A 243,793-nucleotide genomic window follows, 5' to 3' on the forward strand; every position below is an offset into this window, starting at 1 on the left:
CATATCAGGACGACACTCTAACCAACTGAGCTACCTGGTCAGGGCAATATTACCTCCATTTTAAAGATGAGGATATTGAGACTTAGAATAAATAATTTGGTGCGTGTGACATTGTAAGACGTGGAGCTGGGACATGATCCTTGGTTATCTGACTCCAGAGTTCATTTCTTAATACTGGGTACTACCTTTGAGACATGAACATGTCTAGAGCTCTCCATTTATTTAACCCGTAAAGAGCCTGTATAATTGGGAGGTGTTTTATCCATCAGGTTATTTTATTGTGTCACTATTTTCATAAGTCATTCAGTAGAAATTGGTGACACTCATGTGCCAGGGCTATGTATTGAGCACAAAGCTAACATTTTAACTGAACGACATTTGGAGAGCTCATATCAGCTAGCTGTTGGCTCACTGAGGCCATAGAACACAACAGGTGACACCTCTGGGAGTCAGAGAAAGTTAGATCACCTCCTAAACCAGTGGTTTCCTGATGTCTGGAATTCTAAAATCCTCAAAACTTCCTACACATCTGGGGGAATGACATTTTAGCTAGTGAGAACATTCAATTTTTAAAATTACCATCTATAATATTAACATCATCATCTTATAAAAGAAAGGATATTTTAAACCTATCTCCCCCACACCTACAAAAAAATTAGAAGGAACATAACCTCAGAATAAAGAATAATCTTTGATCTGGAAAATTCAGATCTATCAAAATTCACTATCTTGTCCTTATTTTTGTATTTTGTGGTGGACAGATATAAGCCTTATAATGAGCTGACTTTGGATCTGGCCATATAGGCCAACACCATCATTTTACCAATAAGGAGGTGATTCATTAGACACATCCTTATGTTAGCCAGATTACTGCAATGGAGTCTGCAGGCCAGGATGGAAGGGATTAGGCCTATCTATCCAACAAAATCACTGAAAGTGTTTCCCTCTGGCTAAGTGCAAAGGTCTGATGCATCCATGAGCCTATGGATGTAGGACTGGCAGAAAGACATTCTGACTAGGGTTCACAGAAAATGAAGGATGAAGGTATTTGTGAAAGGTGTTCAAGGTCTATGACCTGTTGATGGGACAGTTGTGCAGTAATGAAAAGACATTGGTCCTTGGAAAGTCACTGAATGTCCCTGAACCTGTTTCCTCTCTCATAAAATGCCATCTTATGAGGTAGATAAGAGGACATACAAGAAAAATGCTTTTCAAATTAAAAAAAAACAAGTACAAATGATAGGAATTCTTATTGATGAATTTTTCTTAGTAAAGCCTTTAAAACAAATATGTGTGATACAGTTCTGGAGTAGCAAGGATTTCGTTTTAGAACATTATTTAGATGTCATACAAGTTGGAGCCTTTGAAGGAAAAGATTCATTCATAAATAATCCTAAAGTAATTTTGATAAAGCCTATTTTCTGGCCATTATAGAACACGGTATAATCTCAACTAAAGAGAGATTTGCATTTGGAAACTTTGAAAGAACTTAAGAAATATTGTACAGTTCTAGATGTTGCTTTATGAGATGAAACATTGCAGTATAAGTGATAGCAACTTATATGACAAAATTAAGGTATTTTATAAATATATTAAAATATGATATTTTATGCAATGATGTTAATTTATCAAATGCAATTCCAATACAGTGCGTGAATGTGGTTAGTAAAATTTAGGGTCTATTTCTGAGTTTAAGAAATTTATTGACAACTCCAGTAGCTAGTGTCTCAGCAGAATGAAGTATCTCAAAATTGAAATTAATAAAAAAAACCTAAGAACGATTATGACTCAAAAATTATCTAATTTGGCATTTCTGACAATGGAGCACAAACCATGCTGTTATAATCCAAACAGCATAACTAACAATTTTGCTGAAATGAAGACAAAAATACTGACTAATTTGAGAATTATACATTGTTATTACAGACGCGGTATTCACCGGCCCAACAGAACATCAGAAATGCACCATGGTCATTAACTTTCATTGTCTTTGATATTTTACCATCTCCCACTAATATAAAAATTAAATTTTCTTATGTATATATTTAAATATTTGTTGTTTGAATGTATCATCAAGATAAAAGGAGAGAATACATTAGCTTGAGTTATGATTATTTAATATTTAGACTTTTAGTATGTGGACTTTCCTCCACTGGAACTCTTGCCCCAGGTCCTGCAAATGTTGGTGGAGGATCTAAAGAGGCAACTACAATTTGATGTGATGTCTCTGCCTGAAAAATCTGAGTATTGTCCACCCCTATTCTCTGAGCTCTGAGAACCAATTCCTTACCTCCATGGCCTCCCATGATGTCTTGCCTTCTCCTTCCTGGGTTTCCAAAGAGACTCTAGTGGGACAGACTTTCTTTTTGATGTGCTCCTCAGTTTAGTGCAGCCCACCCCTCCCAGAGGACCTGGCACAATTTTCTGGGGGTTTGACTGAAAGTCAATCAGAGCAACACCACACTGTGTAGGGTGCCTTTGATCCCCACCAGCTGTTAGCCTAAAAAGTTAATCAGTAGTAATTGTTCCCCAGCCACATCTGGGGACAGGTGACCAACACAAGCTTACAGATCTCATAAAGGACCACCTCACCCTTAGAGCTGTGCTCTCACTCTCAGTATTTAGCAAGTACCAGGAAGTCTATGAATTTCAATTAGGATGACGTAGTGGCAAACTCTGAGATAAATAATAAAACGATAAACAAAGGAACTTTTATGTTACTGAATTTTGTAAAATTGCATAACCAAAACAACACACCCGCCATATCTAAATTGTTTTCTAAAGCATTTTCAAAATTCAAGAAGATCATTTAGACATTAAATGAGAGTTGTTGTTATTATTATTTTAATGGCAAATGAAACTGCATGGCTATTAAAAGAGAAGGCTTTCTCTGCTATTTTGAACAAATCTACCACTAAGCAGTAGTTACCTTTTAAATAAAAAATAGTCTTTTACATGATTGGCTGCCTCCTACATGCCTCCCACTGGAAATCGAGCCCACAACTGGGGCATGTGCCCTGACCGGGAATCGAACCACAATCCCCTGGGTTATAGGTTGATGCTCAACCGCTGAGCCACGCCAGCCAGGCAGTAGTCACCTTTTAAGGCTACTAGGAACTTGAGGCTGCAGCCAAATAACCCTGCTGGCCCCTTCCAGCCCCTCCTCTCAGCACCCTACAGCTGGGCCCAGGAGGCTAATTACCCTGCTTGCAAATAAGAGCCTCCAGCCTTCTGCCTGCCCCCAGCCCTCTGCAGGCAGCCTACTTGCTTTTTGGCACCCATGCTGTCATCCTACACTGAGGTCCTCCTTCAGAGTGACTCACTGAAAGTTTTTATAACACTGTAGGTGCCAGCCATTCACAGTTACTCAAAGTGATTTCACCCTCCAGATTTTCCTGAGGGTTTATGTTATGGATTTTTAACAGGGATTTGCAGGAACATCTAATCTCACCTAAGAAACTGGTTGCACACCCACGTCGTTGAGACTGCTAGTATGAGCTAAGACATTAAGGATATGACTGTCCTAAGCATCTTTCCTCTAGGCATGCTGCTGGTGGTACGAGGTCACAATGCTCAATCCTCGTGTGTGTGTGTGTGTGTGTGTGTGTTCTGTTGTATTGTGTGTGGTTTAGCTTTGCTTTCTTTGCCTTTGTTTTGTTTAAAATTTAATTGAGAGCATCCCCGAGCCTTGGGAAATAATTGGAAGGGATAAGAAGAGAGAAAGGTAAATAGCTGCCTCTAAATACTGGTAAACATTTCATCCCAGGGTACTGCCAAGGAATATTTATATATGACTGAACATAAATTGTGACATCTCACCCTCCCGGAGGTCCCACACTGGCTGTCTTCCCTTCACCTCTCTCCCCACCTCTTCATATCAATGCAAAAGGGCCCTATCCCTGTCTCCATTTGGAGAAGAATCCTTCTCATTGTGATCTTTGTGTGCGGGAACAAAAGAACATATGGATCAAAGGTTTCGGGTCTTCAGCCCCACCACGATCACATGACCACCCAGCTCAAAGGAGGCAACTGTTAACTGAAGTGCTGGTTGGAAGCTTCTAGCCTTTCATAGAGAGTCCCTGTGGTTACCTAGAAACAGTCCCCTCGTGTCATTTACATTGCCTTGCGCTGTGCCGCCAACAGTCCTTTGGAAGAGTCTGTATTTAGCCATTTCAAGTTTTACCCTCAATGAAAGCATCCTTTTTTCCCCTCTCTCAAACATACAACCCTGCATTCTTCCAGTCCCCAAATCCATTTCGGTTTTTCTTTAGAACTTTAGAAATAGCTTGCCTATTTCTCATAGACCCCAAAACCTTGCTGGTAGTTTTATTGAAATCGTGTTTAAATGTATAGATTATTTATAGATTGGAAAAAATCTGAACATTAATGCTTCTTATGTAATAATAATAATAAATTCACCTGTGTTTTCATTTTTCGTTTCTTTCTTTGCTGCACTCAGAAGGATTTCTGTACTCTTCATATAGCCCTTGCATATTTCTTATTGAGTTTATTTTTAGATATTTTACCTTATTGTTAATGGCATCTTCCAATGTCTTTTCTTACTGCTTGTTGTCTATATATGATGACCACCCAATAATTTTAATGTGGTTGAAGCCAACATCGTGCTTTAGAAAGGAGAGGAAGGCTTTGGTCTGCTTTCATGCCTGCTTTTAAAAATTAAAATGGGAAAGAGTGTGAATGTGGTGACCCAGAGGTCGCAGGAGGGACAAGCTGGGGGTAGATTCATCAAAGCTCTGGAGCTCTAAGCCTTGGTCAGGAAGTAAGGAGAGCTGTTCTTTGAAGTTGTAAGAAAGCCATAGAGCTGGGAGGTCAGCTGTAGTCCCCAAGCCTTCAAGACCGGGAACATTCTCACCCCCTTTCAAGTTGCCCTCATTGATGGAGATCTCACATACCCCTTTGCTTCCACATTAGGGAGGTGAGCACTGCATGTTGTTATCATCGGATAATTCTCTCTTCTCCAACTATGCATTTCCTGCCTATTTCTTTTCATGCTTTCTCAGCTGAGGTGGAGAGGTGCTGATGACCATTTTGTGTAAGTGCCCTTTAAGCCTGAAATTTCCCTCTAGATGCCCGCATTGGTACACTAAAGGAAATGGGAACACTAAGGATATATTTATTGCATGCTTGCAATGTGCCAGGCGCTGTGCTTTACGTATCTCATTTAACCTTCCCAACAACCTCATGGGAGATTTACTATTATTTCCCCCACTATTTTACACAGAAGAAGACTGAAGCTCAGAGTGATGGAGTAAATTGTGCAAGGTCATGCAGCTGGTTGGTGATAATACCAACCCATGCATGTTGGTCTCCTTCACATAAACTCTTAGTAGCTTTTAGTTGTAATATATTTTTGTGATGGCAGAAGAAAAAAGACCTAACTCATGCTTTGACCAAACTGAAACATTAGTCCTTTGTTAAACTTTCGGAGCAGCCATGGGGGTGCACTGCTTCAACCTCCCTTTAAGTGAGAGCCAGTCAGGAGCAGTGTAATTAGCTGACAGTGTCCAACAGCAGCACCTTCAGAATCCACCACAGTGTTCACACCAAGAACATGTTCTTCCTGGGCCATGCTGACGCACAAAAATAAATGTGTATGAGTTGCCCAGAATTAGAGGCAAAGGAGAGCTTGGCCCAGGAACTGCAGGTTTATAGCATTTTTCTCCCGTACACCTGTTTCTTGAGTTATACCATTGTTTAACTCAAGCTAGCATCTCCTAGATAGGCTTCCCAGATAACCAGACCTACTCTTACCTTTCAGGTTTCTAATCTTTTACGAGTAGAAACCTAATTGCTACTGTTGTTGTTGGGTGTTTTCTAATGGTTTCAGCTTCTTGAAGGCTGGTACTATGTCAGGGTACCCCTGCCCTCTTCCTTAGCACTAGAGTCCAGAGCAATTGACACAGCATCAGAAAGTATTTGTTTATTATTTCATTAAATCAGTTGATTTTAAAATTTACTCTTCTTCAAGGGAAGGAGAGGTAATATTTATTGGGTACCTACTATATGTCAAGTATTGTGTGGTGCCGGGGAGTATCCAATATGTCACATAACTTAGTCTTCATGGTAACCCTGGAAGTCAGACATTATTGTTATTTAACAAGAGAAGAGAGAAACAAGGAGAGATTAAGCACCCTTCTCAAAGTAACCCAGAGTAAGTAAGTAAATGGCAGGCAGAGCTAATATTCAAACCAGCCATGTCTGACTCCAAAACCAGTGCTCGCCCACATCACAGAACTGCCTCCTAGGACCAGGACTTGAATGAGGCAAGTGAGAGGAGTGAGGCCCTTGCTTAGGGTGCAAAATATAAGGCAGTACCAACAAACTCAGTGATCACGATAAATACTTTAATGCAATATTTTAAAATCAAAATTAATGCAAATCAATCCATGAGGGAGAAAATATTAAATTTTGAAATAAAGATGGGATCATTACTGCTGATTTTCTTTTTGCCTCAGGCTCCTATATAGCTTCCCACAGCACTGTTACTGATCCTGCCTTTATTTAAAATCGTAAGCTGAGTCGTTGAATGAAAGCATTGTTTTAGAAAGATTAATATGTTGGTGGTGTGTAGGACAAACTGAAAAAAAAAAAGAGACTTTAAAGGTTGGAAAGATTTTGCCTAGTCAAAATGAGTTAAGAAAAGCAAACTGGGTATGGAATGCATGGGTGTAATTCCACTTTTCCCTGTCAGCTTTGTGCTAAATAACTTGGGAAGTGCAACCAGAACAAGATGGTCCAATGCTTTTAACAAATTCTCTGTCTTCCATAGACTGAGATACAGATACCTTGCTACTTCTGATGCCCCTGCAAATGCCACCCTGTTAACCCTGGTGTGCCTGGGAACTTTCCCTTTACTCCTAACAGCACCTGCAGGGGGAAATTCACGTTTCCCATCTACATCCTTCTCGTTATTTTAGAGATTTTATCCTATCTTCTCCCACCTGCAGGTTTCTCCTTCTAGCCTAACTTTCCAAATCCTTCTAGATGCTCCAGATACAGAAACCTTCTCTGTTTCTCTGGTCATTTTGGTTGTCTTTCTCTAGGTCTTTTCTAATTCCATGATCTTTCTGGGGTTATAACATGTAGTACTACATATAGCACTTGTTGATTTTCATGTTATCATCTCTGTGAAAAACTATGTATAGGTCTCCAGAATGCCAGTAGAGTGCCTTAGGGACGTCAGATTTAACCAAGCCCAGCTCCCCTCAATGTACATATCAGAGACACTGGGACTTAACCAAAGTCACTCCAGATGCTGATAGTAGGACCTGTTCATTTCCCTTCCACTGCAAGCAATTGGCCCCTCTTAGTCCATATTCTGTTCCTGAGACAGAGTCCTGGTATAGCTCATCTTAAACAGTAAAGGAGCAGAGAAGTAGCAACCTACACAGTGTACTTGGCCTGCAGAGGCTGGCCTTTCCCTCTTCAATAGAGGTAAGTTCATCAAAGGCCAAAGGCGGGCACACAGGAAGGAACTGTCAGTTGTCGTGTGTGGAAAGGTAAAACAATGATTCTAGGCAGTGCTGTTTCATTCCCAACACCCTTTTTTGATGACACCCAAACTTTGTCATTCTTTTTGTAGAAAGTATACATTGGTCCCTATCTTTAGGGAGTAGTCTTCAGCTACTCTGAGCTTCCTTTCCTTGGCCAAGATGAATTTTATCTAATGGTCAATATTACTCAAATGTGACCTCATAGACCTAGCCTGAAACTGCAATCTGAATGTTTTTGCCAGTTGTACGAATACAAGAATGTACAGAATCGGTAAAAGATAGTTTGTTTACATTTCCTAGAGGCTGGTCAGAGGAAAAAGTTCAAGAGATGTTTGGTATCTGTAAGGTTGTTGCATTTACCATGATTGTAAAGGGGAGGAGGTGAGCAAAAAGGTAAAAACCTTATATCGGGCAGTGGCTTAAATGTCTCATGGGCTCAGGCCTGTGATATGAATGAATAAAGTCAATTGATAAGATGTGTAGGAGCAGTGGAGAACTCCAGAAAACATGCCTTATCTAAAGGGGCAGCCAACATTCAGTGTCAGCCAATTGTTGCCATGCAGGAAGATGGGTCCGATGTTGCTAGATCTGATTTTTCAAGACAATTCAAAAATCTGGATTTTTCTATGAAATTATCTAATTTTTAAATGCTGACAATAAATCTAACTTGGGAGGGAGGGAAGAAGGGGGGGGGGAAATGAAAGTGAACCAGCCACATGCAGGCCAAATAGAACAATGTTAGGGCCCAGGGTTTGCCAGCAATTCAAGATGCATTTAGCAATTTCAAGATATACTCAGAACTATATCAAATGCAGTCAGAATTTCCATTGCCCTGTCAGTTCTTTAAATCTATCCATACGGTTTTTATTGATCATCTAACATGTGCAAAGTCTCTAGTTACATCTTACTTTAAATGAAATATGTTAATAATTAATTACATGAAACAGAAATACAACTTCCATAACGGTCCAAATGACTCTGAGATACATACTTACATTTTAGCTGTTTTTTAAAAATATGGTCAACTATAAAAATATTAATTTTTTAAAACCTACTGGAACACTCAACTACTACAATTCACTTCTGAATTTTGAAGGTTAATGGGAAAGTTTCAGAACATAAGGCATCAATCACTGTTTAAAAGTAGCACTTTTAAAATAATTCATTAGAGTCTATTTTGACCAATGAATGGCTTCTATCCCTGTAGAGGTCATCTATGATACTAAGCAGCACCCAAGTTAATACTAATTCAGAAAGAAAACAAGTTGGTAATCCTGTTGGCTGATTAGGTGAGAAGACACTGTGCAATTCAACTTGGCTCAGGCTATCAACTGTTCCTGATGACATTTTAATACCTGTGCTAAACAGGACACATTTCTATCAGATTCCCGCATGAGATTCACATCACTTTAGTCACTCCTCCGGCTCCCCTATTCTTTTCAGCCTCTGTCTGTACCCATGTCTCTCTCCCCAGTCTGCAGTTTTTACACATTTAAGGTATGCCTACCTCTGTTTCCACCATTTCTTCTGGTCTTAGTGAGGATGGCGACTTCAGATTTTTTAATTTCTCTGCTGTCTCAGAGGTTCTCCATAACCCTTCCACTCTGATCCCAAGCCCACCCCACCCCCACTTCCATTCTAGAACCTGGGTCCTCCCCCCTCTATCCAGTATCTCTTGGCCTAAGGTGCCCTTCGCTTCCCCGTCGAGCTGAGCACCTTCTCCCTCGACCCCCCCCCCCCCCCAAGTCTCTTCCCGGGCCCGCAACCTCAGCCATTCCAGAAACTAACGAAGAAGTTGCAGAGGGAGTGCCACTTCTCAGCACAGTAGGTCTCCGTGAGCTTCGCGTTCCCGTCCAGCCCGTCGGGGTCGGGCCCTGTCCCCCAGGGTGGCTCCTGGTCTGGGTCCGACACCGCCTTCCTCTTGCCCCCTCCAGCCTTCTTCTCAGAGGGCTTTCCTTTGGGGCGCGCGCTCGGGGGAGGCGGGACCCTCGCGGCGGGACCGACCGCGCGCTCCCGAGGCCGCCCCCGGTCGCTGGCCCCGGGGAAGCCCGCGGCAGTGGGGCGGCCGGGGGGGCCCGCGTGGGCCACGAGGCGCAGCTCGGCGCCGCGGCCCCTCTGGCCGGCGCACAGGCGGGCTCGGAGCGGCGCGGGGTCCCGGCAGGGCCGCCGCCTCCTGCGCAGCCGGCCGAGCACTCGCTTCCAGTAGCGCGCGCGGCGGGCGGCGTCGGCGGCGCAGCGCGCGGGCTCCGCGCGGTAGGCGCAGCGGCGGCGCTCCCCGTCCGGGCCCTTGCAGCGCAGCCACAGCTCGCCGCCCGCCGCCGGCCCCGGGGCGGGGGCCAGGAGCTGCCAGCTGCACGCGTGGCCCTCGGGGCTGAGGAAGCGGCCGGTGGAGCCGCCCGCGGGCTCCCGGGCCGCCTCTGCCACGCCGCCCGCCGCCCCCTGGTCCCCCCGGGCGGCCGCGAGGAGGCAGCCGCCCGGCAGCAGCAGCGGCAGAAGCAGCCAGAGCGACGCTCGCAGCTTCAGAGGACTCATTGCTCAGGTCGGCTCTTCCGGGACCCCTGGGCGCTTCAGAGGTGGCAGGGTCGGGACAGCTGCATCCTTCAGGCCCGGGGACGGAGGCAGAGGCTGCTTCTTACGGAACCCGGCTTAGCCCTTGGCCCCGGCACATGCACCGGCGAATCCCTCTCCCCAGACTTCCTGGGCGCTGGTTTCCAGGGAGCAGCAGCCCCACTGAAAAGTTCTCCTGGGAGAAAATGATTTACTGTCTAAATCATCGTTTTAAAATAAAAATTTAAACCCCGTGCAAACAAGAAAGCAAAGCAATGCCTGACCATTACCACCTCCGTCCCCTCCCACGTCCACACCCAATAAACTATCCCCCAGATCATTTCAGAGTATTCCTCAGAAGCTCACCGAGTTCTGGCAGAGGTGGCGGAGCCTTCCTAGGGTACAGGGAATGACTGCAGGAGAGATCAGTCTGTTTTAGCCAGTTCCCAAGGAGTGACCGTGTTGTCAATGGGACAGACGGGGCCTCTCCCACTGTGCCCCTCCCAGACTTCTTTCACACTGGGAGAATCCCCCCCCCCCACGGTAGAAGTGGCACTGTAACATGAAACAGAAATCTTGTATTTAGCTTCCAATGTTTAAAATAATCATGCGAATTTCAACAAGTAATTCTTTCCTTTTACATATTTAATCATTTGGACATAAAAGTTAAATTGAAAGATCTTAAACAAGACAATATTCTAAACCAGGCACAACTTACACTCTTTTTTTATATCATTCTGAGCTCTTCATTTTCACTCATTTCTAATAGTCTTTCTTATCTCAATAATTTAATCCTAATAATTGTTACTACTAATAAAATATGTTCTAGTTTATTAATGTACAATAGAGTCCAGCAGTTCCCCCAGGGGTAGACATTTAGACTTTCGATTATTTTTAGGTATTATAAGTCAATTATAAACTTCTTACCAAAATTGAAGCTTTAAAAAAAATAATTTATTTGGGTTACAGTTGCAAAGTAATATTACCAATTCAAATGCTATAATCTTTAAAAATGGACATGTTCTTAAATCTTGAAATTTTTATATTTAAGCAAAGCTAAAATATACATCAAGATATTCCATCATTTAAAAAAAATGATCTCTTTAATAAATGTGATTTTTCTTAAATTTCAAGAGTTTATGCTTTTTACTGTAATTGTTTTACACATGTATTTTCCTAAAATACTTCTCCAAGATGTCAAGAAATCCTAATGTCTTCTTGTAGACTGTATTTTCTATTACTGAACTCTCATTGGTAGTTCCACTTGAATAGTTATAATTTGATTACTACTATAAAAACCAAAATATTTTGAATTAGAGGAATGTACTTGAATATGTATTAGCATATGTTAAATATACAATAGCATATATTGACCTAAGAAAGGAAGTTTTTGCAACTCTGGTGATACCAGAGAGATGAGATGACTTACTGAAGGTCCTACATCGTTGAGTGATAAAGCCACCTGGCTTTCATTGATCAACAATTATTACATTTCAGCTTTGTATTACTACAACCAATTTCAAAGTTAGTTGTGTTTTAATTACACCAATTTGATTAATAATGAAAAGCAATTAGTACCAATGAAGTTAAAAAATATTCACATAAGTTTCGTAAACAAGAGTAGCTTCTTAATATACTTGGAAGACGAAAACCTCTTTCTCAGAGAACGGTGTTTGTATGAGGAAAGCACTGAGGAGTAGTTACAGGCTTTTGTTAGTTGCTCTGGCATTACTTACTGCTATCAGCTGCTGAACCAAATTGGAATCGTTTCTCAGCTAAAGAGTGACATCTTGTGACATTCTGCGCTAATTACAGTAGAAAAGTTTATCATCTCAAGAGTCATAATTATACATTCCAGAGACCATGCTCTGTCAGAAACATTGTTCCCAGAGGAATAAGTAAGGCCACACAGATGTGGTATACCATGTCAGAAGGGGTAACTTCTTACCAGGGGTTACTTTTTACAAATTCTGGTAAAATATACATAACAACCATTTAACCATTTTTAGGTGTACAGTTCAGTGGCAGGAAGTACATGCAGACTGTTGTGCAACCATCACCATCATCCATCTCCAGAATGCTTTTTATCTTCCAAAACTGAAATTATGCTTGTTAAACAATAACACATTCCTTCCCTTCCTCTACCTCCTGGCAACCATCATTCTACTTTCTGTCTCTATGAATTTGACTACCCTCAGTGTTTCATATAAGTGGAATCATACAGTATTTGTCTTTTTTTGAATATGTTTTTATTGCTTTCAGAGAGAGAAAGGGAGAGGGAGAGAGAGAGACAGAAACATCAATGATGATAGAGAGTCATTGATCAGCTGCCTCCTGCATGCCCCCTACTAGGGATCCAGCTCCACTGGGGGCATGGCGTGTGCCCTGACTGGGAATTGAACCCTGACCTTGAGTTTCATGGGTCGATGCTCAACCACTGAGCAACACCGGCCAGGCCAGTATTTGTCTTTTTGTGACTGGTTTGTTTCACTTAACATAATGTCCTCAGGGTTCATCCATGTTGTAGTATGTGTCGGAATTTCCTTATTTTTAAAACAATAATATTCCATTGTGTGTATGTACACATTTTGTTTATCCATTTACTTGTCAATGGGCTTTTGGGTTGCTTCTGAATATTTGCTACTGTGAATAATGCTGCTATGGACATGGGTGTATAAATATCTGTTTGAGTTCTTGCTTTCAATTATTTTGGGTATATACCCAGAAGTGGAATTACTGGATCATGTGGTAATTTTGTTTCTGACTTTTTGAGGAACCTACATACTGGTTTCCCAGAGTGGCTGAACCTTTTTACATTCCCAACAGTGCACAAGGGTTCCAATTTCTCCACATCCTTACCAATACTTGCTATTTACTGTTTGTTTAATTGCTTATTTTTGTTTTATAATATTCATCCTAATGGGTGTGAAGTGGTATCATTGTGGTTTTGATTTGCATTTCTCTAATGATTAGTGCTGTTGAGCGTCTTTACGTGTGCTTATTGGCCATTTGTATATCTTCTTTGTAGAAATGTGTATTTAAGTCCTTTGCTCATTTTTAAATCAGGTTGTTTTGCTGTTGTTGAGTTGTAGGAGTTCCTTATATATTCTGGATATGGATACACATATATGTGGCAAAATGGTAACATGGACAAGATGTAAACACACAAACTTCATAATAACAGTTATTTGTGGGACGGTAGGGAGGAGAATGGGATTAGAGAGGACTAAAAGACCCCAATTACACATTCAGTTTCTTAAGAATTTATCTGGCCCAGCTGTTTTTCTCAGTGGTTAGAGCTTTGGCCTGAGGACTGATGGGTCTCGGGTTCAGTTCCAGTCAAGGGCCTGTACTTCGGTTGCAGGCTGGATCCCTTGGCTGTGTGTGGGAGGCAACCAATCGATATTTCTCTCTCACATCAATGTTTCTCTTCCCCTCCCTTCCATTCTCTCTAAAAAAATCAATGGAAAAAATATCCTTGGGTGAGGATTAACAACAAAAAAGAATTTATCTGAAACAAATATGGTAAAATACTAACATTTGTTAAACCTGGGGGATGAGTACATGCATGGGTTTTATTCTCTATGTTTTTCTGTATGTTGAATATAACTCATAATTCAAAAATACAAATAGTATTGCTTTGTAAATATTTTTTTTGAATTCATAGAAATTGTATGCTATTGTAAATATTGTTCTATATCTTGCTTATTTTACTCAACTTATGGTTTTGAGCTTCATCCATATTGGCATATGTAGATCTAGTTAATTTAATTTAACTACTACTGTTGGTATCCCATCATATGCTATATAACATTTAATTTCTCCGTCATTCTCATGATGGACATTTAGGTCATTTCCAGGTTTTCCAGGTGATAAACAGTGCTGCAGTGAACATTCTTGTAGAGATCTTATGTACAAGAGTTTTCCCTAGAGCAGTGGTCTTTAAGCTGGAGTATATATACCCCTGAGGATACCCAAAAACTTTTCAAGAAGTGTATAGGCCTAAGTAGACTTTTAAAAATTCAGTTTCAAGATCCTCAATCTGAATGTGCATGTTTTCCTCCATATGTTTATCTCAGCCATAGGCCTGGGTATGGACGTGTGGTTAGGGTATTAGGTTGCTTCTCCTTTTTCTCCTTCTTTCTCTATCGCCCTGCTCTCATTTGACTACAGACAGGCAGAGTTTGTATCCATATGAATATCAAATCTCATTTGGGATTTTATACATAAGATTTAGTATATAGACTTTTTAAAATTAATTTTTTATTTAAAAAATTTCTGTTTATCTAAAATTTGTGTTTAGCATAGACAAACGATATATCTGAAGAGCTAATAATTTTGATGTAAAAGTCTAAATAATTTAACGGGATAATTTATACTTTTATATTCATATCAAAGTTTTTTTGAGCATATTACAAAAGGATAAAGTTAGTGGAGGTATCGCGTCATTCCCGTCTTCCCAGAATTTCCTGCACTTGTAGTGGCTACAGGACACTGTTCTGGCCAATGAGATATTGTCTGCTAAGAATGAGTGGGAAGATTTTTACTTTCCTGAGACAAACATTGCCTTTTACTCCTTCCTTTTCTTCTTTTTCCTGGATGTATGATGCCTGGAGGTGAAGCAACCTTCTTTCCAACCCTCCCAGTCGAGCTTATCTCAGGGAAGCTGAAGCCATTCTCTTCTCCTGGTTGGTCTAAGGATAATTCCATCCCCATTTCCAATGGTTGGTTTAGTTATCTGTGTGTGACCCAATTCTGCACACTCCGTGAAGTTTGCTGTCAGCTTCTGGGAAAGTTCTCCCCTGCACTTAGACTCATGGAAACCAGTCTTCCTCCACCTTCCCTTGACTGTTTTCCTTTTGCAACATACAAGTTTTATAGTTCAGTTGGTTCAAGGTTGTCTATTTTTTCCTCAATGGTAAATATTTTCTTGTGTATTCAATTCTTTCCTACCCAAGGTTAAAATATTCTTCAGTATAGTCTCCTAATAGTTCTATTTTTTTATTTTTAGATATTTAATCCATCTGAGATTTATTTTTGGAATATGGTATGAAGAATTTGATTTTCCCCTCTATCTGGAGAGCCAAGTGTCCAACTTTCTTTGTTCAATAGTTCTTTCTTTTGCTATTTTTTTAATCCTCACCCGAGGATATGTTTTTATTGATTTTTAGAGAGAGAGAAAGAGAGAGAGAGAGAGAGAGACAGACATTGTTCAGTTGCCTCCCATACACGCCCCAACTGAGTATTGAACCCACTACCTAGGCCTGGACTGGGAAATGAACCTGAAACCTCCCAGTGTATGGGACAATGCTCCAGCCAACTGAGCCACCCAGCCAGGGCTTTTGTCATTGGTTTTTGAAGCCACCTTTCTGGTGGTAAAAAAAAAAAAAGCTAATATTTATTTAATATTTAGCATTTTTAAGTGTATCAGTATAAACTCATTTAATCCTTACAACTTCACATGTACCTTAAAAGAAAAAGTGCATGATTCATTACTTACAATTCTGAAATTGAAAAAGGCCTGAAAACCATACTTTAAAAAAATTCATTTGGCAGAATAACCTCACCTGAACTGGTATATAGCTCTTTACAGCCTTTTATTTATTCCTCGTAGTATGGCTATTAATACATTTTACTGCAGAACTACAAGTGTATTTGATTATAAGGTGCTGCCATAGAAGCTGTTGGGATGTGACATAAACAAGGCATGTACATTGTATAACTTCTCAAAATGGAAAGAATTCTAAATTTAGAAAACCATCTGGCAGGGGTTTCAGGTAAGGGTTGTGGACCAGTACTATTATTATACCCATTTCACAGCTGAGGAAATTGAAATTGAGATATAGAAGTTAAATCACTTGCTCAAGGTCACATAGTTAACAAAAAGAATAATCAATGTAATTAATAATATATTTAGTGTTTATTGTGCCAGTCACTTGGTTAAATGCAGTATATTCATTATCTCAGTTAATCCTCATTACAATGTGCGCTATGAGGTACTATTATTCTTACTACTCAGATGGAGAAACTGAAGCTTAGAAAGGTTATACAACTCTTCTGGACTCACAGCTGTTAAGTGTGGTCAGGAATGACTTAAAAACAATTCTGACACCAATATATTTGGTTATTACACTATCCCTTACAAGCCCTTTCCTCTCTTCTAATTGTCCTTTAGAACTATATATCTAGCCCGGCTGGGCGTGGCTCAGCGGTTGAGCATCGACCTGGGATCCAGGCGATTGGGGTTTGATTCCCAGTCAGGGCACATGCCCAAGTTGTGGGCTCGATCAATGACTCATCATTGATGTTTCTATCTCTCTCTCTCCCTCTCCTTTCCTTTCTCTGAAATCAATAAAGGTATATTAAAAAAAAAAAAAAAGAACTATATATCTAATTACCTCTTGGATATTAGAGTAAGATTTTTAAAATGTATATCAGATCATTTTACTTGCATGATTAAAACCCTCCTATAACTTTTTACTGCATTTAGAGTAGAATCCCAATTCCTTACAGTGGCCCCTTTCTGCGTCTCCCAGCTGGTCTCCCAACACCGCAGACTTCTTTTAGGCTTTTACACTCCGCGCATCCTCCACCTGGAAGGCTCCCCAGGTCTTCACACAGCTGGCTCCTTTTTGCCATTTGGGCCTCAGCTTAAGTGACTCCTTGATTTTTCCCTAATTACCCAGTCTAGAGCCTCTAACCACCCTCTCTGTCTCATCATTCTGACATAACATGTAAACATGATATTTTGTTTATCTGTTTTGTCTTTTTCCTTCCTTTAGAATTTAAGTTGAACCAGGGTGGGCACCTTGACTGATCTGGTTTCTTTTGAAGCCCCAATCTCTATTACAGAGTTTAGCAAGGTGGCACATACTTAATTTTGGCTGAATAAATGAATGTAGTACCCAATCAGTAAATAGTACCTGCTGGTTAGTTTCAGAGGCGGGAGATAAATTTGAGAATGCAAGTGGGAGGAGACTGAAATGTGAAGATATTTGAACATCAGCTTCATCAGATTTTATCTAATAATCTAAACAATGCCTACCAGAGTGTCTGATACAGAATAGGTGTCAAATAAATATTTGATGAATGAATAAACAGTAACTATTACTAGCTTGGGTCTTGAGCAAATTACTAAAACGTTCTGAGCCTAGTTTTCTCACCTATAAAGTGAAGATTAAAACTTACTTTACAGGGCTAGCCAGTGAATTATATATGAGATAATGCATACCAAATGCCTACCCTGTAGCAGGTACTGGTTAGTTTCTTTCCCCTTACATTTATATTCTACTTTATTGTTTACAAAGCTCTTGTAGGCTCTTCTAGATACATGACCTCATTTTACTTCCATGACCTTCTATAGTACTTCTCATTAGCCTCATTTTATAGATGAAAAACAGACTCTGGGGTTGAGACATAGCCTCGTCAGGTAATGAGAAGCCAATGTACAGGTTTTACAAACAGACGAGTGACATAATAAAAGCAGTGTTTTGTTTTTTATAATTTTTATTTTTGTTTAAAGTATTACAGATGTCCCTTTTTCTCCCCAATGACCCTCTCCCCCTTCCTTCCCCCTCCCCAGTCCCTCTCCCCACCATTGTCCGTGTCCTTGGGTTGTGCATATATGCATATAAATTCTTTGGTTACTCTCTTCCCCTCCACCCCCTCTCCCCCTTCCCTGACATTTCGTCAGTCTCAACTATGCTTCCATGTCATTGAATCTATTAAAGCAGTGTTTTTTTGAAGATTAATCTGTTAGTGGCCTATAAGAGGAGCTCGACTGAAGAAAATGGAGAAATATTTGACTACTTTCATAAAAATCAAGTTTATGGTGATAAGGGCCTGAACTAGGTAACAGGATCCAGTTTAAAAGCCTAATGAATTAAGCGACAGAATAGCCAGATAAATCTGCCCCTTTCCCCCCCAAAAAGCCTGGGAGTTTTCACCTCTGGTTGAGAAAACGATCGTACCAACAACATAAACAATCAAGAAACCAAACCTGGCAAAATGGTTGCCAAAAGACCTTCCCACGAATACCTATGCAGAACTCCTGGCAACTACGGCAAACATGCGAACCGTGTCCTAAGTGCGACTGCTGATCTTCCTTAATTTTTCCCCTCCCACTGGCAGCACCACCTGGCCTAGCGCGTCCTAAGGTCCCTCCTAATTGCTTTCTCTGGAAGCAGCCCGGTGGGGCGCGGATGGGGCGGTAAGGGATGAGAAACTAAGTTTTTGAACTTCCGGAACTTTGGCTAAGTTGCCTTTTTTTCCTTCTCTAGAAAATAAGGGGTCCCATATTCATTACTCCCGCTTCGTTTTAAAACTGACGACTCTCTTCAGAGGAGCACAAAGAATTTTTTTTTTTTCCTTTCTTAAGCGCGCGCAGCCACAGCAAAACTGCTTATACTCCTTCCTCGCCCTCCTCGGTGAAGCGGCGCCCCTCGCGGGGAGCTGACGTCACTTCCGGCGCGCTGACGCTCAGTTCAGCGTGCAGACGCCTGCGTCAGCAAAGAGCGGGGCTGGGGGCACCGGGTTTGAAGTCGTGCGGGTCGGAGGACTGCCGCCTCCGCTGTGTCAGACCCCTGCTCCCGAGCGGCGGCGGCGGGGACGAGCTTCGGGAGGCGGCAGGGCAGATGCCCGAGAGCCCGCGCCGGGACGCCCCGTGCCGCACCGGCCGCTTCTCTCCGCTCCGCGGCCTGGGCCTGCGCCGCTCTGCTCTCTGGAAACTAGCGCCTCAGCGGCGAGGCGCCTAGCTCCCGGGGAACCTCGAACCGCCGGCGCCGGGCCATGGCGGTCTCCAGGTGGGTCTCGCTCCTGACGAGCCGGCGGGGAGTTGGCCCCGGCGAGGCACCGTCTCCTCTCGGTGACCCCACTCCTAGGAGGGAGCGGTTCCCGTTGTCACTGGGCTCGGGCGCCTTCTTCCACAGACTTCGGAGTTCGCCCTGCAGTCTGCGGGGGTTTGGGCTCGGGGTACTCCTCGTGAGTGGTTCAAAAATGTCTTTTTTTCCGTGTGTGGAATTGACTTACTGCCATGATAGAGCTAGTTTTTCTCTTTCCTCGCCGTGTTTCTCTTGTCTGGTTTCTCTTCTCTCTTTCAGTTCTGAGAGAGCCTTTTATCTTAGTATTCTAAGGCTGTTCCCTAACCTCCATTTCACGGGAAAACTTGGTAGTGGGGCTCTAAGTCGGGGTGATTAGAGTACTATTAACTAAGTGATCCTCTAATTACGTTAATATTTTATAGTTACGGCTTCAGGGATATGTTTTTTCCTGAGGACTTTTTTTTTTTTTTTTTTTAAACATTACAGTAGAGTTTTCCTTTTGTGTAGCAGTCGTCAGCATTGTAATCTTCGGCAAATTACCATATTAGTACCATTTCCCTTAACTAAAGCGTGAAAGATCACAAATCTTAAATTACTTAAAAATATTTGTTGCCTATCAATAGGAACGTGTAGGAAAACCAACATATTTGCATACCTTTCCTGCAATATGATAGAATGGTGGGAAAACTTTTTGTCACAGGTTTGATTTTAGTGGGACAGTTCCTGTGATAGCAACCAGAAGGATTTAGCAAGTTCATTCGAGTTCATGAGGTAAGTGTTCATGAGAATTAGGTCCTTCTGCCACATAGACTGAAGGAAAAATGATAGTTCAGAAAACGAATAGTTTTTATTCTTTTTTTCATAATTAATTGAACACATTCCTTGAACACAGTATGTGCTCAAGCTTTATCTGTTTTGCAAGAGAAAGGATCACCTATCTCTCACAGACTCCCTGGATAACTGATGAAATAGTGTGTCGGAGAAGCCCATGGGAGTTGGGTGAAGGGGGTTGCTAGGTACCTAGTATGGAACATTCAATTTTTATTTCATAGATTAATTGAACCCATTCAATGTGAGGATGTTCTTATTTTGTGATATATAAACTGCCTTGAGAGAATGCAAGTGGTATTTTCATTTTTTGCAAATAGAGAAAGTTCTGTCTTCTAATTTGTTACCTTCCGTATAAGTACGTAAATATGTACATTATAAATATATTGACACATAAACTTAATGTGAGATTTGTTTTCCAAGTGATACAGTGTTTAAGGGAATGAGTTGTTCTTGAAATTCCTGTCTTAGAGCTAAGTGTATTTTCGCAGTATTGGATATAGTTTTATACAGACAAAATGACAGTGTTTAAGAAGAGCCTAATCTGCTTGTCCAATGCTAATCTATTTACAGAAGTTTAGGGCACCTAAATTTCTGAATGAATAGATGGGTTTCGAAAGGTACTCCCTTTTCTTCTTGATGTTGGATTTCAAAGGGTAGTGCTCCCCCCCCCCATTCTTTCTTATTCACCTTGCCAAAATTCTATTAAATTCTACTTTTTAAAAAGCCTGTCATGGTTTTATGAAAGAGCTACTGCTGTGCTTATTTTAGTAATAGGTTCAAAGAAAACACATTTGAGACTCTTGTGTTTTTGGGATACTGTCAGTTCTTGCCTTTTTCATTTGCGGATTCACTCTAAATAGCAAACTTGAATTTCAAGCTGGCCTTCTCCATGCACTAAGCAAGTTTCTTTACTAACCAAATATCTTCTTTTTCCTGTTAGTGTATGCTTGTAGAATACAGACTCATTTTAATACTTTATGCAGGGTTGGTGGAAGATAATTCAAGAGATAAAAAGCATATTTGCCAGAATTAAATCTGAAATATTTTTTGCTCTGTTTATATCAGTGCACATAACTGAAATGAGATTGTGTAATATTTTTAGGACCTTGTAAATATTTCCAACAGAAAGGAACAGTAAGTTGGTACCAACATTCCCTCAGTTGCCAGGTTCAGAAAGCTGGGAATAATCATTGACTTCTTCCTCTCTCTTTTCCCCCCATCTAGCAGGTCACCAAACCCATTCTCAACAGTTCTACCTTTCTAGTCTTTTTCTGGTCAGTTGGTTTTCTTTCCATACCAGTTACCACAATTCTGCTTCATACCACCACCTCTAATCCGAGACACCTGCAACAGCAACCATTTGATCTTCTTGCCTCCCATGGCATCTCTAATTTATTCTTCACTTCAGCCATATTATTTGCTAATATTATTTTATGTGGTAATTTTTCTGCTTAAAACTCAATAGTTTTCTAATGACATAGGACAAAGTCCAAATTTGTTAACAAACATATCCTACCAGATCCTTCGTGATTTGGTTCCTGCTTCACCTTTTTAGCTTCAACTTGTGTCAAGTTCTCTTTCTCTCTCTCTCTCCCTCCTTTTTCAATTTGTGTTCTCACCTCCTAATCTTTATCTCTGGAACATTTCTTTCTGTGTCCTGCCCCTAAGTCTGGCTAATTCCAACTTTATATTCTGGGTCTAAGCCTATACCAGTTTGTTCAGGAAGCCTTCTCTGGCTTTACTTCATCTGAGCTATTTGCACCAATGTGTTCTTCTGTCAATCATAATATTTACCATACTTTGTAATTGATTGTTTCATTGTCCTCTTCCCTGCTTGAATTAACATGAACTCTGTGGGAGAACGGAGTAGGTCCGATCTTTCTATCCAGAGTGCCTGGCTTCTAGTATGTGCTCAACATATATATATATATATATATATATTTAACAAGTGATTTTGTTTCTTGTTTTAATACCTGTCATAGTTTACCGTAATTTATGTATAGTAGAATATTTTCAGTGTTTTCTGGTGAGTGCTTCTGAGTTTAGCCACATTTTTTTTTTTTCTCTAGAAGAAAAAGTTTCAGTATTGCTTTGAATATTGGCCAGGCTTATAATTTTAAAAACATAAGTATTATTAGAATTATTTTTAAAAGTTTATAATTGGCACAATTCTGTGATAGTGTGGCATTTTAGAATGCTATAATGTAACTGCATTTTGTATGATCAAATTTTTTAAACCCTGCTTACAGTTTTATAAAGGCCTATAGTTTTATTATACTTTGAATTGTAAGAATGTGACAAATTATGAAGTGCACTGTCAACTCTTGATGTGTGGGTGAGTTAAATCTTGCAAAAACAAATAAAACCCTCCACAAACTTTGCGACCCTCTAAAACTGCAATTACAATTATAGCATTTTTGTGCTTGCTTCAGCAGCACATACACGATTATAGCATTTGAAGTTCTCCATAAAATGCAGTGAAATATTACTGAAAAATGTATAATTCCTTTAGACCCTTAATAAAAGAGTATACAAATGTAGGAGTACAGAACAATGTTGCCCTTTAAATGTGAATGCTGGAAAATCAGCTAAACTCACTACTTGACTTGCTCCTACGAAACTAGCCTCAGCAAAAAAATAAATTAGTATATATTACTGCTTTCATTGTGCTTGCAAACAATTGATATTACAATTGTTAAATCTTTGAATACTGCTGTTTTGCTTTGTGAGACTTTCTCTCAGTATCACCTGTTACCTACCTAGTTGGGATTGGGCCACCAACAATAAAGGCAGCCTTAGAAGAATTGTTAAGGGGTATTATGCTTATTAAGAAGTTGGTGAATCTGTAACATTGTTGAGTTTGATGTCTTAATACAGATTTTTAAAAAAGGTTTTTGATACCTTTGCCTGTTTATGCCACAATTGAATCAGTTGAATGTTGTTTTACACTGACTAGATAATATGAACAGTTTTTCCTTGATCATAGAAAAAAATTTTAAATATAATTTAGAGAATTTTTCCTCAGTGATCTAAGCTAGAAAAGTTCATGTCTAAAATGTCTAGCCAGTAATTAGGATTTGACTATATTAGAAGCCACACCTTACATCTGTGACATATATCTTTGCATTTGAAAATTATGGAGTGTTTAGAAAGGTTTCAGGGAAAAATTGGAACATACCCGTTATGGAAGAAACAAATTGCTACATATGAACAGAACTTTGCTTAGTTTTGTTAAGTCTCTGTCTGCACTGCTGATACTTAGGAACAACATTGTTTCAACAAGTCTGTTCTGCCAAATAAAAGGAAGTTTCTTGATGTGGGGGAAGTTCCAGTGGATCCTTGCTAATGACAGAGAAAATGCTAAAACCACCTTAATTATCTATAAGGCAGCATATATTTCTTGTGTTTGCTAGGCCTATTCCTCCTTTACTGCTAATGTCAACTCATTATAGGATTGACAGAAGTGACTATTAAAAATTACATCCAGTGGGTGCTCTGTATCTGCAGGTTCTGTGTCTGTGGATTGAATCAAAGGTGGATCTGGGTCAAAAATATTTGGGGGAAAGAAGTTACATTATTATTATTGATGTGTACTATGTAGTTAGGCCTACAGTGGTTGCATCTGTACTGAACATGTGCAGACTTGTCATTCCCTAAACAATACAGTATAACAACTATTTACATAGTATTTGCATTGTATTTGGTACTATAAGTAACCTAGAGATGATTTAAAGTACAGTAAGTACTTAGCATTGTTGATAGGTCCTTAAGAGAAACAACGTATAATGAAACCATTTTACCATATGCTAACTGATATAAATAAGAGCTAAGTTCCTATGGCATCTCATCTTCTCATCAACATTATAATAAAATAACCTTAAAATGATGTTATTCGAGGACCTGCTGTACATGGGAGGATGTACGTAGGTTATATGCAAATACTTTGCCATTTTATATAAGGGACTTGAGCATCCGCAGATTTTGGTATCCAAGGGGGAACATAAAATTTAACACTTCAAAGTGTATAATTTTTTGCCCTGCCGGGCGTGGCTCAGCAGTTGAGCATCAACCTAGGATCAGGAGATCGTGGTTTGATTCCCAGTCAGGGCACATGCCTGGGTTGCGGGCTAGGCAGCCAATCAATGACTCTCTCATCATTGTTTCTATCTCTCTCCCCCTTCCTTTCCTCTCTCTGAAATCAATAAAGATATGTTTAAAAAAATAAAAAAATAAAGTGTATAATTTTATATGAAGTTTTAAAACCACAAATATTTCTGCTAAGGAACCTATATTTTATCTTTAAGATTAAGTCATGCATAGGGCAGTAGGTTGTTAGATAGGGACAGAGATTAGTGAAAATGTCCTGAAGAAGATAACACAACTTGTTTTTTGTTTTTAAATATTGTTATTGATTTTTAGAGAGAGGTAGGGAGAGGGGGAGAGAGAAACATCGATATGAGAGCGAAACATCAATTGACTGCCTTCTACACACCTCCTACCCAGAATCAAGCCCAAAACCCCGGGTGTGTGCCCTGACCAGGAATCCAATGGGGGACCTCTCTGTGCGTGGGAGAACACTAAACCAACTGAACCACACTGGCCAGGGCGGTTGTATTTATTTATTTCTTTACTTAGCATTTATTTAACAAATATTTACAGAATTATTTCTATGTTCTAGATGGTGGAGATACAGCAGAGAACAAAAATGGAGTCCCCATTCCCATGGAGTTTATTATATTCTAGTGGGGGAAATACAGTTTATCTAGCATGCACCTGGCCATGCCCCTGGCTTTGGTGTGGTTTCACATCATCATATTCACCCTATGTGGTATCTTAAATTAATCTACTTTCTTGTTTAAAAAACATAACATTAACATAGTTTCAAATTACTTGCAGTATGGACTAGAAGATTTGCATTTTAAAACACCTCTCTAGAGAATTTCTTGGAATTTTTTTTTCTTTTGACTATAACTCTCTTGCTTAATGATAATATGTGGGACTTAGGACAGTGTTCATATCAGATATTTATTTTCTTACCTTACTCCCTATATAATAAAGAGCAGTAAAAATTTAAATAGTTTCTGTTTTAAATTTTAATATGCTTTTGCTAAATGTAAAAAATACATAATAAAATGGATAGACTTGACTGATCATTCTCTTTTAGTTAAGGTTACAAAGCCATTCTTATGAGGTATTCTGTCAGTTGACTTTTCAGTTTTTCAGAGATTAAATTTATTCTGAGAATATTGAGATTAGAAGTATATTGAGGATGTTATGTTTTGTACCTTTTTTCTTTCATCCTCAAATTTCTTAGGAGTGCAAATGCAACATATACATGTTTATTAATGATGAAGTAGTAATCCAGGGCATAGTGGTAGACAAAAGTGGTTTACAGTTATGAGTACGCAAAACACAGAGTTTATTCTTGTATTATTATTAATTAATTGTATTATTTATTTGTATTATAACTGTAAACCTACTTTAGCCCACCCCTATATGATTTCTTTGAATTTCTTTTTATGTCTTTATGAAGTATCATAATGCAAAGAGCTGAAGAGAAGAGGGGTTAGATTGCAGTTGCCAGTATAACCTCTACAAACTTCCTGTACTCTTTCCTTTTTCTAGGCAGTCTTTAGAGCAGTTGCCTAAAATCATAAGTTGGTAAACAAAACATTAATCATGTGTTGTGTGGTTATCTTTCTTAATTAAAATCCAAATTGAAAATGGACCAGATTTCTTATCATCAGTAGATTCTTAAGTAGTGGATATTGTCAGATATAATTACCTTATGTTACTGTTCTATAGTCTTTGGTACCTTTCATTTAGTTGATACCTGTTACCTCTTTCTTCTCCATCTGTCTATCTTCAGAGAATGAAGAATGACATTTTTTTCTACTTAGCTGTTCTGCAAGAGAAGGTTTAACTGAAAGAAGTATTGTGGTAAGTACTGTGTTCCCTCAATCAGCCCTTTTAACTTCCTTTTTCTTCTGACCACCTAGCTTCCTTCAGGACCTCTCCCTCACCAAGGGCCTTGTCTGCCCTCCAACATAATACTGACCCTGTCTCAAGCCCTTGCCCCTCTCACACCAGTTCACTATACCAGCCTTTTTCATTGTGGCCTGTGCCTGATGCTTACCCTGCTTGCCTTTTAGCTGTCTACCTGGGGTAACAGGTCAGACTGCCCTCTTGTCAGATCCTGGTCTGTGCTTTCTTTGTTCTGCCTTTTATGTGGTGTCTAATCTGTTGTCCTGGAGAGAGGAATGGAGAACTCCGAAAGGGGCTTTGAGTCAAGAAGACCCAAGGAAGCAACTTATGTCTCCATTCCTCTATTCAGAGAGGCATGTTTGGTTACCACCAAGGTGGAAGATGTGAGGATAAACAGGCCTGGAACCAGATGAGAGAGTGAGCTGATCTGCTACCCTTAGGGTAGTTGGCTAGTGGAGGAGCACAGGTGACATGACATGGCATTGGGATAAAAGGCTTTGCAGAAAGGAGAGGCAAGAGTAACTGTGTGGCTGAGACAGATCAGCATTAGGTTAGAGAGGAGTTGGTCTTCGGACAGGCATGTGGTCCTAATGAAGCTAGGTAGCAGGGGACCAAAGGAAAGTTTAGGAAGGATGGAAATTAATGAAGGAATACAGTACCTACTTCACGATCTCTTTCAACTTCCTGTTTGGAACAGACGTAACTGTCTTGATGTTCAGAATGCTGAAGTACTGCTCTGCTGATCTTTTCACTATCTGAAACATTACCTTACCCCCAGTTCTGTTATTTTTATAACTTGTTTTTATGTAATACATCTGTTGTAAATTAGGATGTTTCTCGAAGGAAGCAAAAAAATTTTAATATAGCACACTCTCTTTTTTTTGCTTAAATTTGTCCCCAAGAAATCTGAACTTTTCTTTATAATTTTAATTGTAGTAAACACCAACTACTCAACTATATTTAAACACTGTGCAAAGACACTGTGCAGAGTGTTGTGGGGGCAAAAAGAATCATTGAAGGAGGTGAAATCTAATGAGCATAAGACATCATGTGACAACTCAGTGTAAGAGATGCCACAAAACAAAGAATAATAAATACCAGAATCGCCATTTAAGATGAGAATTCATGTGGATTTCAGAAGAGGAAGTGATCTGTATGGTTTAGTAGTTTGAGATGGTTTTAAGAGGGTAAAGGACTTTAAATCTTGATGGATGGGAGCTAGCTGAAGAATTGAACCAAGAAAAAATATTCCAAGTGATGGAAACAATATAGACAAAGTTATGAACACCAAAAAGTTCCATGTTTGGGAGATACTATTTTGTTTTTGATTGCTATCTGATCGGTAAGGGTGAGCCATTAAAAAGTTTAGAGTAAGGTAGTAATTTGATCAAAGGGTGCTTTAGGAAGCAAATCTGGCAAATAAGATCACATTAGTATGGGGTTATGCTCACCAAGCAGTTGAAAGTATGGCACTAGACTTCCAGATGGGCCAGATTTAGGGATTATTTGTACTGTGTTGTAACAGTTTCTTAGGGGAGAAACTGGTAAGAGATGAGCAGCCAAGGATTGAATCTGGGAGAATGTTCATATTAAAAATGTTAAGAGTAGGGAAACCAAGGAAAGAATTGAGTTCAGAGAAGAACAGGGTAATAAAATATGAAAATTTAGGGAGGAAAGTATTTAAAGAATGGAGTATTAGCTGATATCAGATGTCATAGAAGAGTCAAAAAAGTTGGATTTACAAAAAAAATTGGATTTGGATCTTAAAAGTTCATTGGTGACTTTCAGGTGTGTTATTTCAGTAGTAGAGAAGGATTGGGAACTTGATTGATAAGGATTAAATTGTATGATGAAGAATAAAAGGTGATTTTAAACACTGGTTCAAGATACTTGACAGTAAAAAGAAAATGTTCTAGGGGATGGAGGTCAAGGAGTTTATGTTCTCATTAGAGACAGACCTCTGCATATTTGAAGATAGAAAGGAATGGATTAATAAGACAGTGATTTAAGATAGTAGAGAAAGGATAATTGAATAAGCATATAAGGGGATGGTATCAAGAAAACAGTGGGACAGTATCTCAGTCTTGAAGAGTGGGGACTGTTTTCATCTGAAATAGAAAGAGAGGGTAAGTGTAAAGACCAATTTTTAGAGGTATTGAAGAGAGAACTTGATATCATTTGTGTTCCATAGTCTGAATATCTGTGTACTCAGTGAAGTGGTTCGTTCCTTTTTAAGGAATAGGGAATGGTAATTGGGGCTTGAAGAATGTGGAAATGATTGGGGAAAACTTTGAAAACTGTCAATTTTCCTTTAACTTTTTACACATGGATTTATAAACAGGTTAGTATTGTCACTTCCTTAGAGTGTTCATTTTGTGGTCAGCTTTGCTTTTGGTTACAAAAAGAGCAGAAACTCCATATGGAAAAGGAATTATGAAGTAGTTGAAATCTTTGCAGAGGTCTAAGGAACTTGGCATCAGATAAGTCAAAGGTATGAAAAACAATATGTTATATAAGGAAAAAACTATAAAAAATATTGCGATGATGTGAAGCTGTAAACTACAGCTAAATTATCTAGTTTTACCTCCAAAATAAGAGGTTAAGCAAAGTAAGCTTCCCTAAGTTCTCTCTTAAGTGACAGAGGTAGGACCTTTAAAGGTCTCCTAATTTTCAGTCTTGTTTTCCATTTTACCACTGTTTCCTATACGAAAGTGCTGGATCTTTGTGAATGGTATTCATATTGGAGAAACCTGTATTATAAAGAATACATGAGTATATGCAGTACATACACTTATAAATCCACTGTAGCATAAACTTGACCTAAGACTAATATATTCTTTATAGTAAAATGTATTTTTTATAATTTTGCCTGCCTTAGAATATAGACTATTTAAATGAATATTTGTTTTGATACTTAAACAGAAAATAGTTTGTAGATGTTTAAATTTTCAGAAATTTCTTTTCATTGACCATAGGCACTTAAAATCATGTGGTCATGGCAATACGCAGATATTTGTTGGTTCAGAGAAGGTTCTTATAAACATTGTGCCCTGGTTTGACTTAGTAGTTAGAATGTTGGCCCGCACGGACTGCAGGGTCCCGGGTTTGATTCTGACCAAGGGCATGTACCTTGGTTGCAGGGTCCATCCCGGGTCTGGTTGGGGCACACGCAAGAGGCAACCAGTCGATGTGTCTCTCACATCGATGTTTCTCTCTCTCTCTCTCTCCCATTCTCTCCGAAAAGCAATGGAAAAAAAATATCCTTGGGTGAGGATTAAACTAACATGGCAGCCACTTTTAAAGATGAAAGTAAAGGGCATTTTGAGAGTTATGTATGAGATGGATGTGCGAAATAATTTTCTGGGGACAGGGTTTGGGGTCTGACTTAGTCCTAGAACTTTTTAAGAACACCAACTGTCAGAAAACATTTTTCCCCCTTTTCTTATGTCCCACTATCTCTCTGAGTCACCTTATCAAATCCTGTAGCAAAAACTGATGAATAAATGGGTAAAGACAAATATTTAGATAAGCATTGAATGAATAAGATGGGATGTGTTTATGCACAGTGTATGTATAAAGTAAGTTAGTTTTTGCATGTCTTATAAAAACTAATTTCCTTTAATCACTCTGTGTGCCATTCAGTATATTGGGAGCAAAAACTGTGTTGTATTACTCTTTTTTTCTTCTGTGTCACTGGCTTAAATTGCCTCAAATATTTGTCTTGATATCTGTCCTTCTTACATACCCTTAACTATAAAATTTGAACCTTGCCTCTTAGTGTTGTTTTGAAGCAGCTGAAAAGTTTTCATAGTACCTTAGCCTTCTTGACAGAAAAAGATCTGTTTTAATTATATATTTATTACCAGTTGTAATGATTTTGTACTTATTAGTGACTGGCTAGCTGGAAATACTAGCAGAAAAAAGAAAAAAAAAGAAAAACCCTGCCCATTTCATATGCCCCTTAGAGGTTTATTTTATAAAAGGCTTTCAGAGCTTTGGTTTGTAATTTTTTAGCTCTTTATAAATGAAAAAGAATCCCAGGAGTAAAATATGAGCCACTTACAGTTTATTAATGCTTTAATGCTCATAATTAGCTTTGGGACCTTGCTTGCTGCTGCTACTGCTGCTTTAGATAAAATTTGAAGGTGTATTCTCTAAATCTCTCCTTGTATAGGATTGGGCACACTCATAACTTACATCTTGTTTAAAGTACATATTTATTCCATATATGAAGCCGCCTTCCTTTCATTGTGGCATTCACTTTGCCTTATTAAACCTGGTTTGTAGTGTAATGGGACGGCTAGTCCTATATGATATGTGGACAGCTGTGGTAGTTGCTTGTGACTTTCTTTCTAAAACCTTAGGATTTTCCGAATGCCGAAAACAAAGTAATATGCGTTTCCATTCCCCCCCCCCCACACACACACTTATTCCAGGTATAAGGCATTGTAATTTTATTCCAAACTCTCTTCATTGGTGGGATTTGAACAGTGGCACTGTGGCTCCAGAATTTGTGACATTATGTTATGTGCTTTTATAAATTCTTTTCTCAGAGATCTTACTTATTGCCGTATCTGACGCTTCTATACTGAAGACTCATATACCTATGTACCTTTAGTCTCAACTTTCTCCTGAACTTCAGACCTCTATTCCAGCTATACTTTTTGGTGTCTCCTTGCTATCCTTTCCCGACTGCTAGTAAACGTGTCATCTTTTTTTCCTTTTTTTTTTAACCCTCACCCAAGGATATGGTTTTGTGTGTGTGTGTGTTTAATTGATTTTTAAAGAGAGGAAGGGAAGTGAGTGGTGGCGGAACAGCAATTAGTTGCCTTCTGTACACACCTCTACTGGGGATCAAACCCACAACCTAGGTATGTGCTCTGACAGGGAATCAAACCCACCACCTTTTTTTGGTGTACGGGATGACACTCCAACCAACTAAGCCGCCTGGCCAGGGCAGACTTGTCATCTTTTAACATTTCTTCACTAATTCTTCGCATTTCTTTTAATGACATCTTCGTTTTCTAAGATTCAGAGTCTCAGCCTTTTCATTTCCTTAACATTTCATGTAATTACTATACCATGTGTAATTTACTTCAGCATTTCTCTCAACCTCTTTTTAGTGTTCTTGACATGATTAAAGTTCAGGTCTGCACTTTTAGCCTTAAATTATCTAAAAGTTTCCTTCCATTTTATTTCATGCTTCAAACTGCTGCTGGATTAGTCTTTCTAAAACATAGTTCCAGTCCCATCAGTTTCTTAACCCAAGATCTTCATGGTTGAACTATATATTCAAAGGTCTCCGCATTAGAGCTCTAGCTGCTTCTGTAGCTATATCTCCCACTCTTCTGTAGCTATATCTCCCACTCTTCTTTTGAATTACAATCAAGCTGTTAGTCACTTCCTTAAATATAGTCTTTTCTTATTGCTATGTTATTTCTTTTTTTAAAGTTAATTAATTAATTTTTATTGTTCAAAATATTACAGATGTTCCCTTTTTTCCCCATTGACCCCCTTCTGTCCCGTACCCACTCCCCTCCCCAGGCCTTCACCACATTATTGTCTGTATCCATGGGTTATGCATATATGCATGTAGATTCTTTGGTTAACCTCTCCCCTCCCCCCCCACCTTCCCTCTGAGATTCTTCAGTCTGATCCATGCTTCCATGTCACTGAATCTATTTTGTTCATCAATTTATTATGTTCTTTAGTTTCCACATGTGAGATCATGTGATATTTGTCTTTCTCTGCCTGGCTTATTTCACTTAGCATAATGTTCTCCAGGTCCCTCCATACTGTCCCAAAGGGTACAAGAAGTGTCTCTTCCCTGTTCCCTTTTACCACTTCATCTCCACCAGTATTGAAATCTTATTTTCTACCATTCTGGTCCGTCTCATACATCATTTCTTTTATGAGGCCTTTTCAGTATTATGCAGTTGGGGATATAGTGTTTGCTTTCTCTGTTCCCACTCCTTAAATAAGCACTTTGTACGTGTTTTCTGACATGTTTCTTACTGTACTCTATATTCTACTTATTTGTGTATTTGCATTACCCGCTCACCCTACCCTCCATAGCAAGTTACTTGAGAGTAGAGATTCTCCTGCAACCCTAGTATAGGTCTTTGTTCACAGATCTTTAGTACGTTTGTTAACTCATACATATGAGAAAACACGTTTCCGAATAACCATTATATTTTTGTCATTTTAGGCTTGACCGTCTTTTTATCTTACTGGATACTGGCACTACTCCAGTTACAAGAAAAGCTGCTGCACAGCAACTTGGAGAAGTGGTAAAGCTTCATCCCCATGAACTACATAATCTCTTATCTAAAGTAAGAACTCTTTTTTTTTTTTTTTTTTTTAGTATAATATAAATGTGGAAATTTATTCATGGATAGGAACATAAAAGACAGAAATTGTCTTATTTTGTTTTAGTGACAGCTTGTAGTCTTCAGATTCCATTAAATATCTCAACATTTCTCCAAATATTTTTAAATTTTTGCTATTTTTTATTTTATTTTTAATCCTCACCGAAGGATATTTTTCCATTGCTTTTTAAAAAACGGAGGGGAAGAAATATCAATGGGAGAGAGATGTATCGATTGGTTGCCTCCCACATGCACCCCTACTAGTGCCAGGGATTGATCCTGCAACTGAGGTAGGTGCCCTTGACTGGCAATCAAACCCGTGACCCTTTGATCTGAGGGCCCACTCTACCCACTGAGCCAAACTGGCCAGGGCTAAAGTTTTGCTATTTATAATGTATTTATTTTGTTTGTTGCAAGATTTAAAATATTTTGGTTTTTTTTCATCAAGTTTAATTGTTTAAAGGATGTGACAACATAAAACCTTTTACCTGTGGCACAAATTTGATCTGACCCAATTTGGTAATGAACTAAGTTGTTAATCTAGTTTGTTAGTGGTCTAACTTGTTTTTAACCGCTAATAATTATATCATAGTTGGCAGTGTTCAAATGGATGAGTACTCATGGGAATGATTAAAATATATGAGAAGCTAGTTGTCATTACATTCTTAGTAAGTGGAGGCTTTCTGCTTTGGTGGATCAATGTTTTCATAATCCTAGCCTATGTTCTTTCCCTAAGCAATGGCTGCACTTACATTGAACTCTGGGCTTGTAGAAGTAAGCAGCCTGTATGATAGTAAGCAGCAAATTCTGTGTGTTCAACTCTCTAGCATGCAAAGTAAAAATGAGTGCTTTGGGGGAGGGGAGAAGAGGGGATAGGATCAAGGAGCAATATGATAGCCCAGACATCAGAAGCCCCAAGATACCTCTTTTCCCACTAGTCTTACTCTTTTTTTTCATTCTCATTTGTCCCTCCCTGATTCTTATGAGTAGGAGTTCTAAACCCTTTGTTGACATATATAAATCTGTACTGTGTGGTTCCTGCCATAAGGGCTAACAATGACTTTCTTTCCAGTATATTCCCTGCTTAGATATTATCAGAGCTTTCTAACCAAGATGTAGATGGAAAGACAGTGATTTGACAACTACAGGCTCCATATTCTCATTATGGGGAAGGATGCATATTAGGCAATATTGTACTCGTGTAAGGTGGAGGGGTAGAGAAGCATACCCATTTCTTCTCATCCCGAGGGAAGAGAGGAGGATTGAAAGCTGAAACTGGGAACAATGAACAAGACTGATCTGTGCTGTACTGAGAAAAGGTTTCCAACCTTCCCTGTGTGTTCTGGTCTTCGTAGCTGAGACCCCAGCCTACTGGCTGCCATCAAATAATTCCAAAAGAGGCAAAGTTTGTCTTTAGCACCTTCTTACCTCCTAGCCTCTTTTCTCTTCCTTCAGTGTTTTCCAGTTGCCTCTCAGTTTTGTTTTTAAAACAGCTTTATTGAAATATAGTTTACATACAATACAATTTACCCATGTAAAATATGCAATTCAATTATTTTTTTATTATATTCACACATATGTGCAACCATCACCACAATCTAATTTTAAAACATTTTTTATCTCCCCAAAAGAAGCCTCATGTTCATTAGCAGTCACTCTTCATCACTCCTCTCATACTCAGTCCTAGGCAACCACTAATTTAGTTTCTGTCTAATAGATTTGCCTGTTCTGAACATTTTATATAATTGTGTGACCTTTTGTGAGAGGTTTCTTTTACTTAAAATAATATTTTATATTTTCAAGATTCTTTCATATTGTAACATGTCTCATTACTTCATTCCTTTTTATTGCCAGATAATATTCTGTTGTATGGATATACTATATGGATATACCACATTTTACTTATTTGTTCATCAGTCGATGGACATTTGGGTGGTTTCCACTTTTCAGCCTATAATGAAAACGCTGCTATGAAAATCCATTTACAGGGTTTTGTGTGGATGTATGTTTTCATTCCTCTTGGATATATGCCTGGAATAAAATTGCTGGTCATGTTTAACTTCATGAAGAACTGCCTCACTTTTCCAAACTAGCTCCACTGTTTTACATTCCCAATTATAGTGTTATGAGAGATCTTAATTTCTCCACATCCTTGCCAGAACTTGTTATTAACTGATTTTGATTATATCCATACTAGTGAGTGTAAAGTGGTATCTCATTGTATTTTTGGTTTGTATTTTCCTAATGACTAATGATGTTGAACGTCTTTTCAGGTGTTTATTGACTATTTATCTTTTATGGAGAATAGCCAGATCCTTTGCCTGTTTTTAAAGTGGGATATTTGGGTTTTTTTAATTAAGTTGTAAGAGCTCTTTATATACTTTGTATACAAGTCCCTTATCAGGTATTTGATTTGCAGATATTGTGTTCCAGTCTGTGGGTTGTCTTTTCACTTGCTTGATAGTATCCTTGAAGCACAAAAGTTAACTACTTTTTATGAAGTTCAAATTTTTTTTTTTTAACATCACTTGTGCTTTTAGGGTTGTATCTAAGAAACCCTTACCTAACCCACTGTCACAAAGATTTATCCCTGTGTTTTAAGAATTTAATAGTTTCTAGCTCTTACTTTTAGACTTGTGGCCCATTTGAGTTAGGGGTTTAAAATCATTATTTTGTTGCCCCAGCACCATTTGTTGATAAAAACTGCTCTTTACCCATTGAATTATCTTGGCACTCTTGTTGAAAATCAGTTGACCATAGACACATAGTGTTGTTTCTGGACTCTCAGTTCTTTTTTGTTTGTTTGTTTAATTGATTTTATAGAGATAGAGGAAGAGAGAGAGAGAGAGAAACATAGATTTGTTGTTCCACTAATTTATGCATTCATTAGTTGCTTCTTATATGTGCCCTGACCAGAGATCAAACCTGCAACCTGGGCATATCAGAGACAGTGCTCTAACCAACTGAGCTTCCTGGCCAGGGCTTGGACTCTCAATTCTATTCCATTAATCTATGTGTCTGTCCTTTTGCCAGTATCACACTGTCTTGGTAATTATTGCTTTAATAGTAAGTTTGATTATTCTTTTATTCTTTTCAAGATTGTTTGGTTATTCTGGGTCCCTTGCAGTTCCATATAAATTTTAGGATTAACTTGTTCATTTCTGTAAAACGCTAGCTGAGATTTTGAAGAATTTTATTGAATCTGAAGATCAATTTAGGGAGTATCAACTATCTTACAATATTCTTCCAGTCCATGATCATGAGGTGTCTTTATTTAGATCTTACTTAATTTCTTTCAATAGTATTTTGAATTTTTGTAATTTTCAGTAGTCAAGTCTTGCACTTCTTTTGTTAAATTTATTCTTAAGTATTTTATAGTTTTTGATGCTGTTTAAATGGGATTGTTTTCTATTTTATTTTCAGATTGTTTATTGAAAGTTTTATAGGAACACTTTCCACTGATTTTTATCTCTTGCAATCTTATTGAACTCATTCATTCTTCTAGATTTTATAACTTTTTGCATTAAATAATCGGACTTAATATACACTTTGCTTTTTAGCACGTTAAAAGCTATGCTATTTTTCAAATGCACTTAAGTATTCTTTTATTAAAAGTTCCTTTTTTAAGGTGTAGTGATATTTCCTGTGAATGATATAATCTTATAAGTGATTTTAATAATTTCAAGATGTTTTATATAAATTTGAGGGCTGCTAAATTATAAATTAATAACATGTAAATTTCTATTTCTCTGTTCTGGCTACCTTGAACAAACAACACTTTTTTGGTATCTAACTTTTATTTTATCATTTTTTAAGGTGTTGATATACTTAAGGAGTACAAACTGGGATACTCGGATAGCAGCAGGACAAGCTGTTGAAGCTATAGTGAAAAATGTACCTGAGTGGAATCCAGTGCCAAGAACCAAACAAGGTGCTTTTAAGTGGAAAACTTGTTTGCAGTAAACACCTAACTATAGAGTTAACTAAACTATACATTTTACATTTTAATAATTTTTATTTTAATTTAAAGCCTTAATTTTTATGGTTTTAGATGTAGCCTTGTCAAGAAATGACATTGAATACGGTGATTTTCACCATGCTTTAAAAAAAACACTACTAAACCAAATGTTTTCATATTTATTTTTTAAATTATTAATTCTACAGTATATTTGACTTACAGAGATTATTACTTACCTGAAGGAATTTATGTCCTAAAAAACAAAAATAAATCAGTACAAAATAAATATTTGAAATAGTCTATTTTTCTGTTGGTGGAAGAATAGTGTATTTTCTAAATTTAAGCACAATTATGTATGAATATTTGGATGGATATGCCTAGTTTTTTGTTTTTTTTTAAATTTTTAGTTATTGATTTGAGAGGGGGGGAAGGAGGAGAGAGAAAGAGAAAGAAACATTGATTTGTTGTTCCACTTATTTATGCATTCATTGGTTGATTTTTGTATGTTCCCTGACCAGGATGCCTAGTTTTTTTATGTGTCCTTTAGATGTCTTGTAGTGGAAATTACTTTTCTGACTTCCTGTAATGATATTTAAAAATGAGTGTATGCTTTTAAAAATGTGCAAAGGTGCACATTTTAATTAAGTGAAAATTTAATACAGTGTAACTGAGTTTCATTTTCAAGTCACTTTGATAATGCTTTTATCATAATTCTTAGATTGTCTAAAATTTTTGCTTTAATTTGCTGGCACATATTATTTTGAGTGATTATGTTAATTTGTCTTTTCTTTCATCAAATGAAATGTATAACCATAAGAAGTTATAACTTGTTTTTAGAAAAGAACCTTTCCCAGCTTATTATCCATGATTATTTTGGTATAAAGAGATGGTAGAACTCAGATTCTGATTTACAAAACTTACTAAATTAGTTACACTGACATTAAAATTTATAGTAAGATTGCTTATTATCATAACTATAAAACTTAAAATATTTGTAGCATTTCTCTTTGAGCAATTAGGCTTTAGTTTATAGATGAATTATATGCAAATGCCAGCTAAACACACCAGTGGATAATTATAATATATTTTAAAATTTATAATGGCATACCTTTTTGGGGAAGAATACAGAATATTTTGTAGATATTTTTAGGCCTCAGATGGATATATAATATTAGCAATTTACCAGGGGATTATAATTAGCTTCATGTTATGAGAAGTGAGCTCTATTGAATAAGTAGTTGCTTTGTTTTCCAGATATTCCTCAGGTATAGGGAGAGGAATGATGCTTATTAGTCTTATTTATGAATATGTTCCATGAATATGTTTATCTTTCAATTTAGCACTATAATAAACTCATACTGTTACCTTGGTATTTTTACACAATTCAACAGTAAGTGTAGACAGCATGATATTTAACATATGTATTTCAACATGGGGGGGATTCATTTTTTCATATAACATTGTGCTTTTATAGTCAAAAACAGCTATACATACACCCACTAACATTCTGATAGTTTGTAGGAGGGGAGCCACCATCTAAATAGTTTATTCATAAATAAACCCACAGTAGTGTTTCTGTTTCCTTCCCCTTTTACTTTTAAAATATTACCCATCTACCACAAGTAATGCTTTTTTCTTTCATTTTACATTTTGGCTATGTGATCAAATTAAATATTTTTAAACCTCATCTAGAACCTACTTCAGAAAGTGCTATGGAAGATTCATCTACTACAGATCGATTGAATTTTGACAGATTTGATATATGTAGATTATTACAACATGGGGCGTCACTGTTGGGATCTGCTGGTGCAGAATTTGAAGTACAAGATGAAAAATCAGGTATGTAGTAATCCCATAGAAGAAAGTCTGAAATGCGTTTGTTCAAACCAATTTATCACTTGATATGCTATGTATCAGTCATGCAAAATATGTCACAAAATGTAATACATTGTCTGAAATTTGCAGTCTGGGTTTGGGGATGCTATGAGTGGGGAGATAACCAGAAGTACTTTAGAGCTACCATATGAATATTTTTCTTCCCTTAACTGAACATGTACTATACATACAGGGAGGGGCAAAAGGAGGCTTACAGTTGTTTGTATGGAAAAGTAATACAATAATTAATAAGTAATACAAGAATAAACTCTGTGTTTTGTGTATTCACAACTGGAAAACTACTTTTGCCCCACTCTATGCATTATTAATGGATACATATTAATATTTCAGCAGTCATTTTATGTAATAGAGACTTAAATTGTTACCCAAGTGCCTCAGTTGAATAGATTTTAAAAGCCAGATTGTGGTAATGTTTTCACAGTTATGGAAATCTGAGAGGCTATATGATAATTTTCTTTTTATTGTGGGTTTTAAATTTTAAACAATTGGATCTTTTCTTGCTGATGACCAACGCAAAAACTAAAAATGAAAAATAAATCTTGGATAGGTAATTGTCCCATTATCTTTAAACTTACAGAATCTATCTGGATATAAAATAAATGTTTTGGCCATTCAAGATTGATGCCTTGAGTGGAAAAAACCTTGATGTTTTTAATGGATTTGTAAGTAAATAAGTTGTTCTTTTGACTAAAACCAAAACAGAACAGTGTTTTGTTTTGTTGCTAATTAAATTAATCACTTCAAAGTATATATCTCTAGCTAAGCTAATGAAATGATCTTCAATTTGTACATGTTTAGAAAATATCAAGTACCGATTCCCTCTTGCTTAATATGGTTTCTGTTGAGAATACAATTTAATTATTTTTGGAGAAAATTAAGAGGAAAATTTGCTCAAGATCCAGAAAAGCAATGGGGAGGTAGAAACGTTTCAATTTGAAAAAAGTTATTTCTAAACAGTAAGTGTAATAATCTTACTAGGATACCCTTGGACTCTATCAGAGATCTTTGGCCTTAATCAAGGAATAAAAGTCAGTGTCTCCTTTGCCATTAAAAAAAAAATTCTTGTTTGGGTCTTACCCCAGAGATGATTCTGACTTAATAGATCTCTGGAGAGCTCTAGGAAATTGTATTTAAAAGAAAAACTCCACTTGTGACTGTTATGTAATCAGGATTGGAAACCCTGGAACTCAGTTTTAAATGCTGCTAAGTCACAGCATGCTGAACAGTGCTTATTTAAAATCCTCAAATTAGGTTTTCTTTAAATGTCTGTTCATCTCTGTTTTTCTCATGTATATGAAGAACACATCCATGATTAGTTCAGGTGCTGGTCTGAGTTTCCTTTGCAGTTGTATAGGTTATTTTTCCCAGTAAGACTTTCCCTAGAACAAGAGGACTAATCTGGGTCCTAGTATTTTACCCTCAGGGTAGAGCAGCCTTAAAAATTAAAATAGCTTTATTGAAATATAATTCACATTTTATACAATTCACTCATTTTAAAAGTGTATTAAGTCTGTGGTTTTTAGTATATTCACAGCTATGTGCAATTTTAGAATATTTTCATTACCTAATGAAGAAACTCCATATCCTTTAGCTATCACTCTTTTATCCCCCTACTTCGTTTCCTCACCTTTCAAGCCCTGAGTGACTTTTTGTCTCTATAGATTTGCCTATTCTGGACATTTCATGTAAATTGAATCATAAATCTGTGGCCTTTTGTGACTGGCTTCTTTTACTTAGCAGAATGTTCCTAAGGTTTATCTGTATTGTAGCATATGTCAGTACTTCTTTTTTTTGTTAATCGTCATCCGAGGATATTTTTCCATTGTTTTTTTTTTCTTTTTTTTAAGAGAGTGGAAGGGAGGGAGAGGGAAGGAAGGAGGAAGGGAGGGAAGGAGGGGTTGAGAGAGAGAGAGAGAGAGAGGGAGGGAGGGAGGGAGGGAGGGAGGGAGGGAGGAAGGAAGAGAGGGAGAGAGAAACATTGATGTGAAAGAGACACATCAATTGGTTGCCTCCCACACCCACCCCGACTGGGGCCTGGGATCCAACCTGCAACCCAGGCATGTGCCTTTGACCGGGAATTGACCCCACAACCCTTTGGTTTGAGGGCTGATGCTCTAACCACTGTGGAACACCAACCAGGGCTTCATTTTATAAAAATTAGTTTTTATTACTGTTATAGGATATATTCACTTTTAAATTATGGTAGATAAATTACATAAAATTTAACATCTTGCCCATCTTTAAGTGTACATACCATTCAGTAGTATTAAGTCCACTCATATTGTCATGCAGCCAATCTCCAGAACTCTTTTCATCCTGCAAAATTGAAATTTATACCAATTTAACAACAATTCCCATTTCTCCCTCTCCCTCAGCCCCTGGCAGTCCCTATTCTGTTTTTTGTCTTTATGAATTTGAGTACTCTCCGTACTTCATGTAAGTGGAATCTTACATTATTTGTCCTTTTGTGACTGACTTATTTCTCTTAACATGATTTCCTCAGAGTTCATTCGTGTTATACTATGTGTCAGAATTTCTTTCCTTTTTAAGGCTGAATAATATTTCAGTGTGTGTTTATACTACATTTTGTTTTTCCATCAGTGGGCACTTGGATTGCTTCTATCTTTTGGTTATTGTGAATAATGCTTCTATGAACATGGATAAACAGTATCCATTTGAATTCCTGCTTTCAGTACTCTTTGGGTATATACCCATATACTGAGAAGTAGAATTACTGGATCATATGTTAATTCTTTTTTTTTTTTTTTTTTTAATCCTCGCCCCTCACCCGAGGATATTTTTTTCTATTGCTTTTCAGAGAGAGTGGAATGGCTAGGAGAGGGGGAGAGAGAGAGAAACATCAATTGGTTGCCTTCCACTTCCCTTGACCTGGGCTGGGGATTGAGCCTGCAATCAAGGTACGTGCCTTTGGCCAGAATTGAACCCTTCAGTCCTCAGGCTGATGCTCTAACCACTGAGCAGAACTGGCTAGGGCTGTTAATTTTATTTTTTATTTTTTAGGAACTGTCATACTGTTTTCCATAGTGGCTACACCATTTTACATTCTTACCAATGAATGCACAAGGTTTCTAATTTCTCCATGTCCTTGCTGCATTGGGGGACTCGTAGCTGGTATATTAAATTAAGGATATGCAGATTATGACCTGCTGAATGAGGCACAAGCCACCCACACAGATAGCTCCCTCATCATCTGAACTTCTGCTTTGGGGAAGTGGAAACCTCAGAGTTGCTTTAATTAAAGGCACACTTTCAACATAGTTCACTCACACAAAGGAAGTAAAGTTGGAAGAATTATGCCTTACAGATCCTAGAAATGGCTGGGGATGGGGGGCAGTGAGTTGGGGGAAGGGCAGTCCTCTGTCTCAGGTCATGAACCAGGAGATCAGAGTAGCAGGCACCTATTACTTATAAGGTGGTTGGGGGGAAGGTCACTAATTTTCCCCAGGTTTACTCTGGTTATTTTAAAAGGTGCCCTGGGAAAAGCAAAGTGGGAAGTTGTGGTGGGAATCCTAAGCTCAAGCTCTTATCTAAATGTCCAAACTCTGCGCAGGAGGAGGGTTGTCATATTGTAAAATGCCTAAGCAGCACCTCAGAATAACTGGTTTTTCATCACATTTTTAACACTTGTTATTTTCTGGGGGGGGGTTGTTTTGTTTTGTCTTTTTTATGACAGCCATCCTGATGATTGTGAAGTGGTGATACTTCATTTTATGGCTGACTGATATTCCATTGTATGGATATCACATTTTGTTTATCCATTTGTTGGTTGATGACATTTGGGTTGTTTCCACCTTTTCGCTATTATGAATAATGCTGCAATAAACATTTATATACAAGCTTTTGTTCAGACATATGTTTTCATTTTTCCTGTGTAGATACCTAAGAGTGGAATTGCTGGGTCATATGGTAACTATATTTTACCATTTATGGCATTACCATTCTGAGGAAATGCCAGACTGTTTTCTAAGGTGGCTCAACCATTTTACATTCCACCAGCAGTATGTGAGGGTTCTGATTTCTCCACGTTCTTGACCACACTTGTTATTAACTGACTTTGATTAATATCCATACTAGTGAGTGTGAAGTGCTATCTCGTAGTTTTGATTTGCACTTTCCTGATGACTAGTAATCATATTGAACATCTTTTCATGTGTTTATTGACCATTTGTATATCTTTGGAGAACTGTCTTTTCAGATCCTTTGCCCATTTTTAAGTGGAATATTGTTCTTTTATTACTGAGTTGGAAGATATATATATTCTAGATACAAACCTTTTGGTTGATATAAGATTTACAAACATATCCTCTCATTTTGTGGGTAGTATTTTCACTTTCATGATGGTATCCTTTGAAACACAAAAGTTACTAATTTTGAGGAAGTCCATTTTATCCCCCCCTCCCTCAAGCTTTTGATGGCATGTATTAGAAACTATTGCCAAATCTAAGCTCACTTACCCGTAAGTTTTATTCTAAGAGTTTTATAGCTTTAGCTCTTACTACCAGGTATTTGATTTATTTTGAATTAATTTTTGTATGTGTTGTGGGGTTATGGATCAATTTCATTCTTTTACATGTGGCTATCCTGTTGTCTCAATATGATTTGTTGAAAAGAACTATTTTCCCCCACTGAATTGTCTGGCACCCTTGTTGAAAACCAGTTGGTCATAGACAGTTTTATTTCTGGATTCTCAATTCTATTCTGTTAGTATCTGTCCTTATGCCAATAGCTCATTGTCTTGGTTACTGTTGCTTTGTTGGTAAGTTTAAAAATCAAGAAGCATGGTCCCTTCAGCTTTGTTGTTGTTGTTTTTAAAACAGCACAGTTTGTTTTTTAAAAATATATATTTTATTGATTTCAGAGAGTGGAAGGGAGAGGGAGAGATGTAGAAACATCAGTGATGAGAGCATCATTGGTTGGCTGCCTCCTGCACACCCCCTACTGAGGATTGAGTCTGCAACCTGGGCATGTGCCCGGACCCGGGATCAAACCCTGACCTCCTGGTTCATAGGTCAACGCTCAACCACCGAGCCATGCCAGCAGGGCTTGTTCTTTTTTTAGGATTGTTTTGGATATTCTGGGTTTTTTATTTTCTGTGTGAATTTTAGGATGAGTTGTTCAATGTCTGCAGAAAAGCCAACTAGTATTTATAGGAATTGTGTTGATTCTGTATATCATTTTGGGAATTATCACAGTGATCCATGAACATGGAATGTTCTTTAATGTCTTTCACTAATATTTTGTCATTTTCAGAATGTAAGTTTTAATTTTTGCTTTTGATGCTATTGTAAGTAGAATTGTTCTCTTAATTTCATTTTTGAGTCGTTTGCTGCTTTAAGTCTTTTTTCCCCCCTCCCTGTTCTTTATTTACTTATTTATTTTTAATATATGTTTTAATCAGATTAGTTTTAGAACAAATAAAATAGGACATTAGAGAAAAAATTACTTAAAAATAGTTGTATTTATATTCCACAATTTGCTCAAATACTGGTTTTCTTATAAACTTTCTACAGGATGTTTTTTAAACAAATTCTTCACATTGTGTCTTAGTGACTATGACTTACGGAATTTCAGGGAAATAGTTCTGTGTGTTTTTATAGCTTAATTTGTACTAAAGAGATGGTAGATGGTCACATGCAGTCATTGTGGGATTCTAACATGACATTTAGTGAGTTTTCTGATGTGGACCATCCCTTTGATGCTGAAGATAATGCTTCTGTTGAAAGAAGTGATTGCAGATTTGGATTGCTGCTCTCTATATCTTCCAGTTTTTCTTTTTTATCTTCCCAATTAATGTGAAATTTTGTGACTCAGGGATTAGATGCCAAAATGTTCCTTTGAAGCTTAGAAAAGTCTGGTTTTACTGGTGGCTTTTCCTTTAATTCTGTCTCTGTACATTTGTTATTTACATAATAGCCAATTCTAGTAAATTCTTGATAGGTGCATGTAGTTAGCACAACTCTTAACACCTACAGCATCTGCATCTGAAATGGGTCCTGGATTAGGTGCATCAGCCTGAAATACAAACATATGCCTTCCTGCAGGAACAGGGTCCACTAAAACAGCCTAAAACTTGATTGTATTCTTCACTTTTTGCAAAGCCTACATAGATAATTTCCATTCCAAGTCTTTAGACAGGTCCTCGATGTACTCGAACATGATCTTGAACTGGAATGGGTTGTAGAAAGGAGAAGGGTTATCCGGCACCACTACATTGTTCACCTGAACTTTTGCTGTATTTTGAAAAAAAAAAAACAAAAAACAATGGGAATGGGGGCTTGTTGCGGCACAATAAAGTCTAACGCGGCCATTCCTGGAAGACCCCAGACCCAGACCCAGCGCTGGCCTGATGTCGTGCAGCGGCGACTTGAGAAACTTTTTTCCCCTCTTTTTATTTACACAGGAACACTCCACAGTGGTTTTTTTTGGTGTTTTTTTTTTTAATTTTTATTGTTGAAAGTATTACAGATGTCCCCTTTTTTCCCCATTGACCTCTTCTATCCTGCACTCACCCCCCACCTGCCCCAGGCCTTTACCACACTATTGTCTGTGTCCATGGGTTATGAATATATGCATATAAATTCTTTGGTTTTGCAGCTTTCCCATTTCACTGAACTACAGCCCATTGTGCTCTGATTACTAGCATTGTTGCCCACAATTGGCTGTACCGGAGCTCTGAGCTCTCCTTGTTCTTTTAGATTGGGTACTTTGTATTTCTCTGTAAGTTCACTTACACTCTGTTGTATCTCCATTTTTCAGATAATGTATTTCCAGACCTACTTCTTTTTTAAAAAATAGTTTTATTGGCATATTTTGTACATCATATAATGAACTATTTCAAGTGTGATTCTTTGTTTGGTTCTTTTTTTATAGTTCCTGTTTCTCTATTGAGGTCTCCTTTATTTTCATTATTGTGATAGTATATTTCTTTACATTGAGCATTGTTAAACCTGAAGCTTAAAAATCTTGTCGTCATCGCCCTGCTGGTATGGCTCAGTTAGTTGGAGCATCTTCCCATGCACTGAAAGGTGGTCAGTTCGATTCCTGGTCAGGGCACACACACGGGTTACAGGTTCAAATAAAATCTAGATATTTGTTTTTTTAGCTTGGTTAAATCTTTCAGAAAATGTACAAGGTGTAGCTATAAAATAAGATTTTATTCCCATAGGAATGGATCTCATTTTATGTATACTTGATAATTGACAGTAGGTCAATGGGGAAGTCTCAGTGAAAATTCCTAGAGTTTTTTTGTTAACTAGAAAAGTATTTTCTAATCATGGTTAGGTAATAGAATTTATGACATATTGAAAACTATGGTTTGCTTATTGTCAGGAAGGGTGTTTTAATAGTTAAAAAAATTTTTTTTTGTATTTTAATCGAGTCTGATCTTTATGTATTAGAATACTTCTTAACTGATTTGGAGGAAATGGATTCCTTTTCTGCTTAAAGGTGAAGTGGATCCTAAAGAGAGGATAGCACGCCAACGAAAACTATTACAGAAGAAACTTGGCCTTAATATGGGAGAAGCCATTGGAATGAGTACTGAAGAACTCTTCAATGATGAAGATTTGGATTATACCCCAACTTCAGCAGCCCTTGTAAACAAACAACCTGTAGGTAAAACCTTTATTTGTTTGATTTTAAGTAATTATACAGAGGGCTTGCTTCCTTTTGCTATGCAGTTGCAGTTTTAAAAAAAGTGCTGTCCCTAATTCTGCTGATTGCTGCTTAGTGCCACCATAATGTAATGTTTTTATTTATAAATTGGATTTCTGGTGACAGATTTTAAAGAGACAGAAATTCGACCTACCTTATAGAGACTGTACTGCTAGATAAAAGCTGTGGTGGACCTTTAGGAGCCTCTCATATTGAAAGATCCTAGTTGCACCAATTTTTCTTTCCTTTGTTCTTTAGCGAAGGAAACAAAAGGTAAATGTTTGAGAGTGGGAGATAGTAAGGGCTATCGTAGTCAGATAGGAATCTAAAATCTTTAGAGCTGTGATTCATTTTTTAATTTGAGAAAGTAACAAACATGATAAAAAAGGACTTTTAGATGCAGAAGGATATGCAGTATGAAGTAAAAGAAATTTCTTTCCAATAATTGATAGATACCCATGCCCCATGCTCCATAGGCAACCCTTTTTGAGTTATTTATGCATTCTTCCTGAAATTTTCTATGTATATACAAGTATATGTGTCCTTTTAAGCCATGTTTACCTTTATTGACTTCGTGTAGCTTAAATATCTGTATATACAGATTGATCACATTCTTTTTTGACAGACTCAGGTTATTTTGTTGGTGGCTATACTATAATTTTGTTCTGTATTGCTCCTTTTTTCTCTATTCTTCCTATTCCCAATGGATGCCTGTATGCCTCTCTCTCTTTTTTTTTTAAATGTCCCAGACTCTATAAGCAGTGGCTTTCTCCTCAGAAAAATTCACATACAAGTGAAATACTACCTCTCAGGGGCTCAGCAGCCTTTCCTCTTGCCCCTGCAGTATCCTTTTAGGGTTTTATGGGCCCTGTTAGGATTTCCTGCTTTGCAGTCATGAAACCCTTACCTTCTCATTCCCTTGGCCTTTCCCTTTGCTTAAGTTGAGAATGGTCTATTTGCCTTTATACTAGTTGTCTCTTAACCATTAGAATTTGTCAACTATATTTTTTTAGGGTTAGGGTATGTGTGATGATGAATTACTTTTGCAGACAAAAAAAAAATATTGCACATGCCGGAGGGAAAAAGGAAAAGAGTATAAAGAGGCAGAAAATATGACAACCAGCAAAGAATGGAAAGAAATGAGGTACAAAAGAAGCTTAAGATGTAAATAAAAAAGAAAATAGAATAAAACAAAGGAGAACAAAAATGTAGTACTGTGTCACAGTGTGGTAATTGGGCATGGTGTAAGAAAATGAATGGGCAGGAATATTAGAGAAAATGGTCTCTATACAGAATAGTTGGACAGGGATGGGCAACAGCCAGTTTATGGTTTGAAAGATCCAAGTTTGGTTGTCATGGACCTTTGGGAGGAGTTGTCATAGGCTGATTACTGCTGCATTACCTTGTATGTGTGCCAGTAGTCCCTGGATCAAGACTGTACATGACATCCATACCAGTGACCTTGATTGGTGGTAGAATGGTAAATTTCATTTGACTCTCAATCAGTTAAGGGCAGAAGGGATTTTTAGGCTTGGGCCCAAAGCATTTCTAACAGCCTTTATAATGTCTTCCATGAATGGAAAAGAGATAAAAAAAATAGTAGGCTGTGAGTGCCTTAGAGGAAGGAAGCTTGTGGGGTAAGTTGACTATAGGATGCTGGACCAATCACTTCTGGATATAATTAAAAAAATTTTTTTCAGCAGATGATGAGTATCAGTTATTTTCATTGACATTCTTTATTCTTATAATTTTTGGTTGGTATTATGGTTATTTTGAAATCTCACTCTTCAAAGCTCTTTTGGTGGGTTAGGATCATACATTTGTGCCACATCTGCGACATAAGAAAAGTTACGAAACGCTTGAGCATCTGTTGGGAATTGGAAGAGTAGGGAAGAAGGAAGAGAAGAGAGTGAAATAATGGTACAGCCATACAGCAGAATAGCATGAAGCTCTCAAAAAAGAATGTGATCAATTTGTATATAGTGAAATTTATAGACTTGGTCCTCTTTTGAGGCTGAGACTATGGATATTTATTTTAACTTCTAAAGTTCAAACTCAGTGTTCTTTTATTCTTTTAGACTCTTCAGGCAGCTGAATTGATTGACTCAGAATTCCGAGCAGGAATGAGCAATAGACAAAAGAACAAAGCGAAAAGAATGGCCAAGTTATTTGCAAAACAGAGATCCAGGGATGCAGTGGAAACTAATGAAAAGAGGTAATTATCTTTTTCTATTCATTTAAAACGATAACGCCTTCTAGCTTAAATATGTGTCTACTTGATCTCTAAAAACTTTTTGCTGACATTGTCTCTAGCTGTGGAGTACCATTTGGATTGTCTTGCTCAACTGCCGGAGAGTATTTACTATTACTAGGGACTAGGACAACTTGCCAGAAAAATCTGCATGTGCAGATATTTTTCTTACTAATTATGAACTCTGAATGAGGGCTGAAGATCTTCCAGGGGGAGCCCATTTTGGGCAGAGGCAACAATGTAAATGCCTTAATCATGGAATGTTCAAGAAATAGAAAGGGCAATATGGCTGGGATGAGTGGTGGAAATGAGAGTAGTAAAGAGTGAAGTCAGAGAGATGATGGTCTAAGGGCCACAGGTTAAGAATAGTGCATTAGTAAAGTGAGAACTATTACATTACTATATCACCTGTTCCCTAGGCTGGCAGCTAACCCAAATAGCAGGTAATAATCCAGGCTTGTTTACCTAACCTGTTGTAGGAAAGAACTCTGATTAAACTCATGGTCCTCACATTCTTAATGAGTTAATAAAAGTGATATCTGTGCATGGTTGGAGCAGCATTTCTCAAAGGATGTTTCAAAACAAACCCCTTGGGAAGCATTTTGAGAGACTTGTTAAAATGCAGATTATTGGGCCCCACTCAGCTCTATTATATCAGAATTTTTAGTGGTATTCAAGAAGTGTTTGAGCCCGGCTGGGCGTGGCTCAGTGCTTGAGCGTTGGCCTAGGATCCAGGCGATCGTGGTTCCATTCCCAGTCAGGGCACATGCCCAGGTTGCGGGCTGAATCCCCAGTTGGGGCGTGCAGGAGGCAGCCCACCAAAGACAACTCTGTCATCATTGATGTTTCTCTCTCTCTCTCCCCTTCCCCTCCCTCTCTCTGAAATCAATATACATTTAAAAAAAAAAAAAAGTGTTTGAGTAAATGAATTAAATATGAGAGCCTATGAAAATAAATGTTTGTTGATGACAACCTTTTGTTGTTCTTTCCATTCATATAAAGCTAAAAAGTGTTTCAGTGTTTTCTTTTAAAAGCTAGGCACAAAGGAGGATAAATAATAAACATCTACTTGGTATAAAATTTTATATGTGATTGTTTTATTTTTAAGTATAGAATCTTTATTGCTTGTTAACTACAGGCTTTTTTCAGTTAGTAGCTCATTAAGATCATATGGTAACCTAGTAATTGTTTCTACTGGCTTTTATTTATATAAGAGCTTTTACCCAAGTGTTTGAATATTAGAAATATTAGTCCTTATTTTTCAGACTTGTGATTCATTCATTCCACGAATATTTACTCAATATCTTCTATGTGCAAGATACTGTACTAGGCCCTCAGCATACAGTAGTGAATAAAACAGATAAGATTTCTGTTTTTGTGGAGCTTACATTGAAGAGGGAGAGATAGATGAGGAACAAGATAAATAAGAGAATCATATGTTAATGGTGAGGATTTAGAAGGAAAAAGATAAAGCAAGTAAGGAAAACGTGCAACGTTTTGGGGTAGAGAATTTAAAGTTTAAATAGGCTGATCAAGAAGGGATTCACAGAGTTGACTTTTCAGTGAAGATCTGAAAGAAGTGAGGATTCTATATTTGGAAAAGAAATTCCACATGGAATAGCAAGGGCAAATGCCTGGAAGTAGAAATATACTTAATAAATTCAGGGACAGTAAGGTGACCGATGTGGCTAGATTGGAGAGAATTAGAGTAAAAACAATAAGGAGTGACATTAGAGAGGCTCAGATTTCATTCATCACCTTATAGAAAAAATAGTTGGCCAAACAAATTACACTATTAAGATGGGGGCAATATTTATAGAAAATAATGCTCTGTATACCTTAACTGTGCTAATTAACTGTTAATTCTGGTCTTTTAGTCATAAAATAACATTTTCTCAAATTTTCTGGATACATTTTTCATTGATCAGTTGTCTTATCTCTATCTTATTCAACAACTAGTAAAATTATAGTGTGTCACTCAGCATATTACTTTTTCTCCTCGGTACAAAAGCCTAAAAGTTATGCTGGGCCCGATTTAGGTTGTTAGACCAAGGGAGTTTGAGAGGAGCTGGTTCTAGAGAGGAAGAAAAAAAAACTTGTTAATTTGAGATCCAATTTGTAAGTAAGAATTCATTGACTATTATTCATCAATAAGAGTAGCAGAGTACATTTTTGCTCAAAAATTTTAAGTGGTTAATTTTAGTTATTTGATACATGAAATTATATGTAAACCACGTAAGCAAACTATGACGAAACATTTGTTCAAATGATGGATTTTCTTACATTTATTGTGGTTCACATTTCCTTATTCATGCTTTAAATGGTTACTTTCATTTTTTTAGCAATGATAGCACAGATGGAGAACCAGAAGAAAAGAGAAGAAAAATATCAAATGTTGTTATTAATCAGTCTGCAAATGATTCCAAAGTCTTGATTGATAATATTCCTGACAATTCTTCCTTAATTGAAGAGGTACTATTGAAATGCCCTAAAGTGTCCTTTGAAATTGTTTATAATTTTTTCATACTAATGTGTCAGTAGTAGTGTTTAATAATCTGCCAATTGAAAGAAATTATATTAAAAATCATATCTTTACTTCACTAATAAAATTTTAATTATTTAAAAATTTTATAACCTGACTATTATTACTAGACCTCCACATAAATACACTTTATTAAATTACTTAAATTATTAGCATAAAATAGACCTTTTGAATTAGTAGTAATGTTGTTTTTCTTATTTAGACAAATGAATGGCCTTTGGAAAGCTTTTGTGAAGAACTTTGCAACGACCTTTTTAATCCCTCCTGGGAGGTATGATTTTTTTTTTTTAAACCTGTTATTTTTATTTATTTTTTATTGACTTTATTGAGGTGACATTGGTTAGTTAATGAAATTGTATAGATTTCAGGTGTACAAATAATACATCATCTGTATATTGTATTGTGTGTTTACCACCCCAAGTCAAGTCTTTTTCCATCATTATTTTTCCCCCCTTTACCTTGTTACCATATGGTGGTTGTCTCGTTGTTGTTGTGGTTGTTTTTGCTTCATCCTTTCAGCTTTTTCACTCAGCCCCCCAAACCCTGTCCCCTCTGACAGCTGTCAGTCTGTTCTCTGTATCTATGAGTCTGTTTCTATTTGGTTTTTAGTTTATTTTGTACATTAGATTCCACGTGTAAGTGAAATCATATGGTACTTATCTTTCCTGACTAGCTTATTTCACTTAGCATAATATTCTCTAGGTCCATTCATGATGTTGCAAAAGGTGAGATTTCCTTCTTTTTAATGGCTGAGTAGTAGTCCATTGTGTGAATGTACCACAGCCATTTTATTCATTCATCTACTGATGGACACTTGGGCTGCTTCCAAATCTTGGCTATTGTAAATAACACTGCAATGAACATAGAGGTGCATATATTCTTTCGAATTAGTGTTTTGGGTTTCTTCAGATATATTCCCAGAAGTGGAATTGCTGGGTCATAAGGCAGATCCATTTTTAATTTTTTGAGGCTTTCTACAGTGGATGCACCAGTCTGCATTCCCACCAGCAGTGCATGAGGGTTCCCCTTCCTTCACATCCTCACCAACACTTGTCTGTTGATTTATTAATCATAGTCATTCTGACAGGTGTGAGGTGATACCTCATTGTGGTTTTAATTTGCATTTCTCTGATGATTAATGGTATTGAGCATCTTTTCATATGTCTATTGGCCATCTTTGGAGAAGTGTTCATTTAGGTTCTTTGCCCATTTTTAATTTCATTTTTATTATTTTTTAATCCTTACCTGAGGGTATTTTCTCCATTGCTTTTCAGAGAGAGTGGGGGTGGGGGAGAGAGAAACATTGATGTGAGAGAGACATGTCAATTGGTTGCCTCCTGCACAAGCCCCAACCAGGGCCGGGGATCAAGCCTGCAAGAGAGGTACGTGCCCTTAGCCAGAATAGAACTCGGGACTGTTCAGTCTGCAGGCGGATGCTCTAACCACCAAGCCAGACTGGCTAGGGCATTTCCCATTTTTTAATTGGATTTTTTTTTTTGGTGTTGAGTTTCATATGTTCTTTATAAATTTTGGTAATTAACCCCTTATCAAATGTGTCATTGGTGAATATATTCTTCCATTCAGTGGATTGTCTTTGTGTTTTGTTGATGGCTTCCTTTGCTGTGCACAAACTTTTGAGTTTTATGTAGTTCCATTTGTGTTTTGTTGTTGTTGTTTGTTTCCCTTGACCGAGGCAATACATCAAGAAGAATATTGCTGCATGAAAAGTCTGAGATTTTACTGTTACGTTTCTTTCTAGGATTTTTATGGTTTTGAGTTTAACATTTAAGTCTTTAATCCATTTTGAGTTTATTCTTACATATGGTGGATGGTGTATACACATTTTTTATGTATATCTGTCTAGTTTTCCCAACACCATTTATTGAATAGACTACCTTTACTCCATTGTATGTTCTTGCCTCCTTTGTCAAATATTAATTGACCATAAAGGCATGGATTTATTTCTGCGCTCTCTATTTTGCTCCATTGATCTGTATGTCTGTTTTTATGCCAGTACCATACCGTTTTGATGACTATGGCCTTGTATTTTAGTTTGATATCAAGTAACACGATTCCTTCTACTTTGTTCTTTCTCAAGATTGCTATGGCTATTCGGGGTCTTTTGTGGTTTCATATAATCTTTTGAAATATTTGTTCTAGTTCTGTAAAATATGGCATTGGTATCTTGATAGGAATTGTGTTGAATCTATAGGTTGCTTTGGGTAGTATGGACATTTTAATGATGTTAATTCTTGCTATCAATGAACATGGTATATACTTCCATTTATATGTATCTTCAGTTTCTTTTTTCAGTGTATTATAATTTTCTGAGTACAGGTCTTTTACATCCTTGGCAAAATTTATTCCTAGATTTTTATTTTTTTTTGATGCAGTTGTAAATGGGATTGTTTTCTTAATTTCCCTTTCTGATAGTTCATTATTTGTGTATAAAAATGCAACTGGTTTCTATTATTTATTTTGTATCCTGCTACTTTACTGAATTCATTTATTCCAGTAGTTTTTGGTGGAATCTTTAGGATTCTCTACATACAATATTATGTCACCTGCAAATAATAACAGTTTTACTTCTTCCTTTCCAATTTGGATGCCTGTTATTTCTTCTTGTCTGATTGCTGTGGCTAGGACTTCCTGTACTATGTTGAATAAGAATGGTGGAAACAGACATCCCTGTCTTGTCCCCAATCTTAAAGGAAACACTTGTAGTTTTTGCCCATTGAGTATGATTTTGCTGTGGGTTTGTCATATATGGCCTTTATTACATTAAGGTATGCTTCCTTTGTTCCACTTTTCTGAGAGTTTTTATCATAAATGGGTGTTCAATTTTATCAAATGCTTTTTCTGCATCAATTGATATGATCATGTGATTTTTATCCCTCATTGTGCTTATGTGGTGCATCACGTTTATTGATTTGTGTATATTGTTCCAACCTTGTTTTCCCAGAATAAATCCCACTTGATCATGGTGTATGATCTTTTTAATATATTGCTTGATCCAGTTTGCTACTATTTTGTTGAGGATTTTAGCATCTGTGTTCATTGGCCTGTAATTCTCTTTCCTTGTAGTGTCTTTATCTGGTTTTGGAATTGGGAAAATACTGGCCTTGTAAAATGAGCCTGGGAGTCTTCCTTCCTGTTGACCTTTTTGGAATAGTTTGAGAAGGATAGGTGTCAGTTCTTTGAATGTTTGATAAAATTCACCTATGAAGCCATCCAGTTTAGGACTTTTGTTTGTTGGGAATTTTTTTACTACTGCTTTTATTTCATTAGTTGTAATCTGTTTATTCAGATTTTCTGATTCTTCCTGAATCAGTTTTGGAGATTGTATGTTTCTAGGAATTTATCCATTTTTTCCAGATTGTCCAATTTGTTGGCTTTGTTGTTCATAATATTTTCTTATAATCCTTTGTATTTCTTTGGTGTCAGTCATTACTTCTCTTTCATTTTTTTAATTTTTTATTTAGGTCCTCTCTCTTTTATTCTTCATCGATTCTGGTTAAAGGTGTGTCAGTCTTGCTTCTCTATTTTGTTTATTTCTGCTCTGATCGTCACTATTTACTTCCTTTTCTGCACTTTGGGCTTTATTTGTTGTTCTTTTTCTAGTTCCTTTAAGTTTAAAGTTCGATTGTTTGAGTTTTTTCTTATTTCCTGAGGTAGGTCTGTGATGCTATGAATTTCCGTCTTAGGGCTGCTTTTGCTGTGTCCCATAGATTTTTGGGTTGTTGTGTTCTCATTTTCATTTGTTTCAAGCTATCTTTTGATTTCTTCCTTGATGTCATTGTTAACCCATTCATTGTTTAGTAACCTGTAATTTAACTTCCATGTCTTTGTGTGCTTTTCAGTTTTTTTCTTGTGATTGATTTGTAGTTTCATACCACTATGGTCAGAGAAGATGTTTGATATGATTTCACTTTTCTTAAGTTTATTGAGACTTGTTTTGTATCCTTACGGTTTGTTTTGTGGTCTATCCTCGAAACTGTTCCAAGTGCACTTAAAAAGAATGTATATTCTGCTTTTTTGGGGTGAAATGCTCTGAAGATGTTAGTTAAAATCCATCTGATCTAGTATGTCATTTAAGGCCGATGTTTATTTTTTATGGTTTCTGTGTCTTTTTTCATGCTGTTGTAGTTCTCGTAAGTTTCTTGAGCATCCTTATAACCATTTTTTAAAACTATATCTGATAAATTGCTTGCCTTCATTTCATTTAGTTTTTTTCCTTCAGATTTCTCCTGTCTTTTTTCATTTCGGGTCTGTTTATCTCCCCATTTTGGCTGCCTCTTTGTGTTTGTTTCTATGTATTAGGTAGATCTGCTATGACTCCCAGTCTTCGTAGTATAGCCTTAAGTAGTAGGTGTCCTGTGGGACCCAGTGGTGCAGTCTCCTTGATCAACTGAGCTGGGTGCTCCAGGAGTGACCTTAGAAGGAACTTCTGTAGCTGACATACCTCTCCTGAATCTCAGCTGCCACGTGTGGGAGCATGGCCAGCCCTTTTCACATCTCCACCCTTCCTACCAGGCTTGATGTCTACAATTTCTTTTATTACAATTTCTCTAGCTTTATTTTCTTTGCCAATGAAGGGAACCATGTCAAGTACAGTCTGTTTTATCATGGTACTTATTCTTCCCTTGTGTCCTTCTCAGGACCACTGGTCAAGGCATTTTATATTACTCACCAAGTAGAAAACTTTAGACTGATTTTCAGCTTTCATATCATTTTTGTTGTATTTCTTTAGTGGCTTATTCATTTCTTTTCACTACAATACAAAGACTTGTATATCTCTCTCAGACAGTAAAAGTGTCCTTTGGAAGTGAACAATTTTGATTAAAAGCAGTAATTTCCACACCAGCTTTTTAACCTCAAAAATATTTCTTCAAAGAATATCTTTAACTATGTAAAAAAGATGAAAGTAAAGTTCCTCTGGTTGAAGTTGAGGGTTAGTGGTCTCAAACCATTCTGTTCCACTTACAGTGGCCTCTGGATAATTTTAAAAACACTGGTTTGGAGTACCTTTTAGCAGCAGCCTTTCTGCTCCTTGATGTACTTCTGTTTAAAGCTATTCATGTTTTAACTCACATGAGATCTTAGAATAAGTGGGTGCAGTGTCAGTGGCCCATTTCCTTCCTTCCAAATGACACTTCAGAAGGCTACAGGGCTACAGTGAAGCATTAGTTATAAGGTATTTTATTTGAATTTATTCTTTTGACATTTAACACTGGTAGCTTTAGAACTTAGTTTTGATGCACATATTTCTAAAATATTGGTATCGGGGCTATAAAGAACAATATATGAAACTTTCTTCTTTAATGTAGATAATGCTGAATGTAAGTAGAGGATAGAGAAGGGACATACAAGTGGATTATGTATATCTAAAGAAGATATTAGAATAGCTATTTTCCTAGCTTGATTTAAAAAATATTCCACATAACCAAAATTGTAAAATTTATATGTGTAGTTCTCCTAGGTTAGTAGAAGAAAAAGACATTCTTATGAAATGTCACTTATTCTAATTTCCTAAAAATCTAATATTTCCTTGTCAAATTAAAGAAAAGTTAAACTTGGTTTCTTAAGCATTTAACTTCTGACATTTATTTCTTGGTTATTTTTAGGTTCGACATGGTGCAGGCACTGGACTTAGGGAAATCCTTAAAGCTCATGGGAAAAGTGGTGGTAAAATGGGAGACAGTACTTTAGAAGAGGTAAGTCTAGAAAAGCAATAATTATTATTGAATTTCAGTAGTTGGCTCTTTTTCCAAGTTAGGGAAGTAACAGCAAGTACCCTGAGGTAAAAATGAGAGGTAAATAGTAAGAAATACGGAGAGGTGATTATGAGGGGAAAAGTAAAAGTAAAAAGGTTAAGATCAAAGTCTACGTATAGACAGGAAGAAATTAGTTCAGGGGAAAGATGTTCAGAAACATTGGAAAAGTATGTAGAAGCAAGAGTATTTGAGCAGGATGTAATGGATTAGAAGTAGAGTAAGGTGAATAAGAGGATAGTTTAGAGGTCAGTGAGCAATATGATTGGTGTAGCATGGAGTTTCTTCATTTCTCTTGGAGTGCAAGTAGTATAATAGAATTTATGAATTTTAAACATTTTGGTATAGTATATCTCAATCTAATAAAGAGGATGTGGTTAATATTAAATATAGCAATTGGGACTCTAATATATTTTGGTTATTCTTCCTACAGCTAAAATAATCCATCTCAATATTTTAGTTTTTTTTTGGACCTAATATGTTTCCCCAAACCCCAGTACAAAGTGTGATCTTTGTTACTAAAAATGATTGTTTAACAGATGATTCAGCAGCATCAAGAGTGGTTGGAAGACTTGGTTATTAGACTCCTTTGTGTTTTTGCATTAGACAGATTTGGAGACTTTGTTTCTGATGAAGTAAGTATCACCTAAGGGAGGCTTTGCCCAATTAAATTTCAAATTCAGCAAAATAAGCCTTTTGCAAATAAAAGTTTTCTTCCTTTCTCATTTGTAGGTTGTGGCACCAGTTCGTGAAACTTGTGCTCAAACATTAGGTGTGGTGTTAAAACACATGAATGAAACAGGAGTTCATAAGACTGTGGATGTGCTGCTTAAGTTACTTACACAGGAACAATGGGAAGTTAGACATGGTGGTCTGCTAGGAATAAAATATGCTTTGGCAGTTCGTCAGGTAAATATTCAGTTTTTGAAGCATATATGGGAGAGTTTCTCCCCTTTGTTTATTTTTACTAATTATATGAAATGGCCCTAGATTCCTAGTGTTACAGATTGTTTAACAGATGATTGGAAGTCAGTCCTTCCAAGACTTGCCTTCTTAAGATAATGTCAGTAGAGACAGGCGATACAGATAAGAATTTACATACAAGTGAAAAGATAATGAATTAGGTTTGGAAACCTTTTCCTGTTCATAGCCAGATCAATTCTAGGTGAGATTTCATTGTGTGTGATCACAGGAGTGGCCTCTGAAGGCTGGCTCTATTGGGGAACTTGAAAAAGAGAGTAGTTGGAATAAAGAGAAGCAGGAAGGGGTTGCTTTTCTTTTCCTCTTCTCATACCTTTTTGGTTATCAGTGGAGTTGAATGAGAAATAGAAGTTAAAGTTCTAGTGCCAGGGTTATCTTTGTATGTGTAGTCACACAGGGAATTCATAGTCTTACCTTGAGAACGTGTCCTGATGTTTTAAATGACACTGAATAATAATAAAGTACTTGATACTGTTGTAGTCTTTCAAATAGGATTAGCTACATAGGCTTCTATTGATGTTATTTTTCTTTTCTGTTTATGTGATTCTTTTTTAATAAAGATTGGAATTTATGTTTTCATATGGCAAGTTTAATAATAAATATTTAAGCACAATAGTTGTACTACAGAAAGTTAATTTATTTTGATGTACTGTTTTGCAGGATGTAATTAATACTTTATTGCCTAAAGTTTTAACTAAAATAATTGAAGGACTCCAGGACCTTGATGATGATGTCAGAGCTGTTGCTGCAGCATCATTAGTACCTGTGGTAGAAAGCCTTGTGTATCTTCAGACACAAAAGGTAAGTTTAATATATTTTTTTGGTATATTCTTCCTGTAGAGCTTGTTTACATTTGGAGCATAAAGTATTAGGAAAAACATTCACTACTTTTTTTCTCCTTCACTCTCTATTTTTCTTGTGACAACCCTCTGGTGTATGCAACTCAGATACACATTATCCTTGGGAAGAGTGAATTGTGTCTATTAACCTCCTTCTCATTCACATACACAATATGTAGGGAATTTCCCTGAGAAAAAAAGCAAACATCTCTTCTTTATTTTACTCTTGGTTTTTAGACATATGTGATTTTTGTTTGTTTTGATTTTGTTTTTTTGGTTTTTTAATCTGGTCTCATTTTTTGAAGTGCCTCTTTCAAGGTCTGTTTCCCTTGTATTATCAAAACCAGAACATTTATATTTGGAAGTGTAGCAAGCAGTATTTTACAAATGACATTTGTCTATAGTAGTGTTTTAAATAAAATTACATAGAGGGCTATGTCTTGTGTGTCTTTATTGTTTTCAAAGTTTAGTTTTTATATAAAATAAAGTATTGACTATTTTATTTCCTGAATTCTCCCTACCATTGCGAATCTGGTTAGGAAGAGAAGTTTCAAAGTAGATATGAGTGGCATTAAAAACAGGGATAGGGAATTGTTAAAGGCAAATAATATCCCCTTCTTAACTTTGCTCAAAATTGACACTATCCAAGATCTTTGGGTTTGTATATGCCTTTGAATTGGTAGTGACTCCTGGGATACAACTTGGCATGGCTTGTGAATATTTTGTGTAAAATTAGTAACTGTTTTTTTGATAACTGGTCTTATAGGTACCCTTCATTATAAATACCTTATGGGATGCTCTTCTGGAACTAGATGATCTAACAGCTTCAACAAATAGTATTATGACTCTTCTTTCATCCCTGTTAACTTACCCTCAGGTTCAACAATGCAGGTAATTATTTTTATTTAGTGGAATAAAGTAAAAAGTATTTATATAAATTTCCAGATAATTAAGCCTAAAAATATAATAGTCTAGCTTTTAGGAACAGTACTGTAAGTTGGTGATGCCAAAGACTACTATTTTCAGGAGGCCTTTGTTTTTAAACTATCTGACACTAGCACATTTGGAGCAAGAGCTTAAAAAGGTCATATTCTTTTACCCTTGGGTTACTTTGGTTATAGAATTCTTCATCTTATTCATCTTATAATAGTTGACTTCAGAACATAATTATTGCATTTTATTTTCACCTCTAACCCCAGAATATAGAACTTTAGCCTAACTTAGTGATATTTAGTTGATATAGTTAACATTGAACCAGCAGCATTGTATTTTCCAAAATTTGCTCCTCTAGGAACTTTTTCCTTGTAATGTTTATTTCAGCTTTTGTTCTTGGTTTCAAGGATTACTCATCAAGAAGGAAATGCATAGTAATGTAATGTAATGTCCAAAGGCAGAGATTGGGTAAAGCCAAAAACGTAAATCAAGAAATTTAGTGTCATATTTTCCTATCCTGATTATTTGAAATGAAGCTCAGCTAATTAATGTATTCCCTTCGTTTTAGACTGGCTCCTGAATGTTATTGTTTCTATTAATAGTATCCTTGGAGATACAGAAGTGAAAATTTGTATGCAACTTAAAAAAAATTACAGATGAGAAAATTAATTACTGTTCTTAGCCTAGTGAGGGTGTTCAGTAAATGTTCATATGATTATGATCATAAATGATTTCTGGTTCTGTGAGTATTCCCAAAGAAAATCATAGATGTATGAAAACATGTAGAGAATGTTTCAAATAATACTGACCAACTGGTAGTACTTCACTGTTAAGTTTAGGCTAGTAGTACAGTCTACAAATTGGAACAGCAAAATAAATGAGAAAAGTGGTGGTGGTAGTGCATATATGGGATTTCCTAATTTTCATATGCTTTCATTAATAATGAAAGCTATAGGGAATAAATGAGTTAATCTATGTGAAAGCCCTCCTCAAGCTGCAAAATGTAAGAATTTTTGATTACCCTTCGTTAGGGATTGGCAGCCTTTCTGTGAGGGCGGATAATGATATTTTTGGCTTTGTGGGCCATACGATCTCTGTCAGAACTACTCAACTTTACCATTGTAGCACAAAAGCAGCCATAGACAATACATAAAAGAGTAAATGTGTCTGTTTTGCAGTAAAACTTGATTTAAAAAACCAGGTAGAGTGGATTTGGACTGTGGGCCTTAGTTTATTGACAACTGCTCTAAATAAAAGACTTAGGACTTCTAAAAAAAATCACCAACTAAGATAGTGTCAGAAAAGCTGGATAATGTAAGAAAATGAAAGAAAGTAGTGAAAATTCTGTTTCTTCAATATGAAATAATGTATTTTTAAAATTCTTTTCAAAATTGTTTTATTAGAAAATTTGCTTCATATATTGTGATATTTGGCATATACTTTCTAGCTTATGTCAGAAGAAATGCAGCATGTCATTTGGAGCATGAGCAGTTACACTATTAACAAGACCTTGTTATAATGCTTTTTATATATTTTGAGTCTGTTTTATGTCTATGTTGCATGTGTACTAAATGGGTAAATTAATGTAAGAAGTCAGGTTTATACAAACCTTCAGGTATTGAAGTATTGAAAGATAGGCCTCCTAAGAGGGACCACAAAACAACAGATAAATAGTTACACTGACATATTCTTTTTTATTCATGCCTTTTTTCTACAGAGGTATGTATTTCAAATGCTACTTACCAATCATTTCCTAATTCCAGGTAACTGATAAATCACTCATGGATGTGACAGGAACCTTATGGTCCAAGTTGTTAGCCTATATGTGGCTTTGCTTTCTTCCCCATTTAAAATCTAATCTGTAAGAAGGAAGATATTTGAGTTTTCTTAACTTAGTAATGCTAAGGGTAATTTTCAGAGCAACTACCATACCACTTCTTGCTCATTTGACATGTGTCAGAGATGGCCCCAGAGGGGCCACATGTAAATTATGTGTATCTAATGGTTGCCCACAGGAGAGGAGTAAGGATTAGCAATCCTGATTTTGTGTAGGCTAACTACATTTCCCATTTTCCTGAGTAAGAACAGATTAAGAATAAAAACATCTGTGTTGGAAAGTTCTAATTTGATAAAGGTAATTCATGACATGAGTGCCATAGAAGAACTTAATGTTGATATTTCTGTTCTTCTTTATGACTACTTGCTCTGGCTATGCTGGTGCCATAATAACAGTTTTGAATGAGGGTGTTAAATGAATGTTCATATGAAAATTGTATTTTTAGAATTTACTCATCAAAAAAGATAGTAGGTCCACCAGGAAATGATAAATAATGTATCAATGGAGTTTCAACTGAGATTAATTAGATTAACTTGTGTCTTCTTTATTAGTATTCAGCAGTCACTCACAGTTTTAGTTCCACGTGTCTGGCCTTTTTTGCATCACACTATATCATCAGTTCGAAGAGCAGCACTGGAAACTCTGTTTACGTTATTATCAACACAGGACCAGGTAAGAAAGAATAACTATAGTAATCTTGAAATTTATATAAATTAATTTTATAAAATAAATTGGACCACCAGGTTACCCGTGTTGCATATCCAAAGATCAGTAGAATGCTGGACCTAGTAATAGTATGGTGACCATGTAGACACATAAGAATATAATTACCATGAGGGCAGAAATATTTTAATATTTTGCTCTAGGTTATATTACTGGCACTTGGAATAGTGTTTAACACATAGGAGGCCCTCAGTAAATATTATGAACAATTGAATAGTCCCTTCCTGTCAAAGATCTGTTATTCAGTCTTTGCTCTGTGTGGTTGATAATTTGATGGTTTGCAGAACCCATTGCAGATTAGAAGGTTACATTTGAAGCTACGTAGTATTTCTGAAGACTAACAATGAAATTGCTAGGCACTTGCCTCCTCTTAAGGATTACTCAATCCTAAGAGCATGATATTTCCAAGGATAGTATACTTCAGGAGTCAGATACTGAAATGCCTGCAGCAATCATTCAGGTAATATCAAGGTATGAATGGAATCTTCTGTGATGAGCTGAGGAGTCCTTGCCCTGTCTATAAAAGGCTTCACATTCCTATTTTTAAAATAACCCTATAGGTCAAACAAAATACTAGAATTGAGGGAAATATAAGAAATCCATTCTTCTATCCTGGTGTTATTTATAGGTACTACAGCTTGAGCCAGTGATCTTTAAAAAGCAGTGGTTAATTTTTTTAGACAATAGATTGTAAGTATGAATAAATGTCTCCTTTGTGTTAACCATGCATTTCTTTGTGAATTAGGAATATTCCATATAGACTTGCTTTAATCTGCAGCATGATACTGTGTTGCACTTCTATGAATCAGCATCTGTAAATTTTGTTTTGCATTATTTTTTATTTTGTCTACTCAGACTCTTCTGAGGAAAAACTATCAGGTCTGTTTTATAATCCTCAGTTGATCAGGCATGGGTTGCTATGACAAAACTGGCATGGGTTATTCTGAATTTTCACTTTATTTTACTTTCGTGGTTTTTATCTAAATGTTTTGATGTAAGAACTGTGTTCTTAAATTCACTTGGATAGGCCTCTTGAAATTTCCAAATTTCTTCCCTTCATGGGTTTTATTTTATTTTGGGGGGGTTGTTTGTTTTTAATAAACTTTACTTAAGAGCAGTTTTAGGTTTACAGAAAAATTTAGCGGAAAGTACATAGTTCCCATATGCCCCTGTATGCACCCCCAACAGTTTCCCCTATAGTTAACATCTTGCATTAGTGTAGTACATTTGTTACACTTGATGAACCAATATTCATACATTATTATTAACTAACACCCATAGTTTACATTAAAGTTCACTCTTTGTACTGTCTATTCTATGGGTGTTTAGAAATGTACAATGATAGATATATACCACTATAGTATCACATAGAATAGTTTCACTGCCCTGAAAATGAACCTCATTTCTAAATTACTAGTAACTCTATTCTGGTTTTAGTTTCTAACTTTTCAACCTATTTCAGTAATTCCAGGGTAATTTGGTTAGGCTAAACCTGGCTGTAGCTCAGTGCATCAATACCTCAGAAAGACTGATGCCTCTGTTCCCCTGAAAGTTCTGATTATCTTTAGTAATTTTTTTGTTTTGTTTTGCTTTATAAAACCAGAAGACTTTATGAGAAAGGTGTCCTTGTCCTTAATCTTAAAATTTATTTGATCATAAGTATATATGCAGGCAGGCAATTCCCTAAAATATCCTTAAATAGAATCATAGTTAATACAGTTGTTTGTGAATCTTATATCTATTGGAACTTCTCTATAACATACCATGGTATCTGTGAAAATAAATTGTTTAGTCCCTGTGCCTCTGTCTGCGATGTTAACACGTGAAAGTATTTGCAAGCCTGGTTTCTTGGGGAGCATGAAATAAGAACTCTTAAGCAAACCAAACTAGTTTCATTTGGTAATGACTTAAAGTCAAGGTGTAACTTTTTTGCTAAACTAGCAGCTTGGCAATCTGAGTGAATTTACCACTTGTTTTTCCTTCCTACATTCTCTCTTTAGCCTGATTGTGTTTATACATGCAAGAATGTATATGTCTATCAGTAAACTCCTTTACTGGAATATCTAGATTAACTAGTGTTGATAACCACTAACTGTTATAGCCAGAACTTGACTCTAAGATCTAGAAAGGTATGCTTCTGGACACGAATCTCTTGTTTAGCCATGTTCTGTTGACTGGGTGCACTTTTTCATTCCATCTGCACCAAGTCACTTTGTGAATCATGTTTGAAAGGCAGGTTTTGGCATGAAGCTTATATTTAGCACAAAGATATACATGAGATTGAGTTGGAATCTGAGGCACACTTAATCCAGGATGTAAGAAAGTTTAACATATGCATATGAAGAGATGGAAAGACCAAAAAATAGACTTTACTAAGACTTTGACTTTAGAGAACTTTAGCATAATTAGGTTTGGCCAGATTTTATAAAGATATGGAAAGGGGAGACAAAGTGTAAATACCTAGCCACTTTCAATAAGTATTGGTTGGGCACATGAACAGAATAAGCTATTATAAATTATCTAAATATAGAATTGGGTTTGTGGGGGGGGGCGGCAAAATGGGATTAGTGAAAGAACTGAGTGTGATTCATCACTTCGTGTGAATGTGTGTTAATCCTCACCAGAGTATACTTTTCCCATCGATTTTTAGAGAGAGGAAGGAAGGAGGGAGGGAGGGAGGGAGGGAGGGAGGGAGGGAGGGAGGGAGGGAGGGAGAAACATCAATGTGAGAGAGAGACATCAATTGGTTGCCTCCCACACATGCCCCAAGTGGGTCCAGGATCAAACCTGCAATCCAGGTACATGCCCTTGACTGGTAATCGTACTCACGACCCTTTAGTGTGTGGGCGATACTGTAACCACTGGCCACACCAGCCAGAGCTTCATTTTATTTTTATAGCTTCTTTCCAGATCTTCCCTGCAACCTAACTCATTTGCTATAGAGGTAGAAGTGATGATTAATTTGGCTGCAATCAGGAATCAGGTGTTTCTGGTAATGATAATCAGATTGCTGCTTTTTTCCACACCTACCCAGTTTGTGGGAATACTTGTGGGAAGATAAAAGAGGGGACATAGCAAAAGGGTGCTGGCAAGATCTTAGCCCACCTAGGATGCCAATTTTACCAGTTAGGGATTTATTGCCAACTACAATTCTGGGAAAGGACTGAAAATACCATAGTCTCTACTGTGCCCTGCTCCCTCACCAATCTAGTTAAGTAAACAAACCTATAAATAAATACAAAGCGACAGCACTAAATTACCTGTCTAAATCAGTGCCTACTAGAGGACAAGTGTAGAAGAAATGAAAATGGATGGGCCAGCTTTCAGTTTTGTAAGAGATGGACTGACTCTGGATTGACTGAACTATATCTTGTGATCTTTTAAGATGGTACTATTGTGAGCTAAAGGCAAGTTATTTTCTGCAACCATATCTAAAAGGAGGTACTTGTACAATTATTCAGGTGAACTGACTTTGGCCTACAGATGTTTTCCCAACCTTATCTTATGTTTTCTAGTAAGTAGAATTTATGCTACGCTACTGGAGAATCTGCATTTTTCAAATGCTAGTTCCTGTGATGATATTGATCTATATATTCTGGGATGGGTTTTGAGGGGGGGGGTGTTTTCTCTTTATTTTTTAAATTTTATTTTTCTCTTTATTTATTAAGCTTACTTTTCAGAGCAGTTTTAGGTTCACAGCATATACCTCTTCCCCCGCCCCAAATACAGCTTCTCCCACCATCAACATCCCACACCAGAGTGGTACATTTATTATAGTCCGTGAGCCAACATTAACACATCATTATCAATCAAATCATATTGTACATTCATTTTATGGGTTCTGACACATGTATAATGACATATCTTCATTATTGTATCATACAGAATAGTTTCTCTAAATTCTGACCCCCACACCCTCAGCTCCCACCCCTATTCTCTACCTATTCATTCTTTCCTCCCCCTAGTTATTTTTAATAAGTATAAAGTAGAATTTACTATAGTAGTTAAGAATGTAGCCTGAGAAGACTACTACAGTTTGTATCACATTTATTGTTTATAAATATAGGGGAAACAGTATTCCCCTATAGATACGGCTTTGGGATCTACAAGCAGTGTTTGGATTTCCAATAATGGAGTTGGGGGTAGGGTGGGTTAAAAAAATTGGTAAATATGATGGGGTTTCGAAAATCATAAGAGAGAAGAGATTATAGAAGAGTAGTATTAAATTATTTGCTTGTTGTTATTACAGCTTTCCTAATTCTGTTAAAATTGTCCCTAATTGTGTCTGATGAGAAAAGAACTTCTTAGCTTCCCTTTCCCTTGCAGTAAAAAGTAGTTAAGGCATAATAGGCTCTCCCAGCTGATGATTTTGTTGTCTGTTTTAAACATCTTTCAACCCATTTTGAGAACATACAACCCCAGTCCTATCTTTGTCATTCATTAGTTTTTCATTTGCTAGAAAATTATACATAGCTTTCTAAGTTATGTGCTATCCCTAGAACTTCTAGCTGCCTGAAATTTCAGTTTAAATTTTCAAATTTCTTTTCAGTTCCTTCCAAACAACATATTTTTGCTTTAAAAAATTATGGTGTGATGTGGTGATAGGTACTGTGAGTTACTAGAATTTTTTGGTTGGTCAGTCTTACTCAGTGATCTTGTAATTATTTGAACAACAATAGACAACATGTGAGATTCGTTTCTGAGAATCCTGGGTACACAATAGGCATTTGGTTGAGCACTCTTTGATTGCTTAATTTGGGGTGGACTTTTGAATTGTTGAGAAATTCCTTGGGTTGAGGTGCTAAACCTGGGCTTAAGGGAATCCCGGAACCCTCTGAAATTGGTAGCAAAATGTTATACCTAAATATGTATGTAAGTGCGATTTTCTAAGAAAAGAGTGTGCATAGTTTTCATCAGATTTTCAAAGTTTCCCTGACCCAAAATAGATTAAGAACCTTTGCCTTAATTTTGTACCAAAGTCAAAATAGAGTTTTCTAGGTTGGGTATCATCTTATAATTCCTCACTTGGATTATTAGTGACTACAATAGAACTTAAATTCTGATCATCCAGAACAGCAGCAGTAATCTGATCATCTTTCAAATTTCCCTGACAAAGCAATGATATATAACATAACCAAGGAGATGTTGCTTATTAGAGCTTCCTTCCATGTGGAGGATGGTTTCAGCATATTTGAAGCAAAATTTAGTGCTGTTAATCATAATCAGACTTTCTCCAGTTTCCCAGCCATTATATGCCATTCGGTTTCTCCACACTACTGGAATAGTCAATATGGTACTGTTGCTCTAAAATCTTGTCAGAATTTATCACTAGTTGAACCTTTTCGATAAAGCTATATAATCTTTTCATGGTAATACTTTGAGATTATTTGACTTATAACTTCTCAAGTAAGCTAATACCCATGAATTATGTACTATAGCTTTGATTCTGTTTTTGTTTTCAGAACTCATCATCTTGGCTTATACCTATTCTTCCTGATATGCTGCGGCACATTTTTCAGTTTTGTGTTCTAGAAAGTAGCCAGGAAATTCTGGACCTCATTCACAAGGTACACAGTGAATATATCTGTATTCCTTTTCCCAGTAACTTGGTAGTTTTTAAATTTTTTCATAATTGTTACACTGTTGTTGGTCAGAGATTTTTAAGAAATTAGAAATCATTCGATGATCTGCAAGGTGAGACGAGGAAATAGGCTTCTTATGCAATATGATATTTAAATCCCAACTGGCCATGCTTCTTTCTCTTGTGTGACCTTCTATGCAAATATTTTAAGTATTTTCTTAGCCTCACTACAGAAAATAAAATGAAGGAATGACTGCTTTTCTCTGTCACTCATTTTCCTATTTATCAGAATGCTTATTGATCCTGCAAAGTATCTTTTGGGATTTATTGGTGATAAGTAGAGTCTGATTGTCATAGTTTAGACTTGCACTTTTCCCTTTTACTTAGCAAGATTGTTTATATGTGCTGGAATGTTTAAAGAAGAACCATGTGATATATTTAATAACATGGGGGGGGTGGCACTGTTGTACCTTAAAACCTGTTAAGTTAGTCTTGAATTATTGGCTCATTGTTAATAGCCTTGAATTAACAGTGGTGTTATTTCTACCACTGTTACTTCATACTGGTCCTACCCCATTTAATGTTAGGCATCAAGTAAGGTACCTTATTGAGTAAGATTGTGAATCAAGACTTATACTGTTCTTAATTTATACAAGGATATTATGACCTCTAAAGTTAGCAGAGGATATTTATCAGGAGCTCTTATATCTTGAAGTGTGAGTTGAATATGGGACTGTATTAGTATTGAACTTGATGATATAACGCAAAGGATTTCAGTGACTTACTGAGATTTTGACAACTCTATTATTTTTATGGGTATTTTTTATTTTAAATGACTCATAAAATACTGAAAATTCTTTGTATTACCCTTTTTTTAACTTTTTTTTTAATTACATTTTTTAGTTACAAACCTCCCCTAAAAACCCCAGTATTTTAAAAATAGGCCTCTATATTGAATTTTAAAATTAATCTCTGTACTATTTCTGAATTTTTTTTTTTTTAATTTAGCATCCCTAAAAATAAGTATAAGGCTTTATTAGCCCTTACTAGAAAAGTTTCACTTTCATGTTCCCCTTTCACTCTGTAGGTTTGGATGGAATTGTTGAGCAAGGCTTCAGTTCAGTATGTGGTAGCAGCTGCTTGTCCATGGATGGGTGCTTGGCTTTGCTTAATGATGCAGCCTTCACATTTACCTATTGATTTAAATATGTTGCTGGAAGTAAAAGCGAGAGCCAAGGTAAGTGAAAGGGATGTACTTTATTTGTATGTTCAGCTCATAATTATTAATATGGTAACCATGTAAGAAATCTGTATTGCTTTATCGTAAATATGATTTTATTTATTTAACTTAAGGGAAAATTATCTTATGAGGATCTTAACAAAATGCATAATTTTTATCCACTAAAATTTTGTGAAAACTGTATTTTACTGGGATTATAACAAATGAGAATATTTTTGATGTTGCTGTTAAACTTTAATGATTAATCTTTAATTGTTGTTTTTTGTGGTTTTTTTTTTTTTCATTCCCTCTAGGAAAAAACAGGTGGTAAGATACGCCAAGGCCAAAGCCAGAGTAAAGAAGTACTTCAGGAGTACATTGCAGGTGCAGACACCATTATGGAGGACCCATCCACCAGAGATTTTGTGGTTATGCGGGCTAGAATGATGGCAGCCAAGTGAGTATACATAAGTTCAAAATTTATTTAACCCAAAGATTCCTCTAATGTGTCTATTAATCCTTCTTCATCACACTAGTTACAAAATAAAAAAATTAATGTATAAGAAAGCTTAATTTTTTGAAGTTTTAAATAGGATGTATGTATGTATGTAAGATTGGAGTTATGTCTTTTTGGGAAAAGTTACAGGTTCAGTAGGGGAAACTACCTCAGGTAACTTCTATAGTAACTCTTTTTTTCTTCCTTTTAGGTTGTTAGGAGCACTTTGTTGCTGTATTTGTGATCCAGGTGTAAATGTAGTAACCCAAGAAATTAAACCAGCTGAATCCCTTGGCCAGTTACTACTCTTCCATTTGAACTCCAAATCTGCCTTACAGAGGATTAGTGTTGCTTTGGTAATCTGTGAATGGGCTGCTTTACAAAAGGTAAGATTTTGCTCAAAAGGTAATGAAGTCACATTAAGTAAACCAATTTTCATTAGCTGTTAGGATTATTTTCATTATACTTTATAAGCAGAAAAGTGAAAATTTTCTCTGCATAAAATTCCAACAGTTACAAAAAAGTATTTCAGATTATATTGAAACATTGTTTCTCATTTGCCTTTAACCCTCGACTTTTTTCATAGAACCCCCAGTCTCATACCTGAGACTACTAATTATGCCTATACTTAACATTTACTTTCGATCCTACTATTTGCTAAGAAATGTCCCTCTTAAAAAAAAGTGTATGTATGGAAGCAGTCCAGAAACAATTGGTCATTCATTCCTCTCTCTCTCTCTCGAATATCACTGAAAACTACAAAAGATAAGAGGCTTTGGGTACTAGAGATCCATTTGTATGAGTAGTCTAGCAAGGGCAGAATTTTTGGTCACAGGAAGAATAATCTCCACATTTAAGCCAAAATCTTTATGTTTCCAAATAATCCATGCCCTTGCAGCCCATTTAACTTCTAGTAAGATGTATGATTTTGTATAAGTCTTGCTTCTGTGAATTAAAAAAACTTCCTGCTGGCTTTGTTTAATCCATTGACTGGAATTCTGGAAATTTAACTGTCTGCACTTGCTGTGAGAGTTGCTTATTTACTGCCTCTTAGCAGTTTGTCAGAGCTGTGTCTAAAAGTAATTGAGCCATGCTCTATTGCAACTGAGACCCCAGCTTTGCTTCCAGAAAGAAGCAAGGCTCATCTGTTTTTAGGCAGGACTCGGTGTGCTGGAGAGGCAGTGATGCTGTGTTTTTGTGCCTCTCAGACTCAGCAGCAAGTGTTGACAGTTCGGTTTCTGGACCCTCACAGAGCTTCCCTGGACTTACTCTGTCTAGCCCAGGCTCATCACCCAGATCCCACAGAACCCCTCATGGCTCACCACTGAGGCCATTCCCCCTCTGGTTGGGGCAGGCAACAACCAGAGAGAGTGGGAAGGGTTAGTTAAATTTGGGGGCAGGTAAGTAGCTTTTAAATTATATATCCATTTCTACAGTATGGCATGTGAAGCTATGGATTCGACCGTTAAGAAATCTAATGAGTTTTTAAATAACATTTTTAGTGCATGCTAAGTGTTCTTATCTTACTGATTTCTTTTTACAGTTATGTATTTTTAAATCTGTGCTATATAGATGTAAACTCGGAATAAATTCAGAGTAAGGTAACAGTAATTAGTTGGAAAATGTAATGGAATTTTAATAGTTCCATGTGCATGTTCTGTAGTCATTCATATTAAAATTTTAGATAGTTTGGGTGTGATACCTTTTCTCTGTGCAACTAACTATGTTTTAGGAGATAAACAGAACATAGATTGAAAATCAGTAGGAATTTGAACTTGGAGTTTGCAAGTGAAGATTTATGCATCTCTAGAATTATGCTTATTTGCCCTGAATATTTGTTGTCTGTTGTATTTTAGGAGTGTAAAGCTGTTACGCTAGCTGTGCAGCCACGTTTACTTGATATCCTTTCAGAACATTTATATTATGATGAAATTGCCGTCCCATTCACACGAATGCAGAATGAGTGTAAACAGCTTATTTCATCATTAGCTGATGCGCAAATTGAAGTTGGTAATAGAGTAAACAACAGTGTTTTTACAATAGATCAAGCTAATGACCTGGTAAGTAAAGAAGTAACTTTCTTAATTTTAGATAGAGCATGAAATAAAGATTAGAAACTTGTCATATCATGTTTACCACAAAAACACTGTAATTTGTTGAATCTGTCTGTGTCTTGATATCCTGCCATTTTTACCCTTTTGAAAAGTTATTTCATTGTATTGACTTCTCTTGAAATAAAGGGATGGGGAAGGAATTTTTTTTAAAGTTTAGATTCTGGCAAACCAATGCACCTTTATTAGAAAAGCTGTTACTTTTTTTTGTTGTTTCTCTGTCTTGCTTAAGTCTGGCAGAGTATAGAAGAAAAACTGCTTCTCTAAGTTCCTAAATAATTCTCCCCCCCCTCAATTTATAAAGAAAATTTTGAAACACAAAAGGCAAGACAGTTACACAATGAACATTTCATATACTCACCGACTGGATTCTAAAGTTTACATTTTACTAATGTTGCCTTATCACATGTATATGCAACTAACTGCCCCTCTATCCAGTCATCAGTCCATCTTATTTTTTTGATGCATTTTTAAGTCGCAGATATCAGTACATTTCAGGATGTATATCACTAACTAAAATTCAGTATTTGACTGATTTTTTGCTCTTTTTTGAGTTAAAATTTATATACTCTGAAATACACAAATCTTAACTGGACCATTTGATGAATTTTAACAGAATATACTTAGGAAACCCAGATCCCTAACAAGATACAGACAGTATCATCCCCACTTCTCAAGTAACCATTGTTCTGATTTTTCTGTCATCATAGGTTACTTTTGCCTGTTCTAGAATTTCATATAAGTGGAATCATACACTCTGTGCTGATTAGTGTAAGGATTTTTTTCAGCATGATGTTTTTAAAATTCATCCATGTTATATGTATCAATAATTATTTTTTTTAATAAATATACTCCAATTAGTTTAAGCCCTTCTCCTGTTGAACACTTAGGCTGTTCCAAGTTTTTTGCTATTAGGAACAGAGCTGCTATAAACATTCTTGTACAAGTCTTTGTAGATAGTATATTTCCATATCTCTTGGGTAAAGACACTGTAGAATTGCTGGGTCATAGGGTGGGTGCTTACTTAGTTTTATAAAAAATTGCAGACCTTTCCCCAAAGTGGCTATATCATTTTACCTTCTAACCAAGAATATGTGAGAGTTCTTCTTGTTCCACATCACCATCAAAATTTGGTGTGGTCACTCCTTTTAATTTTTGCTATTCTGGTGGTTATGTGATAGTGTCGTTTTGGTTTCAATTTGTGTTTCCTTGATGACCAATATGTTCAACACTTTATTATGTTTTGGCCATTTGTAGGGATTTTTTTCTGAAATGCTTATTCAAATCTTTTGTCAGTTTTTAATTAGGTTGTCTTTATTATTGAGTTGTAGGAGTTTTTATATATTCTAGATACTAGTCCTTTGTCAGATAGGTGCTTTCTATTTTATGTGGCTTGCCCTTTCATTTTAATGGTGTCTTTAGATGAACAGATATTTTTAATTGTGATGAAGTCTAATTTATCAATGTTTTCTTTTATGGTTATTGTGTTGTGTGACCTGTTAATGTATCTTTTCTTATCTCCAAGTGGTAAAGGTATTCACATACATTTTCTTCTAAAGCTTTTTGTAGTTTTAGCTTTTATGTTTACATTTATCATCATATTGAATTAATGTTTATGTATAGAGTGAAGTAGAGATTGGATTTTGTTTGTTTTTCTTAAAGATATCCAATTTTTCCTGTTTTTCAATCATTTATTGAAAAGGTTTTTCTTCCCCCAAGTGGATTGCCTTGGCACCTTTGTCAAAAATTCATTGAAGTATGGGTGTGGGTCTCTACCTGGGCTGTATTTGTTCAATCTATTTGTCTCTCCTCGTGTTATCACCAATGTTTTGGGTACTGTAGCTTTTTGTACTTAATAAGTCCTTGAGGTTAGATGTTGTAAATGAGTTGTTTTTTTTTTTATTTAGAGGATTAGAAACTGAGCCACTTCACTTGTGTTGGTCCCTATGAAATAGCAGTCTTCGTTTCTTTCTTTCTTTATTTTATATATATCTTTATTGATTTTAGAGAGAGGAAAGGAGAGGGAGAGAGAGAGAGAGAAACATCAATGATGAGAGAGTCATTGATCGAGCCTGTAACCCGGGCATGTGCCCTGACCAGGAATCAAACCCTGATCACCTGGATCCTAGGTTGATGCTCAGCCGCTGAGCCACGCCCAGCCGGGCTTCATTTCTTTATTTTTTAATTAAAAAAAAACACGTTTTTATTTATTTCAGAGAGAGAAGAAGGAAGAGGGAGAGAGATTAGAAACATCAATGAAAGAGAGCATTGATTGGCTGCCTCCTGTACACACCCTACTGGGGATTAGGCCCACAGCCAGGAATGTGCTCTGACCGGGAATTGAATTGATGTCCACTTGGTACATGTGTCGATGCTCAGCCAGTGAACCACACCAGCCGGGCAGTCTTCATTTCTTACCCTCCTAGTTAAAAAGTTATGTAGTTGAAATTTTGTTCTCACCAGTGAGAGAAATCTAAAATTGCTATTTTTTTTCCTGTGGTGGTCTTTTATAAAGTTGTTTTTCTGATTGTTGTTCTATAATTTTTCCTTTCACATCCCTTTCCCGCTTTTTTTTACCTGCCTGGAATGAAATGTCAAAATTTTTTTGTTGGTCTGGATTCCCTTTCTATTATTTCTTTTCTTTTTAAAGCTATCAAATGGCCTCTTCTTCAAGCTTTTGTTATTTCACCAATGAAATTACTGTTCTGTTTCATGAACTTTGCTGTTTTGACCTGAAGTATCAGAATCTCTGGAAGATATTAGGGAATGGCAATTTCAAAAGGTTAGTCTTGGCCTTGGCTAAGCACTGCCTGCTGTATGTATCTTTCATTGAATCCCAGTGTTTCTCTTGCCTGCCAAGTACAGGCGTTTCCCTGAGGCCTTTCTTTGTCTCTCACCATTTTCATGAATTAGTTCTTATCCATGTGCTGTGTGTGCTCTCTTCTCTTGATCTTTTATATGCTCTTCTGTTAGGCATTTTTACTTGGATATCTCATTGCCACTTCAAATTAACACAACTAAAACTGGAAATTTTTTAAACAGAAAAATACCATTTTTATGCACACTCACAAATTTTGTTAAAATTTCCTTTCAAAAAGTTTCATGCGTTTATCCTTTGTTTCCATTGCTCCAACTTAGCCAAAGGCCGTAGTACGTTATCACTAGATCCTGACTCACCTCTAAACCTCCAGGCAGCTCTGGTTCATTTTATTCTATGTGCTGTGCCAGACTAGTAAAATCCTCTGGTGCCACTCTGAGTGCATCCCTCCTCTCTTTAAAAACATCATTTTCTTCCTCAATTTGAGTTCTTTCTTTCTTTCTTCCGTTGTCTTTAAATTTATCATCTTTCTTCCTCGTTATTTCCCAGATCTCCACTTAAACAGTTTATTTTTTAATTTATTGACAAGAGAGAGAAAGAAAGAAACATTGATTTGTTGTTCCACTTATTTATGCATCCATTGGTTGATTCTTGTATGTGCCCCGACCTGGGATCGAACCCACAATCTTGGCTTATGGGGATGACGCCCTAACCAACTGAGATACCCAGCCACTTAAACTTAGTTAGCTTTCCTCTTGCAGAAAAATACACCACACTCACTTTCTGTGTCTCACTCATTCTCACTTCTTTGCCTGAGCTGTTTCCTTTTCCAGGAATTCCCTTCCCTCAGTCCTCTATGCTCATCCCAAGTTCATCTCTTGACCTTCCTCCATCTGCACCCTGTGCACAGGCCATGATAAACTGTTTTCAGTTTCTTGGACAACATCCAGCTTTCCCCTCCTTAACTATTTTCCAAGATGTCCCTACAACTCCTGACTTACCCATTCTATAAAAATTCAAGTGTTAACCTACTGGCAAGCCTCCACTAATCTTGTCACCTAAGAAGAGTTAAGCAAACCCATGTGCTCCCACAGCAACTTGCACTTACCTCGGTTATATGTTACATTGTCTTAGTTGTTTACTTACATATCTATCTCCTACATTAGTCTCTGCATTTTTTTGAATGAAGACATATTTTAGTATTACTCTATAAATACTTGTTGAATGAATGAATGAGTTAATTTGGTAATTGGAAAGCTTTTTCCTTAGTTGCCTAGACAGAAACATAGTATATTGAAGACAATGTTTTCAAACTTCTAGCAGTGAAACTCTATTTCAAATAAATTTTATGCAGAACTCAAATGAATAAAACATAATGGTTTGTGATCATGTTCCTTTTTAGTGAGCAGATTGACAAGGTCAAGCAGATACAGCTCAATTTAAAGTCTTTGGTATTTTATAATGATAAAAGAAGATCTTATTAGTGTGCCAGTTTTGTTTTTCATAATAAGAGGCCAGCATTATCAGTCTTGTTCATAATGGAATTGATCATTTCTAAGTCTGAAAAATTAGGTTCTCCATTAAAAAAAATTAGGTTCTTTAGTGTTACAGGCTTTTCTGACCAATATTGATTAGACTGGATCTATTTATGGAACTTCTTTATGATTGCTGTTACCTGTCAAACAAGATTATTTTTGTTATGTAAGCCATCACTCAGACATGCTCACAAAAATGTGTACGTAAATGTTCAGAGCACTATTATTCATAGTAGCTAAAAGGTGGGAACAACCCATACATTCATAAACTAATGAATACAATGATAAATACAATGTGGTGTATCCATATAGTGGGATATTATTTGGCAAAAAAAGGGGGGGAATAAAGTACTCAGACATGCCACAACATTGATGAATTGTGAAAGCATTATGCGAAATGAAAGAAACCAGTCACTACAGATTACATATTAGTCCATTTATATGAAATGTCCAGAATGGGCAAATCTATAAAGACAGAAAGTAGATAAGGCTGGGAGGAAAAGAGGAATGATTGCTAATAGGTGAGTTTTATTTTGGGGGATGATGAAAATGTTTTAAAAGTGTGGCAATGTTTACACAACTCTGTGAATATAATTAAAACCATTGGATTATATACTTTAAATGGGTGTAGTGTATGTGAATTGTATTTGAATACCGTTAAAAAAGATGTACTGAGCAGTCTTTTAATGGGGCTTGTAAAGTAGTCTAATACTACAGCCTTATAGCTTTAGGCAGTTCTTGGTAATTAAAGAATTAATCTATTGTACACCCCCTGCCCTATTATTTGGGCATTTTCACCAAAAGCTAGACCAAAGAAAGAATGATGATAATTCAGTTAGTAATACTTATCCAATTAGCAACAGCTATCCTAAAAGTTTCTGAATTGAGAATATTTTTCCCTAAAAGGAAGTTTGTGAGTTCTGCTATTCCTTAACAGTTTATGTTTGCTTATAGCTTTTTTTTTTAAAGATTTAAAAAATTGATTTTTAAAGAGAGGGGAAGGGAAAGGGAGAAAGAGAGGGCTGCCTCCTGCACGCCCTCTACTGGGGATCAAACACGAAACCTGGGCATGTGCCCTGACCTGGAATCAAACTGGCAGCGTTTTGCACGGGATGACGCCCAACCAACTGAACCACACTGGCCTGGGCTGCTTATGGCTTTATTTCACTAAAGTAATATGTGAAATAAAGTGTGTTGAGTATGATTTTTTTTCTCAGATGTTAGGTCAGATTAAAATAGTTTATTGAATACTAAAATAATACTAGATATTGCAAAACTTCAAATTGAAACAGAAAGCTTGCTGTCAGCCCTTTAGGATTTTATGGACTGTTTTGGGGTTGACATCATTAATGATTTTAATTTCTCTTTTTCAATAGGTCACTACTGTGTTTAATGAAGTCACGTCATCTTTCGAATTAAATCTTCAAGTGTCACAGCAATTAGATAGTAAACGACAGCAGGTCCAAATGACAATTACAGAGACCAACCAGGAGTGGCAAGTGTTGCAGTTGAGAGTGCATACTTTTGTTGCATGTGCAGTTGTTAGCTTGCAGCAGCTTCCGGAGAAATTAAATCCTATCATAAAACCTTTAATGGAGACAATTAAAAAAGAAGAGAATACACTAGTGCAAAACTATGCGGCTCAGTCCATAGCCAAACTACTTCAGCAGTGCACAACGAGGACACCCTGTCCCAATTCAAAAATTATTAAAAACCTTTGCAGCTCACTTTGTGTGGATCCTTATCTAACTCCTTGTGTGACATGTCCAGTACCAACACAAAGTGGCCAGGAAAATTCTAAAGGTATATATCTAAACCTTCATTTGGGGTAGAGAAAGAATTAACCATTTAAATGTGTTTTCATTTACTTATAGGTATAATTTAAATACAAATCCCATTTATGTTAGAGCTGTTTCCCATTTTGAGAGAATTTGCACATACTGCTAATCAAATCATAACCCTGTAAACTCAAGTCTGCTATTCATTAAAGGCCTGATATCTAATATAAGGTGACTGAAATCTGAGACAGGTGTAAACCCTTCCCTTCTCTTTCAAGGTCATTATAGGACTTACTGTGAACTGGGGGTAGAAAACTTCATGGTATCAAATGTTGAAGTTCTTCCTATTAAACTCTGATTTCTCTAATTTGGTGCGTGTCTTTTGAAATAAGTAAGTTCTATTACCTTTAGCAAATAATTTATAACCAACTTTTCTGTTTTCATCTGGAAAATGTATATGGAAAACAAAAACTGCTTTCTCGAGGCTAGTCTCAAGGACCAACATTTTTTCACATGCCTTAGTCCTATGTGATTTATTTATTTTTGTTAAGATTTTGGAAAAGCAAATTATTCAAAAGGTGATAGACTTACAACTTTGGCACAATATAGGTCTTGAAAAAAAAGTGAATGAACTAGAAAAGGAATGTGGTGGACATTTTGAATATCAACATTGTAAAAATGTGATAGGGTGATTCTAGTCCCCACGCGAGCCCCCAGTGCTATGCAAGGCAGCAGTACTTTGCAGGATCAATGTTTCTTACATAACCATGGATGTTTCTTATGGAGAGAACTTGCAATATTTTTAAATGTTTGTTTTTATGCCTAGAAACAATCATTTAAAGAAATTAATATGCTTTAACTTGAAGGCACAGTTATTCTTGCATATGATAGTTCTTATTAACATGATCCTACAACTTTGATTATATTAAATATGGACCTATTCAGACATCAAAACATTTAACTTAATGTTCTAAATTACTGATAATTTTATTACTATTTCATTGTCTAAAGGAAATGTACTTGGCCTATAAAAATTACATAGATTTAAAATATGCTGTTTGTTTTTTTGACCAGGAAACATCTGGTCACATATTATACTTAAAAGGCTATTTAACTTTTTTCTTTATTAGGATCCAGCTCTGAAAAAGATGGAATGCACCATACTGTCACCAAGCATAGAGGTATAATTACACTCTATAGGCATCAGAAAGCTGCTTTTGCTATTACAAGTAGACGAGGTCCTACCCCCAAAGCAGTAAAAGCTCAAATAGCAGATCTTCCTGCAGGAAGTAGTGGAAATATCCTTGTAGAACTTGACGAGGTAAATTGTTTTTTCTTTCAATACTCTGGTTTTTAAACAAATATCTTTCAGATTGAGAGCTAAATTGTCAATTGCCATATCAGCTTCCAGGATTGCATTTTTATATTTTTAAGTGAAAGAACTGGGATTAATAACCTTTTGGAGTACTCCAGCAACAAGATCCAGAAAAACTGAAAATTTCTTCAGATTTCTCATGCATCAAATTTTAACTAGCTTAACTTTGGTTATCTCCCTAAGCAAGAAACCCTCTTGGTACATAAGTCATTCATAAATGTAAACTAATTCACTCCTATAGCGGTGACTATAGAGATGTTAAATAACTGAAAGCTAACTTTTCTCAGTCTTAACAGTGTCAGGAATTGTTGATACTCAGAGAGTAATTTTGTAAGTCAAATAATTGTCATCTATCTGACTTTTAGTCAACCTAGAATTTATTAAATGTGTGATGTGAGGGAGGGATCTAAATTTATTCTCCTGTATGAATATCCAAGTTATCCCACTATTGATCCTTTCCTCCCTGATTCAAAATGGCACCTTTGTTATATATCATGCTTTATATAAACTATATGAAGATCTATTTGGGCATTCTTTTTCTTTAGTCTACTCTTGTTTTACAGTATAACATTCTTTAAAGATGATAAAAGTGGTTATTGAAAACAGTAACATTATTAACAGTGGATGAATGCTGTAGAACTCTTTCGGTTGCAAGACATTGGAACTTACCTGAGTTCAGCAATAAACTGTCAGTGCTAAAAGATATGTGTTTAATATATATATTTAAAAATATAGGCCTATTTTAAGGTTTAAAATAAAAATGTTAGCTTATTGTCTGTTTCTTTTAAACTATTCTGTGCGCTGGCCAGTGTGTCATCCCATGCACTGAAGGGGTTGCGGGTTTGATTACCGGTCAGGGCACATTTCCACATTGAGGGTTCGATCCTTGGTCGGGGTGTGTGTGGGAAGCAACTGATCAGTGTTTCTTTGTCATATCTATGTATCTGTCCCCCCGCCCCCTTCCTCTTTGTCTCTAGAATAATGAAAAACATATCCTCGGGTGAGGATTAAAATAGTCCATGAATGAAGCCTTTTTCACTAATTATATTCTTCCAATAATAATTTTAGTAAAAAATTTACTGTGATTTTTATATTTATACCTCTGTGGTTTGCAAAGTTCTTCCACTTGATAATAATTTGTAAAAAACATATCTTTCTGGGGCAACAGTTATGTGTATTGAATTATAATAAAATTATTGCTAGGTGAGAAGGTATTAATCTTGTGGTTAGAGTAAACAGATGCTCTTATTCTAGTCCTTAAACAAATATTAATAAGGATATCATTTTATCTTCCAGTCTCTCTATCAGGTAAGTTTCTTGGGGTAGGGAGAAGAAAAGGAGATCACTTAGGACTGTCTTTAGAAACGACATATGTCGTTCTATTCTTTATCCCCAACCCAAAAAAGTATTTTGCTTTGGATATAAAAAAATCGTTTGGATTTTATGCTGCTGTAAATTTTGTTATTGAAAAATATTTGTAGTTGTGATAAATATATCCAATAATTGTTTAGTTGGTTAATGGTAGCACTGAATTCTTAGATGGTTACTTTTATATTCTCTTAGCAAAATTTCAAATGCATTATACTTTTTGTGAAATTGTGTTTAAAACTAACATTTAATTTTAGGCCCAGAAACCGTATTTGGTACAACGCAGAGGAGCTGAATTTGCTTTGACAACTATAGTGAAACATTTTGGTGGTGAAATGGCAGTCAAGTTGCCACATCTCTGGGATGCTATGGTTGGTCCATTGAGGAATACTATCGACATAAATAATTTTGGTGTGTACATATTTTTCTGAGTTGGGTTTTTAATAAATGTCACTGTAAATTTTTACATATATCCTTATAAAATAAAAATGCTAATACCTGTTTATTTCAGACTTACTGTTTTAAAATGGAAGGTTGGTAATTTGTTTTAATTTTGTATATATTTTTAATTTTTTCTATTATATATTTAGAAAGATAATTGAAATAAATCATTATGGTAAACTTTTTCAGTTGCTTTAAGTGTACCATAGCACTTAAATTAAGAGCATGGCATTTAATTTCACACTGAAAAAGCAAAATCAACTCTCTCATGGTAGCTGGGGAGGTGCTAAAATTTTATGTGGGCTCTATATTTTGAAAAATTATTTGCAAGGTGATACGCACTTAAATCAATATATTTTAATAGATGGAAAGTCTCTCCTGGAAAAGGGAGATGGTCCTGCCCAAGACTTGGTGAATTCTCTGCAAGTTTTTGAAACAGCAGCAGCGTCAATGGATTCTGAGCTTCATCCTTTGGTAATTAACTAATGCAAGTGTAGTTTTTTTCTGTTACAAGTGATTTTATATAAAAGTCTTATGACTTGAAAAATGCAACTTTGATGTCATCCCTAGTAATTGCATTTTCTTTTATATGGTATATCTAGATTCCTTTCTTACTGACAGCACAACTCTTCTGTGATTTGAGGCAGTATTAGGTGCGTGAATAATAGAAAACCCACTCTGGGACCTTTGAATACAGGGCAGTAGGGACAGGTCTCTGATGCCACAGAAGCCAGGTATAAACAGGAAAGAAAACTGCAGCTCTATTCATTTATACCGACTTAATAATATAGCTTTAAGAAAGGAAGAGCACAGGTAATAAAACTTCTTCGCAACGTAAGTGTAGAGGTAGAAGGAGGTTACCTGAAAAAGATGAAACTAATTAGTGGCAAAGATAGAACACTCATTTGAGTTTTAGTATTAAAATTTTTTTTTACAAAAAAATTGAGACAGAGGGAGGAGGAAAAGAGTTTATTATCTGACTTTAACGTAGCAGAAAGTATTATTTTTTCAATATAGACGCAATAGGAAGCTCTCTTCAATTTACAGGGTGCTAACTCAAATTCTCTATTATAGCCAATGTAAAAGGGAGATTCCAGGAGAGAGTAGAGAAGAATGAACTTTTGCCTTTTATACAGTAATAAAATACATTCTTTTACTTGTTAAATTCCACTGATTTATCAGTAAAGGAAGACAGAATCCATCCATATACTCTTACCCTCCATGATCAAAAACATGCATTCACCTGAAATGTAAGGCTAGTCTGTTGAGTAGATATCTGGCTTTCATCAACATTAATCCTGGTGTTCATTGCAGCATACATTTAATAATGGCATATGTCTTGCTGTTGTGGTCATAACATTATGGTAAGCTAGGAAGTTAAAGTGGAAAATGCACCTATCAAAGTATGGTGCCTAGAACAAAATCGGGATTGTTCAACCCAGTGAATAAAAAGTATGCACTTAAACCTAAGCCAGTGCTACAAGATTTGCAGAGAGGTGGTGATGTGTGGTGTCATTTCCCCAGCCTCAGCAGGAGAATCTTACAAGTACCTTTTGATGTGTTCCTGTTAATTTTTGAAAGAATTGTATTTTCCCTTATACCTAAAAGAAGATATTGAGCAGGGAAGTTCTGCACCTTTTCTTTCTAAAAGAGTTATAATACCTTAGTTTGGATTCAATTTTTTATTGAGGATGTTTTGACAGTATTGTTTTGAGATAATTGGAGATATTCTTGGATTTAGAGTCAGATTTGAGAACCCCTGAGTATGGACTATTATAGTTATATTTTAAACAATAGATTCCCTAATGAGTATTCTAATGATCTTAAACTTTTTTTTAGTTGGTGCAGCATTTGCCTCATCTTTATATGTGCCTTCAGTACCCCAGCACTGCAGTAAGACACATGGCTGCTCGTTGTGTAGGAATTATGAGCAAAATCGCTACCATGGAAACAATGAATATTTTTTTGGAGAAGGTTCTTCCATGGTTGGGAGCTATTGACGACAATATCAAGCAAGAGGGTGCAATTGAAGCACTTGCCTGTATCCTTTTTTATTTTGACAAACTGTTGAGCAATTATATTCATTTTATTTAAGGATGACTAAAATAAAATTGATTCATTCAAATATGCACATAAACTGCCTTGTTCCAAAAAGAAAACTACCTTTTTACATTTTACTCTGAAGTATTTTTTATTATAGTATAAATACATTATATTTTATTATGAAAATTTTTACACAGAAATTTTGAAGAATTGCTATTTAGGAGATCTTTTTAATAGGCAAAAACAATTTTATGTATTTTATGAACTATGTATCTAGCAATTGATCTATCTGGTTTATAATAAATGCTTCATTAATATTAATCAGATACTATGTAGGTAGTCCTTATAAAACATTACGTTTCCAGAGTTAGTTCATTACTTGGGTGGAATGTGACTACATATACTAAATTGCTAGAAATATATAGGCAAAGCGCTTTGCTAAAAGGTTACAGCATCCACTGACGTTATTTAACTTGAAGTACCTGAAAAATATTTCTAAGAGCAGATAGATGGAGATCAAATCAGTAGAAAATCAGTTTCAGAAATGCTGAAGATTATAGGAGAACTAAACTTACTGGGCCTGTTATGTACAGTTTATGATTGTCAAGATCCTGATGGGAAGTTTGGAATTAATCATTGAGTGTTGTGTTCCCTGCTTGTAATGTAACTCACTCTATTTTGGTATTGGAAGTTTAGAAAACTTACATGAATGAAAAAAATCTTATTAGTAAAACTTCCTCCAGTCATCCTCAGATGAAAATATACTTTTGTATTTTTAATCATGAGAAAATTACGTAATGTTTACAAAGGAGCAATAGTGTGCAAATGCTGTTATAAGTGAATCAGACCCTGAGGGACAGTCTAGTCCCTCAAAACACATGAGAAAATGAGGAACTGTTTTAGAAGTTACAATCTTGGTGCATTAGTTTGTTTGCAAAAACATCTACCTCAGAACCATTCGGAAATTTCCTTAACTTACTCAGGTGTAATGGAACAACTAGATGTCGGTATTGTTCCATATATTGTCCTTTTAGTTGTGCCTGTGTTGGGAAGAATGAGCGATCAGACAGACAGTGTAAGATTCATGGCTACGCAGTGCTTCGCAACACTAATTAGACTCATGCCACTTGAGGTAAGTGCAAGACACTTGGTTTATGGACTTAATAGAACATGTTAAGTTTTTTAAAATAATGTTGAATATGTTTGTTATAAGCATTAAGAAGCTTATACTTTAATGGGTAATTTTTTTAAACAGTTTTAAGTAAAACTAGGGTTCCTAAAAGACTATTTCCTTGATGCTATTCTAGAAACACAGTCATTTCTAAGTATCCCTATGACATCAGTGTAAAGATTCTATGCTGAAGTTTACATGAAAGGTAAACTTGAGAGGTGGTAACTGAAAGTGTAAAGCAATTGAAGTCTCTGTGGGGGTATGGAGAAAGCAGACTAGAAGGACTAAAGTTGGAGAATTTTGGAGTATATTCATGGAGCAGAAATAATATATGTGGTCAATGCAGGAAATAGTGGCTTGAAGTAAGGGAAGAACTGGAGCCCTACTAACAAGCCCCTTAAAATATTTTGGTGGGATTTTTGTGATTCAGGAAATAAGTAGATGTGCAGTTCATCCATGCTATACTATGTATCAATACTTTGGGAAAACATCTACCTCAGAACCATTTGGAAATTTCCTTAATAACTTAGATGTAATGGAACAACTGGAAGTCAGTGTTGTTCCGTATATTGTCTATGTATCAATGCTTCATTTTTATGGTTGAGTAGTATTCCATTGTATAGACATACAACATTTTCTTTATCCATTTAACAGTTGATAGACAGTTGGATTGTCACCAGCTTTTGGCTATTACAAATAATAGTATGAACATGCACTTACTAGTCTTTGTGTGGCTGTGTGCTTTTATTTCTTTTGAGCAGATAGATATCTAAGAATGGAATTACTGGGTCATATGATGTTTAACTTTTTAAGAAACTGATAAACTGTTTTCTAAAGTAATTGTACCATTTTACATGCCTACCAGCAAAATACGAGCATAAGTTAGCCTCTAAAAAAAAGTTTAGCTATATCTGGTAATGTTGGAAGATTCTCATCCTAATGACCCAGCAAAACCATCCTAGGTATAAACCCCAGAAAAATTCATAGACATATGTACCAAGGCACATCTTCAAGAATATTTATTATAGTACTATTTATAGTAGTCTAAAACCCCTCAAATGTTCATCAGTGGTAGTAGATATGTTAACTGATTATACTATAGTAAGAATGAACAGTACAGACACAGCATTATTAATGAATCCTTTACATAAGATTCCTTTTTTTTTTTTTTTTTTTTATGAAATTCAAAAATAGTTAAAAGTATATGGGATGTATACTTAGGTGATAAAGGTATAAGGAAAAATAAGAAATTGCTATGAAAGTCAGTAAAGTGATTACCTCTTAGGGAACAGAGAGTGAGTTATCACTGGGAAGGAACATATGGGGTCTTCTAGGATGATGGCAGGGCTATTTTTCTTGGTCAGATCATGGTTATAAAGGTGTTTGTTTTATAATTTATTAAACTGTACATTTGTTTATATATTTTTTATATCCAGAATTGTTTTCATCCTCCCTAGGTCTTATTCATAGCCTTTGATTCCTGGGCCTTGCGTCATTTTATCTGTAAGCTAAATTGCTTATATTTAGTCCCCTTGGCCCTTTTTTAGCTTTGGAATCAATGAGTGATGGGAAATCATCATGTTGTCTTTGAGCAGAAGAGTAGATGATAAAAGCAATGTTTTAGGAAAATTAGTCTAATGGCTGAAAGCAGTGTCTTGGGAAAATCAGTTTAATAGCTTTTTGAATGTGGATTAGAATGGAAGTACCCCCAAGTGAGAGCCCAGATCCACTATGAGGTGATAATGAGTGTAAACTTCTTTTTAAAAAAATAGTACTTGATAACATTGGCAAAGAAAAGAGATTTTTGACTTCAGAGATAGAGAAAATAAGGTTCCCTTCGATGTGAAAATTACAAAAATGTGAGGCATATTTTGCTTCCACCATGATAGGAAAACAGGGACCAAATTTATTCTACCTGGACCAGAAAATCAGACAAAATGAATAAAACAGTGGTTTTCAGACATTGAGCAACAGGCAGCACTGAATAGTGATTCATGAGAGAAGGGAAACAAATGAAGAGCCGTGTGGTTTTACCAGGTTGAAGAGTCAGAGTGCAGGGAGGACAAGATGGTGAGAATTTGCAAGGCAAAGTACCCAACAGGAAGTAGCTGCACAGAGAGGAAGCTCCAGAGGTCCCCATAAGGACTGAGCATTCATCTGGGCATATGTATGAGAATATATGTTTGAGACGGGGGGGGGGGGGGGGGGGGTATAGAAAGAAGTAGGTGGAACAATTCCCAGAGCTTACACAGGGCCAGGAATAGTTTGTGTATCCACCAAGCTGAGTCAAAAGACCTTCTACCATATAGAGCATCACATTACAGTCCTTAGAAGTATATTGCCTAAGTAGTGGGGCCAAATTAGCCCTTGACAAAAGGCTGATTTGAACCCACCTTACCAAAGTTTAAAAGCAAGACTTAAAAGGATCAAATTGATTTCAAGAAACTACATTCCAGAATCTTCCCCCCAAATATTTAAACCAAAAACATTCAGCACCTGACAACGTAAAACTTACGATGTTTAACATCCATGAAAAAGTTACCAGGCACGTAAATATTTCTGATAACCAGGAGAACAGTCAACAGAAACAGCCTGTGAAACAGCCCATATAATACAATTAGTAGACAAGAACATTTGTTCAAGAAGGCAGTATGAGTATAATGAGGAGCAAAATGGAAGATACGAGAACCACCTAAATTGAACTTACTGAGATGAAATATATAACTACAAATAGTCATATGCCACAGAACGACGTTTTTTGGTCAACGACAGACCACATATTTTATGGTGGTCCCATAAGATTTTAATGGAGCTGAATTTCCTGTAAGAAATGGAAGTAGATGTGGTTCAGGACAACTTTTTTTTTTCTCTGATGGGAGCATTATTTGTGAGGCTTGGTAATAAATTCCCTCTCACAGCCCCTCAATTTTGAGGGCATAGATTATATCCCAGTCATTCAGCCACTGACCTGTTTCAGCACAGAGGAACCTTTCCCCCTAGTACTACATATTCAGAGGGTTCTTCAGCCCTCCAGATCTAACTTGATGGTCTTCAGAGTACATTGCTATAAATTCTTTTTCCTAAGACCCTGTGCAAGGGCAGAATGCCCCAGGAGTTACCGTAACAAATATTAAGTGCCACTGCCACTTTACTGAAAGTTTTTTGTGGTAGTGTGGAGCCATCCTGTCCCTGTACTTGGGAAGTATTTTCAGGTTGTAATGATGTACAGCATAGGAGAAAAGTCAGTCACTAGAAACAGACTCTGAAATGGCCCATATAATAGTTAGTAGACAAAGACATTAAAATACACTCCATATGTTTAAGAAGGCAGCATGAGTATAATATGGAGCAAAATTGAAGACATGAAAACCACCTAAATTGAACTTATTGAGATGAAAAATATAATTACAAATAATTCCATCAGTTCAGTGTCAGAGCTCATTATGCCAGACAGGGTCCATGGACCCAAAAACAAATTTCCAAAGTAAAAATATTGACTCTTCAGTTCTACACCCACTCCATGTTAAACACCCTCTTTTTAAATGAATACCACAAAGTTCCTTAATCTGCCCACTGCTCCAACATGCAATAGCCAAAACCACATTGCCATTACAATCCCATGTTCCTTTACCTCTCCATTTTAATTATTTCCAGTGCAACTCCCTCCTGACAGTCACTATTATAGTGATCTAAGCTTTACTTAGCCAGTTTCTCCTTCATGTTTCCAATCAATCCAGCCCACATCTCTATTCATGGAGCAGCATTAACAGCTTCAGTGTTTTATTTTGACCCTGTGGGAAGGAAGCAGGGGAAGGAGAGCTTGTGGGACCAGGCTCATAAAGTCTATAGCAGTGTACAGTAACGCCCTAAGACTTCATATGTGTTCTTTAAAATACTTCAAATGTGTTTGTTTGGTAGTCTGATTGTAGCATTTTAATACCTGTCAAATTCTTTAAACTGTCTTCCAATCTTTAAATGTATACTATTTTTTAATTACTTTTCTCTCTGCATTTATATTTTGATAAAACTTAAAATTACTTCGTAATCTAAGGATAAAAAGATTATGAGTAAATAGTTTTAAAATATCATTTTAAAATATCATTTTAGGCAGGCATTCCAGACCCTCCAAATATGTCAGAAGAATTAATCCAATTGAAAGCCAAGGAACGACACTTTTTGGAGCAATTGTTAGATGGGAAGAAATTAGAAAATTATAAAATTCCAGTACCAATCAATGCTGAACTCAGAAAATATCAGCAGGTAAAGTTTTATACTTATAAATATAAATAGTGACTATTCCTTCCAAATGTACCTTAAAGAGTTTTAAAAATTCATTTAGTAAAATCTTATGGTTAGTGTCTTATATCCATTTGTTTCTCTTATGCCTGTAAAAATACATATTTATGGTTTTTACATTTATAATTTTTCTCTTTCAACATTTCAGGATGGTGTGAACTGGTTAGCATTTCTTAATAAGTATAAACTTCATGGAATTCTATGTGATGACATGGGTTTAGGAAAAACTTTACAGTCCATCTGCATTCTAGCAGGAGATCATTGTCACAGGTAATTTGAAATGTTACTTTAAAAGAAGGCTTCCAGATGCTGATAAATGTAAACAAGGTGGTTAATTTATTGTTTTATTGTTGTAAAGGGCCCAGGAATATGCAAGATCAAAATTGGCAGAATGTATGCCACTTCCTTCCTTGGTGGTTTGTCCGCCAACATTAACAGGTCACTGGGTGGATGAAGTAGGTAAATTTTGCTCCAGAGAATATCTCAATCCATTGCACTATACTGGACCTCCTACTGAAAGAATAAGGTAAGAACCATATAACCAAAAAATGTTAAGTCTTTTGCTTTAAGTAGTTTGGAAGAAGAAAATTTATTACAGGTGAATTTAGGTAGCTTTTTTTGTTGTTAGAAACTTATTTAAGGAAGGTGAGTATACATACATTTTAAAGATAATCAGTTTCATCAATATTCAAGGACTTTACCCAAAACACTAATTCAAAAGAATATATGCCACACTTGTGTTCACTGTTATTTGCAATAGCCAAGTGCCCATCAATAGACAGTAGATAAAAAAGTTGTGGTACATATGCACAATGGAATATTACTCAGCCATAAAAAAGAATGAAATTTTGCCACTTGTGACAGCATGACTGGACCTAGAGGGTATTAATGCTGAGTGAAATAAGTCAGTCAGAGAAAGACAGATGCCATATGATTTCACTTACATGTGGAATCTAAAGAACAAAATGAACAAACAAAATTGAAACAGACTCAGACACAGAGAACAGACTGATGGTTGCCAGAGGGGAGGAGAGTTGAGGACTGAGTGACTAGTTGAAGGGATTAAGTAGTACAAATGGGTAGTTACAAAATAGTCACATGGATGTAAAGTATAGCATAATGAGTATAGTTAATAATGTAATAACTATGTATGTACCAGATGGGTACTAGAAACATTGCTGGGAACACTTTGTAAAATATATGATTGTCTAAGCACTACGCTTACACATGGAACTTAACACAAAATAATATTGAATGTAAACTGTAATTGAAAAATAAAATTTAGCCTGGCCAGTATGGCTCAGTGGTTGAGTGTCGACCTGTGAACCAGGAAGTCACGGTTCCCAGGCAGGGCACATGCCTGGGCTTTGTGCTCCATCCCCAGTAGGAGACGTGCAAGTGGCAGCCAGTTAATGACTCTCTCTCATCATTGATGTTTCTCTCTCTCCGTCTCCTTCCCTCTCTCTGAAATCAATTTAAAAAACATATAAAAAAAAATTAAATTCTTTAAAATATATATATCAAGGACTGGGGCTGTTTTTAACAATCAATTAGGCTTTCTAAGTATTGGAACTAGAAAACTATCAGGAACCAAAGCCATTCTCTGTGCTATTCTTGGGACCCTTGTTTTCATAGGTGTTATGAGCCACCCACTTTCCCTAAGAGTTCCCTCTTCCTTCTTCCCTCTCCCCAAAAGTGCTTTTGGTCCACAATGACTGCTTTAGCTGTCCTGATACTGTAGCTACACTAGAGGTCTATTAGTTTTACCCTCTCCGTCTTTACTAGTACATCGTTACTTTCCTCAATACAAATTTTGAAGAAGGGAATCTCATTGATTTTAGTTTGCCTTTCAAAGCTTGGATAGTCATAGGTTGCTGATTAGTCCAAAGGTACGCTACTCCTTCTGTATTAATAATAGCTAACATATATTGAGCACTTAACTGGCCAGGCATTGTCCTAAGCAGTTTTACATTTATGTAAAATTGTGTATTATCACACTTTATGAGGTATGGGTACTATTATTGTTCCCAGTTTGCAGATAAGGAGTCTAGGACATGGGGCCTAGGTCCAAGGTCACTCATCTAATTAAATGAGATTTGAACACAGGCAGCTCAACAGCTTGTACTCTTAAAGTTAGAATTCATTTATTTACAAGTGGTAGAAACTCAACTCAGACTAGCTGAAGCAAACAGGAAATTCATTAATTCACTAAATTGAGAATTTCCAGGGTGAATTCTTATTTCAGGCATGAATTCTTGTTTCAGGCACATGTAGGTTACTCTCATGTGCTCTTTCTTCTCATACATAACTTGTGTTTGGTCAGTGTTGGACTTCAGTCTACAGTTGGTGGGTATGATGATCATGGGCAGTCTTAGGCCCATTGGGTCATACCTGCAAACCAGCCCTTTGTAGTCAGTGAACTTATGAGTGGCTCAGCCTGATTCAAATGCCCAACACAACATGGGGTGGTGAAGGAATAGTGCCTCCAAGGAAGAGGTGTGCACGCAAATGAAGTTAAAACTCCCACCACATTTTGAGTCAGGTATCCACCCCCCCTTTTTAAAATAAATAAATAAATAAATAAATAATTTCGGAGAGAGGAAGGGAGAGAGAGAGAAGCATCAGTAATGAGAGAGAGTCATTCATCAGCTGCCTCCTGCATGCCCCCCACTGGGGATCAAGCCTGAAACCAGGGCATGTGCCGTGACTGGGAATCAAACTGTGATCTCCTGGTTCATAGGTTGATGCTCGACTACTGAGTCACACTGTCTGGGCTCCATCTCTTTTCTAATCAGACTAAGTTAGGGCAATAAGACCCATTTATAAAAAGAATGGCCTTCAGGTAGCAGGGCCATAAATGTAAACAGAAGGGAATGTTAGTCTTAGTAGGCAGATTGAAAGCACCTTATATGATGGTAGCTATAGTTTCCCCTTTGAAATTGTATTACAGACTTTGCAGATGCCCCATTTCCTACTCTTATTTATTTTTAAATACAGGTTACAGCATCAAGTTAAAAGGCATAATCTGATAGTGGCTTCATATGATGTTGTGAGGAATGACATAGATTTCTTTAGGTAAGAATTTTTTATTTTTTAGAAAAACTTAATATCAAATTTGGAGAAACTTAGTATTTCCCTGCCTTAAAGACTCTTCATATAGTTCCTGACATACAGTAAAAATGCTAAATTTTTTTGTTTATTCTCCCTTAGAAATATTAAATTTAACTACTGTATTCTTGATGAAGGCCATGTCATCAAAAATGGAAAAACAAAATTATCAAAAGCAGTGAAACAACTGACTGCTAATTACAGGATTATTCTTTCTGGAACGCCAATACAGGTAATTATTTACTTTTTTTTTTTTTTTAGTATTTGCTAAGTGGAGAGAAAGCTTAGCATTGTCAGTGAATTAAATAAGAGGGTTTTTTGCCCGGCTGGTGTGGCTCAGTGGTTGAACGTCGACCCATGAACCAGGATATCAGGGTTCGATTCCTGGTCAGGGCACATGCCTGGGTTGCAGGGTCAATTCCCATGGGAGTGTGCAGGAGGCAGCCAATCATTGACTTTCATCATTGATGTTTCTCTCTCTCCTTTCCTTTCCCTGAAATCATAAAAGCATATTTAAGGGAAAAAAAAATGAGGGTTTTTATTTTATAGGAATAATTTCCAGCAATTATCTTCCTTTTATAATGGTTCATTTGGTACGTAGCAGTATCTTAGCAAACTAAGTATTTAAAGTCATATTCAAAATACAATTTTAGGCTATATAAATAGCCTTTGGACAGACTTGTGTCCAAAGTCTGGGAGACATTAGACTCTCTTCCAAACTAGCAGTTCTCCTTTTGTAATATTAACACCACAGTCTGATTTAACATTGAAAGTAGGAATACCTGAGGTTAGGAAGTAGTTGAAGGGAGGATATTATAGAAGTTTATCTTGGGAAAGGAAGAAAATAGTTGAGTACTTGGATGTCTTCAGGTAAGAGAAATTGTGTTACTTCCAGAGGTTGCAAATGTTTACACCTAGCTTGGATAGTCCACTCGGATGGGAAGATAACCTTCATCACTCCAGTTAGTGGGAGGGTAAACAAGTGACCTCTAAGAGTTCCTCCAACTCTGAAATAATTGATGTTTTTATTTATGTATTTGTTACTTTTCTTTATTATAAGGGTTAGAGTTTTGTCCATTAAGTGAACACTGTGGATTTTAATAACCGTGAGAGATAATTACAAGCATTTAAAAATTTAATACAAGTTTTTAAAAGTACCTTTAAAAGGGAAAAAAGACTGTCTAGGCTTGAATTATGAAGATTTATTTTGTTCCAATTTGAACTTACATGGAAACTTCACAATATTTTTATTAAATAGGTTATTGCTTTCACAATAAAAGAGGGTTTTTGTTTGTTTTTTTGCTTAAAGGCAATCTTTTTTCCCCCTCATACCCACCTGAACAGTTTAACTGTGAAGTTGTGAAGTGGGTTTCTGCACCAAAAAGCCATGGTAGCCCAGAGTTGGGGGGTCAAAATTAAGTGGGAGTTGAAGGGTGTTCATATGGGAGAGCAGCCTAGCATGGTGGTGAGCCTGAGCAAGGTGAGGGGGGCATCTGGAAGGGTTAAGGGGTGAAATGGTACCTTAAGATACACCCATATTGAGAAAGCATCCCAAATGAAAACGTGTTTTGTTTTTCATGAAATTTCAGAATTGGAAAGAACGTATGGCAGTTCTTTGTGACCCATAAATACTCAGCAGACTTGAAATTCCTTAAGTCTTACTGTTAATTTGAGTATCAAAGTTAAAAGAATTAGAAACACATTCTTCATCATTTTGCTCTTTTATTTACTTTATGCCACCTGTAGGATTTAAATATTATAAACCAAGGCTTATCTGGTGTAGGAGACTTGAAAATCTCCTCCCAAATAAGATAATTTTCTCCAAAGATGCTGACCGGAAGATTACACATTAAAATATGGACTTATACCATATACCTAAAAATGTGATAAAAATCTCATCTATATCGTCATAATGGGCTTTTTTGTTAATGTTTCATTTTTTTAAGTGTAAGTAAATCATCCCAGTACAAAAGATAACTCATGTTCCTTTCTTATATTCAGAACAACGTTTTGGAGCTGTGGTCATTATTTGATTTCCTCATGCCAGGATTTTTGGGGACTGAACGCCAGTTTGCTGCTCGATATGGTAAACCTATATTAGCAAGTAGGGATGCTCGAAGCTCCAGTCGAGAACAAGAAGCAGGTATGAAAAGCAGACATAATTATATTCTTTGTGCAAGTGAATATAATTTATTCCTAACTTTTTTGAGCCATTTTTTGTTATTATTAACAAGGTGTCCTTGCGATGGATGCACTGCACCGCCAAGTCCTGCCATTTCTTTTGAGAAGGATGAAAGAAGATGTTTTGCAAGACCTTCCACCCAAAATTATTCAAGACTATTACTGTACTCTTAGTCCTCTCCAGGTTAGGAATCTGGTGATTATGGTTGTTGGTGGTATGTTTACTAGTAGATGCTTTGACTAAGCCATCAAGTATTGAATAAAGGGGAATAGCCTTTGGCTTTATCACTCTAATCTAGCTTCTGCTTCCTTAGATTTGAAGAATATTCTGTTTCAAATAGATATAGATAAGACCTAAGTGAATCTATTTGGATATGTGCATTTTGAATCTAGGATTAAAAGGCAAAATTCAGTATCATAGTTGCTTTCTCATGTCTAATTAGTTGAAAAGGTTATAAGGTTAAACTGATGAAGAAATGTTTATAAAGACCAAAAATCTGCCTATAATGTCTTATCCTCACAACATTATAGGTATCATCAGTCCCCATTTTTACAAATAAGAAAACTGAAGCTCAGAAAGTTAAGCAACTTGCTCAAGGTTATATAGCTAATATATATCAGGGCTGAGTTTCAAACCTTGGGAAGTGGGGACCTCATCCCTTTTAAAGTATTATTGCATTACCAGTAAATTTTTGAAATAAATTTTGGCTTCTGCACAGTTCTAATTTTGTACATACAGAACATTACCAAAGGAATTTATTGTATGCCTTTCCTTGTGTAGTATTTTGTAAAGGGAAACTGTCCCTTAAAGGCCATGTCTTACTAAGACACTTACAATCAGAATTTTGTTTGAATATATACTTTATGTTCCAGGTTACTATTCATCAGTCTGTTTCAGTAGTATGAGATGATCAAACGAATGAAAGATATATAGACACACCCTACAAACTTCTTTCCCCCTTTAGTGTATAGACAGTTAACCTGTTAGTATTTATCTATACAACTTGAGTTTAGTGGGGAGGATACTAATCTAGATGCTAAGAATTCCGTGATCATTTATATTATCTACCTCATCTCTCTGGGCCTCCATTCCTTATTTGTAAAACTAGGGTTAATATTTCTTGAAAGGAATATTTTATGGGCAATGAGATGAAGGCTTTTTAAAATGCAATAAAAAGGTGCCATGTGAAAAAAGGCTGTGGTGATATACTGGTGATATTAAAACATAAACATAAAATACATTTAAGTTGTCTGGAGGAAGGGAGCTTAGGGAGGCAAGTGACATTTGGCTTTAACTTTCATAGGTTTTTATACTGACTTCTGTTATTTAGCATTCTAGATTTTCTTCCCTTTTGCATTGTTTTAGCATGTACAAGCAGAACCCAAACCCCAAGGGTAATACTTTAAACTTGATACGAGTTCCCCTTCTAGGCAGCGGTATTCTTTTAAAAGTTGGTCTCTCAGAATATACCTATAGAGTCTTGATCACATAACTCAATGTGTTATATTTGTTTTCTAAATGTAATTTTAAAGGAATTTACTAAAGATGCAGTGGATTATCTGTAATCAATAGCAAAGTATAGGTGTCATAATTTATTTTCTTTAATGAGGGGTGATTTAAATTACTGCTCTTACTGGCCTTTGCTAGTTATTTTCAACAATTGAAAATATACTTTCGGGGGGGTATTTTACAGGTTCAGCTATATGAGGACTTTGCTAAGTCTCGCGCCAAGTGTGATGTTGATGAAACCGTTTCATCAGCCGCACTTTCTGAAGAAACTGAAAAACCAAAACTTAAAGCTACGGGCCATGTATTCCAGGTATAGATTATAGTCTACTTTTTAAATGTTGCTTAAGAATGTTCTTCAATGCAGCAGATTTTACATGGTACACTGAAATATGGATTTAAATTTTTTAAATATCATGTGTTCACTCTTGAAAATAGGTAAAAGTACCAATCTATTTTCATATTAGTAATTAGTAATAGGTAATTTAATAAAATTAAATTTAAAATGTAATATATATTTGTTTATTAAATGTTTAAAAGGGTTTTAAAATAATCTTTTGCTTTCCATTCAAAAAATATTGGAACACCTACTACAAGGCAATTTTTCTAGGCTCAGGGGTTAATTAAAGGAGGGGATAAAACAGACTCCCTCCCATGTAGATATGAAAAATGAATAAGTAAAATACATATTATGTAAGAGAAAAGGCAGAGTATGGGGTTATACAGTATAAGAAACAGGGTAGGTTGTGATTTTTTTTTTTTTTACTATATATTTTTTAATTGATTTCAGAGAGAGGAAGGGAGAGAGAAAAATACCAGTGATGAGAGCAAATCATTGATTGGCTGTCTCCTGCACGCCCCCTACTGGGGATTGAGCCTGCAACTAGGGCATGTGTCCTGACCAGGAATCAAACCTGATTGATGCTCAACTACCAGGTTGTGATTTTTAATTGAGGGATCAGGGACAGCCTCACTGAGAAAGTGACATTTTAGCAGAGATCTGAAGGAGGATTGAGGCAAGGTAGATATGTAAGGGGAAGCGATTCTGGGCAGAGGATATAAAAATTACAGAAGTCCTGAGACATGTTTCCTATTGTGCTCCCAGGGGTAGCAAATGAAAAAGACATGGAAAGTGTCAACTCACTTGTTTTCCCTTTTGAAATATTCTACTATATAAAACCTCCAATACATTAAATACTGTAAGCATTTTTAAAGATAGAAGAGAGAAAAGGTGGTTGTAAAGGCTTGTACCTCTCCCACAATTTCCATCAAAGTACCCAGTCGTCTCTTGAGCCTTGTCAGTGGAGCTTGCTAATACAAGTCTCTGTACCAAGGGTGAGATACAAATTATCACTCAAGTAAAAGGCAAAAGAGAAAGGGTGTGCCTGAATCAGAGAAAAGAATAGATTCTATAGGGTCCTGCTTCTCAAACACAGTCACTTGAAATAACCACCTAGCTTCCCAACCCCCCACCAAGGACCTACTGAACTGGAATACTATTTAGAGGGGAAGGATTTGCAGATTTATCGATCCTCAAGTTTTTATACCCACTGATGTCTGAGTAACCCTTCTTTGGGAAATGATGCCTGGTTCCAGAAGCATCTGTAAGCATTATCAGGTACTTTGAGTGGGAAAGGGTTATCTATAGGAGCTAATGAATAAAGCCTCTTTCTGCCATGAGAAGCTCATTTTCTAGTGGGGGATACAGAATAAACTACAGTTTACACAAGTTACACATGCTCTCAAAAATAAATACAAACTGTACAAGAAACAGATGAAGGCATTACAGATGAGATATGAACTGGTTCTTGAAGAATGAGTAGTAGTCGTCAAAAGGGAAAGAAGGGCATTCTAGATAGAATACAGAAGGGAAAGATACTGAAGTATAAACATTTGTGACATGTGGAGTGGACTTGTATATATATTTTTCCCCTTTTAAAGGCATTACAGTACTTGCGTAAACTGTGCAACCACCCAGCATTAGTCTTAACACCTCAACATCCAGAGTTCAAGAGTACTACTGAAAAACTTGCTGTTCAGAATTCTTCTCTTCATGATATTCAACATGCCCCTAAACTCTCAGCTTTGAAACAAGTAAGTAGGTCTTTTAAGGGTTAGATGTTTTAAGGGTTGAACATTCCTGATCTATAATACTAGGTAAATTTGCATTTCCAATAGATTACTGATATATTTACCACTTTTAATTTTTTAATTTGGTTAAATTTTGGTATAGCTTTTTAAAAAGTTGTGCTCAAACACAGCCATGCCGGCCAGGCATGGCCCAGGTTATTTCTAGCTATACTCATGGAGGACTTTTCTAGAACCCTTCTTTTCCATTTGCCCAGTTCTTTACAGATATTCAGAGTAAAGGTTCTGTCTGAGAACTAGCTTGCTTTCTTTTATTTAAAATGTCTGTTCTCTGAAGTAGAGGAGAAATCTTATTTGCATTTAAAAAATCTGGCACTAGAAGTAAAGAAACATGTTTATCAGCAGGTAATAGTGCAAGAAGTGTTTAATATTGCCAGAGTCAGAATTTTAAAATTTCAGTAGAGTTGAATAAACAAACTCCAGGTAACACTTCGGTAAATAATAGATTCTCTCTGACTTGGCAAACATTTTTTTTAGGGTAAAGTTGAATTTGATTTGATGGTAAGTTCACTACAAACCTACTGTATGAATTAGTTGCCAGTAAATAAAGCTAACATGATGTTGGTGGGATTAAAGCAGTGAAATGGCCAAAATGAGGATATCATAGTTTCACTGTATTTTATATCAAATTTTGAGTATCATTTATAGTTGGGGCCACTGTAAGTATATAACTATAATAAATCTAAAAACCATTTTATATGAGATATAGCTTGAAAAACTATTGGTTGCCTACTTTTACGGAACACCCGTTTAACAGTTGATTCTTTTTTCAAGTTGCTGTTGGACTGTGGTTTGGGAAATGGCAGCACTTCAGAGAGTGGCACAGAGTCCGTTGTGGCCCAGCACCGGATCCTGATCTTCTGTCAGCTTAAAAGCATGCTTGATATAGTAGAACATGACCTTCTCAAGCCTCACTTACCTTCTGTCACTTACCTGAGATTAGATGGAAGCATACCTCCTGGTCAGAGGCATTCCATTGTTTCACGGTAAGTGGCTTCTAAAACTCTTATAAATCATGGCTATAGTCAGCATATTATTACTTACATAGAAGTATTTGCCTCATGAAGTATTTTCTTTAAAAATATGGAACTACCCTAGCCAGTTTGGCTCAGTGGTTAGAGTGTCGGCCTGCGGACTAAGGGTCCTGGGTTTGATTCTAGCCAAGGGTGTACCTTGGTTGCAGGCTCGATCCCTGGCCTTGGTTGTGGCGCGTGTGTGGGAGGCAACCAGTTAGTGTGTATGTCTCTCTTCCTTCCACTTTCTCTGAAAAGCAATGGAAAAAAATATCCTGTGTGAGCATTAAAAAATAATAAAAATATGGAAAAAAAAATTTTTTTAAAAACCAAAAAATAAAAATATAGAACTACAGAAAAACCATTGAATAAATAGTTTAAGTTTTAAAAGAAGTGACTATATTAGGTAAGCACTTTGAAGGGTATGAAAGAAATTTAAGGCATCAATGAAAAATAGAGATAACTACATTTTACCTCACCTTTCTGGGGGGAGTTGGGGTAGGAAGAAGCAAAAATGTAGCTTAGCTGAGATCTATATCCTGATCTCTGTGCCTCTAATCTGGACAAGTTGGAAGCTAGCCGAGCTAGCAAGCAAAATTAGTGAGCACAGTATTTCCTAATTGTGGAAACACTTAGCACCCTCTGCTTTAGAAATAACAGATATCTAGATTCAGATTCCTAGGTTCTGTCCCAGACTTGTAACTTCAAGAGTGAGCATTTTTAACAGGTACCTTCGAGATTGTTAGGAGTAATACAGTTAGAGACCCATGATTGGGCTTTGGAGGCAGGCAGACTGAGGTTTAACTCCTGATTGCTATTTAGGCAGTGTTCTCTTGGGCCTATTTATCACCCAAAGAGCCTGAGTCTCTCTAAAATGACACAATGATAATATCCTTGTAGAGCTGTTGTAACACTAAAATAGCATAATGCATAAAGTACAAAGCCCATTGCTTGACTCAGTGGGATGTAATAAATGGTAGGTTGGTAATGTTATTTTTTTCTTTTTCCTAGAAGCTACTAGATGTCCTTTAAAGTTTCTGACATGTTCTAAAATACATTCTCTCTACTACTAAAGATGTTATTTACAGGGTGGGGCAAAAGTAGGTTTATAGTTGTTTGTATGGAAATAATACAAGAATAAACTTTTGTACACTCATGACTGTAAACCTACTTTTGCCCCACCCTAAATATTAAAATATGATAGTTTGATATCAAGTGGTCACAGAAGTGTCTATATTATGGATTTGTGAAGAAGTATTCTCACTTGTGTTCTTTAATTTTTATTAAATAGTCCAATTTCTATTATGTGGGTACCTTAGAAAAAAATGTACTAATTTTCTTTTTAAATATCTATACCTTTAGGTTTAACAATGATCCATCCATAGATGTTCTTTTACTTACAACTCACGTTGGCGGCCTAGGCCTTAACTTAACAGGCGCTGACACAGTAGTATTTGTGGAGCACGATTGGAATCCCATGCGTGATCTACAAGCCATGGACCGGGCCCATCGCATTGGGCAGGTAAAAAGTAACCACTCACGTGTGTTAACCTGTGAACTGGGAAAAACACTCCTCAAAAAAGACAGGAATTGGTTTAAATTCCTACTCTGATGTTAACAAGTGTTTGATGTTAGGCAAGTCACAATTCTGTGGCACCACTTCCTCAATGCATTAAATAAGGTGACTTGGCCTAAGAAAACTGGGACACTGTCCATTCCTAATATTCTGTGATTCTCTGCAAATATTTTAAGTTCATGGGGCCAGATAAAGAAAACTCCATAATAATTAGATAGTAGTTAAGTATGCAAGCCACCTGAATTGGTGAACCTCAAACCTGTCAATTTATTTGTGCTACAGTTGCTTAACTTCTTTTTCTTACTCAGAAACGTGTGGTTAACGTGTACCGATTGATAACCAGAGGAACATTGGAAGAGAAAATAATGGGTTTGCAGAAATTCAAGATGAATATAGCGAATACAGTTATTAGCCAAGAGAATTCTAGTTTGCAGAGTATGGGGACAGATCAACTTCTCGATCTGTTTACACTTGATAAGGTAAAGAACTTAACACAGTTTGCTCTATCTTTAATGCATGCACAGACTTCCTGGGGATGCTTGTTGAAAGTATTGAAGGGAATAACAAAAGGCATTCACTTTAGTATCAATAGTATCAGCTGGACAACTTTTTGAGGGAATTTTTGACACACAGATAAAACTCTCCAGGATTCTAGGGGATGTTTGAAGTTTTGGCTCTGATTAATGTCTCCAGTGTCTTGCCCTGAGATTTCTTTCCTTAGTCCTTTCCTGCTAAAGAACATCTCTCACTGGAGTTAGTTAAACCGGGATTTGTGTTTCTTGCCCTGCCTCCTGTTAACTGGTGACCTTAGGCAAGTTAACTTCTTTGAGCATCTACACCAGGGGTGGGGGACATCTGGCCTGAGGGCCATAGAAGTCCTGGGAAATCATTTGATCTGGCCCATTTGGTTAGTTAATTGTTTGACTGAATATAGCAGGCTAATTTTTAAGTTGATAATTTTGTATTGCCCACGAATGATGTTATAAATATCCAAATGGCCCTTGGTGGAAAAAAGGTTCCCCACCCCTGATCTGCACCCTTGGGCAAATACCAATGCCTATATTACTAATAGTTGTGAAGTTAATATAATTTATGTAAGCACTTAGAAAGGGTATCTAGTATAGATTCTCAGTAAATAGTAGTCACTGTTGTGGGTGATGGAACTAGTACACCAGATAATCCATAATCAAAGAATGCATCATCTGGAAATATTGGTTAATCTAATAATGTAAAACTAATAAGGTTGGATTTAAAGTCCTGCCCAGGTTCAGAAAATCAGCTGCATACCCAGTATAAATTACAGTGAGAATTGCCTTAGATAATATAATTAAACTAGCTGTAATAACAGAATTGTAATATCCAGATCTGAGAAAGTAGTTCCACTATACTATGTGTATTCAGCCACATTTAAAATATTATGTCTGGTTCTGGTTGCTACATTTTAAACAGTAGTAAGTCCCTGAGAGATGGCCAGAATGGAGGAAGGTTCTTCAATCATGTTATGTAAGGTAAGGTTAAAAAAACACACAAGACGTGAAACCTAGAAAAAAGGCTGAAAGAAACATGGATTGCTGTTTTCAAATAACTTTTTATTCTGTTTGAAAGAATAGTCTTAGTGTGACTTTTAGCAAGGAGAACTGGACTTGGGGATGTTCCAGAAGCAAGAACTATTGTTATAAAGGATCCTATTGGGACAGCTAGGAAAATTTGAATATGGACAATATGTTAGGTTATTTTAATGTATCAATTTATATTAAATTTTCTTAATTTGATCTTTGTACTTTGGTTATGTAAGAGAATGTCCTTGTTCTTAGGAATACATGCTTATTCCTATCGGGATAAAGGGGCATAATATCTACAACTTACTCTTGAATGGTCTGGATAAAAAGCTGATTATTTAACTATATATCTGGCTCATACATATTCATATATATATATTATACACACAGGGGAGAGAGAATGACAAAGCCAGTGTGACACAATTAACAGTGTGTTCTTTGTAATGTTCTTATAATTCTGTAAGAATTCTTCTCAAATGAAAAACTTAAAATGATAAATAAAATCATTAGTCCTGTGAGAAAATAGAATAAGCTATCTTATGAGATGAACTTACCCATCACTTGAACTATTTAACTCTGTTGAATAAGTGCAATATTAGAACAAGTATGATATTTTAAAGGAAAATCTCATTTTTGAAGTTAATCTTTTTGCAATTTTTCTTTAAGGATGGCAAATCAGGAAAAGCTGACACCTCTACTTCTGGAAAAGCAAGTATGAAATCAATTCTTGAAAACCTGAGTGATCTTTGGGATCAAGAGCAATATGAGTCCGAGTACAGCCTGGAAAATTTTATGCATTCTCTCAAGTAACTATCAAATGTTGTTAATGCAATTGCTGCTAGTTCGGTTACATTTCTGCTGATATTCAGCAAATTTCAAAGTTTATGGTGAACTTTTAGCTCAATGTGTAAATAGATCTGAAGAATATTCAGCATAATGCTGGTTCTTGTTTCACTGGGGGGAACAAGTTATTCTAAAATATTTGCACTGTATTAAATTTAAATGTTAATGTGAAATGGTTTAAATTTTACATGCTGAATAGCTGCAGAGCAGAGGAACCAAACCAGGTTTACATGTGCTACCATGAGGTGTTCTTACTGGGAACAAGCCTCCTATTTTACATAGTCACTTTGTACAGAATGAATATCCAGGAGTACTTCAGTGTTCATGTACATTTTTTCTTTTAACTAGAACTCGTTTTTACAAATGATTAAAAATAGGGCTTCTTTTTTTTTTTTTTTTTTTTTTTTTTTTAAATAAAAGCCTTAATGAGCCATAATTTTAAGAATAGTGACCATAATATTGGCCACTCTTGGAACATGGAAATCTTAGGCAATGAATTGAACCATGCCCTTGGTGGAAACCTTTATATATTTAACACCATTTTGTCAACTTTTAAAATATATCAGCTATTCTAAATACAGGGAATGGTCTATTTAAGGCTATCATAATAACATCCTATTAAGAGGGTGTGTTTTTTAATTTATCTAATGGCTAGGATATAGCCAGATTCAGAGAACATATGTACACAGTAGGTTTCAATCATATATATATAATATATTTTTTGTAACTATGAACATATACAGTTTTCCAGAAGTAGATTTTACACTGTTTAGAATTCTAAAACCTATGGTGATAAGACTGTTTATTGAAGTAATGCATCACTGAAGCATAAAAGGGAGAAATAATTCCTTTATATACACAAACATACATAAATACACACACATATACACAGACATACACCTGTCATCTGAAAAGGTGCTTGATATTGGCACTAAAATCATGTAGTTATACTGGGCAGCAATAATAACTGGGCCTAAAGTTGATTAACTAGTATTAGAAAAGTGATCTCAGTGGTGAGGGTGGGTATATGTATATAGATGTGCATTTATGTGTATGTATATAATTTTATAAATTTCACACATAAATTAATACATGCCTGTGTGCATATATATGTATGGCATATATTTGTATATACATGTACAGGTAATAAACATCCCCAAGGTTTGTGGCTGGCCATACACATAGGCATCGGTTTAAAAACCATCAGACCTCAGCTGTAAAATAACCCTTCTGTTTAAAATCATTAGTTATACTGTTCTGCAGCGTTTAGACATGGACATTTGTCACATTTCAGTAGCTTTGACAACCATACTGTAACATTAAACCTAGCATTCCACAAGAGAATAATAAATAAGATTGAAACTGTAAAATATATGCAACTGTGTGTTATTTGTACAAAATGATCACTAAAAAAAGCAAAAGATTAAAATGATTAGTTCATACGTAAAGATTCTGAAAAAGCTTGGTTAATTGCTTCATTGTTTAGGATTTACATTCAAATAATAAAAAAAAAAAGGGAACTCTTGACTTTATATAGAACATCCCTTGTACATAGCACCGGGTAGCTGAGTCAGTATACCTGAGTTGAATTTTTTAATAAGTATTTATATGCTATTTCCAGAAGCCAACTATTTAGCATAGCTCAGAGTAATGGATAGTTTCTAAGAATATGTAGGGAGCAATATATCACTAAAGGCAGGAAGAGAATTCACACCATAAAAGTTAAAGTTGTTTCCAAATTGGAAGGACAACGCTGGAAGTCAGATGCGTAGGCAGTTTAAATTTTAAAAGAGTAGAATATTTCTAGTAGCATAGACAGGATAATGATAATAGTGATTGCCGCTGAGTGGAGAAAGAGGATAAGAGGAAGACTTAGTGTGACTATAACATTAAAAAAATAACCTTGCCCTGTCTGGTGTGGCTCAGTTGATTAGAGCGTCATCCCATACATCAAAAAGGTATGGTGGGTTTGATCCAACCTTGTCAGGGTGCATGCGGGAGGCAGCCAATCAATGTTTCTCCATTTCCCTTCCTCTCTCTAAAATTAATTAAAAAATTTTTTTTTAAGTCACACAAAATTAAATCACACTCCAGCTTTCCAAATAAAGAAAAACACAAACAGGTAAGAATTAAGTATCCTCAATTAAGTGACCGATTTAAAAATCAGTAGTGCAGCCTAAGAATGATGGCTACATGGGGAGGAGTGAACTGAGTAGTGAATGATAGTAAAGAAATTCACAGCTGTTAATTTTGTGGATGTGATGATATGGTAATGTTTTTTAAAATAAGTGCATGTGGGAAGCAAAACAAGCATGAGAGAATGTTAATATTTTAAGCTGGGTTTGGGTTCATGGATGATATCCATTGTACTGTTCTCCCCCTTTTATTATAGAAAATTTTAGTTAAAAAATAATTATATATTCAAAGATTATCAGAGTTATTAATGTGTTTCCTGTAGGAAAATCATAAGTTTTTAGGACTAAAGAAATATTAAAATTTGAGGTTCTGTGTATAATTTTTGTTATATGACTGTATCCACAAACATTGGTTAAAGAAAAATTCTAGTCTTTCAATAGGAGCTCATTATAATGGTGAAAGTCTCTGATGTTGGACTGATTGACCCAGTATAGTATAATCTTACTCCTTTCAGATGATTATATAAGCTTCTTCAAAAGTAAAATACTTCAGTGAAGCTGTGTAAGAATGTGACCCCTTAATAGTTCCCCCAATTTTGCCTCTAAAAGTAGAATAGAAATTATAGAAAAGTAATAGGCGTTGTATAACATCCATTCCAAATAATCCCAATACAGTCTTTTCCCTGGTTAAAGAAAGATTTCCTCAGTTTCCCAGCATATATGCTGCCATCAGTGGGCTCTAAAGTGAAATTGGTTGCAGGAAAATCTGTTATCAAGTGCCAGAGCACTCAATGTAAATCTATAAATGAAAAACTTGAGTTATGCCAATTAATAGGAAGTGTTTACTATTTACACAAATCAGTACCAGCCATCATCTCTAAGACAAAAACTGCTTTCTGCTTCAACAAAGGGTTCTTAGTCTGGTAAATTTCCTCAAGCCAATGAAGTTCTGTTGAAGAACATAAGGGGCTGAGATCCTAATATCTGTGTAGGGACAAAAGACTTGGTTTCAAGCTTACAGGAGAAAATGGAGCTGTAACAATTCCCTCCATAAAGTCACAAATAGCTCGTGTATTCATACGGTACTAGCCACAACTGTCCAGGAGCCCAGAAACAAAGTTATCTATGAGAATCAGACTCCCAGGCCTGCACCACAGGTAAGTTTAAGGTCTGGGTCTATGCTAAGTGTATACTGTAGGAACCACAAATCAAAACAACACTATCAACTCTGAAGCAAATACAAAACTGCCCTATAGAGAGGCTCTGATATCTCTCCCCCTGTGGAATCCTAAGATTAAATTGACGTACACACCCACTGTCTACGAGAGGCATGGAACTATCTCCTGGAGGAAAAGTCAGCAGGTGCAAATAGGACTAGTTCTTTAAGAACTGAAAATAGAGTAATTTGAAAGACCATAAAATGATTAAGATAATTTGATACAGAAATAAGGAAAACTATTAAAAAATGAGACAAATTTGCCTGGCTGGCATGGCTCAGTGGTTGAGCGTCAACCTATGAACCAGGTCACTATTTGATTCCAAACAGGGCACATGCCTAGGTTATGGGCTCGGTCCCCAGTAGGGGGTGTGCAGGAAGCAGCCGAAAATGGCTCTCACAGATGTTTCTTTCTCCCTCTCCCTTTCTCTCCCCGAAATCAAAACATTTTTTAAAAAATGACAAATTTGAAAAAGTTCTAATAAGTGAAAAAGTTATTGGAATTGAAAACTTGGTATCAGTGCAAATTGGACACAGCTGAAGAGAATTTGTGAACTGGGAGATTAATCTTACAAAATCACCTACAATGGGATACAGAGATGAATCGACAGAAAATAGAAAAGCGGCAAAAATCACGGGAGATGGAATGACAGCAGCTAATACACACTTAGTAGGAGGTCCAGAAGGGAAGGGAGATCATGGCAGGAGATAAGAAATCACCTTTGATTTATGTCTATTTTTTGCATACCCCTCCATCCAGTCCATCAGCAAGTTCTACCATCTCCATCTCCAACATATTTTCTAAATCTTTTCTTCATCTCCACTACAGCTGTAGTTCCCACCACCATCTTAACTCTCCTGAACTACTCTACTCTAACTGGTCTGCTTGCCAAATCCTTCACTGGCTTCCTATAACACTCAGGCTGACCCTGAGCTCTTTACCATGGTCTACGAGTCCTACAGGTTCTGGCCACTGTCCTTTCTCTTGTCGTATCCCACTATGTTTACCCCAGTCGAGTCAGTAGTCTTCTGCTTATACCTCAACATAAAACCAAATGTGTTTCCATCTTGATTTTGATTCTGGCATAGCTGGTTGGTGTCATGGGGACATATGGATGCCTGAAAAGGGAGCAGATCTGGGAGGGGAAAAGGGAAGGTAGAAAATCAAGAATTGTCTTTTGGCATTAAATTTGAGGTTCCTATTGCATATCAAAGTAGAGATGTTGAGTAAACAGGTAGATGTAGGAGTTTAGAGCTCCAAAGGAAAGGTCACAACTAGGGGCCTAAATGTGGAAGGTAGTATTATAAGGTATGGGACTGAGTAAGATCTCCTGGGGGGTTATTTATATAATGAAATACTATACAGCGGTGAAAAATCTGAGTAACAAAACATGGATAAATCTCAAAAACAAGGGTGAATAAAAAAAATAAAATGGAGAGTTTCAGTCCATTTATAAAGACTAAGACAAAACCAAAACACTTTAGGGATTTACAAACAGATCAAATATATGATTATTCACGTTTGAAAACTAGAAAATTAAGTGACAGTCATATGCACAGCATTTATTGATGAATTCCTACTCAGTGCCAAACACCATGGGAGAAGCTCAAAAACCAGTTAGGAAAAGGATACTGAAGCCAACCACTGATATAGTTACATTAATTTCAGAAAAAGCCTCCAAGGCAAAAACCATTACTTAGAATTTAAGCTCAGTACTCAAGATGGTGTGATACTGATGAAAGAATGGACAAATACATCAGTGGAACAAAATATAGAGCCCAGAAATAGGTCAGGTACAGGGTGGGGCAAAAGCAGGTTTATTAGTTGTATGTAAAACACAGAGTTTATTCTTCTATTATTGTATTTTCCATACGGACAACTGTAAACCTACTTTTGCCCCGCTCTGTAGAGTCAACTGATCTTTGACAAAGGAGCAAAAGCAACACAACGGAGAAAAGTCTTTTCAATAAATCTGCGGGAACAACTGAACATTCACATGCAAAGAAAGCGAATCTAGACACGGACCTTACACCTTTCACAAAAATTAACTCAGATCATAGACCTAAATGTTAAACACAAAACTGTAAAAGTTCTAGAAGATAACATAGAAGAAAATCTAGATGAACTTGGGTTTGATGATGAGTTTTTATTTATAAAATACAAAGCATGGTCCATGACAGAAAAAAGTGGTAAGTTGAACTTCATTAAAATTAAAAACTCTGTAAAAGACTAAGAGAATGAAGAAACAAGCCAGAGAAAATATCTGCAAAACATTAAGGACCGGTATCCAAAACATATAAAGAACTTAAGAAAACGATCCAGTGTACAAAAATGGGCAGAAGACCTGAATAGAGGTCTCATCAAAGGTAATAGAAGATGCTCAACATCGGATATCACTAGGGAACTGCAAATTAAAACAATGAGACATCACTACACACCTATTAGGCTAAAATCTAAAACACAAATTCTGACCATGATGTAGAGCAATGAACTCATTGATGGCAAGAATGCAAAACGCAGAGCCACAGTGAGACAGTTTGGCAGTTTCTTACAAAGCTAAACAGTGTCTTATGACCCAGCCATCATGTTCCTTGGTATTTACTCAAATGAGTTGAAAACTTATGTTGGCACAAAAACCTGCACATAGATGGCCCTGGCCAGGCAGCTTAGTGGGTTAGAGGGTCATCCCGATACACCAACAGTCCGAGTACACACAAGAACCAACCAATGGAGGCATCAACAAATGGAACAACAAATTGATGTCTCTCTCTTCTCTCTCTCAAAAACAGTAATAATAACTGCACATGGGTGCAGCTTTATTCATAATTGCCAAAGACAGGGAGCAACCAAGATGTCCTTCAGTAGGCGAATAGGTATAAACTGTGGTACCTCCAAACAATGGAATGTTATTCAGCACTAAAAAGAGGTATGAAGCCATGAAAAGACATGGCAGGACCTTAAATGCATATTGCTAAGTGAAAGGAGCCAATGTGAGAAGGCTACATGCTGTAGGATTCCAACTATATGACACTGCAAAAGGCTTGAAGTATAGAGACAGGAAAAATATCGGGTTGCCAAGGTGAGGAGGGACTGGAGAGAAGCTGGAGCACATGGGGTGGTTAGGGCAGTCCACCTGTTCTGTATGGTGGGTATGTGGCACTGTGCATTTGTCAAAACCCACAGAACGTACAACACAAAGAGTGACCCCTAATGGAAACTACGGGTGTCAGTTAATAAGAATTTATCAATATTGGTTGACCAACTGTAGCAAAGGTACTACATCAATGCATGATATTAAACTTGGGGGGTTTGGAGGGGGACATGGGAACTCTGCTATTTGATCAGTTTTCAATGAACTTAAAATTGCTCTGGAAAAGTGTAAAAAATAGCCAGCCACATGATAAAATAATCCAGTTAGAAAATGGGCAAAATAGAAAGTGACATTTCACTGGAGGGGGGAGAGATGATAAATATGCACATGGAAAATGTACAACATTATTAGCCATTAGGGAAACTCAAATTAAAACCAGGAGGGGATATTATTGCATACCTATCAGAATGCCTAAACCAAAAAGTAGCGACGAACTCAAAGGCTGGAGAGAATCAGAGAAACTGGATCACTCATACATTTTGGTCAATCTGTAAAAAGGAACACCCACTCCAGAAAAGTTTCTTTAAAAACTAAACATGAAGCTACAGTACGACCCTGCTACTGCGCTCCCGGGCACTGGTAGCAATGACAGGCAGAAAGGAAACGTGGCTAATCAGGAGCGTGAAACGCGAACTACAGTGGTACCTCGGTTTTCGAATGTACTCCGTTCCAGGAGCCCGTTCGAGTTCCGAGACGTTCGAAAACCGAGGGACCCACAGGACACAGCTGGGCCTCAGGACCTTGCCCTCAGCGGAAGCCGCGGGGCACGTTGGACTTTCTGAGGCGTGTTGGAAACTGAAGCATTTACTCCGGGTTTCCAGCGTTCGCAACCCGAAATGCTCATCAACGGAGATGTTCGAAAACTGAGGCACCACTGTATATGGAGGTTGCCTGGAAAGAAAGAATTCCATCTGGCCGGAGCACCAACTTTCACTTTTCACAGAGCCCTTCCTTGTTTGTTTCGATGTTCCACTGAAACAGAAAAGTGCACATATGGAAGTGTATAAGCTCAGTGAATTTTCACTAACTGAACACACCTGTGTATCCAACACGCAGTTGTCAACATGACAACTCAGTTTAGGGACCAAAACTTGCCCAGGGAGTTTTTCTTCCATTTACAAAGAGTCTCATTTGGCTTAAGCCTGCACTGAAGGTGAGAAGTGGGAATGTTTCCCATGTGCTTAACAGTTCAGCTCAAACCATCTGAACCAAAGATCGGACCAGGCCCGGCCAGGTGTGGCTCAGCGGTTGAGCATCCACCTAGGATCCAGGAGATCGCAGTTTGATTCCTGGTCAGGACACATGCCCAGGTTGCCGGCTCGATCCCCAGCTGGGGGCGTGCAGGAGGCAGCGGATTAATGACTCTCTCATCATTGATGTTTTTCTCTCTCTCCCTCTCTGAGCTTCCTCTCTCTGAAATCAAAGATATATTAAAAAAAAAAAAAAAAAAGATTGGACCAGTAACCAGCAGAACATGACATGACTTGACTCATGGGGGGGGGGGTGTCAGAATTAACTATTGAGGTGCGAGTGTGTATGTACATGCAATTACAGCCAGCCAAGTCCTCTATCAAGTGTGGGGAACCTTTTTTCTGCCAAGGGCCATTTGGATATTTATTACATCATTTGTGGCCCACACAAAATTATCATCTTAAAAATTAGACTGTTATATTTGGTCAAACATTTAACTAACTCACCCCTAATGTGATGGCAGGAACTGCTGCTCTTTGGTGAGGGCTCGGCAGGGCCAGAGCAAATGATTTCCCGGGGCCTACACAGCCGCGGCCCGAGGTCCCCCACCTCTGATCTAAATACACACAATGCCCGAACTCAGAATCACATCCCCTCCACACCACCATGTAACAGCCCAGAATAAAGGAAACTTTCAGGTATCTGTCCCAGTGACAGCTTCATTCCAGCCACTTATCTGCGGGAACCCACTCGGACGCCCCGAGTTGATATGAAGATAATTTTAAACGGAAGACATTTGAGATTCGACAGATGCAAAAAGCAGCTTTTTCAGGGCTCCCCTTATCTGACAAAAGGCAGAAACTTCCAAGAGCCAGGCTGCAGCCAAAGCCGCCCCCCCCCGGGACTTACTCGGGCCGGGACGGGGGAGGAAAAGCGCTCACAGCGCGGAGACCCCACGCGGACTCCCCGCCCGCGGGCCGCTCCGCCCGAAGCCGCCCCCTGCGCCCCCTATTAACCTAGGCTGTCGACCCGAGTCCGTGGTTGTATTAAGGGGCCGCCTCTGCGCGCTCCGGCTGCAGGTGACCTCGCTCCGCCCGTCAGCCCCGTGCGCGGCTGTGAAGAGTCCCGGCCGCTGAGCGGCGCTGGCGGAGGAACCGGCGGCCCCCCGCGACCGCTCGACGGGCGGCGGGACCCCGCCCCGGCCGCTCGGCTGAGAGCACGGGGCTGAGTCCCGCACCCCGAGCGCAGTGCCCGAGGGAAGGCCGCCCAGACCGCGTGCGGGCCGCGCGCCCCTCCCCCCGCGGCGGCTGCTCGGCCCGCGCGCCGGGACCGTCGGGATTCCGGATTTTCACTCCTGGAGACGACGGGCCGCTCGTCACCAAGGCGCCAGTCGTGCGCCCCTCTCCCTCCACCCGCCCCAGGAGCCGGGACCTCAGAGCCGTTTGCTAGGGGACGAATGTGCGGCCGGTCAGCCCAGCCGCCGGGGAGGAGGGGCCATTTGTTGCGCAGAGTGTGATACATTTTTAGAAAATAAAACAGAAGAGGGACCTGAAACACAGTCCTCTCGCCTTCCTGGGGGGATGCCAAGCCCCCAATGTGCGGGGCTGACCCCCGCGGCCCAGGCTCCGGCCGTGGCTCCAGGCCCCGCACCGGAAGCCTGCGCGCAGCGAGGCGGAGCCGGGGGCGCCCCTCCAGGCCCGGGGGGGGGTAGGGACGCGGCCCCCCGGCCCCTGGCCAGCTTACCTGCAGGGCTGCAGCGGGGAGCGGACGGGCCACCACGACACGCAGGGTCACCTTGGGTGGAGGGGGCAGACCCGGGACGCGGACTTGGGTGCCGGCCCCAGGAAGGGGCGCGAGGCAGGAGACTCGGGGAGGGGAAGCCCGGGAGGGAGGCTGCGGCGGCGGAGCCTGTGCGGCGCCTGGCGCCGCGGCCGTGGCCCGAGCTGGGGACGGGGGAGCCCGTGGACTCCGCAGCCGACCGCAGGGGCCGGGGGGTAGCTCAGGGCCCCTCCCTCCCGGCAGCGGGGCTCGCCAAGGGCCCGAGCGCTGCGCGGGCGCGAGTCCCGTCCCCCGGCGCCCCGGTGACCGCAGAGGCGGGAAGTCCCGCCCGGACCCGCGGGGCCCACGCGCGGCTGGGTCTTGGGCCGAAAGCCCCGGGAGTTTAAAAACACCTGCGCCGCGCCCCGCCCCAAGCCGGTGAAGGCCACCGGGGCGCGGGGCGCCGCACCTGCCCGTGCCAGCGGCTCCCAGGGCGCCTCCGGCCGCCACGCGTGACCGGGGTCTCGGAGGGTTCCGCTGGCGCCGCCAGGGCGTCCGCGCGTCCCGAGCGACACGGGATCTTAAAAACACCCGTTTTCTGAAATGATCGGAGAGCCTCGTGCAGAAAACAAGGCGGAAGGGGACGTACTTACGCGTCCATCGACTTTCCCGGTTTTGATTTTGAAAATCGGTCTCACGTGGCAAGTGCCGGGCATTAAAAAACCAGCCGCACCTGGAAACCCCTTGCACTGAACAGGTTCGCAGTCAACCAACCACCTAGCTCCCTGCTTCAAAGGTACGCGTGGTTTTTTGGGGTGCGCGCGCTGGAGTGGGGGTGTGCGCGCTGGAGTGGGGGTGTGAGTGGTGTCTGGGACAGAGAACAGGTGACAATTTCTGGGCTTCATCTGCTGTAAAGGAATTTGCCCCCCTCCCTCCAAAAGCTCACGGAGCAAACTGAACGCGCTCCTGCTCCCAGGTGCAACCCGCATGGGCCAGCTGCTCCTCAGCGAATGCAAAGGATGACAAGCGTCAGTACTTCATACAACTAGATTTAATAAGTTGTTATTACAGAAAAAAATGAAGTCCAAACTACAAAGTTTAAGCAGTTGTAAGCAATAGCTGCATCGAGCTCCATGTTTAGTCACAGTACTGCAGTTCCGTACAAGCAATATTAGTCCAAGCCCCAAAGGCAGAAGCTGAGTAAGGGTTACTAGCAAAAACAATCTAAGAGAACAGGTAATAAAAGATACAATACATTTAAAATTAGTTGTTAGTTGAAAAACAAATACAGAGATCTTAGCTGTGAACACTCTAAAAGTTATGTCCATTATTTTGACAGCAAAAATACAAATACCTAATACTTTATACCCCAACAGAACTATATCCAGAAAAGAAAAGAGAGCAGAAGTTATCCTGTGTTAGCACCCGAGTTTTCTACTTGTGGCGATTAACTTCGTCGTCATACAAATTTAAACACCCCCGAATCACATATCCACACTTCTTGACCCATTTTGGGGTATAAAGTCAACAGCATTAATTATAAAATACTCTGTGGTAAAATGGAACACTATTGCAGCTGAGATAGAGAAGTTTGGTTATTATTTAAAAAAACAAACAGAAAATGTTAGCTGACATACCATACAAACCAGGGAAAAAGCAACGATCCATACAAATAAGCCAGTTTTAACAAAAGATACTTTTTTTTTCACTAATCTGTGACTAATCTTTCACTCAAACCTTGCAAGTAGAGATGTCACAATACTCAAATATTTAGGTAGGAGCTTTACCCAGTTAAATACCATTTTGTTGCTAATACAATAGATAAAAGTAAAACTAGCAGTTATTTGCTAATTGCATAAATGCAATACATTCTGCATTAGCCCATGCCTCACTAACAAGCTATAAAACACAAGATATAAGCAGAAATCTAAGCATAATCTTTATACCACTAAGCAAGAATTTTCCAATTTCGTTTCTTCTGTTCCTAATCACTTATTTGTAAGTTAATGTAAAATTCCAACCAGTGATACCCAATTTGAGTTAAAATTTTACATCACGACTTGATCTTATCTATATATTATTTACAAAACTGAATACATAGAGCATACCCAAAAGCCGACTCTGGACACACGTTTCTCCGAGTTATTGATCACCTCGCCTCGGCCGCAGCGGGACTGGGAGAGGCCATCAAGGACCAGCAGAAACACCCCGTCCGTCTAGAGCAAGTCATCGGATGTTCTGTTTACGCAACACCAGTTTTGCAGCTGTGTGGGTTTGGGTTTGGTTTTATTGTAGGTGCCATTCCAATGGCACGCTGCCTGAGCAGCGCAGCTTCGAGGTGAGGTGGGTGTTGGAAAAGCAGCAGGAGGGCAGACAGATCATGCTCAGAGTGTCGTCAGATGTGTCGCCACAGTAAGGGACAGTTAGGGACAAACGAGGGGCACCGTTACAGGGGCAGGTGGGAGGTGAAGGAGGGCGGAGTCTGAGACTGTCCACATACAGTGGTGACGGCTGAGGGTGCTTCCTCAGTTTACCACCCAAGCCGCACAGGGGCGACTCGGGAGAGGCTACAATCCAAGCCTAAAGGCAACGACACAGAAGGCGGTGTCCTCTGGGCAACTTCCTTTTACTCTTCAGACGTCACCACTGTGGATGAATGGAAAAGATGTGGCCTGGGTGAAAGGCACCGTCGCCCATGGACAGCAGTTGGTGGCAGATTCAGACACACACACACACGACGTGATGAAGAGTTAGGGGGAAAAGCAATGGATGAGTCATTCTGTTGACCTGGCCAGGCTTTCACCTGGTGGTATTTCACTAGGGTGACTTCATGATCAGGGCCACAGACTTGGCTGCACCTGGTGTTGTATAAATCCACTGTGACATCCCTAGAGAACTGTACTGTGACATCCCTAATCTTACACTAAACCACTGTAACAAAGGAAAAGGCTTGTCAAAATCTCACATGTTCTGCTCATTCTGTCATTTTATTACCCAATTATTCATTACATGTTCCAATCACTTTACATAACCAACCATTTTCATTGTTGTCACACTATTGTAAACCACATCAGCAAGTTAATACATAAAGCTTTGCATTTCAAAAAACTAGACACTTTAGTAACAATATTACAAAGGTTTTAGCTTCAAAAATAACTGAAAATGAAAAAAATAAACTTTTAAAGAATTAGCATCATAAAATTAATTTATTCCAAGTAAAAATACAAAATAATATTATGACATTGACCAGATATGAAAGTCCCTCCCAGAAACAACTCTATTAATGATTGAGAAAGCACTCCTTAAAGAAAATACGAAATAAAATGAAAAATATGTAAATATGTTTAATTTTTTTCTTAGCAAAAAATCTTTCTAAAAATAACAATGAAAATTTGTCTCAGTACAAAGGCTACATTACTATTGAAAAAATACCAGCATGAAGAAAAGGTACATATTTGACAGTAGAAAAATGATTTCAGTGAATCACAATGTCTAAAGTTTGCAATGAAAATAAATCTGCAATAAAGATTTATGCCTTTTTTCTTTTCTTTTTTTTTTCTATTTTTTATACAAACAGTACAAACAGTATTGCACATAACAACAAATAGTCGAGGTTAGGTTATAGCCTTCAAAAAATCGACTAGTTCAAGTGTCACATCAAGGAAAGGCCACAACAGGACCTGTGATACCCAGGGGCTTCCCAGTCAAGTTGCAGGTCAGAACACCTCTGTGTTTTAAAAAATAATTTTTTTTGAAGGACCCTCTCTTTTAATATAACATTAACAACTTGGGGGGGCACATTTATTTACAAAACAAAAGGGAACATGTTATAATTTAATAAACTAAAAAAGTTCTCTTTAAAAAAATACAAACAGAAGAACTCTTTCACAATCCTGGTCAGTCGTGCACAATCAACGCTTGATTATAAATATACAAATTAAGGGAAAGTCGTTTCCACCATCTATTCACAACTTTCAGCACCAAATGGAGTTGTTTTGTAACCTATTCTTCATGACAATGTTTTTTCGCTTTCATGGTAAGCTTTAGGCTGTCCAATCTTCCAGCTTATTTTTATTTTTTAATCTCAGTGTTATTTTAGTACATGAAAGAGGGGTGCCTCTTCAAAAAGTGTTGCTTCTTTCACATAATTAGGTAGATTTCTGTAGGTTAGATATGATCTTTAATATTATAGTTATAAAGCTCTAACTTCTTCATTTTCAAAAAACACAAATAAGCATGAAAAAAATAAAGTTACCCATCTGTTAAATCATTTTTCTTGCAGAATTAAATTAATATATATTTTTCTGAATAAACTTACTTAGAAAATATCATTTTTCTCTCCTATATTTCAAAATTGAGGTATTGCAAAAGATCATGTCAGTCAGAAAGCATGCCTTTTTCCTTAAAAACAAACAAACGAAAAAAATCTTCAGCCAACTTTTGAAAACTGTCTAGAATACAAAAAGTAGTAGTGCATAACAAAATTTCTTGTACAGATGAAAAAAAACCACAAACATAGAAAAAACAAACAAACAGAAAACCACAGCTGGGCTGGAAAAAAGCAATTATTACCAAAAAGCCCAGAGGTAACCTCAAAAGGGGAGAATTCTAATAAGCATTTTTAATCCAGTAAAAAACTATTTTGTTTTTCCTTTTTGAAAACAAACTATAGTTTGAGAGCTGGTAATTGCAACAAAACGCTGGAGAAACAAAACAGAATGGGACGAAAACCAAGCAATATTAACTTAAGACAGCACAAGGACATCACAGCACATAAAACACAGCGATTTAAATCTATTCTGCAGTGTCATATCCAGTCAGATTGTCCCCAGAATTCCAAAACACAGGAAGAAGATTAAAAAAAAAATCTACATAGTCACAATCATTGTGTGTGTTTATATATTACTATCTGCAGCCCAAGAGTGAATGCTAAAAAAATGTCCACGGTAGTATTAGCAGGTCTTAGTTCTATTCAAGCTTTACAGGATAAATCCAGGGAATTAAGTAGTTAACTTCTCACCCAGACAACCAACCCCACACCCAGGCCATCGTATTTTGTACAGACATTTCTTTAGCATCACCACCACGCAACTTTCTTAAAATGTGCCTAGTTTGTCAATCTGACAACTTATCTCTATATACTGTATATATTCCTAGTGTTTGTAAGCTAAGATGAGCTCTTTGGTTTTCTGGACAAGGTCTGAAGCTATGTAAAATGGTGCAAGCACTAGGAGGTTGTAACTAAGAGCTCATGTGTTAGTTAAGAGTATATCGGTTATGAACAGTCACGTTCATGAACGTCTGACACAGAGGCTTTAAACAGTTAAGTTTGATCACAGTTAGACATAATCACTTTACTATATAAAATAAATTGCACAATATATAACAGAGCACCGCAAAGTACTTCATCTACCATCCACGAATTTGCTTTAAGAATATCCTACACCTAGGTTTTATATTGGTTGTAATATAGGTCATTCTGTTATGGACTCTTCCTAATTTCAGGAGCATTCCATTTATTGAGACATGCCTTCCTCTGGTCAATTACCAATTCTTTGAATGAAAAAAATCTTTTTTTTGTTTTTTTGTTAAAAAAAAAATCAGTATTTTATAGCTTATATAGATTCTTAATTTGTGCATTGTGGGAAGGTTTTATACTAGACGTTGGATATAAAATTTATTGCATGCAGCAACCTGATTAAGTAAACATGCAGTCGGAAACAGTGGCCTCCGTCGAAGCTTTCTGAAGTCTACTCTGATCTCCCTTCGGCAGCTGATTCTACCCCTAAATCGCAGAAGTGTGTTGTTGGGTTTTTTTTTCATTGATACCTTAGCCTGAATAGAGTATTATGGTATTAATAATACCATTTTAATAGCAGCAAAAGCTATTGCAGCATAAATTTACATAACACTAAAAGATCTAACCAAAATCCTTAGCAAAACAAAAATCGAACATGAAGGAAAAATAAGGATTCAGCTTATGAGGTATCCTTACATGTCAAAACAGAGAGCAACTAAAGGCTTATTTTCATTAAGGGTTATCCTTACTCTAAATGACCCCAACTAGTGGTTGCTGAATTGTTGTGAAGTTTTTGCTACATCTGCCACCTACTCGCGAGTATTACCTTTGGTAAGTCTTCTCCTAGGGGCAACTCTCTAAGTTTCTGAAAATAAGTGCATGCTCCAGTTCAAAAACAATCGGAACAACAACACAACAACAACAAACAAAAAAATCACAGACATCAACCTGATGGCCGCTGATGAGAATGGCAGTCTACGCACTGTCACGAGTGACAGATCAGGTATAAGAAATGAAGGTACCAAGCAGACAAAGGTGTGAATCAAAGTGCAAATCAGTACCGTTAGACACTCTGCAGTTCTGCATTATACTGGACATTGAGTTCAGTAATATGACTGTAAATAATAATAATAAAAAGACCCATTTCTTCTTTAAAAATCGAGAACGAATGCACAGATTTCCAGAACACTGTAAGCCCTGAGGCAGTGCCCTCTCGTCTCCCTCGTCAGCTACTCCAGTACTTGTGGCCGGGCTGCCCTGGGCTCAGCTCCAGCGGAACGGGACGTGCCGAGGGCGGTCGCCTCCCTCCTTCACCAGCGGTTTGTGGAACTCCCGCCCGGCGCGGGAGTGGATGCTCGCCCAGCAGTATTCGCAGTAATACTGCAGACAGGTGACGTTGGCACAGAAGAAGGGGGCGAACTTCCCGCCGCAGCGCGTGCCCTGGCACTCGTCACACATCTGATCATCCAGCACGTATGGCTTCACTTCCACCTGGGCCCAAAGGAAAGACAAAAAAAGGGTTGAGCGAGGCTTCCGCACCTTCCAGAGCCTCCAGGACACTAGTGAGACTCAGTTCGCGTCGGAAGGTAGCCGGGAGCATGGGCTTCGGAATCTGCTCCCTCCGTTTACTAGTTGTGTGGCTGGAGGCAAATTCTCACCACTCTGCCTCGTATGCTCTAGTTGAGCATCTGTAAAGTGGGTATGACATTTACACACACACACACACGCACACACACGTCTATCTGTGAGGTGGGTGTAACAGTGTCTACCTCAAAGGGTGCTGGTGAGGTTAAGAGAGGTGGCACCTGCGCCGAATCCTGAAGGCCTGGCAGCACCTGACAATGCGGGACAAGGAAGGGCATTTCGGGGAGAGGAACCAGCTGGGACAAAGCCCAGAAGCAGGCGAATGCAGGGCGCGTGCTTGGGGATGGTCTGGCAGGAGCCACGTGGGGATGGGCAAGGCAGCTGAAGGGCGACACAGCCACGAGGCCTGGCCTTCGTGTTTCAATGACACGGCTAACATCCCAGGACTGTACCCAGGAGGCTGGAGGGAGAAGGGGACTAGTGAGATGCTAAGAAGCTACTATAGTAATTGAGGCTCTTTCATGTTTTGGACTTGATTGCCTTAATCTCCCCCAAGACTGGGAGCTTCACTAGGGAACTTTTCATCCCAGCCCTTCAGGGGGGCATTTTATACTCTAGAAATGAAGCAGGAACAGAAGCTACCTTTCCCCCATGGCCCCTTCCCCTAGAACCTCAGACAAGGAGCATCATTAATGTTTTCATCTCAAATGTTAGAAATTAGCAGGAAGGTGACGAGTCTGCCATCAGGCTCCTTCCCACAACGACCTCCAGAGTCACTGGAGAGAGCAACCCCTGTGGCCACTGGGGCCGTGGCGACTAGGACCCACAGTTTTTTGACAGGACAATTTAGGTGCCTCTGGATGCAGCCAGGAGGTTCTGGAGGGAGGGGTGAGCAGGGAAGATGGGAGTTGTCCAGGACTAGACACTACTTCCCTGGCTCTTCCTTCCTTTGAGCCTCTTGGCTGGCCGCCTCTCGAGTTTTGTCCCTGGCCATGAGTTCTAGTCCTCAGGTCCACTGGCCCGCCGGATGCCTCTACTTGGAAGGCCCACCTGAGCAGACTGTGCCGGTCCCGGTCACCAGCGGGGAAATGTCTCTACTCTGGCTCCAGTTCCCGTCCTCCTATTTCCTCACCCTCAACCTGACAAGGTAGTAAGTGGGCTTCAAACAAATCTCTCACGTTTACCTCTGCATTATAATTAAAACTGTAGTAGGGTTCTGGGGTCACCTGCCTGGGTTCAAGTCTAGTTAACAGCTGTGCAACCTCAGGCAAGTTTCTCAGCCACTCTGAGCCTGTTTCCTCATCTGCACACTGAGGAAAAGGAGACTTTGTACTTCACATGGTTCTGCTGGGGATGAAGTGAATGAAACCACTTAAACAGGGCTGGCGCAGCAGAAGCACCAAGCATTATTACTCCCGCCGCTTCCTCTCTAGTCTAGGCCATCGTGACACGCGCCTGGTGTGTTCAGTATCGATGGCCTCTGCGCTGACCCCCCAACTCCAGCCTCCCCGGTCCAACTCTCCTATCTACCTGCTGACATTTCCACAGTCTCCTTTACAAGGCTCCTCTCCTGGTCGAAGCCAGATTCTCCCCAGCCCAGCTGCCTTAGTGTAACAGGGCGCTTACTCCGTCTCCTATGGCTCGGTTATGAGGAGGAGACTTCATTTTTGCCCTAATCTCTCTCCCGACTCAAACTCTACCTGGTCTTCATTTTCAGTGCACATTCTTCCCACCTTAACTGCTGGCCTTGAATGCCCAGCCAGCCCAACAATTTCATGTACCCAATGAAGCCCAATCTTTTATTTTTCTTTCTTGACATAAAATTAACAATGTTAAAGTGAACAATGCATGGCATTTAATACACTCACAACGTTGTAAACCACTGCTATCTATTCCAAAACATTTTTATCACCCCAAAAAGAAACCCTATACCCACTAAGCATTACTCACCCACCTCTCCCTGGCAACAACCAATCTGCTTTCTCTAAGGATTTACCTATTCTGGATATTTTATATAAATGGAATCACACAATATGTGCCCTTTTTGCATGTGGATTCTTTCACGTATAATGCTTTGAGGTTCATCCATGTTGTAGCATGCAGCAGAACTTCACTCCTTTTGACGACTGAATAATATTCCATTGCTCATGCATGTATATACCACATCTTATTTGCTCATTCGCTCATAGATACGGTGGGTGTTTCCACCTTCTGGCTACTGTGAATGGTGCTGCTATGAATGTATGTATATATTTTTGTTTGAATACCTGTTTTCGATTCTTTTGAGTATGTACCTAGGAGTAAAACAGCTGAGGTACATGGCAATTCTATGTTTAACTTTTTGAGGAATTGCCAAACTGTTTTCCACAGGGACTGCACCATTTTATATTCCCGCCAGCAATGTACAAGGGCTCCAATTTCTCTACATCTTCACCAGCACTTGCTGTTTTTCACTCCTGTCATTCCTTCTGTCCTAATGGGTGTGAAGAGGTACCTCACCGTGGTTCTGATTTCCACTTCCCTACTGACTAATGACTGAGCATCCTTTCATGTGCTTATTTGCCATTTGCGTATCTTCTTTAGAGAAAGGTCTATTTCAAGTCCTTTGACCATTTTTAAATTGGATTGTTTTTTTATTGTTGAGCTGTAAGAGTTCTTTATATATGCTAGATACTAGGCTTTTATCAACATATGATTTGCAAATATTTTCTCCTATTTTATAAGTTATATTTCACTTTCTTGATAATGCCTTTTGAGGCAAAAAAGTTTTTAATTTTTATGAAGTCCAATTTATTTTTTTCTTTTGTGACAACTCCTTTTGATACTAAGAACACACTGCAAAATCCAAGGTCATGAAGATTTACCTCTAGGTTTCTTCTGAGAATTTCATAGCTTTAGCTCCTATATTTAGGCTGATTGATTCTGAGTAAATTTTGTGTACTGTGTGAGGAAGGGGTCTACTTCATTCATTAGCATGTAGACATCCAGTTGCCCCAGCACTGTTCATTGAAGAGACTATTTTTTACCCATTGAATGATCTTGGCAACCTTGTCGAAAATCAATGCAAAGCCCAGCCTTCCTTAACTATTTCAGTCCCAGAGGGATCTATTCCTTCCTCCTTTGGACTTAATACTGCACCTTGCTCATCTGGCATTTCCTGTATCGCCCTGCCGTGGTCAGCATCTCTCCTTAGCTTCAAGCGGAGTCCTGGAGCAAAGGACAGTGGCAGGTCGGGGGAAGAAAGTGGTCTGCGGGGATTATAGATTCCCAGGGGAAGGGAGCTACAGGCTTAGTGCATCTAACGGTGCCTCATCTCCCTGCTTCAAAGCCCACAAGGAGCCCATTGACTCCTCTCCTCTGTGCCCTGAGGCCGGACTGTGGTAGAGGCAGGGCAGCCAGGGAACTGGGAGCGGCCTGCTCTTCCGCCCCAGCCCACGAGCTGAGGACTGTTCTGCTTCTACCACCAGGCAGGCCCCAATACTCAGGGTGTCCCAGCAACCAGACCTGAGCCCCAGTAAGCCTAGAAAAGGGATCCAGCAGTCTGCGAGAAGGCTGGTCTGAAAGAATAGAATTCACACTCAGCGAAGAAGAAGGAGCGCTGGGGAGAGAGACAACAGCCCTTTACAGCATGTACACTATGGGCACTTGAGGAGATTCAAGTCTAGCACAAAGGAGACTTTCCAGTAATACTTAAAAAAAACCCAAAAACCAGAATTTGACCTGGGGTGGTGAACACACAATAAATATACAGATGATGTATTACAGAATTGTACACCTGAAACCTATATAATTTTATTAACCAATGTCACACCAATAAATTCCATTTAAAAAAAGTTACTTTTGTTTAGGTATAAGAACAGTAATGTGGTTATGTGGGTTTTTTCCCTCCGGGTTTTTTCTCCTTAAGAGCATAAATTAGTTTTTTAAATTGAGGTTAAAGTCATAAAAAAGTGAACAATCCAGGGGTGTTTAGCACACTCACAATGTCGTGTAACCACCACCTCTCCCCAGTTCCAAAACATTTTCATCACCGCAAAAGGAAACCCTGTCCTCCCAGCGTTGTTTTCTAAAGAACTCTTGTTAAGAGATATTACTGAATTATTTAACTAAATGATCTCAGGATGAAATGATACGATGTCTGGGTGAGGGAGGGAGAGCAGAGGTGCAGATGAACAAGGTTGGCTGCAAGTTGACAGTTACTGAAACTGGGTGATGGAAACACTTGCATGTTGATAACCTGTAATTAGATTATGGGTTCATTATATTCTCCTCAATACTTCTGAATGTATCCAAACGTTTTTATTATTAAGAAGCTAAAATATTTAAACTGGGACTTTTTGACTAATTAAGTTATCAGATGAAATGAAGAGAAGATAATCACTATGAGATCCAGCTTAGCGGCCTAAGAGATCAAGTGGAAGGGATATTTCAAAGCTCTGGGGGGAAAAATAATTTAGACAAGAGCGAGAAAAGGCAAGAAATTTTAATAGATCCAGGAGAACCTAATATATAAATTACAAAAGTTCCAGAAGAAGAAAAAGAACTGAGGGAAGGTAAAAGTCCTGAACTGCGTATCAAAAGTACCACCAGGCCCAGTCTGGACTGGGTGAGAAAGAAACGCACCAGCAGGCATATCCTGGTAAATCGCTAGCTACAATTCTCAAACTCTAAAGGTAGAGAGAAAACATTACATGCTTCCAAGTGGAAAGAGCGAGTTACTACCTCCCATAAAGGAAAGAAAGAAACACCCTGACCTCTTATCTGTAGCACTGGAAGCCGAAACACCAAGAAATACGATCTATTAGGCTGAGACGAAAAGACATGATCCAAAAATCCTCTCTCTAACCAAGATATCATTTCTCTGTTAAGAAGACTTGTAAGAAAATTAGTAGCTTTATGATATTCTAGGAATAAAAATGAAGAAAATATTCTGTTCACATTTGTAACAAAATTGTAAGTTACTCAGAATGAAACAAGCCATAAAGACATAGGACCTACATGAAGAAATATTTAAATGTTAAAAAAATAATAGTAATCTTTAAAAACACCCAACTAGGTCTATATGTATAAATTAAGGGCAAGGTAGACCTTTTAAATGAGGACTAGAATCCTAGAAGCTTCAGGAGGAAATAAATAAATTATGTAAAAGTAAGCTACATTTATAAATGACAAAAGATACTTTGAGAAAAGTCAATAGACAAATGATGGATTTGGGGGGAAAATACAATTATTTATATTATACAAAGAACTCTTAAAAACTGGCAAGAAGAAGACATACACCACAGTGGAAAAATGGGTAGAGACTAATTCATATAAGAATTCAAAGGCAACCCACATGAAAAGATGTTCACACTGGTTGTAGTCAGGAGGAAGAAAACTAATATCACGTCGTTCTCATCAGACTGGCAAACATTTAAGAGGTGATACCTACTTATCATTTGCTGATGGAAATGTGACTTGCTACAATATTTTTAAAAAGCAAACTAGCGCCCTGGCCAGTGTGGTTCAGTTGGTTGGAGTGTCGTCCCGTACACAGAAAGGCGACAGGGCACATACCCAGACTGTGGGTTTGACCCAGGGTCAAGGCAGGTGCAGAAGGCAGCAGATCAATGTTTCTTTCTCTCTCTCTTTCTGTCTCTCTCTCTCCCTTCCTCTCTCTAAAATAAATTTTAAAAAGCAAACTAGCAAATTATTAAAATTAAACATACATATACTCTTTGACCCAATAATCCTATTGCTGGTGGTTGTTAATGCTGTCATCCCAATGCGTGAAAATATAACTACCACATGTAAACTATATTTACTGAAGCAGCAAAAAACTAGAAACGAAGTAAATGTTCCCCTATAGGGAAATGGTTGAATAAAATGCAGTACATCTAACCCCCCCTCAGAATATCATGCAGTCATGAAAAAGACTGAGTGTGTGCTCCACCCATTGGTTTAAAAGGAATTCCACAACAGGGGGTGTTAAGATCAAGTGGAATGATGGATACAGACTCGTATGGCAAACTGTAAAACACTGAACCAAGGTCAAGCAGTACATTCGTGCTGATATTTGAAAATGCAATGTGAATAAACTGCATCTTCTGTCTAACTCAGGCTTCCAGTTGAGCTTGGCCACAATGTTCTTTACCCGCTGAAGGGTTTTGAGAGAACTGGTCAGCATATATGTCATGAAGCTTCATCATGACTCCTCTAGGCAGGCACACAGTGATGCCTTATTTAATCAGCTTTCTTAGGAAATAACAAATTCTCATAAGTTACTTTTCTAGAGCGCAGGCAATTTTCCTTTTCAGTGCTAAACCATCTTGAATTTTGATGTTTTTTGATGGAGATCTTCCTAAAATGTAGTCTTCATTCTGCCCCCTCTTAAGCAAGGGATATTATGCATGCTCTTCACAGTTGTGCCAGGTAATACAAAGCAGTGTTCTCTTTTTCTGTCACCCCTTTCAAAGTCTGTCTGCTGTCACTTTTAATAACACCGTTCACTGATCCTTTATACATCTGCAGCTTCCTATCATTTTTAATCATACTGCAACGCCGGATAATCAGGTTGAGACTTGCACATTACATGGCAATCATCGGAGTCGAGAAGGCTGAATAAAGTCACAAAGTAAAGGATGTGGCCTCAGGATTGCTACTCCGCTCCCGGAGGCCTCTCCTGACAACTTGCAGAGGGCTACCTTCCAGGTGCAGGAGTGGCATTGTTACTGCAAAGCCACTTCCAGCACCTCCATGCGAGGCGCTGATCCAAAGGGCAGAGGCTTGGCCAAAAGATCAGACATACACCATGACTCAAAGTGATCCACAAACACAGATGTGCAGGTCGGCCACTGAGGCCTTTCCAAGGGCAATGGTCAAGCAGGATCTCTGACAATTTAAATCAATGAGCAGAAGTAGCTGCATGAGGACATGGTAGTCAGGTGGTCCTGTGCCAAAGAAGTGTGTATTTTGGCTCAAGTGGATTCACTCATTTGACTAATACTTATGGAAGTGCCTATTCCTTGTAAGCCACCATATTAAAAACTGAATTACAATGGAGAACACGACATAGGTCTTCCCTAAAATAATTACGGTCCGTCTGAGAGTTTCTTAAAGGCACTCTCAAACCATTTGTCGTTTTCGCCATATCCTAATGCCATCTGTATTATTATGGGATGTTTTACTTGACTATCCAGATCGATTCCGCTTTTCCCAATGCACAGATCTGTTACTAGTGGTGAGCACACAGTGCAATATACAGATTTTGTAACATAGAAACCCACACCTAAAACCTATGTGATCCTATTAACCAAATGCTACCCCAACAAATTTAATTTTAAGTACTTATAAGCAGGGGAAAAAATGGGTTTCTCTGTTAACCACCTAAGTCACCTGCAATATCACTGAGCTAGGCCACTTTGAAGACACCAACTTACTGGCATCACATTACTGATCTACACCACCATTTAAGTCCAGACGCCAGAGCCCCACGCAGAGCCAATCACACCACCAAACTGACCCTCTGCACCAAAGGGATCATCAGGAACAGGAGGTGCAACTTCCTCAGAGAGACAATGAATTCATACCACATACCTAGCAGAGAGCACCACGCCCGAGGATGCTGAGGAGCACGTGTAACCTACTGATGAGCTGGCAACCACTGAGGGTCAGGATTGCGGTGGAGCCTGAGATAACCGGCTATAAGAAGGCGGATAACACAAAGAGAAAGCCATACTTTAACAAACTGGCCTCAAGCTGACATTGTTTTGTTTCTAACAAGCTAGAGAAAATATTTCTCTCTGTGGTCACTTTGATATTGGTCAGCAACATGGTCTCCTGAAGTAAATGAAACAACGGCTAACCAGCTCTTGGTGGAAGACAGGGGTTGCCTAGAGAGGCCATGAACTACGCATAGGTCCAGATTTCCCTCTCCTGGGCCTGAAAGGGTGTAGCAACCAGAAGGGAGGCATTAACCAAGGTCAGGCTCAGATAAAGGTTACATAAAGGACACCTAAAGACTGGTCCCTGCTGCATTCTGCCCTTTGGTGACAGAAAAACACACACAAAGTAAGCCAGTCAGATACCTGGCCATCCCAAGGCAGGGAAGATATGCTTAAAGGTGGCTGGAAGCTGAGCAGAAGCAAAGACTTCAGGTAATGGAGTAAGAGTGGACCCACTGGAGAAAGAGGCCAAGTGCGGAGGTATGATCGAATGGGGACAGATGTGAGGGTTGGCCAAGAAGTCATGGTCGCCTTTCTTATCACCTAGAGCAACATGCTTCCCGGGAGCGGAACTTTATTTGGTGTGCTCAAAGCTTTTCAGTGTAATGTGCTTCTAACCTTCATGGCATGTGTCACAGAGGACATCTAGCCTGAAAACCACAGAGACCTTGTCACCATTCCCACTAAACACGGCATCCTTAGAGCTAACGTAGGCCCTCCATTGCAGGCGATACTAAGGATGTTCAAACACAGACTTTTAGTTTTTCAACTGACTATGAGGTGGAATCCTGCTATTTAGAAAGCAGATGACAGATCCTAGGAAATTAAAGCAGCAACGTGAAAATAGCTTTCCCTCAGCAGCAGAGTTACTCACAACCTTCCAGATTTAGCAACTTCACGGTTATTAATTTTAGAAGCGATCTGGGATTAAAACACACGTAAGGAAAATGGTTTGGATTTCATTTTCTTTCGACCTTTCAAAAGATGGATCTTATCGTGTTTCATGTTTTCAGGTGCTAGGGGCAGAAGGATTTAAAAATCACCCTTGTGCCTACGTGTCCCAGTGATGACACCGCTGCCATGTGCTTACAGAGAACAGAAGACCTGTGAGTGTCTATTGGCCTTAAGATAACTTTTTCATGCCAGCTGACAGCATCCTGCACAGTCCATACATTCACCCTTAGTCCAGTTTCCTTCCATGCTACTTGGGAGTGGGGATGGAGGTGAAGGTGTTAATCAGCTCCAAGCCAATCTCTAGTTAGCAAAACAGTGTATCATGTGGAGAACAAAGGGTAAGAAAATCATTAAAAACTGAAATGCATACTGCCCCTCCCCTACCTTCACTGGGGTATAAAACGGCAGAGTGCCCTGACTCTATCCCTTAACTGGCTGTATCACAACCTTGCAGCCTCAGAGTCCCCTACCCCGTGAGAGGTTTGGACCAGCTCCTCCAAATAAGAATAAGCACTCACCAAGAAATTGCTAACTGATAGCCCCTGACTTCTGGGGTTAAAGAACCTGAATGTCCTACTGAGATAACTACTTACTGGGGTGATGGTCGAGCTTTCATATTAAAAATTATCACACTTCCAAGAGAGAAGACATAAGAAGAGAGAACAGGACAGGAGAGATCAGAGGTCAAGACTAGGACAAAAAGTTTCTATGCCATTTAGAGAAGAGGAGCATCTCTCTCGCTTTCTTTAGATGACCCAAACTCCATTTAAAAAACTATTTCCAGTCAAAGTCTCCGAGACTCCCACTGCTTCGAAATAAGCTCAGGTAGGATTAGTTCTGACAATACATGAACTCACTTCTGGGTGCTGCTGCTTCTCAAAGGGTCAAATCAAACACAGCCATAGCTACAGCTGAGAAGCTTTCAAGCCAGATCAAGGCAGGGGCCAGTACCAGCAGCTAAATAAAGGCTGGGCTACGGGAGTCCCAGACTGAGGCTAGGAACAGACGTCCTCAGAATCCTCGCTCCTTTTGCTCATGTATTCCAGTCATCTCATGTATTCCAGCTGTGACCAAGGACAAAGTGTGGCACTATCTGCACTTCTGTCAGTATGGTTACTGGGTCATATTAATCTTCATGCAGGCTAAAAATACAAAGCCTTTGATAGTTTTTAGCTAAAATTCAAGTCTAATATGTTTTTAGTGAAGAGGAAAAAAAGATTAAATATGTGAAATACTTGAAGTGCTTGCAAAGAAAGGTGCAATGAATAACATCTCATTAAATAAAAATGTATGCTACTCGAAGCAAATATTATGTGCTATGGCTCAGCTGTCACGATGTATTAGGAAGCCCCAAATTAGCTGACAGTCTCTCTGGTCCTCTGCATTAAGCTAAAACAGACGCAAGGAAACATTATTTGTCAATAGTATGTTGGTTTCAAAACTATTTTCCCTTTTTATATAGAGACTGATATGTTAGAAAGATACAATAGATAATGTAGATAATCTCAAATAATCAAAATACAAAAAACTATAAATACTACAGGGACTACCAGTCACACCTTCAATGCCCCACGACAACCACGAATACACAGCTGCTGTTTTCCTACCCCACCCCAACTCTCATAGATAGAAAACATATGCCCAGCACTCCCAGTTCTGGGTATTTATACAAAAGAACTGAAATCAGGATCTCGTAGTGGTGCCTGCACTACCGTGTTCAATGCAGCACTATTCACAACAGCCAAGGCATGGAAGCAACCTAAATGTCCACCGATGGATGGATAAACAAAATGTGGTCTATACATACAGTGGAATATTATTCAGCCTTAAAAAAGGAAAATCTGTCACATGTGACCACATAGATTATCAACCTTAAGGGCGCTATGCTAAATGAAATAAGCCAGTCACAGCAGGACAACTGCATGACTCTATTTTTATGAAGCATCTAAACCAGTCAAACCCATAGAAAGCAGAAAGTAGACTGGCCATTGCCAGAGTTTGGGGGCAGGGGAAGTGGGGAACTGCTGTTCAAAGGGTATAGTTTACGCACAATATTGTGCTTATAGTTAATAATAATAGTGTGCTGTACACTTAAACATTTGTTAAGAGGATAGAGTTTAAGTGTTTTTTACCACAATAAGAGAAGAGGAGGAGAGGGGAGGGGAGGGGAGGGGAGGGGAGGGGAGGGGAGGGGAGGGGAGGGGAGGGGAGGGGAGGGGAGGGGAGGGGAAGGAAGATATGTTGATGTGACATACTTGGTAAAAAGGGACTGAGGAAGGGGAAAAATCGACTGCTTATTAAACTTCTGAATTTGGGCATGAAAAAAGAAAAGAAGCTGAAAACACAGTATTTCCCCAACTGGGCTCCCATGAACATTATTCCAAGAGATGGTGTATTTTAGGAGAGCTCACCATCAAAAGAATTTGTGAAGAATTGCACAGTGTCTCCTCCTTGGGTCTTCACAATGAAGATGAGTGTATAAAGAAGTCTAACAAGTTCTAGAATAAAGCAGCCTATTTAATTTTCTTCAAGGAAGCATTTCCAAACTCATTTGACTCGGAAAAAGACTTTTCTGCAAAATAGATATTAAAATCCCAAGGGACTCATGCTTTCTGAAGAACGATTTAGGAAACGGTTTAGGGGCACTAATTTTAGGGGTAGATCCCTGCCTATTCAGAGCTCCTCTTCCTATTTCAAAAACTCAAACAATCAACCCACTTTCTTGCCTGAAATATTTAATTCCTTTTATCACGTGAAATTTCAATTAGACTAATAAGCATCTTCCAGAAGAGCTCGAATATTAGCCATTCATGGTTTCATGTAAATTAATATGTTATCAGTGCTACTGTATATTGAAGGAGTGCTCTACAGCTTTCAAAAGCACCGTCATTAACACATACACACACATCCTTCCTTCAAACGATGTAATAAGTGGTATAGTCAAGACTAAACCCCAGACTGGCTGATTCTAGTCTAGTATCTTTCGACTAGTAAAACAGTCTCTATGGGCTGAGTTGGCAGGCTCCAACCAATGTCTACTGCAGGATGCATGTCAAGTTTGAAACATTTGGCTTATAAATTTCTAGGAGACAACATGACCGAGTTGTACTAAACAACAGTTGTGTATGGGGGGAAACCTCTCAGATTTTTATAAATAAATTGTTCATATCAGTCAAATCATATGCTTTTGTTAGACTAAGGGAGATTCAACTGATTCTACCCTTACAAATTTTCTCAGAGCCGTGCAGAGTAGACAAAGGGGTAGGAAAGTGAGCATGTAGAAAGGTTACCCATTTTCAGAGGGTTTCATTTTTCACACTGCAAAAATCTTTCATATGTAAGTGACCAGACATGAGTTATAAAGAAAACTGGATTTAGCAGAGCTTTCACATCTTAGGTGTTCATTTGGCACCACTTCTAAAAATACCATGAAAATAGAATGAGTACAGGGGCCCTCTTTTGCCCTCATTGCGCTTAAATACTTTAAACTGTTCCAGTTTTTCACAGAAAAACTGTTCAAAGGAATATAAGCAAAATTTAATCCTAACCTTCTACTGAATATCAAGTTCAAAATCTTTTCATTATCAGCAAAAAGATACTGGTAAAAACACCTCTTTCTAGACTAAAGGGAAAAAAACCACCTTAAATTCTTTAAATGGAAAATGCACCCAGGTGTTCACATCTACAAAAGGAACTTAAGAGTCTCTATAAGTGTGTCTTTACCCTTATATTAATGATTCTCAGTGGAACTGAGTAGGCACTTTCACATGGGAAAAAAAAGAGTCAACAATTAGCTTTGGTCGTATGGTTGGGCAATGGCACAATTTAAATAGGCCAGGCTCTACAATAATACAAATCAACACCTGAACAGCTTTCCAAAGCACTGGCTCATCAATCATTGCTTATCTGTGCAATAAACCATAAGGCTGATTTCTTACTACTACAAGACAATAAAATCAAGCCTCTAAGAGGTTAGGAAACTTGCCCAAGGTAATACCATGCCTGGGAGAAGAGCTAGGAGTGTGGCTCACATCTCCCAAGTCTCAAGCTGGGACAGTTTTTCACTAGAGCCATAGTTTTCTGGACGGTGAGGATAGGAGTGGGTGTGGAGTATAACGTCCCCCTAGGTACTTATGGGCATCAACCATAGACGCCCCACTCTAACAGTGTCTAGGGAGCCTCTCTTACCCATGAGAGTGCATCACATGCCTCATGTATGCCAAGGCAGAAGAAACACTGAGAACCACTGTACTGGGTATTATAGAATCTTGACACTGTCAACACAGGGACTATCACCAACTGGCCAATAACTGGTGAATACTAGCCATAAGATATGCATAATGTAAGTCTTAAAGGATTTATTTCAAGATGTTAATTTTTCCTTGGAAGTAAAAACTGAGGCATGAATTGCATTTGTGCATTTATTTGTTTATTTATTTGACCCCTTGGGTCATTTATAATGTTCTGTAACAAGGGTCATTATGACATTAAAAATGGCAAACATTTTCACTAATGTTATATGTTAGAACATTATATGTTTATATATATGTTTATATATATGTAAAGGTTAACTATAGGATATATATATATATATATATATGCACACACATGCATGCATACATATATATATATATAAATCCAGTGGAGTTGCATTGGCTCATATTGACTTGAAAAAAGGTTTTACATGAAGGCAGCACAAAAGTAAAAATCAAAAGCAAAACAACTGTAAAAATAAGCACAGGAAAATTTCAAACTCATTTTGTTAATGTTCAAAATGACCTACAGACGTACTAGAAAATCCTGGTAACAAACTCCAGCTGTGCTCAGTTCTGTGCAGAATATGTTCACCTAAAAGGTATGTGAAATACTGAAACATATATAAAATCACTAAGGGGCCTGTAATCTAACTCGAGGTTCCTAACCTAAGTCTGGGGGGAAAGGACTTAATGGAATAAGTTGGTCTGAATAAACATTAGACCCTGGATAAGCAGGAAAATCCAGGAAGGGAGTCCCAAGAGCAGAGGCCGCCCTGCCCTCAATGGACAGGCATCTTGAGAGTCTCCAAATCTCTCCTAAACTTTCCTCTGTTGTAAAATAAACAAAGTTGAATCAGGTCATGCCTAAGGTTAAGTCTGGCTTTAATGTACTATAAGTGTCAAAGAATACTTTCTGGTAGTTTAAACAGTAAAACCTAGGTTTCTTTATTACTCAAGTGAGTGTTCATAACTAAGTAGGGAAGGAATGCTGTGCAAAGTGCCCTCTGGTGGACAGTGGAACATACCAAAGGTTGGTACATAAGGGCTTTTCATGAGCTGCCTCTCAGTCAGCATTCATTCAAGACTCACTCATTATTCATCCAAAAACAAGTAATAGTGTGTGTCCACTCTGTATCAAGTATTAAGTATCAGTAGCCAACATGAAAGACACAGTCATTGGCCTTAGGGATTGTATGGTCTAACAGGACACTGGAGCATTACTTAATTATAGATGTGCTTTAATGCCACGAAGCAATGGTAGGTGGTATTATGACAATGATCTACAGTGGCGATATGAGCTCCACTGAAGAAAGGATTTCTAAAAATATCACAATTAAGCTGAGACTTTAAAGAAAAGTGGGTATTAGGCAGGCAGAGGAAAAAGTATATATGATAACCCTGAAAAACAGAGAAAAAGGCTATTTGTGACTGGCTCAAGATGAGGAAGGGAGAGCTAAGGCCGAAGAGGTATGTAGTGCATGGTGCGTCATGCAGGCAATGGTGAGAAATCTGACCTTTATTCCAAGGACAGTAGAACATAATCAAAAGGTTTAAAGGAGGGAAGACATGATTCACATATGATTTTACAAGATCACACTGATTTTTATGTACAGGATGAACTGGGATGGGCTAAAGATGTAGTGGGGAGACATGAGAAAGCTATTCTTGATGTTCAGGGGAGAGACGAGAGTGACTCCCTCCAGAATCCTTGATAAACTTCCATGGCTGCTTCCAGTCCTTGTCCTCCCATTTATCATCTTAATTTATTCTGTACATTTACTGAGTACCACTCATGTCCCAAGCACCCCCATTCAGGCCTCTGCGCACAGGTGGCAGAGTCAAGGACATGGCAGCTCTGTGAGGAACCATGAGAAGCCCCCCCACCTGTTAGTGCTTCCATTGCTAGACACACCATGGCAAAAAGTCTGCTGATGTGTACATTTATTAGCCCACTCTAACAAGTCACATATTCTTGAGGGACCCTAATTACAGCTATAGCAGGAGTCAGAAGTTTGCCCCAATAGCCTGGACAATCTTGTTCCCATAACTTTGAAGAGCACAGGTTAAATAAGTAAGATCCCCTCCCTATAAAGAGCTGAGTAAAATTATACAGGATAAATGCTGTGTCTCCCCCACCCCCACTGGGGTTATTGTTTAATTGATCCTCTTACTTGAAGGCTGTACTTTAAAATACCTCTTCCTAGGTCCTAAAACTGACTGTGGGGATAGTTGTGCAACTATGTAAATATACTAAAAACTATTAAATCATACTCTTTAAATTGGTGATTTGTATGGCATGTGAATTATATACCTCAATAAAGCTGTTACCAAAACAAAATATAAAAAGAAAAAAACACCTCTTCCTTAAAGGTGATGACACACTGGATGAGAGAAATGACAGCTTCAGGGTCGACAGTCCCTATCAGTATTGTACATGGACATATTTTCTACTCCCAGGCAAGCCCAAAAGTCTCTAAGATGGTGAAAAGAAATCAAATCTATAAAGACTGTATTTTCCCCATAAACCACTCCATCTAAAAGCTTAGTCAAAGAGCAGCAATTATAGTAATAACAATAAATACATAAACATATAAACTCTCTAAAGAGTTGTCTTTTTGAAAAAAACTGGGTTGATATAAAAGAGGTAAAGGGAACATGCCAGTCCAATTCTTCTTCAGGTACTTCCCACAGTTCACCAAGGAAGGTGCAACCTGAGAGCACACACCTCAAACAGTCCCAGAACTTTCATGGCTCCAGGTGCTGCTGCTCTGCAGGTTGCCCTCTTCAAATTCCCATATGGGGGGAAATGTGAAAAGGGGTAAGGGCTGCAAACAGGAAGCAAGTGGCCCTTAAAATTCCACCTGCAGTTTAGAAAAATATTCACTGAATTTGCGCTTATAATGATGCAGACAGCAAAGGAGGCTCTTCTGACTAGAGAGGTAATAGAAGTTGATGCTATTTAAAACAGCCACAGTCTTGGTTTAAAAGGCAACTCTAGGATAACATCAGAATGAAGGAAAAAAAGACTGTAGCATCTTGGAATCTGCAATAGCATGGAAAAGGGATTGTGGGCACAGGTGAACATCTGTCCCTGCCTTTTAGGACAGCAAGTTTCAAAACCGTAGCTATGAGACTACTGCTAAAAACCTGGAGGGTTATTAAGGGAAGAAGGAATCTCTGCAATCACAAAGAGAGCCCCTGAGAAAGGAAAAGGCCATCACCTAAGGAAACACTGATGTGCTTAAACACGGTGAGCAAAGTAGGTTTACAGTTGTGAGTATGCAAAACAAAGAGTTTATTCTTGTATTATTACTTATTAATTATTGTATTACTTATTTGCATTACAACTGTAAACCCATCTTTGCCCCACCCTGTATACAATGGGAACTCTCTACAAAACTCAAATGTAAGCTTTAGGAGAAAAATTAAAAAAAAAATAAAACTAGGAATGAGCTTTATTTATCCAATCAGTGTATCCCCCAAGAACACCCTTTGCTGGAAGCATTAATAGCCACTGTACAACTGCATAAGGGACGTGTTCAAGGCTTGCTGCTATTCTCCTATTTGCTCCTTTACTCTAATAACACAGGTCCCAGATTAATACCTACTACCTTCCATTGTCCCAAGCTTCCAAACAGTGGCAGAGCTTGGATTTAAGAGATTTAAACCTATGCCTGTCTGCAAAACCAACCGAGCATACCAACTCCTCAGATCTACCTCGTGGACCCTCTTCAGATCAGAAGGAGAAAATCTGAATGCCTCTAGTGGCCAATCAGGTAATGCCAATGAGCAGGGCAGGTAAAGCATATGTACAGGGTGTCCCCCAAAAATGTATACACACTTTAACAGCTGATAGCTCAATTCTGAAAATGAAATATATTTTAAAAGACACTGCCTTTATAATTATTCAGTGTGTGTATACATTTTTGGGGGACACCCTATATATATGGTGTGAGCAATAGAACTACAGGGAGGTGCAGGGGGGACTGGCGGGGATAGCAGCTATTTGGTTCAATGATTGCTACCACATGTGATCCTGCAATTTTAAGAGAAACCAGAGCTTCACAATTTTATGTGTACGCCTGCACGTTAACATTAAATGTTAGTCCAAGTTTGCTTGTTTTAAGCGCACCACCTGGGTCAAATAGGTCACCAGCTCCCAACCTTTGTGAACGCGTTGTTGGCGTCATCTTTTGCACAGCACTGGTTTGGTATGCTAATTTCTGCAGGGTTATTTTCATAAGTGTGACATCACCCTGGGGATGAGCGAGGCAGAGCGTTCATTAACACCTTAAACACCAAGCGTGCTCTCCTTTCAGGCAGCCTAGATGGACTTGTGGACTGATGCCATGTAAGGCAGAGCTGCTCGCTTAGGAGCACAGGGTGCTTTTCCTCCCAGGAGCCCAGAGAACAAGCTTCATTTCTTTCCTGTGGCAATGACACCCCAAGCACGTGCTTACCCGTTTGTCAATGTCATTGTGTTGGAGTTGCACAAAGCGAGCGCTGATGGCTGCGATGTAACTCTGCTGGTTGGAGAACGCCACGCGGCCAGCACCTTTGGGGTACTTCAGCTCTGGGTCTGTATCGATGCCAGCATAGCAGACACCACCATACAAACGGTCCATGATCATTGCCAGTTCAACTGCAAGAAAATAAACACAATCCTGCATAAATGTTTAGAAGGTGCTCCTGACCAGGAGAAGGAAGGACTATGTAAGGATCATGTGGTGTAATTAAGAAAAGGAAAACCCATGTGAAATATCATGAAGAGTGTCCACATCAGTCTTACAACTCAAGTAGGGGGAGATCCTCATAGGATATTTGAAAATAAAATGGAAATAAAATTTACACACGCACACACAAATTTACATAATCAGAACTTCAGCAACAGTGTTAAAGGAATGATCTATCACTAATCCTCTTGTTCTAACTTCTAACTGCTTAGTCCACTGGAGTGGGCCCTGTGTAGGCAAAGCATTTCACGGTGCCCTAACAAGTTATAAAAAACAACCCTCTAAGACTGAAAGCAGTTACTAAAGTTACACTGCTATGTTTAAGATTAAGCTATAGAAAGAATTAAGTCATCATTTTAGCTAGAGGCAATATGTTTACAGCCTTAAAGTAAATCTCTACACTTGAAAAAGAAGACTGTTAGAGTATATTTTATCCCAACTGAGAACTCTCCACACTAACCTCTAAGTGATATTAGCAATGATAACAGCAGCAATGAACATTTATTGAGCACTTACAATGTGCCAGGAAACACTAAGGTGCTACAAAGGCAGTGAAAACATACCCATCCTGCACCTGCTATAAATCTAGAGGTCTGGTCTGCAGTCCTTGTCACATTTCCCCTAATATATCTTTATATTGGTATATTTACAAAATATCTTTTGTACAGAAAACATTTGGAAATTGGTCCATTCCAAAGGTCTGATATTCTAAAATTATCCTCACCATAAAGGTACCATGGAGAGAAATGAAGCAGTGACTTACCTGGATCCAAATTGCCTGAAGGTAATTATTTACTTGATACTGGATGGCACCTCCTCCAGGTATGACCAGTCCTTTCAGGCCATTAAACATGGTTTAAGTCCAAAAGACTTACCCTAACCGTGGGGAATGACCCAAGGACCTACTTCCCTCAAATACCTACATATGGTATTTGGAAAGGAGAAGACAGTGAGGATAGATGATGACCTGGGCCACAGCCCGTGGGCAAAGACCATTATGGAGTAGAGATCCACAGGAATCAGGATGTGGGGAGAGGAAAAGCAGCACAACCTGGTGGGGTAGAGGAAGAAATCTGCAGCAGATGTAAGGGCTGGATGGTATAAGAGCCCCACCAAAATTTTACAAGCAGAAGGCAGGCCAAGTACTACTGGCTTCCTGTAACACAAAGCTGCTGAGCAGTGAGAAATGCTATGTTGCCAAGACAAAAAGGCTGTCTTTTTACTTAACTTCAAAATTTCTCCCTGGGGAAATTTTGTAGGCACCCCACACCAGAGTCCCTAATATTGGTGACTTTTCTAAGTGCCTATTTGTAATAGGAAGAATGACCTGCAATCAACAGGTATTTCCAGAAGGTGAGGAAAGAAGCTAGCAATCGGCCAAGAATATGTGCTATTCAAGACAGAAGAGCAGAAAGCCATCTCAATTATCCCATTATGATCAGAATTACTGACTCATACCAGCCAAGGGAACACTGCTGATTAGCGCTCAAGCAGACCCTGACTGCAGTCTTGGAGCAGGATCCAGGAATCACACTCATTCAAACAATGCAAAAATAATGGTACACACACCCTGAATGTCTGAGTTCAGTGGGTCCTTATACTCCATCCCAACAACCTCTGATGGCTTGAGGACCTCTTCACCTGGCTAATGTTATTCCAGTTACAGACACCAAGAAACTGAAGAGAGAATTAGTTAATTATAGTCATTAATGAATTTCCCTTATTGGTTAAATGGGCTTAGTAATTTAAGTAACCTCAGGGCCTAGAAATTAAACACTAATTTCCCAAAGACCTGGCTTCCTCTGGAATGGAATAGGACAGTAAACACTCCTTCAGCCTGGTGAATGGCAGGAGAAGAATGCTGGCAAGGGACCAAATGGCACTTGTCTTCCACCCTTTGGAAGCACTCAAGAAAGTGTTTGATTTAGAAAGAAGGTACACTGGCTGTAAGCCTGCAGCTCTAGCTGGCAAGGAGAGTTACTGTAACCACAGGTTCTTCTATAGCATAGGGGCCTCCAAAGGAATCTTGGGGGGTCCCGGATACCAGAGAAGGCGCCTTCCATGAGCACAAACTTTCCATTGCTTCGTAGATCTAGCTGCTGGAAAATCATTTTCACGTGCCAAAGATGAGATCATGACTTCTGTTGCTGGCAGTTAAATACTTTTGATAGGAAGCAGAAACCCTCACTCACTATGCTTTTATGAAAAATACTTATAAATAAATCATTTCCACTTATAAGCTTATTATACACAGTCATTTTCTTGGCCACCAAAAAGTCTGCAGACATTTGAATCAATGAAGTCTCACTTAAGTGAAGGGCAATTTGCTGACAAGCTAGAAACAACCAAGGTAACTAAAGAGAGAGCTTTTGGGGTGAAGAGTATGAAAATTTCCCATCTTTCTTTCTACCCTAACCTCTATTTTAATTACAAAAGGTCTAATACCATGATCACCCCTGAAGAAAGGTAAATGATGGTCAGAGAACTGTTGTTTGGACTGGTCCTTTCAATCAGCAAGTCTTCATCAAAAGCACACTTCCTGCAGGCTAAACTCAAACACCAGGGGGATGTCATTTAAGTAACTCTGCTTAGTACTTAAATGACATTATTGAGAAAAGTAACCACTTGGTAAATACAGCTTTAGGGAAGAAAATGTAATTGAATTCACCACTAGGTAGACGACTAACAAACAACAGAGCAAGTCTTCCTCAAGTCCTATAAATTTTCAACCTGAAACAATATTTTTTATAAAGATACAAATTCACCTACAGATGTCAGAATGTACAACTATTTTTAGAGACTAGGTTTTAAAGGCTTCCTTATAGTGAGCATCATCAGTTAACATAAGAAAATCCCATATAAATTCCCTTCCTCTGATGGGGGCAAGCTGAGCCAAGAAGAGGGCTACCATTTTGACTACTTGGGAGGGGAGAAAAGTAGAAGGCAGTAAGGATGTAGCAGAAATGAACTAAAACCTTCATGGGTTTATCTGTATCTTGTGATCTCAACCCTGCTCATGAAAGGTGAGCACTTGATCAAAGATGTATTTTATCTGGAAAATGTGGTCAAACCACCTACTAAGGCTATGACAGTGACTCCTCATTCTAAATCATCCTCTGTAGAGGGCAAGGACAGTGTAGCTCCCAGAATCACATTCCTAACACTTAACCTGAGGAAGGTGAGGCTACTAGAGCAAGGCATACAGGCGAAGGCTGGAATTGAGACAGATGGAGGTAACAGCAGGCACGGAGAGAGTCCATGAAAAAGTCAGGAGTCTCCAAACCACGTTTTATTTTTTCCTTCCTATCCAGACAGTGTTCACATGGTCTGTCTGGTCACCACAGGGGTGGGGAATTAGCAGGTCTGGTAGCTCTATCCAAGGGCATTCTGCACTTTGGATAAGCTCTGTGCTCCTAAGACAACTCAAGTCATGTCAAAGACATCTGTTCCATGATAACAAGCAACACTAAGAGTCTAACTCACACACTGGCTCTTGTGATGAGCTTTACTGTGCCACCACCGGAGAGGGAAGCAAGAATACTGCAGAGTATGTAGCATGTAGCATTCCCACGAATTCCTCCTGGTTGTGGCGACTATGCCTCTGAAGTCCTGATTCTTCACAGAGATCTGAAAGGGGCTTTAGTTCACCAGAGCGGAAATCATGATGACTCCCTCATCCTGCCCCACCCCAGGGTCCTGTTCTTAGTTAGATATCAAAGCCAGCCATCAAGCAATGTTTAAGTATGAGACACGATGGGAACCAAACAGGGTAGAGCAGGAATAAGGATTCCCAAAGGAAGTATCAACACATTCATCTTTCCAGATTCTAAATTGTGAATCTAGAAGACACGTTTCTTCCCTTAGGAAACAAGAACAAAGCAGACAGGAAAGAGGCAGAAGGCACCTCAGGAAGGTGATCACAAGCTTCCACTCTGCATCAGATGTTGGGAAGTTAAGAATAGTTTCAAATAAATGGTATGAACCACCAACCAAGTCAGAGAGAGAGTGATTAACTTGATTAAATCGGACTGGTACCAAGTTAACCGTTATTACTGTTACAGAGACAACACCTCAGCTCTCAGCTGGAGAAAGAAGCTCCCTTCTGTGCAAAGAGCCCCAAACTTGATGTCTGGAGATCTGAGCTTGAGTCTTGGCTTTTCAACTTATTGTGGCCTTGGCCGATCACCCCCTTTGAACCCTGCTTCCTTATCTCTACAATGAATTCTACCCCTTCCACTTCACAGGGTTATCATGAGGATTAAACATACATGAGAACTCTGAACACACTGCTGAGCACAGACTAGTGCTCAAATGTTTAGCTCTGTCCAGGGGTGGTTTTTGCCTCTACTCATAAATCTTTGCTTAATGTTAACTTGGCTTGGTTTCGGCTCCATAAGCACCAATTCACCCCAGTCTTACTTTAACTTTATGCTCAAGTTACTCAACCTGCTCCTGATGTGGCAAAGTTTGACATCAGCTATGGGGGAGAGAGAACACAAACACATATTAACATTAGAAAATCCTTAACCCTAAGGGCAATGTACTTAATCAAGTCAGTATGCTAAACCTGGAGCTTATCTGGGACAACACGTACTGAACTTGGGACTTGGTAAAAGAAAAAGCTTCTACTACTGAGAAACTTGATATAAGATGATTTCTGCCTGCTACCACTTTGTAGAATAACAGCAACAAAAAAAAGCTACGGTTACAAGAGTCCTAATTCCTGAGTCACAAATCAGAATGTGATTCCTAATACATGTGAACTGCCAGAATGCCTGTACAGAATGTCTGAAATAAGTGCACCTAGAAAAATTCAGGATGCATGTTCTCTAGACATATCCCACACATCACTGAATATTTACCTCAAAGTTGTTTTTTCCTCTACAGAAAAGCCATCCTAACAACAGTGGGGGGGGGGGGGGGGCAGGCAGAGAAGGAAATTTCAGGATTCATCACAGAATATTAGCAGGGGAGAAAAAGACAGGAAAGAATTATCAAAGCCATAGTTAGGAAAGACCCAAGGGTGACAAGCAAATGGCAGGGAGGCTCTAGGGACTCAGATGAGCAGTCTCTCAAGACTGATCTGTCAGCGGGACCTGGGCTGATGAACTGTCAGAAGGAAGTCATGAAGTGGAAGAACAGCTCACAAGTCCCTAATTGGAGAGGACGGTGGAGGGTTTTTCAAGCCTAATCAAAGATGGAAGTGGTTGGGTCCCAAAGCTTGATCACCAAGGCAGTACTCAAATTAGATGCCTGAGCCAAGAAGCTGGAGTCAGAATATTCGTGTTTATAAACGGGGGGAGAGTACAGAGACCAGATGCTTCATTCTCTACTTTTTCCTGGTGGCCTCACCATCCCCAAGCCTAGCACTCATTTCCTCTGAGAGCAAGGAGACATGTTCTGGAGAGGTCCTAATGCCATAGGGATATGCAACAGGGCTATTTCTGTACCGAGTGAGATTCAGGAAGACACGTTGCTTACGTTACTGGGATGAAGACTGGAGACACACTGTTGTACTTCCAGGTGGAGAACCAGACAGACTACCTACCCCTTTCCCTGTACTGGCTGTCTGAAGGATAATGTAAATTTCAGCCACATGGTGGCATGGTGAGTCTACCTATAGCCTTTCCTAGCATGGGGGTGAGAAGAGGTGGGGAGCAAAGAACAGGACCTGAGAAACACCAGGAGACTTCAGGCAAGCTGTCCTTGGCTTGCCACTGTGACTGATGGAAGTGATGGAAGGGAGGGAGAGAAGACAGTAGGGATGTGTATCATTTGGCCTAAAAAAACCAACAATCAGGCAATCTAGCTTTGGGAAACCCATCTAGATTTTTCCATTGATATTTTCTCATTTTCAGGTTAATATATCTAGGTCTGTAACTTTTTTTTTCTCCCCCAACCTGAATTTTAAAAAGGAAGGCTTGTCAAAGGACCAGAAGGAGCAACCTAATACTGCTTAAAACAGGTTGCCTTGTTTCTTTAGAAGTGTTTGTGTATTTCCGTTTGGTGGGGTAAGGACTATATTTATAATAACATTAATAATAATGGTCTTGTCTTAAAAGGGGAAATATCAAAGATAAATAGCCTCACAAGATCCAAAGGAATAATTCTTGAGTGGTAACATTTTAGTCACTATTCCATGTTAATGGACCACTTTTGGCCCAGAAGAAGGCGAAAATCAATTTGGACACTTAGAATTCCACCTGTTGAGTACTGTCACCCATTTCTGGTCCAAGATCACCCTGCATATAGTGCCTGAAACAGTTTTAACACTCTTCAAAATTCCATAACCACAATGCCCTCTGGAAATAATAAAAAATGGCCTGAAGTATTTAAAAACCAAGTTTGAGAAACATTATGTTAAAAAGTACAGTCTAGCATCCAGTTAATTGAGTCAGCATTCTATTAATGCATTTCTTGCTTTCCTCTGTTCTGAAATCTGTGACTCTGTAGATGACAACCTGTTGAATGTGACAGTGAGATGTTCATTCAATTTGGCATGACCTGCACTTGCTCAGTGCCAGTCACACAGTGGATGCTCAATAAATGTTATTGATCAAGTGAGTTGCACTGTATTCAGTTTAAGATGGTCTAGCGAAGTCAAAATGAATTCCTTTAAAAATAGCCTTCTATTCCAAGGCACACACCAGCCCACAAAGCTCAGTGTCTTCAAAGAAGCCCAATTCTCTGCACATGGATAAAAGCTACGGATGTTAACTCTTTTCGTATGGATTACATGGCATCCAATCGGGAAGTCTTAAATAGACAGTCAAATTCTAAGATGCTAAGATAGCTTATTTAGCCATCTAGAAACCAGCTACAGTTATGGGAAGTGTTGGTGTGGAGGAATGTGTCCATCGGACAAAGTGATTGTGGGTTGCTAACCACATAACTGCAAAAACAAAACTTTAAAACAAAAATTTTAGCTTAGCTTAAAAAAAACACACCAAGATGCCCAGCCGGGCGTGGCTCAGTGGTTGAGCGTCGACCTAGGATCCAGGCGATCAGGGTTCGATTCCCGGTCAGGGCACATGCCCGGGTTGGGGGCTAGATCAATGACTCTCTCATCATTGATGTTTCTGTCTCTCTCTCTCCCTCTCCCTTCCTCTCTCTGAAATCAATAAAGATATAAAAGAATAAGAAAAAAACACACCAAGAGACTTATAAAGGGTATATACCATCTAGGTAGGGAACACAAAATCCCATTTCAGATGAGAAAACTAAATATAACCCTTGTCTAATTCTAGAACTTGCAGCATCTTGTAGACACAGAGTGTTAAAGAAAGAATATAATTTAGCACCTTGGGTCTCCTGCCCTGTGGTGTCAATGTGATCTTAGAAAAGTGTGGAAAATGGATCTTCATAGGATTTATAAAGGGAAAATAATATAGAGGCCCTTATCTATCCTTTAAAATCATTAAAACAGGAAGAATAAAGGGTAAATAATAAAAAAGGAAATTTAGTTTATAAATTATTGTGTCAGTTACTTAAAAATAGACATAATAGGCTAAAGCCAGTTCTATTCTTTTTATAACTGTGGGGCTTTTTCTTTCAGAATCTTTTTTTCCTTCAGATTCCTATCTAGGAAAAAAGGAGAGGGGCTAGAATATTAATACTAATTTGTGTTTGCAGTTAGTTGCAAAAAAAGAATAGCTAGAGCCTGGCCGGGGTGGTTCAGTGGTTGGGCATCGACCCATGAACCAAGAGGTCATCGAAACATCGGTTCAATTCCCGGTCAGGGCACATGCCTGGGTTGAGGGCTCGATCCCCAGTAGGGGTAGTGTAGGAGGCAGCTAATCGATGTTTCTATCTCTATCTCCCTTCCTCTCTCCAAAATCAATAAAAACATATATTTTTTAAAAAGGATAGCTGGAATACTAGCAATGAATGTCCATTTTTGCAAAATATATATGTTGTTAAAAGACAGCAAAGGGGATTTTTCTCCTACTCCACTCCTAAATATAACACTAGTTAGAAAAAGTTAAGAATATTCCACAATGCCGCCACCTACATTTCTTTTTTTAAAGCACAAGCAGCTTAGAAACAAAGAGCTGCATTTACCCACATGTAATAATGCTGCTCATGCTGGAGCTGGTTCTTCCTGGACTTGATTCTCCAACAGCAGATCATGGAAGGGGTTGGGGGGGGGGGGGGGGAGCGGGCCTCTGCTACTTTGCTTTCATTCTTTTGGCATAATTTTCCATTAAAATGAAAGTAAGACCCAAAGATATTTGATTCTTTGAAATACCACAAAATTACACTCCACAGTCATAATTAATGTTTTCAAAGCCTTCAAAATGCAATAATACATATATTTTTATATCGGCCTGAAGTTTATCATTTAGGACTAGATTGAAACTGAGATCTAAATAAATATGTTAAAAATGTTGAGGGGGAGTAAGGATTGAGAACTCATCAGTCACAGAGCCATATAGCTGTAGGTACATTTTACATTTTATAATTGTTTTCACAACTTGATTTTCACGATCTCTGCTTTTTCTTTTCTTTTTTAGGTAGAATTAAGTCAAACTGCTTACAAATAACAGAGATAATGTCAAGTTTTTCACAACTACAGCGGCAACAGTTACCTATCTTTTCATCCTACTTTGAAAAATATAAAATTCAGTTATTTTAAGCACTTTAAAAGCTTAGTTCCTACAAAAAATACTATATTCCACTGGCAATAACACTGATCCACAACTGATTAGATTTGTGTTTGGATTTGAATGTTGATATCATCAGCCTCAACTGCCCCAGTCAATTATGATTCTGCCCAGTACCAGCAGGAACATTTCATCATTGGAAAGGAACTTAAAAAAACAAAACAACAACAACAAAAAAACGGGAGCTTTAAAAAAAAGTCATCAAGATGCTTGAATCCGTAACTCATTTTTCAAACTGCGTAAGAAAAAGGAACCTGTTTCACTTGGAAAGAGTTCAGTCTGACACTCAGTGACACAATTTCCAGCAGTGGTTTGGCTCATCACTGAGGGGCACACAGCTGCATTGGACAGATGGGGTGACTTTTTTCTGTCATACATAACAATGCTAACTCGCGTAAGAATGACACTGCCAAATGTATTGTTACTATTTTTAAAATATGTGGTTGAATAGGAAAGTGCTAAATAGAATTCATCCTTTCAAAATAACATTTTAATGAAATTCACTCTTGCACCATCAGGAAATAGAGCATTTTGGCAGAAAACATTTAATTTTGAAAGAGTCAGCTCAGTGAAACTGACATGACAGCCTTCTTTTTGGAGATTGTGTATAATTGACTGGAAACCTAGAAAATATTGGAGACTAAATGCATTGGGAATGTTGTTGTTGTGGGTTCTGTTGTTGTGGTGTTACTATTTCCACTCACCAGCTCGAAGGGGTCGTGGAACTCCCCCAACAAAGATAGTTTTTCTGGGGTCCAAAGGCTGAGAACCATCCATTACAAAGTCACTGTCACTTAGGTTCCATGGTCGAATTTGCACCTGAAAAAAAGTCGTTTACTTGGTCCTTACTTCATTTCCATCAACCCCAAATGAGAATAAGGTGACTAAAGACAAACCCACTGATTTGCGCATTTTACAACATACACAACCCAAACAGAAATCCAGTTATTTCTTAATGTAATCTGCATTATGTGCCTTTCAATAGAACTCTTAGGAAATCTACTTATAGGTACTATACTTGACACTCAAGACATATACCATGAAACCTTCAGAAACCACCTGTGGCTTAAAAAAAAGCAGTCTTTTACAGACAGATTCTGGGCTTTGGATCAGATCCATTTTAGCACATGAGAGACTGTTTATAACCTGCCATAGTACAGCACTCAGCTTTTTAAGACTCACCTAAAGGAAGGGACTGGGAACATTAGAAATATTTTCTAAAAGTTATCTGTATGTCTGGCCTTTAAATTCTTATCATTCCCTAAAATTAAAACATTAATCTTTCAGCAATATGATTTAACATAGATTAACACTCATCAAGTTAGCACGGTGTTTCCAGCAATATCAAACAGTGAAGCACACACAGTTATCTACTTTTGATTTATCTGATTTTTCTAAACAAGTCTGGTTAAATAAAGGAAGAAACTGAAGTAAATTTTCAAACAGTAGAGAAAGAACTCTTTATGGCATGATTCTTTCTATTTGCTATATCTCTTAACTGGGAATCTGACTTCCTGCCCATAGTTTGTATTGTTTTATCAAACAATAAAAAATAAGGTATTTATTTCATCAGAATCTGAACCTTAAAGTATATTCCTTTCAATCCATAACTGAATTATCAAAGAAAAGCTTAAAATGAAACAAAACAAAACCACAAAAAAACCCTATACTGAAAGATGAGTTTCAGTACTGCCTGGAAAAGAACCAGTCACGTGTGTTCCAGGAACTGGGGCTAGGTGTAGAAGCAGAGAAATCGGTGTTTGTCCTTAAGGAACATGCCTCTCCTTTCCCCTTCCACGGATTAGGAAAGGAAACAAAGCAGCTGAATTTTCATTTCCTTAGTATCAACAAAATTCTTCATTTCCCCCATTGCTCAACTCTCAACAGTTAATGCAAGGAAATACATAAGAAAATTTCTTATGTGGCTTGGCTTATATCTAGGAGTACTCCCATTTGAAAGGTAGTAAATCTGCTGATTACACTTTCAAAACACTTTGAATGTCAACTCTAAAACTGGCATTGCTCAGCAGTCTGCACATTCCTTATGACTGCTATGACATTCACCCCTACCTAACTTTCTGCCTTTTATGACATTGCTCCCTTCAAGGGTTAGCCAGAAGCTATAAAATCTCCATTTTTTTCCTAGGTCCTGAAAACTTGGACCTGTTTGCAATTTCTGTAAATATTCAGGCATTGGCTCCACCTATATCACATGGGGGAAAAAAGATCCAGTTCTTTCCTTGTAAAATTTGGCCTGTTTGACTAAACTATCATTCCCTTGACATTTACCTGAAGGCAGATTCGCTATAACCATAAAACATCACTTTTAATTGCCTTCATTCAGGGGAGGTCAGTTCATAAGGTATATATATGTCTAATCGCTATGTTGTACACCTGAAAATAATATATTTTGTGTCAACTGTAACTGAAAAATAAATTTAAAAAATAAAAAGCCAAAAATCATATTCATGAGTACCCATTATTAATGTTTAATCAAAGGCACAATTTCCAGACACTGTAATAATAAGAATTTTAATGTCACCAATAAAAAAAGTAGAATGTACCTTTTTCTACACAGAGCCCTCTCTCCTTTTAGTCTTATCCCTAATAAAGTAGTTAAGGCAGCCTCAGGACCTGGCCATTCCAATCACTTTATGATAATTGAGTTTGATCTTGGATCACTTTGCTCACAAATGAAAACAATTCCTGTGCAGTGTCCATACTATTCTGGCTTCATTTAATCAGATTACAGATAATGCAGTCTTCTGTAACAGCTGTAGGTTACTGCTGCTCAAAAGAATTCTGCAGATCTCAAACCTTCCTGCAGAGAGCTTCGTTACTGCCCCCTCCTCCCACCCTTACTCCATTACATCACACACAACCCAGTCCATTACCCTATTCTTGGCATTATAGATTAGGTAAAAATACAGGAAGAGGTCTCAGGAGACAGCAATAATTAACCCTATTCATAAAATCCACATTTCCCAGCTGTCACCAGAAAACAGCTCCTCAGAACTCACACTGCAGAATCAGAGAAATGTCTATATAGGCCAACTTTGGCACACTCTGCAGACTAAGCAAAAGGTAATGCTGTGGTCCCGTTTGCACTGAGATGTTCCATTCACATTTTGGTATCTCTCTGAAACATAAACCCACTCTCACACAAGGCATGTTCTCCATCTCCTAAGGTGTATTCTCAGGGCCTGATAGCCATGTTCTATCTTTCTCACTTACTCTTTGGATATATTTTCTGGTCCTTTAATATATTCTCCACACACACATATGTTTCTCTAGTTTTTAAATACCACACTTTATAAGCTGACTCAAATATTTTGTAGAAAGGGGTAGAACATAAATAAAACAGCTTTTTTATTATTTTTGTTTCTTTAATAATTAGTTTTGAGAACGGACGAAATTAGAACTGTGTCCTGATTCAATATAAATTTACCCCAGCAATACAAACAAGTTTTACATATACGGGGATCACCGTGTGTGTATGTGTGTGTGCGCGCGCGCCCGCGCACACGTGCGTAACAACTCTTCCAGTATGTTGTCAAACAGGCTACTGTAGGCTATACTCTCAGCAGGAAAAGCGTCAACATTCAGAGGACAAATATAGGGATGTCACCAGAAATAGTGAAGATTCTCGTAAATGAGCCTCACACGGATTCCAAAACTGATTCTCCTTCCTGGAGAAACCTGACCACGTTTGCTTGTAAAGGAGACTCCAGGAAGATGCACCACCCACCAGCTCTTCAGCCAGGCCATGCCCTTAAAGGGGTTACACCAAACCAGTCTGTAGGGCCATAAAGGTAACATAAATGCGTCAAGCCACCAGGACAATAGTAGGCAGGCAGTGACACACTGGATAAATCGCTCCTTTTAAAGAAAGCAGACACTTCTCAGCTCCAGCAAGCAGTTATAATTTGCAAATGTGCTGTCAGATTTTCCCATTTTTCAAGAGCAGCTAGATTTTTATGCGAAACTTCAAAAATTTAAAATGCTGGGAACTAATTCAAATGTTCACATCACTGTACAGGGTAAACAAAACTATGTGCAGGCCAGTCTATCCTGTGGGCCCCGGTCTGTGATCTGTGGCTAGAAAGGTTTAGTTACCACACAGCTCACAACGGAACACAGTGTTCCATCAGCACTTCTGAGAAAATACAAAATGGCTTTCCTTCAGTTTCTTTTTAGAGCATGTATTCCTAGTGAAGCTCTGTTGAGGACCATGAAGCCTACTTCTGGCTGAATTATTTACCTTCTAAATTCTTACCTCCCAAATTAATAGTCTGTCTTATATAACTGCTTATCTCCAAAGGCAAAATCTTTTTAAGAATAAGGTCAAAAACCAAACATAAGGCTTGGCTGTGTAAGTTATCAATTTATACCATACAGTGACTTCAACAGCTTCAAGGAATCCTAAATCATTAACACTGATAATATCAACAGTACAGAAAGCACTAATTTTCCTTTTCAAGGTTTCCCAAAGTGTGTTCTAGGAAGTGCAGGCCCCCAGGGTTGTTCTGCCAGACAAGCAGTGTTAGGGAAAAGTCAGAAACTCTGTCTTCCTTCTTGGAGTTTCATGGCACCCATTCGTGTATATTAATTAAAGGCTCTGAGCAGTTCTACAGGAAAGAAATCTGTTCAAACGTTGTTAAACCCAGTATTTCCAAAATTACTCCTATGGAACCTATTTTTTGCATTATACCTACTGATATCCATACTGTGATGTATCAAAATATGGAATGCGGTTGAACTAATTGAACAAACTGTTGTAGAAACTTCGCTCCAATCCAGGACTTTTCCTCACTTATTTCCTGCTACTGCTCTGAAAGGGTTGCTTCCATAGAAATTAAATTAAACGGTTAAGAGTATAGTAAATCTGAATAACAGATAACTGTTCAAAGAATTGAAAGTTTTCTGACTAAACAAAAGAGATGTTACCAAATCAGTTTGACGATTTCTCTATCAATAAAGAATAAAATATCTAATTGTAGTTCTGTATAGAAACTAAAGTTTCGCCCTAGTTAAAACTAAATGTCATTATTAATAGAGGTAAGATTAGGGGCAGTGCTAGAGAAAAAAATTAAGAAATGCAATATGGGTCACTTATTTTGACAGGAAGCTATAACATCATTTCCTAAAAAGAAAATTTCATTGAAGATTTCAAGAGACTCTATCTTATAATTAAATATAAAATGCATTTAATTTTATCTTTAATAACAGGATACAAGAAAACATACAGTTTTAGTAAGAACAGCTTTTTGCTTTTTATTTTATTTTTTTTTAATCCTCCCTCGAGGATATTTTTTTTATTTTACTGATTTTTTGGGAAAGAGAGAGAAACATTGATGTGAGAGAGAAACATCAACAGGTTGCCTCCCATCAAACCCACAACCGAGCTATGTGCCCTGCCCAGGAATTGAACCCACAGCCTTTTGGTGGATGAGATGATACTCCCACCAAATGAGCCACCCGGCCAGGGCAGTAAGAATAGTTTTTAACACAAACCTTAGGGCTTCAAGTTTCTGACTATGACTAAGTCTCCCTATAGCTCTAGGATTCTCTCAGTTTAGACCCCTGTTTAGAATTCAGATATTCATCGACCAATGAATAATGTTATTTGAGCTCATTTTGAACATTTCACCCTACATTGCATCCTTGTCTGGTCATTTCCTCAGAACACAAACTAGCAGTCACATGAGCATCCTACTGCATAGCGCATCCTTTTTATGTTCATCTCAAGGCTGCTCCAAAAAGCAACCAAACTGTTTCGAGTACACAGTGCAATCCGGTGACCAGCGGGAAACTACCTGACCAAAACCCACCTCACTGCCACTGTTGTTTCCCATAAGTTTCCCATGAAGTACACGGCTAAAGCCCCACCCCCAGCCCCCAATTTCCCCTGTCCTCTATTCAATACCCTTCAAACTCCTATTGAAGCTCTTCAGGAAAAGTCCCCATTTTCCTCCCCATAATCCTACAATCCTTTCAATCTACATGAATCAGAAAAACAATACTGCAGAACTGTCAGGATTGCTCTCCCCAGCAAGCCGCAGCATCCTGGCTCTTCTGACACCCAGGATGAGTCAGCTAGGTCCGCTGACATGCAGCTGCACCAGCTCAGCTGTAGCGTAATGAACTCAGACCCAACCCAGTTGTCAGCAATTCTATTTTAAGCACCACAGACCTCACAGAATGACTGGAGTGCCCCACAGTATCACAAATAAACTAGTTTGTGGTTTGTGAGGCATCTTTCTCTCTTCCATGGTATAAGGGCTTGTTTTATTATTATTGACCACCAAAACTAACAGCTTTGGACTGTGGTTTGAACTCTTCAAAGTACATTCATGTTTGGTATCTCATTTCAGCCTAATTTGTACCACATAGCTCTCTAACAAAAAGGTGAGCCAATTTCCAGGAGTTTAGATGCTACCTCTTATTCTCAAAGGCTGCCCTCCGGCCAATGCAGAGGGGGAGAGGCCTTCCCTGTATCTTCTGGGGCTTGTGGCCAGAAAGGAACTTAAGAGCTGATCAGAGTCATTGGCCTTGACAAGATTATATACCCTGGACAGCTCTGGGGCCTCCAGTCAGAACTCCATTGGGCCTTAAAGCAAAAAGCTGTAAGTCTTACACTCAGCCTACTTCCCCCATTCTTTAGATAAGTGCACAGCCATGCAATGCTTACCGACCAGGATATGTTCTCAGAAATGTGTTAGGTGATTTCGTCGTTGTGAGAACATCATAAAGTGCACTTACACAGACCTAGATGGCGCAGCCTCCTACTGTAATTGTATGTGCTATATTTTTACATGACTGGCAGTCCGGTAACTTGTTTCACCAGCATCCCCACACACATGAGTAATGTGTTGTACTATGATGTTACAACGGCTGTGACATCACTAAGAGATAAGAATTTTCATCTCCACTTTAATCTTATGGAATTGCTATCGTATATGTGCTCTGTCGTTGACCAAAAACGTCATTATGTGGTGCATGACTGTAGATCACAGGCCCCATAAAGCCTTGTCAAAGCCAGGCTTCTTCCTAGACAGAAAGCCAGAAGTAACCCTAGGGAATTCTCTCATGCTCTCCCAGAATGTTCCAGGTCCACTATCAGGGTCAGAAACAGTCCAAGAACAAAAAGGAAACCCCTGCCATCTGCACCAAGCTGCACAACCTGCCGGATGCATGGAAACCACAGGCTTACAGCCCTCTAGGAGCTTCAGTTACTGCTGAACAACTAAAACAGCTCTCTGTATAGTTTCATAAGGGCATCCAATACAAAAAGAGAGCATGCGTACACTGTGCTCCCAAATGGCTATGCACATCCTTGCCTTATGCTTGACTTAATAAATCCATTATTAATTAAATGCTATGATAAATAACTATACTTATAAGCAGAAGATTCAAGGGTACACCTTTCTTTGGCTTTCATAACTCCTTCCGGAACATCTGACCACATTGCCCTTTGAGCCCCTGCCCCCGCCTTTCCCAGCCCAACTACTCCCTATAAAACAACCTAGAGCTTATCATTACTGCTGATGCTTCCACATCACTTAGAAAGTATAAGCATGACAGATGAGTCCCTTTTGAAGAAGAAATTAAGACTTTTGACCACCTACACTGCACCATTGTGCTAGGCATTTTACACATATGATTAGTCTTAAACTCACTGTAACTGTTATGCTGCAAGAATTATACCTACTTTAGAGATAAGGAAATGAAGGATCAGAAAAGTAAAGTCAGCTCAGGACTGAAACCCATATTTATCTGACCCCAAAGCCTATATACTCTGTACTTTTCCCCTTGCAATGATGTAATGTGCTTGTGAGGCTCCCCATCCTCCAGGCTACTGGCCACCAGTTATGCTTACTGACAGTCTCCTGGACAACTCAGTGTGCACTTTCATTTGTGACTGATTAACCTCTTTCTTCTTTCCAAACTTATTCTGCCTATTTTCAATGCATTAAAGAAGTAACCAATAGACTCTTACACCTAACAAACCTAGCAGTTAGAAAAGGTCAAGAAAACGACTTAGCAATGAAATGGGCACTGTATTCAGCTATTTTAACTTCTGGGTTCTCAGCCTCAAGCAATTGTGCTCTGCAGCCATACGATTTTGTCCAACATGTACTTTCAGCTCCATGGTATGAGAACAAGGATGTTGTTACTGGCGTGCTGATCACTAAAACTCTTGAGAGGAATGTACACATAAAAGTTCAAATGACCTAAGTTTTTCCTGGGAAGAAGCCTATTCTCTGAGTGTGCTTCATGGAATACTAATTCTATTGAAATCTTCACAAGTATAATTCCAAGCCAGGTATATAATATGCTGGATGAAACAATATTACACAAATTTACTTACTGCAAAACTTGTCAGAACTATAATATGTCAATGTTTCCCAAATGGTTTTGCCTATTGAACCTTTAATTAAAGGAGAAGATATAAAATGCACAGTCAGTGCTCAATAAGTGACACCTATTATTATGATGAGCAAACCTTTTTGTCAATGTTCCTCTCAAGAGACCAGTGTTTGGATGGAACAAGTGCTCTTCAGAACACACTTTGGAAAACACTGAATATGGGATGGGGTGGCTGTTTTGTCCACTAGATACTGCCTAATACACTGGAACTGCAGCACCTTTTAGGCCTCCCTAGGAAGGAATAACAGCTTTCAAAGACTCAAGCACTAAGAAACTCTGGATCCATTTTTAAATCATAGATTGGGGGGGGGGGGGGAATAGGATTTATTATGAAGAGGAGGTACTGCTCTCATTCTAGGGGAGAAATCCTTTGGAGAAATTCCTACGGTGGAAGGTGTACAAACCACAAATTTAGACCAAGGATTCAAGAAAAAAATAAATAAATAAGGAAGATCAGACATGCTGAAGATTTCCCAGGTGGGCTAGAACAAAACCAGCTTTGACTGAACCAAGATAAAATGATGGTGGTTGTCTTAGAAGGCAGCAGATGGAGAAAGAGTCTGAGTGACTATACCACAACCCGAGGACTGAGGCTGTCAGTCAAGATGCCCTATCTACTTTTCCCAACGTACTTTTCCTCTACTCCCTTTCATACATTTGTGCTCTCTCTAACCAGCCTAGATGTTCTCCACTCACCACATATTCTGTGTGCATACTGCTGTCTTTCTCGAAAATGCCTGTGTACCCACCCCTGCACCCCTCTCCCGGCCAATCTCCAAACCCTCTGAATCCTTCAAGGCCTAGTTCAAATGACACTTCTTCAAGAAGCTTTCTTTTATCACTCCAGGTATATATAAACTCTCCAAAGTACGTAATTTATGTCTTATCTTCACTGTATTTATTTTCCTTAATTTGACAAATATTTAAGAACTTTTATGTGCCAGGCTCTATAGAAGTACATATTTAAATATTTGTTTTATCTACCCATTATACTATGAACTTTTTGATACAGGATTTTATGCCTGATTTAGATTAAGTTCTGATTCATAGTAACCAGTATGAATGCCTTGCCCACAGTATGCACTCAAAGGTGAATTAAAGGAAGGAAGGCAAATTGTTTTAAAAAGATGGCTGTATGTGGGCTGGAGATAGCTGTAACAGCAGGTATGATCTGCTGTAGATGGTGCAGTGATCAGAGAAGGCTTCAGGAAAAAGATGGCATTTGAAAGGGGTCTTAAAATAAAGAAAGGAATTAGAAACTAAGATGGGAACAGAATATTTCAGTTAATTGAATATGGGGTTCAGAAGGAAAGTGGAAAAAGGTAAGATTGAAAAAAAATTTCAAGTCAGACTGGGAAGATATTAAATTGTGGGCAAAAGGATCTGAATGACTTTTGTAACTAAAGAGGAGTGATGAAAAGTGCTAGAGATCTCATTAATATGTAGATGGGGGCAAGAGAGACCAGAATAATAAATATACTGGACAGGATTAAAAATTAAAGAATTAAACCAGCCTCTATTTCCAGCTTCCTTGCTCCCAACATTTTATTTCAATTTTTGTTTTCAAGTTTTAAGTGGATGGCCACATTACCTAAGCAATAACCTAAAGAACTGACTTTCCATACGCACACGTCAATCTGGTAAGACAGTTTTTAAATATGGGGGGGGGGGCAAAAGTAAGTGTATAGTTGTGAGTATGAAACAGAGACCTCATTCTTTTACTATTAATTTAATTATTGTATTATTTATTTGTATTATTTGTCATATTATTATTATTATTATTATTTTGTATTCTTCCTTATGATTTATCTTTTAGGTAATGATGGTTGGTAATTGAACCTACTTTTGCCCATCCTTGTATATAGCAAATCAATCTGTCATATTTCAGGATATTTATAAATTGTGATTGTGCTATAAATTTCAAGGAGGAGGAAGCAGGAAGCTTTTCTGATACTCTTTTCAAGGTGTTTACTGCCCCACATCTCTAGCCACAGTGTCCTAGAAGGCAAGAACCATCACCACCTCCTTCCTCGCCTCCCTTTTCAATCCCGATCTCTGTTAGACTCTCCTAGGTTGGCTGCTCTCTCAGATTGCTGCCTCCAACTTTCAGGTTCCAGTCTATTTATACATTCAAAAAGTACAGTCACCTTAACGAGAAGGGCCACTGTCACAATGTCTGCCTGCTTTGCTAGGGGCCTGGATGGGGACACAGTTATCATCTGGGATGCCTGGGACATCTAAACTATGGAATTCCTCTTGCTGCAGGGGGAAAAAATCATATATCGAGACATTTTGTAATAGTTCCTGCTCTTGTCAATTTGACCACCCATTCTTTGGGGCTAAGAAGTCAATTAATCAGGCCACAAACAGAGTTTCTTCTGCCATCTTTCAGGATCAGACCTGTACATAGAACAGTCTGAGTGGAGCCATTTAATGAAAGGTAATCATAGACCAAAACTGTCTCCCTAATACTACCTGAAATCCACTAATTAGGGATTTGTTTGAGTTGAAAACAGACATGATCTGAGAAGGTTTAAGTCAGAGGGAACCTTGCTATCAGGCTCTGTATTAGGAAAAGGATCTGATTAACCCAACCACACAAGGGGAACAGGGTTTAGGGCAAGGGGAGGGAGTGGGAGAGGGAGGAGAGGGGAAGGACGAAGGACAGAAAACCTGGGAGGTCATTTTGGAACATGGTGTATTTCCAAGGAGAAATACAGGGAGGATGGAGAGAACTCAACAACAGAATGAGGGCACTGGGATACTGAAAGGCAGCCAAGCTAAGAAGTAGAAAAAGTGAGAAAGAGCCATAGCTCAGAGAGTGTGGTGAATGAGCTCCAATCGCTGACTTTACCTTGAGCTACCGCCAAGGTGCTCATTTACTCCCAAAGGTTCAACCCAAAGTGAGGTGGAATGCACTGAAACCTGGAAGGGAAGTGCTGCCAAAGGAGGCTGGGAGCGAGAGGCCTGGAGGTGAAGCACAGGAAGGGAAGGTTTCAAAAATGGAGCCAAAAGAGTTGGAACCCAAAATGGGATCCAGTTCATTAGAATTACGGGTATTTGGGGACTTTTCTGTTTCTCAGCCTAAATTTCATTCAAATTGTTTATGCTGGAAATTCTGAGTATACTTGGGTCAAAGAAATGTGATCGGCAGCCACCATTCATAATTCACTAAGCTCCAATAAAACTGCTTCGCTTGAACTCAGAAAACAAAAACTGCAATAAGGCAAAAATTTGTAGAAACACAAACAATGAAAGTTAGGTTCTCCATAAACATCTCCAAAACAGATAATTACACTAATTATTTTCAAAAGTCCTTTAAGCCAAAGGTAGATAATACACGTTTGGAGTGATGTTGCCTCCATACCACCTCCATCTGCAACCACCACTTCCCATTCCCCTCTTAAAAGATGCCCAGGCCTGGTGAGGCTTGCCTCGACCAGGGATCTCCTCCTCCCCCCACAGAGTCAGTGATGAGCCTTCCAAGGTACAGGAGACCCATCTGCTCATCTCTAGTCTTTCCCCCTCAATTCAACTGCTTCCTAATCTACTATGGGCATAATTATCTTAATGTGTACTTCTACCTTTCTGCCCTTCTGTATACAGAAGTATATTTCTAACCCTCTCCTAGAGTATATGACCAATCCCACCATAGCCCTTCCTAGCTCACTACCATTCTACCGATGTGCCAGTGGCAGCACTCTCTGCAGGTTGACCATTTACCTGTCAGGCATCTGACCCTGACAAATTGGGTTTGGTCTTTCTAATCTCACACTATTCCAAAGATATTTAGAGAAGTTATTTCAGCTTTATTTTTACTCAGATGAAGCCTGCACACTCCCATGGTGGTCAGTCCCCATGTCTCCCTCATAACACACAGCCTCTCCACACTGTTAAAATTAAGAACAAAGTTAACAAAGGTTCTCTACTCTTTTTCCCGAAGTACTATTTTCTACTATTTTCCCCACATGTATGCTACCCTATTCAACACTGTTAACTGTTATGAAAAAAATTTTTAAACCTTTTTTTTTAATTGTTCAAAATATTACAGATGTCTCTTTTTCTCCCCATTGATGCATTCCACCCACCCCACCCTCTGCCGTCCCTTACCACACCATTATGTCCTTGGGTTAGGCATATATGCATATAAGTTCTTTGGTTAATCTCTCCCCCTCCACTCAGCCACCCCCCTCCTTCCCTCTGAGATTCATCAGTCTAATCCATGCTTCCATGTCATTAAATCTATTCTGTTCATCAGTTTATTATGTTCTTTAGATTCCACATATAAGTGAAATCATGTGATTTTTGTCTTTCTCTGCCTGGCTTATTTCGCTTAACATAATATTCTCCAGGTCCTTCCATACTCCCCCAAATGGTACGAGATCCTTCTTCTTTACAGCTGCATAGTATTCCATGGTGTAAATGTCCCACAACTTTTAAATCAACTTATCTACTGATGGGCACTTGGGCTGTTTCCAGATCTGTTATGAAAATTTTTTTAATGGCCCCAGAATTTGAAAATTACAGTGGCACTTTCACACTTGTTAAAATCATCACTTCTCCTTCTGCATCCATTATTCGAATATGCTCAATATTCCCATTCTTTAGTAACCTCTCTTCTGCTTTACATACTGCAGTCTCCCCCTTAGAGGTGGTGAAGTCCCAGCATAATTCTTTTGCAACCAATTGTAAACTCTGATCTAGATATCATCATTTTTTCCCAACAGATGTTACCATGTAGATAAGCTCTAACTTTGCTCTTCTAAATCCAATAGCACTGGTAGACTAACAGCACCATCCAGTTACATTTGCACAAGGACCTGACCTCACCAAATGTTTTCACATTCACTTTCCTCTTATCTGAGCCTCTGACATCCCAGAGACAGACCATTAATCTTCCCGTCTTATAGATGAGGAAACCAAGATGCAGCAAGGATTAGGTGGCTTTATTCAGAGCCAAGCAGATATTTAAATGCTAAAGTCAAGACTCTGACTTTATTTTTTAATTTATCTTTATGGTTGAAAGTATTACAGATGTCTCCCTTCCCCCGCAATGACCCCTTCCTCCCCGCTCCACCCCCTCCCCAGGCCTTCACCACACTATGGTCTGTGTCCATGGGTTATGCATATAAGTTCTTTGGTTAATCTCTTCCCAACTCCTCCTCCCCAGACCCCCACCAAGACTCCAACTCCTATGTCCAATCTCCACTCTTTTCCCATGCACATTTCTGAGAATACATCCAGCTATCAAGCAAGCCCCACTCTTCTGGTGTGAGTCTTACAGGGGATGCTGCAAACCCCGTGATAGATAAATGCCTTGGACCCCATCACTATTTGTATTCTGTTTCCCACTCCTAGCACCAAGTCTCGACAAACTCACCCCTCCCAACTTCCCACAGATCCTCACTTCCTCCACATTTACTGAGTTCTTTTCTTCTGCTCAAAACATAGTCTTGTCCCTTCTCCACTCATACCCACTCTGCCAGGAAAAAGATAGCAGTCTGCCTGTCTTACCCAATGACTTACACTCTTCGGTTCAGTAACCACAAACTCCTAACCACAAACTGTATTAGTGTGCATTTGTTTATGGCTTGAGGTCCATGTTCTCTGTCCTTCCCCCCTCCTGCCCTGTTCGAAGCTCCCCATTTGAGAGTGTAAGCTCCTGGCCCAGAGGCTCTATTTAGCCAGCTGTGGGTACTCAGTACAATGCCTTGCATTCAGAGGCACATAAACATTGACAATTATGATTAAAAAAAAAAATTACTCTTGTCCTCGATCTGAAACAATAACAGAAACCAGCTGCCAAAACCATTAAGAGCGTCCTTTACTTCAATTAAGAGATTCTGAATAGGAATTAGCTTAAAAGAGCTGTAAAGTGAAAAAGACAAGGGCACATTTGTTTACATGCGGTCCCAAAGGTATAAAATGAAATACTGAGTACTTTGTTATTAGCTTCCCATCAACAACAATCCAGCTCCACTGCACAGCAAGGTCACCCCGGGTGAGAGGGTCCTAGTTACCAACAGTCCCATTACAAGGAGGAGGCCGTCAGCTATTTCAACAGCACGCGTGTTCTAGAAAAGCAACAGCTGGCTATGGGTTACGTACCGGTTTGTCCTTGATGGTGGGGCTTGACACGCACAGGTACAGCTTCCCATCTTCCTCTAGGCAGGCATCTATCAAAGCTTGCACTGAGCTCTCCTCCTGGAACAGCAGAAAGGCATAGCCTTGGGGAGAACAAAGCAAAGGGCGCGGGGAGGGGAAGGGTCAGTAAGTCGAACTCGAAATGCCACTTAGAACTTTATCTATTGTTTTACTTGGCAAGTGCTTGCTACAATCTAAGAAGCTGAAGCAGGACTCAGGCAAGTGGTAGTTACTGAGACCCTCACGTGCCAGGCATTGCATCAGGTGCTCTACAGGCACCACCTTGCTTTAGGCTTGCCACTTGTAGCAACATGGGGACACCCTGAAAACATCACACTAAGTGAAAAAAAGCCAGGAGCAAAATACCACATATTGTACAATTCCATGTATGCAGAACGTCCATAATAGGCAAATCTAGAGACGAAAAACAGATTAGTGGTTGCCTAGGCTAGGGGACTGGAGGGAACAGGCACAGCGTTTCTTCTGGGGATGATGAAAGTTTTCAAAAATTAGTTCTAGTGATGGTTGAATAAATCTGTGGACATACTGAAAACTACTGAACTATACATTTTAAATGGGTGAACTATATGGTATGCAAATTAATCTCAACAAAACTTGTCCAAAAAAAAAAAGCCCGACAATAGGCTAGTGTGTTACTTCTGATGATGCTCTCTTTCTCCAAGGACACTCTCCTGTCTCATAACAGAGTATATGATGTATAAACATGGACACAGCCAGCTTTGTTCAGTTCAATTCTGTAAGAGTCACTGAGCAACTTTGCAAGTGGGACACAATCTATGGATTATAAGAAAACTGAGATGAGAGAGACTAGGTTCCTACTGTCAAGAGAATTATGTAGAAGAAACAGACAATTAGACAATTAACTACTGGCTACAAAGCTCAGGGAGATAAGTTGGAGACAAAGGTGCCATGGGACCTCAGAGGAGTAAGGACTCTGACTTGGGAGAATCAGCAAAGACTTCAAAAAGGACAACAGATGTTCAAGGGGCCAACTCTGGCACTTACTGCCACACTGGTATTCATGAATGACAGCTGAGCAAGGGCTCATCATGAGCTAGTCTAAGCCTGGGCATTCACTATTCAACCTCTCTACAACCCTTATAGCTTTGCTAAGTCTCTCAGCTGTCACCTCCACTCCCCATCCTGCTACTGACCTCAAAGGAAACCATCACCAATACAGTTCTCCTCTGGTGTACTGCGTGCCAGAAAGATGGAAGTAGTGGAGGGATAAGAACTCTCACATTCAGAAGATTCTCATACATCAAAGATGCTAATCAACTGGCCTAGACACAAAGCTCTCTGGAGTCCTGGGCAGCACGAACCAGCACCGGCAGTGGACAATGACTAATGGGTACTCTTTTAAATCCTTTTTCTGAACTCCTCATCTACTATACAGAGCATCCAAGCAAACATAGCAGGAAAAAGATCAAGTACTATCCAGAACACCAAGAGTGACCACTGCAACAGGCAGAAGCCAACAAACAAAGGAAAGCACCCAGCCCACAGGAGTGGGTATACAGATGCAAGAGGGAGGCTGTCTACGTGGTAGGACCCAGTGCTGTTTTCTTGGCTTTGCTCCCAGGCTAGATGGGTCGAAGGGTTCAGTAGGTGGCCAGGCAAGAAAAATAAAGCCAAACTGCAAAACTATAAAAGATAATACATCATTTCTTCATATCTTTTCTCTTCTAGAAACAGTATCCAACTATCACCAAGCCCTAAGGACTCTATTAAAAATTCAGTATTTTCATTTAATGTGAAAACATTAATTCTATTTGCCAAAGAGAATATTAGAGATGACTGAGTTTAAAAATGCAAATATCACAAAGAGGAGGTGTTGACATGTGCTCTCAAACCTCCTGCCTCACCAGGTTAAATCCTGGTGCAGATCTTCCACAAAGGTCCTAGGGGCACAAGGGATATCTTGTTCTTGGAGAGAACCCTGCCTTTTTGATGAACAGCCACATCAAAAAGACCTGGGGATGGGGCATACTCAGTAAGCTGGGATGGGGCACACTCAGTGAGCTGGGATGGGGCATGCTCAGTGAGCTGGGATGGGGCATGCTCAGTGAACTGTGATGGGGCATGCTCAGTGAGCTGGAGGACGGGCAGGCTCAGTGAGCTGGGATGGGGCACGCTCAGTGAGCTGGGGTGGTCGCCAGCTTCTTGCCTCCACCAGGCTGACTGTACCTTTCCTGCACATCACTGCCCACCCTCTACAATCTTCCACATCAAATCCTGCATTGGGTTCAACTTGGGCATCAGATGAAAAGGCCTTCCAAGCAAAACAAAATACATCAGAAAACCCCAAAATCACTCATGAAAACAGCTTTATGATACTTTCCCCTACTAAAACACCTTCTGATAGATACTTCTAGGTCAAACAAACCAAGAAAACAATAGAAATCAGAGGATTAAAAAAGAATGGGGAAGGAAGACTCCTTCAAACCCATTTCCCTCTTGATCTTCAGCAACTTAAGGTCAAAGTAAACAAAGGAGAAAAAAATCCCTTCAAGAACAAGGTCAATGTGAGACAGAAATTAAATCAATGATTCACTAAGAGGCAAATTCCACATGGTGCTATGAAGAGAGTTCTGGACTAGGAGTCAGAAGGTCTGAATTTGGGTCTAAGTCCCAACATTTACTGTGTGTGGTAATAACAGCTAATAGCTACCATCTATTGAGCATCTGCTATGTACCAGGCACTGTTCTAAGTGCCTTATACGTATTAACTCATTTCACCTTCATACACACTGGGAGGTAGGCACTATTTTAAATTCTGTTCTACAGTTAAAGAAACTGAAGAGTGATTAAAAGACTTGTTCAAGGCCAACCAGTAACTGGTGAAACTATGAACTTGAATATTAACTTAAAATTTGTAAGTCTTGGCTCTTTGCTCTGTAAAATGAAGAAACTAAGTATTTGTCCTGATTATCTTATAGAAATGTAGGTTATGAGATAATACATGTAAAGATCTTTGTAAACTAGGATATCATGCAAGTGCCAATTTTTCTTTTACTGCATTTTCAGTTATTTATGTGCTATGTAAAATTAAGCCAAGTTTTGCATATGTCTCACTATAAAATTAGAGTTAAAATTAATGACATACACTTTCTACTTCGCATTTGCAAGCATTTGGTGAATAAAGGGCAGTAATGTAGATACTACAGATAAACCTTAACGTTTTTTGAATGACAGGCTGGATATTACTGTAAAGAAACAAAGTGACTGAATATTTGCCTTTATAGATCATTAGCCATTTCCACCAGGAGAGAGAACTATCAGATGTGGTATTATTTGCTGATGTTAATACATTCTTTAAATAAAAGCCTATTATACCTATAAATCAAGCTCCTCAAACTGTCACTATGATGGCAGATTCTTCTATTAGTTTGAAAGGTATTAAAAAAACTTGGCCAAAAAATCATAAACTCCCTCCCCTCTGAGCAAGAGAGAGAGATAACAGGATTATCAAACTCCTGAAGTCTCAGAAATGGTGACCTTGTTTCCCAAATACCTGAGGAGTATGCAGGGGCTTTGGCGACATGGTGAGCTACAAGAGGCCCTCAACTCAGAGCCAGTATGTGGGTGAAAATATAGGCTCTGGGGGAAGCAGTAGGAACTCTTGGCACTGTCACCATCACAACCCTGGGTTACAGGCAGAAGAGATGGCAGAAAATTGCTTGCTTTCCCGCTGGTGCCAAACAAGTTGGGGGACGATGGGTAGAACAGCGAAGGATTTTTGGACAAGCCTGGACTGACCAATGAACTTTTTGAGGGTAAAGAGGAAGAGGAAGGAAGGTATGGGGAGGAGGGAGTACTAAGTTGGGAAAATTCCATTTTATTTGGCCATGTTTTTGAAGGGAAAATTTAATTAAAAGATTTTTTTCTCTTAATACCTGAGAACACATTAAATATAATGAGCTTCAAAATGTTCTTGGCTACCTTTCAAAAACAAAGCTCCCTGAGTGCTTAAACACAAAATTTTGCATGTTATAATGTTTTATACGGATCCCTAGTACAAATAACAATCACTATCAGTTTCACTACCATGAACACCAGTTACTTAGTACTTACAACGTGCCAGGCACTTTGCTCTAAGTACTTTACATCTGTTAGCTCTTTTCATCCTCACAGAGAGTCTATGAGGTAAATATAGTTGTTATCATGACCATTTTACAGATGAGGAAAGTGATACTCCAAGAGGTTAAGGGGCATAGATTAAAATATAAAAACTAAATATAGGATTACCATCTAGGTCAGTTTCCAGAGTTCTCATTCTTTAGCCATTAACTTATGCTGTTTCACCTAAAAATGGTTAAGATAAATTTTCATTATCACTAGCAAATAAGGACTTGCCAATTTATTATTTATTGTCACTTTTGTGACAGTGATCATTTAACTGTCACAAAAGTGACAACAACTAATAATAAAAAATAAAAGTACTTTAGTAGCAAGAAATGGTAATCTGTGCCTAATATTTAAGGCCTATGTAGATATATCTGCTCTAATGTCCACAAAAACTATACTAAGAGTTGAAATGATGAATTTCAAAATAATCAGGAGAAGTTTAGATTTAGTTTTATATTTAGGTCAGTCAAATTTTCTTATTTAGTCAAGGTGCTTATTGGCTTTCAATGCATTTTTAAAGTTGAATATTTAGAATGAAGGCTCTTGAGGGAAAGAGGAGGTATCACTAAGTTAAATAAGATTTTAATGAAATGAGTATCACCGGAACAGTAATAATTGACTTAAGCAAGAACTGTCTGGCAGATAACACCTTAACCAAATGATCAAACTTAACTTCAGCAACCACAGGGGAAAACTGACACCACTGTGTTGCATCTGTTCTGTACTGTGTCCCTCTCTCAATGCAGCACATCATCTGCGTGGTCTTCCTCTAACAGTGTTTCACCAGAGTCTCATTAAGAGGAGACAATCAGAAAGTTCCAAATTAAGTGATATTCTAGAAAACATCTGGTATGGACTTTTCAAATGATGTAAAAGACAAAAAGTCGGGGAAACTGTCTAAAGGAGAATAAAGAGATGATAACTAAATGTAAGGCTAGATTTTGACTAGATCTTGGAGTTTTTTAAAAACAGCTCTAAAAAATATTACTGGAACAGTCTGGATATTTCTTGTTCTCAAGAGACATATACGTATTATGAGGGGCCTTGATGTCTACAACTTATTCTCAGATGATTCATCAAAAAATATACATGTACATATACACATACAAATAGAAAAAAGAGAAAGCAAATGTAGCAAAATGCTAATAACTGGTGAATCTAGAGGATGGCTATAAAGGTGTTCATTGTACTATTCTTCTAACATTTTTGTAGGTTTGAAGTTTTTAAAAATAAAGATTTGTAAAAAAAGTTTAAAAACCACAAGCTCTTAATGAAGAAGAGTGTGGTCTTTTGAAAGAAGGAATAGCTCTTAAAATCAACTAATGCTCTTAATGATTTATATGTTTCAATATCAACTACAATAGGAAACAATTCCAGCTTATATGGCTGTGCCCTGAACTGCTGTTGCCTTCAGAAAATGGTGGCTGAATAAGCCATGGCAGGTTTCTGATTGAGTGAGATCAGCCCCAGAAGGAAGAATCCACGGTTGAAGAGACAGAACTCTCTCCTCACACGGAATCCAGGCTCCCTGATTTCCTATGACCTTCCTAGAGAGACATGAAGGGCATTTCCCCAGCCAGAGCTGCCTGAGTTCAGACTTTTTTTTTTTTTTTGGCACAGGAGGTCTGTTCCAAACATTCTCTCTCTGACCTTGGCTTTCAGGTCAGAGAATTTACCTGGTTTGCCTCAGGAGTCTTTGTCTTTGGATTCAATTCAATAGCACCAAAAATATTTAGGAGGTACAAGGCATGATGCTAGGCACTGAAGCTACAAAGATGATTAGAATAAGCTAAGGAAGAATCCTGCCCTAGAAAAACTCAGCCTGTAAATAAATAACTAAGAAACAACATGAAAAGTGCTATGTTGGGGGTATGTCCTATAGAATGCTGGTGAGAGATAAATGGAGCAGAGGCAGCCAAACATCAGGGAAAGTCATAGAGCAAAGGCCATCTCTGAGAAGGAAGAGAATTACTTTTCCAGGAAGTAAGGGCATTCCAAGGTCAGGAAAGAGCACAGGCCAAGGCACAGAAGGGATTGGTTCATTTGGAAAACAGTGAGTAGAGAGTTCATTAGTTAGAATACAGGACTGGGGGCAGTGGGTGGGAAGAGATAAGCAGCTCATCAACCCCCTGCCCGCTGCCTGGAAAATACTGTAGGTCCCTGAACTGGAGTAATTTCATTTTTCTCTTGGGTGGGAACATCTGATCTCTCAGACTTACTGGACACTTACTGTGTGTCTTAGGCACTGCGGGGATACTGACATGAGCAAGTCCTTGTTCTCAAGGAATGTATGAGCTAGTGCAAGAAGGTCAAAAATAAGTACATAAAGAACTCTAATCTAGAAACAATGCATTAAGGACCCAAATACGTATTTTTTTAAATGTTTTTTAAAGTTGAACTTTACAGAAAGAAAGACTTTTTCAGTGAAGATAGAGAAATCAGGGAAGACTTTCTGTAGATGGTGGCACAGGAACCAGACCCTAATAGTATGGCACAGGTGAAAAAATGACAAAGGATATTCCAAGGGAATAAATTAGCCTAAGTTAAGATGAAAAGGTGGCCCTGCAGGTCCTGCCTAAGTCCATGGATTCCAAAACATTCCCCTTGGATTAAGAACCAATCCTATTTCTTTTACTATACTTACTACGTATGACTGAGGCTCAAATATTTTGGTTCTTGCCTGTTTTGTGTTTTTTATTACACTAGTAATTGTTGCTTTGTGGGCTTGTTGCTCGGCAGGCAGGGGTGGGGGAAGGTAGGAATGAACAAGAAAATAAATCTGATGGGTAGGATCACCTCAGAGTTGAAAACCGGCAATCTGTTTCCTGTGTTCTCAGTAAAGTCCTGCAGTCCAGGGCAGTGACCTGGGGCACTTGGGCTTAAAGTCTGCTCTTTTTACATAACAGCACATTCCCCGTATAAAGAGGTCCTTGTGAAATCTGCCAATCTGTCAGTTCCAGTCACAGTCAGTTCTAAGCACCTGACCAAGAAAACTGAGACCAGACTACAAGTGTGGGAGGGAACTGGTCAAACTAGTTGGGCAGTTTTATTATTACTGAGCATTACATTTTCATCAGGGCTAAGGATACTAATATTATTTAGCACCTATTAAACCTAAATACTGTGTTGGTGCATAGGTGCACTGCCTCACATAACCCTTTTAATAACTCAAGTAGTATTAACCCTAAGTAGTATTAACTCAGATGAGTAAACTGAGGTTCAGAGATTCAATCACTGGCTCAATGTCATAGAGGTAGTAGCTGCTGGTGCCCACATCTGAGTCCACAAATACCTAGCACTTGCCCCACTGCTTGTTCTCTCCCTCATTCAGCAAGAGACCACTGAAATTCTACATTTTAACCCAGCAAATGCTTCCGTACAGATGACACTTAGTCTGGCTTTATATATACTGCCTGAACTTTGACAATCTAATTTCTCCTCCCTCTTGCACTTTAATACTCCTCTAATGAGTTCTTAATGCTGTCAGTGGGTTTTCTCTGGGCCACTATTTCCCCTTCTCAAGACTAAGGTTGTCCATTCTTTTTTATTTAATTTATTGATCTCAGAGAGAGAGGGAGAAGGAGGGAGGGAGGGAGGGAGGGAAGGAAACACTGACTTGTTCTACCCATCCAACTCTTGTATGTGCCCTGACCGGGGGGGTCAAACTCGCAACCTTGGGGTATCAGGATGACACTCCAACCAACTGAGCTACCTGGCCAGGGCTATCCATTCTATTTTGAAAGACAACCCAAGTCTTTACTCTCAGCTTTCAAAATTTTTCACCAGATCTTCTCAGTCAGCTTCCCATTTCAAACTCTTTCAAAGGACATATTCTCTCTTGGTCTCACTTGCTCATAGCCTTAGCCCTTACGCAATGCCTGCCAGCAAGTCCTGTCCGAGCTACACCCTCTTCTAACACATCCTCTCTGCCTCAGCCTGCCAAATTTGCACCTTCCATTTGACTTCCTGAAATCAACTCTCTTCCAAAGAAAGTTCTCGTCAGGAGTGATCTTGGCTTCTCCCCCTTTCCAGCACCTCCGCCCAGGCATAGCACAACAGGTACCGTGCTATGACCGACTAGAAAACGTCCCTATTTGTGTCCCTGCTCAGACTTTGTCCTGTGGCCTGTATATTCCTACTGCTTACTCCTTTCTGTACAGTCCCTCAAACTATAAATGCTTCAAAATCAATGACTAACTCTTACAGTTCATCTTCACATAAGTGCTTAATAAAACAATTTAAACTGAGGGTATGCAAAGCTTTTAAAAGCAACAATAGGATGCTGCTCCACCTATCAAAACAGGACAAAACAAAAAGCCCACTCTTGCTGCTCTGCAGTGCAGCTTCCCCGTTTTTACAAAAAAATGCTTTCTCAGAATAAAAATTTCAGTTGGTTAAATATTAAAATACAGTATTCACCAGAGTGTGAGTACTAAAAGCCAGACCTGCATTAAATAAAAAAGGGTGGGGAGCAAAGTATTACTCAAAAGCTTAGAACCTGTAAAAGGTTAAGTACAGGCTAAAATGCCTTAGCTTCCTAATTTGAGCAGTTTATGTAACTCAAAAGGTGGAAAAATTTGGAATCTGGGCCTAAAACAACACTGACTTATTTCCATTCAAGTTATGCTACATGGGGAAAAAAATGTGAAGCTTGAAAACTTTCCTTCCAAAGCGAAATTCAGACAAACTGGAGGAAAAAGAAATAGATGCCGTGAATCCAGCCCAATGCAGCTTCACAATGACCTATTTTTGTCCATTTAAAGTGGAGCCTCTTTCCTGGTGTGGCTCGATTTATGCCAGGTTCACAAACCATGTTGGCATTTGGTATAAACTTCCACAACGACATGACCTTGATCACAAGGACTAGCAGTCAAGCCAGTCTGGCCAGTGCAGAGGAAAGAAATAATCACCAGTAGAAACAGCCACTTAGAAGTACACACTTTACTCAAGGTGGATGGGAACCATCAGAGCGCAAGGCATGCGCCACTCTTGCATAAATATGCATGCCTATTACTGTTCCTGTTCACCTGGACCCTATGCCCATGCGCTGCCAGAGCTGAAGCTGGTTGCCCAAGCGGGCTGAGGATGACAGCTTCCTCCCGTCCACTGCCAGCACCACCAACTTCTGAACATGGTTTCAGAGCCACGTGGCCAATCTCCTGTCCAACATCTGCAGCTGGCTGCTATCCTTGTCTCTGTCCCAGACGTCTCTGCCAACAGCGTTAGTGCAGCTGTGCTTACTGCCCAGGAGGTGCCAACTCTTCTTCTTGGCCCCAGCCTCGCCACAAGAGGTGAGACTAATGGCAGTATAAGGAGCAGCTGCTTAGTACAGAACCAGGGGTAGAAGGCTCAGAGGGGGTAGATTTTTTTTTTTTTGGAGCTCCAGTGACAGCAACTTTGGATATGGGCAACTCTCCTAGGAGGAAATGAAGAAGGTTATGCTAAACTATCATCATAAAAGTTTGTCATGCCCAACTTATCTTCCTAGCTGCCACAATCACAGCCCCATACTCAAGGAAGCAGAACTAAGATTTTTTGTTTTTTAAATAAGCAGTCAAGGATTCTAAGGCCACTATAATTAGGATGACCTATGTCACAGCTAGGTGTTAAAAGATGAAGTGGGCGAATCAGATTCCCTCTCTCTGGAATTCAACTAGAAATATGAAAATAATATGCCCACAGAGAGAAGCACACATGCAGAAAAGAGTCATGATAACAGTGGAACATTACAGTGAAGAATAGTTTCCACTGTTCAAATCCCTACAGCCTGCCATCCCCAACACAGTCCCCATGACACCTGGTTCTATCACAGCACCTATTTGGGGGCTTCCTTGTCACTCATAACCACACTCTCAATTTGAGGTAGCACAAGAGAACCTCTTATCTTTGAAGTAAAAAACTCAACTACAAAGCAGTGTACTCACATCCAGAAATGGTGTGGCATAACACAAGAGGCAGAATTTCACGGTCCATCTACAGCTAAAGGGGGCAGCTCAGAACTACAACCTCATCCTAAACCAGCTCTTGGAAACACCCCTGCAATGTGAGTATAAACAACACAACAGAAGAATTCAGGAAAAACCCAAGGATTACTTTCATTTTTATTTTTAATTTTTTTCACTTTCATTTTTAAATAGCTATGAGTGTACCGTGGGTCATGTAGCTTAAGTTGCTAATTTTTATATAAAATACAGCCTTATAAATAATAGCACAATTTATCAGATTAGTTTAAACCTACCTTCCTTTCCCTCAAATGATACACACTAGCAAAACCAATAAAAACTACTTCCTTTATAATCCACTGGGTAAAGCACTATAAAAGCTGTGTGTACTTCAGAAAAGATACTTTACCTTTTGAGTCTCAGTTTAAATTGTGTTAGAATGAGATGATCTTTAAGAAACTTACCAGGTCTAAAATCTGATGGATTCTACTCTCTAAGCAAGTGATGAACTCATCATTTGCAAAGATAAAAATTCATTCATTTAACAAATATCTGCTGGCCAGCCATTGAGGCAGGTATGCAAGGTACTGGGATCAAAAACATAATAAAAACCCTACTCTCGTTAAAACTTACATTGCAATCTGGAAAACAAACAGAAAAACATATCTAATTTTTTCAGGTCATGAAAAACACTGAAGAAAAATAAAATGAGGGAAAGAGGCACAGAGAGAAAGAGTATCGATAAGAGGGGGTGCCTATTTTAGATAAGGAAGGCAGGAAAGATCTCTGTTGAGGTGATATTTGAACAGAAGTCTAAAGGAAGAGATGAGCAGACCATTCAGAAATCTGGGGGAAGATGGTCTAAGACAAATTGAAGAACTAAGACTCTCGGAAGCCTTAGCTGACCTTCAAGGGATAACAAAGAAGTCAGTGTGGCCAGAGTGGGTAAGGGAGGGAAGGACAGGAGATGGTGTCAAAGAACACCCAAGATTCAACAGACCCGAGAAGACAATGCTTAAACACTTCAAGTACAAGATCCATACTAATGTGTTCCTGGCTTCTGCAGGGGCCCCTTATTTTCCAAACACACAGGCAAAAAGGTAAGTCCACAATTGTAATGTACCATTTATCTGACTTGGAACTAAGCAAAAAATGTGCTGCAGATGTCCAAATTAGCATAAACTTCATAAAGAAAATTGCTTTGGGAAGCCATGTGATATGAAATCTGGAGTCATTAAGACTTTCCTTTAACTTTGGTTAAGCTTCTGCGAATTTATCCTTAAAAATAAGTAATTTGAAAGAAAAACCATATACAAGGATATATTAACAGAAGCATTATTTATAATGGCCTAAATGACCAACAAGCAAGTAAATTATGATGCAAAAATAGGTTAGGCAGTCTCTTTAAAATATGAAAATTATGTGAAAACATGGGAGGAAGGTGAGTAGAAAATTGTACCTGCTATTATTATACCCCACAAAATGTATATATGAATAAAAAGACTGAAAGGAAACAGGAAAATGATGATGGTTGGTTCTTCTAGGGAGGCAGAATTATTCTTATTATTTATGTAATAACACTTGTTCAATGCAAACCAGATTGCTTTGTTCTGGTTTTACTACTTCATTACAATATTAAGGCCTATAATTAGGATAAGAATAGAAATTACTACGATTACATACGTAACAAAGAGGGTCATGCCCTCTTCTCTACTCAGAAGGACTTGTCAGTAAACCCTGCACCATCTGATGGTGTTGACTAGTCTTTCTTGCTGCTTCTTTCCTTTAGCTCCACAGCCACAGATACACTCTCAGTCCTTCACTCACCCACATCTCCACTGCCATGTCCTCTTCTTTCCGGGTTCCTAATAAAATTTACTTATTACCTGTTTTTCATTTTCTTCTCCCTCCTTCTATAAAACTGACTCTTGAAGGATGTAACCTCCAGCCACAGTCCCTTTTCCACAAAGTCCCTACAGTTCCAATTGCCCATTAGGAATGCCTTCTCAGGTAAGAGGTGAGGACATGCCAGACTCTACATGTCCTTAATCAGATCATCACTACACCAAACTGGTTTTCTCTATATTGACTCTCCTACATTCAGCAGTGCCATGATGCTCCCATTCAGTGAAAGGAATTTTTAGTACAACCCTGCCATCAAATCTGCCACCATCATGATCTACTCTATCGCTACGAACCACTGGTCCCTTTTTCCCCTAACTCTAGTATTATCTAAATGCTAATATCTTGGGTCTTTGTGGTCCTCATTACTTCTTATGAGCTCGATTTCAGAAAACTACTAAATGATTTTACTGATCCTGCCTAAAAAAACAAAACAAAAACAAAACAAATTAAAAAAAACCCCCACTGCCCCTTAAAAAAAAGAGCCTTCAATGATATATGGGCACTATGAAAGTATTTTATGTGTATTTTCCCATTTTATCCTATAGCAAGCTGAAGTAAACACTATTATTATTTTCATTTTGTAGATTTTTTAAAAAGGAGATTTAGGAAGATTAATATAATCAGCCCAAAGATACTTGCAATGGCAAGTAGTGGCACAGAAATTCAATTGAGGCAGCTTACGCCAGAGTCTGTACTTTTGATCACTGGTTATAGGTGCCAAGTTCTAGGCCTGGGAGTGAAGCTACAACATAACCTGCCTTGACTATGCAGGGCCATTCTCATTCTCTGGGCCATTCTCCCCACCTTCCCCAATGAGAATAGTGTAATATTTAGGAAACTTGGGCGCTGAGGTCAGCCTGTTTAGGCTCAAGTCTCCATCCTATCATTTAACACAGGTGGGGAACATCCAGCCCATGAAATCATTTGGGTGGCCCTGCCAAGTCAATATAAACTGATACCCCTTTTTAAAGTCACAATATTCTCTATTTTTCCTTTAGAGAACTACCACTGTTTGTAACTGTGTATTTTATGACCACTTGACTGTGCTCTTATCTTCCCCACAGGACTGAGTTCATGAGGTCTGAGAAGAATCATAGAGACACACACTCCGACTTCCGTGCCTTCTTACGCCTCCTGTGCTCTTGGCGGTGCTCCGCAGAACGCCAAGCAACTGCCTGCTTGTGGCCCACAGAGCGATCCAGAGGGCCCTGCATATCCTCCAGTGGCGGTAAACGCCTCAGTGCCCCCGCAGGGGAGGGCCGCAGCCTCCACCGCCTTCCGCTCTGCTTGACCCAACTACACTTAAGTGGATAGCTGATGTGTCTGGCTGCTGTTTCTCTATGTGGATTTTAAGCTCTCTAGAGTTCACTGAAATGGTCATGGTTTTACAAACTCTACTCCACCTCTGTATAGTAAACCTGATAGATGAATGAATGAATGAAAACTATAGGGGATGGTTCATGTTTTCCTCTCTACTTACACATAAGCCTAAAATGTATAGCCAAACAAACTATACCTAGTGGCCAACCTAAGGTGACCTAAAGAAAAGTAGAATGGGAAAAAGGGGCACTACCAAGAAGGCACAAACCTGAATTAAAACCTAAGGAATTTAAGGAAAAGTGGAAAAAACACAAAGGGGCATTATTAAAAAGACACAATAGTTTGGGGTGAGCTACTCAGATGTCCTCAACATTCAAAGTATTGGGCACAGATTCTCCATGTTAACTTCAATCTTGGAATAACATCAAATTTCTTTAGGTCCTTCCCAAATAGGTCAACCATCAAACTTTAGCTAAGAGCAAAACACAACAGGAGCCAATAGTATGATAATAATTTCTCCTCCTTGACCCCAATCTCTGAGGACACAAGCCTGAGGACCAGAATCAGGAGATCCAAATTCTCTTCTTGGCCTGGCTCTCGTTGGTCCATCTCCAAACTTAACCTCAGCTGTAAAATAAGGGCACCAGTTCTAGTGTTCTATAATTCTGTATTATTATGCTGTTATATAGAAGTGGTACCAAAACCGTGGAGTTTATAGAGTTGCTAAACTCTGTACTGTTCAGACCAACCAAATGATCCCTCTCCAATTTTCAGTAACCAATTTAAGTAGGATATTGTAAAAGTGACATATAGAAAGAAAAGGTAGACAAGGAGAATGGTGGTCCAGAAATCATTAGGTGTAAGGCATGACTAAGAGAAGTGCAAATATTTAACTTGGAAAAGAGAAGACTTTTTAAAGAGAATCTGAGAGTCTTAAGTACTATGAGATAGATGTCACAATGATGACACCTGGTTTACTTTATAGGATATAACTGGCCAATGGATAAAGATTGCAGGGAAGCATTTGACTCAATAGAAGAACAACATTTAATAATTAGGTCTGCAAACATATAGACTTCCTTTGAAATAAACTGCCTCATTTGTCACTGGATGTCTCAGAAGCAAATTGAGTAATTCTCTGGGCTATTTTAGAGTAGGAGTCAACAGACTTTCTGCAAAGGGATTTGAGGACCACATATAGTCTCTGTTACATATTCTTCTTTGTGCATTTTTACAGTTCTTAAAAATATAAAAACCATCCTTAGCTTGTGGGCCATTGCAAAAACAGGTAGATTGCTAATCCCTGTTCTGGAGGAGTGCTGTCCAATAGAAATATTACTCACATAGGTAACTGAAAAATTTCCAATATCTACATTTAAAAAGGTAAAGAGAAACAGGTGAAGTTAATTTTAATATATTTTATTTAATCTAATATATCCAAAAACTATCATTTTAATATGTAAACAAAATCAGTGAGACCTTTTAACATTTTTTAAAACCAAGTCTTTGAAATCAGTGTATATTTCACTTATTGCATATCTTGATTTAAATTAGTCACATTTCAAGTACTCATTAGCTCCATGTGGCTAGTGGCTATGATACTGGACAGAGTAGGTCTAGAGGAACTTGTACATTCCATTGAGAAACAAAAAAAGGTAACCTTCCAATCAAAACATAATTCTAATGATTCAAATCAATGAGGAAAAAATGGAACAGTCAATAAATGACTGTTGGGACGACTGGCATGCTAACTGGAATAATAAAGCTGAATCCCTTCTGTGCCTTACTCCGCTATAAATTCCAGGTAGAAATGAGATGGCAATGTAAAAAGGTAAAATAAACTCAAATGGACAATAAAGAAAAAAAATGCCAAAAAAGATGTTACTTTAACCACTGGATTGGTAAAGATTGAAAAAGGTCATATCCCCAGACCCACAATAAAACTGATTTTGTAAATCGGGTACTATTGGTGGGAATATAAATGTGTATGATCTTTCTTACGGGCAGCCTGGCAATACGTATGAACATATATCTCACTTCTGAAAATTCACCCTAAGAGGTAATTTTTAAATAAAAAGAACAAAAAGACGAAGGTATAAGGATATTCACTGAAGCATCATCCATGAGTGAAAACAACTGGAAGTCACTTACATGTCCATCATCATTAGGATTGATTAAATAAAATAAGGTCATTAACAATAATGTAGATTTCTTATAGAAAAGTACTGACATTGCTAGGGAGGGAAATGCAAGTTATTAAACAGCATGTATAATGTGATCTCACTTATGTAAAATTTAAAATTTCATGTAAATGTATATATTCATAAAGAGATATCAGAAGGATGTTTAATAAAATGTATACAGTGATTATATTTGATAGAGGTAGATATGGGATAATTTTCTTTGGACATGTTCATATATATTTATCTTCATTTTTATTTTTTATGATGATCATCTGAAACCTTTTATCCCAGAATTATTTTTATAACCTCAGCATTTTTTTTCAACTGGCACTCTTAGACGTATTTTTTTACTTGTCATTTTACATAGTATGTTACAGGAAACACACTGTGAACACATTCTTTCATTGACACAACACTGTCATTATTCACACATGCAACTATACTCTTAGGAGTATCTTTTGTCACATGTGACTTTACAGAGTGTATTATTATATGCAGTACAGTGTGGTAAACTCATTCATTCACTGAAATAACACTACTCTGATTCAATGAATTATTAGCCATCTTTTTTTTTACACTAAAACAAATTTATTTCAGAGACAACTTTTCCAGAACCTCTCTTCTCTAGATCGAGGCCTGCTGCCAAAGCCTGGGTAAGTTGTCCAGGGTTCCCCTGAGGTGGGCATGCAGCTCACTGCTCGGTCAAAAGCTCGCACTGTCTTTACTGTGTTTTTTAACTGAATTTATTGGGGTGACATTGGTTAATAAAATTATGTATGTTTCAGGTGAGCACTCTTAAAAATATGTTTTAAACATGTGTATTTACATAGTGACATACATGCACCACAAAGTGGTAAACATGTTCCTTCACTGAAATAATAAGCATGATGATTTTTATCTTTTCTGGTTAATAGTTAACTTAATTTTTAACTTTAAAAATTCCTGGAGAGAATCAACAGAAGTGTGTTAAAAGCAAACAAACTGCCCTCTTTAGTGAATAACACTTTCATAGGCTATAAAGAGAGTGGGGAGAAGTACAGGCGACAAAAAAACCAAAAGTGAAAGGAAGCCACTTGCCTTTCTTCAGTTAAGCTATCATTTGATTCCTGGAAAAGGCACAGGAAGGGCAAGTATTTTGACTCCATCATCTAGTGGTGGGTGATGTTTTACACAATAACACATACCAAAAAACAATTCCTTAGAGAGGAAAAGCATCCTTCAAACATATCTATGGAACGTAACATGAGAAAAAAACTTCCTCTTTAACCCAAACACTCTTCTATATAAATCTAGATACATATGCAGACTTAATATCACCAGAAAAGATCCCTAGATTTTACAGAAATGGCAAACGATGAATAAAGTAATATATTTTTATGCTCTCATAAATAAAAGCCTACCAAAAATAAGGGAAGCAGGATTATGTGAAAATTCCATTGCTAGTTTGCTCTCCACCCATCAACAAGACTCAAGTTGCTTAAGAGACAGACATGAATAAAGGTAATTTCATATAGTATCATTTTTCAGTCACTAGGTTTTCCAAGTTTGGGGTTTATAACATCTATAAAACCATAGGGCTATGGGATACAAATAATCTTTTCCTTTCCCATCACTGACATTTCTCAAAACCCTAGATCCTTTCTCTCACACAGTGAAAAGTTAGCATGAGGCTCATTCACAAAAGACTCACAGGATCTCACTGTCAATAAAATAGATGCCATGAAACAATCAGAGTGCCCCTGGGGGAACAGTCTCCAAGTAAAAAAGTGAGACACAAGAAGATGACCAATGTTAAATGTTTTCTCAACTGGGGGGGAGGAAGTGAACAGCTATTTTGAGAGTTAAAAGGCTGTCTTTTACTGGACTATCGAGCTAGCTCTCCACAGGCAGGCAGTGGAGACCTTTTAAGGGCATTACCTTTAGGAGGAAAATACGACTTGCTTTCAGCTTTGTGAGGCCAGTCTACAACGAGAGGTCCAAACCTGCGAAAGCTGGCAGTGATCTCATCTACAAAACAGAGAAGGCATCTTAGAGAAAAAGAAAAAAAACACTGCAAGCAGAATAGCATAAAACATGCCTTTTTATATAAAAAAACGTTTTGAGAGCAATTTTGTAAAGCATTTTTACAGAAGGCAAACCTACTAAGTAAAATACCAATTGCTGGGGGTACATTTGGTCATTCACTTTCATCCATGTAGTATGTGTTTCTAACTATAATTCATGTCCCTTCACTGCCAATACACTTGATATAAAGGACCTGGAAGAAAATAAATCTGACATTAGCTAAGGTGACCTCCCTGTCAAGTAAAAAGGAGATTTTAAAAATACAAATGTTCTCTGTTTTTTAAAAAGGCAAAAGTACACAGAATATTTAAAATATGCTTTCACTTGTATAACATAATCTCTAAGATCATTAACCTTAGATTATTATTATTATTAATCTAAGTGTATTAATCTGTAAGATTATTTTAGAAGTAATTACAATTGTTTTGCTGAGGAGTAGGGAAAATAAGTAGGTAATTCTATTTAGTGGTAGGAAAAGTTAAAGCCAATGGTTTCTTTCATACATACCTACTACATATCCTATAAAGAAAATGTTTCGAAAGTTATAACTCAATAAATTTATCTTTTCCTTCTGATTTTTGAGTCAAAGAAGAAGGTTATAACTTAGCTCCTACTCAGGTTTAAGTTGCCACTCTCTCAGTCATGATCAAAAAACTTTGTCTTAAAGAAAAATCCAATCGATTGATGAAATTAACATTAGTATGAGAACAGATTGGGGGAAAATGAGTTTCCGTTTGTGTACAACTTTAAAGCAGCAAGTCTAAAATAAAACTATTTTAGAGACTATTCTTCTCTCATCACACACAAAAAAGAAAATTATGATAAATTAGAGAAATGTCAGAGAATAATGCTGGCAAAACAGTTTTTTAAAATAATATCTTATAGTAGATCCAAGGCCTAGAACTAGAATTGTGGTTTTTTCCCCTTAAATTAACTCTGTCACAATTTTGTTTCATTTATCCATTTGATAAATATTTATTGACAAATGTTTCTCTCTGATCCGCAGCTTCCTCATCTATAAAATGGAGTTGGTACGATATGCCTCATAGGATAGCTATGGGGATTAAATGAGATACTGTGATGTGAAGCACCAAGCACAATAATGAGCTTATAGTAAGTTTCATAAAAGTTAGCTCTCGTTATTACTTTAAAATTTATCCCAAAATTTGTTAACTAGGAAATGGGACAGTATTGGAAGACTGCTATGTATAAACACATATAAACAGTAGACCTGAAGTACATAATCTATTACTGCTCCATCTATCAAATATTCTCTTCTCTGCTCACTAAGATATGAATATCCTAAAGCTGCCTTGGAGAGGAGAGGCAGGGTCAGATCACACAAAGAGCAAACCTGGCCTTTATAAAGTTGTTAATGAGCGCACAGTACCTTCGTCGATGTCAGGAGGAAGGCCTCCAACAAACACCTTTCTAGAGTAGCGTTCTACTCGCTCCCCATTTTGACAGCGAGTGGGAGAACTTAAGCCAGATGACAAGGACTGATCACCATGACTGTCATCAAGGAAGGCATCTTCAAAGGGAAAGAGAGAAGACCGACCTGCAACAAATGTGGGAGTTCGCACAGTTAAAATTATTTTCCTGGACAACAAACGTGTTTTTAGGAGCCAAAGGGCAGACAGAGTAAAGCACATAAGAAGATAAACTCTGAGCTATGACTTTTTTAATAGGATAAGCGACGGCAAATTACCAGGTCTAGACAAGTTATTACCATAAGTTTTGTGTAAAGGTATGTAAAGCACAGACACAACTGGATTGATACTAAGGAAGAAGCATCACATGTTGCAGCTGTTTTCGCTGCTAAAAGATCACCACATCTTACTCATCCAGTTCCTATTACTGCTGCTAAGGGTATTCAGCAAGTTATTTATCCTTTCCCCAGACATTTCTTAAAATAAATGAAAAAGTAATTTTTGTTCACAGATTTTTATTTGCTGTTTATGGTGATCTCAAAGGTTCAGTTCTAAAGATGGACCCTGATAGCCAAGGGAATATTAAACTGATGACAGAGGCTGATAACTTCTTTGAGAGCGGGACTAAATATGATTAAGTTTTCCCTCCCATTCCAAGCTATTCCAGTTTGAAAATAAACATCTGCTACAATTAAAGATGGGACAGGTAAATGAAAACATATAAGCTAAGACATGGAAGAAGAGATGTAGATGTGGTTATGACATTTTTTTACCCTACTGATGTAGGCCATATTTTATATCACTCAAAAAATTATTCTCATTGTTAACTCTATAGCCAAATAAAGTGTACAGAGTAAAGGTGCCTATCCACTCCACACGACTGTAAGAAAGATACTAGCAGTTACAGTCTGTTAATAAATGTCACACAATAATGCCATCTGGCATTACTAAATAAAATCTAAGTTTAAAAACAAATATATTTCCTGTTTGAGTCACTGAGTTCCTGGTAAAACTTTCCACTAAGTTCCACTCTAGAAACAAACTGTCTTGAGCACTCTAACTTTTGAAAAAAAAAGAAAAATTCCCCTCTAAAATAAATTCATAAACTCTTCAAAAAAACAAAACAAAACAAAACAAAACAAAACAGTGTCCTCCCATTTAAGTCTATCCTGTCTTTATTTCCCTGAAACCTAGGTTCTGCGTCACTACAGTAAACTCTCTGAAACAGAATATAAATAGCCTTAGAAAAATACTGACCATTTATTTCTTTTACAAAAAAATAGTTACTAATATAACTCTGTTTATTTTATGAACCCAGGTGGTATAAGAAAGGCACTGTTTTGATGTTGTGAGTTAATAAATAAAAGGACCAAAGAAATTTTTGTTCAGCTCTTCCAGCTTAGCTGCAAAGAAACAGAACAAAATTGGTCACCTCACGTCACCTAGCTTTTCTAGCCTGACAGGAACAAACAATAGACAGTAAATTCTCATCCCTTGATGTTTGTTTTGATTACTGGGGGGAAAAATAGATCTGCAGCAACTATAGGGAAAATGAATTCCCCAAAGACATCAAGAGATGTTCTCCCACGGCTGTCAGCTTTGCTTTTCACATAATCCACACTTAGTGAATTGTGTGCCTACTTGTGATAGGAACACACCCCAGTCAGCATTTCCCAAAGAATGTTCCTATCCCCATCTCTGACCCTCGACAAAAGTAACATGAGATGCTCGGAAAACAAAAGCTGGTGGCGGGTGGGGTGGGTGGTGGTGGCTAATAATACTGGAAAACATTGCCCAGCTTATGCCCTTCCCATAGATTAACAATCCACATTAGAATAAAAAAGGCTGGGAAAAGTTCCACAGTAAAATAAATTAATCCAGCATCACCTGGATTTAAGATAAAGGAGACTTTAACATACATAACTCAGTGGAAAACACTTGAAGAAATATTTATCCACATTCCACGAACACCAAACAAGTAAGATCATTATTTGGAAGTCCCTGGCAAAGAAATCAACTCTGGCCAGAGAGAAAGGCAAGTACAGAATTATAAAATAGAGGGATAAGTACTAAGGGAAGACTTTTTACCAAATGACACAAAAACACAACTTACTGCCCTATGCGAGATGAGGGCAAAGAGACCTTTAGAGTGATTTTACAGGAGAGCAGTTTTGAGCAGAGTCCTGAGGAAGGACCTAAGGTAAAGAACAGGAATCCACAGAGAAAGAACTTTCAATGCAGTTTTGATTTTTCCCTCGAAACCTGCTCCTCTCAATAAAAATGACTATTATCCATACCCACTTCAGTCCACTAAATCTAAGAGTCATCCTTGACATCTCCATTTCTTTCATACTCCAGTTCTAATCAATCTCTCACCATGACCTACCTATTCAAGCTATAAAATAATCCTTCAAACCAGTCAGTTCTCTCCATGTTTGATCCTAATAGCCTGGTCCAGATCACCATCATCTCTCCCCAGAACTACCAGTCTAATGAGTCTATACAATAGCTTGTTTAGCCTGATTTCTATCCTGTACCCTACAATACTTTCTCCACAAACAAAGTCGCCATGTTCAAATATTAATCTGAACATGTGGCCACACTCCTCACCCCTACCTATAAAACCCCTCAATAACTTCCCATTGCTCTCTGGATAAAGTACAAACACATCCCTCTGGTTCACTAACCTCCTTTGAATTTCTTGATTATTTCTTCTTGCCTCTGGCTCTAAGGACAAGGTCTTCCCCCTAACCAAAACAAACAGCCTCTTTCCAACCCCCTAATTTTCCATTTAACTCCTACCAATTCTTCAGGTCTCAGCTGAAAAGTCATTTCCGCAGGTGGAACAACCCTCACCTTCTATAGTAGGTTAGGTCCCCTTTTCCATCCACTCACAGCACTTTTCTTAACCCTTTCCTCAATGACCATTAAACTGCTCTATGGGTTCTTATTTGGTATTTCGTTCCCCATTCCCGTTACACTGTAAGCTCTGTTAGGAAAGGGACCCATTTAACTTTGTTCATCACTGTATCGTCATGTTCTAACAAGGGAACATAAACAGCACTAAATAAATGTTAAAAGTGAGGCAGCATCCAGGAAAGGAAAAGAGCATGTGACAATTGCTGCAGGTATATGCTGGGACACAATACACGCTGTGACGATGGCCAGAGATGGGACCATGCCCCAGAAAATTGAGATCTTTTCTATTGCTTCTATTTGTTTAAGCATTATATTCTATAATACAAAAGAAATAGGAAATTACCCCATTTTCCAAATTTAATATTTCTTTCTAATACTAGCTTTTTCTTTTTCTTTTTTTAAACTATACTCACTCCCTGGAGACTCTTATACTCCCATCTAAGCCATCTCTCATTCTGTCACAATGAATTCTCTAAGATGCTTGTGACCATGTTATTTCCTCTACCCCAAATCCTATAATAGCTACCATTGCCTCCACCAGCAATTTACGCCCAGGGAGAAGAGGGATGGGGTGAGAGTTTGAAGAAATCTGTGACTGTCCAGATGAGAGATGAGGAAGTCTTAAACCAGAGCAGTGAAGAAGTGGATGTTCAAGACATCCTAGAACAAAGAGAACTTGCTTTCTGCATGGCTAACGTAACCACAGCTTCCCCAAAGTATTCTGACAAAGAAAATAAAAGCAAGAGTTACTTGTAAAAATTTGGACTGTTTTAAAAATTGGTTATGGATACTTAAACTTTCCAAGGTTTTAAAACCAAATCTCTGTTTTATTTAGTATTTAGAGTACAATAGACTTTAGTAATGAAAATGCTAAGAATTCACACATACATGATGTTTCCCTAACTGTCGGTAAGGCAGGGGTGGGTGGGTAGGTAGGTGGCAAGAGATTAACCAAAGAATTTATATGCATGGATGCATGACCCATGGACAGAGACAATAGTGCGGTGAAGGCCTGGGGTGGGGTAGAAGGGGGTCAATGGGGAGAAAAAGAGGACATCTGTAATACTTTCAACAATAAAGATAAATTTATAAATATATATATATCTCAGAGCCCAATCCCCAGGTCTATTTAATCTGAATCTGAGGAGGTCAAACTTAAAAATCTGCACTTTTAACAAATCTCCCCAGCGATTCCTGTGCTCGTGTTTAAGAACCATGGAAATGGAGATTGCCTATAGCAGGCAGCCACTGAAAGAGATATTGTGTGAAGTATATAGACAGATAGAGCCTTGGGAAATATCCAAGTTCAATCAAGTTAAAGAAAGTGTATCCTCAGGAATGGAATGTAAAATCTATAATCGAGTCAATTTCACTGTAACGGGACTGCCTGAAGAGCTGATGGAATAAAAGGTTAGTCTGTAGGAGGCATTTGAAAGAAGTGAGGAGTAAGAACTTGTAGTGTTTACCCAGCACAGGCCAACAGGAGATAAAAGGATTTTATCACACTGGTGGGGTTACTCCTCTATGGAAGAGAATGGTCCATCTGTTGTTTCTATAGCCTGAAAACTGTCTATTTCCCTATACTCTACTTACAAGCTCCTGAAAGACTGTTCTGTAAATGAATTCAGTGGGTTGCTATCATGAAGAGGTGACACTTGAGCTAGTAGGCAAGTAATCAGCCACTGACATTGTATTTCTACTGCATCCGTTTCCATAATAAGTTAAAGCAGTGGTGTTCTGATCTGTCCAGTGGTGCCTTGCAAGGCTGATATTTGCGCATTCACTTGGTTGACATAAGTTCATACCCACAAGACAAATGTTCATTCACTTGTATCCTTCTAGTATACTTCTTTTCTTTAATGAAAACATTCCCCAAGACCAAAATGTTTTAAGCCATGTTACTTACCAAAAAGTATATCCTTATGTATCTAGTATACAAATCTGCTTTAAAATCTCAGTACTTCCATATTCAAGATTTCAAAAGAAGCAAGAGAGAAGTTTCTCAACTGCCACAACTTGGTCATTTGGCTTTCTTTTCTACCAAATGGTCTGGTTTTCTGACACCTATTTTCAATTAATAACTAGAATATAATTTTTGGTCTAGTAATTAGAAAAATACTCTCTGCATGTACAGATGACTTAAACTTAAAGGATCCTTGTAAGAAAAATGCCAAATAAGAAACCTGCACAGCACTACTTAAGCATAGAAGGCTTGTCCAAGATAACTCTACCCTAGGAGGCTTCCTTTCCTGCAGCTTCTGATGAAAGCAAAACCCACTGGCCATGTTGGACTGTCACAGCAGCTCCAACCTCACTTCTGAGCTCCCACCAAAGCCTCTTTGTCAATCCAATAGCGCCAGGGCACTTCTGGACCAGTATGTCCATTTCAAGCCTGACCCTTTTCATCTTAGTTTTACAAGTAGCTCAGGAAATAGTCACTGAGGGGATTTTTAAAAAATGGATTATGAGGCATGACCCTTTAAAAAAAACAAAACTGCCCGTAAATCAAGAGTCAGGTTCCAGCCTATGCTTTAATCTGTGACATTGGCCAAGACAAACCACTTACCTGAGTCTCACTTAAATATTGAGAGATTTGAACTAGATGAGATTTTTCAAATCTCTGGGGACAGCAAAATTCCTTTTATTACACAAAAGTCTTACATAAATCCTAATATACAAATAGATAAAAATACATCTTTCTTCGTATTGCTATGTGGGTATCTCTTAGGAATCACAAACTGAATCTGTTTATAAATGAACTCTTGACATCTACCTTAAACCTATTCTCTCTCACTCCCATTTCAATATGTAGCCTCACAATTCACCCAACTGCTGAAGCTAGAACCTGAACATCGTTTTGAGTCTTCCTTCTGATTTACTTTCCACATTCAATTCTTGAATCTAATGCCATCAAAGAGGGTAGATTCTGCCCTCCATAATCTATCTTCCATTTATTCACTTCTTTCCAATTCCATTGCCATTACCCTGTCCTAAGCATCGTCATCTCTTGCCTGGACTGCTACTATCATTCTGAACTAGACATCCCACTTCTCTCACACCACTCCAAACAGTAGGCAGAGTGCTCTTTTAAAAACATAAATCCAATCACTTGACCCTGCTTTAAAATATTCATAGATTTCCTCTTGTACTTGGACCAAGTTCAAAATCCTTACCAGGAGCTAAAGCCTAGCATGATCAGATTTCCTTCCTTCCTCCAATCTCATCTTAAGACAGTCTCCCCTCTCCCCTTCCAAGCTCAGCCATTCTGGGCTCTATTAACTTCCTCAAACACACAAAGCCCTTTCTTTCGTCAAGCCCCAACCCCTTTTTAAAAATAACAGCTTTGCCCGGCCGGGTGTGGCTCAGCTGTTGAGCATGGACCTAGGATCCAGGCAATTGGGGTTCGATTCCTGGTCAGGGCACATGTCCTGGTTGCGGGCTCGATCCCCAGTCAGGGGCGTGCAGGAGGCAGCGGATCAATGACGACTCTCTCATGATTGATGTTTCTCTCTCTCTGCCTCTCCTTTCCTCTCTCTGAAATCAATAAAGATATATTTTTTTAAAAAAAATAACAGCTTTATTGGAATTAATTCACACATCATACAATTCATCCATTTAACCCAATAGCAGTCAATCCCCGTTTTCCTCAAACCCTCTCAGCCCTAGGCAACCACTAATCTACTTTCTGTCTTAATAGATTTGCTATTCTGGACATTTCATAAAAGTGGAATTATATGTGATCTTTTGTAATTGCCTTCTTTCACTTAGTATAATGTCTTCAAGGTTTATCAATGTTGTGGCATTTATTAGTACTACTTTGTCTCAAGCTTCTTAAAGTAGCTCTCTTATAATGTCTGGAAGTTTCTTTAAAATATTCTAAGGGGAAAATGGAAGAAATATATGAAATAAAGTTGGCCAAAATGTTGATAATCATTGAAGCTAAGTGATGGATATACAGTTCATTAAACTATTCTATTTTTGTGTATGTTTGAAAATGTCCATAATAAAAAGTTTAAAGATAGCTGTCTTTCCACCTTTTTGGTTTCAGTTTAAATAACATCTCTTCAGAGAAAACCATCTTATGTTAGAGGGAACCTCCCATTTTTCCTGCCTACTACTTATCACAACTTTTGAGTATAAAAATGTTTGTTTCACTTATTTATTGTGTGTGTCTCTCTCCTATTAGAGTGAATACTCAGTAGGGAGACAGAACACATCTAAAGTCTAGCCCAGCATCTGACACAAACACAAAATGAATGAAATTAGGTGGACCACCAAGAACCCCTCCTTCATTATTTTGGCACTTTCTTGCAAAGGTGAAAAATCATGCTCAAATTTTCTGATTACAATGAACAGTAACATTTCAGAGATTATAATCATGAGCACTCAAAAATTTCGTCAGCTATCCATGTTTCACTCTAGAACCATCCATTCCTTTAGACAAGAAAACTCACATAATCAGCTGTGAATTAACAGGATAGCATGTTTGTACCATGGTTTCACTAATATAGCTGATCTCTCCTCCCTTGGGCAAGGCTTTGGCAGAAAGGCCCAAATCCAACGTGATACACAAGTTTGTTTTACTGAACTTTCAGAACCACTGTTGTCAACAAAGTCATCCATTTAATATCAATACATTTTTAAGGGTTAAATATATAAAGAAGTACATTTTACAATAATAACTCCAATAGTAAAGTAACTCCAATCATTATTTGTATTTGCTCATTTACATTGTTTAAAAAGATATTTTTCATTTTCCTTGCTACTCTTTACCTAAGAAATTCTGTTAAACATCAAGGGTACTGCCACACACCCAACATGTCTACATATGGACAGAAGTCTCCCAGAGTCCATAAAAATTAATGTACAATGAAAAGCATGACATATATTTTAATCAGGTGTGCTGCTAAACGTAAGGCAAAGATCTTACATGATACTACCTGTTGTACTAGTTTCTAATAGGGGCTGCAGTTGTATAGGACAGCACATATCAGAGCTTGTGAAAACCAGAATACTCCTGAAAGAAAATGCTACAATTCTCTGGCGTTCTGTTGATGCCACAGGGAAATAACTTTTGTCTACTAAAATGCATCTCTACAGTAAAAATGAGTATCAATAGGAAATATAATTGGATATTTAAATACTTTATATACAATCAATAGTCATTTTCAAATCCTGTTCTTTCATATCTATTCTTCTTCCCTACCCTAACTACTGCTGCTTCAACTACACTACTGGAAGCACTTGGTTTGCCAGAGTCTACCCTCCAATACTTGTTTCCCCATCTAAGCCTTCTGCTGATGCCCAAGTTTTCTTTGTTTTTTTGTGTGTGTTTTTTAAAATATATCTTTATTGATTTCAGAGAGAGGAAAGGAGGGAGACAGACAGAAACATCAATGATGAGAGAGTCATTGGGGATCGAGCCCGCAACCCGGGCATGTGCCCTAACCAGGAATTGAACCGCGATCGCCTGAATCATAGGTCGACGCTCAACTGCTGAGCAACGCCCGGCCGGGCTGGTTTTCATTATTTGTTTCATGAAACCCTCCTTCTAAAGCCTGACATATCTGTGTCTAGGAGTCTTACCCTCTGTTTTAAAAACCATTCATCAGGGCAGCACAGACCATCTCATTGCCAACTTCTTCTCTCCAGCTGGCCCTCACTGCACACACTCGGGGACATACTTTCCAAGCATCTGGTCATGCCAATCTCACCTCAAAGCTTTCTTTCAAGTTGAATCACATACCTAGAGTGCCTTGCTTTCCCCTCCTCTTCCATTATCCAAAGAGTTCCTGAAATTCTACCTGTTCTACGAAGCTTTTCCAGGTTCAAGAGAGGTGAAAGATTCTACTGGCTTAATTCTTGCTGATAGATCTCAAAGCTGTCAGGTAATTCCCTTTGCTTTCTATTGCTAAAATATCTACCAACATATACAGGGTGGGGCAAAAGCAGGTTTATAGTTGTGAGTACGCAAAACACAGAAGTTATTCTTGTATTACTATTTATTGTATTATTTTCCAAACAACTGTAAACCTACTTTTATCCTACTGTGCATATGTAATGCACAGAATATGAGTTATAGCAAATCTTTTTAAAAAAATTAATTAATTTTTAAAATTGATTTTAGAGAGAGGAAAGGAGAGAAACATCGATGAGAGAGAAAAACACTGACTGGTTGCCTCCCATACACACCCTAGCAGGGGTATGTGCCCCAACCAGGAATCAAACCCTGAACCCTTCAGTGTATGGGACAATACTCCAACCAACTGAGCACACTGGCCAGGGCAAGTTGTAGCAAATCTTAATCATATATAGAATAAAATAACACATCAGTAAGCTCACTTTTTATGCTTTTGGGGAAAGTCTAAATTTTTTTTTAAGAAAATAAATCAAACATTAATAAAATCTCTGGTCACACAAATAGATGAGCGTGAGAAAATCTGCCAGCTCATCAAATTTATACTATGCAGCGTTGGCCCAGATGAGTATATTTCAGAGAATGAAAGTGGATATGAAGTACACCTGCCTCATCCCATATGGCTATGTCACTGCATTTACGGAAATGGACTTTTCTTTTTTTACAGCTTTGGGAATGGAAGAATAAAATGAATAAAAGTATGGAACAGAAATTTTCTGCCTGTTCTCTCCTCAATGCAGAAAGTCAATATTAAGATTTTTAGTTCGCTCTTCCCCCACCACACACACTCATTCTTTCTCTCTCTGCCCCTCTCTGCTATTTACTTCTTCACCTACAACTACTGAACTGCAGACTTACAGACAGCAAGGATCAAGTCACCTAGGCAGTGTTTAGCTTAGCATTTGATGCAAAAATGATTGTGACTTCTGAAAACGGTAAAGTCGAAACTTACAAATAGTTATGGAAAAGGTAACATGAAAATAGGAAGAGCAGTTATTTTTTCAGGACTTTAGAAACTACAGGTGATCTTATATTCTTGTTTTTAATATACTATAATCTGTAAAAATAAATTTTATTATTATTTTTTTAATATGTCTTTATTGATTTCAAAGGGAGGAAAGGAGAGGGAGGGAGAGAGAGAGAGAAACATGGATGTTGAAAGTCACTGATTGGCTGCTTCCTGCATGTCCCCGGCTGGGAATCAAGCCCGGAACCCAGGCATGTGTCCGACTGGGAATCGAACTATGATCTCCTGGATTGATGCTCAACTACTGAGCCGGGCAAAATAAAATAATTTTTAAAATAAAATAATTTTTAAAATATAATGTCAAACTCTGGGCTGCATAGATGTGGGGTGTTACTTTAAAGCAGTCCTCACCACTAAGCATTTGTTAAGTGCTACCTATATGTATTATCACATTGTTAAGCAAAAGAGGCAACTGCCTCAAAGAACTTATCTCCAGCTGAAGAATCAGAGCACACAGGAAAGACAGGAAAAATGGAAGGCAGCAGAAGCAGAGGAAAACACTGGTGAAACGGGGAGAAGCCAAATGATGGGGATGCTGAATGGAAAGGCGGGGGTGACATGGACAAAGTGGTACTTCAGAAAGATGAAACAATACAAATGGAAAGAAAGGGGCAAAGCCTAAGAAACTAGCAGGAAAATACTAATGAGATCTGATGACTGATCACTGTGTAAGAAGAGGACAAGCTAGTCCCGTCCATCTACCCTCCAGATGGTGTTTATTTTCCATGTAAAATGGTCCATTCCCTATTTCTTCCTGAGAGTGATTGTTTTTCTAGCAGCTGAAGAAAATATATGGCACAAAATGATTTCTAGTAATATTATTTTCTATACTTTAAGTTTAAAAATAATTTAGGTTAACAAATGTTAAATGGTATTTATTTCCATGGTTAAATAACAACAACACAAATGTTTTTCTTCACCATGAGGTGAAAACAGAACTGACTGTATGATTCCACCACAAAAGAAGGTTTCAATGGTAACTCAAATACATATTTATTGTTTCATCCCAAGTTAAGGACATCTCTCCCAGTTTCTACAAATGAGGACCAAAGCAACTTGTATTTCTGGAATGCTTTTAGTTTACATGGATAGGTTTTCCTTTCCCATTTTTAATACTATAACTTCACTAATACTCTTGAAGTTGGACAAGACTGGTTTTATTACCTCATAATTTACAGATGAGGATACCAGAGTTAACTGTTAAAGCAATGATTACAACCTACGTCCTTGACCCTAAATCTCATGCTATTTCTACTACATTAAGCATATCTACTTCCTGAAATTATGTGAACAAATTACAGATATGGAAATGCCTTAGAAAAGTTAAAGCATCACACAAATGAAAGCAATTACTACTTTGTTTAGGTATGACCAGGAGAAAATGCAAGTTCTATAGGGTCTAGTACCTATACAAGCTGGGGATCCCTCCTTAACAAAAACGACACAAATATAAAGATCTTGGAGGGGACTCATGAAAGTGAGGTTCCCTGAAACTAAAGCTTCATTTAGCTTCAAGGTAAACCTGCCTCTGGATATAACACACACAAAAATTCACCAGTTAACCTACTGAGATTGAGAATTGCCTTCTAAAAACTAACTTCTGCTTCTAAGTGGTAAGAAAAGAACACAGTGGATACAGGACAAAAAAAACAAACAAAACACTTTCATATTCCCTCAAGATCATTCATGATAAACCATATAACAAAAACTTCCCAGTAGAAATAGTCTTTGCTATGTCTTTATTAGGATTAAAAAACAAATTACCAACTAACACCACAAAAAAAAAGTAATGAAAGTAGAAGAGAATTATTTCACTAAAATAATTAAACTAGGACATCATACCATATATTAACTGTTTTACACACACACAGATATAAACATACACGCACTCATATTTACTCACAATTTGGCAAGCAAAAGAGCTCATTAAAAAAATGTTTACCTCGTCTCCGCCCATAGCTCCTGGCTGCATGTAAACACAGAAGAAAACCATGGGTATTTGTATCAAAATGATGATTTTAGAAATAAAAAAGATTCACATAAACCTTTCCTAAGTATTCTCAGAACTGATCTGGAAGTACTGTTTAACTTGACTGCAGACATATTTTAAAAACTTTTATGAAGGACAAACTAAATCACAACCTTAAAGGGAAATTCAACTGGATGTGGCAGCCACTTGAAAAGACACAATAGGTTCACACGTTTCAAAAAGATTTATATTGTGGCCCATTATCTATATCAGATATAGAGTTCTTTTAGATTTTTTTCTAATTTATAAATCTTCATTTGTACTATATATTATTACCATCAGACATCACCTACAAAAATGTATTCTAAATAACTAAAACCTGTAGCATGTGGTAGTCATTCTGAATTTCTATACACACACACACACACACACACTTCATGGAGTCCTCTGAAAACTATGGAAATTTTACACAAAATTAACTCTTGCTTTACAGAATGTTTCTATAAAATTTTCAGTGAAGTTTCTCTTGGTCTCCCCATTTACCTTCCATACAGTATCACAGATGAGAGAAAAACAATGTATTTGTCATCTAGAAAGTGAACTGAAAAAGCAGAAAGGGATTAAGGTACTGGGTATATCCCAGGTCATGCTGAAGAACAGAGTACTCTGAAGATTATCTTCCTCTTCAAAACTCAAGGCCCACAGAATGCATTGTTACAGTGTTTAATAAAGCTAGACTGTGGTGTCATACATAAATTGCTAGGAGATCCTGTTATCTAAAATTATTTTCAAAGTGGAAAGTTTCTCAAATGGGAAAGTTCCCAAATGGGTTCTGTAAAAATAAATGGAAACTCTATTTAATCGATTTTTTTAAAGCATAAAATGTCATAATAGCTTAAAACCAAAAAACAAGGATAATTTGGGTTGTATTTGCAGTATAAGATAGTTCTAAAGAAATCTATTTCCCTCCTAGGAAAAGAATTCACACTTTTCAGCTAGAAAGTTAAAATACCAGTTGGCCCATCCCATCTTCTGTAGTTTCCACTTTTCTTCAGACATACTCACACTTATCCAGTTCAAGCTCTATTTTCTCCCTAACTCCTTCTATCATTATAATGCTCAATAAAAAATAAAAAAGTCTCTCCTGAATTTACAAAGCAATTACTCTTTATATCACTTACAAAGGAAATGCATTCCACAAACTTTTTTTTAACTTTTAAACTTTTCATAATCTGGAAGCTGGAGTTCATCTTACCATAGAGTGTATAATAAATGGTAGTTTCCTAGCTTGGCCTCCCAAAAAGCCTACTTCATTTATGATAATATGAGTGAATTAACAATAACAGATAACACTCAAAAAGAGATTAAATATGTTTTCACATCCTAACTCTTATTTCTTTGTCCCTTCCCCCATCCTCAAGGGTGTTGTGCTACCCAACACCCCACTGCAGAACCTCTACGTAGAGAAATGATAAAGCATTCTGTATTTCAAAATTACTCATTTCTCTCGCAAACAACAAATTTCCATTCTTTCATTATATCTGATTTCTAACCAGGTACTCAGTGAAAAAGAATGATTACAATATTAAGGTACAAATGACTCATCAGACCTTAACACCCTGAAGGATAAATGAGAATGCTGTTCACTCAAGTCATCATCCGCTAAACATTCAGCAACAGAAAACATGAAGTTAATAGATCCAGACAGGCTAGGGGCAGGCAGGAACATCCTGAACTGGGGAGTAGGGAAGATCTGGAAAAGACATGCTGGGGAGTTTTAATCAAAACTTCCTTAAATAGTTCATGATTTTTATCGATTCTTCTCCTTTTCCATTCTAGTCAAGGGCAGTAAATTGGTTCACGCCAGTCTGGGGACTCTGACATCACGGAGGTAAGATAGCATATGGAACAGGCAGCCGGTTCAGAAATCTCGGATGCTTCCATTTGCTTTCTTCACTCATTGCGGAATTTAATGATGCACTGCCTTGGTTCTCATTTCAGTATTTCATGTTTGATCTCTATGGTGATTAATACTATAGCAGCTAAAACTTAATGAGGTACTTACTCTGCGCCAGCAACAGTTCAAAATGCTTGATCTGTATTAACATCAACACACCCCACACCTTCATGACATAAGAATCTTAGGCTCTTCTCTCAAATACCAGAGGAAAACAGGACATAGAATTAAGTATCTCACCTAAAATCACACAGCTAGGAAGTGGTGAACTTGGAATATAAATCTGAGCAGCCTCGCTCCAGATTCCCCACTTTCAAACACCACACTATACTATTAAATTCCCAGAGAGCAAGGGCGGTATCTTCTCCTTTTAATATCTTCTAATGAACCTGGCAGAATGCTCTGTAGCAAGCTGGTATTCAACAAATATGGCTTGTTAGCTGAGTATGCAATCCAGGGAGGGAGGAATATATGCCCTGATGGCCTTCAGAATGTAGGCCAACTCTGTTGGAGATTTAAAATTTGCTCATATGGGGGCCACTTGCAAATAGACTAATTAGAGTCAAACTCTTCCCTAAGGGAGAGGTAATGAAATGAACACCAAGTAAAGAAATTTGGGAGCACAAAGGTAGTGCATTCCCATGAGATCAGTATGAATTTTACACAAGAAAGAATAATGAACACAAAAACTTAAATGAGCCAGCACAAAACAATCCCACATAGGAAAAAAAGGGGGTAGTGTGTCTAATTCCACCTATATGATATATTCTATGCTAGTATAGATTTATATCAGATATATAAGATGTGATACACTTTTTAAAAATACTTTTTTTGATTTTTTTTTTTTTAATGCCTTTATTGATTTCAGAGAAAGGGAGAGGGGGAGAGAGAGAGGAAGAAACATCAATGATGAGAGTCATTGATTGGCTGCCTCCTGCACGTCCCCCACCAGGGATCAAGCCTGCAACCCAGGCATGTGCCCTGACCGGGAATTGAACCGCAATCTCCTGGATCATAGGTCGACACTCAACCACTGAGCCATGCCAGCCAGGTGATGTGATCTACTTTTAAAGTCCTATCTACTTCCTCTATGACCTTTAATTCTTGATTATCAATCATCATCATCATCATCATCATTACAGACAAAATTCTTTCACCATTTCCTGTGTATTAAATAATTTTAGACCTCATAAAAATTACATTTAATTTTTAGAAGTCAGAGTAGTGGCTACCCGTGGCTAGGGGTATTAACTGGAAGGGAGCCTGAGTGGGGTTCTAGGTATTGGTAATGTTTTGGTCTTGATCTAAGTACTAGTTTTATGACTGTTCAATTTGTAATAATACATCAAGCTACATAATTTATTATCTGTGCATTGTTTGGTATGTATATACACCAGTAAAAAACTAAAACATTACAAATATTTTAGAATGGCTCATTGGGAATAAAAGGTTATAACATTAACGTGGAAAATCCAAAATGATACAATTTTTGTAGTCTTTGAATCATAAACCTGAATAATACAAAACTGAAAAAAAAGTAAAGAATTATTTTCAATCCATCAAAATAAATATAAACAGTCAGATGGAAGCATCTTTGCTGAGGGTCACAATGAGCTGCAAGCTGCTTCAGGGGCATCTTTAGGAGTCAGCAACATGGCAGAAGTCACCAAGACCAGAATTAAGACCTACCAGACTGCCCCTTTTGACAGCGGATTCCAGGAACTGCTGGCAGAACTACCTGGACTTCCACCACTGTGAGAAGGCAATGGCTGCTGAAGGGCATGATGTCTCCATGTGCAGATGGCACTGGCATGCGTACAAGTCCCTCTGCGCCATATCCTGGGTGTTGGCCTGGGATTCCTGCTGGGCAAAAGGCACTTTTCCTGGGAAGATCTGAACTGGCTGCACCCCATGTCCTCTGTCCTCCATCCTTCTCCCAGGGAGGCAAAAGGGGACCTGGGTACACCCCACCCTGGGATCCTGAATCATGGCTTAACTAATAATAAATACTTGTTGGGAAGTATAAAAATATATACATACAGGGTGGGGCTAAAGTAGGTTTGCAGTTGTGAGCAAATGAAACACAGTTTATTCTTTATTAAAACACAGTATTATTATTTATTATTGTATTATTTTCCAAACAAACAACCGTAAACCTACTTTGCCCCACCGTGTGTGTGTGTGTGTGTGTGTGTGTGTGTGTGTGTGTGTGTGTTTGTGTGTGTGTATAGAAAGGTACATTTAGTTCACAGTGGGATAGGCCCAAATTATTCTAAAAATAAATTTACATGGTCAATGACTAGTACATTGTAAATGGCACCCCCATGTTAATAGAGTGGTGCTTTGTTAGCCATACGAGGCAACACTGTAAAGGGATCATCTGTTACTCCTTATGACTTGGCCCACACTTGTTTAAAATGGCTGCACTCATACATATGATTCCCCAAGCGCACATTATAATCTGATCTAAAAATCTAAAGTAATTCTTCAACTACATGGATTCATCCACATGGGCTGAAGTTTCTCTAAGCAAATGACATTATACACAGGTTCCACTATAGAGGCTCAAAAGACAAGAGGTCAAGGGGAGATATCTCCACTCTATTGTGGATCAGGAAAGCATGCACTATTTTCAGGAACTTAAGCAGAGTCCCTGGGATGCGATATTGATGAAAAACAGATGAACAAGGTACAAAGAACTTAGTACAACATTTTATTAACTGGCTTAGAAACATCTGTCACAACTAGTAAAAGTCAACTGTGGAAACAAGTAGTTAATTTCTTTCCTTGCAATAAAATCAATTTCTTAAAAACATCTTGCAGGCTTATTTTTTGAATACCACTTCAGTATGCAAAATTCAATTCTATTCAAACATCTAATGATCCCTTTCCAGCTTCCATCTAAGTATTAGTCATAGAAAAAAATTTCACCAAAGATGAGTTAAGATCTTAAAGTTAGTAAAAGAATGTCCCCTTTTCCTTAATGAGATTGTAAATTCCCAAAGAGCAGGAGTGATGGAGTTTGTCTCATAAATGCTCTTCTTCTATCTTTGTCTTTATAATGGTAAGTAACATTGTTTTAGGCCAGTGATTCTCAAATCTGGCAAACTATAATTTGAAAGATCAATTTATCTGTAAACAACATGAACTTAGCAGGTAAAATGTGCTTGAAGGGATGGGATACACACTTATCTGCTATATTTACATAAAGTATGTAGATGTTTTAGAATCCCTTCTTCCTACCCTTCTCTCTCTGACTCTTACACATTTTTCTCAGACAAATCTTTCCATTTCATTTGCAAGCCTACAAAGTAACACTAATAACTGATAGGCATAAATAATACTAGTGTTACTGACATACTTTACAAAGAGAAGAAATACCATGAAATAAAATATAATAACCTACTGATGATTTATCATGTTCTGTATGCTAAATGCTTAACATGCCTATTCTAATTCCCAAAGCAACTATCATAACACTCATTTCCAGATGGACAAACTGAGGACCAGGAAGATGACTGGCCCAGGTTATTCAGCTACTAAAACAGCAAACCTGGGACTGAGTCCAGATCAACACTGGCTCTACAGAGTTTATTCTTTTTTTTCCCCTTTAAATTGAGGTATGATTTGTATTATTTATATTCAATAAAAGTCAAGCACTCTAAGTGTACAGTTTGATCAATTTTGGAGATAATGCAGTCATATAACCACTACCATTATAGTCAAGATACAGAGCAGTTCATCTCCCTAAAAAATTTCTTTGTGCCCTTTTGCTATTGTTTCCATCCCCTAACCAACAGCCCCTAGCAAACATTAATCTTCTTTCTGTACTATAGTCTCGTGTACCCTTTCAACAACTTCAAATTAATGGAATCAATGTGTTTGACTTCATGTCACATCGTATTTTTGAGATTTATCCATGATGTTGCCTGTGTTAATATTTCATTTTTTTACCTGCTCAGTAGTATTCCATAGTATGGAAATACCACAATTTACCCATTCACCAGTACTTATGAACTGAACTGTGTCCCCCTAAAATTCATAGACTTGCAGCCCTAACTCCCAATGTCACTGTTTTTTAAGACAAGGTCTTTAAAGAAGTAATTAAGGTAAAATGAGCTCATTAGGATAGGGCCCTGATCCAATAGGACTGGTGTCCTTATAAGAAAAGGAGATACTAGGAGTGCCCATGCACAGAGAAGGGCCATGTCAAAGAAAGAAGGCAGCCACCTGACAGCCAAGGAGAAAGGCCTCAGGAGAACCCAACCCTGATGGCACCTTGATCTTGGACTTTTAGCCTCCAAAACTGTGAGAAAGTAAATTTGTTTTATTAGTCCTAGTAAAGTAATATACCAGTTGATGGACATCTGAAAAGCCCTTTACTCTTATACACTAATATTGAAGAGCCAGTATTTCAAAGCTATAAAGTCCTTGAAAGTACTCAGAAATTCCTTTCAAATTTCCAGAAACTTCACCATCCTGTTTGCTTTTAGTAGCATAATCTAAGATGAATAAAAAAGAATTTCTCAATCAAATTCTATTTCATTTCATTATTATTACCATAGCACTACTGTTTTCTATTAATCATTAGAGTTAAAGCTGTTATTTTATGAATTAAAATCAGTATTTTAATAGATATTTTTCTGAATTGGTTAGAAAATCCAATTGTCATTAATAATATGAAACTATATCCTGCATTCTAAACAACTGAACTTTTGCAACATTCTGCTTCATTGCTTACAAAATCTTACAGGAAACTGCCCTTGTCGGTGTGGCTCAGTAGGTTGGAGTGTCATTCCATCACCAATCAGGAAACATACCCAGGTTGCTGGTTCGATCCCCAGTTGGGGTGTGCATGGGAGGCAACCAATCTATGTTTCTCTCTCACATCAATGTTTTTTTCTCTCTCCCTCTCCCTTTCTCTCTCTCTAAAAAAATCAATAAAAATTTAAAAAGCTTACAGGAAACCTATAGATTTTTAATAAATCTCCCAAACAAAACAGAAATTACTTCTGTAAACAACACAAAGATGCCCTACCTGGTTCTGCTGGAATACCTTAATTAAAAGTTAAGGTACAAGAATAAGGAGGCTCAATTCAGCCCCTTCCAATCATTTTTTTCAAACTTTTTTTTAAGTATCAGAGCCCGCTCTCCTCCAACAAATGAACCCTAACAAATACGAGATATTTGTTTCCTGAACAAGGCTATTCAGGTCAAAACAGCACAGGGACCCAGAGCCCCACTTTTCAGGTATCTTTCTCCCATAGTGGCCCTTAAAGTATCTCCCTGGATGCTTGGGTTCCATAGAACACGACTGGAAAGCTAAAGATCAATACTTCATGGTAGAACCATTCTTACTAGCTGGAAAGTTCTTTCTTACAGCTGCCTCTCTGTTATCCTTAATCATAGACCCAAGCCTAATCCTACTTTTGTTTGAGGGTCCTTACTCTATTTCCTTTTGGTTGTCTCTTTTCTACAATGAAGATATATTTAGCTATTCCTCATAAGAAATGGTTTTCCATACCCCATATCATCCTGAGCATTCATCTTTGGATAAACCTAATCTTCTAGCAAGGTAACACATGTCTGTCCAAGCTTCTCATTGGAACATCCAAGGCCCCTCACCATCTGACCCCTAACCACCTTTCAGATCCTCATTCTCACCATTCCACACATCAGACCCAAATATTCAGTAACACCAATTCTACCCACTCTTCTGATAGTATCATTATAACAGAGGGTGGGGCAAAAGTAGGTTTACAATCTGTATGGAAAATAATACAGTAATTTATAAATAAGAATAAAATAATAAACTCTGTGTTTTGCATACTCACAACTGTAAACCGACTTTTGCCCCACCCTGTATAAGTTCCACAAGGTCAGCGCAAGAGTCTCGATACCCATGTGTCTTGACATCTTTTCTTCTCTGCTCTCTAGGAAACCCCTAACCGCCTTATTCATTTCCATACACTATTTTCCTGTCTTGTCCAAAACGCAGTTCCAGGCTTTGCTCTACCATCTTGCATCTAGTATTAAAGTTGTGTCTAAACTACACTAGCCATATAGGTTACTAATAACAGAGCCTCTTAATATGTGACAGGTTATCAAAGTAATCACTCTAAACTTCTAGGTCCACATCCTAAATTCCTAAATAAAACAGGAAAAAAAAGCCATTCAAAATGTGTGTGTGTGACAAGATTTCTCTGGAAACAAACCTAGGTAAAGAATCTCTGCACCACACTATTATCACTGGTTGGAGAGAGTGGGCATCCACATTGGCTTACTTCAGACAATGTCTATTTACCCTCACACCTGTGGCCTGATAGCATTCCATGGAGAATAGTTAACTGCCACCTTACTTTTATTTCAGTAGCATGTTGCTAAATGACATAATAACTGCCCCCCCAAAGCAAGAAATCAAGAAAAGTCATGAGGATTCTAATCACATACCAGAGTATTTTACACATACCAATATGTCCAAATCAGGTCTGAAATTGCCTACTACAGAAGTATGCACCCAAACATCTGGTATGTGTTCTCAAATAAACCATCTTCTCTGAACTACTATGCCAAAACCTCATGATGTCCTTCGAACTTTATATAAATACTAGATTTCTAGATTGTTCGGGATGGCCAATACTTGCTAATCTTACATTTCCAAACCCACAAATAACATAGGTAATTTATTCCAGAGAAAAGAGACAGTGAACAGAATGGGTGCTAGCGTGCTCAGGAGTCTAAGCGGAACAAAGGCCTGCCCCCCGCCCCTGGTCAGTGAGTGCTCACCTTGTCCCTATCACAAGGTTCCTCTCATGTGAGAGGAGGGTTCCTTCATGGAGGAAAGCTATGGAAAGGACTTGACCTGAGAATTTGGGAAGAGCTCCAACAACATGAGAGCTGCCCATTCCCATCATCCCTGCCCTTACCGCTCAAAAACAGCTGCTGCTTCTGACGTGAACTCAGGAAAACCTCAGAGAACAACAAAAGCAGATCAAGCCTTGAGGGGAAAGAAAGAATAGGAGGGAATGGATGGGCACAGCCCTTATAATACCTGATTCCTTCATGCTCAGATGCAGACAGACACTGGCAAGGGGAAGGGGGTGGATCTATCAAGAGGTAACTACTTCTAACTGTAGTCTTCTCCATCTACACCTCACTCACCCTCCACAACCATGTTTCATCCCAGGCCAATTAAATTAAGTCTTTAGTGTAGGGTCACAGGTATTTTCTACTTTGGTTCCCATTTTGGTTGTATAGCCAGGATTAAAAATTATAGCTACTTCAAAAGAAAAAAAAATAGGGGAAGGGCAGAAGAAGAAAGAAGCACAGAATAGCTTTTTTTTAGGTGTGCATTTCTTGCTAGGTTTGGTAGTAGGGGCAATGCATATTTAACCTTACTGTTTGTAAAGAAGAGGTTAGTATGTCCATTTTAAATAAACACCAAGTAACCTGCCCAAGTTCACACAGCAAATAAGTAATGAATCAACGATTTAAACCAAGATCTTTTTTTTTTTAATTTTTTTATATCTTTATTGATTTCAGAGAGAAGAAGGGAGAGGGGGAGAGAGAGACAGAAAACATCAACGATGAGAGAGTCATTGATTGAGCCCACAACCCAGGCATGTGCCCTGACCGGGAATTGAACCCCGATAGCCTGGATCCCAGGTCAATGCTCAACCTCTGAACCATGCCCGGCCGGGCTAAACCAAGATCTTTTTGCCGCCTTCCCCAACTGCATTCTTTCCACTATATTAGGCTGAAAAAAAATTGAGTCAGATAACAAAGGTGTGTGTGTGGAGAGCAACAAAGAAAAGAAGGCAAAGTTTCATCTACTTAAGTTTACCTAGGGATCATCTGCATACCAAGTCTGTGAAAGTCTCAGACTCCCAATCTTCATTGACTAGAAGCCTCTTTGGAAGTATGGTTAAAATTCTTGTCACTAACAAGGAAGACTATGTTCTGAAAGTAAGGCTGATCCTATTGGAAGTGCACTAATTCTCCACAATCAATAAAGTATTATTTAGCTTTCTTATAAAGGAGCTAAATGAAACCTGAGTGATCTTTTGGGGAAAACCCAAGAGTAGAAATCACACTGGATTAAGAGACTGATTAGCAGAATAAAGTGTGTGTCCAAGCCATAGATGGCTTTTTGTGGCTGTATGACATCAGCATGTTCCTTTACTTTTTTTAGAAAATGAAAACAGTGCCATGTTTTAAACAAGATTGCAATAAAGATGAGATGAATGACCATCATTTTCAACTGTCCTATCAAAACGGTCCAATGGCAAAGAAAAATGAATCATGGAGCATTCTCTTTAACGTTTTTTTTTTTTTAATTTTTACTTTTCTGGAGAGACAGGAAGAGAGAAGGAGAGAGAGAATCATCAATGTGAGAGAGAAACATCAATCTGCTGCCTCCTGCACACCCCCTATGGCGGATGGAGCCTGAAACCCAGCCATGTGCCCTGACCAGGAATCAAACAGACAACAGCTTGATGCACAGGATGATGCCCAACCAACTGAGCCATACCAGCCAGAGCGATCCTTTTGGTACTTTAAAATATACTACAGAATCATAGTCTTCAGTCTCAAAGCAATCATTAAGATGACCTAATTCAGTCCCCTTCTCTTACAGGTAAGAAAATTTAGAGGCTAAAAGGGGCATTTTAAGTAACATGCACAAAGTAGAAAGAACTTAAACAAAATCTCTTATTTAAAAGCAGAGAATTTAAAGAGAATCAAAACAAAGGAAGTCCAAACCTTTTAGAAAGAAAAATGTCTTCTAGCTTCATTTTTTTACACAAAAAATAAAAAATTACATCCCCTCCCTCTTGAAAAATATTTGATCTTTTCTCAAATACACACTCACTCCTTCAGGCAAACACACTACCATGCTGTTCTTTCCTTTTACATTCAACTCTAAATCCCACTGCCTAGCTGAAGTATTTTCACAAAATTGCTGTAGCTCAGCAAGTTAAGCATGCCTATTCATCTTGACCCCAATGTACCTACTTCCAGGAATTAGAAGTAGCATAATCTAAATGTAAAGTTACCTTTCTTTTAGGAATTAGAACATAGAGGTGAACAGTCTGTAATTTTATTGTTTCCAAGACCCTCCAAAAGAGGGTGACACTAGCTATTTAGAACAAAATGTGCACACAGTGAATTAGAACCTGCACCGTCAAGCACTGTCAGGGGTTCTCTGCAGTGCTCACTGGGAGGTAGGCTACATATCAGAGCCAAAAGAAATGTGAAATATATATTTTAGAGATAACCTAAAATCTGTCTTAAGGAACTCCACTGGCATTTTAATATCCCTATGCAAACAAGAGGGAAAGAGGTAATGTTGTACACAATCCTAGATTTACCCAGGATGTCCTCCATGTGTGTCAAGAGTTAGCTTGTGTATCTCAGATGAAAAGAGTGGACAACTTGATACCACTCATTTGATAGAGGAGAAAACTTAAATCAATGGCTTGTATAGGTCCTTCTGACAACTGACACTTTCCGTTTAGACAACATCAGCAGTGGTAATTCTCAGAGGAAAGTATAACTGGAAGGTATGCACTAGGAACACTAAAGAATGGGAAATTGGCCCATTCAAACTTAGGAAGTAGTATTGAGAAGTGAGATGGCACACCATGATACCTGTCTTTCCCATCAATCAGGAGAGCTGAGCAAATGTCTTCTGCAAAGTATTTGGTTCACAGACACTTGGAAAGAGAATTTATACCAGCCAGCTATTTCTTCCAGCATTAATTAATATAATGACTTTCTGGTTAGTAAGGTTTTGATGCTCCAGAACTCAATCCAACAGTTATTACTAACAAAAATATTTCTAACCTGCAAAGCTGTTGACACCTATATATCATGTAAATCATCTAATGGGAGACCCCTGAGGTCCAGTTTGAAGCACCAGTTGGCTATCTACCAAAATGAGAAAATTCTCAGTTATGTGTAATGAAGGTGACTTATTCATTCCCATTCTCTACCCCAGTTCCTCTCTCCCTTCACACCTCCCTCTTTCCTTCTCTTCTGTCCTTACCAGCAAAGTTCTCTGTAAAGGACCAGATAGTAAATAGTTCAGGCTTTTGGGGCTCTACCGTTGTAACACAAAAGTAGCCACAGATGATAATCCATGTGAATGGGAGTGGCTGTGTTTCAATAAAGCTCTTTACAAAAACAGGCAGTGGGCCATATCTGGCTCACAGCGCTGCAGTTTGTTAACCCCTGGTATACAGTTACCATTCTCAAACTTCAGCCCCATCAGAATCACCTATAGGACTTGTTAATACACACGTTTCTGGGCCCCATCCTTAAAGTTTATGATTCAGCAGGTCTGTAGTGGGACCTGAGATTCTGCATTTTTAATAAGTTCTCAAATGATGCTGCTGGTCCAGGGATCATACCTTGAGAACCACTGTTATAAAATAATGGCCTACGGTTTACTCATTCAAAGGTTGAAATGTAATAATTAAAAAGTGGAAATAACATCCTGATAAATCATTGCTTAGTAAGTTATATAATGTTTAATCACTGGCGTGTACACCTAAAACTAATATAATATTGTATGTCATCTGTAATTGAAAAATAAAAAATGACTAAAAAGAAAAAAAAAGTGGAAATAATATGCTGTAAATGTGGCTGCTAATTTTATAGAATATTTCACATGAAGACTTACTGTTAAGTGTCATAATATTATCTGTTCCTGGATGATGGAAATTGATTCCCATGCGTCCTAAAAAATAAAATAATTTTATTTTAAGCACAAAGAAAATAATGCTTAATACAATCGTTATAAATACATTGTAAAGTATGAACATTACAAAGAGCAAAAACAAATTAATCTATAACAAACAATGCTATCAAAGGCCATATCGATCACAAGTTTTTAAATCAAATCATAAAATATACACACGAAAAATCTTAAAACAAAGCCAAAGTCTCAAGAACAACAAATAAACAAAACGAAACAAAACAAAAAAGAAGCTTCCATTATAATCGTCTGAAATTTTAATGCATCTCCCGCATTCCGATTTAAACATGCCAACTCCCTGAATTAAGCATTTTATTTTAACAACCATTCATAGTGCCCTTCAAATTCAAGCAGCAGAATAATGAATTTAAGAACTTTATAAACTTGAAGCTTAGAGGGAATAAAAAGATAAAGGTCTCATAGTGACTCAAAAATGCAACAATGATCAGAATGGCAAATGGAGGAAAGAAGGTAAAATTTATATAATAGACTGGGGAACGACTGGCTTAAAAATCTAGGGTTCTTATTGCTGCGCCTATCACTAACTAGTTATATGACCTTGGGCATAATGCTTGTCTTCAGACCTTTATCCTCATAGTAGTAACAGGGGTTGCAAACTTCTGTCCACACTGGCTGGCTGCTGTGCTTGTACTCTTCTGAGCTAAGAATCATTTTTAAAGGGTTGTAAAAAACAAAAATTAAAAAACAATAATGTGCAACAGAGACAATGTGACCCAAAGGCCTAAAATACAAAGTTTGCCAACCTCTGGTCTATAAGGTGACAAGAATCAATCAGATGTTTCAGCCAATAGCCTCCAGGGTTAAGATTTCATTAATTATTTAGGAAAAGGAGGTGGGTGTATCAAAAGAAAAACGAAAGAGAGAGAGTCTTATATGGGAAAAATGTACTTAGTAAGTTTCCTTGACCAATTCCTGCAACAAAATCATTATTGCTATTGTGTGAAGCTAGTATCTACAAACTCGGCTCTGCAAGGTTTTCATGTCTAATTATGTCAAGAGTTACCATGAAATTCTCAGAAAAATGTTAATTTTAGGTCACTACCACTGTTTAAATAAATGTCAGCAGCATTTGGGGGGAGAGTGATGCAGAGAGAGCTAGAGGTAAGGAAGAAGTGATTGACTTTTACAGAAAATACAGTGTTATATATAATTGCAAAAGGTTAGTCATGACTTGGTGCTGAATTCTGTTATGCAGTACTGCAGGCAAACAGCATTATCAAGCTCTTCTGGCCCAAAAGGGAGAAAAAAAAAATCACAGTTGACAAAACATAGTATTTGCCTCCAATAAAAAGGGGGAATAATGAATTCCTTCTCAAATCAAAGCCATTCTAATCTCTTAAAGAAGACCCTCAGATCACAGTAATCTGTGAAAGGTCATTTCATATTAGGGACAAGGGAAAAACAAAACTCTCGTAAGTGTAATGTTGCTTGAATTGGCTGTGTGTGTGTGTGTGTGTGTGTGTGTGACAGAAAAAGTAATTAAGAATGAAAAAATCATCAGCCATTGATGGATTCTGATGAAACTGTTCTAATTTTACCATGAAGCATTAAAGAACTTTCAAGAAAAATTATTTTGGGTTTTTATTATTTTAAACCTCCCTATCAGGAGGAAGACATTATACCTATCTCTAGTTTTGTGGAAACTATTTTGCTAACACTTATATTTTGGTAAAATTCTTTGTTTATATTTTAATGTTTTCTACAGAAAAATCATCATATTAGTAATGAATCATCTCTTACTAACAGAATTTCCGGTTTTGTTTTTTTAATTAATTTTTTAGATATTTTCATATTTACTAGAAGCTAATTGTTAGGAGTTTCAAAAACAAGCCATTGTTAAATGACAAATTTAACAGTATCTATGTGTCGTATGCTTTTCCAGCTCCTAAGTCAATTTAGAGTCCCTAAAAATTATAGTCTACACCATATGCAACAAGTGCTATCGCCTGCCACCACCACCTTGATCAGAACCTACTACAGGAAAATTTGTCACCAGAACAAGGCTTTGACTCAGTAGAGACTTTACATTCTGAATTTTGTTAGCTATATCAACATTCTCTCCATTATTTTCAGATAATCAAGATACTCTTTGGGTTCATTACCACCAAATACTAACATCCATGAGAACTAGATGTGATCTACTCATTATATTCTGAGGTATTCAAATTTAACAGTAAATAACCAGCACTGAAAGTCTGCCTAAAAACCCAACAAGAGTTCAAAATCACTGCCTATCAGAACGTAAGGAAATGGCATATAGAGAAGGTCTCTATGATCTTTAAGCAAAGAATATTCAGAGGTAGGTGTGGTTCTTAAAAGCTAGCTATGTTCCCTAAACATTCCTATGACAATAAAGGGTTATCAAGAAAACCAAGTCCAAATTAAGCTGATCCTCATTCGACTTCTTTTATTTCCTGTGCTACAATCATTAACAGTATAGAAGCATGTGGTTTACAATCACTGCATCGAATAATAATTTTCATATGTTTCTGTATGTTTTTGTATGCCCCTCTCTGTAGTCCTCCAGAAGCTGGATCCTTTTTGGACTCTTTCCATGAGGTTTAGGACTTTTCAGCCAGCAAAAATGAAAATGAAAAGTAGCTTTCTAATTAATCATCCTCTATCCCACACTGATTTCTTCCGATTCAATCTTTCTAAAAATACAGCAAAACAAGAGCCTTGGGCAATGTTTTGTAGAAGGCGGCATTACTACTTCCTATAAAGCAGAAACTTTTTGCTTTTCCTGGTATCCTGCCTAATTCTGTTGGCCTCTTTGACCCAATAGATCTCGGGATCAGTATCATCAATAAAAGATATTAAAAGAAACTCTGGGTCAATCAATGCCAGACACCAGAACCAATTATTTAAATATAATCTAATTTTCCCCACCTAAATGCAAATTCTTTTTAGTAAGACCACTTATGGCTTCTTTAAGTTACTTTCTTTACCTCTTCAAAAATTAATGTTTAGAGTATAAAATGCAATATATTTTCATTGGAGAAAAATTAGACAACACAGAAAAATGAAGAAAACAAGAATATCAATCAAACCAAGGCAAGTTCTGTTAACATTCTGATTTAGTCTCCCAGTTTAGGGAGTGCATATGTATAAAGGTTTCTTTTCTAAAATGGGGATTATTTTATAATTTTATTTTTTACTTAATATACTGTATGCCTTAAGTTTTCTTACAGTTGTTACGGAATTTTGGAAGAGAGAAAAATATATAACAGCAAAAGAAAAACTGATTCCAAATTCAGATGAGGCCATTTCTATTTCCTTTCTTTTGTCCAACAAATACTGCTGTTTAATCAGCTGTGAAAATAGAATCAAGTGTGTGACATCTGGTGATTTTTGTTAATGCAGTCTGGTGCTGCCAGCGTGACATTTTGTCACCTGTCCATGGTCTGCTATTTTTAAATTGTTCCTGTCAGCTAGCTATCTTTTAAGTATAGTGTAAAATATAAGGTTTCAAAAACTGGAAGGCAAACTTGGTTTCACTGAGTTGAATAATGGTGTGAAAATCTGAGACTGTGTCCCACTTTTCCCACTGCACGGAGCCTGATGAATGGGGGTGAGAGGGGACAGAAGGAGAGTTTGGAGAATAGGGTTCCATATGGTTATTCAGATTGCAAAAATCACAGTCTCATAAACTCAATTCACATTCATATTTGAGACAAGTTACAAAAAACTACCTCTGCTGCTATTCAAAGTGTCAGAGTCCAGCTAAACCCATACTTTCATATGTCCAAAATAAAAATTAGAATTTTTATTAATTCATACTTAACTATGAAAGTCACCTCTTCACTTCTGCAATATGTTATGTGATAGGGAACAACTGCTGTATCTTCCTCTAATCATCCCCCTTTACTCTAGAAAGTCAAGTCCTTCAAGAGACCTTCACGTAACAGAATGTAAGTGCCATGTTCTTGAAAAGGTTACAAGACAAAATGGATATTCTACTGAATTCTATTTCCTACCACTTTTCTCCGTAAAGCTGACTTTCCTTCAGAAAAACTATCCACAAGATGTAATAATATGGTATGTAAGAATATAGTAAAATGGTGTTTTAAATCCCTTTCAAGGAAAAATGATAAAAGTTTGATACTATAACATTCTAAATATGTTCCAAAGGACCAAGAAGCAAAAGCTGTGAGCTCGGAGCTGAGGTCAAATTCTAGTTTCTTTGCATATACCTGTAGTGGATAATTTTTAGCATGTGCCTAATGTTTCCTCATTTCAGGCCATACTCTGGAATAATTAAATCAGAATTTCTGGAGGTAGTACACAGGATTAAAGTACTCAATCTTTCTCTTTTAAAATTCTCAGGTGGGGGAAAAATCCTCTCAGGCGATTACTGCGACACTGAAAGGCTCATGGGGCAAATTAATGGGAGGCACTTATATATAAAAAAACAACAACTGCTCATCTTCTACCTACTACTGTCCCCTCTTATATAGAAGAACAATCACTTCTTGCTAACTCATAACCTGTGCCCTAAAAGTCTGTGGAATCTGCTAACTTTTATACAAGACAAACTGATAAGAGCTGAAGGGAGGTGGCACAAAAATATAACTGGAGTAATGACTCAAGTAAGTAAAGAGGCAGTATGTTTTTCTGAACAAACTGAGTGTAATGAAAGTGCACTTTTCCTAAAACAATGGAACCTCAACATTCCACAAAAAGGGCCAATTTTGTGAAAGGCTATATACCACTAAACTTAAGTTATATTGAAAAAATAAAAATGCCTTTATAACACCAAAGGGGTGGCATCTATTCCTTCCAAATTTCTGTCAATTTGAAAGTTTTAAAGCACTGTTATCGGAAGGTAGCTATTTTTTCTCATTGGGTATATATTTGAAAAGCAAACCTTCAAGATCAGTTCTCAACTGACACCTGCTCTTTTCATTTCTCAAATTTCAGTTCCATGAATGGTGAAGGAGAGAAAATTCAAATATATGAAGAGGTTTCATCAGGCACTACCCCCAAGTAGTCAGCCAGGCCTACTCTTCTGTTGTAAAAGGAAGACTACATGGGATGACAAAAAGGTGACTTTTTCCTGTGTTTTTTTTTGCAAAGATGTCTGCTCTATTGCGAATACCAGCCAGGGGACAGGAGCTTGTCTCTCAATGACACCCACACTGCCCAATGTGGGTTGATATTTCCCTATTATTCTCTCAGTACTTTGTCTTTTTTGAGTATTAATCCTAAGGGATAGTGTATTAATCAAACCTAATGACCCTGGATTTTCCTAGGGTTCCCTCATCTAGATGAACCCTCATCATTAGTAGTATGTGAACAGGCCACTGTAAGGAGGGGATAGGATGAACCTTTTGCCCTCTCACTTATCCCCAATGCCAGAAATCCCCTTAATTCCCACAGTTACGAGGAGAGCTGAACATCCCTTCAATCCACTAGAAAACAGGGCAGAGAACAATTCCTCCCACCCAGGCCTCACTCATACCTCTACCAACCCAAGGATTTTTGTACTGAGAAAAGAAATAAGGAACAGTTTTCATTAGTTCATCACCTATCACAAAACTCTCCTTCTCATCCCTCAGAGGCATTATCTCAAATGAACAATAGGGAAAGTCACACATAAGATGGGGTAAGAGACAACAGGTAATGATTAAAATGTTATTCTGTTATAACCAAGAACTGTAATTTGAGATCTTTAAGAAGCCAAAACTTAGTCTAATTTTTATTTAAATAGGGTACTACGATCTGATCAACACTGCAGAAGACATTTCTCAGGGTGCAGTGAAAAAAACCCAATTTGACTTTTTCTCTATATTACTTGACATTTTTATCATGGGGGAGAGAGGAAGGAAGGGGGAGAGAGAAAGACAGAAACATAGTCATCAATCGGCTGCCTCTTGCATGCCCCGACTGGGGATTGGGCCTGTAACCCAGGCATGTGCCCTGACCAGGAATCGAATCGTGATCTCCTGGATCCTAGGTCGATGCTCAGCCGCTAGGCCACCTCAGGCCGGGTCTTTAGGTGGTTTTTGATAATGATAATCACTATTTATATATGGCAAAAATAAAATTTTAACAACTTTCATTTGAAAGTTTTCAACATTTAGCTGCAGTCTCGCTAGAAGGAAATATTGTAGGAATATATAAAGGTTTAATTTATTACCGAGGCCAGGCAGTAAGCATACCACTACCACCGCGAGCAAAAAAACTGTAGATACCATTTGAGCAGTTTCTAGTGTCAGGAACTTGATCTGACTCTATGAAGTAGGTGCTTTATTTTAACGATGAGGACACTAAGACTTTGAAGAGGCTAACTAATTTCTAGATAGATGGCTAACTAGAGGCAGAGCCAAAATTCAACCACAGGTCTGAGCAACTCTGCAAAGTCAGAAAGGCCGAGTTGAAATTTCATCTTCTCTACAGATAATAGAAAATGTCTGAAAGAATGTTAATAAAAATAACAATCTTTGTTATCTCTAGGTAGTAAGTCTCAAGTGGTTTTTTTCACTTTCTTCCTTGTCTTTTTATGTACTACTTGAATTTCTTACGAGAAAGAATGTATTGTTTCAAAAGAAAACTGAGCTCCAGAGGAAAACACCAAAACAAACAAGCATATAAAGAAAACAATGACTCTATAACTTGAGTTTTGAGAGCCTCAAAATAGAATCCCATGTTCAAGGGGGAGAAGAGGATACTAAAGACAGGAAGAAAAATAGGATGGGGCAGAGGAAACTGTTTCTAGATAGACTCATCCAGAGCCCACATGGTAAGTGTCCTAGCCTACCACCTTTCTCTTAAAGCTCAGTTCACCTAGATGTTTACATCCTCTTATTTTTAATTACTAGATGTTTACATCTTTTGACCCAGACCCCTCTCTATGAATTTTCCTTAAGAAAAAGCTATGTGCAAAAACTCATCCATGGAAGCATTGCCTACAGTGGAGAAAAAAGCTGGAAACAACCTGAGTCCAAAGTTAAGGCCTATCAATAAATTATGAAGACCAGATAAAAACATGGGTAATGTTTATGTGGGAAATAGAAAAATAAAGGATACGCCATCACAGTGTTCTTTAAATTACCTTCTTGTTGTTATAATTTGCTCCTTTTTAAAAGTCAAAAGTTACTTAAAATCTTTCCTTTATAATGCTAGCATCATAATTATGTTATTAGAAGGAATAAGGTTCAAGCACATAATGCCATAAATCAGATGTAAAAGCCTCTTAGCTGGAAAAGGGAAGCAGGGAGCTCAAACACCCCAACCAGAGGACAACGACATGATGATGTGATTGAATATGGGAAGTGGTCTACTCATAGGAAATTAGTGTGGGTGGTATGATGAACTGAGAAGTTGCAACTATACTGAGGCTGTAAAAAAGTACATATTAAGTGCCTTCCAATTCATTAGGACATACATCTATACGTACAATGCACAAGGCTTTTATAGATGAAACCTTACATTTGCAAGTATAGTGAAGAAGTTTGTGCAGAGGGAGTTAGACATGCAATTTTAAAAAAGGCCACCACAACTGGAATAAGGTATTTACATTACCCCATAGTGAGGTACCCTCCTTACACTTTGCCAGTGCTACTTTCAAAAGGTGGGCCACAATAGCACCTACTTAAGCCATATCCACAAAATTCTGGAAAATTATTTAACAGGCTATAATCTTAGATCCTTTTATAGTATTTTATTGCTAGAAGAATACAGACTAAGATAAAACAGATATTCATAAAGAACAAGGGCTGAATATTTTAGATTAGGAGAGGCTTATAGCTGTTCAAGGTAGAGAAGCAAGACAAACAGCCTTAAAAGATATTAAAAACACAAAAGTCTGTGAATATCATTGGTTTCTTTTTTAACATCATTCTCACTTCTAAGTGAAATATGCTTTAAATTACCATGTACCTAATCTTTCAACTGGAGACAGACATGGTAAAAGTGACTAAATATAACAATGAATAAATGAGAGATTTTTTTTCTACTTCTGAAGGCTTTAAAATATAGCTTTTCTCAAAATCCTTTCTTTTCTTTATAGTCTGTTAACTACTTTCGTTTCACTGGAAATTGAGGACCGCAGCAGAAAACCATGAGTGTGACAAGAAAGGGATGAAATGGATTCCTGGCGTGGCCTGAGGAAATGACTATCAGGTGTTCACAAGTCAGTCCTACCCTATAGAAGAGCCTGGAGAGGACCAGTGGGGATCACACTCCTCACAACTCCAGAGGACATAAGGGTTCATAAAAGCTAGACATCCCTATGGCTAACTCTTTACAGTTTTCAGATAGTTAGGCTCTAACCCTGAGCATTGTAGATATTTCAACAGAAATTTTCCATTACAGTATTTAAAAATAGCATAGGGCCCCTAAAAAGTCCTATAACCCATAAAAAGAAATAGCTGTAATTATGAGTGTAACATCAGCCTCTATCCTGAATTTACATGGGCTGTAAAAATAAGAAATCCTAATATTGCTGATGTTGGGACTTTCTGCCTTATGTTTAACCTGAAACATTTACACACTTTAAGACATTTTGCTTGAGTTTTAGCCTTAGAGAACGCAAAAGAGTCACTGGCTGCTCTTAAGTCTGTGTAATGTTACTTCCCTCTACTAGGAAATTGATAATATTTTAATAAAATGAAACCCTTTCCTATGAAGTTTTCTGAAGTAGTCTTTGGAGACTAGTTTACTAAATCTCTTATTTCCTTGCAGTATACTTGGACTTAAATGAATTATCCAGGTTCGGCTATGTATTCCAAATGCAAAGCCCAGAAAATTTGGCTTCTGGTCTCATGCTATAACTGCAACCTCAGCTGCCCAACACATGCTTCTGCCAGACATTACGATTAAAGCAATCACCTTGAAAATCATAAAGTAGCTGAACCCAGGTTTTTAAAAAATCAACTTTAAATACATTCCACAATGCTGTACAGAAGCAAACAAAAACAAACAAAACACAAACAAAACAAAAAAATCACAATTATTAAAAAGCTGATTTTTGTTTACAACACCAAGCAAGGAATGGACATATGAATATTCCTAACCTGCAAAATGATTCCTCCACATTATATCAGCGAAACTCATTGGTGGGCCACTGGGAGGGTAGTGTTTACCTTTCAGAGGCTCATGATCAGTCCTTATCATATCCATTAAGGAGTTCTCCAACGAGTGCAAGTTAAAAGTGTCATAGGGCCTACTCCGGTCCTAAAAACAAAAACACAGAACAACAAGACAATACATAAAATTACTTCATAAAATCAATACCATATCATTTGCTTCTTGACAAGTATTGATGACATGAATCAAAGTTCCAGATAGCTCTAATGATAAAGTCATTATTTTCATTAAGAATAATGACATTCCAGAATGACACTATACATTAATGCTGGAATTTAAAAAAAGAATGATGACTTAGCAACATTAAGTTTAATACAAGTTTCCATAATTAAATTGCATCCTTTTCCCTAATATGCTTTCATGTATATGTCCCACTATCTCTGATTGACTTTCTCTCAAGTGAACTAAAAAGGTAAATTCAAAAGTTAAGAGTCGAGTGAACTGGCTTTGCCTTTCACCCCCTCCTCCACTGTCGAATGAAGATTCTACTCAAATGAACAGATTTTTTTTCTGGAGGAATTACTTTCCTGAGAAACCAAAAAGTGATCGTCATTTCAATGTAATTTTATTGGATATCTTTAATATTTATTACTGATAAGTCCATATATTAGGTGTACATCATAAAAATTATAGTATATCCAAAGTACTAAAATTACTTTTTGAAAAGCATGCACATGAAAAGCTTTAACCCAAGGTAGTGTTTTCATGATGTTAGATTCGAAAACATTTTGAAAATAGAAAGCTAACGCAAACTAAGTAAAGAAAAAAAAATAATTGTTCTACCACAGTTCACTCAGGCCCATGGGAGACCATCACCTACAAATTATTTTTAGTAGTCTGAGCCTAAAAGGAAATACAACTCATGGCCTAACTTATTACTATTGCACAGATTTAGTTTGTTTTTGTTTAAGAAAAGCAAGACAAACATACACCTCAACACCCACACAAATCAAACTATAGCAATGAGAGATTATTTTCAGGATCTTGACTAGCCTTGCAAATGATCACTTATCCTCTCGTATGAACAGGAGAATAACATGATGACTCCCCAGGTGAGCAAAAATAATACAATAGGTAAAAACCTCAGCTACAATGACCATTTTCTAGGTTTGTCTTAAACTCTTGCAAAGCTGTTTTCTTCTGGTTTCTGGAAAGCATAGCTGTATACCTATCCAGGGAGGCAAAAAGGAAGGTGACATTTCCTCATCACTGAACATAAAAAATCTCAGAGGATTACTGAATAAATGAATATAGTACGTATGCATGCAGGTCCTAAGAACCAGGAGGTAAGAGTGCTAGAACAGCTATAAACAACTGAGGGCTTTTGGTGCATTATGATCCACCTCTCCAGTCTGCACGTGAAATTCCTCCCTTTGTACAAATGAGAAGATTGAGCTAGATTATTTCTAATATCCCTGGCAACCCTATCCTTTTTTTTTTTTTTTAAACTCATAGATGAGGAATAGGGGTGGAGGGCACAGATTTTACAAATCCTTAATGCACAAGTTGAGGGCTACTCCCCTACTAGGCCCTGGTAGTTCAAAAATAAATGCGGTAGCCTAGTCCCTGTTTGCAAATAACTAGCAGAGAGACATAACCAATTAAAACTAGAGTATGATAGGTGTTTTGACAGAGGAATGTATGTAGTACAATGGGAACTAAGTCACATCTATTTCTTAAAGGGCAAATATTTGTGTATGCGTGCATCATAATTTTTTTAAAACTCACATTCTATAAAGTACTAGGAGTCTTGAATACCTGTCATGTGACCAGATATAAGGCTTGTCATAGTTATTCTCAATGGCCTCAGTATTCTCACTAGTAACATGGGATCCTACCTGCAAGAATTAGGTTGAAATTACCTAAGTATTTCTTTTACTCACATTGTGTTTGCCAAGAACAAGTAGTAAACATTTCGTAGTTTACTGATGCCTCCTCCACAATTTTTTTATTTTTAACACTCATCAGTTATCTGTCTCTACTGTTGGATAAGAAAGAGACATGGAATATTTTCTTTGGTTCTCCATTTTGGTCACTATATAATTTAAGAAGGGCCTTTCCTTTACCTTTAAGGTCTTCCTGGAGATCATTTATTTTGCTTTGGGTTCAAGTTATCAGTAGAAACTTGAATTACTTAAGGAGTAAAGTTGAATTTCCATAAATGCAGGCTTATCTTTCTCCATAAGAGGTATCGTATTCTTTGCCCAAAGAAAAAGCAGAGGTAAAAAAAGTGTGCTGATGAAGAGGCAAAATGACAACCTATTTATGGCACTGACAATCCCCAAATAAATGTCTAGGGGCTATCTATCATACCTATCCACACTTCTAACCCCGCACCATGTGGGGCTGTTTGAAGAAAGGCTGATAAAGTAAAGGGACTAAAAGAAATGGCTGTTTTAAGGCATTTGAGAATGCTTCCAGCCAGGACAGTTCCCTTTTTTCATTTAATTCTTGATATAATCTTCAAGGCAGATAACATACTCATTTTACACATGCAAGTCTGAATCTGACCTCAAAGCCAATACCTAAGGAGTATAACAATCTGTCCAAAGAAGTTAATCCAATCCATAAAATGGAAGCTCTACAGAAGCACAACATTACATCTAATCACTGATGAAATAAATGATCTTCCTGGTAAGTGGGTAGTGAGTTCCTGTCAGGAGACAATATCAGATATTAGATAACTGTCAGAGAAATTGGAGGGGATATTTGGAGGTGGTTCATGTACCTGAAATGGTCAAACTGTCAAAATTACATGTAAAACAGTTTAAATGTAGGTTCCTGGTCTCCAGCTAAAACCCACTTAATCATAATTTTTAAATAAATAAATAAATAAATAAATAAATAAATAAATAAATATCCCGAGTGATTAAGCTAAATTTGAGAGCCACAAGACTGGATGATTCTTCAAGTTAAGTAAGCCTTTACACTCATGAATCTGATGGGTAAAATGGGACAATAAAGTAAGGGAAGGACAGCATCAGGAAATAAACAAGCCTAGCCACTTTGCCAAAAGTCAGCTTTGTAGTCTTCCAATTGACTGTGGATTAGAGAAACAACTCGTGGTCTGGTTTTTAAAAGCACAAACTTTGAGAACTTATATGCATATATGCATAACCCATGAACACAGCCAATTGTGTGGTAAAGGCCTGGGGGAGGTACGCAGGGTAGAGGGGACCAATGAGGAAAAGAAGGGGAACATCTGTAATACTTTCAACAATAAAGATAAATTAAAAATAAATAAATAAAATCCAACCTTTTTGAACTGCAAAAAAAAATTTTTTTTTTAAAGGCACCAACTTTGAAATCAGGCATCTGATTTTCAAATTCTGGCTCTGCCACATGCTGGCATGTCACTCTGAACAAATTTTTAAGCCTTGATTATCTTCATCTACAAAATGAGGGTGATGATAATTCTCTCTATATAGTTGTTTTCAGTACCAAACGACAGAGTGTACCACAAAGCATCTGTAGAGTGGTGGCTACTGGAACATTAGGGAGAATAACAGAGAGCCCTCTGTGGTGCCACATCAGAGTACTGGGACACAGATTAACCACCTAGAGGTTCACAGATGCTAACCTAACAAGGTTCACTAGTGCTCCACAGATGAAAACAAATGATATGTGACATGCGTGACAGAATTTGCACAGGCTTCTTAATTGAACAAACTTAGTGCTGAGAGACTTATTTTCTCACTAAAATTAATTCTAGCTATGCCTCATCAATTTATATTTGCTGTATCCTTTTTGTTCTACAAGTAGTAAACGCTGCTGAAATAACCGATTGACCAGGAAGCCTGTAGGAAACAGAAAAAAAGATAAAAAAACTAAAAAACTTGCAGTGAAATTCCACAGAAATTATGCACAGAACAAACTAACCACAATTTACCATTCAACAACAAAGGTTACAAGTGGCAACTGGGTGTTTTTTAGTCTTTTTTTCGTAACTTTTGTTTCCCCGATATAGGGAAAATAAGGAAAACATCTTTTTCATTTATTTCTAATAAGCAAACACATCAGGAAATATTAGAACATTTATAAATAATGCATTCCACTAGTGACTCTTTATCTCTGAATATAACCAATGACAGATGTTATCAGTTACTCGTACATACAGGCAGTCCACCCCCACTGTACAACTCATTAGCTCCGCTTTCTTTCTTCCCCCAGATTGACTTAATATATTAATAAATTATTCAAGTACTTAACATGTGCCTGGCACTATTCTAAGTATGCTAAATGCATTCCCTTACAACTCTACGAGATAGGTAACTTTTCTCCCCATTTTATAAATTAAGCTATTAAATCTTGGAGAGATTAAGTGACTGGCCCAAGGTTACAGGGCTAGTAAGCAGCTGAGCCAGGGCTCAAACCCAGTCAAATCCAGACTGTGCTCTAAAGGACATTCATTGTACTGCCTCCCTGACTTCCTCCTACTTCACCTTAAATCCTTTTATAAACACCCCCTTCAACCTAATCCTGACACAATCAAAGAGAGGCCTCCCACCCTGCCACCCTTACTTGCCCTTGGTCAATAACCCTTATTGAGCTGACAACTAGTTAAACTCAAAGTAGCTTGATCTACCCTCCGGTACAGGCCTGGGCCTGCCTCTACCAGCCTTATCCCATGCATCTGCCTTTTCCTTGGGAGAGAAATCCCCGACCCTTTCTACCCTTTCTGGCTTATTTCCAGACATTTCCTTTCTTACAGATACAAGGGGCCAAGAGCATTTGAGAAAAAAACAGCTCTGGAACCAAACAATATAATAAATCATGGTGCCTACTGTGTGCTAGGCACTGGGTTAAATGCTTTATAGCCATAATCTCAAACCTTACCACAATTCTGCAGGGTAGGCATTATCTCCATTTCACAGAGAAAAATGAGACTCACGAAGGTTATGTAATTGCTCAGACTGTAAAGTCACAAAGCTGGTCAGAAACTGGGATATAAACCAAGATCTGTCCGGTCCACACCAGTAATGTTCCAATGCTCCTGCACTGATCAGTTGCCATGCATGCAATGAATATTGGGAGCTCAGCAGGGAAGAAAGGGGTACAGACAGGATCAAAATCAAAAGGTGGATGGATTTTTGAAAAGAATAGGAAACGATCAATGTGGTTCTGAAACAATAAAGAAAAATAAAAGGAATTCTTGAAGGAAGGTTTCTCTGTTTATCATATAGCTTCAACATATGTATGGATAAAACATTTCAAAGCTAACTGTATTCAACACATAAGAGTGTTTTAACCCACAAAACTAGCCATTTCTATATCTCTACCCTATTGCTCTTATTTTCTCACTAGATTACATTATTTGAGATTATCTCAACTCCCTGTCTACACTATAAACATTGTATAAGAATAATGAATGTTTTATCTATTTTTAAAGGATATTCAATCACATAGCTAATATATGTACCTATTCTTCCAACACACACACACCCCCCACACACAAAATATTACAGGAAAAGCAAACGTCCCCAATCTTGCCTTCTTGTACTCTCCTCAAACTACTATATATATTTGACATGTATTCTTTCAGATGTTTAAAATATATTAAAATATATTCATATGTATGTCCTCATAGAAAATATATACTGTTTTATGTTATTTTCCCCTAAACATAAAAGTATGCATACTACTCATAACTTGCTTTCTTTGACCAATACTGTGCTTCAAAAATCAGTCCCTTTTCATATAGATATTCTTGCCTCTCCACCACCCAACCATACGCACATCCCTCCTACAAAGTAAAATACATGGTGACTATGTTAAGAGAATCAAGTAATAATCCCAGTAATTTTTCTGATTTTGAGGTATCTTTCTCATTCCCCAATTTTCTCAAAATTTCTGTTCTGACCCCTTAACTGCATCTCTTCCATGCTTGATCTACTGTGGCACAATGGTCTCCTGACCCCTCGTTTCTATAAAGGACACCAGTAATAATGAAACATAATGATATATGAAACTTGCCAGACTGAGTAAAAATCAGAGGCAGTATACTTCCAAAAGCTCAACATGTAGTGATGTCAAGCACAGAATCTGCTTAAAAGTACCACAAAGAACAGATAGGAAACTTAATGTTTTAAACCAATCAATGCTGTTATGTGGCAGAACTTACCAAAAGCATGAGGTTCCTGTATCAAACTGAATTTTACTCTAGTACTGAACAGCTTGACATACAATTGCCCTAAGATTAAAACCTTCTCCGAATAAAGGAAAACCTATGTCACTAACTTGAAGGGAAGAGAAAAAATAACTTTCAAATGCAAATTTTCATCCCATCTTCAGTCAGTATTAAGTCCTTCAGTCAATGGTAAATTTTAACCATCCCAAATAAGACTAGTACTAAAATGTGTGACCCTTTGGAAAACGTGATTGTAGACTCTCCTTCAATCACTCAATAGCAAGCAAATGCTCCTTATTTCCAACTTAAGGTCCTTAGGAAGTTGAAACCTTTCTCCCTTTTCTGTCCAAAGAAAAGAATAATTGATCACCACCTGCTGTGAATTTCAATATTCTTTAAAATTACTGTTAAACCCAGTCTTCCATTCAAAAAATTCTTAAGAACCCTTAATACAGCCTGGCATAAGATGACAGTGAACAAAGAAATTACAACTCCCTTATCTTTTTTTTCTTCAGGATGACAAATTCTAATTACTTTTATCTTTTTATCAGATAGTATTTTTTCCTTGCTATATAACAGCAAACCATGCTAAAGTTCTTGAGAAGTTAAAAAAAAAAAAAAAAAAAAAGCAAGAAGATAGTTTCATCTGCTCTAAGAGATGCTAAAAAATTAGATGAGCATGACGACCTGAAGCACAACCCCACGATTTTCACCTAGTCTCCTTGTTTCCTACCATCCCCAATCTTCCTTCACAGCTCTTCTCACTGGTTGCCATGCAGGTCAGATGAGAGGCGCAGTTCATCAGACACAGGGAAAGATGGCTCTTGGAATCACCTTATGCACCTGAAATGACCTACATTACTGAGGCCAGATCTAGCCAGGTGGATGCTGAAGGGGTCAACTGGACAAAAACTACAAACGCCTATCGCTACCACTTCTGACTGTGGTAAACCATTCAGAGCGAAGTACGTATGCACTTTAAAAAGGAGACATTATACAGTTTAGCAGTGTGCTAGGTAAAGGGCAGAAAGTGAGACCTGGGTCTGAGCCAGACCTAAGAAGGATACAGAAAGGAAAAGGAGTTACTACAATGGTCAAAAGAGCAGACTTCAAGAAACTACAAAAATTAAAGTTGCCCCTTTCCCTGGTTATTATGCATGAGACTAGCTGATGCTGCTCCAAATCCACAAGGTCATCAGTCAGCATATTATCCCAAGCAGCTTATGAGACATGATAATGTAGGCGAAGCTTGACCTTTGCAACCAAAACCTATCTTAGAACATTATGCAAAGGTACATGCAGCTCCTCGTCCTGTTTTTTTTTAACTGATCATAAATGTCAAAATCCTTCCACAAAGCTGACCACTTCTAGGTATAGTTGGACTCTCCTTCCCCAACCCAATATTTTAGCTCCAGTTAGAGCAATGATTCAATCTATTATAATTTCTTCTTTGCATACCTGTCATCCTCAATAATCTGTCAGCTCTATGACAGCAGAGATGTGTCTTATTTCTCCGTATTCCCATTATCTAGCAGAGGGCCTGGCACATATTAGGCATTCAGTAAATGCCTGCTTTATATTTAAATTTTCCTTCTGATGGTTTCATATTGCAAGATTTTCACTTGAAACTAACAAAGAATTGCCCACCTATTAGAATGACTAAAAACAACAACAAAGAAAACCCCTGACAATTCCAAATACTGACTAGAACACGGAATAACCAGAAATCTCATAAATTGCTGGTGGAAATGCAAAATGGTATAGCTACTTCAAAAAAACCGATTTGGGAGTTATTGATGAAGTTCAACACATAGTGTTACAACCTAGCAACCTCACTCCTACTTATTTACCCAAGATAAATAAAAAAACATGTCCATATAAAAAGCTGTATGATAATATTTATAATTTTATAAAACAACTTTATTCATAATTTCCAAAACTGGAAACTACCCAGATTCCTATAAACTGGTTAATGGATAAACAAATTGTGGTACATCTATACAATAGAATATTATTCAGCAATAAAAAGAAATGAAATACTAATATGTGTTGTAACATGAATGAACCTTTAAAACACTATGATAAATGAAAGTAACCAGTCACAAAGAATCACACGTATAGTTCCAATTATATGAAATGTCCAGAATAGGCAAATTATCCATAGAGACAGAAAGTAGACTGGTCATTGCCTAGGGCTGGGGAGTCAGGAAAGAAATGGAGATTGACTGCTAACAGGTACAGGGTTTCTTTCAGGGTGATGAAAATGTTCTAAATTAAATAGTGATGACTGCTACATAATTTTGTAAACATACTAAAAGCTCTTGCATTGTATACTTTAGAAGGGTGACTGAACTTCATGGTATGTGAATTATATCTCAATAAAGCCTTTTTTTTTTTTTTAAAGTACTTTTCTAAGGTTTTTAACGGGAACTATAACATTACCGGCAAATCATCTACTTAAAGTATAGGACATAACACCTAGTAACTTTCTTGAACTATGACTCAAGAACAGCAAAGTCTTGACTCCAGCTGTTCCACTCAGGAGCCACTAAAGGACCCACGTAACTAAACCTAAACCAGAGAGCAGTAAAGCTCAAAAGACAACCCTACTGCCAAATAACTAATGCCATCCATTGCCACAACATGTGTCTTTTACATTTCTGTGGTGTCTTTCATGTTCCTCTGAGAATTACAAGCAGTTATTGGCCATATTACCCATAAACAGCATCTTCTCATGTCTCCTATTGTTTCTGATGAGTTTTTTTTAATTCCAGAGATTCCTGTCTTACAGCGATGTACTGTGTCCTTCAGAGACCCAGCTCATGCCATTTAAAACCATGACACATCGTCTACCTAGAAGCATTACTAGACCATAAAAAAACACCTATATGCATAAACACCAAAGTTTGCCCTGCCCCTATTCATTTCAACTGTCCTTTGACTTTAATGGTTAGGTGAGGAGATACACAGCAGAATTCGCATATTCACCAGAACCTGACAAGGGCTGTGACGTGAATACTTCTGCTGAGGGCCCCTGTTATCCTCTATGATCCTTGTATTTAAAAACTGAGCAGCAAAACACAGCTGCCTTTATGCAAATAGTCCTCTGGCAATGAAAGCAATAAGGCAACACTGTGCCAACTTGGACTAGCAGCTGTCTAGGGCTCTTCCCCTTTCCAGAAACCAACAGATAATGCTATGCCCAGTGTACACACAGATTAACAGCTATGGACTATAGCTCTTCACAATCACTCCGTTGGCCACCATTGAAGAGGTCACAAATATGCGCATGTGTTTACTTTTAAGCAGGGAACCTGGTAAGTACCAAAAACAAAATTTACTCCAAGTTGATGGACTAGGACCAGAGGGAGAAAAGCACAGTATTTTTTTCTGTTTCTGAACCTTTCTCTTCTAATAGCAGGAAAAGGGGAAACAAACAAAACCCTGCAATCTCGAGTTTATTGTACAATTCTGATTCCAGATGAGATAAAAAATAAAAATAAATTAAGTAACCAAACAAATATAATAGAATTGTATGGTCAAAAGCCCAAACTGTCTAAACCATTTTTAAAGCTTTATCAGTTTTAAATTTGAACAGGCTTACTCCCTAACCAACCACTTTTGCCCAAGCCATTTCTGACATAAGATAATCCTGGTTTATAAGAACAGCTACCACTCTGCCTCTGGGAAGAGGAAAATGGGTGTGTATATTGCTTCCCATAAACACGCCTTGTAGTCATATAACAAGTTAACAGCTACCATATAAAGGATGGTTAATATGTGCCAGCCCCCGTGCTGGGTAATTTACTTGGATTATTTTATTTAATCTTTACAACTGTCCTATGAGGTAGGTACTACAATCTCTATTTTACAGATGTGGAAACCAAATTTTGATTTCAGTTCTTAATACAAATCAGGTGTCCTTGAAGAAGGCTAGCCAGACACAAATTATTTGTCATGTGAACATTCCAAGAAGAAAAGGACGTTATATACTTATAAATCCTTGATCTAATCTTCCATTTAAATGTTACCACATTTAAGATGAACATGTTAAAGGATCTAAAATGCAAAGCATATGCATTAATTAAAATATCTGGTATTTGGAAGGTTAAACAACTTTACTTCAAAATGAAGCCTGTATATTATTTGAGGAATGCTACGTTACGGTACTTTGCAGATTAAAAAGTAAAATGTAATAATTTAGATTATGGGAAGTTCAGTCAGAATTTCCAAAATGTCTGTATCACAGAATACTTTTTAGAAGAACATCTTTCTTTATTACTTCCAAGCGCTGGTGCTAACAAAATTTTGCCAAGTGTGCCGAAGGCTGTTTTCCTCTTTCTTCATTTATTCCACATATATTTTTGGGGAACTTTAATACACCAGGCCATTAAAATTTAAAAAGTTAAGTGACTCACAGTCTCTGTCCACAAGCAGCCAGCTGTCTAGTTTATAGATAATTATTACATAGTGAGGCAAATGCAATGACAGAGCTATGTGCTCAGAATTATGGGAGCACAGAAAATGGAGAGATCAGAAGGACTTCCAGAAGAGGAAGGCCAGGGGCACGGAGACTTGCATAGGTGCCGAGGTCCAACTTCCTCAAGAAATGTGTAAGGACCCAGTAAAAATGTCTTCAAAGAATATATGGGCTATGGACTATAAATAGATAAGACTTAATCTGTAAATACTATTAACACTAAGGATGTAGCATAGCAAACCCTTTCTCCAGGACAGCATCATGTTAATTTGTGTAATGAATGTGTACACTTTCAGAATAATAGTCTACCACAAGAGAGTCCAACTTTACTTTAAAAACTTTTTGGGGGGGGGGAGGGGCTTAAACCTTTTCCTTGGTATTCAATTTTGAGGATCTGCAAGGAAATAATACCATTATCTGTTGAGTTAGATCTGTAAATATTCACTTTCCAGCATACTAAGGCTACAAATAATAAAATGTTCTCATATTGTTATTTATAGAGTACATCTCACAAAGCATTTTCTCATACATCCTTGCTCATCTGAACCTCATTAAGGTCTTCTTTTGAGACTTACTTAGCATGCCCTATCCACTTCAACATACCCCAGAACCTTTCCCCTCTTATTAAATCAACAACAGGGCTATCAAAGACTCTTGGAATTAAATAACAGAACTGACCAACATTGGCTGTGTGCCTGGTACTGATTTAAGCACTTTACATGTTTTATCTCATTTCCTCCTCACAAAAGCCAGTGGAAGGTGGAAGCAAATCCTATTATTATCATCCCATCTTACAAATGAGAAAACTGAGGCTCAAAGGTATCACACAAAATATATCTGAGATAGGAGTCAAACCCAGGCAATTCAGAGCCTTAAAACCACTGTGCTCTTCGGCCTCTAGGTTGAGAATCACTCCTAGTTAATAATTCTCATTTCTGTTACTATCTAACCATTATTTTTCTAACCATCCTGGTGTTGGGGGGGGGTGTGAAAGAGAAATGTACCTTCTTATATTATTGTTTCTTATTCATTGAGCTGAATTCCCAGGAATGATGGAAAGGAAGGCAAAAACATGAATAGTTCCAAAGTGTTTTTTTAGTCTGTAATTTTAAATCTCTCTCTCATACCTACTTTAAAAAACAACCTCCCCTCTTTTTATTTAACTTCAATTTGTGTGTCAAACCCTATTTGGAGGAAACAGTTTACTTAAGTGAAAAACCTAAAGTAGTAATTTGTTTATAGAAAGTAATTAAAGTATAGCTATTTCGAGGTTCTTAAACTGATTCGATTGACAAAAATTAATTTATTCCCAAAGTGTTGTAGAAACATTTATTGCATAAAGAGTGAGGTACCAATAGAAGAAAATTTATATATATGAACATAAATACAGTCATCCCCCTTATCCATGGTTTCACCTTCAGTGGTTTGTTATCCCCAGCCAACCGCAGCCCAAAAATATTAAATGGAAAATTCCAGAAATAAACAATTCGTAAGTTTTAAATTGCTCGCTGTTCCGAGTAGCGTGATGAAAACTCGTGCTGCCCACTCCAACCCACCAAGGGCATGAATCGTCCCTTTGTCCAGTGTTACCCACACTGTACATGCTACCAGCTCCTTGGTCACTGAGCAGCTGTTCTGGTTGTCAGGATTGGCTGTCTTGGTATCACAGTGCTTGTGTTCAAGTCATCCTTATTTTACTCAACAGTGGCCCCAAAGCAGAAGAGTAATGATGCTGGCAATTCAGACATAGGAAAGAGAAGCTGTAAAGTGTTTCCTTTAAGTGAAAAGATGAGTACAGTACAGTCAGGTCTTTTGAGAAAGAGACTACATTCATATAACCTTTATTACAGTATATTGTAATAATTGTTCTATTTTATTATGTTATTATTGTCAATCTCTTACTGTGCCTAATTTGTATTAAACTTCATTACAGGTATATATGTATAGAAAAAAACATAGTAAATATAAAGTTTGATACTGCCGGTCATCCATCGGGGGTCTTGAAATATATACCCAGTATATAAGGGGGATTACCGTAATATATAAACATAAATACATGTTTATGTATAAATACATAGCATTCCTCTTTCCATGGACTCTACTATCAGTGGAATATATTACGTCTTCTGGAGGAAGAGCTAAAAACAAGCAAGCAGACTGGCAGTGTTATGATTACTGTCATTCAATGACACTATAGGATATATAGTGTCATTCTAAATAGTCTAAAAGCGAGACCCAAAAAAGGAATTTCAAAAAATATTTTGAGGAAGGAAAAAGCAGATAAAAGCCAAGAAAAAATGAAAAGAAAAAAGTAGACAGAACTCACTATTTGTACAACTGTATACACAAGATAAGTAGTCTTTTCACTGGAATGACCTGTTGTGGCCAGAATTAGAACGCTATGCTGCTCTGCAGTTAGGTAAAAGTAAAATTTTGTAAATCACAGCACATCATAAGCACTCAAATTTCAACAGAATTGGACAAATTAGTTAACCTCCCTGTGGATCAGATTTTTCATATGAAAAATGTGGAAAATAATACTCTCCTTATATGGAGAGAAAAATGTGAATAATATCACCCTCCTTATATGGATGTTTTGAAGGTAATGTCTGTACAGCATTTAGTATAATATATAGCATAAAGTAAGCACCAAATAAGCATTAAGTAAAGAAAGTAAACAAATGAATACCATTCTTCTCTGTGACCATGCAGGAAGGTGAAGGTTGTCACATACCATGGTATGGAAGTTCAGAATAAACCTCAATTCTGTTTTCATGACGTCATAATGAACGAAGGTAAAGCCAGGCATAATTTACAGTGTGCAAACTATGGAATTATGAAAAAGCAAGTGGCAAATAAACTGCACTCAACTAAGTGGTGCTGAATATATATAAGGCATGTGAAAAATCTACAGCAATTATTTTGAAGTAATGAAAAACAGGAAAGTTGCTGGAGACCAAAAGAAATGAGGGAAAATATTACACACACACACACACACACACACACACACACACACCACACCCCGCACCACATGTATACACTATAAGGAGTAATAACTAAACTTTTGAAAACTCTGTAGTCACCTGGGAAAACTGTAGCTATGAATAAAACTTCAATGGATAGAGAGTGCTTTAAATATACTTTTCATTTGAAAAATTTTATGATTTTGTTGACAACTCATCATCTATCCTATATAAAAGCAATTTAAAATGTGATCATAAAAGTTCTGCAAGAATACCTAGGAATAGTATCTTTAAGGGATAACAAATGAGAATATATGTGAAATGCTTTTGACAACTAAAGAAAGTACCACACAAAATTAATAAAAACACTGGTATTATAATACACACATTTACCCATTTCTGGGCAGTATTTGTTCAAAATACGTAACAGCTTTAGAAAATTTGATGAAACATTCTACCTACTAGCCCGGCCGGGCATGGCTCAGCAGTTGAGCGTTGACCTGGGATCCAGGCGTTCCGGGTTCGATTCCCGGTCAGGGCACATGCCCGGGCTGCGGGCTTGATCAATGACTCTCTCATCATTGATGTTTCTATCTCTCTCTCTCCCTCTCCTTTCCTCTCTCTGAAATTAATAAAGATATATTTTAAAAAATAATAGTAATTGCCTACCCTTTAAAAAAAAACACAAAAAACCCCATTCTACCTACTAAAAGCAAGGGCTTACTCTAGTAGATAGTTTATCAAGCATGCAAGAAAACACATTCCCCTTGTAAATTATATATTGTATCTCTCTCTATGTTTTATTAATAATGGCATGCTAATTAAGACTGACTACATATTTATATATAAAAGTGAGAAATGCAACAGAAACCACAAGTTATAAAACTATGTTATGACTTGCAGTAAAGATAAACTATGCCAAATCATCACATAAAACACAAATTAAATTAAGATGAAATTGTTTCAAACACCAGCTCATTCAGACCCATTTATTCTAAGATTATATAGACTAAAGCAATTGAAATGTTGCTAGAACGAATTGAGACATGCTATAGGTGTAAAATACACTGGATTTCAAAGACAATACAATAAAAATGTAAAATGTCTCAATAATTTTTATATTGATCACATGTCAAAATGATATTTTGTGTAAAGCAGGTTAAATACAATATATTATTAAAATTAATTTCACCTGTTTCTTTTTACTTTTTAAATGTGCTACTAGAAACTTTTAAATTATCTTGTGTCTTACCTTCCATTTCTATTGGGCAGTGTTGCTACAGACAAATAAATTTAACAGGAACTCAGCTTGAATTCCTGTGCTCCATAATTAAGACCACGGACTATTCCAGCAATGAGACCAGTTTACAAATTTAACCAATCCCTGCCCAAACTTTGCTTTCTAATTTCTACCCTAAAACCACCCTGTGCTAAGTTCAGATTCCCAAACTTTAAGTACTCTAACTTCCCCCCTTTTAAGGCCCTTCTAAAATTCTGTAAAGGTGCTGCTTACTCAGCAAGTTTAGGAAACCTAGTCTGTATATTCAACAGGCTCCCATGGTGGTCTTTGTATAGCACAAAGTCAATAAATAAGAGTTGTAAAAATGCAGTTGTGTTGAGGATGCGTAACAAAAAGGAACAGTTAGAAAAAGTTATATATAAGTTGTTTTGTCTAGTGATTTAAATTACCTAAGTTAAAATCCATACTTGTAGCAATCTACCTTATTTTGGAAGAGTGGAAGGGCAAATCAAGTGGGCACTAGGTTCCTGCTGACAGAGTAGAAGATAACATTAAGTTAGAAACAAAGGAATAACACATCCTTTTCACTGAGGTTTCTGCACCTTATAAAGAGACTAAAAAGTCTAAATTTTCAGACTTTGTAGAACCCTTATTATTTTCATGATTTGGTACCCAATACCTGTCTGGGTCTTTAAAAATTGGGTGGGGTTTTACAGGAGACATAAAACAAAAGTAGCAATCTCTACTACTTTTCTCCCAGTCTCAGGACTCAGTGGAACACCATTTTAAAGCCCAATAGCCAGGGTAAACCCCCTCCCTAGTCTAATGCTGATTATAACGTGGCACATTAGCTGAAGTCCACCAAGTCTCCCTAGTACAGACTAAATCGCACCCTGCCATTTTAATTCCAATCAATGGCCACATTTGAACTCCAGAATTATAGCTACTTAAATAAGCTGTATTTATGAAATCTAAATTTATCCCCAAATCACTACACAGAAGACCATACATATGACTCGAGATTAACATATATATGTGCAGTGGTGAAAAGTTACCCATCCCACTCAAACTTATTTTAATCATTTCCCTTCAACTTTCCCAGTGTTCTCCACATTAGTAAAAGATTTTTTAAAAAATAAACAAAGACATCTGATACCCTCCAAATCCTACGGCAACCTAACTAGAGAACATCAGAATAAAAATCTTTCCCCACTTGAAAACCATACATTAATGACAGAAACCACTGTGGCAGCATCTAAATATTAACACATCTACTTGATTTATCAATGATGACACACAATCAATTTTGAAATTTTGGCAGCTTTACTTTTTTGGCATCTTCTTAAGTCTTTCTTGAATATCCACAAGTGCTCAAATTAAACTAAATTTGCATTAACAGAGCATGATTAAGACTGACCACTGAAAAAAACAGTATTCCAAAATCAAAGAGAAATTTTGACCTTTAGACCATTAATACCACTGCACAGTTACATGGTCTAGTCAAGATGTCTCACAGTCTCTACAGGGTGCACGTATATGTGTGTGTATATGTATATAAAAGAAAGAGAGATGGGTATGTGTTTCATTACAAACAATTACAAGCACAGACCCTGTTCTCCAGCCTACCTGGCAAGTGTACTAACTACCCATATTTATGAACCAACACAAATTACTGAACAGATAAGATGATCGCTTTGTGAATTCTGTGGCAGAAGAGCTATAGAGGTTGTTGAGGGAACACTATAGCACAAAGAGGTGCTTTCATTCGCTCCCAGCGCCTGACCTGACATCAGTTCTTCCTCACTTGTAATTGCATGCCTGCTGCTCATTTTTACTTGAATAGCCCCTCAGCTCTTATGGAGACAGGGATTTAAGACTGAAAATATCCTTATCAGTAGTTTAAAAATGAGAATAGGCAATAGCAATTTTGACTTGGTGAGCTCCAAATGAAAAAGTCAGAGAGAAGCCAGCAGTAGGGTACACTGGACGTGTCAGAAAGAGAAAGGGGCAAAGTCATCCTCTTCTCTCCCCCCTCAGTCCTTTTAAGGGGTAGGAACCTCCATGGAGAATGATGTGGGAAACAGTGTCACCAAGTGTGAGCTGGGGCAAGGTCATGCAGAAAAAGAAAAAGATTAAAAAAAAAAAAAAAAAGCCTGAAAGTAGATACTGCTTTAAGCGTAACAGCTCAGAACAATCTTTCATTCGTTCATATCCTCTACTCTATCAGTCGCACTCCTGACATTTATTTTGAAAGGTTTCTCAGTTATACCTTCCTAGATTTGTGCTAAACCCAAGGTAAGTATCATGCCTCTCACCAGCCTTCCCACCGCCACGCTGCACTGTGGCAGGCACACACGCTTCTCCAGCCCACCTGCCTGGTCCTAAACATACATTTTTATTGTGCCACTGCTCTGATCTTAGTCCTTCAGGGCTCCCACTGTCTGCAAAAGAGTCCATGTTCCTAAACCAGGTAGTCAGGATTGCCACTGTCATGATAAGCATCGTCAGATTAGTCTAATCTAATTCTGGACTCCATTTTGTACCTTCTTATCCCACTTTTAACTCATTTTTCTCACCTACTTCTAATCTATGTTTTCTTGCAGTATAGTATGTACAAAGACGTCTTAAGTGCTTTTAAAACCAAGTGGAGTCTAGTAAGTAAAATTTCATTATTATTATTATTATTATGAATCCTAAGAACCAACCCATCTCCCAGTAAGACCTAAAAGTCCCGTGCTCACGTCAGGAAGGTCTGCTCATAACATCACTTACGGCTCATTTTTCTTTCCTTATTCTGGACTTCAATTCTACCTAGCCAAATCCTATCTCTCCTTCAAAATGGAGCTACAGGGACCCTCTCTATAACTTTTTCCTGCCCTAGGTCAAATTATTCTTGTCCTTCCTTGACCATTCATGGCAACTAACGCATCACACAATTTGGTACTTGCTTTCATATAATGCTCTAAAGCATGTTATTTTTAGTTCCTAAGGACAGGATTCAGATCATTTGCGTCATCCCCAATACCTAACACAAGTCAAAGAACATAGTATGTACCTTATAAATGCTTACTGAAATCAAACTCCAGTTAACCACATTGCCACCTATAACACATGTGAATTTCTACAGATTTATGAATCTTGCACAGCATGGATAGTTTCTACAGCTGTCTCCATAAAACATGGATCTATCTACAGAAAGTATCTTTTCTACATAGGTTGTCTTTTTTACAATACTGACCAGTGCGAGAAGTTACCAGACTAGATTATTAATAATATACATATTGTATATTACGCTGAACACACAGTTTATCTTTCTTTGATGGTTTAGAACAAACACAAAGTTTCTTAGGAGCATCATGAATATTATGATTATACCTCAGGAGATTAAGATTGGGTTTTGAACTTGCTTATGACATTCCCTAGAAGAAACTTCTTCATATAATTCCCTGATGTCAGCTTCCTTGCCTCTGGCTTCCTTGCACAAAACTGGAATATAAAATGGGCAATTGCTTACCCTCCTGGACAGGATAAAACGGCTGCCTTTCTGAATATTTAATTATTGTAACGAAAGCTGAAGCATCCTTTTACCTAGCTTTGTTCTCTTCTTTGAAATCTTCTTCCCTGTCTTTCAATGTCCTTTGATGTCTCAGTACTCAATACATTCTCTATTATTTATGCCCCTCTAACAGAATATGTCAGTTCAACTCCCTTGTCAGCCTCAGTCCTCCATTATATCTCAGTGTAAAGGAATATATTCACTATCAAGAGATTTTTGTTTCCTTCCCTCCTCACTCCAGGCCTTGCATTTTTGACATTAAGTCATAATTTCCTTTAAGTCTCTATATTTCACATTTAACAGAATCTAGGCCTAAATTAGAATATCAAATATCCCATTGTATTTTAAAATGAAAATTTTGTGTTATACCTGCATGACTCATCAACTTTAAAATAAAGCTACTCTGGGGTAACATTTCATATACTAGATCACACCAAAGGTGATGGGTCAAACAGAATCACCTACATTGGCAAATAAAGTAGGAAGCAGGCAGTAAGCTTTACAATGTTAACTAAATAATATTGCTACTTTTAGTGAGCTCATGACTTTGGAATGTTTAAGAATTCAAGGTCAAAATATGATAAAAATCATTCTCTCCACCCGGTTCCAAATCTTCTAAAATGCTAAATTCATTTGAAAGTAGAGTTTAAAATTTTCCATTCACCCAAGTTTTACTTTGCAATAGCCTGAAGCATTGGCACAATTAGTTTGTCTTTATTCTGCTTAAAATAAGCACAAAGTTTAATTTGATAAACATTGCAAAACAGTGTTTCATCAGCATTATAAAATAGTTCAAAGTATTTAGAGTGTTTTTGCAGCTTTAAATGCCAACTATTTTTTAACTAGATTCAACCATTTTGAAACTCATTACATAGATTTAAATAACAAAGCCTTTTTTTTTTTTGCCTCCAGATAATTTTTGCCTTTAATGAGTACAATGGCAATGAGGTGCCTGGTAAAGCTTCAATTTAAACTGTCATATGAAAAACAACAACAACTCCCTCCCTAAACAAACAAGAGTCTTTCTGTTTTAATTTAGATACATGCAGAACAGGACACTGAAAAAGAGTTCAGAACTGGCAAAATTCGGTCAGTTGTTCTTACCGGGCCTTGATGTCATGCATCTTAAACAAATTGTATTCCAAAATGTTGCTGTTAAAATGGCTCATTACCAAAAGAAACTAAGTAAAAAATGGTGGGTTAGGTTTCCACACTAGCCAGTAAGTAGTTAATTGGTTACAAAGCTAAACAAAGGACCTACCTCATGTAGCCAACACTGTTTTACGTAAAAACCTCAAGGTCTGGTACACTTCTCTCTGTGAGTTGTAAGTCTATCATTGAGAGATCTAGGACAACTGCCCCTCTAGCCCACAAACCTCCAACTTCTCCCCCAGCCCCACTTCTACTCTCTCCTCTCTTCATTAGATGTCAACAGTAGAAATGGGCTCTCAGGATGTAGCAACAAAGAGGTGTATGGGAGTGGAAATGGCCCTCTGAGGAGGAAGGTCATATGAATGTTAGCAATTTCTGAAAATCAATATTTCTACACTAGAAATGAAACATCCTTCTCTTGAATCAAAAGTTTCCAGTCCATTTCTTTATTCAAATATATAAGCATCTACTATAGTTAAAGCTTTTGATTAACTGACTTTCCAGATTAACCCATGAGTTCCATCTTCCCTGTTTAAATAAAAACGCCCATACTACACTTGACACCTGTGATGAATAAGCCCATGAACTTCTGCCCTACCACCGGAGCTGCAAGCTTACCTAGAGATGGTGGGTTCATCCCCATTCCTTTTTAATGCTAGTAGTATTGTAATTTAATGTAATATATTAAACCAATGAAATGAATGCCAAAAAAGTATTTGTATGATGAAAAGCAATGTGAATGCTCTAGAAAAAGCTAGATAAAAGGAGTTGGGTCCCTTTTATTTAGAAAGTTCTCAAATTAAAGTTAGGCAGAATTTCAGCTATGAAGAGGGGGAAAGAAAACTTTATGAGACACCAAAGTTTTTTATATCTTTGAAATGCTTATTGAGTGCCATGTAGCAGTGCCTTTACTCCATATCTATAATTATTAATCGTTTTTGAGTTACGGACTCCTCTGTAAACTTTATGGAGTTATAGCCCACCTCTCTCCCTAGAAATGCAAATGAATATACAACATGTAATTCTGGTGGTTCTTATACCTCTTTCCTATCTCTTTCCCCTGTCTTCCCATAAAGCTCATCTCCCTGTGGCCCTATAGATCCTAGGCTTCAAAACATTTAATTATATTTACACTCAATTAAAACTCTAAGCATTGTATTAGTATAGTAGAACTAAATTCCACATGTCTAATCTCAACTTTGCTTAGACCTTATTAATGATATTTCAAATTGGCTAATAACATCCACCAAACTCTCAACTGAGTTTATTCAACTTCAGTAATAAAGGATGCCAGGTTTCATTTCTTATTGCCTGTGGTCCTTCCATATAATTGATTGGTTAGCAGTTCCTTATAGCTCTTTGCAACACCAGGCTGAAACCCATAAACAAGATGACTAATCAGCTCACATATACTCTAATTCTCAGGGTACAATGAAAAAAAAAAAAATCAGCCTAGAATCAGAAAAAGCTCTTGACTTAGAATGGTAGTTATTTCTTCTCTCAGATTTAGTGTTCTAATAAGTAGTCCACAAAGTAATCTATCTTAATAAGGTTTTCCTTCCCACGCATTAAGAGTCACACAAAAGCACGGGTGGATAGGAGATGTCATATCACTTGCTCAAATATTCCCAACACATAGCTTTCCCCTGTGAAGTTCCCCCCCTCTAAGCACACCTGGCTCATGAGTCATGGAAATTCGAATCTGCCACTATTAAGCATTTACCCCCAGCTCATCATTCCCAGCTGTGAACGCCAACACCTGGAGTCATTCTCAGCTCCTCCTTCTGTTATTCCCGGCGTCCAAGCCATCACCAATCCCTCCAGTCGGCCTCCTAATTTCTCAATTTCTCCCTTCCTCCCAATCACTTTAGGTCCCTACGTGTTCACTGGTTTCCCTGCCTGTGTTTCGTTCCTGACCATCTATATCCCAGAATAATCTTTCTGAAACAAAGATATGATTACTTCACTCACCAGGTTAAAAACCTTATAACAGCTACCTTTCTCAGCTTAAAAATCCTTCAACATCCCTACTGGACAAAGCTGAAGGCAGAGAATGATGGAGTGTCCTCTAAGATCTGGTGCCTACCTACTTCTCCAGCCTAATCTCTCTCACTTGCCTCACCTCTCCCCTCAACCTGCTGCTCTCTCAGCACCATGTTGTTTGTTACCTGTGTACCTGCTCTTCCCTCTGCTTAAAATGAGTCTTTGCTGCAACCCCTACCCCCATCCCCTGGTCTGCCTATTCAGAGCTAAATAAGAAGCTTTAAAAAGCCCAAGATATTTAAGACGGCACTGTGTTGAATAATAGTTAAAAACTGAAAACAACCTAAATCCTCCAAATATAGAAATAATTTGTTCAATATAATGGATCCTTGTGATGGAATATTATGCAATAAAAATGTTTATAAATTTAATGACATGAAAAGCTAAAGTATATGGCTATAAAATTGTTACACACAGTTATCTCAACCATATAAAATACATTATACATACACATAAAAAATGAGATAACTGGCAGAAAATGCACTGAATCATTAAGAATACTTATCTCTAGATAATAGAATTACAGGAAAAATTTTCCCCTCAAGTTTTAAATAGTGACTATATAGTATTCAAGAAAAACTTTGAAAATATTTTAAACTTTGAAGACTTTCCTGGAACCTTCCCAACCATACACACTACACACAAATTTAATCATTCCTGCTTCTGATTCAAGTACAAACTCTCTTTGTTGTGCATATCACACACTGCTATAAACCTTACTGTCCTGTATTTTAATTCATGTTTGTCAGGGAGCTGTCTGAGGATAGGATATGATTCAGCTTTAATCCCTAGTGCCTGACGTCTGGTAGAGGCCAGTTAAATGTTTATAAAAGAAATTATTCTTATGTTGCTATCTACATGCAAATGACCAATAAATGCATAATCAATCATCTGTAAATGTAAATCATTAACACACTCCGCAAACATTTACCATGTGCCTAAAATATCCCAGGTACTGTCACAACCCCTGGGAACACTGCAGTGAAAAGGTCCTTGCCCTTGTGAGCCTACATTCTTGTGGAGAAACAAAACAAAATAAACCAGCTCATTTCAGAGTCGGACAAGTGCTATAAAGAAAATATGGAATAGCCGTAGCCGGTTTTGCTCAGTGGTTGGAGCATCAGCCCGAGGACTAAAGGGTGCCAGGGCAATGCCTCGGTTGCAGGCTCTCACACATCAATGTCTCTGTCCCTGTCTCTGCCCTTCTCCTCTCTCCCCCTTCCACTCTCTCTGAAAAGCAATGGAAAAAATATTCTTGAGTGAGGATTAAAGAGAAAAAGAAAAAGAAAATACGGAATGAGGGGAATCGGGGAAGATCCGGGGAAAGAGTGCAGCATCAACGGCATACTGAAAGATGATGACAAGATAAGAGGCAAACAGATGTAGAACAGAAGGACTGGACATGGAGTCAAAAAACCTACGTTTTCATTTCTACTCTGTCACCTTATTAGTCAGGTAATATTCTGAGTCTCAATTAGGATGATAATCCCTAATTCACAAAAACAAGTAAAGATTAAACGAAATAATTTATGTCAAAAGTGTGAGGCCAGTGCTTGGCATTCAGGGTATGCCGTATTTGTGAGCTCTATTTATCTGGAGAAGGAATCAAAAACAATGTCACACCCAAAAGCTGAACCACATGCATTATGGCTGCAAGTGAAGGTGCCAAAATAAATTTTTAACAATGTAAATCCCATTACGGAATGGGGATTCTGTAGTAGCTATGTGGTTAACAAAAAGACTGCATATGCTCTCCTTGACCGTTTATCTGAACTTGGGATTCTACTACTGATTACAACTGCTTTAAACAACAATGTCGCAAAGAGCTAAATGGTCTACCCCTAATATCAAGTGCAAACACATGAAAAACACAGATTCAGGATCTAAAAATTGTCTCTCAGCCTTTCCCCCAGCATCTCATAAACTTTATTGGTCTTCACAATTTTTAATCCCCTGAATATGTAGGCGATATTTCCCTAGTCCAAAAGAGGAAAGGAAAATGTCCACGGTAGATTTCAAAAGAGAGGTGCTTCTGGGTACATGTACTTCTTGTCCTTTTTACTTGCTGCTTATCTGAAACCTAAGAACTAAGTCTCCTGGACTTTTGAGTAGGGGGTTAGACTGTAAGATAAATCTAAGATTGTAAGATCAAAATGTTTCCTCTGAAGTATTTCAATCTCTAATCAGTCCCCAAACCCTACCATATATTTAAGATAGACAGTCTTTTGCCCTTTACATCTCTGCTTTCCCATCTCACATTCCTCAAGTGAATGACCGGCTGAGTGGGCCTACTATAGTCTATCCTCTGTAAACCTCTTACTCCAAAGAATTCTCTCCTTAATATTTCTAAGTGCTATTGTCAGAATTATTCTGACCCTCATTCTGATCAGTTCTAATATTAATGCCTTCATTTGGGAAGTCGGGAACAAAACAAATCATCGTGAGAGAGTAAATTAACTCCACAAGAATGAGATGGTTAACAGTGAAGAGGTAAAGAAAAATTTAACTCATAGGATGTAAGCTGTGTTTCCATCTATTGGCTGCCAAAACCTTTTATGTCAAGGCAAGAACCCTGCTTACTTCTAGGCATACCAAACCTATTAATACAAAGTTACAGCCCAGAAACCATGGGATGTCCATAAAGTCTGGAAACACAGGTAATATTTTCTATTTTTACAAATTAAAGATATCCTCTATGACATTATATACATTCATCTGTTTCCATATTCTATGTACATCTTGTAGAGAAATACTATAATGAAGAATCTATCTCAAAAATGTTAAATATACTGTATTGTGGAAAGGACAAAGCTATAGCAACTTGTATTTAAATGTTCATTTTATGAGCACCTACTAAGTGTCAGGTGCTCATGAACTTTTAGATGCTCATTCATTTGGTAGCACTAACCATTTAATCTAGTTGCACTGGATTACTAAAGATAGAGCATACTTTTTTCCCCCTTTAATCCTCACTCGAGAGTATTTTTTCCATTGATTTTTTTGAGAGTGGGAGGGGAGGGATGGAGAGGGCGAAAAGGAGGGAGGGAGGGGGAGAGAGAGAGAAACATCGATGTGAAAGAGACACAGGAGCCTGGGATGAAGTCTGCAACCAAGGTATGTGCTTCTGACCAGGAATTGAACCCAGGACTTTGGTCCGAGGGCCAACGTTCTAACCACTGACCCAAAGCGAACAGGGCACTTTTTCCCCCCTTGTACTTGATCTTGACTTTGAAATAAGTTTGAATGCTTGAGGAATGAAGATATTTGGCTGCACAACAGTCTTATGCATACAATATCAGTACACAATGTTTCCTTCTCTTCGTGTACATTAATTCTATGATCACTTCAAATGATATTAAGGCTGCTTAGTGCCCATTTCTATTTCTTTCCTCTGAAGTTTGCCAACAAGGATTCATATCATATATTTATTATTTCTGAGGATTATATAATAGTGCTTCTGTAGAAAGTAGGCTTGATTCCAAGATGCTAATTTATTATATTATTTTAACTCAATAGTGCTTTTCTATTTCAAGTCAAGTCAAAATGCAAACATTACAATGATTTCACATTAAGAAGTTTACATGCTCAGCACCTGTAAAGAACACTAAAGGATATGAAAACAAAATGTAAGAGAACTGAAGGAGAACGCCACAGAACAAGCCATCTACCAGATATAAGAACCAGCTGTGAAAAACTCCTTGTGAGGCTGGCTACTGCAGGCCCAGCGATCTCTCAGGGAAATGCCCTTTGAAGCTGTGGCCATATTCCTCAGCCCTCAAGATCCTAACTTGGGGCTGTATACGGAATTCAATCTCTAACAACCACACTGGCCCCTACAGAGAGCCAGACACAGTCTTCAGGGAAGTGGTAATAAGGAGCTTCAAATTACAGACATTGTAAATTCACAACTACCAAAATCAACACTTGTGGCATTCAGGAAATTAAAAGTTGAAGCATTTCTCTCATCACCAATTAAAATAGTCACAGAGCAAGGAAAATTCTTACACTTGCATTGGTGAGTCAGTCATAAGAAGAAGCAGGTAGTTACAAATGTACACCATCCTATGACATAAGCCTATACTCCCTAACCCTCAGAGCGCCAGACTGGCTTTCTAGGACAGGCAGTTACCACAACACACATCATTCCAGCTGCTCTCCACTTACGGATGCCATGAACTAGTGATTAACTCTGGACTACTGATTATCAACAATATTTCCTCCTTTAAACTCTAACTGTATAGTGGCCCTCTGTATCCATGGGTTCCACACCCACGGATTCAACCGACTGAGGACTGAAAATGGTATTTTCTATCCACCTTTTGGAATCAGTGGATGTGGAGGGCCAACTGTATGCTTTGTTCTGCACCATTTTATATAAGGACCTTGACCATCCACAGGTTTTGGTATCCACAGGGGGTCTTGGAACCAATCCCCCCCGTGGATACTGAGGGACTACTGTAATTACCGGTAGTTGAGCAGGCATCTAAGAGCCACAACAGTATCTAATTTTTCTGAACATTTTGTACAGTTTGTGGAGTTGGGTGGACTTTAAGTGGCTTTGCATCAGAGCAATAGTTAAGAAATCAACTATAGAAGAGTCTCCAGTTTTAAATCTAGGTCATACTATCCTTATTCAAAAGCAAGCAGAAGCCAGGTAATTTATATTACTTCCTGTAAAGATATTTTTAAAAAGGAGCAGGGACAAGTTGAAAAATATTAATGTTTCCACAAAATTTATGATAAATAGGCATATTTATTTTTTAAATAATGTATAATCCCATGAATTCATTGTGTAAGGAATTCTCCCTCTGTTATAGATAACCCACCAACAAAATTAACACTAAATTACATTTAACTAGACTTATGCCAGAAAATATAAAATCAATTTGGGGTGGGGAAGAGGGGAGAGATAAAGGGCAAAAATGCAGACAGATAGCAGAACATAATTTGATTTTTCCCCCAAAAAATATAATACTCAAAAATATATAAATTAATTAAATAAATAAATAGTGGGAAATGTTGGTTACTGTGAATCCACATAGTGGTATATGTACAGGCACTATATTTTTCTTCCTCGATTTCTATAAATACAAAATTTTTTAAAAACACAGTTTTCAGGGTCTACTACAAGGTCAAGTACAGATTTTACACTGCACTATTAACTGAAGTCTAAGAAGTATCATAGCCAAGGTATTATATGCCTCCCCTGGCTCTGGAGGTAGACTGTCTAGGTTCAAATCCCAACTCTGCCATTATTGGCTGTGAGCTTGAGCAAATAATATAAATGCACTAACCCTCAAGTTATCAGTATAATGAGGATAATAATAGTCCTCTACCTCAAACAAGTTCCAATGAAAAATTACATGTAAAGTACTCAGCACCAGGGCCTGGCCCACAGGTAAATGGTGGCTTACCACATAGTTATAGTAACCAGAGGGTACCTTCAGACTGGGCGGGGGGGGGAGACTAAATGACATTACAGAGAAGTTTGGGGTTCTTCAGATTGCACTGTTATGAAAAAATTGGTAATCCATACTGTGATGACATCATGCAGAGCCTCAAGTCACTATTACTATAACAATAATCATAACCCAACATTTATATGGTACTTATTTACAGGCTGACCACTGTGCTAAGCATGCTGTATGCAGTTTCTCACTTGAATGCACAGGGAGCAAGGAATTATTCTTCCCATTTTACAGATGAAGAAATTGAAGGCCAACAATTAAACATAATTTGTTCAAGATTACGAAGACATTAACTGGCAGAGAGTTGAGATTTGAACCTAGGCAATCTGCCCCCAAAACCTGCTTCTGACAGCAACTACCCCCCTGAACTTGGGCAAGTCATTTCCCATATTGAGACTTCGATTTCCTCCTCTGGAAAATGAGCAGAGTGATGGAATGGGTGCTCTCAAAAGCCCCTTCTAAACTTCTCTAGACAAAAAGCACTACTTAACCCAATTCACATTGTATAGAAAACATCTCTGCCCTACTCCTTTTATGAGCGTAGGCTTCTCTGACTTACATAAAAATGGAATGACGCATTGTACAATTCCCTCGGTGGAGTACCTCAATGTTCTTAAGCTCTGTTGGTGGGAGGTACATCACTAAGAGACATCAGTCAGGTAGGGAACCTCACTAGAAAGTTCCATAACTAAGTCTCTTTGAATCGAGTTCAAAAAGAACCTGATTTAAAAATGAATTCTACCTGACAGCACTATTTGCTACAGGGAAGTTAGGAACATACATCAACAAAATTAGCCAAAGCTCTAGGACCTCAGTTATGTCAACTCTACCTCTCAGGACCTCAGTTCCTTATTTAGAGAAATGAAGTGGCTTTTACATACAGTAGTCCCTAAGCAAGCAGTACCCCAACCCAGGGAAACCAATCAACTTTGCTAGAATTGAGAGAAGGGGTAAGGAAGCATGTATGGTTTGAAAAACCACATTTGAATACAGTTATTGCTTTTGAAATATAAACCACAGAAGTAAAGCTCCAAAAAATCTATTGTTTGGCAAATGAAAGTGAAGCAGCACTGAGGAAGGGGGAAACGGGGAGGTGCTTGGATTTTTAAAAAAATATATGTATTAATTTAAGATACATTAGAGTAGATCTGTTGAAAGCCCCTTTTAGCCCAAAGAATCTGTGAAACAAATAAAAAAAAATTAGCATCCTATGAAATAAACTTTTCAATTTAAAGAAAAAATCCTATTTGTCAAAATAAACAAATTTTTTAAAATGTCAGTAGGACTACTTAAGATATTTTCTCCTGCCCGGCCGGGCGTGGCTCAGTGGTTAAGCATCGACCTAGGATCCAGGCGATCAGCGTTCGATTCCTGGTCAGGGCACATGCCCGGGTTGCGGGCTGCAACCGATCAATGACTCTCTCATCACTGATGTTTCTATATCTCTCTCTCCCTCTCTCTTCCTCTCTCTGAAATCAATAAAGATATATATATTTTTTAAAAGATATTTTCTCCCTTTTGTACAAAAATTATTTAAATAAATGCACAAACATATAAAATTCTCCAAATAAGGCTCAAGGTGTTTTGTTTTTCAAACATACTTGATTTACTTATCAACACAAACCAAGTCTGATAATATTCCAAGCCAAAATACATCCTAGTTACTCCTACTCTGATTCTAATATTGCTTCAAAGCTCAGAAGCTCCATTTTAGGAAAACAAAGTGAGACATAAAGTCCATGTAATTCTTTCTGTGGTCAAATATATAAAGCTCAATTTTAAATCAAATCTCTTCACCTACAAATCTTTGGGCTATCTAAGCCTATTCAATAGCACCATTAGGGATGAAAAGACAAGAGACCAAACTCAATCCAATCTATCTGGCTATCATTAGCATTGCTGATAAATGGTCTGCTGAGAAACAACACCCTACTTGTCAGTATCTGCTTGGGGGAACCTTTATGGATTTAATCTTTCCCCAGACCCCATTTCTAGAGATAATTAATCAAAGGCTAGTTTGAGTGCATTCAAATTCAACTCCTAAAAAAAGATAACTAATGTCTATGTCGTCAACTCCTAAATCTCCCTACCAAATTTGAGGTTATCCTCTAAGACTGGACTTGGGTTGGGAGAAGCAAAATAAAATGAGGGCCTATTAGAAAAAGTGGATGGCTTTTAGAAAAAGAGGAGCTCTCCTACCAAATGCAGCCTCCCTCCCTGCCCTACCTCCTCTTCCCCAAAAAATATGTGCATAAAGAAATTCCAGAAAGTGGATTCTTCCTGTGCTCTACCTATCAAACTGATCTCATCTTGCAGTGTCTCTTCATTTTTTTTAAATAAGCAAACTTCAGAATGGCAAAAAATAAAACTATTAAAATCTTCCATCCCTGAAGAAGCCTGTGCAAACCTAAGATCCTTTCTCATTAAAAACTCTCATACACACAATTTATGGGCTTCATGGACCCCCTTGAACTATCAAGGTTAAAAATCCTTGCTCTAGCCTAGAGAAGCACGTGCTTCTCAATAACCCTACCTCCTCCTCCAGGGATGGGAGCCACCCAAACATCGCATCTAAAATGTAGAGCAATAAAATAAAAGCTCCCATTCCGCCTGATGTTTTAAACTACCTCTGTCAAATGTTGGTTCTGCCATTTTTCAGCAATGTTCAAGTGCTTTGTTTCATTTCCTTGACCACACAAATTGGGTCTCATCCAAAGTCCTCCTCTCTCCTTTTCTTTTTTTACTGAGCCTAGAACCTTATGGCCAAATCAGTTTATAAGTGAAGGATAAATGTTTGCCTGAGAACAAAAGTCCCCAGTGAACACTCACCCTTACCACCCCTTTCCAATTCAAGACGTTCAGAACACTGCCAAGGATGTGGCCCTGGGCTGGATCAGAGAGCAAGAACAGAATAAGGACACTACATTCAACCTTTTTGTCTGGGGCACTTCCTGGGTTTTTCATTGGCATTTAACACCAAGACACAAGGCTCATTTTTCATTAAAGTTGCAAGACTTTCACTTTGCCAGTTTCAAATGGTGTAATTGATCTGCATTGTCTTCTTAAATAACCCAACTGAAGGACACTGCAGCTTTAAATATTTCAGTGCTAGCTAGCAGACTCCATTGCAATATGGCTCTGAAGGTCGCGTCCTATTGTCTCTTTCCTCTGGAAAAAAAAAAAAATTCCTAAGTCCTTCTTCTAGGTAACATGGGAAGGGTTACCCCTAGAATTTCCACTCTTCCATCTCTGCCACTGATAGAGTTCCGCTGGTTATTGGAATCTCATACTCATAATTTTCCCGACAGGGGCAATATGCTGATTGCTATTAAAGATGCCAGCACCTTAGCAAGACATGAACACAAGTGCTCACATTAGTTTGAGTGTATGCAACTGTCTGAAACGGCACCACTCAGGGGCTGTTAACTTCTTAAAGAGCAGGGCCAGGGTGGTTTAGGAGTGGACGGCAGCGGCAGCCGGCACCCTGCACCCTGGGCCCAGAATTGCATAACCAGAAAGGTGTAGCTACTTAAACCGACAGGAATCTCCGCCTACTCATCCTGGGGCGATGCAGGCACCTTGCCACACACTTGCAGCTTTACTTGTCAAAGACGGTCAAAATAAGAGGCACAAGCACGGTGAAGGAAAATATAAACTAAAAGAAAAAGACCCTTTTCTGCCTTGCTGGGTGTGTAAGCACGCATTTTTGAAGTCACAACGCTCCCCCACCCCGGTGCATGGGAGTGGAATAGCCCCACTGAACTGAGGGCTTTGGAAGGGGCCAGGGGGTAATCAGTGGACGATTAAAAGGCAGGGAAGAAGGGGCCAAGGAAGCGGGGTAGGTAGAAGGCGTGTGCAGGTGCACTGGAGCATTACCTGAAATGGCAACAGATTGTTACCATTATCGGTCCGGAAAGCGTTATCCTCCATCCAGGACTTGGAGGTGAGCGGGGCCGCGCGGGGGAACTTGGGCGGCGCGATCACATTGCTGGAGAAAGGTTTTTTGAGCGGCGAGATGGGGTTGAGCGGCGAAGGCACCCCGACGCCCACGCCCACGCCCACGCCGACCGCGCGGCGAGGGTCCCGGCCCGCCTGCAGGCCGCCCCAGGGGTTAGAAGGCGCGCTCCAGGCGGCATTCACGCTCTGGTGCGTGTTCCAGCTGGACGAGGCGGACGACGCGGCAGCTGCGGCCGCGGCGGCTGCTGCAGCCGAGGACGAGGACGGCTTGCTGGTCATGATGGGCTGGTGGCCGTAAGCCGCGGCGGCGCTCCGCGGGGCGTAGGGCGCCTGGCTGGGGCTGGCGGGCGACCGGCGCTGCTGCGGGGGCTGCGCCTGCGGGGGCTGCGCGGGCTGCGCGGGCTGCGGCGCGGGCGGCGGCGGCTGCTGGTGGTGCTGGGTCTGCGCCAGGCCGATCTGCGGGGAGAAGGTGCCTCCGAAGACTGGGTTGACGTGGTGCGGGAAGTTCTGGAAGAGCATGGTCCCGTTGACTGGGGTGATCCCCTGGAAGAAGCTGTCCTCCACCGCGTTCGTGGTGCCCGTGGACCAGGTGCTGCCGAAGGACGGCGACAGCGACGCGCCCGGCGCCGCTGGATCCTGCGGCGGCGGCGGCTGCTGAGGGGGCTGGTGGAAACTCAAGCCCGGCAGGAGCGGCGATTCCATCTGCATCTTTTCGGGGCCGTTGGGGGCCGGCGGGGCGGCGGCAGGGCTAAGGGCCGGCACTGCGCTGCTGTCCTCCGGCTTGGGGGTCTCTGAGGAGAGGGGCGTGGACGGGGTTTCTGCTGCGCTGGGCTCGGGCTGGGGCTGCTGCTGCTGCTGCTGCCGCTGCTGCTGCTGGGGCTGGGGCTGGGTTTTGCTTTTGTCCATCAGTAAATCATCCTGCATGGTTTGCGCAGCTGAAACGGGAAAAAAGAGAGACGCGTTATTGTCAATGTGATCGTTAATGCCCCTCGCTGAAGCGGGCGGGTGTTTTACTTGAGAAAATCCAGTGCCTCCGCTACTAGCCAATTGCAATGCAAATCCATAATCTCCCATTTGGAAGAACAGGTCGGGCTGGGGTGGGAGGGCTCGCGCGAGGTCTCTAAAAATACTGTGAGAGCGTCTTCACCCTTTCTGATGTCTTGGTTCCTTTTCTGTATTAGTGGGAGATGTGCTTATAAGACAGAAAGACAGCAATTTCGCCACGTCTCTTTTCCCTTCACCGGAACTAAGAGCGTTCACCCTGCAATGAGAAACTGATTCTGGTTCCTGTTTTTTCCAAAGCA

The 243,793-nt window shown here is 38.1% G+C and overlaps 3 protein-coding genes and 2 pseudogenes across 6 annotated transcripts; 2 read left to right on the forward strand and 3 right to left on the reverse strand.

Moving 5' to 3' along the window:
- Nucleotides 1–9,281: 9,281 nt before the first annotated feature.
- Nucleotides 9,282–10,046, reverse strand: FGFBP3 (fibroblast growth factor binding protein 3). The gene has a single exon (XM_087824443.1). It carries the CDS (start codon nucleotides 10,044–10,046, stop codon nucleotides 9,282–9,284), a length of 765 nt encoding a protein of 254 aa, XP_087680569.1.
- An 8,578-nt stretch (nucleotides 10,047–18,624) lies between these two features.
- On the forward strand, nucleotides 18,625–102,039 carry BTAF1 (B-TFIID TATA-box binding protein associated factor 1). The gene is made up of 38 exons (XM_016220768.2): nucleotides 18,625–18,862; nucleotides 31,905–32,028; nucleotides 35,881–35,995; nucleotides 37,715–37,861; nucleotides 45,386–45,549; nucleotides 47,671–47,807; nucleotides 50,186–50,315; nucleotides 50,588–50,656; nucleotides 56,010–56,099; nucleotides 56,696–56,791; nucleotides 56,889–57,065; nucleotides 57,798–57,938; nucleotides 58,743–58,867; nucleotides 61,298–61,418; nucleotides 66,932–67,036; nucleotides 68,138–68,287; nucleotides 68,584–68,726; nucleotides 68,977–69,151; nucleotides 70,622–70,825; nucleotides 76,606–77,032; nucleotides 78,138–78,328; nucleotides 80,008–80,161; nucleotides 80,556–80,665; nucleotides 82,031–82,232; nucleotides 83,218–83,366; nucleotides 87,513–87,665; nucleotides 87,850–87,971; nucleotides 88,060–88,227; nucleotides 90,699–90,776; nucleotides 90,912–91,041; nucleotides 92,811–92,952; nucleotides 93,044–93,174; nucleotides 94,685–94,810; nucleotides 96,439–96,591; nucleotides 97,420–97,631; nucleotides 99,021–99,180; nucleotides 99,543–99,713; nucleotides 101,460–102,039. The coding sequence occupies exons 1-38, from the start codon at nucleotides 18,849–18,851 to the stop codon at nucleotides 101,601–101,603; spliced, it is 5,550 nt and encodes a 1,849-aa protein (XP_016076254.1). The 5' UTR covers nucleotides 18,625–18,848; the 3' UTR covers nucleotides 101,604–102,039.
- On the reverse strand, nucleotides 43,567–44,688 carry LOC107543243 (histone chaperone ASF1 pseudogene; annotated as a pseudogene).
- Nucleotides 102,040–116,161: 14,122 nt separating the features above from the next.
- On the reverse strand, nucleotides 116,162–243,563 carry CPEB3 (cytoplasmic polyadenylation element binding protein 3). Of its 4 annotated transcripts, XM_087824445.1 has the most exons (11): nucleotides 243,526–243,563; nucleotides 242,409–243,426; nucleotides 211,431–211,590; nucleotides 202,318–202,374; nucleotides 177,808–177,975; nucleotides 176,271–176,360; nucleotides 158,819–158,937; nucleotides 144,985–145,099; nucleotides 135,337–135,526; nucleotides 133,610–133,709; nucleotides 116,162–117,878 (listed from the first exon to the last, which is right to left on the reverse strand). In XM_087824445.1, exons 1-11 carry the CDS (start codon nucleotides 243,561–243,563, stop codon nucleotides 117,651–117,653), a joined length of 2,283 nt encoding a protein of 760 aa, XP_087680571.1. In that variant the 3' UTR covers nucleotides 116,162–117,650. The 4 variants fall into 4 exon arrangements, with proteins under 4 accessions (XP_087680571.1, XP_087680570.1, XP_087680573.1 ...); XM_087824444.1 differs by lacking the exon at nucleotides 133,610–133,709 and adding an exon at nucleotides 189,653–189,676 and having other exon boundaries at nucleotides 135,345–135,526; nucleotides 242,409–243,563; XM_087824447.1 differs by lacking the exons at nucleotides 133,610–133,709; nucleotides 243,526–243,563 and having other exon boundaries at nucleotides 135,345–135,526; nucleotides 211,500–211,590; nucleotides 242,409–243,413.
- Nucleotides 193,290–193,533, forward strand: LOC107543305 (cytochrome c oxidase subunit 6B1 pseudogene; annotated as a pseudogene).
- Nucleotides 243,564–243,793: the final 230 nt, after the last annotated feature.

The sequence above is a fragment of the Miniopterus natalensis genome, chromosome 14 (genome assembly GCF_054644295.1).
Source record: "Miniopterus natalensis isolate mMinNat1 chromosome 14, mMinNat1.hap1, whole genome shotgun sequence".
Taxonomy (NCBI): domain Eukaryota; kingdom Metazoa; phylum Chordata; class Mammalia; order Chiroptera; family Miniopteridae; genus Miniopterus; species Miniopterus natalensis.

What these genes read in the sequence shown, in the direction of transcription:
- BTAF1 (XM_016220768.2), top strand. An exon ending in TTTTTAATCCCTCCTGGGAG is followed by an intron (nt 50,657 to 56,009) that starts GTATGATTTTTT and finishes GGTTATTTTTAG; the next exon opens with GTTCGACATGGTGCAGGCAC. An exon ending in AATGGGCTGCTTTACAAAAG is followed by an intron (nt 69,152 to 70,621) that starts GTAAGATTTTGC and finishes GTTGTATTTTAG; the next exon opens with GAGTGTAAAGCTGTTACGCT.
- FGFBP3 (XM_087824443.1), bottom strand. Translation starts at nt 10,046, where the DNA reads ATGAGTCCTCTGAAGCTGCGAGCGTCGCTCTGGCTGCTTCTGCCGCTG.
- CPEB3 (XM_087824444.1), bottom strand. Translation starts at nt 243,563, where the DNA reads ATGGGAGATTATGGATTTGCATTGCAATTGGCTAGTAGCGGAGGCACT. An exon ending in GAGCTATGGGCGGAGACGAG is followed by an intron (nt 177,976 to 189,652) that starts GTAAACATTTTT and finishes CATTTGTTGCAG; the next exon opens with GTCGGTCTTCTCTCTTTCCC. An exon ending in GTCGTATTTTCCTCCTAAAG is followed by an intron (nt 158,938 to 176,270) that starts GTAATGCCCTTA and finishes GTTCTCCCCAAG; the next exon opens with GCTATGCCTTTCTGCTGTTC.